The sequence below is a fragment of the Oncorhynchus tshawytscha genome, linkage group LG12 (genome assembly GCF_018296145.1).
Source record: "Oncorhynchus tshawytscha isolate Ot180627B linkage group LG12, Otsh_v2.0, whole genome shotgun sequence".
NCBI classification, from domain to species: Eukaryota; Metazoa; Chordata; class Actinopteri; order Salmoniformes; family Salmonidae; genus Oncorhynchus; species Oncorhynchus tshawytscha.
Genome location: NC_056440.1, coordinates 57,482,898 through 57,771,255, shown reverse-complemented (window position 1 = coordinate 57,771,255; position 288,358 = coordinate 57,482,898). Strand labels below are relative to the sequence as shown.

The window sequence follows — 288,358 nt, the reverse complement described above, 5'->3', positions numbered from 1 at the left end:
GTTACACGTATGTCTAGTGAAAACTGTGGCATCCACAAAGAGTGATGAATTCAAAAAGGTAATTCTCACCTTCCTGCATCATGAAATCTGTTCAGAATGCTAATTAGACTTCCATGTCAGCTTGAATTTGATTGTTGTAACGGACCTTGCAGAGCCATATGCACACATCATTTTGGAGGGAAACAAGGTTCATTTTTCTTATTATTTAAAGGGTTCCTGCAGGAAAGCAATTGAGGAATTTGTGTTTTGTTTCTTGTTTTAATCTGATATATTGCGTTGACTAAGACTTTTTTTTCCAGTAAGCCGCTGTTCAAAATATAACACATGAAAAATGATATACATATTCTCTGGAAAAAAGACGGAATGAGAGGAGAGTTATTCAATATCATATGCAACCGCCCATGCAGTTGGTTGTCATGGAAACATTTATGATTTGGAGTGGCAGGTGTCAGAATCAATGTGGGGGTGAAGTGAGCTGGGGGCTGTGGGTGATGTTGGACACGCAAGGCGTGTGAATACAAATGACTCAGAATAAAATCACATTCACACCAATGCATATGCACAGGGAAAACCTCAGCACTTTCTCCATCCACTATTTAGTGTATCCAGGAGATTTGTCCAAAAGATTGAAGATTGAGCAGCAGGTACAATATGTTCTGTTCCTTCCCATCTCTAACCTTAGTTCTAGTGTAGGGTTTAGTCATGACCCTTCATCTATCATCCACCAGTGAGCTCCCCTTAACGCTCCCTTCATCTGACCGACTTGGCCGTATATTAAATTGTGCTGCCCAGATACATGCGCTGCAGGTGGAGGGGAGGCAAGGGAGAGGGTGTGGAAGGAGGCTGATTTAATCTAGCAGTCTCTACTTCCCAGAACAGGGACGCTGTGAGGGAACAATGCTGGGCTCTGTGCCCTGAGGCTCTGGTACACTCTTAGAAAAAAAAGGTGCTATCTAGATCCTGACAGTGTTATTCGGCTGTTCCCATAGGAGAACCCTTCGAAGAACCCTTTTGAGTTCCATGTAGAAGCCTTGACACAGAGGGTTATACATGAAACCCAAAACAGTTCTATGTGGAACCAAAATGGGGCCGAAGAACCCTTTTGGAACCCTTTTTTCTAAGAGTGTACCATACTGGGAGCCAGGGAGTTATTTTCACTCTGTAGCAAGACGCCTTACTCACTGCCGTGTCCAAATCGTATTCAATGCTCTGAGAGCAAAGTGGCAACATCATGGCTCGCTTGTTTCGTTTTTTTGTCACTTAAACTACTTCAGAGCACGTAGTATATCATGTGGTTTTGTCAACAGTAATGTATCCCAATATGTCATAAATATCTGCTTTCTTTCTACAACTAGACAAAGGTATTATTTGTTGGCATTAGCTCTGGGTCCCCAGGGTAACTCCTCGCTTGGGCATACACTCTTGGAAAAAAGGGTTCCAAAAGGGTGCTGTTGCCATAGGAGAACCTTTTTTGGTTCCAGGTAGACCCCTTTTGTGTTGGAACGGGTACCTGACCAAACATTAAAACCATTTATCTAACAATCAAGCATGGAGCTGATGGTATTTACTGTATATCAAGTGGTGCGTGAGTATGACAAGGAAGAGAAAATGACTGATGGCTATCGTCTATTAAAATCACTGATCCTGAAAGGAATAGAGATGCTTTGCTCAGAGTGCCTCCCCTCTGATAAACCTACATTTTAATTCCAAAGGCTGATCCACTTGAAATACTTAGACCTTCTAGTTTAGACCAAGACTGGTCCGGGGGGAGAAATATTAAAGGGAACGTTCTCAACCACCTTGCCTAGACACAGTTATCTTTTGGTCAAGAGACTCAGAAGTTGTTGTTGGTTGAACGTTTGTGTGACTGTTAGATGGCTGACTTCTCTAAGATGTTTGATGCCTGTTTTTTTTGGCCCGTGTGAAAAGCCTGATTATCTTTACACCCACACTCTTGGTCTGCTGGAGAATGTTCACTTCTTGAAAAGAAATTGGGTATTAGGGGTCAAAGAGACCAATTTGGAGTAGGTAAACAGAACACTTATCTTAAAACAGCTGTTTAGCATGAATTGTACTTAAAACCCTCTCAAAACCAACATGTTATTTTATTTAGCTTTCATACTAGGTAGAATAGCTGGAGCCTTTCCAGTGGCTAAGCCTGGTCTCAGGCCCTTAGATTAGCCGTGACATAATCAAAGCAGAGGGAGAGAGCCTCGGAAAACGGACCTCACAGCCAACCAGGAGAGGAGGGAATAGAAAACAAACATCACTGTAGGATAATGCCACTGCAAAATGCTTCTAGGAACCTTCATAAACCCTCTGCTTTTTCAGTTGTGAACAAAATGAAAAGGTACAGTATGACAAGGTAGATTTGAACTATTCCCATGACAAATGTATTTTGTAAATATTGCATCAAAGAAACGCAAACTTCCGAAGGCTTTTCTCAAGTAAAATGTTCTAAGTGTGATGCAAATTCATTGGGGAACAAAGTAACTACAAGTATAACTGACATGAGTGGCAGCAGTTGACATCAGATGTAATCCTAAAGGATGAATTAGTATTTATATTAATGAACCCCTCATAATAATACACCGTCCCTTTAAGGATGCCTGAAAGAAGCGGGAACAATAAAAAATTGCACGGTTGTTTGAAGTAATATTAATATAGAGGGGATGAGTATCGTCAACCATGTTCAAAATGCAAGTTTTCCAGATAACACATATCGAGTGGGCTAAGGATTATCGTCTATTAGTTTGAATTGTTGCATTGCAGCATGGCAAAAGCAGCTTTGCTGTTGTCAAAATGGCAACATGTGCATCGCTTAAGATGCCTCATGCAGCCTCAGTGTTACTAAGCCTGTGTACTTATTGAACATCTAGAGGAAAGTCGTAGAAGGGAGGAGTGATGTGGCACTGCACACATATGGAGACCATTATCCTCCTCCTCCTCACCCGCCACAGGGGCAGGCTGCCTTTCAGAGGAAACCAAGCAGAGGCCTCAATCTTCATCTTAAAAAAAGAGCACGAAAACACATAAACACAGAGCAGGCGGCCAATAGTTCTGTGGTTAAGCTCCTCTAAAGATAGGGAAGAAAATCGCCTCAGAACTGGAGACGTCCGACTGAGGCCATATTGAAATGGCCACACGGACCATGAGCCTTGGTCACATTAAAGTACTGTAGATGGTGACGGAACCCAACGGAAATATAACATGTGATTACAGCCTTTAACACTTTATCTCGTTGCTTAATCATGCAATTCTGTCAGAGCTGTTATTTAGCTTCATATTCTAGCAAACAGTAGATAGTATTAGAACAAAACGTTACACAATACACAAAGACTGTATACACACGGACAAAGGCAGAGGCAACATTTCTTTGGCACCTTGTGCGATTGTGACCTTGTCCCATTAGAGCATAGACAATATCAAAAAAGAAAGAGTGACCCAGACTGAAGGGAAAAGGACAAACATGGAGTCAGTATGTCCATTCTGAGAACATAGCTATAGGGGAGTACTAGACAGAGGGGAATAAGTCAATTCTCAATCTACAGTAACAAGAGCTGAGGTCACCAACAACATGGAAGAAGTCATGGTCAAAGAAAGAGGCCGATACTGCTGCTAAAGGTGTCTTTTCTCCCTGAGTGTATACACACTGCTAGACTCATTTCAATTCAATTAGGTCTAGCCAGCTAGTCACCTTGTTCACTGTGCGTTTGGAGCTCGGTAAGGTCAAAAGAAATTGAGCAGAAAGGGGCTGAGGACCGGTGCGAGGAAAGAGCATTCCCAGCGTTCCCGTTCCAAAAGGGAGGCGCACAGGGTAAATACAATGCAGGAGGCAGAGAGGGTTGGAATAAATGTTATTTTCCATGTGCTCGCATCGGCGCGTTCTAGAGTGAAAAAAATATGAGGTGACCTGATGCGTTGAACACTTTAGGAGTGCTGGTGTGACGGTAAAATAATAAGTCCCTGCCAGGTGGGGGGTGGGGGGGGCACAACACAACACCCACACTAAGCATCCAGCTGTGAGAAGCCAGACCAATGGACTAAACCCACCTCCTGTGGTTTTGCAATCAACACTGTGGAGGCACTAGTGGATCAGCATATACAACAGAAGATGAAACGCGCCCGTGTTTGTTTATAGAGAGCAAAGAGACATGCATGTGACTAATGTCTGTTGGGAGAAAAACATCTCCCTGCACATTTGCAAACATGTTAATAAGTCTGATATTTCAACATGTATGTATTTACAATTTGAACTGTGAGATCAACTGTGGCTGAATTGAGAAAATGTCCTGTTATTGCATGATCATTAAAACATAGGTATGATAAATGATGTTTTCAAATCAAATTCAATTTTATTTGTCACATACACATGGTTAGCAGATGTTAATGCGAGTGTAGCGAAATGCTTGTGCTTCTAGTTCCGACCATGCAGTAATAACCAACGAGTAATCTAACCTAACAATTCCACAACAACTACCTTAAACACACAAGTGTAAAGGGATGAAGAACATGTACATTAAGATATATGAATGAGTGATGGTACAGAATGGCATAGGCAAGATGCAGTAGATGGTATAGAGTACAGTACATACATATGAGATGAGTAATGTAGGGTATGTGACATTTAACCCTCTCCACACCATAATGTTGTGAAAACCTCTCTGGTAATGTGGAACACATTAGGAACAAGTAATTATTTAATATTTTAACAGTCGGCAACATGATTATGTGTCTACAAGCTCTCTTGGACTGCAGGTGCTATTACCTCTGCTTAAGACCGACCACACGCACACACGCACGCACACACACGCACACACACACACACACACACACACATACACACACACACACACACTCTGACACAAAAACACTAACACAACATGACTTGTGCTAAGTCTCACAGATTAAGTTGGCGCAGCAACGCGATGAACAAGAGGAGAAAGGGACATTGACCTGAAAAAGCGGCAGCTGTTGCTACATTCGAACAGCACCTAGATAATGCGTCTTAACACACATTCATATTAACCATTGGCCTTTTGCAAATATAGAAAACCCATCACAAAAACAATTATCCACTAGGATATGATAAAGCAGGCAATTTCATGCCCTACTGCTTGACTTGTCGTGTGCTCGTCAAGCTGATTTGTAAATCGCAGCCCTATATCTTATTTTTTGCCTGTGCATGCCAACCACCACAAGACTATATTCAAGCAAAAAATATGTAGAAAAAGGAACAGGTTTGAAGAATAGGTTGTGTTGGCACTAATACACTGGGTGACTACACTAAGATCTGTGGGGAGCAGACATAATACCATAATATTATTCCCCAAACACATTCCCATACCAATACTGTGGTTTTGTAATATTGATGTTATGTATCTGACATGTACACCTGCTGGCTACTGTACTTCAACAATGTAGCATAGGAACATTCAAGGTAGTACAGAATATATAATCATTTATTTTAATTTTTATTATTATTATTTTTTCACCTTTATTTAACCAGGTAAGCTAGTTGAGAACAAGTTCTCATTTGCAACTGCGACCTGGCCAAGATAAAGCATAGCAGTTCGACACATACAACAACACAGAGTTACACATGGAATGAACAAAACATACAGTCAATAATACAGTAGAAAAAAAGAAAACAAAGTCTATATACAGTTAGTGCAAATTAGGTCAAATAAGAGAGTTAAAGCAATAAGTAGGCCATGGTGGCGAAGTAATTACAATATGGCAACTAAACACTTGAATGAATGGTAGATGTGAAGATGCAAAAGGAGCAAAATAAATAAATACAGTATGGGGATGAGGTAGATAGATGGGCTGTATACAGATGGGTTATGAACAGGTGCAGTGATCTGTGAGATGCTCTGACAGCTGGTTCTTAAGGCTAGTGAGGGAGATGGGAATCTCCAGCTTCAGTGAATGTTGCAGTTCGTTCCAGTCAGTGGCAGCAGAGAACTGGAAGGAAAGACAACCAAAGGAGGAATTGGCTTTGGGGGTGACCAGTGAGATATACCTGCTGGAGCGCGTGCTACGTGAGGGTGCTGCTATGGTGACCAGCGAGCTGAGATAGGGTGGGGCTTTACCTAGCAGAAACTTGTAGATAACCTGTAGCCAGTGGGTTTGGCGACGAGTATGAAGCGAGGTGTATGGGGCTTTGGTGGCAAAACAGATGGCACTGTGATAGACTACATCCAGTTTGCTGAGTAGAGTGTTGGAGGCTATTTTATAGATGACATCGCCGAAGTCAAGGATCGGTAGGATGGTCAGTTTTACGAGGTTATGTTTGGCAGCATGGGTGAAGGAAGCTTTGTTGCGAAATAGGAAGCCGATTCTAGATTTAATTTTTGATTGGAGATGCTTAATGTGAGTCTGGAAGGAGAGTTTACAGACTAGCCAGAAACCTAGGTATTTGTAGTTATCCACGTATTCTAAGTCAGAGCCGTCCAGAGTAGTGATGCTGGATGGGCGGGCAGGTGCGGGCAATGATCGGTTGAATAGCATGCATTTAGTTTTATTTGCGTTTAAGAGCAGTTGTAGGCCACGGAAGGAGAGTTGTATGGCATTGAAGCTCGTCTGGAGGTTAGTTAACACAGTGTCCAAAGAAGGGCCAGAAGTATACAGAATGGTGTCGTCTGCGTAGAGGTGGATCAGAGAATCACCAGCAGCAAGAACAACATCATTGATGTATACAGAGAAGAGAGTCGGCCCGAGAATTGAACCCTGTGGCACCTCCATAGAGACTGCCAGAGGTCCGGACAACAGGCCCTCCGATTTGACACATTGAGCTCTATCAGAGAAGTAGTTGGTGAACCAGGCGAGGCAATCATTTGAGAAACCAAGGCTGTTGAGACTGCCAATAAGAATGTGGTGATTGACAGAGTCGAAAGCCTTGGCCAGGTCGATGAATACAGCTGCACAGTAATGTCTCTTATCGATGGCGGTTATGATATCGTTAAGGACCTTGAGCGTGACTGAGGTGCACCCATGACCAGCTCGGAAACCAGATTGCATAGCGGAGAAGTTACGATATGATTCAAAATGGTCAGTAATCTGTTTGTTAACTTGGCTTTCGAAGACCTTAGAGATGCAGGGTAGGATAGATATAGGTCTGTAGCAGTTTGGGTCTAGAGTGTCTCCCCCTTTGAAGAGTGGGATGACCGAGGCAGCTTTCCAAACTTTGGGAATCTCAGACGATACGAAAGAGAGGTTGAACAGGCTAGGTGTTGCAACCATTTTGGCAGATAATTTTAGAAAGAGAGGGTCCAGATTGTCTAGCCCGGCTGATTTGTAGTGGTCCAGATTTTGCAGCTCTTTCAGAATATCAGCTATCTGGACATGGGTGAAGGAGAAATGGTGGGGGCTTGGGCGGGTTGCTGTGGAGGGTGCCGGGCAGTTGACCGGGGTAGGGGTAGCCAGGTGGAAAGCATGGCCAGCCATAGAGAAATGCTTATTGAAATTCTCAATTATAGTGGATTTGTCGGTTGTAACAGTGTTTCCTAGCCTCAGAGCAGTGGATAGCTGGGAGGAGGTGCTCTTATTCTCCATGGACTTTACAGAGTCCCAGAACTTTTTTGAGTTTGTACTGCAGGATGCAAGTTTCTGTTTAAAAAAGCTAGCCTTAGCTTTCCTAACTGCCTGTGTATATTGGTTCCTAATTTCCCTGAAAAGTTGCATATCATGGGGGCTATTCGATGCTAATGCAGAACGCCACTGGATGTTTTTGTGCTGGTCAAGGGCAGACAGGTCTGGAGTGAACCAAGGGCTATATCTATTCCTGGTTCTACATTTTTTGAATGGGGCATGCCTATTTAAGATGGTGAGGAAGCACTTTTAAAGAATAACCAGGCATCCTCTACTGTCGGGATGAGGTCAATGTCATTCCAGGATACCCCGGCCAGGTCGATTAGAAAGACCTGCTCGCAGAAGTGTTTTAGGGAGCGTTTGGCAGTGATGAGGGGTGGTCGTTTGCTCGCAGACCCATTACGGATGCAAGCAATGAGGCAGTGATCGCTGAGATCTTGGATGAAAACAGCAGAGGTGTATTTGGAGGGTGAGTTAGTTAGGATGATATCTATGAGCGTGCCCGTGTTTACGGATTTGGGGTTATATCTGGTAGGTTCATTGATAAGTTGTGTGAGATTGAGGGCATCAAGCTTAGATTGTAGGATGGCCAGGGTGTTAAGCATGTCCCAGTTTAGGTCAGCTAGCAGCACGAGCTCAGAAGATAGATGGGGGGCAATCAAATCACATATGGTGTCGAGGGCACTGCCGGGGGAAGAGGGTGGTCTATAGCAAGCAGCAACGGTGAGAGACTTGTTTCTGGAAAGGTACATTTTTAGAAGTAGAAGCTCAAATTGTTTGGGTACAGACCTGGATAGTAAGACAGAACTGCAGGTTATCTTTGCAGTAAATTGCCACACTGCCCCCTTTGGCAGTTCTATCTTGTCAGAAAATGTTATAGTTAGGAATGGAAATGTTAAGGTTTTTGGTGGTCTTCCTAATCCAGAATTCAGACACGGCTAGGACATGTGCTAGGGCAGTGAATAAAACAAACTTAGGGAGGAGGCTTCTAATGTTAACATGCATGAAACCAAGGCTTTTACGGTTGCAGAAGTCAACAAATGAGAGAGCCTGGGGGATGGGAGTGGAGGTAGACACAGCAGGGCCTGGATTAACCTCTACATCACCAGAGGAACAGAGGAAGAGTAGGATAAGGGTACGGCTAAAGGCTAACAGAACTGGACGCCTAGTAAGTTCAGAACAGAGAGTAAAAGGAGCAGATTTCTGGGCACGGTAGAATATATTCAAGGCATAATGTACAGACAAAGGTATAGTAGGATGTGAATACAGTGGGGGTAAACCTGTGCATATAGTGATAATGAAAGAGATATTATCTCTCGAAATAGCATTTAAACCAGGTGATGTCACTGCGTGTGTGGGAGGTGGAACTAAATTGTTAGCCGAGGCGTGTTGAGCAGTGCTAGAGGCTCTACAGTGAAATAAAACAATAGTTACAAACCAGAACAGCAATCGACATGGCATGGTGACGTTAGGGAAAAGCATGCGTAGCCGGGTGATCTTACAAGTCCAGTGCGTGGCTTCAGGCAGCTAGCGGCACAGAGCTAGCAGGCTAACAGAAAGGCCTTAGAGGGATGATGCGACGGAGGAAAGTCTGTTTTGGCCCCCTCGTGCAGTTACATCAGCGGACGGATCAGCAGGGCTCCGTGTGGTAAACTAGGCCAATTGGCAAAATATGTATAGTGGCCGAAGAAATATGTCCGAAGGGCCTCTTAAGCCAGCAGTCCAGTATGCTTTAGATAGCTAGCAGGCCGCAGATTAGCGTCTGTGTGTTCGTTTGCTGCTATAATTTCAGGTGGGGAAAAAAAAATCATCATAAAAATGTTTTTTTTTTTTATATTTAAAAAATAGGTTCAGAGCTTGCAGTAGGAATCCGGAGATATGGAGAAGAATAAGTCCGACTAGCTCTGGTTTGAGCCGCGCTGTACAGACTGGCGAGAGTTGTCCGGGATAAAGGTAGCTGATGACCGCTATCAAAGGATAGCTGACAGCTAGCTAGTGGCTTCAGGAATGTATTCGATGGGCCTCGTAAGCCAACAGTCCGTTGTGCTCTAGACAGCTAGCATTCAGGGGACGTTAGCTGCGAAAGGTCAGAAGGTGAGAAGGTTCAGAGCTTGCGATAGGAATCCAGGGATAGGGAGAGAAAAATAGGTCCTGTATGTTCTGGTTGAATCGCGTTGTACAAACTGGCGAGAGCTTTCCGAGCTTGAGGTTAGCTGTTGACCGTTAGCTGGCTAGTTTATGTAGGGGAGATTCCAGTAATAGAGGCAAAGAAAAATACTTTAGATAAAAAGCAGGTCCACACCACATTGGGTGAGACAGGTTGCAGGAGAGTATTTTGAATGGTTTAGAAAAATATAAAAAGATATGCGAAGAAAAATATATAAAAATATATATACATGGGCACGACAAGACGAAGGACAAATACGTCTGACTGCTACGCCATCTTGGAATTAATATTACATGCATAACACTTGAACAAATCTCCTTATTCCTAAACCACATAGAGGCATAACCCAGAGTTATATCTGAATTGATAAATGACACATGCTTTCTCTCTCCCAGTTGCATAACAGTTGGAATAATATCTAGCAGCCCTTTTTCAATGCTAACACACGAAACGGACACTATTACTACTCTCAATGATTGTAATGTATTATATCTATCGTTTGCTTTAGCTTGGCCTGCCTTCCAACATCACAGTTGGGCAAATCGAATATTACCCTGTTTATTATAATTGTCATTTCAAAGGTAGGGCTCAATGTCTGGCTGTGGCAGTGGCTCTCTTTGTCCATAACAGCCACAATACACTTGATGTATGACCATTCAGTTTACATTCATTGCGAGCTTGATCATGTTGATGGTGTGTGTTTGTGTGTGTGTGTGTGTGTGTGTGTGTGTGTGTGTGTGTGTGTGTGTGTGTGTGTGTGTGTGTGTGTGTGTGTGTGTGTGTGTGTGTGTGTGTGTGTGTGTGTGTGTGTGTGTGTGTGTGTGTGTGTGTGTGTGTGTGTGTGTGTGTGTGTGTGTGTGTGTGTGTGTGAGCGCATGTGCTTGAGAGGGAGGGAGGGAGGAAGAAAGAGACCAGCATGAAATGACTAGTCGAATCACATCTCCAGGTCAGGGACCAGAAAATCAACCTACCAAAGTTTGTGAGTGATATTCAGAGGAGTTCAACTGGAGAGAATCCATTTGTATGGATGTTTTTGTAGTGAAAAGGGCTTGGATTAGGGGATTTTGGGCTAGGTCTAATTTGTGAGTTAATTCATTTTCTATCGGGGCATTATGCATTATTTCCGCAGGGCAGTAAATAACCTACATTGTCACACTGATTGTTTGGGACCTGTTTAAGCCTGAAATGTATGTGTTTTCCTCATTCTGTTTCCTCACATCCTTGCAACCACCTCCACCCTGCCCGCAACCCACCGCAGGGTATACGTGTTGCTGTCATCACACATCTCATGAGACTAGCAGACTTTCCTCCTTTCACATTCCCCACTTTTTCCATCCCGGAAACAAATTACCGAAATGACTAATGGCCTCTTTTAGTGATGCATGAGTTGTGTCTACTGATGGAAGTCAGGCAGGAGCTTAATATACAGCAACAGAGGATGCAATACATTTCAACCACAAGTTCCCTAGTCTGACTCCCATTAGAGGTATTGGGCCTAAACCAGCAACATCTGGGAGTTTGAATCTATTCCAGACCTATTTGCTTGTAAAGGTAAAAAGAGTAGTGGAGTTTCAGATGTAGGGCAGTAATAACGCTCTGGCAATTTTAACAACAACAATGCTTTGTCTTGGCAGTAGGTTATACCTGCTTGATAGCAGGGCAAGAGGTTGGAGTCAAGAACGGTCTTATGACTGAGGGGTTCTCAGATTTACCACCCTCTAAAGGGAACTGAGGCCCAACCCTGTTTAGGTAAAGAACAACTGTAGCGAGTAGCTACATATACCTTGTAAAAAAAGATTCCCTGATGTCTGAGGTTCCTTTGTAGAGCTGATGAAATAAGAGCCTATGGCCTCCTCTTTGTAAGTAATCCTGGGGCCTCAGTCCCGGAGTTTGACCACAAATTGTTTTTATTAAAGCCTGTAAATCTATTTCAGTAACAGTGCACCACAGCGCCTGTCTGAAGGGGAGGGCCCTCTTTAAAGACGTTACTGACTGTATGGCCTCCGCTCTCAACCAGTTGTGGAACACAAGCAGCCAAACCACTATCACCTATAAACCTAGGGCAGAACACCATGGATTTAAACTCCAAAGACTGCCACCTACTCACCACTCGCCAACTCCCCATTCACTTTTGATGGGCAGTTAATTGGTTTAGCTCAGAGCAGTTGGGTGCAATTACTGTGCAAAGCGAATGAGAAGGGTTTATCCACATCCTAATCCAAAAAAACAGCAGAGACGAATACCAGACAAAACATCTGCACATGGAAGTAATTAGGTTGTAAATGGCTGGATCAGTATGGCAGAATATTATTCAAAGCAACGCATAACGCAGGAATTAAAAGAGACAGAATTAGCACATTTAGGTAAATCTTGTTTACAAGAATCATGAAAGTTCATAAAAATACAAGCATATAATGTGCTCCTTTACTTAAACTCTCCAAAAAGTTATTACTTTACAGCTACTCAAAGTTTGGAAGCTCTGACATCATTAAACCTTCTCTGCCATGCATACTTTCCAAATCGAAAATCAAATTAAATCAGATACACATATATAGCAGAAATTATTGCGGGAACCAAAATGCTTGTGTTTCTAGCTCCAACATTGCAGTAGTATCCAATAATTCACAACAATAGACACAAATTGGGCCTCCCGAATGTCACAGTGATCTAAGGCACTGCATCGCAGTGTTAGAGGCATCACTACAGATCCGGGTTCGATCCCAGGCTGTGTTGGAGACGGCCGAGCCCGGGAGACCCATGAGACGGCATTAAATTGGCCCAGCATCGTCCGGGTTAGGGGAGGGTTTGGCCAGCTGGGAATGTCCTTGTCCCATCGCTCTCTAGCGACTCCATGTGGCGGGCAGGGCACATGCATGCTGACTTTGGTCGCCAGGTGTATGGTGTTTCCTCCGACACATTGGTGCGGCTAGCTCCCGGATTAAGAGAGCAGTGTGTCAAGAAGCAGTGTGGCTTGGCAGAATCGTTTCGGAGGACGCGTGGCTCTCGACCTTCGCTCTCCCGAGTCCGTACGGGAGTTGCAGCGATGAGACAAGACTGTAACTACCAGTTGGATATCACAAAATTGGGGAGAAAAAGGGGTAAAAAGTACCAACAAAAACACATATCTCAAAGTAAAACAATGGAATTAAGAAACCTAATATTAGGACAAACAATGTTGGAGTGATTAGAATACAGTATATACAGTACCAGTCAAAAGTTTGGACACACCTACTCATTCAAGGATTTTCTTTATTTTTACTATTACTATTACTACTACTTTTTACATTGTAGAATAATAGTGAAGACATCCAAACTATGAAATAACACATATGGAATCATGTAGTAAGCAAAAAAAGTGCCACTCTGTCAACCAACTTCACATGGAATGTTTTTCCAACAGTCTTGAAGGAGTTCCCAAATATACTGAGCACGTGTTGGCAATGTTGTGTCATTGTCCTGTTGAAAAACAAATTATATACCCACTAAGCTCAAACCAGATGGGATGGCGTATCACTGCAGAATGCTGTGATAGCCATGCTTGTTAATTGTACTTTAAAAAAAAATATATCTTATTTATTACTAAAAACACAAGGAAGGGGTAACATTAAAGTATTAGAACATGAAGGACAAACAATACAGCATCAAGACACTATCAAACATGTATCAGTCTTTCCGCAACAGAGCCATATGTGTGAGGGTGTGTGTGCATGATAGTGATATAAAATATGTCATAGTTTTCTTTTTCATGATCCCAATCTTGTGAAACCCGAACCCTCCAAGATCTCCCCACAGTTCCCCAATAGCTGTCCCTCAACCATTCGAGACCCCTCCCACACCCCCCTGAAAAAAAAGAATAAAATACAATTCATTCCATTCCCCACCCCCAAGAACCCCCCAATGCACCAACAACCAAGGGAATGAACTAAAGAGAAAAAGAGAAAAGACAGAAGAAAACAGCAAACAACAATGCAAATTTAAAACAAAGGACATCAGGGACAACTGAAATCATAACAGCAATGCCTACTTTATATGTTTGTGTGCATGTCTGGCACTATTACATGTATGTGTGTGTTATTATATGTGTTTGTTTGAATGAGAGTGTGTGTATATGCATGTGTCCAAACACCTGCACGGCATCAGCCTCAGGCAAACCGGCATTAGTTGTAAAAACACTGCCACTTAGTGTCATTCAAATGTACTTTTATTATGTTTCATCATTACTTTTTTTCCTTTATCTTTTGACCATCATTCTCTCTCTCACACAGCAACTCCAATCCCACTTGTCTCCAATTCCACATCCCACCCCTCAGCTTCCCTCAGCCCATCCCATCTATCTTTGCTGGCCACCCACTTTGTGTTTCTACGCAACACATATCTTTCAGCTATGCTATGATGTTTAACGTACAATTTCAATCTATCTAATCGAATAGAATCTACAGATTGCGTGTTGAAAAATAATACTTTTACTAAGAGTATTAGTATATTAGTAATTGACTGACCCGGTCTCTCCAGATCTCCTAACAGTACTATTTCTAAGGTCAATTTTAGATCAATGCTATGCATTTTCAGCCATTCCTGAACCTGAGACCAGAAACAGGCTACCTGAGGGCAATACCAAAATAAATGGTCTATTGATTCTGTATCCTCCCAACAAAATATGCAGAGCTTCGATGATTTTATGCCCCAAATATTCAACATGTTTTTGGTGGCAAGAATTCTATATAATAATTTTAGCTGAAAAGCACGAAGTCTTAAATCTTGCGATGTTTTATATATCAACTCATACACACTGTACCATGGAATCGGTACATCAAAAATCTCTTCACAACTATTTTGCAATCTGTATGGCACAGTTGTCAACATCCTGGGCCTCAATTTCATATTTATGCTATTTTTATTCCTCAGCCAGTTTTGGTCCTTTATATTGGGTAGACAGACCAGTTCCCTACCTCCTCCCACTGGGGCAATGCTGTAATCAATTGGTTGTACTCATGGATTGAGCAGACCTTCCCGTACAATTCTGATAACTCCATGAACGACATAACTCTGCCATTACAATTAAAATATAATTTAAGAACAAAATACCCTTTTCAAACATCTTTCCCATAAATACAGGTATTTTAACAACCAGCACATTTGAGTTCAGCCATAATATTTGTTGTAATATATTTCTATCTTTTCAGGGGGACGAAATTGAAATTGTAGCCAGCTCTGCAATGCTTGTTTGAAAAAGACAGATGCTTTGAAAAAAGTATCATTTTCAATTAGTCAAAAATGAGACATGGCAATCTGCACAAAGGCAAAAAGGCCATTTTTAAACAATGGATGAGCTTTTCTTATTAATCTACTTGAGAACCATTTAGGGTTCAAATAAAACTTTTGAATTAGTGAAGCTTTTAGAGAGAGGTTTAGTGCTTTTATATTTAATAATCGCAACCCACCCAATTCATATTCATTATATAGATAGACTCGTTTTATTTTGTCTGGTTTAGCATCCCAGATAAAGCTAAATATTTTCTTCTCATCTGATTTGAAAAACAAATCATCAGGAGTAGGCAGCACCATGAGTAAGTGAATAAACTGAGATATGACTAAGGAGTTAATCAGGGCAATCTTTCCATAAATAGACATTTACCTCTCCATGGTTGCAGGATCTTGTCTATTTTTTCTATTGAAATTCATTGTGGAGAGCTTATTTATATCTTTTGTGATATGAATATAGTATGTCTACTTCACCATCAGCCTATTTTATAGGTAAGCTGCCGGGTAATGTAAAAGTTGTATTTTTTTAAAGATCCAATACATAATATTGTACACTTATCATAATTAGGTTTTAGTCCAGAGAGTACAGAAAAGTTATCTAGATCTTTAATGAGACATTGCAGGGATCTAGCTTGCGGACTTAACATAAAACCTTTGTTTTTAAGCCTTGGATTTCTAATCCTCTAATGTTGTATTGGATCTGATTTTAATGGCTAGCATTTCGATGGCCATAACGAATAGATATGGTGACAGCGGACACCCTTGTTTATCTCCTCTTGACAATTCAAAACTCTCTGAGAAGTAGCCCTTATTTACTCTTTTACACCTGTGGTTGCTATATATTATTTTTACCCATTTTATAAGAGAATTACCGAAATTTAAAAAATCCAGGCATTTTCAAAATCTGCAAAATGCAGTCTTACTTTATCAAATGCCTTTTCAAAATCCGCTATAAATACCATTCCTGGCTTCTAATATGTTTCATGATGTTCTATTATTTCTAGTAGTTGTCGTATATTATCTCCAATGTATCGTCCATGTAAAAAACCTGTCTGATCAGGATGAACAATACCTGGTAAAACCCTTTTAATTCCGAGTGCTATGCATTTTGCTAGTATTTTTGCATCACAACATTGAAGTGTAAGGGGCCTCCAGTTTTTTAGATAGACCGGGTCTTTATATTGGCCATCTGGGTCTTGTTTTAATAACAGAGAAATCAGACCTTCCTGCTGAGTATCTGACAGACTACCATTTCTATAGGAGTAGCTAAAACAATCTAACAATGGAGCTTGATATACCTCTACCGGTATTCCATCAAGCCCTGGGGTTATTCCAGACTGAAAGGATTTAATACCCTCAAAACGTTCTTCTTCTGTAATTTGGCCTTTGCACTGATCTTTCTGTACATTTGTTAATTTTCCATTTTTTGTATTATTTGGAAAGAATTCCTTACTGTAATCTTCATTCTGTGGGAGAGGATGAGATGGAAAAGAGAAAATAATATTTGGGATTTCATATGTGTTATTTTGTAGAGTGATTACCTTTACGGTCTATTGAGGTAATTAACACTGTGTTATAGTCTTTTGTTGCCTGTAAGTTCAATAAATTGGTATAAATGTTTTCGAAGAAGTGTGGATCATCCTGATTTGGACCATATAGATTGATGAGCCAAGTCTCTTTTTTGTCCACTTTCATATTTAAAAGGATCCACCTTCCTTGCAAATCATTCCTGATTATTTGCAAATTCAGTTAGAAATGTGTGTTAATTAATATCATCACACCCTTTGAGTTCCTTTGTCCATGACAGAAAATTATTTCACCACCCCATTCCTTTATCCACACAACTTAATCTAAGGATGTAGAGTGAGTTTCCTGTAAACAGTATATGTTATATTCCTTTTATTTTAGCCATGTAAATGTAATTTTTTTAAATAATCTGCCAAACTGTTACAATTATAACTAGCTATACTTATACTTATTTCCCTTACCATAACTAGATACTATTCTCCAGCTAAATTCACCACAATTAGTGCTTGTAAAGTTACTGCCATTGTAACGGTTTTCTTTAGGTGAAGTAGAGGCGGACCAAAATGCAGCGTGGTGGTTATTCATCTTCTTTAATTTATAAAGACACTACACATGAGATAACTAACAAAAACAACAAACGTGAGAAAACCTAAAACAGTCCTATCTGGTGCAAAACACAGAGACAGGAACAATCACCCACAAACACACAGTGAAACCCAGGCTACCTAAATATGGTTCCCAATCAGAGACAATGATTAACACCTGCCTCTGATTGAGAACCATATCAGGCCAGACATAGAAATAGACAAACAAGACATCCAACATAGAATGCCCACTCAGATCACACCCTGACCAACCAAAACATAGAAACATACAAAGCAAACTATGGTCAGGGTGTGACAGTACCCCCCCCAAGGTGCGGACTCCGGCCGCAAAACCTGAACCTATAGGGGAGGGTCTGGGTGGGCATCTGTCCGCGGTGGCGGCTCTGGTGCTGGACGTGGCCCCCACTTCACCATAGTCTTAGTCCCCCACCTTGTCCGCTTCTGTGGCCTCCTAGCCACGGCGACCCTACTTAATGACCCCACTGGACTGAGGGGCAGCTCGGAACAGAATGGCAGCTCGGAACAGAGGGGCAGCTGCTCGGGACAGAGGGACAGCTGCTCGGGACAGAGGGGCAGCTGCTCGGGACAGAGGGGCAGCTGCTTGGGACAGAGGGGCAGCTGCTCGGGACAGAGGGGCAGCTGCTCGGGACAGAGGGGCTCTGGCGCCTCTGGGCTGAGGGGCTCTGGCGCCTCTGGGCTGAGGGGCTCTGGCGCCTCTGGGCTGAGGGGCTCTGGCGCCTCTGGGCTGAGGGGCTCTGGCGCCTCTGGGCTGAGGGGCTCTGGCGGCTCTGGGCTGAGGGGCTCTGGCGGCTCTGGGCTGAGGGGCTCTGGCGGCCCGTGGCTGACTGGCGGCCCCTGGCTGACTGGCGGCACTGGCGGCCCCTGACTGGCGGCACTGGCGGCCCCTGACTGGCGGCCCCTGGCTGACTGGCGGCACTGGCCGCGCTGGGCAGACGGGTGGCTCAGGCGGCGCTGGGCAGACGGGTGGCTCAGGCGGCGCTGGGCAGACGGGTGGCTCAGACGGCGCTGGGCAGACGGGTGGCTAAGGCGGCGCTGGGCAGACGGGTGGCTCAGGCGGCGCTGGGCAGACGGGTGGCTCAGGCGGCGCTGGGCAGACGGGTGGCTCAGGCGGCGCTGGGCAGACGGGTGGCTCAGGCGGCGCTGGGCAGACGGGAGGCTCAGGCGGCGCTGGGCAGACGGGAGGCTCAGGCGGCGCTGGGCAGACGGGAGGCTCCGGCAACGCTGGGCAGACGGGAAGCTCCGGCAACGCTGGGCAGACGGGAAGCTCCGGCAACGCTGGAGAGGAAGGCTCTGGCAGCGCTGGACTGAGTAGCTCTGGCGCCTCTGGACTGAGGGGTGGGAGCTCTGGTAGCGCCGAACAGGCGGGAGACTCCGGCTGCGCTGGACAGGCGGGAGCCCCTGTAAGGATGAGCCGGAGAGACAGCCTGGTGCAGGTGGGTGCCACTGGAGGGCTGGTGTGTGGAGGTGGTGACGGATAGACCGGACCGTGCAGGCGCACTGGAGCTCTTGAGCACCGAGCCTGCCCAACCTTACCCAGTTGAATGGTCCCGGTCGCCCTGCCAGTGCGGCGAGGTGAAATAGCCCACACTGGGCTATGCAGGCGCACCGGGGACACCGTGCGCAAGGCTGGTGCCATGTAAGCCGGCCCAAGGAGACGCACTGGAGACCAGATGCGTAGAGCCGGCTTCATGGCACTTGGCTCAATGCCCACTCTAGCCCGGCTGATACGCAGAGCTGGAATGTACCGCACCGGGCTATGCACCCGCACTGGGGACACCGTGTGCTTCACAGCATAACACGGTGCCTGCCCGGTCTCTCCAGCCCCCCGGTAAGCACAGGAAGTTGGCGCAGGTCTCCTACCTGGCTTCGCCACACTTCCTGTGTTCCCCCCCAAGACATTTTTGGGGCTGACTCTCGGGCTTCCATCCACGCCGCCGTGCTGCCTCCTCATACCAGCGCCTCTCCGCTTTCACCGCCTCCAGTTCTTCTTTGGGGCGGTGATATTCTCCAGGCTGAGCCCAGGGTCCTTCTCCGTCCAATTCGTCCTCCCATGTCCATTCCTCTCGCTGCTCCTGCTGCCGTTTCTCCTGCTGCACCTTGGGGCGGCGACACTCCCCTGGCTTTGCCCAGGGTCCTCTCCCGTCGCGGATTTCTTCCCCAGTCCAGAAGTCCTTATTACGCTGCTCCTGCTGCTGCCCGTTACCACGCTGCTTGGTCCTGTTGTGGTGGGTGATTCTGTAATGGTTTTCTTTAGGTGAAATAGAGGCGGACCAATATGCAGCGTGGTGGTTATTCATGTTCTTTAATTTATAAAGACACTACACATATGAGACGTGAGAAAACCTAAAACAGTCCTATCTGGTGCAAAACACAGAGACAGGAACAATCACCCACAAACACACAGTGAAACCCAGGCTACCTAAATATGGTTCCCAATCAGAGACAATGATTAACACCTGCCTCTGATTGAGAACCATATCAGGCCAGACATAGAAATAGACAAACAAGACATCCAACATAGAATGCCCACTCAGATCACACCCTGACCAACCAAAACATAGAAACATACAAAGCAAACTATGGTCAGGGTGTGACAGCCATCAGAGGTACTATGAAGGTCAGAACTAGAGCTTTCAAATGTCTGATATTTAGAATGAAAGAAATAGGTTCTAGCATTATTTGTTTTATTCCCTTGCCTGTTTGCCCGTGAGCCAATGCCACAGATGTTAGAAAATTGAGACGAATTATGTGTGCAACAAATCTAAGTAGGTTGATGTGTATGATATTGATATATATTGCTGTTGATATGATATAATGAGAGTGTGTATGATGTCTGTATAAGAGTAAGACTATAATGTGTGATGCCCAAATAAATAATAACTGCTTGAGTGTCTATGTGTGTAACATGTAGGGCGTATAGCCTTAATATTCATAATTGTAATCCATATCGTATCACCTTGCATTACTCTAGAGCCGGCTTCACTACCGGTCAAATGTATTCCATACAATATGGTATTATTCCCCAATGCCCCTATTTTGATATATGTTAATAAGTGTGCCTTGAATTGTAAATAAATCACTGACAGTGTCACCAGCAAAGCACCCCCACACCATCACCCCTCCTCCTCCATGCTTCACTATGGGAACCACACATGCAGAGATCATCCGTTCACCTACTCTGCATCTCACAAAGACACAGAGGTTTGAACCAAATATCTGAAATTTGGACTCATCAGACCAAAGATTTACACTGGTCTAATGTCCATTGCTCATGTTTCTTGGCCCAAGCAAGTCTCTTCTTAATATCGGTGTGCTTTAGTATTGGTTTCTTTGCAGGAATTCAACCAGGAAGGCCTGATTGCCACAGTCTCATCTGAACAGTTGATGCTTGGATGTGTCTGTTACTTGAACTCTGTGAAGCATTTCTTTGGGCTGCAATTTCTGAGGTGCGGTTAACTCTAATGAATTATCCTCTGCAGCAGAGGTAACTCTGGGTCTTCCTTTCCCGTGGCGGTCCTCATGAGAGCCAGTTTCATAATAGCGCTTGATGGTTTTTGCGAATGCACTTAAAGAAAGTTCTTGAAATTTTCCATGTTGACTGACCTTCATGTCTTAAAGAAATGATTCACTGTCATTTCTCTTTGCTTATTTGAGCTGTTCTTGCCATAATATTGACTCGGTCTTTTACCACCCCTATCTTCTCACAACACAACTGATTGGCTCAAAGGCATTAAGAAGGAAAAGCAATTCCACAAGTTAACTTTTAACAAGGCACACCTGTTAATTGAAATGCATTCCAGGTGACTACCTCATGGTTGAAAGAATGCCACAACGGTGCAAAGCTGTCATCAAGGAAAAAGGTGGCTACTATGAAGAATCTCAAATATAAAATATATTTGGATTTGTTTAACAATTTTTTGGTTACTACTTGATTCCATATGTGTTATTTCATAGTTTTAATGTCTTCACTGCTATTCTACAATGTAGAATATAATACAAATAAAGAAAAACCCTGGAATGAGTAGGTGTGTCCAAACTTTTGACTGGTACTGTACATATGAAATGTGTAAAACAGTATGTACACGTTATTATTATTTGTGGAGAGTCTGTATTCCGATTATACTAAGTGACTAATATCCTTCAGATCTGGTTAGATATATTACAAGTATTATATAAATAACTGCATGTGCACTATGTTAGACCATTTAAAGTAATAACAGAAGGATTTGGGGTTAATCCAATGTTCTGCCCAACTTGGTGACACAAACTATGTGCATTTTCATTTAGAATGGAGCATTAAGAGGGTTTTACCACTAAAGAAGTGTGCCACTGCATTTTACATCATGCCCATGGCCATTGGCACGCTGCAATGGAATCACTGCCTCCCATTAGCTGGAATAGCCATTAAACCAGAGGCCAACTCTTTCAACTGTGACATGGTAAATTCCACTACTCTTATTCAAACTAAGTTGTGTAACTTGGATCTGAAGTAGTAGTGAACAATCCTGAAAATAGCTGTTCAAGTGGAATCTCTGTAACAGATATTGTGGTGAGGAGTCATTTGGTGGATTGCAGAGTGGATATCCTGCATTGTGCTGAGTAGCGGTTTGGGGGTAAACAGCCCATGGACATTGATCAAGGCCGTGCAATGCTGCCAGAATGCTGCAGTATCCCTCAACGAATGCCGCCATGAAGGGAAAGAGAGACAAAAACTAACCACTAATTCTAGGCTTCTCTCTCTCACACATCCGGGTAAAAAAAAATACATAAAAGTATATGTAACTAGTGGCTGGATATCATAGTTATGGCATGAGTATTACTTTCAAGTTGGAAAGGGCCCCGAGACAACCCTGTTGGGCCTCTATCTTCATTCCATTCCATGACTTGACTAGCTTGTATCGTTACTTCTACTGAGGTTCTAGCTGTAGAGACTATTTTTTGTGAATAGATACCATGGCTGTTTTTATACAACAAAAAGCTCTCTCTCTCTGTTATTTCTCCCCCATCTCCCACTCGCAACCAAATACACTGTTTTTGGTCACCTGGTGCTTGTCTGTTCATTGTTAGAGGAGCACCCAATGGAAGATGCCAAAGCCGTAAACCAGTAATTAACTTCCTCCTCGGGTCTCTTTCTCTGGTAACCCTGACTTTGCTAATATTCTGCACTGGGGAATTTCCATCTGGCTCCACGCTTTGTGTCGGTCCATTTCACTTGACGTATTCACTTTCCTGATAGTGTCATGTGTAAAGACATATGTCACTCAGCACCTGGATTCGGTTTATGTAGCAACATTTGAAATGGTGTTTTTTTTACATTGGATAAAAGTAGACTCAGAGCTACAAAGTGGGTATATCATACACATACACCGCATTTGAGGAACAATGGGAAAGTAATTCTGCTTTGAAAGTTGATCACCTTGTAAACTGCCTTTTGAAAAATGGCCTTTGTTGTCTACTGAATAGCTCCTTTTTCGTCTACACCCATTCAGCATCGTTCACACCCTCTTAAGCTTTAGCCCCACCCATCCAACATGCCTCAAAAGGTTTTATTTTACTTGAGACAATTGATTAAGAGGAACCCTTCATGAATATATTAGGTATATTATAACCCTGGCTTTGCTCATATTAATTATCTCAAGTAAAATAAAACATTCTGAGGCATGTTGGATAAGAGTTGAAGAAATGCTACATTGAAAGTCAATTTCTTGGCAAATAAATTGTATTTCTTCCTCAATTTAGTACCATCTTTTCATGCATGCAACGTGTATCTAATTCAACATAGACTTTCTTTAACCTCTGCAGAGAGAAAAGCACCTATGAGTCAACCTAATAAGAGGAATACTCCTGAAAATAATAAATCCAAATTAGATTTTTTTCTGTGGGAGCCAAGTTAGTTACATGGTCTATTTTCCAATGTTTTTAAAGAAAATATCAAGAACTCTTCTATTTGTTATCTCTTCTATAAGTATTCACCTCATACAGTACAATATACTGTCCTTAGATGGTCCTATACCCTGGAGCGATCAGAGCGGACATAACTATTGGAGACCTGACCTTGATCTGTCAGACAGCGATGACTTCAGAATCTCAAGCACTTCATAAATCTCCATTATTCACCAGTCGGGGTCCTATAAGTCACAAAACAACAATTGAAGGTTGATGCAGTGCTATAGTCTAAATGCAAAGTTTAAACACTAGTTCACAAAGCTGTCATATACTGTATCTGACATTCAATGTTAAGCTCATTAAAGAAAAACATTCAAGGGAGAATTACATTTATTTATTCCTCTCTCTCTCTCTCTCTCTCTCTCACGCTCTCTGGTCGTGTTTACACTTGATACTTACATAAGACTTCTGCTATCAGAATAGAAGATTGCAATGAAAAGATGCAGATCGGTCTGACCACTTCAGGAGTTGGTCTGAGATGCATTGTTTGCGGATTTCTCCTCAGTATGGACACAATCAGGCTACCGAAAATGGGCGATGTCATCAGCACTCCTCCCACAAGAAAACTTGTGTTTTGGGACCGAGAGGCAACTTTTCATTATAATGTCAGCGTGAGACGAATGTGTTTGCTGGCCTCACAAAAGCCAGCTAGCTAATATTTAGAAGAAGAAAAGAAATGTGTTTTGCTAGAGTTATGCTAACCCGCTTGCATTTAGCGTTGCTTGCTAGCTACAGATGTCAGCTGGTTAGTTAAATGCAGTGGTTAGCTGCTGCCTCAGTTGTTGTGTTATTCTCATCCTTTGTCTTTTCCACCACTTGTAGAATGCATACAGGAAATTGAATATAGTGTGGGAAAAGGGAATCCGCACACAGTGTGGACGTAGTATACACATTTAAATGTAGGTGTAGATGCACGACGAGTTCGGAATTCCCTGATCAGAACTCTATGATCAGAACTCTAAAACTGCATGAACTGTCAAGTCTAGACATGGCCTATCTCTCTCTCACTCTCTCTCTCCCCCCACCTGCTTTGTCATTTGATGTGCTATTTGTCAACTGATGTGTTATTTCCAGGTTAGTGTAATTCCAATATTCATTTCAAGGTATCTTTTGTTGTTGCGATTTTGAAATGTTTGCTGGCAACACAAGCCATTTTTAAAACTGATTAACTTCTTGGTGACAGGGGGCAGTATTTTCACGTCCAGATTAAATGCATGCCCAAATTCAACTGCCTGCTTCTCAGAAGATAAAATATGCATATTATTGGTAGATTTGGATAGAAAACACTCTGAAGTTTCTAAAACTGTTTGAATCATGTCTGTGAGTATAACAGAACTTATTTAGCAGGCGAAACCCCGAGGACAAACCATTCAGATTTTTTTTTTGAGGTCACTCTCTTTTCAATGGCTTTTCATTGGGAATCCAGATTTCTAAGGGACCTTCTTGCAGTTCCTATCGCTTCCACTGGATGTCAACAGTCTTTAGAAATCGGTTGATGTTATTCCTTCATTCCTGTGTAATGAAGAAGTACGGCCATCTTGAACGAGGGTTACTTGAAGTGTACTGTTAGATAGAGGTGCGTGACCAGAAAGCATGCTACAGTTTGTTTTACTCCTGTATTGAACACAGATCATCCCATCTTCAATTTGATTGATTAATTATGTTAAAAAATCCCTAAAGTTGTATTGCAAAAGTAGTTTGAAATGTTTTGGCAAAGTTTACAGGTAACTTTTGAGATATTTTGTAGTCACGTTGCACAAGTTGGAACCGGTGTTTTTCTGGATCAGACGCGCCAAATAAATGGACATTTTGGATATAAATAGACAGAATTAATCAAACAAAAGGACAATTTGTGATGTTTATGGGACATATTGGAGTGCCAACAAAAGAAGCTCATCAAAGGTAAGTCATGAATTATATTTTTATTTCTGCATTTTGTGTCGAGCCTGCAGGGTTGAAATATGCTTCCTCTCTTTGTTTACGGAGGTGCTATTATCCTCAGATAATAGCATCATTTGCTTTCGCCGAAAAGCCTTCTTGAAATCTGACATGTTGGCTGGATTCACAACAAGTGTAGCTTTAATTTGCTATCTTGCATGTGTGATTTAATGAAAGTTAGATTTTTATAGTAATTTAATTGATTTTGGCGCTCTGTATTTTCCCTGGCTTTTGGCCAGGTGGGACGCTAGCGTCCCACATATCCCAGAGAGGTTAAGCTTAACCTGTTAGACATTTGCATACAACTCCAACCAAATAAATACAAGTTTGAGGAATAGGCAAAAGATGCCACAAGAGTCGTCATCATCTGAACCGCGTGATGAGAACGTTCATGATGGTACGGCAGCCTCGCTCAAACGATTCCTAAAGAACTTTTTGACATCGGGGTTTGCTTTATTGCCTCCAGCTACCAACTCTGTTCCCTCCCTGAAGACTAGAGGAGTCAAGTGGAAATCATGCTATCAGCACTAAACACGAGCAGCTAATTACCCGAAACAGAACTCACTCTCTCTCTCGCGCGCTCTCTTTCTCTGTCTCTGTCTCTCTCTCTGTCTCTCTCTGTCACACACACACACTCACAGAATACAGACGAGGACAGCTCAAAGACAACAAAAAAAAGAGACTTGGTAGGCTCAGAATCTGTGAGTCTGATCTTGATGTCTGGGACAGAGCTCAGTACAACATAATGAGGTACTGTTACGACAACGCCGGAAGATGACTAGGCAAGTCAGACAACCCCACTCCTGTATGATGTAAACAGATGTACAACTACAACAGAGGAACCGCAATCCCCTTGGGTGCAGTGTGATTTTCTCAGTCGTGAAATCTATCATGGCCGACAGTTGTGCTCCATGCTGCCTCTGCCACAATGGCTCACCCAGCTTTAATTAACTAGCTGAATGATTTGGCTCATTATGCGATTGATATGTTTTGAGTGTATGGGGATGATAATGATCACCCAGAGAGCAGTGCAGACATTGAAGCGGATACCTTATGCAGATGATAACATACGTCGATGATAACATACGTCGATGATAACATACGTCGATGATGACATACGTCGATGATAACATATGCCGATGATTGGTCCTGTTGATCAGGACTCAGTTGTTCTGATGTGCTAATGGATGTCCAGTTAAAATACTGCATTGAAACAGGCTTTTCATGCGGCGTCTCACGTCTAAGGTAAAAGCAAACGCTGAACCAGCTCAGATACAAATGCTTCATAACACACTTTGGGTGGTGACGGAACAAAGCAAGCAAGGATAACGTTTTTACTTGGACCATTGGCTCAGACTATATTTCCATTTCCAACCCTGACCTTTAACCTGAAGTTACTATCTTAAGTCCAGGATGTGAGCATTGCTGTGTGTTCCATCGTTGTACACGTTTTACTGTCGTTCCATGGGGATGTCATGTTAGTAATATTTATCTTAAACGGATCTCTTGTAACAGAGTGTTTCACAGACTTTCCTATAATGTTTCCCCTGCTATCTTGGAGACCACCAATACTGAATGTGGATTTATCACGTTTCTGCTTAAACTGCAAGTACATTTCTTGGCTTTTGAAGAAGTCTGTTAGTAGTCAATAGCTGATGATTATGCTTTCAATTAAAGGTTCAGAGAAATGGCAGTTGTACATCCTATAGTAGTTGACTACGTCTAAAGACGCTTCAGCTGGATTTTGTTGGCCAACATTCAGTCAGTCAGATCTAGGCATACTCCACTGTTACTCGAGGATATACTATGAAACCATGATTCAGCTATGAATGAGAAACAATAATTGCAATTGAGGGACCATAACATTAGCTACGTGTCTTTGCTCACCAAGGTCTATATTTTAACAAACACAAATGCAATGGTAAATGTAAGCGCTGGCGAAGGTGCTATACAGTGTTTCAGATTTTTTTTTGCTATTTTTCAGAGCTGGAATTATGAGCGCAATAGCGCTCTTTGGAAATGGGGATGGATACATGGAGTATGCACTGCAGGTAGGCCTATGTGAATGTTATGAATGTTTTTTTTTGTCTTTGCTACTTTTTATCCCTTTTTGTACCCACATTTCGTGAAATCCATTTGGTAGTTACAGTCTTGTCCCATTGCTGCAACTCCCGTCCGAACTCAAGGGAGGCAAAGGTCGAGATCCAAGCGTCCTCCGAAACACGACCCTGCCAAACCACACTGCTTCTTGACACACTGCTTGCTTAACCCGGAAGCCAACCGCACCAATGTATTGGAGGAAACACCGAAGTCAGCATGCATGTGCCGGCCTGCCACAATGATTTCCTAGAGCGCAATGGGACATGGACCTCCCGGCGGCCAACCCGGGCGACGCTAGGCCAATAGTGTGCCGCCTCATAGGTCTCCTGCTCGCGGCCGGCAGTGACACAGCCTGGGAATTTTAAATAATGCACAAGCATAACGGCAAAAACCTCACGAGCAGACCATTTAGAAACCTTTTATGGATAGGCTACTTGGCTACAGCATTGCTGTTGAACCAGCGATCTCATCTCTCATTACATGTAGGGCATACAGTATAGAATAAACTGAGGGGTTTTTACGCACATCCAAAATAATAACAAGAGCTGGCAAAAATAATGTACAATAGCCTACATAGATAAAAATAGTATGTTTGCTCACTGTTTTGCTGCTCCCAAACTTGAACTTTTAACAAAGCAGTGGTGATTAAGATTTATTTCAAAAGCGGTCTCACGAGCCAAACCCTTTATCGATAGTCTTGACTACTTGGCGAATGCATTGGGCAGACAAAAAAAAACAGTCTTTATTGATAGGAGGGGAGGCTATCTTGTTTTTAATCAAATTAAACAAAATGGGAAAAAACATTAGTTGGTTATGGTTCTAAATACGAGGTTCACGGGCACATCTCTCTTGTGCCATATGCGTATGGGCCCTGTGAGTCACGGTTGGATAGGCTGCACTTCTGTTGTCAAAATCATGCCATAACCAACTGCTTTACCAGCTTTCGGTCTTAAATATCCCCACCAGCGCATACTGAAATTGTCACTTTGGTGCACATTTTTAAGGATACACCTCAGATATTGCCACCCATCCCACCTCAGCCCAAGCGAGTGCATATAAGACAGGCATATGAGCGCTAGGGTTTGTAAATAGGAGAGCGCCTGCTTAAAAACAGGTCGCAATTGCAATCGAGCATGCGTTTGACAATTGCGCTGGCTTAAAGGCAGACGAAAATAGCCCTGAGCCCTGAGTGTCTTAAGTGAAGCCACATGTGAAATGATTTCCTGCAGGACAGCGGCTAAAAACAGCTCATTGCATTATTTGGGCTTAAATGTTGCTGTAAGGCATCCTCAAGTGAGAAGAGGAATGAAGTCATCACAGAGCATAATAGCTTTGTGCATTCCTCAGCAAAGGTGAAATTAAATGTCCCCCCTTTCTATTCTGTTTGATCCCCCCACATTCAAGAGCCAAATTTGTGGATCATATATTATATTATTAATATTAACATTTAATGGAGGTATGAATCTATTTCCACCCAAACTAATGTGCTGTTTTGTACCAGAGACAGCTGACATTTGCAGCAAGCACAATCTATACACATGCAAATGTACTCATCCTGTCCTCCTTGAGATCCTAATTGTTCACAGCTGTACTCCACTCTTTTGGATAAAACAAGTATTTGCTTATATTAAGGCCAGCTCTGACTCAAGATCACTCACCAAGTGAAAGCATATCATTTAACTATTTCTGGCTCAGAGGAAAACATATCAATGTCCCCACAATGATAGAATCTCCAGCTAATCTTGTGGATTTGACTGAAGGTCAGCATGCCAGCGTTTATAAAAATAAGCGGGCTATGAAGTGACACACATGAAAGCTCTCGCTAAAGAGGCTCCTCTAACTTTACATACGCGTGGTGGGAAGTCATGATGAGAGAAAACATGGAGTAACATTTTCTGTACAACAGATGTTAACAGTCCATTAGACTGATGTGGCATCTCTACTGGCAACATTTAATTTAGAAGTCAAAGCCAAAACAAACAAATGTATACAAACTTTATTTTCCTTTACTTTATCTCTCCCTCTCTCTCTCTGCCTCTTCCTCGCTCTGTTTATCTTCCTCTCCCTATCAGTCTTTCTCACTTTCAAATGGATACACAGAGGGTGCAGGGAGTGCAGGGAAGATTGAAAGGTGCCCTGTCTGGGACAGAGACCAGGGTGAAGCTCAAAACAGCTCCAGTTCCGGCCTGCTTCTCATTAACATTCTTCTGCATTAAGAACAGAGAGAGGGGAAAAAACACACATCATCTGACCTCATTTTATACAACCCAGCCTTCACAGCTCAGCCACAGAGGGGCAAAAAAAGGGCTTTTCAGCATAATCTCAAACCAATTCCAATTTATCCTTGGAATTGATTCATTAATTCGATGTTAATGGGTTTCATGTATCCTTCAGATATGTCATGAGTGGAGATATGTACACACAAACCAAATCTCCAGGAGCAAGATATTGAAAAACTGGTAATCGGACATTAGCATCATTGCTGGAGTTTGTAATATGACTTAGTAGGCTACAACTTGTCTCTTGGTCGTTCCCATGATTCTGATGATGGATTTTACTATGAGATCCATGCAGGTAAATCTAGTCTACAGTATATCACCGACTTAATGTCACGAAATGTGGGTGGATTATTTTGTTGACTTGTTTATGAAGGATATGCAGGGGGTGTTAAAAACCATGTCGTACACCATGTCTGTGTTGTGCAACTGTCTGCAGATGTACCAGAAAACAGATGACTTGTCCCTTCCGTCTCCCAGGATGTGCATCTTCATTAATGTTCAATCAAAATCCAATTACAGTCGCTATCGGTGCAAATTAAGGCTTTAGCATTAAAATGATACGGCGTGTGGAAAAATGTTCAATCACTGCAGCATTTAATTATCACCCTGTCAGGATCTTTTTTTTTTTCGGGAAAATTATGGCATGCTTGTAGTTTCAACTCGCCTTAGCATTTTCCCCTGTGGCCTATTTACACTAAACTCCGTGAAAACATGCACCCCAGTGAGCCTGCTAAATACCTAAATAAATAAATAATGAGAACCAGCCAGCCGACAGGCGGACATCCCCCAGAATTCCGACTTCCCATGGACGACATGATCAGGAGCCTGTGCCCTGAGCAGACCTGGTTTCCCGGAGTGTGCCGCTGCTGCACCTACAGCCACCGCCGCGGTAGGGTTTGGTTGCCTGGCATGGAAAGTGTGGGAAGGATTCGTTGTTTGTAACTCCATCTCGTATTTACTCCCACCCTGCACAAGCATGGTCAGTGTTAGACAACATGTTGTGACAGCCACTATGGGTGACATCATGAAGTCAGCATCAGAAGACACTAGGTTACGCTCAGCACAGGGGCAGTATTCAGTATCACTAAATGCAGTATTTAGTTTCAGAGTAGTAATGAGTGGGTATTGGATACTGGGATAATTGTGTTGTGGCTGAGGCATTGGTCATGTCTGTCATCACAGCTGAGCTGATTATCACAGGGGACTTCTCATCACCTCACCCGCTGGCTGGAGCCGAAATGATGGGCATGGGCCAAGCGGATGAGTAATACTCTACTCTTGCATATATATTCCTAATTATTTCTATACACTAGCCGGACATTGATCTCAAGTGAAGTGGTTGACTTGCTACACAATCCAAAAATAATCATAATAATATTACCCCTTACTTACTTTCCAATACAATCCATTGGGCATGGATAAAAACACATTTTTCCTCCATCAAAGTAATGCAAGACTTTACTCTGAACATGCATTATTTCCCTATTGATTCTGCATGGGTCATGTGTGGGTGGGCTGGTGGTTGGATGGCGGCGGGCTGTATCCTGTACTCTGACTCTCTTATCCACACTTACCCATCTGACAGACCATGATTGAGTGGCTGCTAAGCGTTCCTTCCACACTCCCCCGAAGCACCAGGAAACTCTTACAGCAGCTCCATTATTGCTCTATCACTAGCCGGCCTTAATCTTAATGTGAGACAGATGCAACGTGGTCCTCTGGAAGGGTACAGCTAACTTCGACACAGAGGCACTCATTTAATCTGGTTAGCCGTAGTTGACAACAATCATCAAAGTGTCCTTGAAATGAAGCTCTGGGAAGGTGAACTGTCTCACCTACTTCTCTTGCTCATTCATCAATTGATGTGTGTGTGTGTGTGGGGGGCGGGGGGGCGGGGGGGCTGCATCCTCCTATCTGCTGGTATCCTTATTGTACCACTAACAAAAAGGAATAAACGCATGTTGAAGTGTTTGTTTGTATAGCGTCCATCTTTATCCAATTGCATGCCAGAGTAAGATAGTTTCCTATATCTCCCACAACACCTGGCCAGGCTGGGAGGATTTTTAGCTCATTTTGTTTGTTTGGTTCCATGGTGTTAAACTGTAAAGAGCATTGGGAGAGGGCATGCAACATAAACAACATTACACCTTACACGCCCCATTCGCTACTCATGTTGTTCTGTGCTAATAAGCTGAAAGAGTTTCCAGATGGACCCCAAAACACGAGGAGGGCCACAGTGACCAGTTCTTTATTTACAGATCATCCCTGAGCCCTGCAATTCCTACTCAAACACAAACATTGGCTCCACTGCACTGACGAGCGGGTGTCTGTGTTTTCCTAGCCTTGGAGGAATTTAAGCGATAGACGAATATTTGGCAAACATCAATACAAATGAAACTGTAATATCCTTTACAATGCAGGCAAGTTTGATTACGTAAAAGTAAACAAAGACCATGATCAAAACTGTAAGTAAGGCCTGGATTCAATCTGATCTTGGCTGTGGACAATGCGACATTAAAAGTTCATTTCCGATTGAGCCAACGCGGGAACATTGCCTTTAAAAGCCGCAATGCCTATAACCTGCGATAAGAATGAGACCCAGGGATGTGTTTAATAATATACTAAGCGTTTAATACACCGTGTGGTTTAAATCACTGCCTTCTTAGCATCCAAACAGTTTTTTTTTGCAGCAACTTTAGCAAGGCACTTGATTTAACCCCATCAAAATTGTTTAAACAAACATTATATCCAAACAACAAAAAAAAGTAACTGTCCCAAATTCCAGTAAGAAAAAACACGAATGTTGTCTTGTGCTTTCCACCCTTTTGCTGTAAACAGGACAATGCAACCATTTTGGAAAAGACGGTTTCTAGGAGTACTCTAAAGAAATATTCTCTGCCATGCGGTTCAAAATAAACCTACTGTAAGTACTAAAACAGGACTTTCTGAAAGCACAGAATGAAAAGCTACGTAAACAGATTATTAAAACGTCTGTGTAAATTACACAATGGAAAGAAAAAAAAACACCCTTTCCCGATTTCTTTCTGGAAATTAGGATCTTGAATAGGTTATGGGAAACTGGGTTCATAATTTTTTTATCAAGAAAAGTAATAGGCTGCTTTGTGGCTTGTCTGTCTCTAATACACTCTAGTTTCAACTTGCACTCTGCAATAGTTTAAAGAACATTGTAGTTCATGTGGTCTTTCAAGTTTCACCGTGATATTGACATTGGAACCACAAAAAGCCCACACAGAAGCCTGGAAAGGTCTACGGTATCTACCTACGTAATTGTGTCAGAACAATGTGTTTACTGTGTGCATGTCTGGCTGGTTTAGGACCTGGGTCTCTTGCATGCGACAAGAACTAGGCATTAGCCTGGGGAGCGAATGCAAGTCTTCAGTATTCAGGGAAGCTTACTCATCACGAACATGTGGTCCACTGAACATTTAACATGTGCAAGGCAAGGTGTAGGCAGTACGGAAAAGAGTGCACATAGATAAAATGTCATTGATTTATTATACATAAATTCTTTTTGGAGGCAATTATTTATGTTTTCAAATTGTTTCACCCATCAGTGATGTGAATATTGTGACGCCAGTATTACAGATGAATAGATTGATTTGAATGTACACTGAGTGAACAAAACATTAGGAACACCTGCTCTTTCCATGACATTGACTGATCAGGTGAGTCCAGGTGAAAGCTATGATCCCTTGTTGATGTCACTTGTTAAATCCACTTCAATCGGTGTAGATGAAGGGGAGGAGACGGGTTAAAGAAGGATTTTTAAGCCTTCAAATCAAATCTAATTTTATTTGTCACATACACATGGTTAGCAGACGTTAATGCGAGTGTAGCGAAATGCTTGTGCTTCTAGTTCCGACAATGCAGTAATAACCAACAAGTAATCTAACTAACAATTCCAAAACTACTACCTTATAGACACAAGTGTAAGGGGATAAAGAATATGTACATAAAGATATATGAATGAGTGATGGTACAGAGCGGCATAGGCAAGATACAGTAGATGCTATTGAGTACAGTATATACATATGAGATGAGTATGTAAACAAAGTGGCATAGTTAAAGTGGCTAGTGATACATGTATTACATAAAGATGCAGTAGATGATATAGAGTACAGTATATACGTATACATATGAGATGAATAATGTAGGGTATGTAAACATTATATTAGGTAGCATTGTTTAAAGTGGCAAGTGATATATTTTACATCATTTCCCATCAATTCCCATTATTAAAGTGGCTGGAGTTGAGTCAGTGTGTTGGCAGCAGCCACTCAATGTTAGTGGTGGCTGTTTAACAGTCTGATGGCCTTGAGATAGAAGATGTTTTTCAGTCTCTCGGTCCCAGCTTTGATGCACCTGTACTGATCTCGCCTTCTGGATGATAGTGGGGTGAACAGGCAGTGGCTCGGGTGGTTGTTGTCCTTGATGATCTTTATGGCCTTCCTGTGACATCGGGTGGTGTAGGTGTCCTGGAGGGCAGGTAGTTTGCCCCCGGTGATGCGTTGTGCAGACCTCACTACCCTCTGGAGAGCCTTACGGTTGTGGGCGGAGCAGTTTCCGTACCAGGCGGTGATACAGCCCGACAGGATGCTCTCGATTGTGCATCTGTAGAAGTTTGTGAGTGCTTTTGGTGACAAGCCGAATTTCTTCAGCCTCCTGAGGTTGAAGAGGCGCTGCTGCGCCTTCTTCACGATGCTGTCTGTGTGGGTGGACCAATTCAGTTTGTCTGTGATGTGTACACCGAGGAACTTAAAACTTCCTACCCTCTCCACTACTGTTCCATCGATGTGGATAGGGGGGTGTTCCCTCTGCTGTTTCCTGAAGTCCACAATCATCTCCATAGTTTTGTTGACGTTGAGTGTGAGATTATTTTCCTGACACCACACTCCGAGGGCCCTCACCTCCTCCATGTAGGCCGTCTCATCGTTGTTGGTAATCAAGCCTACCACTGTTGTGTCGTCCGCAAACTTGATGATTGAGTTGGAGGCGTGTGTGGCCACGCAGTCGTGGGTGAACAGGGAGTACAGGAGAGGCCTCAAAACGCACCCTTGTGGGGCCCCAGTGTTGAGGATCAGCGGGGTGGAGATGTTGTTGCCTACCCTCACCACCTGGGGGCGGCCCGTCAGGAAGTCCAGTACCCAGTTGCACAGGGCGGGGTCGAGACCCAGGGTCTCGAACTTGATGATGAGCTTGGAGGGCACTATGGTGTTAAATGCCGAGCTGTAGTCGATGAACAGCATTCTCACATAGATATTCCTCTTGTCCAGATGGGTTAGGGCAGTGTGCAGTGTGGTTGAGATTGCATCGTCTGTGGACCTATTTGGGCGGTAAGCAAATTGGAGTGGGTCTAGGGTGTCAGGTAGGTGGAGGTGATATGGTCCTTGACTAGTCTCTCAAAGCACTTCATGATGATGGAAGTGAGTGCTACGGGGTGGTAGTCATTTAGCTCAGTTACCTTAGCTTTCTTGGGAACAGGAACAATGGTGGCCCTCTTGAAGCATGTGGGAACAACAGACTGGGATAGGGATCGATTGAATATGTCCGTAAACACACCAGCCAGCTGGTCTGCGCATGCTCTGAGGGCGCGGCTGGGGATGCCGTCTGGGCCTGCAGCCTTGCGAGGGTTGACACGTTTAAATGTTTTCCTCACGTCGGCTGCAGTGAAGGAGAGTCCGCATGTTTTGGTTGCAGGCCGTGTCAGTGGCACTGTATTGTCCTCAAAGTGGGAAAAAAAGTTATTTAGTCTGCCTGGGAGCAAGACATCCTGGTCCGTGACGGGGCTGGTTTTCTTTTTGTAATCCGCGATTGACTGTAGACCCTGCCACATACCTCTTGTTTCTGAGCCGTTGAATTGAGATTCTACTTTGTCTCTATACTGACGCTTAGCTTGTTTGATTGCCTTGCGGAGGGAATAGCTACACTGTTTGTATTCGGTCATGTTTCCGGTCACCTTGCCCTGATTAAAAGCAGTGGTTCGCGCTTTCAGTTTCACGCGAATGCTGCCATCAATGCACGGTTTCTGGTTTGGGAATGTTTTAATCGTTGCTATGGGAACGACATCTTCAACGCACGTTCTAATGAACTCGCTCACCGAATCAGCGTATTCGTTGTTGTTTGATGCAATACGAAACATATCCCAGTCCACGTGATGGAAGCAGTCTTGGAGTGTGGAATCAGATTGGTTGGACCAGCGTTGAACAGACCTCAGCGCGGGAGCTTCTTGTTTTAGTTTCTGTCTGTAGGCAGGGATCAACAAAATGGAGTCGTGGTCAGCTTTTCCGAAAGGAGAGCGGGGCAGGGCCTTATATGCATCGCGGAAGTTAGAATAGCAATGATCCAAGGTTTTGGATCACCTTGAGACAATGTAGACATGCATTGTGTATTTGTACCATTCAGAGGGTGAATGGGCAAGACAAAAGACGTAAGATGTAAGTGCAACTCAATATTAGGAAGGTGTTCCTCATTTTTTGTACACTCAGTGTATGTTGATAAGCAAACTGAAAATGCTGTCAACAACTTGTCATATTCTGTTGTGTGGAGTAAGATATCTAATATGTTTCTTGATAGCATTCTGCCTCACAGTGACACATTTTTGTTGGAAAATAAAAACAATGATCATTTTCCAGTAGATTACTTCATTTTAGAGTGGTACAGTCTTGCAGCTCATAAATATAACAACATTAATATTAATGACAAAAGCGCTGTAAACCAACGGCTGTTTGAGAAGTAGAAAAGTATCATAGTTTCCCCTGGCCCCGCAATGGCCGGACAAACCTCAAAGGCTGAGGAGGTTAGAGATACGTCTGGGCCCTGCTGCCATAGCGGATCTAAAAAAAAACAAGCTAAGATCTACATTTCCAGAAGTTGAAGACTTCCAGAACTCATTTCAAAGATGTGGAGCCCACAGCATGCCTGCTGGGTCTGAGAGCACACGGGGAAGCTCATCCTTACACTCATCCTTACACCATAAGATATGTGAAGAGGCCAGGATCCTCTTACCTGTCAATTAGTGTTGTTTGTAATTGCCATGCATCATGCTTTGCTGAGGTAAACCTCAGAACACTGTAATGGATCGTGATGGTCTGCTAGCAAACAACTTCATGAGAGGAAAACTAACGATGTAGATTTGGAAACACAGTCAACACATTCAAACCGCATGGAACAAAACGAGCTTCTATATATGGTAGTCCATTTACATTTTATTATGTGCTTGATGGGAAAAACAGAGCATTCATGCTTGAATTATTGTGTGTGTGTGTGTATGTGTGTGTCTTTGCACGTGCATGTGTGCCATTCTATATCTTATAATGTGGAGAGCTTTTGCAGGAAAAAAAAACTTTTCCAGATTGGCTGTTGGCATTGTGGTTTCTTCTACTGAGCTTGGCTTTGCTCTCTCAGTTAGTTTTGCTTAGGTATTCTCCTCCATCTCTCCCTACCATGTCTCCATCTAACCCAGATCAGATGATGTAGGGCCTATAGATGTTTGGAGTCCCTGATAGCTTTGAGTTCAGCTATTAAATTATCTCTGGAGCCTGAATAGCTCAGAGATAGCAATAAAGATGGTGGAGGTGGAGGGAATCACAGGGGACCAGGAAGTCATGCTGCCGAGTACTTTGAAGATTGCTGAGAATCAGGGCCCTTTTCGATAAAGAGATAGTTTTCTCAGATACAAACTTCCCATTAAATTGTACGCACAAAATCAGTGGTGTATTTGTACTACGGTGATGCAGTTGCAAGCATGGAACGTGAACGTAACCTGTGGTCTGCACACTTCTATCTCTTACCATGCAAAGCTACACAGAATAGGATAATATTTGATATTACAATGGGAAGGCTCCACCCACACAAAATAACTAAGTTTGTTCCTCAGGGTCTACTCTTTCGACTGGTTACGGGGACTGTTACACAGACTGTCCTCGGCTCCCAGTCTGGACGTGTAGTCAGAGCCCAGGGAGCTGTACAGGATCACAGGCGTGCCGGAGCCAAATTGTACAGAGAACTAAATTGTCCACCGCCCACTGTCTGCTGCCTGTGGAGAGGGCCCTGGAGAGTGGCTCAGGCTACTGCCGGAGAGCCTGCCTGAGGCCTAGCCTGACACAGTCAACACACAGATTCGCTTTCTATCCACTGATAATTAAAAGCACTGCTTGGACTGCAAGCCACTGTTTCATACCAGCCTAGTGCAATTCAATCTCCAGTGATGTCAGCGCTTTCCCACTTCTGGACTAAATATTTTACTGTATCCCTGGATGGACGAATAGAAACCCAGTGCGCTGTGGGTTACATCTTGTGTAGCACTTAAGACTGATGGCATCCAACCGCCCATGAGTGTATGAGCTTACAGACGCCATCGAGGTGTTGTATAGAGGGGCTGTGTTACCTTTCCTAGGACCTTCACCAATTTGCACACAACTAAACACATCAGATTAAAAGGATGTTGAGTAGAAAGGACTTCCTCAGATAACCTTTGCTATATTCAGTACCTAGCACACTGACTCACAAGGCCGTCAGTCCAACCAATTACTAATCAAGATATAAAGAGTGATGTAATGTTTAAAGATAAGATCTCATTTGTATCACTGGATAACTCACTTAAGAGCACATTACCTTTCTATCGCAAGATGGATTACTGCGAACGGGCTGGCACAGAATGCACTGCAGAGGGAGAGAGGATATAAGCTGATTAGAAAAGAACTCCTTTTCCTGTACACATCATCCAAGATGGATGAAATGGACTGGCCTGCCCGATACCCTTCCCCTCAAATTCGTCTTTCCCGGAATGTTGCTGTGATTGTTCCCGCTGATTGTAACACTTCTGTTCCCGCAGCTCTTTAAAAGGAAACCGGATCGCTCACAGCCAAAGCTTTCTGCCCAATTCTCCACCCTTTTAACTAAGATGTCTGTGTTGATGTGGTGCACAGTATACAGTATAACGTATTCTGCAGCAGTGCACTTACATCACTGAAATTGATCACATCAACTCGCCTCTGAGCAAGGCGAGGTGAAGCCAGTCAGGAAGAGAATGTACTTAGCAATAAACTCAGATTAATGCTTCCTGAATAATTTAGGAAGGTACAGTTTTGCTTCTGTTTTTTTAAATTCTGCTTTGGTGAATGGAATAGTACTTCATACACGAGTGGCAAAACATAAATTGTCTAGCAAAGAAATACATTTAATGAAAATGTGTGCCATATAATAATTTGACACTCAGTCTTGTTTTACCTCAAAATCATTTATTGCAATACATTGCTAGCGGAACATGATTTATTCAGTGATAAATGTTACCTGAACAAATTAACAGAATATTAACACAAGCTGAACAATGGGAAACTACTGGGATTAGACTTTCAGTAGCTGTTTAAGAAATATAAGATATAATACATAGAAAATAAGCTTCATCAATAGGATATTTGACTTGCTCATTTAATTTTTGGTAAATTAATAATTGTGGGAAAGTGTGCTGGAGCATAAAGGAAGAATGAACAAATTATAAAAACCCAAGCAACCCAGTGTTCTATCAATTATATCTTCCTTTATGGGTCAAGGAGACAGCGAATGAGTGAGACAGTGAGCAAGGCCAACAGACATGCCCACAGACCAATCAATTCCTATCACACCATCTTTGACAGACACAGCTGATGTTAGCTTGGGGGCACTTGCTCTGAGGGGTCTTAATCGTCGGCTAGAGACATATGGAAAATCAATACTTTGAAGATGGCGAGACAGCTCTGATCATATTTAGCTCGCTCTATATCAACCTTCGGAGTACAAAGGCAGTCATGAAACGTTACAGCTTTGTGATTCTACAGCCATTTTGTTGTCTGTTACATTCCCTCGACTTTTTGTTTGTCGCCACCGTGACTGAAACCATTGGATCCGTCAAGACGCTCCTCATGGGTAGACGCTTACATACAGAGAAACAGTCGCAGTCTAAACAGCTCCGTAGCGCAGACCGAAGAGGGACCGTGCCTTCTGATGCAAGTCTGTCACGCTGCAAATCACGCAACCAGCCAAGGTTCCTGCTGTTGCGTTCTTACTCAGTCCCACCTTGAGTAAATCACCTTGTGTCCCTTCACACAGTGCGCCTTGAGTCAGTACTTTAGTAGTCTTGATCTGAATGGTAGATATTGATGGAGGGTGAAAAATGAACCTCAAAGCCGTGAGAGTCATGCCTTTTGGTCCATTTTTTTTTTCTTGATCGGAAGATCATACCAACTGATAATGATTTGTGTACTTTTCTCAACATGAATTTTTAAATGTTGCAGATAGTATTTGACAAATGAAAAAAAAGTTAATTTGTTGTAAGTATTTATTATACTTGAAAAAATAAGTTCTACCAGGTGAAAATAAAATGGAACATGCTATTTTCTTCATATTCCATAAGCTCCTAGAATATGGAGGGATGGGGATTATTTCCTGGGTGTTCAGAGAGAGAGTTTGTGACCTACTTGAGAAAAAGTGATAAGAGACAGTCTCCTCACATTACACTGAATCAAAGCTTCTCTCTTCACGTGAGGTGCTGTGAGCTCACAGTTATGCAACGCAATACGTACCCTTTTACATACACAATAACGAACTGCCACAATAGAACAGCGTTAAGAATTATTCACTCTCAGATGACTGTGCAAAACCCCCAAAAATTGTTCCCCTTTGACATCGGACATAACTCTGACTTTTGTGTGTGTGTCAAATATTGGTGTAAATGGGAGATTTACATTTCAAGAAAATTAAATATTCTCAAAACATGCAAGTGGAATGAATCATCATGGTGTGAATAGTTTGTCTCTTGGCAGATAAAATAATAAGAGGAGAAGTGTAAAGTCTACTTTGGCTTTACTAAGGCCTTGCTAACCCGTGACCTCTCCATTTCTGTTCGGGCACTCGACTATGAAAACCATTCGAAGCAAAATGTATCGGACACAAGGAAATCAACCCTAAACACTCCACAACTACCACCATCAAGTGCAACATCTTTCTGTTTTCAGTTAGTTTATTGAACACGACACTTTGACTTTCATACAATGAATAGCATTTTGCACAGGGCTTTTATATCAATAAGATATCAACCACTGCCTTGGGCCTTATTGTTTTTCTCTGATTTTGTTCATTGTTTCATTGCCACAGAGGAAATATAATTCATGCATTGCTGTCTTAGTAAGGGAAGGAAAGGAGCTCTGGTTTGATGGCTACTGGAGGGCAGGAGCAGCATAGAACATGTCATTGTAACATTAGTAGTGCTGATCATTTCGAGTGATAGTAACTTCAAAATAGCATAACGGCTCTTTAATAGGTATGTGGTTGAAGGGGTGAGTGGTTGACCCCCGAGACTCATTTTAAATATGGAACGGGAACCAAATTCATGTTCACAATGTCATCAAGAGGAAAGAAACATTGGATTAAATCAAACTGTAATTTAAGAGCGTGGTGCATTTGGAGCATGACCAGGACCCAGCATGGTGTCCATAAAAGCTAGGATTGGATCCATCGCTCACAATGATAAATGTCACCTCTGTAATGTCCATATACTACTGTACTCAAGGAGGCTGGGATGAAACACAGCCCCCTTTTGACATTTATGGTCTGGCTCCCTGTGCCTGGCTTACTAAGGATAGCTAAATAAACACAGGCATGCAGCTGGCGATTGGGTTCCCCTCTCAATGTCAGCTAAGACTTTGTCTTTGAAACTTAAACCCCACCGTTTAGTTTTTTCTTAACGTCTGGAAATTGGTTACTCTTTAAAAATAAAGGTGGATTTACAAATAAGGCCAACATTACACCTCGTATCAACATAGATTTGCCATCTGCATGGCGTTTCTATTTCAAAGTAGGCGAGGCAACAATCCTATTATATGAAGGCCCGTAATGAAAGGCAACACAACCTTTGCCACATGACCTCGAGACCCACATCTGAATACCCTCCATGCTGTTTGCTTAAAAAAAGAGATCTGTCTCAGTGACTCAGAGTGTATGGAGCTACTGAATCATCAGAGTACTATTGGGATTTCATAGTTCACATTTTATAAAAACAAATTAATGATCAAACAACCAAGCAATGTGTATATTTAATCAAGCTTGTGTTTGCATTTCAAAATTAAAATATATAATATAACAATTATACAATTATTTTCTTTTAACCCATTGAATCCTACATAAGATGACATATTTCCCTGCGGCGTACCATTGCAAATGTCACGGCTTTCTTCCTGGGAAGGAGAGGCGGACCAAAACGCAGCGTGGTTATAGTTCACGGTTCTTTAATAAGAGACACTAAACATGAACACAACTACAAAACAATACACGTGAAAACCGAAAACAGTCCTGTGTGGCACAAACACTGACACAGGAAACAATCACCCACAAAATACCCAAAGAATTTGGCTGCCTAAATATGGCTCCCAATCAGAGACAACGATAAACACCTGCCTCTGATTGAGAACCAATCCAGGCAACCATAGACTTACCTAGACACCTCAAAGAACACAACCCCATAAATCTACAAAAACCCATAGACAAGACAAAACACATAAATCACCCATGTCACACCGTGGCCTAACCAAAATAATAAAGAAAACAAAGATAACTAAGGCCAGGGCGTGACAGCAAATATGTGATTGGAACAGTAGCAACAGAAGGTACGATGCAACAAATGCGTATAAACAGCTTTGTTGTCTGAATAGCATCTAAACAATGCTCTGTACTGATGGGAAATAAAGGTCTTCACAACTTCACAATTTCACCATTTATTGTAAAAGATAAATGCTAACTTCATCATCCAAACATCACACGGAACATGTCCACAGCCAAACTCATTTCATAAACCAGTCTAAATAATAGGTTGCACTGACTGAAAACAAAACATAAGTTAGCGACAAAACAACTAAACTTGTTTACAATGTACCACATCTCTGGTGAGCACAAGGAAGAAATTTGATATTGTTTAGAAAAGGGATGCGTGTCAGCTAAGCTAACAGCAGCTGAATTCTTTATGATGGCAGCCATGTTTGTTTATATTTGACAAGCGAAAACTCCCCAATCCCATAATGGCATGTACTATAATACATAAATAAACAAAGTCAAAGTCAAAGATGTCCAGTATTGAGCATACTACAAATCTTCAATGTACTTGTTACAGTGTTTACAAGAACCAGAGAACATGACTTGACAAGTCGTTTACCGTTTTTGAAAAATCACAAAGCAAATCAAATGTTATCACCTCACAGATCAAGTCCATGGGGGGTAGAAATGAGGGAAGGTACAATTGAAGTCAGAATTTTAAATACACTTAAGTTGGAGTCAATAAAACTCGTTTTTCAACCACTCCACAAATGTCTTGTTAAACAAACTATAGTTTTGGCAAGTCGGTTAGGGCATCCACTTTCTGCATGACACAAGTAATTTTTCCAACAATTGTTTAAAGACAAATTATTTCACTTATAATTCACTGTATCACAATTCCAGTGGGTCAGAAGTTTACAGACACCGAGTTGACTGTGCCTTTAAACAACTTGGAAAATTCCAGAAAATTATGTCATGGGTTTAAAAGCTTCTGATAGGCTAAATTACATCATTTTAGTCAAATGGAGGTGTACCTGTGGATGTATTTCAAGGCCTACCTTCAAACTCAGTGCCTCTGCTTGACATCATGGGAAAATCAAAATAAATCAGTTAAGACCTCAGAAAAAAATTGTAGACCTCCACAAGTCTGGTTCATCCTTGGGAGCAATTTCCAAACGCCTGAAGGTACCACGTTCATCTGTACAAGAAATAGTTTACAAGTATAAACACCATGGGACCACACAGCCATCATATCGCTCAGGAAGGAAACGCATTCTGTTTCCTAGAGATGAACATACTTTGGTGTGAAAAGTACAAATCAATCCCAGAACAACAGCAAAGGACCTTGTGAAGATGCTGGGGGAAACAGGTGCAAAAGTATCTATATCCACAGTAAAACGAGTCCTATATCGACATAACCTGAAAGGCCACTCGGCAAGGAAGAAGCCACTGCTCCAAAACTGCCATAAAAAGCCAGACTACGGTTTACAACTGCACATGTGGACAAAGTTCATACTTTTTGGAGAAATATCCTCTGGTCCGATGAAACTACAATGTAACTGTTTGACCATATGACCATTGCTATGTTTGGAGGAAAAAGGGGGAGGCTTGCAAGCCGAAGAACATCATCCCAACCGTGAAGTACGGGGGTGGCAGCATCATGTTGTGGGGGTGCTTTGCTGCAGGAGGGACTGGTGCACTTCACAAAATAGATGGCATCATGAGGCAGGAAAATTATGTGGATGCAATTGCTTAAGGACAAAGTCAAGGTATTGGAGTGGCCATCACAAAGCCCTGACCTCAATTCAATAGAACATTTGTGGGCAGAACTGGAAAAGCGTGTGTGAGCAAGGAGACCTATAAACCTGACTCAGTTACACCAGTTCTGTGAGGAGGAATGGGCCAAAATTCACCCAACTTATCGTAGGAAGCTTGTGGAAGGCTACCTGAAGAATTTGACCCAAGTTAAACAATTTAAAGGCAAAGCTACCAAATACTAATTGAGTGTATGTAAACTGACTCACTGGGAATATGATGAAAGAAATACAAACTGAAATGAATCATTCTCTCTACTATTATTCTGACATTTCACCTTCTTAAAATAAACTGGTGATCCTAACTGAGCTAAAACAGGGAATTCTTACGAGGATTAGATGTCAGGAATTGTGAAAAGCTGAGTTTAAATATATTTGGCTAAGGTATATGTAAACTTCCGACTTCAACTGTACATGCAATACAGACATACAGTACATGCGTATGGTATGCTACAGTAGAAACGACAACACGATATACAGAAAATAGGAATGCACACATGTCCAAAGTTATTATTTGTATGGAAAACAACAATGAAGGCAATGCAGACACCAGCCAGAAAATCTACTAGGCCTGTTCTGACTGGAGTTGTGCAATGTCTTTATACTTGATATGGGGAAACACTGGGGAAGTGCTTGGGCTCTCGTCGAAGAGAGAAGTTTGTCCGGCTCAGTAAAGCCACAAACATAAATTCTGCAAAAATGAAATGGGGTACTTCTTATGTGAATTAATGAGGAGGTGGAACACACCTCAATTCAAACTTCTTAGAAAATAATTTGAAATTGGCAAATTGAAACATAGCCTATAGATAATTAGCAGGCAGTGTACCTTAGTTTGAGGGCAGCGTGGGTTAACTGTCCTGTTGCGTGACAATCACATTTTGCAACAGTAAGTGCTTTCTGATTTTACGCACATAAAGAAATCTCACGTGAAAAGGTTAAAACCCATCAAAGTCTTGTATAAGCCTTGTATAAGCCTGGGGAGTGGAGGGTCTCATCCAAGACGTATGGGGGTCTACTAAGCTATATGGAATTGTTTTAATAAGGTTATATCAAGGATCATTTAGCTATTTGACTTTGAATTTTAAGACCCCTTGAAGTATCCCAAAAATATATAAAAAAATATATTTTGGGCCTTACTGCAATTAGCCCATGCAAAGGCATTGAATAACAGATAATCCCCAAAAATATTATCAAAAGAAAGTTTGTTCTGAAGTGTCTCTCCTATATCTGAGAGATATAAGAAAGATCAGAAAACATTTGCTATTTTTTGTTTTACTTGTATTTAAGCCCATATTTTTGGCATTAAACAGTCTCCATATGCTGTATTCATTATTTTAACTGGTACCGGGAAATTCAGATGAGTCTTGTGAGGCCTGTGGGCATCCTAGAGCAAAATAACCGACATGTTCCTGTTTGAGAGAGTCTCACATTCGCACAGCTGAGGCATATCGTAGGCCATGGTAGGCCAAACTGTTCGGGACGCTACAGACGACTTTGTGAGAAAAATGTTTTTCTGGATGTCTCATGGTCTGACAAACACCGCTCTAGCTTTGTCACCTTTCACCCCAGATGCGGAAGTGCGACATAGGTGGATGCCGTGGATTGAGATGCATCCAATACAAAAAAAAGATTTCTCTAGCAAAAAATGATGGATTTGTATGGGAAGTGTTTTATTATTCTAATTAATTTCCATGGGGGGCGTGGTTATCGACGATAGGGTTTTTAAAATATTTTTTTTAAACTTTTCTGACAATAGGTTTATTTAAGGTGTTCTCTTTTGTGTAATTCAAAGCTGTAATGATTGTGCATACTGTTACATATACTGTTGCTCACTTTTGCTCAGTGTCTTCAGAACACATTTTTTCCAACATGTATTCCCTACTTTGATTTTATGGACATCAGAAATAGCCCATGGGGAAATGGGTGATTTAGTAAAATTGCATTTGTCAAGTGCTACAGTAACTTGGGGGTTTGGCCAAATCCCCTGGGATACATGAGCATATTACTTGTGGAGCAAATTACTTGTGGACAAATAGCCAGACTGAAAGTTTATATAGTTGTAAGGAAGAATATTACATCAGAAAGATATTATTTAATTCTACAAAGATATTATCCTTTCATGTGAGCTGATTAAAATTATACTGTGGGAAAATAATGGAGCATTTGTTTTCTTTCATAAAGATCAGAAAGATTTCCAATTAGATCTTAACATAGTTCCCTGCCCTAAAAAATCCTGGCTAATTGCATTTGAAGAAAAACTCCCTGTTACAATTCAATAGGGGGAACCGGGGGGAGCCCTAACAGCAAATTGAAATTGCAGTCCCTCTCCCCAGAAGTGAGTTGAAATGCCAAGCCTATGAGAGGCAGACCAGGGCGGAGCAGAATGTAGCAGAGTGGCGTGTTTTACCCAGAGGGGTATGCTCCTCCCTGCACTCATCACTGTACTGTAGGTGCTCCTGACAAGCTGAGGACACACATGGAGAGAGAGAGGGGGGAATGGCACAGAGACAAGCTCCCTCCCACAGGCTCTCAGCCAACCCACTGATAGGATCAAGAGATGGCCAAACTGGGGCCCCATGACTCTGCCTGGAGGTCCAGCTCTCCTCTTGTGAAGTCTGTCTTTTAAAAACCTTAAGTCGATGTCCGCGCCCCAGCGGAAATCTAATTAGCATAATAAAAAAATCCCCATTAAAATATGGCAGTTTAAGCTAGAGATTTCTGTTATTTTGCATTGGGTGCGTCTCATTCCACTTCATCCACCTATGTCACACTTTCGCATCTGCAGTGAAATGTGACAGAGCTAGAGCTGTGTTTTCAGACCATGAGACATCCTGAAAATTGGCCTTCTTACAAAATCAATTGTAGCGGTCTCGTGGGACTTGTCTGAAGTCGGTTCAGCCGATCTGCCAACTTGTGTCTGTAGTCTCCAAGCTGCTTGGGCTACACACTAATATGGACACTCTGTGCAAAGTTGAGACTCACACAAATATGTACGTGCCAGTTTTGCTCCTGAATGCTCACAAGCCTCACAAGACTCATATGAAGGGTCCCCTGGAACCAGTTTAAAAAACAATATGAAAGTACAGTATATAAGTGTCACGTAAACTCCCTCTCCGGCCTCTAGGTCATCAGGCTGCTGATTATCCCGGACACCTGTCACCATCGTCTCATGCACCTGCGCCTCATGGCATTCCACTGGACTCCATCACCTCCTTGATTATCTTCCCTATATCTGTCACTCCCCTTGGTTCTTTCCTCAGGTGTTATTGACTTTGTTCTCATGTCGGTGAATTGTTTGTGTTTCGTGTTCATTTTACTTATTAAAACACTCACTCCCTGGACTTGCCTCCCGACTCTCAGCGCACTCGTCACAATAAAGAGACTGTTTAGTAGCAAAAATAAGGGGTTAAATACATGTAAAAAATATATTTATACTGTATAACAAATCTTTCCTGATCTTTCTTAAATCGCTAAAATATAGGACAAACATCTGACTGTTGTTCCATTTAGTGGATCTGTTATTCAATGTGTTTGTATGGACAAAAATCAATTTTCCTTTTTATACTTCAAGGGGTCTTAACATTCAAAATCAAATAGCTAACTGATGGTATGAACTTCTTAAAACAATTCAATAGCTTAGTAGAACCCCCTCCCCCAGCTTAGAAACACCCCTTGTTATAGAATTAACTGTGTTACGGGCGCAAGGAATACAATTGAAACTCAAAACTCTATACTCTCCTATACTCAAGGTGCAACATATACTGGACAATGTTAAGCTATTGTAATTTTATTCCTCAATTTGGATCATTTGCGGTGAACTAATTAGTTCCTTTAAAAATCTAAAGTCCGTTTCACATCTTCCACCGCCTGATAGTTTGAATTACTTAATGAGACTTACATTTTTTTATTACATTTGATTTATTCTTCATGGTTTGCTGTTGGAAATGTAACAATAAACGGTATTATATGACATCAGCCATTACACTATTACAAATAGGCATTCATGCTTTGCCTCTCCATCTCCCTTTCCCTCTCCCTCTGTTGCTAGATGACAAAAGTAATTCGACATGCATTGTGACATTTAATAAGGTGACTTCAGTAGGTTTATCATTTCAGAAAAATTCCCATATTGTGATGGCGACTGTGTAAAGATCCACATTGATGACATATAGGATATGTAACATTACATAATGTGTTATATTATCAAGTAAAGATATTTGTACAGGTTGAAACACTAAATGTTTGCCTGTTTTAACTCTGGCTTCTTTTTCCATGTGTTTCCACATATTCTCTGGAGAAAAAGAACATCTAAACCAATAAGGGCTTCATTTAATCAACTTCAAAACATACAGGTCAATTGGCATATGACTTGCATTACAGCAGAGTTAAATGTCTCGTGCAAAACTAATTTAACATCACAAGGGCTGCTATTGACAGAACTTCACAAAAAGTTTTGAAAAAACAAACACTTAAAATAAATAAAAAAGTATGTTTTTAACTGGCACCAAATAGTTACCTGCTGGTGTAGGCCTATGCTTCATCGTATATGTTCAAACATTATTTTAGATTTAGGTAATAGGTGGTTTATTGATGGCTGAACAGACACCAGTCTCTGTGACTACAGCGTACAGTACATGTACACTGAGCGTACAAAACATTAGGAAACCTTCCTAATATTGAGTTACACCCCCTTTTGCCCTCAGAACAGCCTCAATTCATCGGGGCAAGGTTCTACAGGGATATGCTGGCTGATATTGACTCCAATGCTTCCCAGTTGTGTCAAGTTGGCTGGATGTACTTTGGGAGGTGGACCAGTCTTGATACATATGGAAAACTGTCGAGAGTAAAAAAACACAGCAGTGATTGAAGTGGATTTAACAAGTGACATCATTAACAATAACAAGTGACATCAATAACAAGTTACGTTGGGGCAGCAGGTAGCCTAGTGGTTAGAGTGTTGGACTTGTGAACGAATGGTTGCCAGTTCAAATCCCCATGCTGACAAGGTAAAAATCTTTCATTCTGCCCCTGATTTTAACTTACTGTTCCTAATCTGTCATTGAAAAGAAGTCATTTTTCTCTGACTTGCCTAGTTAAATAAAAAAAATACTAAAAGACTGGAATTCAATCAGTACATACCATGGTTCTGCAATGCAGTTCATGTTGTATTAGGACCAAAACATATTGAGTTTGAATGGAACCCATGGTAGGTGTAGACATATCTATAGTTAACTTTTTCTTTGCTCTGAAGCAATTGAAACCCAGCCTAGGTGTTAGAAGTGACATCTGCTTTCATATTTTAAGAACAAATGTTTTTGGGGTGTTTGATCATTCTCTGAGTATTTTGGGCTATATTTTACATGAAACACACTCATTGAGGTGCTTTTTGAATTAATTAAAGTCAGTTATGTAAAGTAAAGTAATTTATTAAAATTAGACTTTCAACATCAATACGTGTCGCTAAACGCTTAATAAAATTTTATTTTGACCTAATTCTTACATTAATATGTAGAGCTACATACAGTCAAACATTTGGACACTACTCATTCAAGGTTTTTTTTACTATTTTTTTTAAACTATTTTCTACATTGTAGAAAAATAGTAAAGACATCGCTATGAAAACACATATGGAATCATGTAGTAACCAAAAAAGTGTTAAACAAATCAAAATATGTTTGATATTTTAGATTCTTCAAATTAGCCATTCTTTGCCTTGATGACAGCTTTGCACACTCTTGGCATTCTCTCAACCAGCTTCACCTGGAATACTTTTCCAACAGTCTTGAAGGAGTTCCCACATGCTGAGCACTTGTTGGCTGCTTTTCCTTCACTCCGCGGTCCAACTCATCCCAAACCATCTCAATTGGGTTGAGGATGGGTGATTGTGGAGGCCAGGTCATCTGATGCAGCACTACATCACTCTCCTTCTTGGCCAAATAGCCCTTACACAGCGTGGAGGTGTGTTGGGTCATTGTCCTGTTGAAAATAGTACAAATAAAGAAAAACCCTTGAATGTCCAAACTTCCAAACTTTTGACTGGTACTGTATATATTTTGTTTGTCTATACGTTTTTCTGCAATTTACTATATACTGTATATTTTTGTAGTGGGTGTATGTACTGTGGCATGATTTAAAAGATGAAGATGATTATATTTTACTTACAGCACTTCAATTAACGCACCCTCTAAAAATAAAAAGTTGAGTCTTTTTATGTGTGTGCGTTTGTGCATGTGCGCGTGCGTGTGCATTTGTGGGAGAATGATTATTGCCAAGCTGGCCTTTCTCCAGTGTTAGCCCCTGGGCTTAGCAACAGCACCGCACTGCAACACCGCATTGAGGATCATTTGTCTTCCTTCTTTCAAGTGCATTTACCCAAACTACATCCGGCAGAAAGAGAAAGATGATGAAATGCCATAATATCTCATTTTGTAATGTACAAAAAAGATTTGTTGTCATTATAATATCATGCTTCAACAATTGTACAATTGTATTACCATTCCCAGACATGGTATTATAAGAGAGGAATTTAATAACAGCTAATTGTCAAAAGCAGTTCCAGTGTTGAGTTGTCTTGTCTGGTAGCAGTACAAAATGGGATATTGCTTACTAAAATACTAAAAAGCAATTACTGATAAGACTTTTGCTTTTTAAATGATGTCTCTGTCTGCAGGCTCAGACTGGTTGCGGAACAGACATCATCAATGAGAGAAGTAGTGCTAGTCATCTGTGGCTATCCATCTAAGGAAAGTCTGTATAATTTATAATCAGAATCTCATGCAATTATTTCTACCCGTGGACAACATTTGGAAACAAGATAATCTCATGAAAAAAAATTGGAGGAAAATCTATATTGCTGATAAGACTAAGAGGCCTCTGGAAAATGATCAACTAGACCACGATAAAATCAAATAAATGTTTTGCATTTCATCCATGAATTATTGGCAGAAAGAACAACTCCCTCTAGGTATGGGGTATTTAATCTCCCTCTCTCAAGTGAGAAATTCACATCTCTTGCATCACGTGTTGGGCTTACTGGGAAAAACTGCTGATAAATCAAATCAAATCAAATCAAATTTTATTTGTCACATACACATGGTTAGCAGATGTTAATGCGAGTGTAGCGAAATGCTTGTGCTTCTAGTTCCGACAATGCAGTAATAACGAGCAAGTAATCTAACTAACAATTCCAAAAAAAAACTACTGTCATACACAGTGTAAGGGGATAAAGAATATGTACATAAGGATATATGAATGAGTGATGGTACAGAGCAGCATAGGCAAGATACAGTAGATGATATCGAGTACAGTATATACATATGAGATAAGTATGTAAACCAAGTGGCATAGTTAAAGTGGCTAGTGATACATGTATTACATAAGGATGCAGTCGATGATATAGAGTACAGTATCAACGTATGCATATGAGATGAACAATGTAGGGTAAGTAACATTATATAAGGTAGCATTGTTTAAAGTGGCTAGCGATACATTTACATCATTTCCCATCAATTCCCATGATTAAAGTGGCTGGAGTAGAGTCAGTGTCATTGACAGTGTGTTGGCAGTAGCCACTCAATGTTAGTGGTGGCTGTTTAACAGTCTGATGGCCTTGAGATAGAAGCTGTTTTTCAGTCTCTCGGTCCCAGCTTTGATGCACCTGTACTGACCTCGCCTTCTGGATGGCAGCGGGGTGAACAGGCAGTGGCTCGGGTGGTTGATGTCCTTGATGATCTTTATGGCCTTCCTGTAGCATCGGGTGGTGTAGGTGTCCTGGAGGGCAGGTAGTTTGCCCCCGGTGATGCGTTGTGCAGACCTCACTACCCTCTGGAGAGCCTTACGGTTGAGGGCGGTGCAGTTGCCATACCAGGCGGTGATACAGCCCGCCAGGATGCTCTCGATTGTGCATCTGTAGAAGTTTGTGAGTGCTTTTGGTGACAAGCCGAATTTCTTCAGCCTCCTGAGGTTGAAGAGGCGCTGCTGCGCCTTCCTCACGATGCTGTCTGTGTGAGTGGACCAATTCAGTTTGTCTGTGATGTGTATGCCGAGGAACTTAAAACTTGCTACCCTCTCCACTACTGTTCCATCGATGTGGATGGGGGTGTTCCCTCTGCTGTTTCCTGAAGTCCACAATCATCTCCTTAGTTTTGTTGACGTTGAGTGTGAGGTTATTTTCCTGACACCACACTCCGAGGGCCCTCACCTCCTCCCTGTAGGCCGTCTCGTCGTTGTTGGTAATCAAGCCTACCACTGTTGTGTCGTCCGCAAACTTGATGATTGAGTTGGAGGCGTGCATGGCCACGTAGTCGTGGGTGAACAGGGAGTACAGGAGAGGGCTCAGAACGCACCCTTGTGGGGCCCCAGTGTTGAGGATCAGCGGGGAGGAGATGTTGTTGCCTACCCTCACCACCTGGGGGCGGCCCGTCAGGAAGTCCAGTACCCAGTTGCACAGGGCGGGGTCGAGACCCAGGGTCTCGATTTTGATGACGAGCTTGGAGGGTACTATGGTGTTGAATGCCGAGCTGTAGTCGATGAACAGCATTCTCACATAGGTATTCCTCTTGTCCAGATGGGTTAGGGCAGTGTGCAGTGTGGTTGAGATTGCATCGTCTGTGGACCTATGTGGGCGGTAAGCAAATTGGAGTGGGTCAAGGGTGTCAGGTAGGGTGGAGGTGATATGGTCCTTGACTAGTCTCTCAAAGCACTTCATGATGACGGATGTGAGTGCTACGGGCGGTAGTCGTTTAGCTCAGTTACCTTAGCTTTCTTGGGAACAGGAACAATGGTGGCCCTCTTGAAGCATGTGGGAACAGCAGACTGGTATAGGGATTGATTGAATATGTCCGTAAACACACCGGCCAGCTGGTCTGCGCATGCTCTGAGGGCGCGGCTGGGGATGCCGTCTGGGCCTGCAGCCTTGCGAGGGTTAACACGTTTAAATGTCTTACTCACTTCGGCTGCAGTGAAGGAGAGACCGCATGTTTCCGTTGCAGGCCGTGTCAGTGGCACTGTATTGTCCTCAAAGCGGGCAAAAAGTTATTTAGTCTGCCTGGGAGCAAGACATCCTGGTCCGTGACTGGGCTGGGTTTCTTCCTGTAGTCCGTGATTGACTGTAGACCCTGCCACATACCTCTTGTGTCTGAGCCGTTGAATTGAGATTCTACTTTGTCTCTGTACTGGCGCTTAGCTTGTTTGATAGCCTTGCGGAGGGAATAGCTGCACTGTTTGTATTCAGTCATGTTACCAGACACCTTGCCCTGATTAAAAGCAGTGGTTCGTGCCTTCAGTTTCACACGAATGCTGCCATCAATCCACGGTTTCTGGTTAGGGAATGTTTTAATCGTTGCTATGGGAACGACATCTTCAAAGCACGTTCTAATGAACTCGCACACCGAATCAGCGTATTCGTCAATGTTGTTGTCTGACGCAATACGAAACATCTCCCAGTCCACGTGATGGAAGCAGTCTTGGAGTGTGGAGTCAGCTTGGTCGGACCAGCGTTGGACAGACCTCAGCGTGGGAGCTTCTTGTTTTAGTTTCTGTCTGTAGGCAGGGATCAACAAAATGGAGTCGTGGTCAGCTTTTCCGAAAGGGGGCGGGGCAGGGCCTTATATGCGTCGCGGAAGTTAGAGTAACAATGATCCAGGGTCTTTCCACCCCTGGTTGCGCAATCGATATGCTGATAAAATTTAGGGAGTCTTGTTTTCAGATTAGCCTTGTTAAAATCCCCAGCTACAATGAATGCACCCTCCGGATAAATCGTTTCCAGTTTGCAGAGAGTTAAATAAAGTTCGTTCAGAGCCATCGATGTGTCTGCTTGGGGGGGATATATACGGCTGTGATTATAATCGAAGAGAATTCTCTTGGTAGATAATGCGGTCTACATTTGATTGTGAGGAATTCTAAATCAGGTGAACAGAAGGATTTGAGTTCCTGTATGTTTCTTTCATCACACCATGTCACGTTGGCCATAAGACATACGCCCCCGCCCCTCTTCTTACCAGAAAGATGTTTGTTTCTGTCGGCGCGATGCGTGGAGAAACCCGCTGGCTGCACCGCTTCGGATTGCGTCTCTCCAGTTAGCCATGTTTCCGTGAAGCAAAGAACGTTACAGTCTCTGATGTCCCTCTGGAATGCTACCCTTGCTCGGATTTCATCAACCTTGTTGTCAAGAGACTGGACATTGGCAAGAAGAATGCTAGGGAGTGGTGCACAATGTGCCCGTCTCCAGAGTCTGACCAGAAGACCGCTTCGTTTCCCTCTTTTTCTGAGTCGTTTTTTTTTTGGTCGCTGCATGTGATCCACTCGGTTACACTGGTTGTAAGGCAGAACACAGGATCCGCATCGCGAAAAACATATTCTTGGTCGTACTGATGGTGAGTTGACGCTGATCTTATATTCAGTAGTTCTTCTCGGCTGTATGTAAAGAAACCTAAGATGACCTGGGCTACTAGTGTAAGAAATAACACGTAAAAAAACAAAAAAACTGCATAGTTTCCTAGGAACGCGAAGCGAGGCGGCCATCTCTGTCGGCGCCGGAAGTACTGGAACCTTTGAGGTACTGTGTCTCTTGGAGGAAAAACCTCTGTGTCAATTGGATGCTCTAGGGATACAAATATTTTAGACAATAATGGATGCACTCATGTTAAATATCGGTGTGCCACAAAATCCAGATAATGTCATTTCAGTTCACTCAGGGTTAAGTTTCGCTGTTAATCAATCTAAACAGTTAGATTGCCGAGCTATTCATGAATAACATAGTATTTTATCGTTCTAATATCTGAGAAAATGTAAGTGTCTATTCCTGAAGAGAACTTCCCAAGGTAAGAAAACACAAAAGGTTTTCAGGTGTATTAATTGAAAGACAAAACTGAGCAGACATCCCTCTCCGTCACACCATCATGACGAGGGTCTGCCTCTGAGGCAGAGACTGCAATCTAGAAGATCTCTCTTTGGCTGTGGAATTAGGTTCCTTTTGATTTGGGGGGCTTTGGAGAAGAGTATAAAAGCACCAGCACTCCTGGAGGAATATCCTGACAAGGCCATTGTCTCTGCTGCCTGCAGCATAAAGCCAAAGGTAGCCACAGAGGGTGAGCACTTCCTGTTTCTTTATCCGCCAGCTGTACATGAGTCCCATGCAGTGCCTGGAGCAAAAGTAAAATACCTTTCTGTTTAAAAGACAGAGAGAGAGCGGGAGACACAGACAATGAAAGAACAGCTGCCCATCAGTGGTGGAAATAATGAAAGCAGCGGTCCACTTTAAGGTCTTCCAGGAACAAGTAAAGAGTAGGTACACATATCGGAGAGAAAAAAAATGGTTCACGTACAGTGGTTTACGTTATTTTATCATCTCTTTCATTCGTAAAGCATTAATTATGATTATGCATACAGCCATTTATGTTCACCTTTGATATGTTTAGGGTGACGTTACACTACGGTTTGAATGTCACACTAAATGGCAGTACAGTGCCTTGCAAAAGTATTCATCAACCCTTGGCGTTGTTTATATTTTGTTGCATTCCAACCTGTAATTTAAATAGATTTTTGGGGGATTTCATGTATTGGACATACAAATTGGTGAAGTGAAATGAAAAAAATGACTGAATACAGAAACGTGGTGTGTGGATATGTATTCACCCCTTTGCTATGAAACCCCTAAATGAGATCTGGTGCAACAAATGACCTAAGTTAGATTGCACACAAGTGGACTTTATTTATGTGTCACATGATCTGTCACATGATCTCAGTATATATACCCCTGTTCTGAAAGGGCCCAGTGTCCGCAACACCACTAAGCAAGGGGCACCACCATGCAAGCGGAACCATGAAGACCAAGGAGCTCTCCAAACAGGTCAGGTACAAATTTGTGAAGTACAGATCAGGGTTGGGTTATAAAAAAAATATCCAAAACTTTGAACATCCCACGGAGCACCATTAAATCCATTATTAAAAAATGGAAAGAATGTGGCACCACAGCAAACCTGCCAAAACTCACGGACCAGGCAAGGAGGGCATTAATCAGAGGCAACAAAGAGACCAAAGATAACCCTGAAGGAGCTGCAAAGCTCCACAGTGGAGATTAGAGTATCTGTCGATAGGACCATTTTAAGCCGTACACTCCACAGAGCTGGGCTTTATGGAACAGTGGCCAGAAAAAGCCATTGCTTAAAGAAAAACATTGGTGTTCACCAAAAGGCATGTGGGAGACTCCCCAAACATATGGAAGAAGGTACTCTGGTCAGATGAGACTAAAATTTAGCTTTTTGGACATCAAGGATATCGCTATGTCTGGCTCAAACCCAACACCTTTCATCACCCAGTGATCACCATCCCCACAGTGAAGCATGGTGGTGGCAGCATAATGCTGTGGGGATGTTTTTCCATCGGCAGGGACTGGGAAACTGGTCAGAATTGAAGGTATGATGGATGGCTCTAAATACAGGGAAATTCTTGAGGGAAACCTGTTTCAGTCTTCCAGAGATTTGAGACTGGGAAGGAGGTTCACCTTCCAGCAGGACAATGACCCTAAGCATACTGCTAAAGCAACTCTTGAGTGGTTTAAGGGGAAACATTTAAATGTCTTGGAATGGCCTTGTCAAAGCCCTGACCTCAATCCAGTTGAAAATCTGTGGAATGACTTAAAGACTGCTGCACACCAGCGGAACCCATCCAACTTGAAGGAGCTGGAGCAGTTTTGCCTTGAAGAAAAGGCAAAAATCCCAGTGGCTAGATGTGCCAAATTTATAAAGACATACACCAAGAGATTTGCAGCTGTAATTGCTGCAAACGGTGGCTCTACAAAGTAATGACTATGGGGGGGGGTGAATAGTTATGCACGCTCAGGTTTTTGCTTTTTTGTCTTACTTCTTGTTTCACAATGAAACATATTTTGCATCTTCAAAGAGGTAGGCATGTTGTGTAAATCAAATGATACAACCCCCCCAAAAAAAAAAAAAAAAAATAATTCCAGGATGTAAGGCAACAAAATAGGAAAAATGCCAATGGGGTTGAATGCTTTCGCAAGCCACTGTATTTTCATTGTTCAGGCAAGCACTTACAGTAGGTTTTTGAAGGTTCTCTGAAGTGATGGTGGCTTTAACAGATATTGTTAAAGGAATGTATTATGTATCATTGCTCAAAGCATCCAGGGATGAGAATGTATATGTTCTGGGAAAATGTGTGTCTGCAAGTCATTTCCAAAGGCTGATGACACTTAAATGAAGCCAATGTGTTTCTTGCTTCTTGCGTCTTGCTGTGGGTGTACAGGTAGGTCAATGTTGTTTACACAGTGATAAGTCAACTTTGTATGGAGTATAAAGGACCTGAAGTAATCTTTATTTACGCCAAAGAGGATTTGTAAGTATACAAAACATTATGGACACCTGCTCTTTCCATGACATAGACTGACCAGGTGAATCCAGGTGAAAGCTATGATCCCTTATTGATATCACTTTTTAAATCCACTTTAATCAGTGTAGATGAGGAGACAGGTTAAAGAAGGATTTTAAGCTTTGAGACAATGTAGTCATGCATTGGGTATGTGTGCCATTCAGAGGGTGAATGGGCAACACAAAATATTCATTTTCCTTTGAACGAAGTATGGTAGTAGGTGCCAGGTGCCAATTCTTGTGTCAAGAACTGCAACGTTGCTAGGTTTTTCATGCTCAACAGTTTCCCGTGTGTATCAAAAATGGTCCACCACCCCAAGGACACCCAGCCAACTTCACACAACCATGGGAAGCATTGGAGTCAACATGGGCCGGGGGGGGGACTCAATATTAGGAAGGTGTCCATAATGTTTAATATACTCAGTGTACAACACATTGGATCAACTGTGATTGTCATAAATGTCTATACCATTCTATATACGACAACAAAATTATACGTTTTTACGTAATCTATACACACCACATCTACACATAGTCTCTCTGACATTGTTAAAATCTTCTGATAAATAGCGCAATATTCTCTGAGCATTGTAAAAGTCTCAAGGGTGAGCCAGAAAGCTGTGATATAACCTTTTCATAGACAACGCCTTAGCACTTTAATTGTCTTTTCCCTTAAAACCGCTTGACCTTCATTCCTTTGTGTCATAATGATTTGCTGCTGCCACTGCCCTGCTTATTTTCCCCCATCAGCATCGAGACAGGGGCCTGAGAGTCTAATTGCAGTCAAAGCAACAAACAGCGCCACGTTGACAATCAGGCCTTATTAGATTCCTGCCTGCATTTCCCATTCCTGGCACACAGAGAGGCCACAGTGGAATGAAGCTCATTAATATGCGCAGTATGCCAGCATATTATTGAGGCTTTAAAGGGAGGGGAAGATTGCAGTTGTTCCAACGGGACTCCATGGTCCGAAATAAATACATCAAAATACATTTCATATAAAGAAAAAGGAATAGTGCAATGGGTCAATGATACGAGAGTCATTGTTTGTGCATCTGGCAAACAGATGGCTTTCTGATAAAATATTTGATTGAATGGGTTTAGTGAGGGGTGGGATGTCAGTAGTGTAAAATGTATGGATGGCTGTGACAGGTCACACATTTCCCAAACAGATTAAACAGGTAATGTGGTTGCCCATCACTAACCCAAAAGCCTTTGGCCAATGAGAGGTAAACCAACTCCACTTGCAGATGGGCTGTTAATTAGTGAGACAAGACCAAGACCACATCTGCCTTCTGCTAATGTGAGGTGTCCCAGGCCTCTTGTTAAGAGATAATACAGTTATAGACACCTGCACAGCTATACAAGTTAATGAAAGCCTGCAACAGAGGGAGTGAAGTAAAACATCCTGTTTCTTCCATAAGAAGTACTTGTAAAGCTTCCATACACTGCCTCAAACTAAAGATCTAGATTTTCAAAGGGATATTGAAAATAAGATGACTTATCAAGGTTGATTGGGACAATGGTGCTATTTATCAGGGCCTTCACCATTTCTACTGTTTCATGTATTTCCCTTGGTTGTGGTACTGATTGATAACTGCAGCTGTTTCTCCGTGTCTAATGCCAAAAAAGAACAATGTCTAGAGACATTGACACAATGTGGAGCGGACTTGGAAATCAATACCAAAAAGAAGAGAAATTGACACAAACGGAATTAGTTTGCCTAGGCAACAGTCAGCTTGCGCCACAGGGAAGTCAAAATCGGAAAGGCCTTGTCATTCTATCCCACTGTTTATGTGTTGTGTCAAATTCATTTTCCAGAATTCAGCAGGTTGATTTGTAGTCAAAGGAATGTATATTTCCAAGCATTCCTAATGATGAACTCTATTAACTGGAAGATTCAGTACATTCCATAGATATAGAAATACTAATGACTGAATATGAAGTCAACTGATATTCCCAAGAATACTGTAACTCCAAAGCAAAGAGGGTTCACCTAAGGCCTATGCAACCTTTCATCAATATATGCATCTTACTGAGTATATTCAAAAGTATTCATTTCATTTCAGACAACATTAAACACAGTAAATAACTAATTAGGTCCAAATGCAATGCTCATTTGGAAGATACATTTAAGTTCCACAAGTTTTTAGCAGTTGTGACTCACCATAGAATTCAAATCAAGTCACTTTTCCACAACGACCAATGACTGGTGTTTGATTTATTGCGGCATACTGCAGTGCATACCACTAGTCATGAGACGGTAAATGTACAACTCGTTATTTGATTTACTCAATACAATATTGGGGAACCATAGCAAGAATCAATGGCTGCTTGATTTGATTTCCTCTATGACTAAACATTGAGTGATGTCTTTATATAGCATCATCAGCATCGCATGGATATGCTAGTAACCAGTTTAAGATCTCAAGCGCACAACCCATAATTGGGTTACCTAGAGACTCAGAGGAATCTGTCTACAAATAGAGAGCAGAATAAACGAGTCCTTTATGTACAGCACCATGGGCCGCAAGGATATATACTAAAAACGAGCAATATTACCTATTTAAAATGAAGTCATATTTAGGCTGATATGTGGAGCATGTCAATCATGCTACTAGTAAGATTGCGTTAATGCAATGTTGATACTACTGTGATTACAGCATTACTACACAGGTAGAATAACATCCTGACCTAAAGTTAAATCTAAAAGAGTTTAAGAAATTGTGTGAGTAGGAATGACAGTAAAAGGTATCAAACCACACAAAATACATACTTTAGGGAGAACAGCATGTGCTTCCCCCACTGTGAGGATTCCAGCGGGAGGATTCCAGTGGGGGCTATGGTGTCAAGGTGGCCCTGTCTAATCTGCTGTTCACTTTGAAGTCGGGTTGGGTACTGTACCTGCTCTCCATCACTGTCATACAGGGTATGCAAGAGGCTAACTGTGCATCCATGCATCACAAGGCCACCCTGCACAGTCACTTGACTAAACCATTCTTGGGGTGCTCTGCTGCCTGCTACAAAGCCACAACTGCTAATGCATCACACACAATGTATTCCCCAACTGCAAAACTTGATGACGCCGGAGGGTAGGGCTACCGTCTTATCGGCTCTCAACCAATCAAGCTATTTTGTTTGTATTTTCGCGTTCCTGCTTTTACCGTCTCTTACGACCGAAAAGAGCATCTGGACATCAGAACTTGGATTACTCACCCCAAATTGGACAAGGAGTTCTAATTCAATGAGTCGGACGCGAGGGACATATTGTAGACACACGACCAGGCCCCAATCCCTATGATTAACAGGAGAAGGAAAAAGATATTTTGAGGCAAAAGATTTGAGTGCCTTGCAAGGATCAGGTGACAAGTGCTAGCTAAGGTTCAATCGATGGAAAATAAATGGGATGAACTGAAAGCACGTATATCCTACCAACCGGACATTAAAAACTGTAACATCTTATGTTTCACTGAGTCGTGGCTGAACGACGACATTAAGGACATACAGCTGGAGGGTTATACATTCTATCGGCAAGACAGAACAGCAGCCTCAGGTAAGACACGGGGCAGGGGCCTATGCATTTATGTAAACAACAGCTGGTGCACGATATCTAAGGAAGTCTCAAAGTTTGCTCGCCTGAGGTAGAGTATCTCATGATAAGCTGTAGACCACACTATATACCTAGAGAGTAGTCATCTGATTTTTTTGTAGCTGTCTACATACCACCACAGAGCGAAGTTGGCACTAAAACTGCACTCAATAAGCTATATTCCGCCATAAGCAACCAGGAAAACATTCACCCAGAGGTGGTGCTCCTGGTAGTCGGTGACTTTAATGCAAAAATAGTGACTTTAATGCCAGACGGAATACCAGGACGTGTACTCCGAGCGTGCGCTGACCAACTGGCAAGTGTCTTCACTGACATTTTCAAACTCTCCCTGTCTCAGTCTGTAATACCAACATGTTTCAAGCAGACCACCATAGTCCCTGTGCCCAAGAACACAAAGGTAACCTGCCTAAATGACTACCGACCCGTAGCACTCACGTCTGTAGCCATAAATTCTTTGAAAGGCTGGTCATGGCTCACATCAACACCATTATGTCAGAAACCCTAGACCCACTCCAATTTGAATACCACACCAACAGATCCACAGATGATGCAATCTCTATTCCACTCCACACTGCCCTTTCCCACTTGGACAAAAGGAACACCTATGTGAGAATGCTATTCATTGACTACAGCTCAGCGTTCAACACCATTGTGCCCTCAAAGCTCATCACTAAGCTAAGGACCCTGGGACTAAACACCTCCCTCTGCAACTGGATCCTAGACTTCCTGAAGGGACGCCACCAGGTGGTATGGGTAGGTAACAACACATCTACCACACTGATCCTCAACACGGGGGCCCCTCAGGGGTGCGTGTTCAGTCCCCTCCTGTATTCCCTGTTCACTCATGACTGCACGGCCAGGCGCAACTCCAACACCATCACTAAGTTTGCTGATGACACAACAGTGGTGGGCCTAATCACCGACAACAGTGCGACAGCCTATAGGCAACGGTGCGACAGCCTGTTGTCCTTGACCATGTGGTGCAAGGACAACATCCTCTCCCTCAACATGATCAAGACAAAGGAGATGATTGTGGATTACAGGAAAAGGAGAACCGAGCATGCCCCCATTCTCATCAACGGTGCTGTAGTGAAGCAGGTTGAGAGCTTCAAGTTTCTTGGCGTCCACATCAACAGCAAACTAACATGGTCCAAGCAAATCAAGACAGTCGTGAAGAGGCCACAACAAAACCTATTCCCCCTCGGGAGACTGAAAAGATTTGGCATAGGTCCTCAGATCCTCAAAAGGTTTTACAGCTGCACCATCGAAAGCCTCCTGACGGGTTGTATCACTGCCTGGTATGGCAACTGCTCGGCCTCTGACCACAACGCACTACAGAGGGTAGTGCGTACGGCCCAGTACTTCACCGGGGCCATTTTCCTGCCATCCAGGACCTCTATACTAGGCGATGTCAGAGGAAGGCCCTAAAAATTGTCAAGGACTCCAGCCACCCTAGTCATAGACTGTTCTCTCTGCTATCGCACAGCAAGTGGTACCGGAGTGCCAAGTCTAGGTCCAAGAGGCTTCTAAACAGCTTCTACCCCCAAACCTTAAGACTCCTGAACAGCTAATCAAATGGCTACCCAGACTATTTGCACCCCCTACCCCTACGCTGCAGCTAATCTCTGTCATTATCTATGCATAGCCACTTTAATAACCTTACCTGCATGTACATAATTACGTCAATTACCTCGACACCGGTGCCCCCGCACATTGACACATTGACTCTGAACCAGTACCCCCTGTATATAGCCCCGCTATTGTTATTTACTGCTTCTCCTTAATTATTTGTTTCTCTTATCTCTGACTTTGGGGGTATTTTCTTAAAACTGCATTGTTGTATAAGGGCATGACTTATGTCATGCAATAAAATACAAATTAATTGAAAATCATACAATGTGATTTTCTGGATTTTTGTTTTAGATTCCGTCTCTCACAGTTGAAGTGTACCTATGATAAAAATTAGACCTCTACATGCTTTGTAAGTAGGAAAACCTGCAAAATCGGCAGTGTATCAAATACTTGTTCTCCCCACTGTATGTGATACCAAAAATAACACTGTACAGTCAGTGCATCTATGCTGTACAGTAAAGTAAAATCTATGTATTAACATATTTCCAGTTTCCGGATTAGGCGTACCTATGGGTATTGAGTAGGGCTGTTACGGTGACCGTATTTGACTTCTATATCTACAACAAGCGATGCCTTTTCCAGTACATAGTGGGAAACTGAGTGAAAATCTACCAAGGTCAATTGATTTCCGAGCATAAATGTACTCAACAGCTTGATTTTCAGAAGAATGGAACAACATATTGCAAGAGCTTAACCCTCCATTTGCGCTTTACTACACTAACGTGTCTATTTTCAAAGTGCCTCTGCACATTACTCTACATGCACAAGAGACTACCAGAATGGTTTGCACTCTGAATATAAATGTACAAAGACTGTGCTAATGTTATGCCTTCATTTAATCATATTTTCTGAATTGCAGTTACATGGAAAGGATTCCGGTCTTTATGCAAGTAATTTGTCTGTGGCAGACACTGTTGGTCTGGGAAGGCAGCAGAGTGACACCAGTGGGTTCTGGAAAAAGGTACGCTCTTCGAAAAAAAGGTGCCCTCTCGAACCTAAAAGTTTTTTTGTGCTAAACCTTTGAAAACCCATTTGTGGTTCCAGGTATATAACCTTTTTTTGGTTCCATGTAGAACCCTTTCCACAGAGGGTTCTGCGTGGAACCCAAAAGAGTTCTACCTGGAACCAAACAGGAATCCACCTCCAAAAACCGGTTGGGTCCAATTTTGTTTATATTTTACCATTGTGGCGCGTATCCACTTTCTACGCATGTACCCATGGCCCACTACCTAATCTTACACCAATACATACGATTTACAAAATGGAGTTTATCAAACTCAGTACAGCATGTATATCTTATCAATTCTACTCTCAGTAGTGACATTTACACTTTAAGACTAGACATTTTCATTATATTTTCCTTTCCTATTTTCTGTTGCTTCAGCAGGATTACAAATCAAAGTAATGCTGAATTTGGGATTTTATTTCTAACAGCCAACAGTCCTGCACATAAGGAGTGTGTGTCTTATTTGAAGGGCCTCTGGACGTGGAGTGTAACAGATAGGCCGAGTAAATGGAGTGCATCTCACTTTATTAGAGAAGATGTGTAAGGATTTGCACAAGACCCTGCAATAACCACACTAACTCCTGTAACCTACAGCACTGTGTCAAATCAGGTTTATATTTGAATATATTCATGTGTTATGGTTTCATATGGAACAGTGTCTAAAGGTAAAGTAATTTTGATGTATCTTTACAATGCCTCCTCAGTGGTGAGAGTCTAATTGGTTGAAAGGATGGCACCAGCCTTTAAAAACTAATTTGACACAGATTTCTGCTATTCATAGGGAAATTGGGCCATGACGTCTTGGAATGGGGATACTTTCACATTCTTCTATTTTCCCTTGTGTTGTCCACTTCACTCCAAAAGCCTCTTTGGGGGGGTAATATATTTCTCTCTCTGTTTTGTCGAATGTATAATTGCCATGGAAATTTTAATGTTAATAGTTACGTGGTTGAACATGGTTTCAAAGGCCTGGATCTGGAGTTTACCTCTCCTTGAATGGAACTGGTTACAAAGAAGTGCACTCATAGCCGTGACTGTGATGGTTCATGTTGGCTCCACTGTCAGAACTCATCAGACAACGCAAGTGGAAGAGAGGACTGTGGATCATGGGTACTGGGCATTTTATTCATCACTTAATGCTCTAGTGCTTTTGGAAACTGTAAAGCAAAATTCTCTGTATACAGTATGAGATATACACTTAGAAATGAATCAGCATTACTGTTTGTGGGATGTGGTGAGAGACATTGATTTACCTCTGCCTTTGCGAACTTAAATAAAAATGGGGATACTATCCCTGATAGGGACCTCATCAATTTGTGGTTGAACTGAATGTACGTATTTGCGGTCTGAGCCTACATTTTTCTACAAAACACGAGATTATATGCACACAGAGGACAAGTATTTTTAACCACAGCAGAATTACTGTGTTTTTACTTTCAACTGAACTCTTAGTGAAGTTCAAACCTATTACTAAAGACTGACATTTTGGAAGTTTCCTCACATATAATCTACAACCTTTTAAACAGAAAGGTGACATTAACCAGCCAGAGGAATGTATTTGGATAAGATAAAAATCCTTCTGTTTTCATTTAAATGGCTGAGAGCTTAAGGTAATTCAATTAAAGGACATTATTAAAACCTAATGACTCATATGAATAGGAATGTAAGTTTGCAAAATTATACTATTTTAACTTACCTGGAAACTTTCCTACAACATCATAGCCTCAAAAACTCACCTTTTCTATTTTCAAATGGCTTTTAGCCCAAAACATATTTCATGCGTGCTTCTGCTTACCAAATTATGCATTTACAGTTTTACCTCTACACACAGCTGTCCACAAGCAGTGCCAGACCAATTTTATGTATTACTAATGAATACAGAATTATCTGACACGTTTCCCAAGTGTCTGGATTGAACCCCATGGATATATTAGGTATGTTGTGTCTAAAAGGCAATCAATTGGAACATAGTTGTATTTATCTTAGAATAGGAAAATCATCTATTTATGTTTCTAAAATTTGAGTATGAAATAAGCTATGCACTAAAAGTCTGTTATACGTTACTAGAATTCCAATACTTGTTCATCATTTTTATTTATTTGTTTTAGATCACACGAAAAAAGTGCCTTCAGAAAGTATTCACACCCCTTGACCTTTTCCCATATTTTGATGTGTTACAAGGTGGGATTAAAATGTATTTAATTGTCAATTATTTACAAAAAAATACTCCCTAAAATAAAATTATAATTTATTTACATTTCTAACAAATAAAACACTAATATATCTTGATTACATTCAAACCCCGGATTTATTTGCCACATTTTTTTGGCCATTTTAATTTAGTGCCTTATTGCAAACAGGATGCATGTTTTGGAATATTTTTATTCTGTACAGGCTCCCTTCTTTTCACGCTGTCATTTAGGTTAGTATTGTGGAGTAACTACAATGTTGTTGATCCATCCTCAGTTTTCTTTCTATCACAGCCATTAAACTCTGTAACTGTTTTAAAGTCACCATTGGCCTTATTGGTGAAATCCCTGAGGGGTTTCCTTCCTCTCCGGCAACTGAGTTGGCTGGGTGTATTGATGTGTAACCTTTATTGAACTAGGCAAGTCAGTTAAAAACAAATTCTTATTTACAAATGACAGCCTACACCGGCCGAAACCGGACGACGCTGGGCCAATTGTGTACCGGACTATGGGACTCCCAATCACGGTCGGTTGTGATACAGCCTGGATTCAAACCAGGGTGCCTGTACTGATGCCTCAAGCACTGAGATGGCAGTGCCTTAGACCGCTGCGCCACTTGGGAGCCCTGAGTGATACACCATCCAAAGTGTAATTAATAACTTCACCATGCTCAAAGGGATATTCAATGTCTGCATGTTTTATTTTTTACCCATCTACCAATAGGCATTTGAAAACCTTCCTGGTGTTTGTGGTTGAATCGGTGTCTGAAATTCCCTGCTCGACCTTTCAGATAATTGTATGTGTGGAGTACAGAGATGAGGTAGTCCTTCAAAAATCATGTCATACACTATTGCTGCACACAGAGTGAGTCCATGCAACTAACAAAGGGTTTGAATACTTACTGACTCAAGACATTCCAGCTTTTCATTTTTAATGAATTAGTCAACTTTCAAAAAACACAATTCCTCTTTGACATTATGGGGTATTGTGTGTAAGACAGTGACACAATTCAGGCTGTAACATAACAAATGTGGAAAAAGTCAAGGGGTGTGAATACTTTCTGAAGGCACTGTATACAACACCCCCAACCACCCCAACACTAAAAATCAAATAATTAAAATAATAATCAAATAATTAAAATAAACAGACCAACAATCATAAGACAATATAATTGGTACTATGGTACAAGTTATTGTCAATAATAGCAGAAAAATAACAAATGTTAAAAAATACCCCCCCCCAAAAAATAAAAAAAGATATAAAAAAAATAAGCAAGGTATCCTTTGTTTCGTGTTGGCTTAGGCAGTGGACTTGTACTGCATCTAAAATGTTATTGTTTTCATTAATGTTCTTGTTTTTTCTTGGTTAAATCTTGTATTTGTGGTGTTGGCATCTTGGCATCCCTATTTGCATTGCGTTTTCACCTTCTTTACATACATGGCACACACATGCACATTCTCCCTCTCCTTCTCTCCCACATACACACACCCACCCACACACACACACGCACACACTCATGCATACACACACATACATGCACCCATTCACACAAACGCATCCAACGGCACACACAAATGTGTCCTCCCACACCCCTCTGTTTAAAACATGTACATTTCATCTACTGTTAAGGCAAATAAATACACTAATAATAAATACATAATATAATGTCATTTATTTAAACTTTTTTTAAATCGCATCTCAAAAATAGTCAATTGGTTTCTTATTCTAGGAGTTATCGTTTCCGTACTATAGATTTCATTCATTGTTTTTTTCCCCTCTTGTTTATTTGTTGTGCCTGCGGTTTAAGTTATTATCTAGTCATGTGTTTAAGTGCTATTATTCTCAGAATTCTGAAGAGGACCCAGAAACTACTTAAACAGAGGACAGACATAGCTTTGAAGTCATATGCAAATGTATGACATCTGAAATAATAATGTGTGCAATGCAAGACGAGTTATTTTGATACGGTATGGGGAATCTGCAGGTCTTTGTTCAGAAGCCAACACACATCATTATTGAACCAGAATCATATTCAGACATGCACCAAGGAATACCCTGAGAAGATTATCAGACACAGGCTGAGCTGTGTTCCTTGGATTTTAGATTTGGCTAAATATTAAGTTATCGGAAGAGAGATCTGTTGGACTTGTTACCAGGCTGTCGTTTTTTCTCTTCGATCTCCAGTCAAATTGTCAGCAAATATAGGGCTTTGTATATTCAACACCTGATTTGTTGGACTGCAGGGGGTAGGAGGAATGGGTGGTTAGAGTAGATGTGGCAGACAGCCTTGTTTGTAGGAGTGAGCTGTCAAGACAGAGCCGTCCCCGGGGTGGGGGGTGGGCACCAAGAATGGACTCTTTCTTTCCCTCTCCTCTCTTTCTCACACACACTCTTTCTCTCTCACCGTCTTTCTCTCAACATGCAGACAACAGGCAGACCCTTTCACTGACTGTTTTTGTGTAAGACATGACAAAAAAAGAGCAATGCAGAGACAAATGGTCTGTGGTAAAGACAAATCAACTCAAATTCCCACTGTCTCCACGGCAGGCTTTAAAAAAAATCCAGTTCCATGTTTGAAATCTGTGCATTATGAAATCTGTCATCCGTTATGAAGGCACTTACGTGAAAAGCACTCAGGTGAAAATTTGTGCTCCAACCGCACCAAGTGACAGACCATATATGTCTTCTTTAAAAAAAAATGTAAACCTCTATGGATGCTAGCTTCTATTGCTGGGCTTTTTCATGTGTGTTTTTCTTCCAAACTGGCTGTTCTTTCACCAGTGGCTGGAATTCTAGGCTTAGCAGCTGTGGCCATCAGACCCTGGTCCACCTCAGAGGTCTCGCATGGGGCCTACCTGTCACCTCTTTGCCATTCCTGCCTCGCTGGTTCCCCTGCCTGCCGGAGCATCTGGCCCCTTCTCTATTGGGAGTCTGGCCTAGCCCTCTACTGCCTCCCTAGTGCTGCCCACCATTGCCAGGGTATCAATTTATATCATATTAACTTTCCCAAGCAGCACCAGGTGCTCGATTAGGAGACAGGCCCTGGGCCAACTGCAAGGCAGCACTATTCAATAAATCATTCTCCATTACATCCTGGTGCCTCTCCTCACTAGACTCTCCTCACTGCTCTCTTTTCATGCCATGACATGGTGAGGCTCCAATGACCCTGAGCGGATCTGGATCCAAGAGAGAGAAAATACTATTTTCTCAAAAATAAATTCATGGATTATTCTGAAGAATTTAGTGGCCACCTTAACAATTAAGAGGAGGTACAAGTAAAATTAACTTGGCATAATGAATAAAGGGCCTCTAAAAGCCTTGTAGCTGTAATTGCAAATGTTCTATGTTAAAACAGTGTGAGAAAACAAGGCCCCAAGTATTGTAAACAGGAGCAACCGAGCCTAGAATTACTGGTCACATCCAGATTCAAACCAGGTCTAGTGTATGCCCAAGTCTGTACATTTGGTTAAACAGGTTAAACAAAGCATTAAGAACATCTCTAGACAATCTGATACAGGCTCTATACAGTAAATCAATAGGGTTAGTAGTGAAAGTCCGTTTATTCATGACTGACCCACATATGCTCCCTTCGAATGCATCAAAAGGCTCATTGTCCTCGTTTATATCATGAGACTTTTTATAGGTCCACTCTGACAGCCTCATACATGCTCTTGCCAGTTGAACTTCCTGAACCATTATAGTAAGTAAATCCTGTGCAGCAAAAGCATCTAACATGGGACTTAATTTCATCGCAAGAAAGTTGTATTCAATGTGTAATTGTACCTGACAATACAGGACTGTTCATTTGAAACTCTTCATAATTTCCTTAATAACAGTCAGCTGCTGGTGTTTCCTGTCGAAAGTGCACAGAATGTTGTTGCACCAGGACCCCTTCCAAGTAAAACAGCTCAAACTGTCAGTTTTCCAAAGATGGAAAAAGAAGGGGTGAGGCGCTGGGATCGTGTTCCAGCCAAAGACATTTATTTGAACTTTCAGACTGCTATTGTACAATTTTAACTCTTCCGTACCATACAGACTAAATAGACTGGAATGTGGGTGGCATATCCAGGCATCTCTGGAGGCAAATAACTTGGATTCAAATTTAAAATGTTACCGTTGGTTATTAAACAGGGTGAGAGTTTTGTTTAACTACACAAGACATTAAAGAACTCTTTCCATGACATAGACAGACCAGGTGAATCTCGGTGAAAGCTATGATCCCTTATTGATGTCACTTGTTATTAAATCCACTTCATATCAGTGTAGATGAAGGGGAGGAGCCAGGTTAAAGAAGGATTTTATTTTTTTTGTGTGCAGTATGTGTGCCATTCAGAGGGTGAATGGGCAAGGCAAAAGATTTAAGTGCCTTTGAACGGGGTACGGTAGTAGGTGCCAGGCACACCGATTTGTGTCAAGAACTGCAATGCTGCTGTGTTTTTCACTCAACAGTTTCCCGCAGGTATCAAGAATGGTCCACCACCCAAAGGACATCCAGCCAACTTAACACAACTGTGGAGCGCATTGGAGTCAACATGGTCTAGCATCCCTGTGGGACGCTTTCAACACCTTGTAGGGTCCATGTCCCGACAAATTGAGACTGTTCTGAGAGCAAAAGGGGGTGCAACTGAATATTAGGAAGGTGTTCTCAATGTTTTGTACACTCTGTGTCATTTGTCCAGTTCAGAGTAGCCACAGTGTTTGTATATCTGATCGAGACTGCTCTACAAATAACCCTGGAATGTCACAACAATTGTACAATTCCGTGACTTAACACATTCTGTGTACTGCTCTTGTCCTAAGGGTAAAAAATGACCCATCTTCACTGAACCCCTAACATAAAGCAGCTTAATTGAATTTTAAACCCCAAATCTATTTTGCATGAAGAAACAACCTGTCATTCATCACAAACTTTGTGAATATCTGGGTTTTCCCTCTTCACAATGCAGAAAGACTGCAATTAAATCAGTGGACACCACTTATTGTTATTACACACCTGTCATCATTGTTTTTTTTTCCTCATTGAGGTTTATTATTATTCTTACTATTATTGCTAAAGGTACTGCATATGTGTAAACATGTTGTTTTTGCAAGAGATAGCACTGGTATAGCAAAAATGTGAAAGTAGCAGAGATGTGCAGAAAGTCATTTTTTTTAATGTATTTTATTGAATGGAAACAAAACATTAAGAACACCTGGACAGGCAAGACAAAAGATTTAAGTGCCTTTGAACAGGGTATGGTAGTCTGTGCCAGGCGCACCGGTTTGTGTCAAGAACTGCAGCGCTCAGTAGTGGTGCATGGGTAAAAAAAAAAGTAATACTACAAACTATGTGTAGTGATAATTGTGTTGTTTGCTCTATAACCTGTTAGTTCATAATCCTTCCGACCATGATACATAGGCCTAAAGGCCAAGACAATAAGAAGGCAGTGGCAGAATAAATTCAATCATACCTTTGATTTATTACAGAATCGGAGAGCAACCTCTGTCCGGTTTAGTCCACAAAACAAATTGCATGTAACAGACAGTTACATGACCTACAGCGTGGTCAAGCAAGTTAATGTTTCCGACATTTTCGGACCACTTAACAACTATTGATTTAGAACCACAGAGAGTTACCGCAAGTCGCAAATGGAGAAGCTGTCTCCATTTTTCCAGCACCATTTCATCATCAAATCACCTCTGCTTAGTCTAATACAGTGACAACTAAAAGATACCAAGAACAATTTAGTCCAATCAACGTAAGCTAAATATGATGTGGCTGTCCATGATTCTGATGTCTGTGTGCGCGCGCGCGCGCATGTGTGTGTGTGTGTGTGTGTGTACACGTGTGGATTCATGGAAGTAGAAAAATATGTTGACTGAGACTACTTGCAGAGAAATGCCAATGCCATCCTCCTCTCTTTCATGTTGACAAAACAGTCTATCACTGTCATACAGTACACACTCATTTTTTGTTGTCCTTGGCTACCTGGCTAAAATGCTTGCTCGCTAGCCTAACTTCCATTCATGGTCAACGTTAGTTAGTTAACATTAGCCCTCTACATCTAGCTACCTATTGAACTTCCCTCCTCTCAGGCCAGGGGCACAACAATATATGAATGAATGGTTGAATCAGAATCGAAGTTATAATCATTTGCCCGTACGGAGAATTAAATACTGCCACGGCTCTCGTCGTAATGAGGATCGGACCAAAGCGTGGTAAGTGTTCATGATTTTATTTAATCACAAAACACTCGAACAAAATAAACAAGAGGGAAAACCGAAACAGTTCTGTAAGGTGCATAAACTATACAGAAAACAACTACCCACAAAACACAGGTGGGAAACTCTATGTTCTGTGTTTCTATGTTTTGGACGGGTATGATTCTCAATCAGGGACAGCAGGTCTATCTTTGTCTCTGATTGGGAATCATACTTAGGCAGCCTTTTTTCCTTTTGTATTTGTGGGTAGTTGTCTTTGTTAGTGGCCTGTATAGCCCTAGTAAGCTTCACGTTCGTTTTTGTTGTTTCTTGTTTTGTTGGCGACATTTAAAAATAAAGAAAAATATACGTTCACCATGCTGCACCTTGGTCTGGTCATTTCCACGAAGACGACGTTCGTGACAAGTACAGTGCCTTGCAAAAGTATTCATCCCCTTGGCGTTGTTCCTATTTTGTTTCATTACAACCTGCAATTTAAAGTGATTTTTATTTGGATTTCAAATAATGGACATACACAAAATATTCCAAATTGGTGAAGTGAAATTAAAACAATAACTTGTTTTCAAAAATTATAAAAAAATAAAAAGCGGAAAAGTGGTGGTGCATATATTTTTCAACCCTTTGCCATGAAGCACCTAAATAAAGATCTGGTGCAATCAATTACCTCACATAATTAGTTAAATAAAGTCTACCGTTGTGCAATCTAAGTGCCACATGGTCTCAGTTTTCTGAAAGAGTCCCAGAGCCTGCAACACCACTAAGCAAGGGGCACCACCAAGCAAGCAGCACCAAGAAGACCAAGGAGCTCTCCAAACAGATCAGGGACAAAGTTGTGAAGTAAAGATTGGGTTCTAAGAAAACATCAAAATCTTTGAACATCCCCACGGACCACCATTAAATCCATTATTAAAAAACGGAAAGAATATGGCACCACAGCAAACCTGCCAAGAGAGGGCCACCCACCAAAACTCAAGGACCAGGCAAGGAGGGCATTAAGCAGAGAGGCAACAAAGAGACCAAAGATAACCCTGAAGGAGCTGCAAAGCTCCACAGTGGAGATTGGAGTATCTGTCCATAGGACCACTTTAAGCTGTACACTCCACAGAGCTGGGCTTTATGGAAGAGTGGACAGAATAAAGCCATTGCTTAAAGAATTTGTTTTGCCAAAAGGCATGTGGGAGACTCCCCTAACATATGGGAGAAGGTACTCTGGTCAGATGAGACTAAAATTGAGCTTTTTGGCCATCAAGGAAAACACTGTCTGGCGCAAACCCAACACCTCTCATCACCCAGAGAACACCATGGTGGCGGCAGCATAGTGCTGTGGGGATGTTTTTCATTGGCAGGGACTGGGAAACTGGACAGAATTGAAGGTATGATGGATGACGCTAAATACAGGGAAATTCTTGAGGGAAACCTGTTTTAGTCTTCCAGAGAATTGAGACTGGGATGGAGGTTTACCTTCCAGCAGGACAATGACCCTAAGCATACTGCTAAAGCAACTCTTGAGTGGTTTAAAGGGAAACATTTAAATGTCTTGGAATGGCCTAGTCAAAGCCCAGACCTCACCCTAGTTGAGAATCTGTGGTATGACTTAAAGATTTCTGTACACCAGCGGAACCCATCCAATTTGAAGGAGCTGGAGCAGTTTTGCCTTGAATAATGGGCAAAAATCCCAGTGGCTATATGTGCCAAATTTATAAAGACATACACCAAGAGATTTGCAGCTGTAATTGCTGCAAACGGTGGCTCTACAAAGTTGACTTTGGGTGTTGAATAGTTATGCACACTCAAGTGTTCTGTTTTTTTGTCTTATTACTTGTTACAAACCCCCCAAAAATCCATTTTAATTCCAGGTTGTAAGGCAACAAAATAGGAAAAATGCCACGCGGGTGAATACTTTCGCAAGCCACTGTAAAACCATAAGCCTAAATCCCTATTTCCATCCATGGCTAATTTGTAAAGGGCCAACTTTAGCTAGCTATTGTAGCTAGCCACCGTAGGACAACAACACAGTTGTTTCTGTCAATGACATATGCAATTTGATAGTGACACCAAAATCCAATCTGGCTTCCCCTGACACTTTTTTTGGTGCTCCAGGACCATTCACAGTTGAGCTAGCCCAGTTTAGCTAAACGCTGATTGGCAAATTTGTTAGAATTCTTTTTTAGCAAGGGGGGCCAAATGCTTGCTGGCTTCCCTTGCATTCCATTCAATGCTACAACAATTTAATACTCGTTTGGACCAGACAGTATCAGATAGATGTGTTACACGTAGAGAGACAGAGGTGCACTGTTTCACTCGCTCGGATGCTTTCTCCAGTGAGATACATTCAGCCTCTTGCGAATTGAATGAGAATGATGAAACACAGAGAGACGAAAGATAAATTATTATTATTATATGTTTCTTTCTTGGTACATTTTTGTGAAATGCCTGGCTTCCCTTGGCATCCATGAATACACGCCACTGGCAATGGTGCTGGGTTTTTCATGCTCAATAGTTTCCCGTGTGTACCAAGAATAGTCCACAACTGTGGAAAGCATTGGAGTCAACAAGGGCCAGCATCACAGTGGAACACTTTCGACACGTGGGGTGCAGCTCAATATTGTCAAATTAAATAAAATTATTTTTTGTCACATGCGCCAAATACAGCAGGTGTAGAACTCACAGTGAAATGTTTACTTACAAGCCCTTAACCAAAAATGCAGTTAAGAAAAATAAGTGTTAAGTAAAAATTGATAAGTAAAATGTTTTAGATTAAAGTAACAAATAATTAAAGAGCAGCAGTAAAATAACAATAGTGAGGCTATATACAGGGGGTACCGGTACAGAGTCAATGTGCGGGGGCACCGGAGAGTTAAAGGTAATTGAGGTAATATGTATATCTAGGTAGAGTTAAAGTGGCTATGCATAGATAATAACAGAGAGTAGCAGCAGTGTAGGTTGGGGGGGGGGCAATGCAAATAGTTTGGGTAGCCATTTGATTAGCTGGTCAGGAGTCTTATGGCTTGGGGGTAGAAGCTGTTTAGAAGCCTCTTGTACGTAAACTTGGCGCTCCTGTTCCGCTTGCCGTGCAGTAGCAGAGAGAACAGTCTATGACTAGGGTGGCTGGAGTCCTTAACAATTTTTAGGGCCTTCCTCTGTCACCACCTGGTATAGAGGTCCTGGATGGCAGGAAGCTTGGCCCCAGTGATGTACTGGGCCATACGCACTACCCCCTGTAAGGCCGAGCAGTTGCCATACAAGGCAGTGATGCAACCATCAGGATGCTCTCAATAGTGCAGCTGTAAAACCTTTTGGGGATCTGAGGATCCATGCCAAATCTTTTCAGTCTCCTGAGGGGGACTAGGTTGTCGTGCCCTCTTCACGACTGTCTTGATGTTCTAGGACCACGTTAGTTTGTTAGTGAAGTGGACGCCAAGAAACGTGAAGCACTAAACATGCTCCACAAAAGCCCCATCGATGAGAATGGGGGCGTGCTCAGTCCTCCTTTTAGTAGTAGTCCACAATCATCTCCTTTGTCTTGATCACATTGAGGGAGACGTTGTTGTCCTTGCACCAAATGGTCAGGTCTCTGACCTCCTCCCTATAGACAATCTCATCGATGTCGGTGATCAGGCCTACCACTGATGTGTCATCAGCAAACGTAATGATGGTGTTAGAGTCATGCCTGGCTGTGCAGTCATGAGTGAACAGGGAGTACAGGAGGGAACTGAGCACGCACCCCTGAAGGGCTGCCGTGTTGAGGATCAGCATGGCAGATGTGTTGTTACCTACCCTTACCACCTTGGGGTCGGCCCGTCAGGAAGTCCAGGATCCAGTTGCAGTGGGAGGTGTTTAGTCCCAGGGTCCTTAGCTTAGTGATGAGCTTTAAGGGCACTATGGTGTTGAACGCTGAGCTGTAGTCAATAAATAGCATTCTAAAATACAGTTGAAGTCGTAAGTTTACAAGCACCTTCGCCAAATACATTTAAACTCAGTTTGTCACAATTCCTGATATCTAATCCTAGTAAAAATTCCCTGTCTTACGTCAGTTAGGATCACCATTTTTTTTTAAGAATGTGAAATGTCAGAATAATAGTAGAGAGAATGATTTATTTCAGCTTTTATTTATCTCATCACATTCCCAGTGTGTCAGAAGTTTACATTCACTCAATTAGTATTTGGTAGCATTGCATTTAAATTGTTTAACTAGGGTTAAACGTTTCAGGTAGCCTTCCACAAGCTTCCCACAATAAGTTGGGTGAATTTTGGCCAATTCCTCCTGACAGAGCTGGTGAAACTGAGTCAGGTTTGTAGGCCTCCATGCTCGCTCACACTTTTTCAGTTCTGCCCACACATTTTCTATAGGATTGAGGTCAGGGCTTATTGATGGCCACTCAAATACCTTGACTTTGTTGTACTTAATCCATTTTGTCACAACTTTGGAAGTATGCTTGGGGTCATTGTCCATTTGGAAGACCCATTTGCGATCAAGCATTAACTTCCTGACTGATGTCTTGAGATGCTTCAATATATCCACATAATTTCCCTCCCTCATGATGCCATCCATTTTGTGAAGTGCATCAGTCGCTCCTGCAGCATAGGATGGTGTTCTTCGGCTTGTAAGATTCCCCTTTTTCCTCCAAACATAATGATGGTCATTATGGCCGAACAGTTCTATTTTTGTTTCATCAGACCAGAGGACATTCCTCCAAAAAGTACGATCTTAGTCCCCATGTGGAGTTGCAAACAGTAGTCTGGCTTTTTTATGGCGGTTTTAGAGCTGTGGCTTCTTCCTTGGTGAGCGGCATTTCAGGTTTTGTCGTTATAGGACTTGTTTTACTGTGGATATAGATACTTTTGCACCTGTTGACTCCAGCATCTTCATAAGGTCCTTTGCTGTTATTCTGGGATTAATTTGCACTTTTCGCACCAAAGTATGTTAATCTCCAGGAGACAGAACGAGTCTCCATCCTGAGCGGTGTGACGGCTGCGTGGTCCCATGGAGTTTATTCTTGCATGCTATTGTTTGTACAGATGAACGTGGTACCTTCAGGCATTTGGAAATTGCTCCCAAGGATGAACCAGACTTCTGGAGGTCTACATTTTTATTAGGTCTTGGCTGATTTTTTTTCTCCATTATGTCAAGCAAAGACACACTGAGTTTGAAGGTAGGCCTTAAAATACATCCACAGGTACACCTCCAGTTGACTCAAAATAAATCAATTAGCCTATCCAAAGCTCCTAAAGCCATGACATCATTTTCTGGAAATTTCCAAGCAGCATAAAGGCACAGTCATCTTACTGTATGTAAACTTCTCACCCACTGGAATTGTGATACAGCATTGAAGTTATTTAGCTCGTCTGGTAGGCTCGTGTCACTGGGTAACTCAAGGCTGTGCTCCCCTGTAATAGTCTGTAATAGTTTGCAAGCCCTGCCACATCCGACGAGCGTCAGAGCCAGTGTTGTATGACTCAATAATAAGCCCGTAATCCATGGCTTCTGGTTGGGGTATGTACGTGCAGTCACTGTGGGGATGATGTCATCGATGCACTTATTGATGAAGTGATGTACTCCTCAATGCCATCGGAAGAATCCCGGAACATATTCCAGTCTGTGCTTGCAAAACAGTCCTGTAGCTTAGCATCAGCGTCATCTGACCACTTTTTTATTGACCGAGTCACTGGTTCTTCCTGCTTTAATCTTTGCTTGTAAGCAGGAATAAGGAGGACACTGTAGAATCATGGTCATATTTGCCAAATGGAGGGTGAGGGAGAGGTTTGTACGCATCTCTGTGTGTGGAGTAAAGATGGTCTAGACATTTTTTCACTCTGGTTGCACATATAAGATGCTGGTAGAATTTAGGTAAAACTGATTTAAATTTCCCTGCATTAAAGTCCCCGGCCACTAGGAGCACCACCTCTGGATGAGCGTTTTACTGTTTGCTTATGGCCGTATACAGCTCATTGAGTGCGGTCTTAGTGCCAGCATCGGTTTGTGGTGGTAAATAGACAGCTACGAAGAATATAGATGTGAACTCTCTTGGTTATTATTGTGGTCTACATCTTATCATGAGATACTCTACCTCAGGTGAGCAAAACATTGACTTCCTTAGATTTTGTGCACCAGCTGTTGTTTACAAATGTAACGGCTTTCTTCCGTCGAAGGAGAGTCGGACCAAAATGCAGCGTGGTGGTTACTCGTGTTCTTTAATGGAAAATGAACGAGACATGAAATAACTAAAATCTACAAAACAACAAACGGAACGAGTGTCAGGGATTTCCTCCTCTTCTTCCGAAGAGGAGAGGCGAAAAGGATCAGAGGACCAATATACGGCGTGGTAAGTGTCCATGGTTCTTTTAATACATAAATGTGCACATGAACAACTGACTACAAAAACAAGAAACGTGTGAAAACCTAAACAGTCCTATCTGGTGCAAACAGAGAGACAGGAACAATCACCCACAAACACACAGTGACACCCAGAATACCTAAGTATGATTCTCAATCAGAGACAACTAATGACACCTGCCTCTGATTGAGAACCATACTAGGCCGAAAGATAGAAATACCCAAATCATAGAAAAACAAACATAGACTGCCCACCCAACTCACGCCCTGACCATGTTAAATAATGACAAAACAAAGGAAAGGAAATAAAGGTCAGAACGTGACAACGAGAAAACCTATACAGCCTATCTTTTTTTTAAATAAAAAATAATTTATTATCTTCAATACCATTCATTCTTTACAACTCATAATTTTCATACATACTCAATGGTATTTTAATTTAACTAATTTAACTAAACATAAACCCCAAACAAAACCTCAGGGGAGCATCTTCACTCCCCGTCACCCTACAAAATACCTTTCCCTATCTCCCCGTCCCTAATCTATCCCCTTACAAATCTAAATGACACCCAGCCCTAAACCCCCCTTCCACCTCCCCCAAGCAGCATGCTGCCCCCACTTCCTCTCCTCCCTCTTCATCCTCCCCTCAAATCTCCTTCCACCCTCCTCACTATCCCTTCCACCCCCAATCTCTCCCTGTCTTCACCATGTTCTGCCTGGCTTCCCACAGCCCCCGTTTAAAGAGACTCATGAGAAGCCAGAGCAGAAACCTGTCCCTATCCGTCCCTCTCGCTCTCCCTACACCTCTCTCTAACCTGGCCCACGTCAATACAAAATCCCCCCTTACCAAACCTAACAACACCCGTGCCCTAGCCCATACTACTCCGGCAAAGGCACAGTCCCAAAAGACATGGCGCACAGTCTCCTCCCTGCCACAAGAGGATCTTGGACAGGTGGGGGATTGCACCAAACTATACCGGTACATGATGGAACGTACCGGCAAGCACTTATGGAGGCTCAACCAATTCAGGTCCATGAGCCTGTTGTCCAGACCCCGCGCCTGCACTCCCTCCCAGACCACTTCCGAGATGCCCACTACAGGCGCCGGACTCCCTGCCTTTCTGACCTCCTCGTACAGGTGCCTGTGATCTAAACCTACTCGGGCAACTTCAACCTCAAGGTGCGCACGCAGCCACTTGGCCGCATGACCAAAGTGCCACGGCCGCTGTTCCTCCCGAGGACCCGTGTTAGACCACACCATTACGCTTCTCGCCTGATACAAGAAGAACACCCGCAGGAGGTAACCGGACGGGTGTATCACTGGATGAGCAAGCTCCGTTAACAAGAAAGAAACAAAAATTGTGTCCAGCTTGAGGGGGAAATGTGGTACCCCCCTACCTCCCTCCCCGATGGGACAGATCATGCGTGCCCTGGCGACCCACTCGCACCTGCCACTCCACATGAAGTGAAACACAAGCCTCACTAGAGGCCTCCTCAGACAAGCCGGCAATGGGTAGATGTACGCCAAATACAAAAGAGACGGCAACACATCCACCTTTAGGACCAGGACTTTGCCCATAAAAGACAAATACCTAGCCTTCCACATTGCTAGCTTCCTCTGTACCACTGCGATACGCATGTTCCAGTTTAGCGTCGCTGAGCCGGAGGTCTCAAAATGGACCCCGAGAATCCTCAGGGCCCCCTCACAGAGAGATAACCCCCCGGGAACATCCGTTCTACCGCGCCATCTTCCGAAAAACTTGACGGAAGACTTTGCATGGTTCAGAACTGCTCCCGACGCTCGGGTGAAATCCCCAAAGATGGCAAGGGACCTTGTCAGGCACGAGTCCTTGCACAGCAGCAAGGAAGTGTCGTCGGCGTACTGCGTCATCTTAACACGCAGCCCACCACTTCCAGGGATCAACAAGCCTTCCACCCCTGTGTCTGCCCTAATGGCAGCCCCCAGAGGCTCCATGTACAGAACGAAGCGGAGAGCCGAGAGTGGGCACCCCTGCCTGACCCCAGACGAGAGGTCAAGAACGTCACCCAAGTGACTATTTACACTAACTCGGCACCCCGCTCCGACATATAATGTACGAATCCATCCTATGAACTTCTCCCCAAATCCTAATCGACCTAACACTCAGAATAAAAAGGATCTATTCACGCGATCAAAGGCTTTCGCCTGATCTAGCGCTGCTACCATTAAAGGCAGTCCTCTATCTTCAACCCAAGCGATGGAGTCCCTGATTAACTGTAGGTTCCATCTAATAGAGCGGCCCTCTACCCCGCACGTCTGATCCTCATGGACGACGTAGGGAAGGGCTGTGCGCAAGCGGTCTGCTAAAACCTTTGCAAGTAGCTTGTAATCTACACACAGCATGGTCAACGGCCGCCAGTTGCCAAGGTCTGTTACTTCCCCCTTCTTATATAAAAGTGACAGCACACCAACAGCCATTGATCCCCCCGGGACCCCCGTCTCAAGGATGGCTCAAGACTTTGAGGACCACTGGTCCAAGTATACCCCAAAACTTGAGATAAAACTCAGCCGGCAGCCCATCCATTCCAGGCACCTTCCCTTTTCCCATCCTCCTAAGAGCGCTCTCAACCTCTTCTAGTGAAATCTGGGCCTCCATCACTTCTCTAATGTCCTCCGGCAACCGCCTGGACAAGTGTTCTAAAAACACATTTCCCTGCTCTACATCTATTTCCCTTTCCTTAAATAAACCTTGGAAATGATCAGTTGTCACCCTGACCATATCCTCTGGTTCTCTAACTATACTACCATTTTCTTCCCTAATGCCATGCATTACCTTCCTACTCTGTCTGGCCCTAACCGACTTAAAGAACATAGCAGAACAAGTCTCATTGTGTTCTAGAAAGCCACTATGCGCACGCTCCAGGAAAGCTCGAGCCTTCCGCTCCTGCAACTCCCTGAGCTGCGCCTTTAGGGTTGCGGATCTCTCCCAGTCAAACGACCCGCCGAGGTTGCCAGCCTCGTACTCGAGTTCAATTAACCTTTGGATACGATCCACCTCCCTCCTCTCCTCCCTTTTTTTCCTCTTGCAATACCCTATTATAAAAGCCCTAATCCTCACCTTAACTAATTCCCACCACTCTAACACCCCCTCGCACATGGACCGGAGGCCTTCAAGCCTCCAAAAGAAACCATAAAACCCGCAACAAAAGCCTGCTCCTCCAGCACATCCCGATCTAACTTCCAGTACCCCCTACCAAAGAGGCAGACTGGCGACCCCACCTGCAGGAGCACCCCGTCGCGATCCGAAAAGAAAACAGGCAACAGCCGCCCAGACAACTTACCCAAAGACCTGGGTACAAAAATATAGTCGAGCCTCCGCTCAACCCCCTTGGAGTTGCGCCATGTAGGACCGGCCATTTTCGGAGTAGTGTGCAGACCACTATCTACCAGACCATGGCAAGCCATTAGCCCGGTAATGGCGCCTGCACTGCTATCCCCCCTATTCCTAAATCTGTATTAAAATCCCCCCCTATCACTAATTTCCTATTTGTGACACACAGGGGCGTCAGACAGTCCACCATCTCCCTCCTGTCTGCCACCACCTGTGGCCCATACACCACCACTAATCTAAAATTTACAATCCCTTATCGTGACATCCACCCCTATAACCCTCCCCTGCATTACCACAAAAGAATCCTCCACTTTTACCTCCCTGTGCCCACACAAAATCCCTACCCCGATGAGTGCACCCCCAATACCCCAAACCGACTCCCCCTTGTCCCACTCCCTCTTAAACCTACTAACATCCCCTCCATCCCTCAGGTGAACCTCCTGTAAAAAACAAAAATCAAACCCCACACCCTCCAAATAACTAAACACCGCCCTCCTCTTAACAAAATCCCTTAAACCCCTTACATTTAAACTAACAAAAGTAAAATTAGACCCCATGAAAGAATGAAATAAAACATGTAATACACTCAAATTCTAAACCCAGACAGAAAAAAAAAAAAAACAGGAGACTCACCCGATGCTCCCCTGCTCCATATCTACCGGTGAAAACACCATCCTTACTCCCGACATCCCCCCCTCTTCCTCCATCTCACCAACCCAGGATGCAGGAATAGTGTTTGGCTCCGGGGTGCCCTGCACCCTGGATCTACCCCCACACTCCTCCCCCTCCCCAGTGCTGCAGCTGGTTTGGAAAAAAATCGGGGAGGCTGAGTCCCCAAACAATAAACTCCCCACCTCCTCCTGTACCCAGTCCTGAGTCTTGTTAGGTGTGTCCCCACCCAACAGAAGTTGAGGGCCTGGGGAGACCAGCAGCAACCCAGAGGTTTCTCCCACCCCCATCACTCTCTTGACCATCCCCTCCCTCTCACTGTCGGCCAATCGCACCCTCCTCTTCATTCTCTTCTTTGGTGATGGCGGCAGTGGAGAGATACCACCCTCCCCCCCTGCCAGCTCCTCCACCATACCCCTCATCTCTTCCACCAGGGCACTTTCCCCCCACTCCACTTGCTCTTCCACCGTCTCCTTCTCCACCACTCCTCCCTCGCTTTCTTCTCTCTCATGCTCCTCCACTCGGTTGCCTTCTTCCGCCGCTTTTCCTGGTTCTCCTACTCCTGTGCATTCTGTTTCCTTCTCTCTTCCATCCGCCGCTTCTTGCTCCTCCTCCTTCCTTGCGGCCTTCCCCTCTGGACCTGTACTCTGGTCATGAGGCGTGCTTCCTTCCCCTCCTCTTCTTCCCCCATCCCCCGCTCCTGCTCCCCCCCCAGCCGCAGACGCATATGACCTCTGACGAGCCGGGCACCCCTGCCACAGGTGTGCTGACGTGCCACACCCGTGGCACGCCTTAGGCTTGTCACAATCCCTCACCTCGTGTTCCTCAGATCCACAAAATCTGCATTTTCTTGTGCTGCACGAGGCGAATATGTGGCCGTAGGCCATACAGTGCCTGCAAAATGGGAGCTGACGTGCATAAAACAACGTCCCCCTGTCAGCCCCTAGGGAGAACATAGCAGGAGGATGGAGGTAGCCACCATGTCCCTTTGGGTCCTCTCTGAGGAGGGCCTGGAAGCCTCTCCTCCCATTCCAAAACCCAAGGGAGTCTTTGAGGTGCCTTGCTGAGGAGACGTTATCCATGTATCTCCCCAGAATGGCCCTCACCTATTCGTCCTTAACGTATGGGTTGTAAATGTTGACAGTTACAACCCTAAAGTTGTTCTTCGCCAGGCTTGTTATTTCATAGTGGCTCATCGGCCTCTCACCTCCCACTGCTCTTGCCCTTCTCAGGATATCATCGTGTTTCTCCTCTGTATATAGTGCCACGTCGTATGCTCCCTCCAACGAGTTGCCTTGGAAACAAAACACGTCCTTCACCGTCAGCTTTAGAATCCCCATCAATATTATCCTTCCAAAAGTTTCCCGTCCTAAAGGCTCCAACTCCTTTTCCTTCCAAGCAAAACGAATCGTGTTGGCCAGCCCAATCCCAGGGACCGACCGTGTTGATGGATTTAGCACCATCTCCGCAAGGAGAATGGCGCACGTTCTCTTCTCTTCCAAAACAAGGAAAAAAGAAAAACCAAAGTGACTGAGCCTATCTTGTGACAACAAACACTGAGACAGGAACAATCACCCACCAACACACAGTGAAACCCGGGCTACCTAAATATGGTTCCCAATCAGAGACAACGATAATCACCTGACTCTGATTGAGAACTGCCTCAGGCAGCCATAGACTTTCCTAGACAACCCTACTCAGCCACAATCCCAATACCTACTAAAACCCCAATACAAAAACACAACACAAAATAAACCCATGTCACACCCTGGCCTGACCAAATAAATATAGAAAACACAAAATACTAAGACCAGGGCGTGACACAAATATACATGGACCGTCACCCCTTGTCTTACCAGAGGCCGCTGTTCTATCCTGCCGAAAAAGTGTTAAACCCGCCAGCTGTATGTTATTCATGTCGACATAAGATATTACAGTTTTTAATGTCCCGTTGGTAGGATAAACGTGCTCGTAGTTTGCCTATTTTATGATTGCATGTTGGCTAATAGGACAGATGGTAAAGGCAGATTACCCACTCGTCGTCGGATCCTTACAAGACAACCAGACCTGCTTCCCCGATATCTCTGTTTCTTTCTCCTGCGAATGACGGCCTTGTCAGGTGTATGGAGTAAATCCTTTGTTACAGAAAAAATATATATTCTTCCAGTATAGGGTGAGTAATCGCTATCCTGATATCTAGAATCTCTTTTTGGTCATACGAGACAGTGGCAAAAACATTATGAACAAAATACAGTAAGTTTCAAATAATGGCAAAAAACACACACAATAGCACAATTGGTTAGGGGACCATCTCCTCCGGCAGCCATGTCCTCCGGCAGCCATCTCCTCCAGCGCCATTCGGATGGTGTTCTTAATGCTTTGTACACTCCGTGTATATTTGCACCACTTCAGATTAAATTAACTCTGTACTAAAAGCACACAAACATCCTGATACTGTCAAAAAGTCACAGATGCAAACATAAAAATCCTTGAACCAAGATGCCACTGCCATGCACCTTCGCTGGCCGCTGCAAAACAAAATGTAAATGAGACAAGACCCCTCACTGTCTCGGTGACCCTGCTCTTGCCCTGAGTCATTCTTATCTTTGAGTGTCCTCTGCAACGGAACACTGATTTTAATATACAATTGCAACCTGGCGCCGTTCGCCCCCGGATTAATTTATGCTGATTAGCTGAACAGGCAGAAGGTGAAAGGACCTATACAATCTTGACTGTTGCGATTAGCAGCCTTGAAGTGACTCTTTCCTAGTCCCATACCTTTTTCTAAACATGGCATACTAATTAGAACAATGGCAGAGACTGGGTAATTAGGTGAAATAGAGACGATAGCGCTCTCTATCGTATTCAACAATAGAGTTGTATGGCAGACTTAAAAGAGACATCTTAATTGCCACCTGATTGTACGCCTCTCTGGCCTGTAAAGGAGCAGGGTATGTCCTTCAGTTTCTTCAAGCTCAGACTACTTTTAAATGCGCAATAAGATTATAAAGAGCCTGTTGATATGCTAAGTTCCATATTTGTCAAGGAATTTACATTCCAGTCCACAGTTGGTTGGGATATATGCCTCAGAGATAGAATGCATTAGGATTGCACTTTCCCTTACAGCCATGGTTTAATAAAATACATGACCTTTTAGTTAGGTTTTGCTGTGAACTTCTACACACTGAATAAAGGTCCTGCAGTACTCAGTGACTAGGAAAACAAAGGCCGGTGAAATGTAATGATGTGGAGATAGTGAACAAGGTGATCCACATATGGCATAGCAGCACCGCGCTCACCTGAATGGAACTCCATCTGCTGATGGCTCCGTCGCTGGGGAAACAAAACAAGGCACATGGAGGGCAGCTACAGTACCATCCACACCATCTGCAGCATATGGAGACAGGAAATCGGGAATCAAACTCAGTAACTAGCATGATTTTGTTGATTATTTTGCGGTCTAGAGAATGAACAGTATGAAGTGCAGCTACAGTATATATCATGAACACAGATTCTTAAAATGACTTTATCTCTGATGGCACATAAAGTCATGACCCAAACAAATTGCTTTTGATTTCACAATCTCAGGGCTCTTTTGAATTGATTCAAAGGAAAAGACAGTTGGTGTTGTTTTGGGAGCCATGAGCCATTTCACAGGTGGTTTAAAAAAAAGAAGTGAATTGCCATCAGTGCATGTTATTGACACAAAGCCATTAATGTTGTTTTCTAATTATTTTGATATGTTTACTTCCAGTGATATTTTTCGTTATTATGAACCCAAGCCAAGCAGTGCAGCAGCAGCTCTGCAGGTCATTGGAGATTGACAGGTCATGCCTCACTGAACCTGTCGCTATGAATGTATTTTCTTTTTAATCCAGACATATAAAAAGCAGTGAGCCACCCTGGACTATGCTGTCATTGTCCAGTCATTACATAGGGATAAAAAAGATATGGCGGCACCCTCCACTGACAGAACATGGAACAGAGAAATACTGACTAACCAAGTGCTGCAGACAGATAAACAGAGCACAGGGTCCGCCAACATCTTTTCAGGGCAAAACAATGTTTTACCTGCATCCAACAAATTACAGCCAATTTCTACTTCCATTTTCTTAATGACATTTTCTTAATGACTCATCACAGCCCATTTTAGCCCTACATTGGATAACTTCCATGTCTGGATGGTTAATTAATTATGTTAACCTCTTGAAAGTAAATAGGACATACCTTCATTCTAATGAAAGGGCTGGAGGATAGGGTAGTCAATTAGTTGATGAGGCTTTTTTTCCATTATCCATAACAGCCCTGGAAAAGCATCAATCATGGTGGGGATGGGATGTTAAGGAGATGTTTCATGTACCATAAGTCTATTTTTTTAAAGTGATATGCTACGGCTAATGATACAAGAATCAAAAGGAGAAATGAAAGCAGGCAGTCACAGAATGCACTGTATTGTATTGTATTGAATGTTCCACCAAAGGGAGAGAAGAGTGAAGCCTCTATAGAAAACTCATCCAAGCATATTTGCAATGCATGAGCTGAAAGCAAAGAATAGCTTGTACAATAATGATTTTTCAGAAAGAGGCTCCTACATCCCTGTCCGCAATACAAAATTGCTATTCAGTTGAACAAAAAAAATAGTATTTTGTCATGAATACTGTATGTTCAGTTTCCTTTCAGTAGTATTGTTTTCTCCAGATAAAATAAACATTTTGAAAATATGAATAATGCATCATCTGCAACTATACTCTTTGCATTCAAGAGTCCTCTCCTCTATGTAGTTAACCCTGTGTGTCTTTAGGACCGACTTTAAGGCCAAACATTAGCAATAGCTAATGCTCTACTACAGCCAATGCAAAATGGCCAAAATAATCATCACAAATACATGGCCTTGAGTAATTCTGTGATAGCGCCTTCATTTTGCCGTTGAGAAGCGGGCATATCAAATGGTTCATTTACACTTACAGCTGTGAGTGGAATATTATAGATGAAAACAAGCAGCTCGTTCGCATTAAAAGATGTAGAGAGGAGACTTCAGGTGTAAACCTGGGATTCATTTTAATATACAAATCAATAAGAGTAACAGACCTAAACCTAAAGAGGAAGTCAATTAGGTTGAATTCTAGTGGGCGAGAGGGGGTGCTGTGGGGGTGCTGTGGGAGGCAGCAGTAGCATGGTAATAGTACTAGTATGCTCTTGAGAGGAAGACAAAATCAGTGTGTTCCGACATGGCCAACCAATAATGAAGTGAGGCTTGAAACCCTATTCATGGGTGTAAACAGTGACATCAAAGCAGGTTCTTTCTCTGTTGATGAGAAACCTTTCTTTTCTGTCAATCCATATCACTGTGTTACCATAGATACAAGCCAATGTCCCTGCTACATCCTCCCGCACTTACTCATCTCCACTCTCCAGGTATCAGTTCCGACATGGACACACTGATAGTACATGACAACAAAGCACAGTGATGACATGACAGAGTGCCTGTCTATTAATGTTGTCTATTTGACACATTACTTCCTGCAGTGGCCATCATGAGGAGGGGAGGAGGGTGGAGTTTATCCTTTAATAACAAAGCCAACTCCTGCTGGCAATATATCATCAAAGATCCCCTGAATTGACTGGAAGGTTTCCCAAAATCTCTCTGGTAATTGTGACGGGCCTGACAGGTTATCTGTTGAGGGAGAGATAATTAAGAAAGCAGAACTGTCGCTGACGAAGGACTCAGTAGTAGCTAATTCCAATCATCTGCGCCCTGAATTGGAAAATCCATGCGGATCTGTCACTCACTGAAGCCCACAGCTCGTATTGACGGGGCCAGCAGTTTCCATAATAGAAACTATTGGGCGACAGAACTACACCATTGAGTTATCAACAACTCTCACACTTTATTTGGCATGCACAAAAACATATATAGACACCTGAAACATTTTAATATATAATATTGAGGATTGAAGTTTATGGTTGACAGACTGTACTGTGTGAATACAAAGCTACTCATAAAAAAAATAACTACTAGGATTGTAATGAAATGAAGGTCATGAAAACAGGCAGTAAAGATCCCCCTTCTTCAATTCCACACATAAATCAAATCAAATCAAATTGATTTGATTTATGTGTGGAATTGAAGAAGGGGGATCTGATGGTGGCAAGAGAATAGTAGCCATGCAGTGCCCTTCACAGGAACCTAGATGAACACGTGAGATTCATTATATGATTAGCTCTGCATGCCTATATGTCCTTCGAGAACCTGCTAGAGGACAGCACGTCCACAAAGGCCTGAGCTGTCTGATAATGAGCATGATGAATCTAGCCAGACACATCAAAGTGAGGAAGTGCTCGTTATCACAGGGATTACACATATATATTCTGGAAACAGACAAGGGACCACATGGAACTGCAGGAACCATAAAAAAAAATATAAAAAAACAGTAGACGTCAAGTCTGTATTTATCTTGTGGGGAACAGGCAGGCAGATATGTGTGGTTCTGCAGTTTAAGAATAACAGTCAGAGAAGAGGGGCATTAGCAGGCAGGGAACCCCTTTCATCCTCTGAGTCTGAGATAGAGAGGATCTGGGTGTGTGATTGTTCCACTATACATTTGTGACCAATAGCATGTCCCTCAGCTGGTCACAGCCTCTTTGGGAACAGAGAGAGGGGAGAGGATGGATGAGTGTCGTAGGGAAACCGTGGTGAACTTGTGAGGACACAATTATAAACCATTTATACTATTCACATAAATCACTATGAGAGAACAAATATGAGTGGAGGACCACCTTTAAATCATTAAATGTGTTTCAAAACTTTTGGTTTAAATGGCAAAGCTTTTGTTCACTCTGAAGCACAACAGAAGACATACTGAAACACAACAGAAGACATACTGAAACACAACAGAAGACATACTGAAACACAACAGAAGACATACTGAAACACAACAGAAGACATACTGAAACACAACAGAAGACATACTGAAACACAACAGAAGACATACTGAAACACAACAGAAGACATACTGAAACACAACAGAAGACATACTGAAACACAACAGAAGACATACTGAAACACAACAGAAGACATACTGAAACACAACAGAAGACATACTGAAACACAACAGAAGACATACTGAAACACAACAGAAGACATACTGAAACACAACAGAAGACATACTGAAACACAACAGAAGACATACTGAAACACAACAGAAGACATCCTGAAACACAACAGAAGACATCCTGAAACACAACAGAAGACATACTGAAACACAACAGAAGACATACTGAAACACAACAGAAGACATCCCCTCTCGAAGCTCTCTCTAGAAAAGCGGAGTGGAGTGCTCTACCTTTCCTCCGTAAACACTTGTGTGAGGTACAGAGAGGTTTGGTTGACGGCATCCATCTCGCAAACACTCATACTTACTTCTCCAGGCTTTTAAACAAATCCTTTCTCCTCAAACTTGCAGTTTGAGCTCACAGGGCCATTGAGTGAGGAAGGATCTAGGACACACTACAGTAGAGCCATGTTAACATCAACCTGGCCCCTTTCCCTCCTGTTAAATACATCTGACTGACGAGGCTGGTGGAGCATAAAGCGGCTAATGATTTTGTTTATAATAGACGTGGCTCTTGGTTGCATGCTATCAACAACAAACAACAAAAAGCCTTAGGGCATTTGGGATCTCCGGTGCCACTGAGCCTTGGTTGTTAATAATTGATAAGCCTTTGCGTTCATCAGCTGGCCAGCTAGACCACAGAGTATGGCGGGAGTGGTTCATATTCATCAAGGTTGGTATCATGGGCTTAACTGCTGGCATGTTATAGGTGTAATTGAATTTGGAATGAGAGTATATCTATATTTAACTATAATAACAGTATTGGTACCTCTAAAGCGATGTCTGTAAAAAAAAAAGCATTGTTTAGAAGGAACGCAAGGGCGAATAGAGCTATTGCACACGCGTACTTTAGAGTAGGCGTTCCCTAACGGAAATATGCAAATGAATGCTAGAACGAGGCAATGGGATCTCACTAGCTCGTGCTTGGCTCTGCCCACCTACTTGCTTGTTCTACCCACTATGATTCGTTTGCTCCCATTGGAATCGAGAGGCTCTGGTCCATCTTGGGTTAGTTATACAAATCTTTGGATTAACTGTCTGAGATCCTGCTGCTAATTACTCTCCTCAATCAAACCTAGTACAGATGAGCGTAAGAGAATGATCATATAACCTTGTAGGGTGCCAGCCTAATGGAAGCATAAACAGCAGCAAACTCTTCGTGTAACAAGTGTTGAATTTCATGTAATATAACTCTACAAAATCTAAATAGTTCCCATGCCTGATGTTAGTGTACACCCCTGCACCCCCTTTCCTCTTCCCTTTCCACTGTACCATAGGGAACAGATAGGTTACAATAAAATTGGCTCGTGAAAATCCGAATCAATTCCATATTTTAAAACAAAGATATTTTGTTCATAATGGTCACTTACATTTTGTTACAATAGCCTCCCGCCAATATATTGTTTCAGTTATTAGCTTTCTGTTGATTTAGGAATGCTGCACATGCTAGGTACTTGCTGTAGGTTTATTTCATCATCGGACTAGCATGGCTATTCATGTCCCCTTTCGTTGCTCATTTGTACATTACAGAGGGGCTGGTGCATAAGGGCAGCACAGCGTTTCACTTTATGGATGTCGTTAGTTTCTTCACCAGGTAGGTCATGTGTTTTTCGTTTGTCAAGTTGTGTTGCTGATATTTACTGTCCGTGGTTAGCGTTGTTTGCAAATGCACGTCATTGCTGTACGTAACACCTGGCTGTCATTGAGAGAGTTGGCAAACCTAAGCCAATAGGCCACATTGCACATGATTCGTTCATTTCACACTCAACCTTGCACTACATTGCATTGTCAAATGAGATTCTTGTTACTCTTTTAACCCTTTCTACTGAGGAGTTGGTGCATAAGGGCAGACCAACATTTCATCCATGGATGCTGTTACTGTCGTTTCTTTATGGGAGAAAAGAAGATGAAGACCAACCCTGATCCTGTGGTTATATATAAGCTGAACAAAACACAACACAGAGGCAATCTACACCGGTCACACATACTTATAGCTTGTTCACACAGAGGGGAATTGACACAATTGAATTGCCTCTCAGAGGGATCTGATTAAGAATTTTATATTACTTTGTTTTGCAGCCCCATGCCAATCACAGGCACAAACACACCTACAGTATTGACAGAGGCATTTAAGCCACGCACAACTGTTGAAATTGCTCAGTCTGCCGTTTGAGTGACGGATGACAGTGTGTCAAGGCCTGGGTGTGCGATGGCAGCTTGCCCCTACCTCCTCCCCTCCGCGATGGCATGTGCCACGCTGATTTCAATTAAGCTTCCGAAACAAAGGCGAGGTGTCCTCAGAGTCATCAGCATGCAGGCCGAGCCAGCACAATTCACCTGCGATTCTCATTAATGCAGAAAAAGAGCTCCGCCAACCCCCTGCTAACTCCCTCCAACCTCCCGCCTTGCCGGGTACTGGCCGTCACATCCGGCTCTCAACCCCTACCACCGTCCCCCACAGTCCCCCAACAGCCCTTTCTGTTATCTGCTGACACCACATGACCATACAAGTCTACAGGATAGCCTGTCTCAGGCAGTGGCTAATTGGGGAAAACAACCAGAACAAGCTATTAGGAGACAGCGTTATTACTGCCGCCTCAACCCCTAATATCCCATCTGTGCTGCCTGTGTCATTCATTACTTCCATGTGTCCCACACTGTGTTGCCCTACTACACCCAAGGTGGACAGCTGCCTCCAGGGAGCATACAGACATCCGCACACTGCTTCACACCCACACTAATGTAGGACTACGTAGGCATTCATATGTGCATGTACTATATTCCACCCACAGGTGTGAATAATACGATGAATTTAACATAATTATAACTACTGATTCTGCTTCTTCACGCCACCTCCAAATATACCATTTATATAGCAATAATGGTTGATCTCTCAGGAACACACAATATGCACTCACCACAGGCACAGAGAGAGATTTGCACACCATCGCTCTGTTTAACAAACTGAAGCAGATGTATTCAGTGATTTTACAGGGGTTTCTCCACAGTCTCCACACGTTGGTGTGTTCCCTGGCGACGAGAGGGCTTGCCCATTTCCTTTCTGGAACGCGACTGCCTTTCTGTTTCCAAGCCTCTTGAGCAGATCCCTGCCCCTGGCTACCTGGTCCTGACTGTCTGGCTGCATGGGCCTATGAAATACAACCCATCCCGGAGAAACACTTCATCTCAGTCCAGATTGAAGGTTGTTTGGCCCTAAGTCTCTAGCTTGGAGAGGTATCTATTGAAAGCTGCAACCATCAAAAAGGTGTTTATTTAACCCTCACCAGCCATTGGACATTGCCAAGAAAATGTGCATATTACAATATGAGGGCTGATCTTATTTTTGAACCTCAATTACTCCACAGTCATTTTGAATACCTATTTGATGTGCTGACAAAACAATGTTACCCACTCTCACCAATTTAAGTATTTCAATAAGCAGCCCTGTACACAGTATCCTCACTAAAATGTCGTGGCTTTTAAAAATACAAATAAATTAAATAATGAACAGTACTCTCGTCATGTGGAACATTTCCCTCCATTTCTCCCCACACAAAACGGAATTGTATGCTGTGAACGTTGCTTCGTAACTTAACTATGCTATTGCAGGGTGGGTCCCATCAAACACAGTATCTTATATCATGTAAAAGAACAACAACAAAAATGCCAGAGGCTGGCAATCACATGATGTAATAAGAAATGTTTCCTCTTTTTTTCTTCTCTTCATTTGAAAAGCTAACATGCAGTCACCACCTCTGTTAACTGGCTCCAATGAGCGCGCGCCGCTCAAGTTATATATTGCTATTGACAAAGTTGATTCTTTTTGTTAAGTTAAGTCATTTTCTCAAGTATTTTTTTGTTGTTGCCCATTTGTATAGTTTTGTAAATACAACCCTGGAGACCAAACCGTCTCAGATGTTGTTGCTCTGTAACGGCTGTTGGCGGTGGAAGAAGGTCAGGACCAATGCGCAGCGTGGTAAGTGTCCATATTTTTAATAAAGTAATAGAACACTGAACAAAAACAACAAAGTGAACGAACGAACCCGAAACAGTTCTGTCTGGTGCAGCTACAACCACTCAACAGAAAACAATCACTCACAAAACACAGGTGGGAAAAGGCTACCTAAGTATGATTCTCAATCAGAGACAACTAACGACACCTGCCTCTGATTGAGAACCATACCAGGCCAAACTCAAAAACACAACATAGAAAAACGAACATAGACTACCCACCCAACTCACGCCCTGACCATACTAAAACAAAGACATAACGAAAGAACTAAGGTCAGAACGTGACATGCTCCACACCAAATAAATTGGCTGCTGGGTTAACACTGGGTTAGACAAGGAGCATTATTCTATTAGTCTATAAAACGTACCCATCTAATTTACCCTGAGATATTCTGATAACAATGTTATCTACAGTATATTTGCACTATAGGCCTATACATAGTTTGTACCATAAATAGTTCTGCCTGAACAAAGATAATGTAAAATACTTCAAATACTTTTGAAGGGATAAAGAAGTTATTTAAATTGTTTTTTTTTTTAAACATTAAAAATACCTTTTTTTGTTTTCAGAGACAGGAAGCATCCACAATCAAGCCATCAATCACCTACTGTCTCAATCTCCTATTTTAACTCCCCACAGCCCACCGCCTGCCAATCCACATGGGTTTGTTCAATCAGAGGCTTGTCAGCTGAGAGAAAGAGAAACACCACACAAAACAAAACTCTCAACTGCCAGCCACTCGGAGCTGCAGATTCAACTGTGGAGCTGTCACTTGTTCATCCCACTCTCTGAGATCACTCACGCTATCCAACCCACACCGTGGCAACTGAGCACCCACAACACTCTTAGAAGATACTTTTAAAAGGCATCTACACTTCTCCAAGGCTTCTACAATGAAAAGGTAGGCCTACCACATTCATGTATATTTTACGATTTAAAAAAAGATGTGTTCTCAGTTCAATGTTTATGTATTGCTTGCATTTGTGTGTGTGTGTGCATTTGCATGCATTCTGTGCGATTCTCTCTAATCCAGAGAAATTCCCTCTCCTCGTCTGTTGATCAGAAGGAAGGCTGTTATTAATGGGGTCTGCAGAGTCAGCGTGGAACATTGAAAGTTACCTTCATCGCATAATTAGAAATAAAACTCTGTAGTCTGCAAGATACAAGTGAGTGCTCTTCCCTTACTCGCTGTGGTTAATATCACTGCTCATGTTGATTCATTAATAAATCCATTCCATCTATTCACTTGAAGGCCACCCTCAAGGCACCGTACAAAAAGAGGTTTACATTAAAATCTCATAAAGACCAAGTCAAATCAGCAGTGCTAGTCTTGCGATAATAATGGCAAGACACTCAGTAAATACTCCATTCTAATTATTTACATAATTGTCAATGAATCACCAATCTCCCAGTCTAAATAGTGTCCTGACTTTTGCAGCCTTGCTGAGCAGAAATTCCAACGCTGTGCATGGGAGTGTGTGAGTCCTTCAGCTGGGTGCTCTGGCATTGTAGCACTGCCACACCAGACTGTCCGATCGATGCCTAAAGGATACAGGCTTCTCCGATTTCAAACAGTGGGCATAGCGTGTGGTCAGGTTCAATTGGGTAATCAATTGCCAATTGTACCCAGGCTCATATAAGAAGCTGCGGAGAGCAGATCATCAACAATCTGTGATGAGATTGTGGGGAGAGGCGAAGCGAGGGAGGTTGTCTGTGACAGACTGCTTCCCCACTGCTGATACTAATAAATAAGAGGTACCCCAGAGGCCATGCATGACCTCCCTCACATCATCACCAGCCCAAATGTATGGAAATGTATGCATGTCACTGATTTATTGGAACCAAAGGCAGCAGTTGCCAGAAACAGAGTTTCTGTCACTTTTTTTAACATTCAAAGTTAGACTCTAAAATAAGGCCTCCCAGCTTAAATTCCACTTTCAGACTGACATTTTGGTTGTGTGTTGGTACGTCAGTCAGCGCATATGCTATATCATAGCTCAGGTACAGTATATGGCATAGGCATCTCTCCTGACATAATTATTGTGCAACACATTCCCTATAGGTAACATGAATATGTGCTATGCATCCAGGGTGCACAGGGTACATGAAAGGGGATGTTGATGTGAAGTGCATCCCAGATCTCCATAGACCACAGAGGCACACCAGTGCTTGCTCAGCTACTGTAAGGCATCTTGTTAACAGAAGTTGCATTGTCACACAGCTGACGAGCTGCACAGACAGAGGTCAAGCTGTCTCGCTGGTATAACAGGCAGCACAACATCGCATGTTGATACATGTTGACATCAGCACAGAGCAAGGGGCACCAATCAAATGGGTTTGTTTCCTGGTTAACAGACAGATAACACTATTGCTGCTACTGACTGCAACCTCTTACATGGTATAAATCCCTGCAGGGTTTCACCATTTCACCATTGACCCTGCTCCTCGGGTACATGTACGGGCCAATAATGTGCAGGTTCAGACTGTTGTGTAATGGCTCACGACGCCAATAAATCTGTATTGCGATATGACAGCAAGTCCTTCTGATTTATGATAGGCCTGGTGCACACTGGGTCATATAAGAGACTCTAGGTTTTTTTTAACAGCTCCATAAGAATAGCATACTGTATATGGAACAATCCAAAGCCGAGTACAATTCTACTGTCTGAAGATCTCGCACATCTAGAGGGAATTTTAAATTTGTCTAAACGTTACACATGGTTGAATGTTGATTTATGTGGGAGAAAAAAAAGGCCCTGTTGTTGATTATCTTTGGAAACGTAGGGAAACGTTTCAGCGATTCCAAATAGCTAGGACATCCAGGAATGTCTGATTGGCTAAACATTTTGTTTCAACTGTATCTCCTCAATTTCATCATACAGCAGAAATGAAAGCAGGTGTCAATCAGCAGTCGGTCTGTCTCATGTGACAACATCAAAAATAACTGTTCTCATGTTCAGGTAGATATTTCCTCTTAAAGTGCTCTGGGGATTTTTAAATCATATGGCTTACATAAAGTCTTGTATAATCAGATCTATTTCTACAGGACTTATATAATACTGAATGACAAGAGTTGAACTCTGCACTGAATGACATGGATGTGAAGGTCAATGGCTGGTCCATTGGCAAGTCATAGAGGTAATAACCGATGCCAACTCCAAAACAGGGCTAACTGCAGTATCGAAACGCATGAAAATGGGGTCAGAGACCTGTTTTTCACTAGGTGTCTGGATTCAACCCAAGTACCTCAGCACTGCATCAGTTTCTTTCCATCCACAAGGGATTTAGTTGCTATCAGTCAGTCAGTCACTTCTTTGAAGATATTTCTGAATCTGGCCAGGATCCCTTGTGTGGGGGCCCACACCCTGCTTATAGATGTAGGTACAATTTAACCAGTCTGAGGAGAACTAATAGGTACTTTGAACTTGAAATACAATTGTGTCTTATCTTGAAAAAATATATATAATTTCCATTGAAGATCGTACTGTATGTTTGATGGGTATCTAAATGTGAAATCATGTTGAAGAGGTGAATGACAGAGGTGGCAAGATGTAATGAGGTGCACGTTGAAACTACGACTGATATTCAAACCTTAACCATAACCTGACGCAGGTATACAAATGATGTGCTGTTCCACGTTCTTTAAGCAACGCAAATGTACTGTTGTGTGAATGCAAGACCGTAATGATTGTCTATCCCAACATTGCACTGAAATAATTGGCTGCAATTTGATGCTTTGATCTGTTTTGTCAAAAAAACAAATTAACTCACTTGAGACTAGCTTGTCTTTAATTAGAGACAATGAACGAAGTGTGTGCTGTGGATCTGCGCCTTGTATAATGGCTTCCTCTTCCTCATCACTTCCAATTCCAGAGGATAGATTATTCCTCTGACCCAAAGCATACTGTATATCAAAGTCCCACAGCGACCCAAAAAGGTATAACTGTTTTTTTTTCTCCTTTCAAAGTATGACTCACCAACAAGAACAGCCTCCACAGCGCCCAAAGAGGAGGTTCAAAAGAGTTAACCAGGAAGTCACAGTGCAATGTTGATATTTTGAGGGGAGAAACGGCATGACACACAAAATACAATATATGCCTGCTGCTTTCAAGATACTTCAATGCTACCAGTAAGGCAAATATACTCTCTTTCAGAGGTCTGTCACTTTAGGTATTTTGTATTTTGCCTAATTTCTGTAACCAATAACCTCCGTAGCAATATACTTGACAGCGGAAATAAGTAATTTACCTTCAATTATCCCTTCCCATTTTCTGCAGGCTGTGCTCCAGTCACAATTGATGATCCCCCCCTCATGCCACGGCAAACAGCCAACGCAGCACGCATTGCAGCAGGCTCCTACTCTGTCCAATGAACATCTGAGGCAATGTTCATTTTTAATGGAGAATCGATCGGTGTAAATCAGAGGCAGATAGGGCCCTTTCTGGGATAATCTGATAAGAAAGCTTGGCATTCCCAGCCCTATTTACAGCTGGGGCCTGCTGGAATTAGTTGGGCTGCTCTTTGGTTCCAAGGCTCTGGTAGTGAGGGAGGGGGTGAAAAGGTGGGGTGTTGTTGGGAAAGAGAGGTGGAAGGGGTAATCGACAAATCTATTCCTACACTTGGCTTGTCTGGCTACCAGGGACTGAAGGATGTCAGATGGACTGACCACTCAGAACAAAGGGCAACTTCGTACCATGTGCATTTAATATGTTAAGCAAACCAGTCAAATAAATCCACAGACATTGTTGCATGGATACTATGAAATGCTATCTGTGGTTACAGAAAGTAATAACTTTTCGGGTCAGATACCCTACCAAAAGTACACCATCCACACTTCATGGTCTTATGCATGTGTATGTATTTTTGTAATAGCCATGCACATGAGTGGAAGTGCAACTGCTCCTTGGCTCTTAATTAAATGCAGGTTATAACTTGTCTTCAGCACCCTGTATGTCTTCCAGTCTGATGTCGCAGTGACTAGATGGCAAATTAACCTATTTACATCATGTTTATTGACTACTCACAAGCTCTCCTTGACATCTTTCCAATATCCTCAGTTAAAAGAAGTGTTCCATATCATTCCCCGTATGAAGCTGCACAAATTAGACCGTCCACACAGAGATGGGCTTGTCGGGCAGGCTTTAACTACAGTTCTCTCGATGAACGTCTCTGTGGCCTTCAAGATTCACTGACAGCTCATGTTTGTTGTCAAAGACAGGAAATACAACTGAATAGAATGCATTTCACCATACTAAAAGCTGTAATTTCAATTGGACCTTTTGAAAACAAGTAACGTCTATAGCGAGATGGACAAAACAACAGAAATAAAATGTTTTTGTCCAATTATGTATAGTTTTGGGGTGGATTTTCTGTAAAGGTCATTTTTCTCAAATAAACAGAGCTAGTTCTGAAGCCTTGTAGCCTGTCGACAAATGCACCACAATGTATACATTTAGGGAAGGAGAGAGAGGGGTGATGGACGACAAATAAGGTCAATGAGGATTGGACAGCTTGAGGTGTCTGTCAGTGTAGGCTCAAATAATAGACTTAATGAAGACGTACTGTAACATACTAACCCCTTAACCCTGTACATGGAGAATCATAGAGAAAGCATTCGAATGAGGTGTTATCAACAACATTTGTGGTCAGCAAAACATATCCTAACAATGACTCCACACTTTAAGAGGAATATCCTTCTCCTATTACTGCTATATGGAAATATGAGTCATATACAATGTGTATATTACTGTACTATAAGTAACCCAGCATGCACGCACACACACACACACACACACACACACACACACACACTTTAAATAGGCCATTTATTTATGCAGTGTTCATGATATGCCTCTGGTTAAGGGCATATGCCAGTCTACAATACAGGGCAAAGGATTAAAGAGAACTGGCATCTATCAACATTTCTATTGATGGCTGTCTTCCTTTTAATATTCATCCCGATACCAAATTGAATGCTTTCTCATTCCCATGAATAATTTACATTCACACTCTTACAAAGAATGCATACATTCTCATTTCATATTTGTTTTCTTTCTCTGCTGAAGGTTAAAAACGACCTCCATTATTGCTGAGGGATTTTCTGTCAACCCCAAATCAGCTGGGAAAACAGTATTTGATTCTACCATCCATCCACCTTATTACAATAATATACAAGTAAATATGTGACTGCTGTGCCACTGGTACTCTGGCAAACTCATTCATTCCCAAATGCCACTTGACCACCCTGTGGATTCACAGTGCAGCAATGAGGCTGGTGCAAGAGCCTGCCTGCCCACACACACTTGTTCACTGCCGACTGCCGAGTGCTGTACCCTTATCCAACCAAACCTGTTGCAGCAGTACTAAAAGCCTGTCACATATGGATCCATGAACACCTACAAGATGTGTGTGTGGGTGTGTGTGTGTTCATCTGATTGCAATGTGTGTGTCACAGCCATTCGGGGGGTGTGGCTGACACATTACTGTAAGGTTGAAGATGGACAGGTCACCGATTGGTTCGTCTGTGCTAGGTGACACAGGCATGTGCTTGGAATTACTATGGGATGGGCCAGGGATGTATTCACTGCAGTGCAGCTCAGACTAGTGGAGTGCAAGGCTGGTTCAGAGTAGCTAACAGATGGAGGAGGGGATAACATCCTCACCTCAGCACTCATTACTGTAGAAATCACAGGCTATACAACAGGCAATACGCAGGTTCACAGTCTCTCAATCACTATGTCACAGACCTTGCTGTTCATCAGATTTTACAAATAGGATAGTCACAAAAAATGTTTTTAAATGTAACCTTTATTTAACTCGGCAAGTCAGTTAAGAACAAATTCATATTTACAATGATGGCCTATTTGGTAGCAGCACAAAACATGGTGCAAAAATTATTAGGGACAGACAACAGCACAAATGGCAAGAAGGTAGAGACAAAGCAGCCACAACTGTCAGTGAGAGTGTCCAATATTGAGTCTTTGAATGAAGAGATTGAGATAAAACTGTCCGGTTTGAATGTTTGTTGCAGCTCGTTCCAGTCGCTAGCTGCAGCGAACTGAAAACAGGAGCGACCCAGGAATGTGTGTGCTTTGGGGACATTTAACAGAATGTGACTGGCAGAACGGGTGTTGCATGTGAAGGATGAGGGCTGCAGTAGCTCTCTCAGATAGGGGGAGTGAAGCCTAAGAGGGTTTTATGAAGTATCAACCAGTGGGTCTTGCGACAGGTATACAGAGATGACCAGTTTACAGAGGAGTATAGAGTGCAGTGATGTGTCCTATACGGAGCATTGGTGGAAAATCTTATGGCCGAATGGTAAAGAACATCTAGCCACTCGAGAGCATCCTTACCTGCCAATCTATACATTTTGTCTAGCATGGGTAGGATGGTCATCTGAATCAGAGTTAGTTTGGCAGCTGGGGTGAAAGAGGAGTGATTACAATAGAGGAAAACAAGTCTAGATTTAACTTTAGCCTGCAGCTTTGATATTTGCTAAGTGTAACGGTTTTCTAACACTGGGCAGACTGGCGGCACTGGAAGAGTCTGGCTGACTGGCGGATCTGGAAGAGTCTGGCTGACTGGCGGATCTGGAAGAGTCTGGCTGACTGGCGGATCTGGAAGAGTCTGGTTGACTGGCAGATCTGGAAGATCTGGAAGAGTCTGGAAGAGCTGACTGGCGGATCTGGAAGAGTCTGGCTGACTGGCAGATCTGGAAGAGTCTGGCTGACTGGCGGATCCTGGCAGACTGAAGGATCTGGCTGCTCCACGCTGACTGGCGGCTCTGGCTGCTCCATGTAGGCTACAGACTGGCAGCTCTGGCGCAGACTTCTTACAGACTGGCAGCTCTGGCAGCTCCGTGCAGACTGGCAGCTCCTTGCAGACTGGCAGCGCCTTGCAGACTACAGACTGGCAGCTCCGTGCAGACTGGCAGCTCCTTGCAGACTGACAGCTCCTTGCAGACTGACAGCTGCCTGCAGACTGCAGACTCCTTCCTGACAGCTCTGGCTGCTCTATGCAGACTGACAGGCGCAGGAGGAGGAGAAAGGCTCCGACAGCGCTGGAAAGGCGAGGCGCACTGTAGGCCTGATGCGTGGTGCTGGTACTGGTGGTACTGGACTCGAGGACACGCACAGGAAGCCTGGTGCGGAACAGGCTGCCACCAGGAGGGCTGGGGTGTGGAGGTGGTACTGAATAGACCGGACCGTGCAGGCGCAGGAAGGCTCTGGCTGCGCACAGGCGGGAGCCTGCCCAACTTGGGCTCGATGCCCACTCTAGCCCGGCCTGATCGTGGTGGAGCTGGAATATACCGCAACCGGGCTATGCACCCGCAGGGCTGGGGGGGACACCGTGCGCACCACTGCATAACACGGTGCCTGCCCGGTCTCTCTAGCCCCCGAGTAAGCACAGGGAGTTTGGGCAGGTCTCCTACCTGGCATAGCCATACTCCCTGTGAGCCTCCCCAAGAACTCCCTTTTTGGGGCTGACTCTCGGGCTTCCGTCCGCGCCGCCGTGCTTGCTTCGCCAACCTCATTCTCCTGTAACCTTCCGCGCACTGCTCCATCGAATCCCATGCGGGCTCCGGCACTCTCCCCGGGTCGACCGCCCACCTGTCTATCTCCTCCCAAGAAGTATAGTCCATACTGTACTCCTCTTTGGGCTGCTCCTGTTGCCTCTTCTCCTGCTGCACCTTTGGGCGGCTACACTCCCCTGGTTTAGCCCAGGGTCCTCTCCCGTCGAGGATTTCCTCCCATGTCCAGAAATCCTTCTTACGCATCTCCTCTTTGGGCTGCTCCTGCCTGTTGACACGCTGCTTGGTCCGTTTGTGGTGGGTGATTCTGTAACGGTTTTCTAGGTGTGAAGGAGAGTCGGACCAAAATGCAGCGTGTAGATTTAGATCCATAATTTAATAAACAAATGTAACACGAATCTAAATACAAACCCTACAAAATCAATAAACGTAACGAAAACCGAAACAGCCTATACTTGTGTAAACTAACACATAGACAGGAACAACGACACTAAGGACAATCACCCACAAAACCCAACACAAAACAGGCTACCTAAATATGGTTCCCAATCAGAGACAATGACTAACACCTGCCTCTGATTGAGAACCATCAGGCCAAACATAGAAATAGACAAACCAGACACACAACATAGAATGCCCACCCAGCTCACGTCCTGACCAACACTAAAACAAGGAAAACACATATGAACGATGGTCAGAACGTGACACTAAGAGAAGGACAGTGTACCATCTAGCCATACTCCCAAGTACTTGTATGATATGACTACATCAAGCTCTAAACCTTCAGAGGTAGTAATCACACCTGTGGGGAGAGGGGCATTCTTCTTACCAAACCACATTACCTTTGTTTTGGAGGTGTTAAGAACAAGGTTAAGGGTAGAGAAAGCTTGTTGGACACTAAGAAAGCTTTGTTGTAGAGCATTTAACACAAAATCCAGGGAGGGGCCAGCTGTGTATAAGACTGTATCATCTGCATATAAATGGATGAGAGAGCTTCCTCCTGACTGAGCTATGTTGTTGATGTAAATTGAGAAGAGGGTGGGGCCTAGGATCGAGCCTTGAGGCACTCCCTTGGTGACAGGCAGTGGCTGAGACAGCAAATTTTCTGACTTTATATACTGCACTCTTTAAGAAAGGTAGTTACAAAACCAGGCCAAAGACCCCTAAAGATACCAATACTCCTTAGCCGGCCCACAAGAATGGAATGGTCTACTGTATCAGAAGCTTTGGCCAAGTCAATAAAAATAGCAGCATCAAGGGCAATGGTGACATCATTGAGGACCTTTAAGGTTGCAGCGACACATCCATAAACTGAGAGGAAAACAGATTGTATACCCGAGCGAATACTATAGACATCATGAAGACTCCTTTCGAGTGAGTTGATTTTAAAGTTTTTCTAACACTTTTGATAAACAGGGCAAAATAGAAATAGGCCTATAACAGCTGGATCAGCTTGATCTCCCCCTTTAAATGAAGGAAGAACCGTGGCTGCCTTCCAAGCAATGGGAACCTCTCCAAAAAGGAGAGACAGGTTAAAATGGTTGGAGATAGGCTTTGCAATGATAGGGGCAGCAATCTTAAAGAAGAAAGCGTCTAAACCATCTGACCAAGATGTTTTTTTGGGGTCAAGTTTATGGAGCTCCTTTAGCACCTCGGACTCAGTGACTGCCTGCAGGGAGAAACTTTGTAGTGGGGCAGGGGGAAAAGAGGAAGAAGCATCAGGGATAAGTCGCATTAGAAGGGGTGGGAGGTGAGAAAATGTTGGACGGGCAAGGAGGCATGGCTGAGTCAAATAGGAATCCTGACTTAATTAAGTGGTGATTAAAGAGCTCAGCCATGTGATTCTTGTCAGTAACAACCACATCATCAACATTAAGGGACATGGGAAGCTGTGAGGAGGGTTTATTCTCCAGGTCTTTTACCGTTTTCCAGAACTTCTTGGGGTTAGACGCACAGAGAGAGAACTGCTCCTTAAAGTAAGTAACTTTGGCCTTCCGGATAGCTTTAGTGCACTTATTTGTCATTTGCCTGAGTATGCGTGTGCCGAACCATTCACCAAATGTAATTATTGAGGTGACATAACTCTGCAAGATCACTCTCAAACCAGGGGCGGAACCTGTTTTGAATTATCATTTTATTTATGGGCGTGTATTTGCTAACAATACCACTGAAAATGTCAAAAAAGAAGGTCCAAGCATCTTCGACAGATGGGATCAAGCTGATTATATACCATTTTACAGAGGCCAGTTCATGAAGGAAGGCTTGCTCATTAAAGGTTTTTAGAAGGCGTCCATGACAAATCAGGACAGGGTGTTTCACTGAGCAGCCATTACGAACACAGGCTGTAAAGCAGTGATCACTAAGGTCATTACAGAAAACACCAGACTGATACCTATCAAGATTATTTGTGAGGATAACATAAAGAAGAGTAGCCTTTTCTGGATGTTTGGAGTCATACCTTGTGGGATTGGTAATAATCCGAGAAAGATTTAGGGGGTCCCATTGCTTTATTAGTATTTCTATGACTACAATTTTGTCACACAACAAGGAAAACAATCTATTGTGTGTGTTGCCTGACCTAGCTGGCATATTATACTTTATGTCTGTAGGTCCATTACACGTTTACAGTGCCTTGCAAAAGTATTCACCCCCCTTGGTGTTTTTCCTATTTTGTTGCATTACAACCTGTTTTTTAAATAGATTTTTATTTGGATTTCATGTAACAGACCTACACAAAATAGTCCAAATTGGTGAAGTGAAATGAAAAAAATGACTTGCTTCAAAATAAAAAATAAAAAATAAATTTGAAAAGTGGTGCGTGCATAAAGTATGTATTCACCCCCTTTGCAATGAAGACCCTACATAAGATCTGGTGCAACCAATTACCTTCAGAAGTCACATAATTAGTTAAATAAAGTCCACCTGTGTGCAATATACCTGCCACATGATCTGTCACACGATCTCAGTATATATATACCTGTTCTGAAAGGCCCTAGGGTCTGCAACACCACTAAGCAAGCGGCACCATGAAGCAAGCGGCACCATGAAGACCAAGGAGCTCTCCAAACAGGTCAGGGACAAAGTTGTGGAGAAGTACAGATCAGGGTTGGGTTATAAAAAAAATATCTGAAACTTTTAACATCCCACGGAGCACCATTAAATCCATTATTAAAAAATGTATAGAATATGGCACCACAACAAACCTGCCAAGAGAGGGCCACCCACCAAAACTCACAGACCAGGCAAGGAGGAAATTAATCAGAGAGGCAACAAAGAGACCAAAGATAACCCTGAAGGAGCTGCAAAGTTCCACAGGGAGATTGGAGTGTCCATAGGACCACTTTAAGCCGTACACTCCACAGAGCTGGGCTTTATGGAAGAGTGGACAGAAAAAAGCCATTGCTCAATGAAAAATATAAGCAAACACATTTGGTGTTCGCCAAAAGGCATGTGTGAGACTCCCCAAACATATGGAAGAAGGGACTCTGGTCAGATGAGACTAAAATTGAGCTTTTTGACCATCAAGGCAAACACTATGTCTGGCACAAACCCAACACCTCCCATCACCCCGAGAACACCATGCATCTTCAAAGTTGTAGGCATGTTTTGTAAATCAAATGATACAAACCCCCCAAAAATGTATTTTAATTCCAGGTTGTAAGGCAACAAAATAGGAAAAATGCCAAGGGGGGTGAAAACTTTCGCAAGCCACTGTAAGTGTGGAACTATCTTTGCTATGGAGACTGTCATTCTTCTGTCAAACAAAGTCATGTTGATGTATAATAATTTACTGTATGTCAGAAAGAAAAGTTGTGCATTTTTTTACATACTAACTTGAAGTACCATACACCAGTCGATAATGACAGATGGCAGGGAATGTCTTTGTTGATTGTTCACATTTGGTGCAAAACTCGGAATACCTACTTACCTACAATGTTATTTATTTCTGCAGTATCATAGTGACAGTGAAGTGTTTTTCCATCAGCAACATCCTGTAACAGAGACATTACCTTCAGACTGTGTTATTTCTCTAGAAGAGGAAATAAATGCTACAGGTTGGTGGGAAAGCAATATAGTCGAGAATCTTGAGAGGCAATATGGCAGTTATGACAGCACAGTCACCTACCTTATATCACACACATACAAAAAATACTAGTATACTATAGTATGAATACTAAAGTATTCACTTGTGTTTTTGTAGACTTTACTATTGTATTTATAGTTTATTATAGTATAAATACTGTAGTAAAAAGACTGTAGTATATACTGTAATAATTACTGTAATAATTACTGTAATAATTACTGTGTTTTTGTGGACATTACTGTAGTGTTTATTGTAGCGTTTTTGTTTTATTATCTTTGACATAAAAGTGGGGTCTTTCTCCTTGACCTGTAGACAGGTAGGACTGGGGTCTGAAAGGACAGGTTCAGAGTTTCTGCTACTGTTTCTACAACCTGTAGGAAACACAGTACATGATCTATACTCACTCATGGCTGTCACAAAATTGAGCTATGTGCGAGGGGGATGGGCAGTGTATATGTAAATGAAATACTGTAGTATTTCTATAGTTAAAAAACTGTAGTGCTTTTGTTGACATTACTGAAGTATTTACTACAGTGTTTTTTTTGCCAACAATACTGCAGTATTTACTATTATTCTACAGTATATTACAACATGATATAGTAAGCATTATACATGATTGAGGGATACTACAGTGTGTAATAGTATTCTACAGTATACCTCAGTTTAATTCCACAGTAGGTACTGTAGTATTCTATAGTAAACTGTAGTAATTTTTCCTGTGGGCAGCATCGAGTGTATGTTGAGATGGGATTATTGCTCTTGGTATTACTATAGTGAAGCATGGCATGGTGGTAATGATGAAATATGGATGCTAACACAATCCAATCAACACCTGCACTCTCGTAGGCTCATGTTTGTTTATTGAAATCAATTCACCAATCCTGCTATAATCACATGCTTTATCCTGACCCTATGGTTATCATTAAAGGAGACAATAGCTACTAATTCTCACAGATACAGCAGCCCACGAGACAAACGTTCCTGTCATTATGTAGCTGTGTGCTCAAAGAGCATGAATGATAGAAGATTCTCTAGAAGATGTTGAATATTGAATTGTGTTTCTCTGCCTCAAACTGTCATGGTTGTAGGCCTACACTGAATTAGGGTATTTAGTGATAAAGGAGGACACAACAAAGGCCTTCCCAATATGAGCCCCTCCTGCCATGCTCAATAGGACCCTGCAAGCCATTCAGTGATGATAAAACATTTATAAAGTGCAGCTTTGCTGTTTTGAGGTCCTAATCACAGAGCACCATTGTTTCAGTAGGTCTCTTATCTACTGCCCTTTCCACTGGTGCCCCCACCATCATCACCCCCCGCCCCCGCCCAACATTGTCTTTATGCTTTATTCATGTCCACTTTATCCTGTATGTATAGTGCATAGGAAGGGAAGAGGAGGTCACGACCTTGCTGTCATTGGAGTTATAGATACATTTTTAAAAGCATAGAGACTTATTGGTTGGGGATGGAGCAAAAGGCACTAAAGTGTGATTTCAGTCTCTTATCTCTGGGCTTAAAGTCCATTATGCCAGGCTTTGTGTCTGTTTGTACACACACCGCTGAAAAGGATGATTGCACTCGAGGGCTTGCCAACAGGGAGTGGAGGAATGTGATCAAAGCACCATTTATTCACATACATATTTCATCGAGATGCACCAGTAGAACCAATGCTAGTGCATCAAATTATAAGCAAGCTACAGTAAAGGGGAAATGATTGGTTGTTAGCTTGAAGTGTGCCTAAATACATACAAACAACAAACCTTTAGATTTTCTGCATTTTCTACAAATATTTGTGTATCTCAATAATAATTGTGTTGCCTATCTATTCAACCACAAAGGTTATAATGAGCAGGTAAATAGCCAGGTGGGTGTGTTTGTTTGATGTTAAAGGTGTGCTTTCGCTACATGTAAAAAGAGCCCTAGAAAAAAAAATGTGTCACTCCACCGTGTTCTTTTATCCCACAGTAATTGCAGGGCTGAAGGCAAATCCCCTCTCAGACATTATCATTGGGAGTGATGGGCTATGCAGGTCTCTGCAAAGGAGGTGCTGCTGTACATCCATACAGCATGTCTGTTTGTTTAGTCCCAGCAAGCCACAATCAGCCTAAGGTATCCCGTTGTCTTTACAGACACTTCCTCCACCTCAGCAGTAATGGTAGCCTTTAAACCCTCTCACCTACTCCCCTTTTTCTCTATGTGCATCGTAATGACCATTTTCAGAGAGCACATTGCATCTCTTCCAATGGCCTGGTGAAACAATCAGGCCGATCCATACCATTAGCAGTGATAGATTGCCCAAGATCATACCCTTTAACACAGGGGCTCTCCACTAGATGTGATTGCTTATAGGTTTTTACAAAACCTATGGCTGGCTGTTGGATTTCCACCTTTACAGCGCCTTCAGAAAGTATTCACACCCCTTGACCTTTTCCACATTTTGTTGTGTTACAGTCTGAATTTAAAATTGATTAAATATACATTTTGTGTCACTGGCCTACACACAATACCCCATAAATCTTCTTATGGCTTGGGGGCAGTATTTCGACGTCTGGATAAGAAGCGTGCCCAAAGTAAACCGCCTGTTACTCAGGCCCAGAAGCTCGGATCTATGTATAATTTGTAGATTTGGATAGAAAACACTCTAAAGTTTCTAAAACTGTTAAAGTAATGGCTGTGAGTATAACAGAACTGATAGGATTTTTTCGATGTGGGTAGTTTTCAATTGAATGCCTATTGAGTATCTAATGGGTTAGGACCAGAGGTCCTGCAGGTCCTATGGCTTCCACTAGATGTCAACAGTCTTTTGACATTGTTTCAGGCTTGTTTTCTGAAAAATGAAGAAGAATGAGACCTTTCCATCAGTGGACTGTAGAATCAGGCAGTACTGGTTTTGCGCGAGTGACCGCCCTTCTTTGTTTTTCCTTTCTATTGTCTGGTTGAAATATTATCGATTATTTAGACAATTGACAACCTGAGGATTAATTATAAACATTGTTTGACATGTTTTGACAAACATTACCGGTACTATTAGGATGTATTCGTCTGCATGTTTTGACCGCCTTTGAGCCAGTGGATTACTGAACAAAACACGCCAACAAAACTGAGTGTTTGGGATATAAAGAGGGGTTTCAAAAAGGATTTCAAAAAGGCTTTACGGTGAAAGCATACCATGCGATTATCTGAGGACAGCGCCCCGCTTACAAAAGCATACAAACATTTTCCAACCAAGTAGAGGAGTCACGAAAGTCAGAAATAGCGCTAAAATTATTCACTTACCTTTGAAGATCTTCATCTGGTTGCAGTCACAAGAGTCCCAGCTACACAATAAATGTTTGTTTTGTTTATCAAACAAATCTGACGAAGCGGCTGGATTAACAAGAAGTTCATCTTTAAGCTGATGTATAACAATTGTATTTATATGAATGTTTATTACGACTATTTCTATATTGTGAATTTGGCGCTCTGCAATTTCACCGGATGTTGTCGAGGTGGATTGCTAGCGGAACGCCTGCGCCAGACAAGATAATGTCAAAGTGGAATTATGTTTTCAGTGATTTTTACAATTTAATTTAAAAAATGAAAGCTGAAATGTCTTCAGTAGATAAGTGTCACACCCTGATCTGTTTCACCTGTCTTTGTGATTGTCTACACCCCCCTCCAGGTGTCGCTCATCTTCCCTTTCATGTCCAATGTACTTATACCGGTGTTCTCTATCTGTTGCCAGTTCATTTTGTTTCATCAAGCCTACCAGGCTGTCTGTCTCTAGTTCCTGTTTCTTAGCTTTCCTGGTTTTGGCCATTCTGCCTGCCCTGACCCTGAGCCTGCTTGTCGTTCTGTACCTTGCCATACTACCCTGGATTGCTGACCTCTACCTGCCCTGACCCTGAGCCTGCCTGCCGTTCTGTACCTATCGGGCTCTGCTCTGGACTTCTGACCTCTGCGTGTGCTTGACCTGTCGTTTGCCTGCTCCCCTGTTTGATTAATAAACTTTTGTTACTTCGAAACTGTCTGCACCTGGGTCTTCTCCCGAGCCTTGACAATAAGTATTCAATCACTTTGTTATGGCAAGTCTAAATAAGTTCAAGACTAAACATTTGCTTAATAAGTCACATAATATGTTGAATGGACTTACTCTGTGTGTAATAATAGTGTTTAACATGATTTTTGAATGACTAACTCATATTTGTACACACACATACAATTATCTGTATGGTCCTAGTGAATTTCAAACACAGATTCAACCACAAATACCATTGAGGTTTTCCAATGCCTCACAATGATGGGCACCTATTGGTCTATGGGTAAAAAAAAATTAAAGCAGACATTGAATATCCCAATGAGCTATTAATTACATGTTGGATGGTGTATTAACACCCATTCACTACAAAGATACAGGAGTCCTAAAACTAAAACTGCAAAAAAAAAAAAAACTTTACCTAGCATTATGTTTGGAGAAAATCCAACACAACACATCACTGATTACCACTCTTCACATTTTCAAGCATGGTGGTGGCTGCATCAAGTTATGGGTATGCTTGTCATAGGCATATTGGTCAAAGGACCTTGTGAAGATGCTGGAGGAAACTGGTACAAAAGTATTTTGTACCTGAAATGCAGCTTAGCAAGGAAGAAGCCACTGCTCCAAAACCTCCATAAAAAGCCAGTATGGTTTTCAACTGCACATGGGGACAAAGATCGTACTTTTTGGAGAAATGTCCTCTGGTCTGATGAAACAAAAATAGAACTGTTCGGCCATAATGACTATCATTATGTTTGAAGGAAAAAGGGGGAGGCTTGCAAGCAGAAGAACAACATCCCAACTGTGAAGCACGGGGTTGGCAGCCTCATGTTGTGTGGGTGCTTTGCTGCAGGAGGGACTGGTGCACTTCACAAAATAGATGGCATCATGAGGTAGAAAATTATGTGGATATATTGAAGCAACATCTCAAGACATCAGTCAGGAAGTTAAAGCTTGGTCGCAAATGGGTCTTCCAAATGGACAATGACCCCAAGCATACTTCCAAAGTTCTGGCAAAATGGCTTAAGGACAACAAATTCAAGGTATTGGAGTGGCCATCACAAAGCCATGACCTCAATCATATAGAACATTTGTGGGCAGGACTGAAAAAGTGTGTGCGAGCAAGGAGGCCAAAAAACCTGACTCAGTTACACCAGCTCTGTCAGGAGGAATGGGCCAAGATTCACCCATCTTATTATGGGGAGCTTGTGGAAGGATACCCAAAATGTTTGACCCAAGTTAAACAATTTAAAGGCAATGCTATCAAATATTAATTGAGTGTATGTAAACTTCTGACACACTGGGAATGTGATGAAAGAAATAAAAGCTGAAATAAATCACTCTCTCTACTATTATTTTGACACTTCACATTCTTAAAGCAAAGTGGTGATCCTAACTGACATAAGACAGGGAATTTTTACTAGGATTAAATGTCAGGAATTGTGAAAAACTGAGTTTAAATGTATTTGGCTAATGTGTATGTAAACTTCCGACTTCAACTGTATTTGCTGTATTTTATATCATCTATTGCATCTTGCCTATACCGCTCTGTCATTGGTCATCCATATTTTTAAACGTATATAGTCTTATTCCATTCCTTTACTTAGATTTGTGTGTATTAGGTAGTTGTTGTGGGATTGTTAGATTACATGTTAGATATTGCTGCACTGTCGGAACTAGGTGCACAAGCATTTCGCTACACTCGCAATAACATCTGCTAACCATGTGTATGTGACCAATAAAATTTTATTTGATTTGAATTTTAGAGAAGACCATACTGACCATTTTACTCGCACTAGCAGAGCTGGATAGGCCTCATTTACTGACATTGGCCATATTCAATGGGTGTTGAGCATTCATAAATTCATCCGTTACTCTGCTCTCTCTGGCACACTCAGACGAGAGTGCTCTGAAATCGGAGTAGACGGCCAGACGCACCCAAAATGGTTACTTGCATAGTGGAGTATTTTGTTTAGACATGTAGCTAGCTAGGTAAACAATTAAGCATAATCACAACTCATGATGTTACTCCCCTGCATGAATCTACAGGTAACTAACTAACCATATTCTAATATTAGGCTGTAGCTAGCCAAGCAAATAGCTCTTCCTGTCAAAATTAGAAATGTGTAATATCTGAAAATGTAGCTAGGTAAACTATCTTACGAAGATGTAATCCGGAGACAGGTGTTTTCTCCATCTCCTTGGCTATCATACTCAAATTTAACTTCTTGATGCACCCATCCCGTTACCGGGATCATTTTCATCAACATCCGCTGAATTGCAGATCGCCAATTCAAATTAAATTACAAAAAATATTTAATTTTCATGAAGTGCAATATAGCAAAACACCGCTTAGCTTGTTGTTAATCCACCTGGCGTGTCAGATTTAAAAAAAAACATTTAGGCGAAAGCATACCAAGCGTTTATGTAAGGACATCTCTCTCAGTAGACGAAACATTACAAACAGCTAGCAGCCAAGTAGATTGGTCACGAAAGTCAGAAAAGCAATAAAATGAATCGCTTACCTTTGATGATCTTCAGATGTTTGCACTCACGAGACTGCCATTTACACAATAATGTTCCTTTTGTTCCAAAAAGATTATTTTCATATTAAAAATACCTCCATTTGGTTGGCGCGTTATGTTCAGAAATCCACAGGCTCGAGCGGTCATGACCAGGTAGACGAAAATTCCCAATATTATCCGTAAAGTTCATAGAAACATGTCAAAGATTTTTTATAATCAAACCTTAGGTTGTTTTTACAATATATAATCGATAATATTTCAATCGGGACTCTAGCTTCTTCAATTGATGAGAGAGAGAAAATGTCTGCTCCAAGCTGTTGCGCATGCAAAACGTTGCTGGCACCCAGCCATACAATGACGCGATGTGATCTTTCTCGCTCATTTTTCAAAATAAAAGCCTGAAACTATGTCTAAAGACTGTTTAGACATAGTGGTTGATAGTGGTTGACTGGTTGATATCCCTTTAAATGGAACGAAGGCAGGCAATGGATTTACCTCAGATTTTCCTCAGGTTTTTGCCTGCAATGTCAGTTCTGTTATACTCACAGTCAATATTTTGACAAAATATTGGAAACTTTAGAGTGTTTTCCTATCCTAATCTGACAATTATATGCATATTCTAGATTCTGGGCCTGAGAAATAGGCAGTTTCATTTTTATTCATCACTTTTATTGTTCATCCAAACATCAAAATACTGCCCCCTACACTCAACAGGTTAAATGATTTCAAAACTGAGTCCTCCAGAAAGTGGAGAGCAAAACTTATGCAGTTGTAATACACAACAAAACATTTTAAAAGCCGTGTTAGACAGGATTACCTAGACATACTGACCAGCTCACATAGACAGAAGCATGCGATATGGCAGACCAATCCAAACTCTCTCACCATTTCCAGCCCACATATTATATCAGCCAATTATGGCTAGTGGAAAGGTTGCCACCTTTTTCCCTGGCTAAACCACCTAGGCTTGTAATTTAACAATTGTATTTATATTTACAGATGCCATACAAGTTTGTTATTAAGGCAGATGAAGCTCACGTTTGAGAAGGCATTACCGCCATAAAACGCATTTTGAAAAATAAAAGAACGTTTACGTTCTAACGGCTCTCCTGTGAAGTAGTGACCCTCGACATACACCTAGTTTCCTGAAACGGGGTCAAAAATGTGGAAGAAGTCAAGGGGCATGAATACTTTCTGAAGGCACTGTATAATCTACCATATAAAGCAGACTAAGCAATCACTGTTTGTCAGGATTATGGTTAACCTTCTAGACTAGAGCTTGGCATGGAGAAAGAAAAAAGAGTGAGTGAGGGAGGGAGAGCGAGGGCCGAGGGAGATACGCTGTACATATACATGTATAGACAGATGAGAGTGACATGAGGGTGATAGAGAAGATAGGTAGAGAGCAGAGAATACAGAGAAAATGGCAGATCCAACATTAACATATCACAGAAGGAATTTTGTACACGACCATAAATAACCTGGTCTGAATTATTTAATTTCCCATGGTTTTGCTGTTTATATACTTACTAGCTAGACTATCAGATGCTTTAATAGTATAATTTCCCTTTTGCTCACATAAAAGTGTGAAAATGCTGAACTGAGTGATACATTTACACAGAAATGTCATCTCTAATGGCTTAAAGCGAACATCGGGAGGTGTAATGTACCAGCAAAATAGCCGAGGAGCAATACTGAATGTTAAAGAATGCTTTCATTGTGACACTGTATACAAATGAGCTATTTTCTCTGCTGAATCTGAAACAGCATTTTTGTCATTTGCAGCGGTGGAAAAAGTATTAAATTGTCATACTTTTTATTTTATTTTTTATACTTTGCTTTTATTGTAGAAACACAAAGAAAGTACCACTAAAGTCAAATAAAAGAACAACAAAAAAAAGATCTGGCAGTTACAGTGCTCTTCATACCTTCATCATCATATTAGTTACATTGACATCTTTGAATTAGACCTTTTCCAAGTACGAAACCCAATTTTCCCAGTATTCTTGACCTCTCTCCTGTTGAGTTCTTAAAGCAAAGGTCATACGCTCCATGTGGTGTATTTCTTCTACAATGTCTATCCATTGTGTCACTGTGGGAGGGTCTTTTTGTAGCCATTTCCTAGTGATAGCCTTTTTACTGGCTGCCAGTAGGACCTTCAACAGGTACGTTTCTCTATTGTGTAAGTTATCAGGTATTTCACCCATGTACAAAGAAATTAATGTTTGTTCTACGTCAAATCCCATTATTTTTCCAATGTTAGATCTTATTTCTCCCCAGTAAGTTTCGATTGCGGGGCAAGTCCAAAAGATATGAGAGTGGTCCGCCCTCAATAGACCGCATTCTCTCCAACAAGGGTGCAGTGAGCCAGTCTGTTTTGATTTCAGTGTAGGTGTTATGAAGAAACGTATAACATTCTTCCAACACAATTCTCTCCATGACCTTGAGTTGGTGGAGCTTTGTTGAGTCTCTAATATGTTCAACCATGTTACATCAGTTATTTCAATGTTAAATTCCTCCTCCCATTTCTTTTCAATATAGTTTGTAGAATGTTTCTTTGAGAATTGAATACCCAAGTAGAGATTTTAAATAGTTTCCTTGTTACTCCCCAAGTTGTATGCATTAGTGAATACTTGGATTAATTTTGGAGGTGCTCGAGGGTCAGTCACTTTTAGCTCCCTTAAGAAATAGTGTCGAACTTGTAGGCATCTGTAAAAATCTTGTTTATCCAAGCCATGTTTTTTACTTAGGCCCTGGAAGTTATCTAGGTTCCCATTCCTTATAATTGTACTGAATGATGTGATGTCTTTCTGCGTCCATTGTTTTAACCTGCTGTCTTGAGTTGCAGGGATGAAGCTGGGGTCGTATGCGGGCCCAACTCAGCAGTTTGATCTCTCTGTCTAAATTATTTTGCTTAACTACCCTAAACCATGTCTTCAGAGAGAAATGAATCCACTGATTTTGTCTATTGTATATTTATTTTACCATGTCCTTATTTCCCAAAACTGACTGTATGGGTATCTCTGTCAAAGTAGTCTCGATGTCTTTCCATTTGGATTCGTATTTTGAATTGCACCAACACACCAGAGGTCTCAATTGGGCTGACACATAATAATCTTTTAAGTTTGGTAAGGCCATACCCCCACAGTTTTTTGGTAACTGTAATGTTGTATATCAAGATTTCTTGGTCTCTAACTGTTCCAGATAAACCTTGATATCTGTTTATCCCATTACCTAAACTGTTTAGGCGGGATTTCTATGGGCAGTGATTGGAACAAATACAGTAACCTTGGCAGGATGTTCATTTTGATTGTTTCAATTCTACTACTCAGATATAAGGGAAGTGAATCCGACCTGTCTAGGTCATCATATATATTCTTGTTAATGTGATCTTAATTCATGCAATAAAGTTTAGGTGTATCTTTTTGTAAATTTACTCCCAGATATTTAATGGATGAAGAGGTCCAGGTGAAGTTATACCTATTCTTCAGCTCTTCCTGTGGGGTATAATTATATACTAGGGCTTGGGTCTTGTGTACGTTAAGCACATACCCTGAATATGTTCCAAATGTTTGTAAAACATCCATCAATCTAGATACACTTGAGCCTGGGTCTTTAAGGAATAACAGAACGTCATCAGCATACATCAATATCTTATGTTCACTGCCTCTTATTGTTATTCCCTCTAAGGTTGGGTCCTGTCTTATTGCCTGTGCTAATGGTTGGAGGTACAAGGAGAAGAGCGTGGGTGAAAGGTTACAGCCTTGTCTTGCCCCTCGCTCTAATTTTATCGTTCGTGTCAAATGTCCATTTATCTTTATTCTAGCGGTCGGACATGAATACAGTGTTTTGATGCATTGTATCACTTCTTTGTTGAAACCAAATCTTCCCATAACTTGGAATAGGTAATCCCATCCCACTGAATCAAATGCTTTTTCTGCATCTAGGCTGATTCATATTGCACTTGGCTTATTCTGAGTAATGTGGTCCATGACATGTAGTGTTCTCGTTATATTGTCCTGTGTCTGCCTATTTTGTATGAAACCAGTTTGATCTCCGTCAATCAGTTCTGGGATTATGTTCTCCATTCTTTTGGCTATTATTGATGCATATAGTTTATAATCTGTGTTAAGAATTGCGATAGGTCTATATGAACATGCATTATTTCTTATCTTTACCCTCTTTTGGGATTACTGATATGATGGCCTCGCTCCATGACAGTGGGAGACCCCCCTCCCTCAGAGTCCAGTTAAAACAGGCCTTAAGTAGAGATGCTAATTGTTCTCTGAAGGTCTTGAACCATTCTGAAGGGAAGCCATCAGTGCCTGGAGACTTGTTGACTTTTTGTTGAGATATTGCTTTATTCATTTCTTCGGTGGATATTTCTAAAGTTAGTCTATCATTTTGCTCTGTCCGAATTGAGGGCAGATCAAGTGAGTTCAAAAAGTGCTCTATTGTCTGTGCATATGCCTTCTCTGGTTGCTTGTACAGATTTGTGTAATATGATTCAAATGCATTCTGTATTTCATCTAATTTGCATGTGATCTTTTTTGTTTTGGGGTCTTTTATTTTGAAAATGGTATTCTGTGTTGTAGTTTCCTGAGTCTCCATGCTAGTAATTTAGTTGCCTTTGAGCCTGCTTCATAATATCATTGTTTCCGGAACCTAAGCTTTTTCTCTACTTCTTCTCTATAAATCTGGTCAATTTCCTGTTTTACCTTTTGAGTCTCTCGTAATATAAGAGGGTCTTTGTATTGACTATGAGATCATTCTAAGTTTCTTAGGGTTTCCTGTAATTTCAGCAGTTTCTGTGCTTTACTCTTTTTCTTGAGAGATGATGTGGCTATGACCTTCCCTCTAATAACCGCCTTAGCTGCATCCCACAAATATAGCAGGAGATACTTCCCCATTATCATTATTCTCCAGATAGATGTTCAATTCTGTCTTTATTGATTCCTTGAATGCTGGATCATTCAGCATGCTTGTATTAAGTTTCCATATAGTTTTTCTTGGTTTGCTATCAAGGTGTAAAGTTAGGTAAACTCCATTATGATCTGATAAGTCGCTCTGCCCGATCCTACAATCCTTAAGCCTGTGTCTATCTGCACTGTACATAAAAAAAGTAGTCTAACCTGGAGTATCCAGTGTGGTGGGCTGAGTAAAAAGTATATTCCTTATCGGTCCTGTGGGTGTCACGCCATACATCGAGCAGTCCTAGATCCTGCAGTATCTTATTGATCTTTTTGGCAACTAGGCTCATTTTCCTATTTTGGTTTGTGCTGTCCAATTTTGAGTTCAGAATTGTGTTAAAGTCCCCTCCACAGGTAAGAATGCCAGTGGTTTCTGTGGTAATTAAATCAAACACCTTCCTGTAGAAGACCATGTCACTCCCTGGGGGTGCGTATACATTAAATAATGTAACTTCCTTGTTATCCAGTTGACATTTAGCAAGTATAGATCTACCCTCCTTGTCTTTTATTTCGAGACAAACTAAAAATTAACTGAATTTGGGATCAAGATTGCAACTCCCCTTCTACCCATTTTGTAAGAAGAAAAAAAAAGTGTTCCTAGATGCCTACTGGAGAACCTATTTGTATTGCTTTTAATCCTTTTAATGAATTTATCTTATTAACACTTTGTTCTAGCTAGCTATTTGTGTAGGTAGCCATCAAGTAAACACAACTCATTTTCTTGAGTTTCTCGTGTTCAGGTGTGGAGAAGTGAGTTTCCTGACAGAATAGTATGTCAACTCTCTCCCGTTTCATCTTTGCTATTACCTTACTTCTCTTGATGTCACTCCCCAGTCCGTTCACATTGAGACTGATGACCTTAAATTCCCCATGATGCATCGATATAAATAAAAAAAACCTGTGCACCATATCTGCCTGCTTATCATGAACCTAAAAATGAAGGAAAAATCAAGAACGATAATAAAGTAAACCAAAGTGGGAAAATACTTTGGTATTAGGACAGTCTCTTGCCTCTGGGGTTTGAGGGGATAAGCCTGTCCGCAGGATGGGCCCCTCGCTCAGATATGAAAATGCGTGACGTAGTCACAAACAAGACCTGGTGGAACCGAAAATATTAAGGCTGCCTATTTTGTCGCTTATACACATCGGTTAATTACAAGTGAAAACTATATCGGCCATGCGTGCATATCATGAATCCTCCCCTTGATATGCCCTTCTGTCGCCCCGTTGTCAATGTGTCATTCATCCTTAGCTAATATATATGTTATTAGAGGCTACTCACCCTTGTTCAACATTGGGGGAGAATAGGGGATATGTTTTACCTATTGTAATGTCAACCGTAACAACCCAAAGTCTTAACAGCGGTAACTATTAATTCTGTTATATCTGATTCAGTGTCTTACATCTTGCCGTTGGAAATGCCTGAGTCTCTCTTGGATGTGAACGTCCTCTCGCCGAGATGGTTTCCCTCTTTCTCCATGACCCTGCTTGTCAACAGTGATCCATGGGAGAGCCTGCTCGAGTCTTTCCACTGGTGATGTCACCTTTCTCCTGGCGGTATACTCCACTGGGAAGCCCCTTGACTTCAGGTCCTCAGCCGCCTCGTCTGCATGCTCGTATGTAACCGGGCCATTTTCCATAAATACCCGCATTTTTGCCGGGTATGGTGTTTGGAAGCAAATACCCTTCTCTTTAAGTGCTTTCTTAATGAGGGTGTATTCTTTCCTTCTTTTCAGTATCTCTCCCGCGTAGTCATGATCAAAAAACACTCTTTGGCCTTGGAAGTTAACAGGCATTTTCCAGGTTGCATGTAAGACTTTCTCTTTGACTGAGAATTTTAGGAACCGTACTACTATGGATCTTGGTGGGGCACCGCTGGGGGGTTTTGAGGCCAGAGCTCGGTGTGCTCTCTCGATTCCCAGGTCAGTGTCATCTTCAAGTATGCCCTTGAATAGACCCTCCACGAAGTTGGGCATAGAGTATTTTTCTGCGCCCTCTACTACGTTATAAAGTCTAATGTTGTTTCGACGTGAGAAACCTTTGAGTTCTGTCACTTTTGCCTGTAGTGCGTGTTGGCTTTTCAGTGACTGTTCATGTATTTTATTGACTGCTGAGTTCCATGTGTCCGTTTCCCCAATGCTCTGTTCTGCATCCCCCATTCTTGTAGATATGCTGTGAAGTTCTAATTTGTTTTCTTCCAGTTTCTGGTTAATGTCCTTCTTGAACTCATTTAGTTATTTTCTTTCATCTTCTCAAAGTTCCTCTTGTATGCCTGTGAGCGCCTCGCACAATTCCTCCTTCATCACCTCACGAAATGAGGGTTCTTTAGCTGGTGCTATCTTATTTGCGCTAGCATTAGCCATTTCGGGATCATCGATGATTATATCGCCTGCTGTCTTGTTACGGGCTGTTGTTGTAGCTCCGCGACCTTTTCCTATTTTCCCCTTTTCCATTTTGCGTAAGTTATTATAATGCTCAGAGTAAATACTTGAATTTAGGGGTGGAAATACCCAACCGATGTGCAGTACGAAGAACTAGTTAGCCATTTCCTAAGTTGCGTCACCGGAAGCCCTCAATTGTCATACTTGAGTAAAAGTAAAGATACTTTAATAGAAAATGACTAGAGTAAAAGTGAAAGTCACCCAATAAAATAATACTTTAGTAGTCTAAAGTCTAAAAGTACCTGTTTTTAAATGTACTTCAATACAGTGGTGGAAAAAATACAAAATTGTCATATTTGAGTAAAAGTAAGTGTAAATGCTATACATCAAATTCCTTATATGAAGCATACCTGAGGGCACAATTTACGGACAGCCAGGGGCACACTCCAAAACTCAGACATTATTTAAAAATGCAGTGTTTGTGTTTAGTGAATCCGCAAGATCAGAGGCAGTACGGTTGACAACGCACTATATTGATAGGTGCATGAATTGGACCATATGGCTGTCCTGCCTGAGCATCCAGGCTGCATCACATCCGGACGTGATTGGTCCCATAGGGCGGCGCACAATTGGCCCAGCGTCGTCCGGATTTTGCTGGGGTAGGCCATCATTGTAAGTAAGAATTTGTTCTTAACTGACTCGCCAAGTTAAATAAAGGTTAAATAAAAAATACAAATCTAAATGTAACAAGTACTTTTTGGAATCAGGGAAAATGTATCGGAGTCAAATGTACATATTTTCTTTAGGAATGTAGTGGTGTAAATGTATAAGTTTTGAAAAAATATAAATAGTAAAGTACAGATACCCCAAAAACTACTGAAGTAGTACTTTAAAGTATTTTTACCTAAGTACTTTGCATCACTGGTCATTTGAAGAATGGAGGCCAAAGAATAGAGAGAGAGATATAAAATGAGATAGAGGCAGAGAGAGAGAGAGAGAGAGAGAGAGAGAGAGAGAGAGAGGGAGGGGGGAGACAGACACCTCAGGGGAAGAGAGCTCCAGTGTGAAATTAAAGATTGGAGTTCGACATTTCCCCTCAAAAATATAATTTTCACGATTTAAAAGCCCTTTGGGATAAATGCTGAACACCAGATTAATTAGCCCCAAACTCTCCCTAACACAGCAGCCGCATGAAAAATACAATGTCCAAGAGCAGGTGCTTGTTGTCTATGTGTCAAAGAAGCAGAACAAGAATCATATCTCACTGGGTATACAGAGCAGCTTGTACCGCAAGTTATGTTTTTATAATTGTCCTTTTAGTCTCCAACATTTGTATCAACAAGTACAAAATAATTGCAACATGCACATAATTAACTGATTCAAGGATAGTTTAAATATAATATTAATATTTTAAAATGAAAGGCATCAAGTCTATTGGACCTCGGTGCAAGTAAAATCAATGTGTTGATGGGATGCTGTCAGATTCCAGTGCATTCAGTCCTCAGGCTTGTTGTGGTTTCTTGTGGAGTGTTGGTGTAGGCCATTTAGCAGAGATAAGGAGAGGAGAGGCTATCGTTTGCCGAGACCTCTGGGGGAAGGACCCTTTGGGGAGAGCAGCAACCTTGATCAATCAAGCAACAACCCTCAACCTGGATCAATCAGAACAGCACCTGGTCTTCAATAGTTGAACAGAACAGCAAGATTAGCAACAGGAAGAAGCAGATTCATTACTGTTTCTAGGGTTTTTCATTATTTTCCAAACCATTATTGTGTAATGGTTATATTGCAGTTAAATGTACATAACCTGCCCTAGTAACAGAGACTACTTGTCAACACAGTAAATTGCAGCATTGAGGCTACAGTGTACATTTGTGATGGATCTACTCAAATCGGTCTTATGTATAAAAATTTGAAATTGTGTTTTTTACATTGGATAAAAGTAGAGACTCAGAGCTACAAAAGGGTATATCATACACTACAGTTGAGGAACAATGGGAAAGTAATTTTGCTTTGAAAGTCGATAAACTTGTAAACTCACTTTTGAGAAAATGGCCTTTGAATGTTTTGGTTCTACTATTAGCTTGCGAGCCAGCCAGCTAACGTTAGCTAGCTAGCTAGGTAAACAATGAAGCATAATCACAACTCATGACGTACAACCCTGCATGAATATGCAGGTAGCTAACCACCAGGTTCAATGTTAGCTCGCTAACATTAGGCTGTATCTAGCAAATGGATCTTTCTGTCAAATTTAGAAAAGTGTAATATCTGAAAATGTAGCTAGCTAGACTATCTTACCCGTATTCATCATTCATGGTTGGATGAGTCTCCTGTCGGATGCCATGGTTGCCCTTAGTTTGAAGATGTAATCCGGAGACAGGTGTTTTCCCCATCTCCTTAGCTATCCTATTCGAATTCCACTGATTTCAAAACTCAGTCCTCCAGAAAGTGGAGAGCAATGCTTATGCAGTTTTAATACCCAATTAAACCCAACACTGACCAGCTCAAATAGACAGAAGCATTCTATATGGCAGACCAATCCAAACTCATCTCTCGGCATGTCCAGCCCACTCATTACCTCAGCAAATCATGGCTAGCGGTAAGGTTGCCATAATTTTATCTGTCTAAACCAACTAGGCTCGTAATTTAACAAGTTGATTTGTATTTACAGATGGCATACAAGTTTGTTATTAAGTTTGGGATAGAGGGCGGTATTTTCACGTCCAGATGAAAAGCGTGCCCAAAGAAAACTGCCCGCTACTCAGGCCGGAAGCTAGGATATGCATATAAGTGGTAGATTTGGATAGAAAACACTCTATAGTTTCTAAAACTGTTAAAATAATGTCTGTGAGTTTGACAGAACGTATTTGGCAGGCAAAACCCCGAGGATAAATCATCCTGGAATTTTCTTTTGTTGAGTTCACTGTTTTAGAGTGGGGTTTCTATGTGGATCTAGATTTCTAAGGTACTTGCTTGCAGTTCCTATCACTTCCACTAGATGTCAACAGTCTTTAGAAATTGGTTGATGTTTGTCCTTTGATAAATGAAGAAGTAGCCTTTCCTTTCTGGGTGTATAGCCAAGTGTACTGTTTTGTTTGGGGCACGCGACCTGAAGCTCGCTCCACTTTCATTTTACACGCTATTGAACGCAGTGTATCCCATTTAAAATGTTAACGATTATTTACGTTTAAAAATACCTAAAGTTGGATTAGGAAAGTTGTTTGAAATGTTTGTACCAAGATTACAGGTAATTTATTAAATAATGTTTAGTCATGTTGGGCAAGTTGGAACCAGTGTTTTTCTGAATCAAACGCGCCAAATAAATGGAGATTTTGGGGATATAATGACGGAATTAATCGAACAAAAGGACCATTTGTGATGTATATGGGACATATTGGAGTGCCAACAGAAGAAGATCTTCAAAGGTAAGGCATGAATTATATTGTTATTTCTGAGTTTTGTCGCACCTGGTGGGTTGAAATATGATTGTCATGTGTTTGTTTGATGGGGTGCTGTGCTCAGATAATAGCATGGTTTGCTTTCGCCGTAAAGCCTTTTTGAAATCTGACACGGTGGCTGGATTAACAAGAAGTTAAGCTTCATTTTGGTGTATTGCACTTGTGATTGTATGAAAGTTAAGTATTTCTAATCATTTATTTTGAATTTCGCGCTCTGCAATTTCAACGGACGTTGTCGAAACGTTCCGCTAGCGGAACCCCTAGCCGTAATGGGTTTTAAGGCACATGAAAGGTCATTTGTTCAAGACGGCATTTCTGCCAAAAAAAATACATTTAGACATTTTTTTTTAAAGTTTACATTCCAAATCAAATCAAATTGATTTATTTGTTAGCAGATGTTAATACGAGTGAAGCGAAATGCTTGTGCTTCTAGTTCAGACAATGCAGTAATAACCAACGAGTAATCTAACCTAACAATTCCTTGACAACTACATAATACACACAAGTGTAAAGGGATAAAGAATATGTACATAAAGATATATGAATGAGTGATGGTACAGAACGGCATAGGCAAGATGCAGTAGATGGTATCGAGTACAGTATATACATATGAGATGAGTAATGTAGGGGATGTAAACATAAAAGTGGCATAGTTTAAAATGGCTAGTGATACATGTATTACATAAAGATAGCAAGATGCAGTAGATGGTATAGAGTACAGTATATACATATGAGATGAGTAATGTAGGGTATGTAAACATTATATTAAGTGGCATTGTTTAAAGTGGCTAGTGATACATTTTTTACATCAACATTTTTTAAAATTATATAATCATTTCACTTTTGTCTCTCTCTGTGTTTTCATAATTTTTCAGCAATTCGCAAGAGGTGGAATCTGAGAAATCTGAGAAATCATCCGAGAGAGGGAAACAGCACCCCTCTGTCTCAGTATGTATAGCCCATGTATCTGCTACTGTCTGGACCAAAAGAGTAGAACATGTTGCCTCCATATCATTTGATTATTTGGCCTCTCTAGATATTTTTTTTTTAAATGAGCCAATCAGCATTGAGTAGCTAGCTTCCTAAATTGTCCCTTTCCTAAACCATGGATGGAAATGGGGATTAGGACTTGAGGTTTAGTCTTAATTCTCTGTACAGGCCAATGATTATGACGGCGATTCTGATCTAACCCTAAATGAATATGTTGTGCCACTGGCCTGAGATGATTGAAGTTTAATATGTAGCCTAGATGTATCCTAGTAGGCTCATGTTAACTAGCTAACTAACTTAGCTGGTTCATTGTTGCCTATGCGAGGAAGTTAGGCTAGAAAGCAAATTAGGTAGGTAGCCTATGACAACAAAAACTAAACACGTACTGTATGACAGAGCCATAGACCGTTTTGCCAACATGAAAGAGAGGAGGATGGCATTGGCGTTCAAGTAAGGTGAGTCCCCCCAAAAATGTGCACTTGTTCGCACGCACACACACACATAGACAGAAATCAGGGCCATTGAAAGCCAAGTGATATATAGCAACATTGATTGGACTAAATTGGTATCTTTAAGTTTGTTTTCAGTGTATTAAACTAAGCATATAGCCTTGTTGATTTGATGATGTTTAAATGTTTCAGTTGAAATGGTGCCGGAATAGCGGAGGCAGGGCTCCTGTTGTCTTTGTGCTGACTTGCGGTAACTCTGTGGTTGCAAATCAGAAGTTGTTTAGTAAACTGTCAGACATGAACTTGCTTGACCATGCTGCAGGTGATTTAACTCTTTGTCACATGCAATATTTGCTTTGTGGATTTCCACGGGACAGATATTGCTCTCAGGTTTTGTGATGAAACAAGTGAATGTGTAGTTTAATTAATTCCGCCACTGTGTGACTGTTGTCTTTTTGTTGTTAGGGCTTTGTTATGTATCATGTTGGTGTATGAACAACTGGGTAATAGATCAAACAACGCAATTATCACAACATGGGTTATAATACGTTTTTCTTTACTGGCTGGGCTTGGCATCCTCAGTGATTTTACCCATGCACCGCTACTGATTGTCTCACCTAGCTATGTTATGTACTTTCTGTACTTTCTGTAAGTCACTCTGGATAAGAGCATCTGCTAAATGACAAAAAATGTAAATGTTTTACATACAAATCTCACATTAGGTACCGTTTGAAATTTACTGGGGAGGGGGAAGTGGTCGAAAATAGGGGAGTGTTGTTTAACTTGCTTTTTTTGCTTTGAGTGTTTTTCTATTGGGCACCGGGAGGGTAGTACGTTCTTTCCCTTGTTTACATTTGCCCTTTTGCCGGTTTTACTATGTTCTTTATTCCATTATAGCCACATTTCCTCATCTGATTGCATGTGCCTCCCCTATATCAAGGTGTTTGGTACTTCCCTTATGCTCTACACTTTTCCAAGCGCTAACTATAACACAGGTCAATATAGTCAGAGATGAAGAGGCGAAGCGAGAATGTACACTCCCGTCACAATCTGTCCATGCGAGAATACAGTGATAAGTAGGTCTCTGGGAAAACTTCTCCCATCACATTGTTACGGCGGAGACAACACCATCTCATCATGATATACAGTATCTCTCATAGTCTACCAGTCTAAATGTCTATCCTGCCCTCTATCCACCATTCATAGTAACAATAGTGGGAGGTGGATCATTTGTCCAGATCTGCAATAGGTTAACTAGCATCACACACAAAATAGGCTAACTAGCCACACATAAAATTATTCAAATCTGCACCCATGTTTCAATTTAACTGGATATGTACTTAATTGCACATGAAAGAACAGTGAAGACATGAGACACACAGCTCAAAAAGCTCTATTGATCTCGTTAAGGGACAATACAATTAACCTACCTAGACTATACAACATCACAAAGCAATTAACAATTGCATTATTGTTTTCACAGAAGCACAAAATTATACTCCACTCTGTAAACTGCAGTGAAAATGTCATTTGAATAATGGCGCATAAGCCCTGTGATTTGAGTATTTCATTCCATTTGGAGCAGTCGTGGGATTACTTTTAACCGTTCTTAGCGAAAGTAGGCAATGTTCCCCGTCTCGGAGACTGCAATTATGGTTAACGCTGCATACAGTATGTCGGTTTAATCTGAAATTACCTTTACATTTTTAGGCGGACATTCCGAAACGGATTGAATCCTGTCCTAAATATTTTCCAATTAACTTTTTTAAATGTATTACCTTTTATGTGTGGCATAAACACAACAAGTCACAGTGTTTTAATCAGATTAGGCTGCTTCAAAAGTCTCCTGTAGGTTACCGTCCAAAATGGGTGTGCAATTTATTTTACAGTACAAGTGGAGGGTCATATGAAAATAACTGTATCATTGTGGAAGTGGGAGCATTTAGTTTTTTTTATGACACCTTGAGTTGGACACTTTCTTAAATATTGATGCCACAAATGTATCACTTGTACAGTTCTTTATTAAAAATGTAGTTATTTGTTATATTTGATTGTGTAAAACCTAGCAATACTACGTATTTCTCTGACAGTGAGGCAGATATACAGCATTTTGCAAAAAAAAACATGATTATTTGTCTCTGATATTAAACATTCAAGTGATAGATTTTAAACAAATACATGTCTGTTGCTGAACAAGCCCATGCTATGATTAGATCTCTTTCATCATTTCATTTCTGCAATTGGATATACTGTATGGCATTTTGGAATTAATCTCTTCAAATGGTCTTAAACTGCAGGACATGTGATCCCTCACAATTCTTCATGGAGATTGTTTGCTGAAAAGCATTCTTTATCTCAGGAGCTTGAACGTTCGTTAGGACACAGTGGCAATGGGCTTGGCAACAAAGGTTTTTGCATTTAAATGTAGTGTTTAAAGTATTTGTTGTGGCACCTGGCCCCTCTATGCACTAAGTCAATCAATCTTTGTTTATTATCATGCCCTTTGCAATGACTTGCTTCAGAGGACTAAAATGTGAAAATGTGGAGAAAACTAAAAGGAAACCACCACAAGGCATATAGATGAACTCATTGCTGCTCCTACTACCAATATCATGCCATTGCCATTGGGTTTCTGATCACACTGAAATAAATTAATGAAACAACTAAATATATTGTGTGCTTATGTAGTCAGTTTTACTGGAATACCTTTGTTGTTTCAATCAAAGCATTTGATATCTCTTACCATCTGCAGCGCTATTGACCTTGATTCGGTTTCTCCACCATTATGCAAATGTTTGAATAGGGGTTCAACTGTTTTTGACTGTTAACGCAAAACATGTGGGCTACTGCAATTTATAGTGCATATTCATCCAGAAAGAGAATGCAAAGAAGGGAGGCATAGCAGTGTCATTCCAAAGGACACCACTGATCGGGAGGATGACGTGACGTTGATATGACAGCAGACAGAGCTGCTCCATGTCACATCAGGCGACTCGCCACGGAGATATATACAGGCCAGATAAACATTGATTTGCATGTGCCAGTCACAGTAACAGACACTTGCCCCTGTCAGTATAAGGACATGTTTAGGATATTTTCCAGCACACCTAATCTGCAGTCTGTAAGCAAAATGAGGTCAATGAAAAGAACACGTTGTAGGGGAAATGTAAAGCAATCCCCTGCAGAGGTCATATCGACAAACTGCATAGAAAAGTGCTGTGGGTGTGATTTTTAATTTTTCTTTCTGGCAATTGGGGTTATTGTTTTTAGCCAAGGTTGTGAATCCGAAGGTAATGTAGCCTGTTCTATGGGCAGAACAGAGACTGCGTGTGAAGTATGAGAATCTGGCACATGCACAGAAGCTTCGGGCATTTAGCTTTTGGGAAGAAAGTTCCAGAGAATTACATATTGATCCACAGTCTCTCAAAGTCTTCAATGACAAAATGTGCAATGCCAGATCTTTTTAAATCAGTCTTTCTTTACCTGTTAATGTTATCACTTTGGTTGTCCTCAAGGCATTAGAAGATACAATCGTTGAGGAACAATGGCAATGATCTCACAGAGCAGCATGCAGTATTTGCTTCCACAGGACACATTGTGGATTCATGCTATTCTCCTGGCAGGGTTATTTGTCCAAAGCTCTGGAACAGTGCTGTGTTACTCTGAATCTCATCAGGCAGGCTCACGCTGTGGCCTGGGACTCCCGCATCTCGGAGTGTGGAAACAAGGAGGACAATATAGAAAGGTACTGTAGCAGGACAGCCTGTGAATTGTCATCACAATAAATTATTTGAAGATCTACGTTCATACCAAAAAGGGCAACTCCATGCGGTTTCGTGTGCAAAACATGGCTCTTTCTCTTGCTTTGAGGTAGAGTATGAACTGAGAGATAGCACAAGACAACACAGGGATTTGTATTCCCAGGAATAGAGCCCCCCCTCCCTGAAAGTAATTAATTAGCTGCAATTTGGAAAGTTTTGAATTAGATGAACAGACTGTTCATTAAAATGTTATTTTTATTTTGCAGACGCCTTCAAAGGGAGTACTTTTTAAACGTTACTGAAATAATTAACAATGAGACCATGTGGATTATTCGGGCACAATGTCCATTACAGCATAGCATTGAATGAACTGACACATTCCCCATATACAATATCCCACTGCCTCTGTTTCTCACTCTCTCTGAAGCACTGTGAGCGACCTCCATTTACTAGAGCAAGCAGATCGTCTTTGCACCTCTTCTTCTGAGAGAAAGACGACAGATTCTGAAGATGAAATCGTGAGGTGATGAAACAAATAGTCTGCAGTATGACATAATCCAAAACCACGTCCTTAAAAGCTTGTTACGGGGTTTGGTGGGTTGTGGGTTGGTGGGTTTGGACTACTCGAATCCTAATAATGGGACTATTTCTCTCCATGTAAATGTTTTTTCTTTAAAGATTCACAGTCTGTGTCTGGTCCTCATGCGCATGGTTAAGTGAGAGAGATTCTAAAAGCCAGACTGAGTTAGGTTTGAGATGCTTGGAGCCATGAGAAATGTTCCTGCCTCACTGACACATTGTTCTATTCCACAGGTTATTTATCAGCCTGTCCACAGACAAAAGAAGCTGCTGTGTTTCTGTGTATTCCCGCCCACAGCATCAGGCGTCATCGAACATCATGTAAGAGCTAAGATAATCTTGGTGTGTTAGGAAATGAGTGTAACATCACATACAAACATACAAGGTCAGCAGAATACAACACTGTCTTATACCAATTGGCTAAGTGGAACACTGATATTTTCACATTCTTCTGTTATGCCATCGGCAAAATCAAATATGATTGCTTTAATTCCCAGTCGTCAGCTCTGGACACCAACACTCTCAATACAGTTCATTTTTGTATTTTCTCTCTTTCTATTGCAAGATTCTTCCCCATATTTTCTCCAACTCAAGTAATCGACTAATATCGATCTTCATTGGAGGTTTTCACATTTCAATATTAGCAGGTAAGAATATAATTCAGGCATTGCGATGGTCAATAAAAAAAAATAAAAAAAACACAGCACACAAATTGCCAACAATGGGGTTGAAATCCATTTCTTGGACAAACACATATAATTAAGGCGAAGGTTAACTAACGTGGCTCACCCATCTTGACTGCATCTTAATTCTCAATTTAGTTTAGCCTTGCTTGCCTACGGCAATTTTACTCCATTAGAGGCTAATCGTTGTTGCTAACTATGTGTGTTCAGATCACCCCAACTGTGAGCTTTGATTGTAGAGTTTACTCTGGCTTGCCAGCTGCTGTGATGAAGTCATAATTAGGTCAGAAAGGGGCCAGATCTGACCTTGTGATTATACAGTCTAAATTAGCATTGATGGCCATGTTTACCTGTCAGGTGGGTGGGTGTACCTGTCAGGTGAGAAGAAAGTGACAGCAGAGTGTGCCATGTTTGACTGGAGATTAGAAAAATAGCTTTTCAGCGAACCCTTAGATGTGAATGTGGGCTATCCAACAGTATTTACCATCTACCGTCGTTGCCACTGTCCAACGAAGCTTTTCCTTGCTTGGCATTATTTGCACTAATAGTGCTGTTCTCAGTTTCCGGCGAGCTCGAATAAATTACTTCATTTTGTTTCGCACATTAACAGACTATAAGCTGGCTCTGTATCTATTACGTGATGTAGCAATATTTCAAGGTGAAAAGCACTTTAAAAGCAGGACACAATGAAGTGAGATGCTCATCTGGCCACAGGGGAACAACGTGTTCTCAAGATGTAACCATGTTTTCCATGCACGTATTGTTCAATCCATAGACAGAGAGGTCTGTGTGTCCTCAGCCCAGGCGCATTTAGTATCATTAACCGCAAAATCATCCTTCTTTCTTGCCGGTCCCCATTTGGCGCCTGTAACGTGGCAGGCATTGTGATGTCATTTATCCTACTTACCACAGCTCTGGAACTGCACACAAAAGGCTCAGACATTGGGTAAACAGAGTTCCACATGACTGTGGGCTCATCACTAAATTCTTAATTCTTAATGAAATGTTCAGATAATTAACTTTTTGAAGCCCAAAGGGTTTGCAGAGAGTGTGGAAAACTGAGAAAAAGGGAGAGAGCACAAGAGAGAGAAAGCGAAAAAAGAAAGAAAGAAAGAAAGAAAGAAAGAAAGAAAGAAGTGAAGAAATACTGTTTTGCCTGAATAAGTAAACAAAGCTCCTGATTTCATAAGCTTCTATAAACGTCAGGAAAACATCTCATGCACGCCATTAATTCATCACTTGGAGGTTAAGATGTTTAGATGTACAGAATGCCTTGCTCTTAGGCAATAGCAAACCTCTTTTAGTTTTCCAAATGTTAAGGTCAAACACAATTAAATGCAGCAACACCCACTATGTGTTATCGTAACACATCTGTTTTGACCATCCAAGCATCTGTATCGGGTTGCAAGCAGATTTAAAATGGGGATGAGCACAGTAAATTAATGTATCTATCAGAGGCATTTGGGGTTAAGCTCCTCCTACACAGAAGCATTGCTTGTGTATGCAAGGGGGGAGATGATTACATAACTTCCACCGATTAAATAACTGAACAACTGACAGACTATTGGAAGTATTCATGACAGAGACTTGGTCTGCCAAAAGGAGATCCTTTCATTTCTTGCCAACCTAGCCCCAACGAAATCTCAGTGCTTTGAGCTGTATACCTTTTAAATGTAAAGTTGAGTTTGTCTTCATAGAGATTCATGTTTAAATAATGACTTCAAATAATATTATTTAGTGTGTGCGTTTGTTTGTTTTTGTGTGTGTATGTGTGTATATATACAGCACCAGTCAAAAGTTTGGACACACCTACTTATTCCAGGTTTAATTTTTTTTTTTAAACTATTTTCTACATTGTAGAATAATAGTGAAGACATCATAACTACGAAATAACACATATGGAATCATGTAGTAACCAAAAAAGTGTTAAACAAATCAAAATATATTTTAGATTTTAGATTCTTCAAAGTAGCCACCCTTTGCCTTGATGACAGCTTTGCACAATCTTGGTATTCTCTCAACCACACATGCTGAGCGCTTGTTGGCTGCTTTTCCTTCACTCTGCAGTCCAACTCATCCCAAACCATCTCAATTGGGTTGAGGTTGGGTGATTGTGGAGGCCAGGTCATCTGATGCAGCACTCCATCACTCTCGTTCCTGGTCAAATAGCCCTTACACAGCCTGGAGGTGTGTTGGGTCATTGTCCTGTTGAAAAACAAATTATAGTCTCACTAAGCACAAACCAGATGGGATGGCATATTACTGCAGAATGATGTGGTAGCCATGCTGGTTAAGTGTGCCTTGAATTCTAAATAAATCACTGACAGTGTCACCCGCAAAGCACCCCCACACCATCACACCTCCTCCTCCATGCTTCACGGTGGGAACCACAAATGGGGAAATCATCCATTCACCAACAGGTTTCCACTGGTATAATGTGTTTCCTGGCCCAAGCAAGTCTCTTCTTATTATCGGTGTCCTTTAGTAGTGGTTTCTTTGCAGCAATTCGACCATGAAGGCCTGATTCACGCAGTCTTCTCTGAACAGTTGATGTTGAGATGTGTCTCTTACTTGAACTCTGTCAAGCTTTTATTTGGCCTGCAATTTCTGAGGTGCAGTTAACTCTAATGAACTTATCCTCTGCAGCAGAGGTAACTCTGGCTCTTCCTTTCTTCTGGCGGTCCTCATAAGAACCAGCTCCATCATAGAGCTTGATGGTTTTTACGACTGCACTTGAAGAAACGTTCAAAGTTCTTGACATTTCCGCATTGACTGACCTTCATGTCTTAAAGTAATGATGGACTGTTGTTTTTCTTTGCTTATTTTAGCTGTTCTTGCCATAATATGGACTTGGTCTTTTACCAAATAGGGCTATCTTCTGTATAACACCCCGACTATGTCACAACACAACTGATTGGCTCAGACACATTAAGAAGGAAAGAAATTCCACAAATTAACTTTAAACAAGGCACATCTGTTAATTGAAATTCATTCCAGGTGACTACCTCATGAAGCTGGTTGAGACAATGCCAAGAGTGTGCAAAGCTGTCATCAAAGCAAAGGATGGCTACTTTGAAGAATCTCAAATATAAAATATATTTGATTTGTTGGTTACTACATGATTGATTGTTATTTCATAGTTTTGACGACTTCACTATTATTCTACAATGTAGAAAATAGTAAAATAAAGAAAAAACCCTGGAATGAGTAGGTGTGTCCAAACTTTTGACTGGTACTGTATATATTACTGAACAAAGATATAAACGCAACATGTAGAGTGTTGGTCCCATGTTTCATGAGCTGAAATTAAAGATCCCAGAAATGTTCCATACACACAAAAAGCTTATTTCTCTTAAATGTTGTACATTAATTTCTTTAAATCACTGTTAGTGAGCATTTCTCCTTTGCCAAGATAACCCATCCACCTGACAGATGTGGCATGTCAAGCTGATAAAACAGCATGGCCATTACACAGGTGCACCTTGTGCTGGGGAAAATAAAAGGACACTCTAAAATGTTCAGTTTTGTCAAACAACACAATACCACAGATGTCTCAAGTTTTGAGGGAGCATGCAATTGGCCTGCTGACCACAGAAATGTCCACCAGAGGTGTTGCCAGAGAATTCAATGTTAATTTATCTACCACAAGCCTCCTCCAATGTTGTTTTAGAGAATTTGGCAGAACGTCCAACTGGCCGCACAACTGCAGACCACGTTTAGCCACGCCAGCCAAGGACCTCCACATCTGGCTTTTTCACCTGTGGGGCCGTCTGAGACCAGCCAACCAGACAGCTAATGAAACGGAAACAATAGACAATGGGCCTAATCGAACAGCTCAGAGCTTCTGCTCTTTTCTGTCCATAAAAACACCTGGATTGGTGGAAAAGGCAAGGCAGGCCAGGAGCAAGGAAGGAGCATGTAGTCAAAGCCAGGCATCCACCCCGTCTAAAATGGATTTAAAGGTGCTGTTGTAGCAGGCATAAAATATTACTTTCAAATATTTTCCTGCCCGTCATGATTTGATTTAAAATAAACTTTATTTAGATATTGGGTTGGTGGGGTTGGTGGGGGGGTAAAAATATATATTATTTGTTTATTCGTTTTTTTAGGTTAGTTTCAGGTTTATGGACATGAGTGTGTCTGTGGTCCATTTGGCCTTTTTCACAGCTTTCTTTAATGTTGGGTTATGGATGAACTTCTGACCAATGATTGACTGTTTTTTTGATTGATGTGAGTCCATGTATGCTGTGGGTGTAATGATTACTGATGTATCTTGGTAGTCTGTGGGCCATTTTTATTGCTATGTTTTGGATTGGATGTAGCTGATATAGACTTTCAAGAGTCTTTTTTTCATCCCTCTCTCTTTACATTCACTATATGTGTTGTCCAGAGCATTTTCTTCTGAGAGGTGACTCCAAGGAATTTAGCTTATTTATCTAATTGTATTATTTTTCCATAAAGCTTGAGATCTATGGGTGTCTTTGTTTTTTGGCTGGTGCTCCTTGGAAAGAGGACACATTCAGTCTTTGGTGCGTTCAGCTTTTCGTGCCACATGTTAGAGTGTGTCTCAATCTCTTGAGTAGACTGATGGAGTTTTTTGCAGCAAGTTGAGGACATTTGGAGCTGGACCAGTAGCAGAGGTCGTCAGCAAACTGTGAGACTTGACCTATGGTGGGTGGAGGGTAATAGATGTCTGATATGTATAGAAGAAAGAGTAGTGGCCTTGGGACACCTGATTCAGGGGGTAAATGGTGGGGGTATTGCTTTGGAGACCTTTACTTTAATTGTGCAGTTATGGAGGAAGCTGATGATGATATTTCTGATGGAAGGTGGTAGTTTAAGATTGGAGTCTGCAAGTAGATAACACAACCCATTGTGCCACATCTTGTGAAATGCCCTTTCTATATCAAAGATCTATGACATTTCGGAGAATGTATTCATCAGGTGCTTGTTTGATGAGTGTGCTGTCGGTATTTGTCTTCCCCAGATGCTTTGTTTTTCATTTTTTTCCAGATGAATCTTAGTTTCTTCAATAGTGACAGCTCAAGTGAGGGGACGGTCTACTGGTGTCAGGTGCAAGGTAAATATTATTTTCTACATTTCTCTATCGACAATGTTTTTCCATTCTCGGTCAAAGAGAGGGACATTGGGACAAGAGTGGACATTTTGTAGGTGGTTTCTGAATATTATTGCTTTTGTTATGTTATCTTCTACGAGTTGGTCTTGGGACTTCAACAAAGGTATGATATTGTTGGTTTTGTCTCCGTTAATGTTTTTGATATTTTTGCCAGAAGGTCCCGGGGTTGGTGTCTATATCGAGCTGGTAGTAAAAGGCAATCCACTGTTTCTGTTTATGAAGGGTGAGTTGATGTCCAATATGATTCTGTAGCCAGTTAACTTCTTGTTCTGATAAAATCTATACGGACCTTTCTCTTCTGCTTGATGAGGCTGAGGATCAGTTCGGTCTGTAATAAAGTCCTTTAGTGGGAAAAACTCATTCTGATTGGCTGGACTCGGCTCCCCATTGGGTGGGTGTGGCTCCCAAGTGGGTGGGCCTAGGCCCTCCCAGGCCCACATATGGCTGCGCCCCTGCCCAGTCATCTAAAGTCGAATGTATTTATTTCAATTGACTGATGTCCTTTTACTCAGTAAAATAGTTGAAATTGATTCATGTTGCGTTTATATTTTTATTCCGTTTGTAGATAGTTTTGATCTCAATATCAAATCATTTCTGGGAAACAATTAAGTACCTTACTGCGATTGTTTTAAATTAAAATGGAAAAAAATAAATATTTAAAATAGCTTCGTAGCAAAGAGCAATTTCTCAAGCCAGACTTTTGCTAGTAATGTCCTGGAGTGGTCTGAGTGCGTATGGGAAAACAGAAAACAAGTTGTTATTGGCAGAGAGGTTTGGAACTCTTGTTCTTATTTGTCTATTACCTAATTGAACATCTGGTGATGTCACTAGGCAGGCCAAAACGCCATCCCACCAAACCTAGCCGATATTTCAGGAAGTCTTTTTAAACAGCTCTCACGACTCCCACCGAAAGTGGACCGGTCTACTAGCTGCCACCGATCTCCTTTTCTGTTAGTTTTGTCTTATTGGTTACACCTGTTTCTTGTTTGGGTTTTGGTTAGGGCTATTTATGCTGGTTATGCCCGCGTGCTTTTGTGCGGGGCTTGTTCCTCTATTAGTTTTTGTGGATGTGCATTTTATCTTATTTTCTCCGGACTGTTTGGGTCCTGTTTTTGGGCCGGTCAGTTGACCGTTTCTGTACCGGAATAAATACGATTGTCCTAAACCCTCTACTCTCTGCGCCTGACTCCGCACCCACTACTCCTAGAAGTCCTGACAACAGCTCTTATTCTAAAAAGGCATTATCATAATTTTCACAATTTACCAGTGTGGATATATATATATATATATATATATATATATATATATACAGTATATATATAAATAAAAGACAGGAAAATCCATGCACTGGGCCTTTAACCCTTACCTTAACAACTGAACATGAATACCTAACCTTAACTGTAGAGGTTAGTTTCAGTTTCACTTTTGCACAGTTTGACTGACAGCTAACATATGGCAAAATGTATCCTACTTAAAACTGCAACACACTCCATAAACTACAACCAGCACCACAGACGGACCCACACGTCATAATTAAAGCAGCCAGCCATCTCTGTTGTATTTTCTTTGAATCTTGTGTTGTGTATCTCTCTCTCTCTCTCTCTCTCTACCTCTCTCTCTATACATAATTAATACTTGGCCTGTGGCCTTCCAGATAACTTGGCCAGCAAATTAACCTTCCTGCTTCTGGTGTCGTCAGTGTCAGTAGGCCCCCAGGGTGCCAAGAGTGTATAAGCTATGTCCATGTAAGACCCACCTAAACACTAGGCATGAGCAAGGGACAGAAAATAGAATCAAATCTAAAATGTGGTTTGGTAGAAATTGCTATTCAATTAATAGAGATATGGTAAACACTGGGTGCTCAAGTTGACAGGTAATAAGTGTCCCTGACACCCTTTATGTATTTAGCTACACAGTGTGGGTGCACATTGTTACATTGTACTTTAACATGATAGAAATGTTTGTGGCATACACCATTTCAAGGACTTGCAAATGAACTCACAATTGAGATAACTGAGCAATCTAAAATGATAATTACAGAGTGAGAAGAGGTTTAGTCACAACTGATTTGAGCTTGTTCCACAAATTGAATGCATATAAAAACATTGAGGTATAATTACACAAACTGCTCACAGTTACAACCATTGCAAGTGCTACGCAACAATTAGGGACACTTATTGTAAAATGGTAAGCAAATTAAGGCTTTGGTAAAGCAATGATAATACGCTATTTACCTCTTTTATAAAAAATGTGACCTGGTTGTAATTCACCCTGCAATTTACTGCCACTCTCAAGGTCAGAGTTCGTCCAGGGCCATTTCCATAAAGTCTGTTTAAAGGTGCTGGCAGCAGCCGTCAGAAGAAAAAAAAGAGCCCATAAAGCCTTTTCCCTAATTCCACATTTCCTTTAATTGGGTTTTGTAAAGACATACCTCTGCTCGGGATGAGGAGTTTAGGGAAATCGAGCACCTCTAGGCTTCTAAAATGAGGAAATTTTCATTTTATATTCATGGAAATATTATGAGTTCGATTCATAACGCTGTGTACTGTTATTAGTGTGTGTGTTTGTGTGGGTATGTGCGTGCCTGCGCTTCTTTGCCTGTGTGTTTTGCTATTTCTTGTGATACCATTAAATAAAAAAAATGAAACCTGCATATTTGCTTATTCAAATATCCCTTCTTAAGCGTGTACAGACAACAAGAAATCTCTCTCTCTCTTTCTCAGGATATCACCCTCCTTCTCTCTTTCTGTCTACAAGTGCAAATGCAGACATTCACACACGGGATCAAAACCCCTCTTCATCATCCAGTAGGATCTATTCCTCCCAGTATCTGAGTAATCCTCAGATGCCTTTGGGAAGAGGTACTGCTTATAGGCATTTCTCACAGAGCATGAGTTTCCCTGCTGTGTGCACATACTTCCTGTCAGTTCTCTTAGCAGCCTGGCGATAATATGCAAGAGATGTGGCGACTGCTATGGCACAGGCCTGCCTGACGCACACAAGCAAGCAGGTATTATCAAATCCAATGCAACTGCTTCAGTTATCAACAAGGGCAATAAAGCATTGTTAAGGTTTTAGGGTACTGTTACAAAAGAGAAAACTAAGGGCATGAGAGGGCTGAACTGTTTGTTGTAAATGCAAGGCAGAAAATGTATGGTCAGTCGCCTGCAGTTTAGTTTATAATAATTTAGCTGAACTGCAGTATAGCTCAGATTAGACCCAGAACTCACTGCCATGAATCACACCCGGTCACACTCTCAGTTGTGATCTCCCAGGTATGCATTGCAATATATTGCCATAAATTGTCATATTAATAATTCACATGCATAAACATGCACAAAGAATCACTAATGAGTGGCTTTGTTAGATGGGTGGGCTGTTGTGAAAATAAACATGTAGACGTAAATGTAGACATATTATATACAGTATTTTGTGCTAGCAGCTATTATTTCAACTAATGGGAAAATCATCAGCCATCATATTGTCATCATTCTTTGAGGGACTTACAGCTGTGCAGTGGAGGCTGCTGAGGGGAGAACGGCTCATAATAAAAGCTGGAACGGAATGATTGGAATGGCTTCAAACACATGGAAACCATGCGCTTGACGTATTTGACACCATTCCACCTATACCGCTCCAGCCATTACCGCGAGCTGTCCTCCCCAATTAAGGTGCCACCAACCTCCTGTGCAGCTGTGGTAATTCTATATTTTATTTTTTTCAATACAGCTCAATAGCACCATTGTCACAGAGATGCTTTTTGTATTCAGATGAAAACAGCAAAGGGAAAGAACATTTACTCACCATATATTGATCCCAAGCAGGTAATTGCATTGTCTGATCCAATAATCGTGTGTATTGAGCATTACATGGGTTCTCCCAGTAGAATGGCAGGTGGCTTTATCCCCCAGTTTTCAACAACAAGCCTTTTCTCATCAAGGAAAGGACCCTTCAAGAACATCACCATGATATCTCTTCTCCTCATACCATTCCAATCGAAGATGTGTTGGAGTGATTTACTGAAGTACCCAGTACATGGATTTACTGCAGTTCTATCATGCTATAGGTGTGCACTTATAAGGGGATAGAAGTATATTTAGAAATCCATATAACACATTTCAATGAGAGGAATACTATATTTTTAGGGAACTCTATGGTACAGCTGAACTGTTTCCGATTTCTTCTCTTCTTCCTCCAGCGACTGGCCAACATGACCCATCTCTCTTTCTTGATCGTTGCTTTAACAGCTGCTTCAAAAATATTGTACCACACATTCATCTTTAGATTTTTTATCTTCATCTGACCCTGTTAAAAGATAGAGAGAGGCAAAATTGTTTGCTGTAAAAATGATTGCTGGCCATTTAGATTCAGACCAACCCATCATATTATGGTGATTTGGTCATCTGTGGCAAAAGCCATCAGCTATTGAAAGGCAATCAAATAAGTGTAAATCTGCCTCTGAATTGGGCCCAAACATGGGCCTCCCTCTGATAGGTCATTTTCCAACCTAGTAGGCTTGCTCATACGAGGACCTGTTCAAAAATCAAGTTTGAGAGAAACCATATTTCAACATAACCAAAACCACAGATGAAATGACTCTCATGTGGAGATATAGCTTCAGATAGGATTGCTTTAGGAACAAGGGTGTTCTGTGGTATCAGTTACATGATTCATAAAATACTTATTATTAGTCATTATCTGTCTTTAATAGGTTTGCCCTGCAGAAAAGGCCTGAAGCGTAAAATTCCATCCGTAATTGATCTAGCACAAGGCCTATAAAAACTATTCACAAACTAATTTCCTCAACTAGTTTGTAATGCAGCCTTCTTGAATGACACATTCCTTGACAGATGCAGGAGTTAAATATGTAAAAACATGATATCTGATAGACATACACAGGTATTGAATGGGATTGCATCACTAAGAGTGCCACAGAGCCCATTGCTACGCCGAAAGATAGGTAACAGTAGGCTGATATTCAAAGAGCAGAGACTGGTTCTGTTTAAGATCCAGAACATAGAATGTGGCCAGTAGTGAGGGGCAGTGGGTGAGTAAATCAGTGTGATGGTTGATGAGTGAGACAGATGACACAGGTAGTTCCCATTGAGATGTTAAAGGATTTGTTTAGTCACAATCCCTCTTTAGACAGCCCCCTTGTCCAACTTTTATCTGCTGGGGTCAGTCATGCTCTAATGGTGCTCCTACACATAAGCCCCGTGTTTATATGGATGTGGTCTAGCAGGTGGGGGAAGAAAAGTATATTCACGAGAGGGCTGTAAACCAGGCACTGAGTATCTCCCACGGCCTATTTACATTTGTGTGTGTGTGTGTGTGTGTGTATATACGTGTGTAAAGTGTATGTCTGTGGATGCTATGGCCCACATTAGAGATGTGGCAAGGCCCTTCACAGCACATGAGCAGAGGAGCTGCTGACCGTAGGTACAAACAGATTACAGCTGTCACAGACCGCCTCTCTCACTTAGTTTTCCTATCAGTGAGGGGAGTATGCGCAATCTGTGTGGCATTATGCTGCAGTGGTATCCTTCCGATTGTTGTAGAGGCAGCGGAATAAATACAAACAGAGCCTCAAGCAATGACAACACCTAGATGAATGTTACACTGTTGCACACCACAGACAACCACATTAGCCTTAGCAGGGAGAATAGTCTCTCTGCAGTCATCATGCGTCTAGATTTCATGTCCAGCATGAAATGTAGGTATAGATATCAACTGTAGAATTGCTTCCCTAGGAATGCGAGAAATATGTATTCATGGTAAAATTTGCAGCAGGCAAGGAAAAATGCTAACCCTGGTGAAAATACGTTGATTCTTTTTATGTTGTGAAGACAATCCACTTTTCTTTACATCAAGAAATATTCTGAATATTTTTTTTCCCAGAGGCCAATGATTTAACTTGCTTTCATATGAAAGAAGAGTCATTTCAGGTGTTTGTCAAAGTTCAACCTTTGTTGCCTCTCCTAACCTAGTTTACAAAATGCCAGTTATTGATGAAACATCAGGCCAGAGCTGTTAGATCAAAGCAGGGCCGTTCTTCTATCAATGTTTCAAAGTGCTGAGTGAGCTAATGGAGTAAAGCATGACAATGAGAGCTAAGAGCTTCAACAATGGTTTCAGCATGAACCTTTAACACACAATCAATTGATCCACGTATTACCAAAAGCATATTAACTAGGCTGGAGACGTTCATGTTTTTTCATTGCATAGCTAACGGTGTCTGATTGAGATGGCTGTTAGTTAGTTAGTTTTCTATATCTTTTTTTATTCATATTTGAGTTATGTATTAGACAGAGCAATTTACAGTAATATGCTAAGAAATCATATTTACAGAAGAATAATGAGATATCCCATTAGACATAATGTGCACTATTTATTCAGACAAATATGACGTTTATTTAGCCTATTCTTAACTCCTTCCACTCAGTACCTGCAGGTCTGTGTAATTGTACTGACATACTTTCCTATGTTAAATTATTCAACATTCCATAATGTGCTGCTATGTCACGTTAACATAATTTATCCTGTAGCCTGGTTGTTTTACATCATGTTGGGCATAATGTAATGTAAATAACCATCCATTCCAAGGAGACAAGGCTTTTGGTACATTCCATACATCCACTGAAAGAGCATGCTCGGTTCACAATACAACCTCCGAATATTCCTATAGAAGTTCGACCATATAAATATATAAAAATACTATTTTAGCTGTGGTGATCAGGGTCTTATTGCTGGGTAATTCCAGCACATCATTGAGAGATAACAGCTGGTGGTTTGTGTCTCTCGTCACAAGGCACCTGCCAGGACTGCAGATGGAACCTCATAGAATGAATGACACCCAATGGGACAGGCTCAATTATTTGGAACTTTTGTTTTAATCAGGACATGCCAGGGGGAAAAAGCTTTAGACGGTTGCTGTTTGGAGTGATGTGCGCTCATTGACAGGGTAAAGGGAAATGTATGCTGAATAGAGCCGAGAGGAGGATAGTGGATAGCGATATTGCCCCTGTGGGCTGAAGGGAGGGGTGGGTGAGATCCCAGGCTTATCTCACAGGTGTCACTGTAGAGAACCTGGAAAGAGGAGGCACAGGGACAGAGCTGTCAATCTGTCTAATTCTATCCCATTCCAGCTACCCAGGATTAAGCTGATGTTGGTGTGGTGGTGGTGGCTGTCTGGCTCCCCCCACTGCCTGCTCATGTCCTGCCTCACTGCAGAGGTATAATGACGAACCTGATGTGTACCCCATCCTCCCCCTCATCCCACCCTGTCTCCAAGGGGAAGAGCTTTGTTCACCAGCCGAGTTTATATGCTGTCCCTGTCATCAGCCAGCCCACCAGGCTTCATGCGCCTGCAACACCAAGGGTCAATATCATTACCAGACACCTCTGCACAGCCTCATGTAATACAGACACAGGCTGCTTTTCCCTTGTGCTCCATCAGTATGCCTCTCTTTCTTGGTCCTTTGTAGCTCAGTTGGTAGAGCATGGTGCTTGTAATGCCAGGGTAGTGGGTTAGATTCCCAGGACCACCCGTACGTAAAATGTATGCACACGTGACCGTATGTCGCTTTGGATAAAAGCGTCTGCTAAATGGCATACACAACCGTTCAAAAGTTTGGGGTCACCTAGAAATGTCCTTGTTTTTGAAAGAAAATCACATTTTTCGTCCATTAAAATAACATCAAATTGATCAGAAATACAGAGTAGACCTTGTTAATGTTGTAAATGACTACTGTAGCTGGAAATGGCTGATTTCTTATGGAATACTTACATAGGTGTACAGAGGCCCATTATCAGCAACCATCACTCCTGTGTTCCAATGGTACGTTGTGTTAGCTAATCCAAGTTTATCATTATAAAAGGCTAATTGATCATTAGAAAACCCTTTTGCAATTATGTTAGCACAGATGAAAACAGTTGTTCTGATTAAAGAAGCGATAAAACTGGCCTTCTTTAGACTAGTTGAGTATCTGGAGCATCAGCATTTGTGGGTTCGATTACAGGCTCAAACTGTCCAGAAACAAAGACCTTTCTTCTGTAACTCGTCAGTCTATTCTTGTTCTGAGAAATTAAGGCTATTCCAAGCGAGAAATAACCAAGAAACTGAAGATCTCATACAACGCTGTGTACTGCTCCCTTCACAGAACAGCGCAAACTGAATATAAAGAGGAATGGGAGGCACAACTGAGCAAAAGGACAAGTACATTAGAGTGTCTAGTTTGAGTAACAGAAGCTTCACAAGTCCTAGACTGGCAGCTTCATTAAATAGTACCCGCAAAACAACAGTCTCAAAGTCAACAGTGAAGAGGCGACTCCGGGATGCTGGCCTTCTAGACAGAGTTGCAAAGAAAAAGCCATATCTCAGACTGGCCAATAACAAGAAAATAATAAGATGGGCAAAAAAACAAAGACACTGGACAGAGGAACTCTGCCTAAAACTGGTTGGAGCCAGTTTGCGCTGTTCTGTGAAGGGAGTAGTACACAGCGTTGTAAGAGATCTTCAGTTTCTTTGCAATTTCTCGCTTGGAATAGCCTTAATTTCTCAGAACAAGAATAGACTGATGAGTTTCAGAAGAAAGTTATTTGTTTCTGGCCATTTTGAGCCTGTAATCGAACCCACAAATGCTGATGCTACAGATACTCAAATAGTCTAAAGAAGGACAGTTTTATGGCTTCTTTAATCAGGGCAACAGTTTTCAGCTGTGCAAACATAATTTCGAAAGGGTTTTCTAATGATCAATTGGCCAATTAAAATTATAAACTTGGATTAGCTAACACAACGTGCCATTGGAACACAGGAGTGATGGTTACCTGTGTAGATATTTGATAAGAAATATGCCGTTTCCAGCTACAGTAGTCATTTACAACAGTAACAATGTCTACGCTGTATTTCTGATCAATTTTATGTTATTTTAATGGACAATTGTTTTTGCTTTTCTTTCAAAAGCAAGGACATTTCTAAGTGACCCCGTCATTTTGAACGGTAGTGTACAGTTGAAGTCGGAAGTTTACATACACCTTAGCCAAATACATTTAAACTCAGTTTTTCACAATTCCTGACATTTAATCCTAGTAACAATGCTCTGTCTTTGGTCAGTTAGGATCACCACTTTGCTTTAAGAATGTGAAGTGTCAAAATAATAGTAGAGAGAGTGATTTATTTCAGCTTTAACTTCTTTCATCACATTCCCAGTGGGTCAGAAGTTGACATACACTCAATTAGTATTTGGTAGCATTGCCTTTAAATTGTTTAATTTGGTTGTGTGTATATATATATATATATATATAAATATATATGTATATGCAGTATATTTATTTGTCTCTCTCTCCTGTGTCTTACACTCTCTCCCCTCACCTCCATCATCTCTCAATCTCTCTGAGAATGTATGGCTCAGTATGCACCTCCTGCCCAGACAGTGACCTGTTTATTAAGCTCGCTTTCTGTCCTGCGGTGTGGCTCTCAGGGAGACAAAAAGAAAATAACAGATCAGTGGATAAATAACCCCAGTGGGAGTCCACCCCAGAAGTAGGGGAGTGATGTGATGCAAGCATGCAAGATAAGTGCCTAACATCAGAGCTTGGCTTCAGTCATTTTGTCAGTCCACAGAATAGAATTCTGGAATTGTACATGATGTTTTTTTCTCTCTTTACAGATGAAGCATATTTCAATTAGCTAGTTTGGCTGACAACATTCTGCGACGCGATCATCTTTGAAGAAATCTTGCTGCTGAGAATAGAAACAAGACACCTAGGTAAACAAACAACCCGGCTGTGTATGTTAGCGCCACTGCCTTGACAAGAGTGTCTGTCTAAATGCCCTTCCGTTGGGTAATCTTTGAAGACAGACTACTCAGATCTTTCATGTCACTCCAGTCACATGCTATCCTCTTGCGCTGTAACTCATTTACCCTGTCAGATATGGCATTCAGGAAAATTAAAACACCAGCTTTCAAACTTCACATTTATCATATGAATGCTCCTCATCAACTTTGTAGCCATGTCATTCAAAGCTGCATTTGGAATCCTGAAACGGCCGCAAATTAAGACTGGGAGTCACTGAAGCAAATATACAATCCCTCGCTTCCAAAACTCCATAAAATGACATTTACTCTCCACAGTCAATTAACATACACATTACATGCGTTTTACAAGTAATTCCCAGCTGAATTATTTTCAATGGGCTGTGTAATCTGGAATAAGTATATTCATCTAAGAAGCATACAACACAAGCAACAATTCACCCTTTTAGCAGGTTGCTAGGTTTTGCATCACTTTTGGTGCAGAGGGATAGAGCCATGCCAATCGGAGGAGCCTGCACTGGACTGGCCCACAGGGAGGCAGCCAGGCTGGTTTATCTGGAAACACAGTAATCATGACGGAGGTTGGCGGCACCACAAGCCATGCATAAAAACGAGGAATGCTTCTTGTCTGCAAGCTGTGTAACCTTGATTCATTAAACATGCTCTGGAGTAGAGGCTCCATTACATCATCTTTTGTAAAATCACAATAATCCCCTGGTGAACAGTGCCGATGTAGAAAGAAGCCATTCATGTCATAAACGGGTTCTTCACCTTAACTAGGTGGAATTATGTGGTGTGACAACAGCCAATCATGAGAAACACCGACGACGAACATGAGACAAATGTCACATGAGCATCATTCAGAACAAGAACATTTCTGATATTCATAAAAAGGCATACAAACTACACACATATAATCCATCTCATTACATAAACAGTTGAAGTCTGAAGTTTACATACACCTTAGCCAAATACATTTAAACTCTGTTTTTCACAATTCCTGACATTTAATTCTAGTAAAAATTCCCTGTCTTAGGTCAGTTAGGATCACCACTTCATTTTAAGAATGTGAAATGTCAGAAAAATAGTAGAGCTTTCATCACATTCCCAGTGGGTCAGAAGTTTACATACACTCAATTAGTATTTGGTAGCATTGTCTTTAAATTGCTTAACTTGGGTCAAACATTTCACGTAGCCTTCCACAAGCTTTCCACAATAAGTTGGGTGAACTTTGGCCCATTCCTCCTGACAGAGCTGCTGTAACTAAGTCAGGTTTTAGGCCTCCTTGCTCGCACATGTTTTTTCAGTTCTGCCCCCAAATGTTCTATAGGATTGAGGTCAGGGCTTTGTGATGGCCACTCCAATACCTTATCTTTGTTGTCCTTAAGCCATTTTGCCAGATCTTTGGAAGTATGCTTGGGGTCATTGTCCATTTGGAAGACCCATTTGCAACCAAGCTTTAACTTCCTGACTGATGTCTTGAGATGTTGCTTCAATATATCCACATGATTGTCCTGCCTCGTGATGCCATCTATTTTGTGAAGTGCACCAGTCCCTCCTGCAACAAAGCACCATGACATGATGCTGCCATCCCCGTACTTCATGGTTGGGATGGTGTTTTTCTGCTTGTAAGCCTCCCCCTTTTTCCTCCAAACATAACGATGGTCATTATGGCCAAACAGTTCTATTTCTTTTTCATCGGACCAGAGGACGTTTCTCCAAAAGGTACGATCTTTGTCCCCATGTGCAGTTGCAAACCATAATCTGTCTTTTTTATGGGGGTTTTGGAGCAGTGGCGTCTTCCTTGCTGAGTGTCCTTTCAGGTTACGTCGATATAGGACTCGTTTTTACTGTGGATAAAGAAACGTTTGTACCTGTTTCCTCCAGCATCTTCACTGGGTCCTTTACTGTTGTTCTGGGATTGATTTGCACTTTTCGCACAAGTACATTCATCTCAAGGTGACAGAACACATCCCCTTCCTGAGCGGTATGACGGCTGCGTGGTCCCATGGTGTTTATACTTGCATGCTATTGTTTGTACAGATGAACGTGGTACCATCAGGAGTTTATTAATTGCTCCCAAGGATGAACCAGACTTGTGGAGGTCTACAAATTGTCTTGGCTGATTTCTTTTGATTTGCCCATGATGTCAAGCAAAGAGGCACTGAGTTTGAAGGTAGGACTTGAAATACATCCAAAGGTACACATCCAATTGACTCAAATTATGTCAATTAGCCTATCAGAATCTTATAAAGCCATGACATCATTTTCTGGAGTTTTCAAAGTTGGTTAAAGGCATAGTCAACTTAATATATATAAACTTCTGACCCACTGGAATTGTGATACAGTGAATTTTCAGTGAAATAATCTGTCTGTAAACAATTGTTGGAAAAATGACTTTGTGTCATGCACAAAGTAGATGTCCTAACCAAATTGCCAAAACTATAGTTTGTTGACAAGAGTAGTTGAAAAACAGGTTTTATTGACTCCAACCTATGTGTATGTAAACTTCCGACTTCAACTGTAATGAAAAACCAAGGACATGTTTTCACAGTACCTTTTGATGTTATGGTAAGAGCTGTTGGTGTCAGGCAGGGGGATCCTACAGTATGTGTCAGACAGGAGGGCACATCACTGAATGAGGTTATGTGATCACTTGTATGCCAATGCTCTTAGCTATGATCACAAGAGAAAATCATCATCTGTTCTCCCATTCCTCCTCTGCCAGAATAAATGTTAATTGTTCTTCTGCAATTCATTTGGCAGAATTACAGTTGGAATCATGCTATGATTAAGAGTACCCCAAGAGAATTAGCTATATTTTCCCTGTTCTGTGCCCATTCTACATCAACTTCCTAGATACCATTTTTCAAAAATGATATCAGGGTTTCTTTTTCTGACTATGACCTTCATTCAGACATTTTCACAAAGAATTCTTCCCCAAAGGAAATAATCAGTAATTCTTGAGATAAGTGTAATGTTTTCATTGAGACAGGTGTCACCGTATTGCATGAGTATTGCACTGTTGTTACAAACAGGAAGAAAAACATGGCTGATATTCGAGACAGTGTGAAATGACTGCGCAATGTCAAAATGATCAATGAAAACTCATTCAATCCAAAGTTTATCGTCAAATATTACAAGGGATGACATGTTGTTTCTTTTGCCAATATGCGCCTGCAGACACTATGAACTATTAAAGATGTATGCCTTTAGAGTAAGTTATTAGAACATTTAAAAAGCCTGTTTCTACAGAACAGAAAAGGATACCAGATAAGGTATAGGTATTAAAGTGATTAAAAAGCCCTCTGGGCCCATGAAAATGTGAGAAAAAGCTAAAATGGTATAACGCTAGAATGACCAAATTGAAAGTTTAACCTAACCCAGTCAATCAGCAACCATGACTCACTGTGAGCTAAAACGGCTATTATGTTTGTGACCCAGAATTGCGTCGAAATGTATGATTTTACCAGGGTTACCAATCTGTCATTAGGCACTCACTTTAACAGAAGCCTAAGCCAAGTCCCTGTGGAACCTGTCCTGCATTTGCATTCATAAGCATGCCCACTTCTCCAGCATCGCTCTTCCAGGATTACAGTAAATGTTCAAATTCACGCTTGCCCAAGTCTCAACTTTCCATGGTAAATGAATTGTGTGCTTCTTCTGGGAGATTGCGTACTATGGTGGGGATGAGGTGAGGGGAGAAGCCGTCCTTTCTCCTGTCTCTAGAGCAGTCATTACCACTTAATGTCCTCGTAATATGGAGGGGGAGGGGTAAAAAACTATTACAAGTCCATACATTTCCTGATGAAGTGTTATTAGCGTTTTTTAAATTCTGTATTGATTTACATATATCTTTTATTTTTTATTTTTACTATTAACATATTTTACATGAAATGTTCAAAGGTCTCATAGGAACTAAGCTAACAGGCTATATTTGTATGCGCAGGAAGAGGAATGAAATGGGGAGCTTCTAGCAGGACATCTCTTTGCATCAAAGAGGACTTGATTTGAGTCATCCACAGATCTTATGTCATCGCAACATTTAACCAGACCTTTATGGCAGGCTCAATTACAATTGTGAAGCAACCGTGGTAATGCTATGTGTGAATGCTTATGTTGGAAAAAGGGAAACAAAGACGACATTCTCATCATGATTCTTTTATACGTGATTGTCGCTGCCTCATGTAGGGAACTTTCTGCACGCTTTCAGAACATACAGGTAATGATAGGACTGTAGCTGTAATATTGAACTTTGTTGGAATTGTCTCTGATGCATTATTCATCATTCACATGCATCATACAAAAATAATTACTTTGATAACAGTATAGTCATCTATTACCTGAAATTGTGATTTCCAACTGCGTTGCTATTTCTAATGTGCTAGTTACTTGGCAGTATTGTATTTTTGGTGTCATTGACAGTGCTAGGATAAGTTAACTGGGGTTGCTGATCACACAGCCTATTGCCTTACAGCAGGGATCCTCAACTAGATTCCACCGCTGGCCAATTTCTTTATTGAGTGAATGGTCAGGGGACCGGAACATGTAGCCCAAACAAATATAATATTTGACTAAAACATAATCCTTTCAAACCTCGATTACATTTGTTTACGATCACATTCAGTATATCTCTATTATGTGTGGGAATACTATGGAACATATTTGCTCAATTAAAATCACTTGAAGCTGATTTGCTGGTGTTTTTACAGTCTTTCCTATCCAACAATAAAAAATAATACCTTTATTTCATTTTTTACTCATAAAACTTGGGGGGGCAGATAAAAATCAGCCGCATGCTGCCAGCTGGGGAACCCTGCCCTACAGTATACAGACCCCTTCCCCTTTTCCACATTTTGTTACGTTACAGCCTTATTCTAAAATTGATAACATAAAGAAATGTCATCAATCTACACACAATACCCCATGATGACAAAGCAAAAACAGTTTTAAACATTTGTGCAAATGTATTAAAAATAAAATCAGAAATAGGCTATTTACATAAGTATTCAGACCCTTTGCTATGAGACTCGATGCTCAGGTGCATCCTGTTTTCATTGATCATCCTTGAGATATTTCTACAACTTGACTGGAGTCCACCGGTGGTAAATTCAACTGATTGGACATGATTTGGAAATGCACACAAAGGTCCCACAGTTGACAGTGCATGTCAGAGCAAAAACCAAACCATGAGGTCAAAGGAATTGTCCGTAGAGCTCCGAGACAGGAAAAACATTTCTGCAGCTTTGATGGTCCCCAAGGACCTAGTGGCCTCCTTCATTCTTAAATGGAAGAATTTTGGAACCACCAAGACTCTTCCTAGTGCTGGCTGCTGGCCAAACTGAGCAATCGGGGGAGAACGGCCTTAGTCAGGGAGGTGTGTATATATATTTATACAGCCACCCTTTGCCTTGATGAGGGCTTTGCACACTCTTGGCATTCTCTCAACCAGGTTCATGGGGTAGTCACCTGAAATGCATTTCAATTAACAGGTGTGCCTTGGACAAGTACATTCGTGGAATTGCTTTCCTCTTATTGCATTTGAGCCAATAAGTGCTGTTGGTATAGAGAAGGGTTGGTACACAGAGTATAGCCCTATTTAGTGAAAGACCAAGTCCATATTGGGGGATCCTGAGTGACTGCATGAATCAGGCCTTCATGGTCAAATTGCTGCAAAGAAACCACCACTAAAGGGACACCAATAAGAAGAAGAGACTTGCTTGGGCCAAGAAACATGAGCAATGGACAATAGACCGATGGAAATCTGGCCTTTGGTCTGATGAGTCAAAATTAGAGCTTTTTGAATCCAACCCCTGTGTCTTTGTGAGATGCAGAGTAGGTGAACAGATTATCTCTGCATGTGTGGTTCCCACCGGTAAGCATGGTGTGATGGTGTAGGGGTGCTTTGCTGGTGACACTGTCAGTGATTTATTTAGAATTCAAGGCACACTTAGCATGGCTACCACAGCATTCTGCAGCACTACGCCATCCCATCTGGTTTGCACTTAGTTTTTCAACAGGACCACGACCCAACACACCTCCAGGCTGTGTAAGGGCTATTTGACCAAGAAGGAGAGTGATGGAGAGCTGCATCAGATGACCTGGCCTCAATCACCCAACCTCAACCCAATTGAGATGGTTTGGGATGAGTTGGACTGCAGAATGAAGGAGAATCAGCCAACAAGTGCTCAGCATGTGGGAACTCCTTCAAGGTGAAGCTGGTTGAGAGAATACCAAGCATGTGCAAAGCTGTCATCAAGGCAAAGGTTGGCTACTTTAAAATATATTTTGATTTGTATAACACTTTTTTTTGTTACTAAATTATTTCATTTGTGTTATTTTATAGTTTTGATGTCTTCACTATTATTCTACAATGTAGAAAATAGGTTAAAAAATAAAGGAAAACCTTTGATTGAGTTGGTGTCCAAACTTTTGACTGGTACTGTATATGTATATACAGTATATACAGTATACACACTGACGTTCAAATGTTTGGGGTCACTTAGAAATTTCCTTGTTTTTGAAAGAAAATCACATTAAATAGTACCCGCAAAACACTGGTCTCATCGTCAACAGTGAAGAGTTGCAAAGAAAAAGCAATATCTCAGACTGTCCAATAAAAATAAAAGATTAAGATGGGCAAAAGAACACAGACACTAGACAGAGGAACTCTGCCTAGAAAGCCAGCATCCCGGAGTTGCATCTTCACTGTTGACTTTGAGACTGGTGTTGTGCGGGTACCATTTAATGAAGCTGCCAGTTGAGGACTTGTGAGGCATCTGTTTCTCAAACTAGACACTCTAATGTACTTGTCCTCTTGCTCAGTTGTGCATCGGGGCCTCCCACTCCTTTCTATTCTGGTTAGTTTTCCCTGTTCTGTTAAGGGAGTAGTATACAGCGTTGTACGAGATCTTCAGTTTTAATGACTCCAACCTAAGTGTATGTAAACTTCCGACTTCAACTGTATATTTCAAACAAGAGAAAACATACATAGATAGAATATAATAGACCAAAAATTCCAACAAACATCAGTGACATCACACCTGCTCGAACCCACATGTTCCAACCGCATCCATACCCATCTTGTTTGTCTCACTCCAACATGTTTCATACTTTGGGCATTTCCAGTGCCTGCACTATTCTATTTCTCTGTAGCCCACATTTTTTCAATATTTAAATAATAATGCATTTGATTCATCCACTGTCTTAACTATGGATGATCATTTGATTGATGAGAAAAGTATTGTCCAACCCATTGGGCATCTCACTGCATCCCCGTATGTCATGTCTTAAATATGCAGATAGATGGATTAAAAGTAATCTTAAAGTGTAAAACTTCTGACAGCCAACATGGTTCTACCTGTCACCAGAGTGTGGCAGAGACCGTCCTAGAGAAATGAACCTCTCTTGGGTAGGGGGCAGTATTTTCACGTCTGGATGAAAAGCGTGCCCAAAGTAAACTGCCGGAAGCTATAGGATATGCGTATAATTGGTAGATGTGAATAGAAAACACTCTAACGTCTCTAAAACTGTTAAGTATAACAGAACTGTGAGTATAACAGAATTGATATGACAGGTGAAACCCCGAGGACAAACCATCCCAAAAAAAACAATTCAGCCTACCACTGTTTTCAATGGCTGTCACTTCTATTATAAGGCAAAATCCTCCCAGATTGAAGTTCCTAGGGCTTCCACTAGATGTCAACCGTCTTTAGAAAGAGTTTCATGCTGTTTTTTGGAAGAATGAGCCAGAAATTGTAGTTTTTCTAGGTGGCTCCCATTTTGGCTGTAGTGTTTCCAAGCGCGTGGAAGAGAGCGCGTTCTTTGGTATTTTTCTCCAGGAAAGACAATAACGATTCTCTGTCTTAAATTGTATTGTTTATTTCCATATTAGGTTACCTAAGGTTTGATTATAAACGTTGTTTAACTTGTTTGGAGAAGTTTATTAGTAACGTTTGGGATTCATTTTGTATGCATTTTGATGGAGGGAAACTGTGTGGATTATTGACTGAAGCGCGCCAGCTAAACTGATTTTTATGGATATATAGAAGGACATTATTGAACAAAAGGACCATTTGTGATGTATCTGGGACCTTTTGGAGTGCCAAAAGAAGAAGATCAAAGGTAAGGCATTTATTATATCGCTATTTCTGACTTTTGTGGCACACCTGCCTGGTTGAAATATGACTCCCTCATAGCCTTGACCATCCGGATTGATGGGAGTCTACGAGAATGTAGGAGGTAGAAGGAATCTGTGCCCTGTCGTCCTTTGCTCGCCCTCGAATCACACCTCACCTCCGAGGATTCCCGGAGACCCCCGAAGTCTACATGTCCGAGTGAACCCAATGCCACCCGAGTTCTCCCAGGAATCACAGACAGCTTCCGACTTGCCTCCTTCAGAGCCCATGCACCTGTCAGGGCTAGATTGTCTCCGGCTGAGAGCTTACGCAGACTTAACACCCAGAGCTGTATATATTGTGGAGCTTCGGGACATTTCTTAGCTACCTGCCCATTTAAAAACCCAGGCTCATCATGTAGGTACGAGTACACTGGTGAGCCGTACAGGGAGTTTCCCATCCTCCATTGCTCGTACCCCTCTCCATGCTACCCTGTGGACCGGGATGACCGGTCCAAATCTCTCTGGGTACTCATTGACTCTGGGGCTGACGAGAGCTTCATGGATGCTACCCTGGTGTTGGAGCTGGGAATCCCCACACAACCTCTCTCCATTCCCATGGACGTCAGAGCGTTGGATGGGCGCTCTATTGGCAGAGTTACCCAAACTACGCTTCCCATTAACCTGAGAGTGTTGGGCAATCACAGTGAGAGTATGCAGTTCCTGCCCATTGAATCTGCCCATTGAATCCCCCCATGCATCCTTGGTTTTGGGATTCTCCTGGCTCCAGAGGCAAAATCCTCTGATCGACTGGGCAACTGGTTCTATCCTGGGATGAAGCCGTTTTGCCATGCACAATGCCTGAATTCAGCGCAGCCTGCCCCAGGATGTCTTCCTGTGGGATCGGGAGAAGCCCTGAACCTCTTCGCCATTCCCGCGGAATACAAGGACCTCCCGGAGTTATTCAGCAAGGCCCGTGCCAGTCACTTCCGCCGCATCGGCCCTATGATTGCGCCATCGACCTTCTCTCGGTACTACACCTCCTCGGGGGTGACAATATTCCCTCTTGGATCCGGAGACCAAAGCGATGGAAAGGTATATTGAGGACTCTCTCACTGCTGGGTTCATGCGTCCCTCTTCCTCCCCCACATGCGTCCCTCTTCCTACCCGCCGGCGCAGGGTTCTTCTTGGGTGGAGAAGAAGGACAAGACCGCACGTGTATTGACTAACGGGGTCTCAATAACATTACCGTTAAAAACCGTTACACACTACCACTCATCTCCTCAGCTTTTGAGCCTCTCCACGGGGTAACCATCTTCTCCAAGTTGGACCTTCAGAATGCCTACTATCTGGTTTGGATATGGGAAGGGGAAAACTGCCTTTGACATGGCTAGCGGACACTACGGGTACCTGGTGATGCCGTTCTGACTGACCAACGCTCCCGCGGTATTCCAGGCCCTAGTCAATGATGTGCTCCAAGACATGTTGAACCGATTTGTGTTTGTCAACCTCAACGAAATCCTCAACTATTCCCGGTCAGCTCAAGAGCACGTCCTCCATGTCCGACAGGTCCTTCAGCATCTCCTGCATAACCAGCTGTTCATGAAGGCGGAGAAGTGTGAGTTCCGTCGCACCACCATCTCCTTCTTTGGATATGTTGTCGCTGCAGGGAGTGTTCAGATGCATCCTGACAAGGTGAGAGTGGTGGTTGATTGGCCTCAACCCACATCCAGAGTGTAGCTGCAGTGTTTCCTGGGATTTGTCAATATCTACCTTCATTTCATCCGGGGTTACAGAACCCTTGCTTCTCTCCTCTCTGCACTAACCTCTCCCAAGGTGCCATTCATATTGTCTCCAGCAGCTGACCGGGCATTCTCTGACCTCAAGCAGCGATTCCCTACAGCCCCCATCTTAATCCATCTGGACCCGTCGAGTCAGTTAGTGGTGGAGGTCAATGCCTCGAACATAGGAGTGGGGGCTGTCCTGTCCCAACGCTCTGCCCAGGACCAGAAGCTGCATCCATGTGCCTTCCTTTCCCATCACATTAACCACGGAAAGAGGAACTATGACGTGGGAAATCAAGAATTACTTGCTGTCATGATGGCATTGGAGGCGTGGAGGTACTGGTTAGAAGGGGCCGAACAGCCATTTTTGGTGTGGAAGGACCATAAGAACCTGGAATATCTCCGCACCGCCAAGCGCCTCAACTCCAGGCATGCGAGATGGGCTCTGTTATTCACTTTCACTATTTCCTACCACACAGGGTCCAAGAATGTGAAGCCTGATGCGCTCTCACATCTGTACAGTCTACTACACCCTCAAACTGACCATCCTCCTTACTTCCTGTCTAACGGCTGCTATTGACTGGGGAATCAAGAGTCTGGTCCACATGGCACAGTGTTTCCAGCCTGACCCCGGGGGGGGTCAAGATAACCGAATGTTTGTCCTGGACTCTGCCCGTGCTCCTGTTCTGGAATGTTCCGTGCTCCTGTTCTGCATTCGTTGCCGCCTGTACTGTGTTAGCGCAGAACAAGATCCACGGCAAGCTCCGGCTGGCCTCCTTCAGCCACTTCCTGTCCTCACCGCCCCTGGTCCCCACCCCTGCTCCCCACTACCGGCTTGGGCAGAGGGTATGACTTTCCACTCGGGATCTGCCTCTCCGGGTAGAGTCGCGCAAACTGTCCCCCCATTTTATTGGCCCTTTTCCCATCTCCAAGATCCTTAGCCCCTCTGATATACAGTGGATCCTCCTTTAAAAGCTGTGTCATACTGCGGCACACCCTGCGTGCTGCTGCAGAATTCTGTGGAATTCTGTGAATTCTGTGAATTCATTTTTTCTGTTACTGCAAGTTATTGCTAGTTTGACCACCAGAGGGCATCTTTGAGAAGCATTTGATAGTATTCTGTATTGGCATTAACAGATAATTTAAAACATTTTTTGTAATAACATAGTATATGGGATTGATTTTAAGAAATATGCCTTAATTAATTTGATTAATATTATGGTGTTTCCATTCAGAGAAAAAATAAACCCCGAGGGTATAAATATGGCGCAGTACAACATGATTGTCGGCAGTAGGCTACAGGATTGGAGGATTCTAAATTGTTTGCCTTCATTAGACAACTTTGTTCCAATATTTCTGTAAATCAGTGATATTTATTCCCATAGCAATTTGTTTTGGATCCATAACTAAATCAACATCTGAATTTTGAAAGAAAGATAAACAATTATTTTATTAACGAAATGTGGTTATTTGTTTATTAGGCTACTGTGAAGTCTACAATAAATACTGTAGTAAACATGGGAAAGTGCCTAATTCCTTACATAAGGGAGAGCAGGTCACGTCTGTACTACAGATTGCAGGGCATGCGAGAGACCGGAGTTATTTCATAGTTGTGATGTCTTCACTATTATTCTACAATGTAGAAAATAGTAAAAAGATAAGAAAATCTTGGAATGATTAGGTGTGTCCAAACATTTGACTGGTACTTGCTTAATTAATTTGATTAATATTATGGTGTTTCTACTCCCTGAAAAATGAAAACCCTCTGGGTTTCCGTTAGGATAGAACAGAAAATATGGCGCTGTGACGCTCATAAATTCAGGGCATTGTCAGATTGTCCGTTTGTAAATTAAGACCGTTTCGCTCTAGGAGTACACACTGGAGGTTCAGGCTGATGAGTAGGGTTAATTTGAGCGTTCTGGCCTTACAACAGCAGTCAAGCACCGAAGCAAAAGTTGGCTAGCTACTTCCAGACACAAATGAGACCACTCTGACCATTTTACTCGGCCTAACATAGCTGGCATAGCTGGTAAGGCAGTTTTAGTGTTAACCAGAGCGTTGGTGACTGTAAATGTGCTGTTGGAAACAATTTAATTACACTTTTTTCCCGTCATTTACTGACACCGGCCATATTCATTGGGTGTTGAGAGCATGTAAAGTAATCATTCTGACCTCCAGTACACTCAGACGAGAGTGCTCTGAAATCCGTGTAGACACAGTTGAAGTTGGAAGTTTACATACACTTAGGTTGGAATCATTAAAACTGATTTTTTTCAACCACTCCACAAATTTCTTGTTAACAACTATAGTTTTGGCAAGTCGGTTAGGACGTCTACATTGTGCATGACACAAGTAATTTTTCCAACAAATGTTTACAGATTATTTCACTTATAATTCACTGTATCACAATTACAGTGGGTAAGAAGTGTACATACATGAAGTTAACTGTGCCTTTAAACAGCTTGGAAAATTCCAGAAAATTATGTCATGGCTTTAGAAGATTCTAATTGACATCATTTGAGTCAATTGGAGATGTACCTGTGGATGTATTTCAAGGCCTACCTTCAAACGCAGTGCCTCTTTGCTTGACATCATGGGAAAATCAAAAGAAATCAGCCAAGACCTCAGAAAAAGAATTGTAGACCTCCACAAGTCTGGTTCATCCTTGGGACCAATTTCCAAGCGCCTGAAGGTACCACGTTCATCTGTACAAACAATAGTACGCAAGTATAAACACCATGTCGACCACGCATTCATCATACCGCTCAGGAAGGAGACGCATTCTGACATTCGGCCTTGTCTAAGGATGGTAATTTGGTGGTTGAAGATATACCTCTAGTGGTGTGGGGGCTGTGCTTTGGCAAAGTGGGTGGGGTTATATCCTTCCTGTTTGACCCTGTCCGGGGGTGTCATCGGATGGGGCCACAGTGTCTCCTGACCCCTCCTGTCGCAGCCTCCAGTATTTATGCTGCAGTAGTTTATGTGTCGGGGGGCTATGGTCAGTTTGTTATATCTGGAGTACTTCTGTCCTATCCGGTGTCCTGTGTGAATTTAAGTATGCTCTCTCTAATTCTCTCTTTCTAGGTTTTGGCCTTTCTAGGGAGTTTTTCTAGCCACCGTGCCTCTACACCTGCATTGCTTGCTGTTTGGGGTTTTAGGCTGGGTTTCTGTACAGCACTTTGAGATATCAGCTGATGTACGAAGGGCTATATGAATACATTTTATTTTATTTTATTTGGTCTGATGAAACAAAAATATAACTGTTTTGCCATAATGACCATTATGTTTGGAGGAAAAATGGGGAGGCTTGCAAGCCGAAAGAAAACACCATCCCAACCGTGAAGCACGGGGGTGGCAGCATCATGTCGTGGGGTGCTTAGCTGCAGGAGGGACTGGTGCACTTCACAAAATAGAGGAAAATTATGTAAATGATATGGATATATTGAAGCAACATCTCAAGACATCAGTCAGGAAGTTAAAGCTTGGTTGCAAATGGGTCTTCCAAATGGACAATGACCCCAAGCATACTTCCAAAGTTGTGGCAAAATGGATTAAGGACAACAAAGTCAAGGTATTGGAGTGGCCATCACAAAGCCATGACCTCAATCCTATAGAAAATGTGTGGGAAGAATTGAAAAAGTGTGTGTGAGCAAGGAGGCCTACAAACCTGACTCAGTTACACCAGCTCTGTCAGGAGGAATGGGCCAAAATTCACCCAATTTATTGTGGGAAGCTTGTGAAAGGCTACGCGAAACGTTTGACCCAAGTAAAGCAATTTAAAGACAATGCTACCAAATACTAATTGAGTGTATGTAAACTTATGACCCACTGGGAATGTGATGAAAGAAATAAAAGCTGAAATAAATAATTCTCTCTACTATTATTCTGACGTTTCCCATTCTTGAAATAAAGTGGTGATCCTAACTGACATAAGACAGGGAATTTTTACTAGCTAGCTAGCTGGCTAATGTTAGATAGTCAGATAACTTGTTAAATAGCGATTTCTTGTAAATAACATTGCCAAAAAACATGCACATGTAGAGACGTTTGTCTAACATATCTAACATATTCCTCTCAATTGTAATTTTTTTGCTTGATTCGTTATTACGTTATAACTACTTAAATTTGGTTCCACCGTAATGTTATGTCAGCCATCTTTGTTGAAGAACGCCACCAGGCAAGGGTGGCTCGTGTCAAAATTCGTCATTGGAACCGCTCAAAATGATTGGTCATATAAAAACCTTGGGACCCAAATGCATAATGAGTGCTCTAATTCCCCCTTGTGGTGGTCTGGAGCAATGAAGCCGGGACGCTGGGTATCTCTAAGTTCTGCGGTGCAAGCTCGCACCCTTTAAAGGAGTAACCACTGTGCATCCCACTTTTCATGTGTTCAGAACTAAACCTACTGTATGTCTCACTGCCCTTTGTCTCCTGTTTCCAGGCCCACCCCTCTCATTGATGGCCAACCCGCGTACACGGTGAGGTGCCTCTTGAAGGTTCGACCTCGGGGCAGGGGATTCCAGTACCTGGTTGAATGGGAGGGTTATGGCCCAGAGGAGAGGTGCCGGGTCCCAGCTAGGGATATCCTGGACCCAGCCTTCACCACTGAGTTCCACCGCCGGCACCCCGGTCAACCAGATATGTGCCAAGGTAGGACGCCAGGTGGCGACACTAGGGGAGGGGGGGGTACTGTCACACCCTGATCGGTTTCACCTGTCTTTGTGCTTGTCTCCAGCCCCCTCAAAGTGTCGCCCATCTTACCATTATCCCATGTTTATTTTAAATACCTTCGCAGGCGAGGTATTTATACATGTGTTCTCTGTTTGTCTGTTGCCAGTTTGTCTTGTCTTACCAGCGCGCTTTCCCACCTTCCTTATTTCAAGTTCTGTTACCTAGTTTTCTCTGTTCTGACTATTCTGCCTGCCTGCCATCCTGTACCTGCCTGACTCTGACCTGATCATGAACCCCTGCCTATCCTCGACCTGCCTTTTGCCTGCCCCGTGTTTACAATAAATCATCTGAGAACTGTACTATCCGCCTGTGTCTGCATCGGGGCAGGCAATCCCTGTTAAGTGATGTGTTTTCTGTCGTCCTTTGCTGAAGTTTGAATTGGTTACCGTGTGCGTTTATTTCCTGAGTGAGTTTTCGAGACTTAGTGTTTGTTGTTTTTCAAGTGTACTGTGATCCTGTTGCTACCGTTTCTCAGTAAAGTATTCTGTTTATCCTTAACCACCGATTCCTCGTCTGGTCTTTTCTCTGCACCTGGGTCCAACCTCACCACATCACACTTTCTAACACCGCCCATAACTTTTGGACTTTATAGCACTCCCAGAAGGCATGAATTAATGAGTCATTGTTAGTTTTACACTTAAGACATGACTCTGGCGTTGTGCTGTAGAATTTGAATTTCGTATAATACATTTTATACATTAGATTATGCTGGACTAAGCGTACATTATAGTTACCTGTAATTTCATTAGTTATGTTCCAACACTCTCTCCATCTTGTGCCAATAGCAGTTCTTTTTAAGTCTTGGTTCCAATAGTTTATACTTTTTGGTTCCAATAGGTTGTTTTCTAAGAGATTGTCAGTTGGCAAGGCTCTCTGAAAGAGAGAAGGGGGTAGAGTGATACATGGCAGATATGTGAGAATAGAACTAATAAACGGGCTCTGCCCTCTCACTAAAATCGCCACCCCGATAAGAACTACAGATCACTAAATGGCCGACCACCAAAAATACAATTCACAGAAGCAAGGGGTCAAGACAAACCAGGAAGAGAGATAGGAGGTGCTGGAAGGATGTGTGAACCATAGAGAAAAAGACAATAGATATCTGCTGGATTTACCGTGTATGAGCTGGATTGTTTGGACTTACCTGTTGGCGTTTGGACCTGGACCTACCAAGAACCCGATTCGTGTACCGAACCCTGCTGTCCTTGACCTCGCCTGCGGCCTGCGTAGACCAGGACGGAGAAACAAACAAACAGGTACTCATTCTGGGGTGATTTTGGTGACGGTTTCCCACTTAATTTGCGACAAACTCTCCTAATCTTGAAGAGGTTTGTCACACTTAACAATCATATTATTTTCCTTTTCTAATTCAAATAGGATTCCCTACATTGTTTTGATCTCCAAAGATAAACTTTTAAGTTGCATGTATTTGAAAATATCTACATTGGTCATTTACGTATTTGTGACCCACCACCTGGATTCGGTCCTATGTTGTTACATTTGGAATGGTGTTTTCTTTTACATTGGATAAAAGTAGAGACTCGGAGCTAGAAATTTGTATATCATACACTGCAGTTGAGGAACAATGGCAAAGTATGAACTTGTAACCCCACTTTTGAGAAAATGGCCTATGAATGTTTTGGTACAGATACTGGAGAACTCTTCTTTGTCAACACTCACTCAGCATCGTTCACACCCTTTAAAGCCTTAGCCCCACCCATATCTTTCAGGATTCACATGTGAGGCCATGTGCTAAACAGTGAATAGGGTAGTGTAGTAAGCAACTGAATATTTTCAAGACTAAAAGTGTTGAAAGTAGAAGCAAAAATACACTTAATCTAGTCCATTGGTGTAAGTCACGTTGTTCTTCACATTAACGTCTCAGACGAACACACACTATATCAAATAAAATACAGAAGGTGTAAATAGTATAGTCAAATGGTTACTTGCATAGTGGACTTTTGTTAAGACGTGTAGCGCATACTACCATGCACCATGCATGAATCTGCAGGTAGCTAAAGCTAACCAACTAGGTTCAATATTAGCTAGCTAGTTAACATTAGGCTATAACTAGCAATGCAAATGGATTTCTGAGATACAAATAATATTACTACACAGATCAAACACGTAACGTTAGCTAGCGAGCCAGACAGCTAACGCTAGCTAACTAGCGAGCAGTACACTTTAACTTGCAATGAAAACAACTTTCTAACAAAATTAGAAACCTATAATATCTGAAAATATAGCTAGACTCTTACCGATGTACATGGATGAACACTTTTCCCTCTCTGTCAAGGATGCAATGGTTTCCCTTAGTTTGAAGATGTAATCCGGAGACAGGTGTTTTATATAACAGCCTTCTGTGTTCTATTTTTGACTCTCTCCGTATTTGGCAATCATCTCTCTGCTTCCACTGGGCATTCCACTGATTTCAACTTCTTCCAAGACAACAACACTGTTGATGGCCGTTTGTTCCCCATCCCTGTCATCAGAAGACTCTACAATATCTGGTTCAATGAAAATGTTTTTACCTTAATCAGGGATTTCCTCATCGTCTGATAGATTTTCAGAGTCAAAGAGAAGGGGCCGCGACCGGGAGACCCATGGGGCGGCTCACATTTGTCCCAGCATCATCCAGGTTAGGGGAGGGTTTGCTGCGCAGGGATGTTCTTGTCCCATCACGCACTAGCGACTCCTGTGGCAGGTCGGATGCAGTACACGCTGTCATGGTCGCCAGGTGCACGGTGTCCGACACATTGGTGTGGATGGCTTCTGGTTTAAGTGGCCAATGTGTCGAGAAGCAGTGCGGCTTGGTTGGGTTGTGTTTCGGAGGACGCACGGCTCTCAACCTTCGCCTCTCCCGAGTCCGTACAGGAGTTGCAGCGATGAGACAAGACTGAAACTACCAATTGGATACCACAAAATTGGGGAGAAAATTGGGTATAAAAAAAGATAAGGATGGCATGATCGTCCTCCAAGAAGTAGTCCATCACAGCATTTCCCACGGATCTTTTTCAATAGTGCCTATTAACATGGCAGACCAATCTGAACTCATCTCTCGGCATATCAAAATCAAATCAAATTTATTTATATAGCCCTTCGTACATCAGCTAATATCTCAAAGTGCTGTACAGAAACCCAGCCTAAAACCCCAAACAGCAAGCAATGCAGGTGTAGAAGCACGGTGGCTAGGAAAAACTCCCTAGAAAGGCCAAAACCTAGGAAGAAACCTAGAGAGGAACCAGGCTATGTGGGGTGGCCAGTCCTCTTCTGGCTGTGCCGGGTGGAGATTATAACAGAACATGGCCAAGATGTTCAAATGTTCATAAATGACCAGCATGGTCGTATAATAATAAGGCAGAACAGTTGAAACTGGAGCAGCAGCACGGCCAGGTGGACTGGGGACAGCAAGGAGTCATCATGTCAGGTAGTCCTGGGGCATGGTCCTAGGGCTCAGGTCCTCCGAGAGAGAGAGAGAGAGAGAGAGAGAGAGAGAGAGCGAGAGAGAGAGAGAAAGAGAGAATTAGAGAACGCACACTTAGATTCACACAGGACACCGAATAGGACAGGAGAGGTACTCCAGATATAACAAACTGACCCTAGCCCCCCGACACATTAACTACTGCAGCATAAATACTGGAGGCTGAGACAGGAGGGGTCAGGAGACACTGTGGCCCCATCCGAGGACACCCCCAGACAGGGCCAAACAGGAAGGATATAACCCCACCCACTTTGCCATCCAGCCTATCCATTATTTCAGCGGGAAGGATCTTGTGTTTTTCCATGGCTAAACCAACTAGGCTCATTATTTAAATGTTGTATTCGTATTTACAGATGGCATACACGTTTGTTATTAAGGCACATGAAAGTTCACATGTTACAGAAGGTATTTCAGCCCCAAAAAACACATTTTACATTCAAATGCCTCTCTTCTGCAACCAAAAAACATTCAGATGCCTCTCTTGTGAAGTAGTGACGTGTGACATACGCCTAGTTTCTTGAAACGGGTTACATTTAATACATTCCGGGTCTTGAAGATGTGCTGTCAGATGGTGCCTCTTCCTGTTCGGGCAGCGCTCGGCGGTCGTCGTCGCCAGCCTATTAGCTGCCATCGATTCCCTTTCCTTTTGTTTCTGTTTATTGGGTAATTGGGTACATCTGTTTTGAGTTAGTGTTTGTTTGTTTAAGAGCACTAGGCCCGCTGGGTATTTGTGCGGGCTTGTTTTCTGTTATCTGGTGTATGAGTGTAATCAGTATTTTTTCCGGACAGTTTAGTCAGTTGTATTTTGGGACGGGTTGTTTCATGCGCCCTGGTGTTTTGCATGTCGTGGCTCCACAACGAACTGAATTACCTGCTCTCTGCGCTTGACTCCTCCACTCACCATTGTTAGAAGTTGTAACATGTGCCTTGTTCAGTCTCTATATTCTGCACGCTAAGTGTATTTTCTGTTGGTGTAATTAAAACAGGCTGCCTAAGTATGATTCCCAATCAGAGACAACGATAGACAGCTAGCTGCCTCTGATTGGGAACCCTACCCGGCCAACAAAGAAATAGAAAACTAGAATGCCCACCCAAATCATACCCTGACCTAACCAAATAGAGAAATAAAAAGGCTCTCTAAGGTCAGGGCGTGACAAGAACGATCCGATATCCATGTCATGGATTTGTGAACCCAGTAATACATTTAAAAAAGAAAATGTAGTCAATTCTTGAATATATTTTTTTACTTTGAGAGAAAAAAAGGAGTAGTCTTTTGTAGTTGGGAGTAGTAATCTCCAGGTGACCTGTAAATTGTTTGTAGATATGACATTTTTATGGAGAATGCTTAGAATTGCCTTTTTAATTGATGTGTCTGTCTACCTTGTCGAATGTGTGATTAAGGTCACCTGCTAAAATAATAGTTCCTGTCTAGATTTGATATAAGATAGCCTGAATTCTATCTAAAAATACCAGATTTGCCCCTGGGGGTATAAACAATAAAATCAATGTATATTTTTCACCATGTAAGGTACAATTCAATATTAGAAAACAGCCTTCTTGGTCCTTGTGCTGGGATATAAGAGAAAAGGGTGTATTCTTATTTATCAGGATGCCTACACCTCTTCTGTTACAACAGTGAGTGGCAGAATAGGCCTCTCCAACCCATCTCCTTATTAAATATTAGATTTCCAATTTTTTGAAATGTAACTCTTGCACGAAAACTACATCTGCTGACAATCTCTTTAAAAACGTTATGCTTTTTTTCTGTGCCCATTCCATGTAATAAATTGGATTTTGTTGGTGTTTACTTGTACAGAATCAAAGTTAACCTTGTCTGTTCTGTCTATCATTGAAGAACCAGCTAAAACATTTTAGCAGACATGTTATGTGAAGGCTGTGGACACTCCATGGAATGGGAGAGTCATAGTATGAATACATTGTTATTATATTATTATATTACATTTATAAAACTTGTGAACATGTTGGTTGAGCAGACATTTAACAGAGAACACACAAACATAAAGAAAATAACTTCTTTGTACTTCGAAGCTCAATGCCTTTTTAAGGCTTTTAATAATAAAGAAATGAAATATTCTAGATAAATGCTTCCTTGACTCTCTCCCAGTCCAAACGTATGCCTCTCCTTGCCCACCTTTAATGGCACTGCATGGTCAATATGACATCTGAAGTGGCCATACAGCATTTACTGCGATGCAGCCTCCGCAGACGAATGGGCTTTCATACTTCTTGCACTTAGCAGAGCAGAGCTATTGTTAAGGAAGTTGTCAAGGAAGTGAGTTTGTGTTTATACTGGACCTCCCACCCCCACCAACCGTTAACCAATCATGTGAATGCGGAGGTATATGGAGCCCTCCGCATTGTCACAAAATTTTAGAGGTGCACGGCGATGCGGCACGGAGCTTGAGTTGGACTCTGCATGCCTCCGGGGGCTCTGAAATTGTGTCACCCTCTATATGAAGCATTTTCGGATCAAGCAAAAATGGGGCTTTTACCCAACCAAACCAAGTTTGTCCAAACCTCCCGTGTTTTTGCAACCCTCCCTTCCTCTGACACACCTACACCCATCCATCCACTGACTTACTAATCCACTGTCATTATATTCCCACACGACATATACCCTATGTATCCACACACAGATTCTTTCCCACCCTCCTACACATATGGGGCGGCAGGGTAGCCTAGTGGTTAGAGCGTTGGACTAGTGACCGAAAGGTTGCAAGTTTGAATCCCTGAGCTGACATCCCCAATCTGTCGTTCTGCCCCTGAACAGGCAGTTAACCCACTGTTCCTAGGCCGTCATTGAAAATAAGAATTTGTTCTTAACTGACTTGCCTAGTAAATAAATGTAAAATATTCATACTCCCATTCACAGACACACACACTGGTTTAGCCTTTAACTGTATATTACTCTCGTTTGCATCTCCAAGGTGTCTATTCCTCTGGGGGAAGCCATGGCTTGTTGGAGTCGTGTCCCTGCGCCACTTTACCAACTGATTGATTCGCTATTGTAGATAACTGATCGCTCACAGTCTCCCAGTTCCTTAGGGTTATGCTAATTTATCAATTTTAGAGGCTTGATTTAAACTTTGTTGTCTAGTTTCTATATATAACATATTCATCCAATCGGTGCATGCATCAGCCTCCCTCTCCAAAGGTCACATCCCAAAACATACAGTATATTAACCTTATCTGTCATACTGTTGTAACAGATGTTGCAGTTGCACAAGCAGGACGCAGTCCCTACACTTTGGAGAAAAAACAATCAGCGTTTTGTGAGATGATGTAGGCTTGTTTTAATAGTTGCTAACATATCGTAGTTCCTGAAAAAAGAACACTACTTGACTGTCTCTCTGCCTGTCTGCCTCTTGGGCAACATCACCAATGTTTGCAATGATGATGAAAAAATAACATTAAATAGCTAATTAAACTGCATGTCTGTGTCTTGCTGCGTTCCACCTCTGGGCAGCCGAACGTTCTTGGCAGCCGAGCTTGTATCCAGACCGGTGAAAAGAGTCTGTCAATGGGTGAGTTTGTTTTGCCATAGTTATGCCATACAGTTCCTTCAGAAATTATTCATAGCACTTGACTTTTTCAACATTTTGTTGTGTTACAGCCTGAATTCAAAATGGAGTCAATATTTTTTTTCTCTCACCCATCTACACACAATGACACAATGAAAAACAAAGTTATTGATCATGAAATACAGAAATATCTAATTTCCATAAGTATTCACACCCATAAGGCAATACTTTGTAGAAGCACCTTTGGCAACAATTACAGCTGTGAATCTTTCTGTGTAATTCTCTAAGAGCTTTCCACACCTGGATTGTGCAACATTTGCCCATTTTTCTTTTCAAAATGATTTAAGCTCTGTCAAATTGCTTGTTGTTCATTGCTAGACAACCATTTTCAGCTCTTGCCATGGATTTTCAAGCAGATTTAAATCAAAACTATAGCTTGGGCCATTCAGGAACATTCACTGACTTCTTGGTAAACTACTCCAGTGTAGATTTGGGCTTGTGTTTTACATTGTTGTCCTCTGAAAGGTGATTTAATCTCCCAGTGTCTGGTGGAAAGACTGAACCAGGTTTTCCTCTAGGATTTTGCTTGTACTGAGCTCCATTCTGATTATGTTTTATCTAAAAAAAATGTCCAGTCCTTAACGATTACAAGCATAACCATAACATGATGCAGCCACCACTATGCTTGAAAATATGGTGAGTGGTGCTCAGTACTTTGCAGTATTACTTTAGTGCCTTGTTGCTAACAGGCTGCATGTTTTGGAAATATTTTAATTCTGTACATGCTTCATTTTTTTCACTCTGTCAATTAGGTTAATATTGTGGAGTATCTACAATATTGTGTATCCATCCTCAATTTTCTCCTATCACAGCCATTAGACTCTGTAACTACTCTGTAACTATTTTAAAGTCACCGTTGGCATCATGGTGAAATCTCTGAGCGGTTTGCATCCTCTCCGGCAACTGAGCTAGGAAGGATGCCTGTATCTTGGTAGTGACTGGGTGTATTGATACACCATCCAAAGTGTAATTAATAGCTTTACCATGCTCAAAGGGATATTTAATGTCAGTTTTTTTCCACCCATCTGTCAGTAGGTGCACTTCTTTGCGGTCTTTGTGGTTGAATATGATTTTGAAATTCACTGCTCAACTGAGGGACCTTACATATAATTGTATGTGTGGGGTACAGAGATGAGGCATTCAGAAATCATGTTAAACACTATTATTGCACACAGAGTTCTTATGTGATTTGTTAAGCATTTTTTTACTCCTGAACTTATTTAGGCTTGTCATAACAAAAGGGTTGAAAACTTTGTATTGTGTGTAGGCCAGTGACACAAAATCTCAAATCTCTGAATTCAGGCTGTAGCACAATAACATTTGGAACAAGTCAAGGGGTGTGAATGCTTCCTGAATGCACTGTATATGCTGATATCGTGCTGAGAGTAAATAGCTGCATGTGTCTAGGCAATCTATGAAGAACATGACATGTCTAGACTGTCTGTTTGTGTCATGCTTATGTTTGCAATAGTTACAACAAAGTTTGTACAAACATGGCGATAAAGTATTTTGGGTAAAACATGTTAATAGCTGAATGTACCCTAACTCGCCTTCTGAAAAAAAACATCAAGCTCATGCTTATTAACCTACTGAGGCATAGAATGCAATAGTTTGAACAGTTTTGTGTACAACAAGAAGTTTGTAGGCTACAGCATTGATCAGACAAAGGCGGTCCAGAAGGAGAGAGCGGCAGCAGAGCACTCAGCACAGCAGCTACTGTAGGCAACTGAGTGGGCACTCAGCTACCTAAAAGAAAATCCTGCACATGCACAGAAATATCCAGATTTTTAGCCAGGGCAATATGCAATATAGAAACTTTGTATCCATAGCTACTCCGAAAGGTATATTACTATACACTACTGGTCAAAAGTTTTAGAACATCTACTTATTCAAGGGTTTTTCTTTATTTTTACGATTTTCTACATTGTAGAATAATAGTGAAGACATCAAAATGGTTAAATAACACATATGGAATCATGTAGTAACCAAAAAAGTGTTAAACAAATCAAAATATATTTTATATTTGAGATTCTTCAAATAGCCACCCTTTGCCTTGATGACAGCTTTGCACACTCTTGGCATTCTTTCAACCAGCTTCACCTGGTGTCACGTCTTGGTCTTAGTATTTTGTGTTTTCTTTATATATTCTTTATATATCTTTATATATTTCTTTATATATTTGTCAGGCCAGGGTGTGACATGGGTTTATTTTGTGGTGTGTATTGGGGTTTTAGTAGGTATTGGGATTGTGGTTGAGTAGGGTTGTCTAGCATAGTCTATGGCTGCCTGAGGCGGTTCTCAATCAGAGTCAGGTGATTCTCGTTGTCTCTGATTGGGAACCATATTTAGGTAGCCTGGGTTTCACTGTGTGTTTGTGGGTGATTGTTCATGTCTCTGTGTGTGTCAGCACAAGATTGACTGTTTAGGTTTTCACGTTACGTTTGTTGTTTTTGTTTTGTTCGTTTTTTCTTCATCATTAAATATGTATCTAACTTACCACGCTGCATTTTGGTCCGACTCTCTTTCACCCGAAGAAAACCTTAACAGAATCACCCACCACAACTGGACCAAGCAGCGTGGTGACAGGCAGCGACAGCAACAGCAGCGAAAAGAGGAATGGACATGGGAGGACGTTATGGACAGCAAGAGTATAGAGTATACGACTTGGGAGGAAATAGACAGGTGGGCGGTCGACCCAGAGAGAGTGCCGGAGCCCGCCTGGGATTCGCTGGAGCAGTGCGAAGAGGGCTATAGGAGAATGGAGTCGAAGAGACAAGCACGGCGGGGGGCTCAGGGAGAGTGCGGCAGATTCAGGGTTCAAACCTGAGCCAACTCCCCCTGTTTATCGTGAGGAGCAGCGATCACAGGACTTCTGGACGTGAGAGGAGATATTGGACGGAAAAGAACCCTGGACACAGCCTGGAGAATACCACCGCCCCAAAGAAGAACTGGAGGTGGCGAAAGCGGAGAGGCGCTGGTATGAAGAGGCAGCATGGCGATGCGGATGGAAGCCCACGAGTCAGCCCCATAAATTTATTGGGGGGGGGCTCAGAGAGAGTGTGGCAGAGTCAGGGTTCAGACCTGAGCCAACTCCCCCTGTTTATTGTGAGGAGCCAAGGAGGAGACCAGAACCAGAGCCGGTGTTGGAGGTGAGTGAAGCAGAGACTGTGAAGGAGTTAATGGGGAAAGTGGAGGAGAGAGTTATGAGGGAGTTGCTAGTTTGGTGCTTTAGATACGATATTCGCCCGACGGAGCATGTCGGGGATTTGATGGCACCTGGGTCAGCACTCCATACTCGTCCTGAGGTGCGTGTTAGTCGGCTGGTGAAGAGTGTGCCAGCCTCACGCACTAGGCCTCCTGTGTACCTACCTAGCCTTGCACGTCCTGTGCCAGTCCTGCTCTCAGGCTCTCCAGTACACCTTCACGGTCCGGTCCATCCTGTGCCACCTTCACACACCAGTCCTCCGGTGGCAGCTCCCCGCACCAGGCTTCCTGTGCGTGTCCTCGGCCCAGTACCACCAGTTCCAGCACCACGCACCAGACCTTCAGGGCGCCTCGCCTGTTCAGCGCAGCCAGAGCCTTTCTCCTCTCCAGTGCTGTCGGAGTCTCCCGCCTGTTTAGCGCTACCGGAGCCTCCTGCCTGTTCAGCGCAGCCAGAGCTTTCCTCCTCTCCTGCGCTGCCGGACTCTCCCGCCTGTTCAGCGCAGCCAGAGCCTTCCTCCTCTACAGCTCTGCTGGAGTCTCCCGCCTGTTTAGCGCAGCCAGAGCCTTCCTCCTCTCCTGCGCTGCCGGAGTCTCCCGCATGTTCAGCGCTGCCAGAGCCTTCCTCCTCTACAGCGCTGCTGGAGTCTCCTGTCTGTTCAGCGCAGCCAGAGCTGCCAGCCTGCATGGAGCAGCCAGAGCTGCCAGTCTGCATGGAGCAGCCAGAGCTGCCAGTCTGCATGGAGCAGCCAGAGCTGCCAGTCTGCATGGAGCAGCCAGAGCAGCCAGATCCACCAGTCAGCCAGGATCCGCCAGTCAGCCAGGATCTTCCAGGATCCGCCAGTCAGCCAGGATCTTCCAGTATCCGCCAGTCAGCCAGGATCTTCCAGATCCGCCAGTCAGCCAGGATTCGCCAGTCAGCCAGGATCTGCCAGAACCACCAGCTAGCCAGGATCTGCCAGAGCCTACTACCTGCCTGAGCTTTCTCTCAGTACTGGGCTTCCTCTCAGTCCCGAGCTACCCCTCAGTCCCGAGCTACCCCTCAGTCCCGAGCTTCCCCTCAGTCCCGAGCTTCCCCTCAGTCCCGAGCTTCCCCTCAGTCCCGAGCTCCCTCAGTCCCGAGCTGCCCCTCAGTCCAGTGGGGTCCTTGGTGAGGGTTATTAGGCCAAGGTCGGCGGCGAGGGTCGCCAATCAAACAACGCATTACAGGGGGACTAAGACTTGGTTGGAGTGGGGTCCACGTCCCGAGCCGGAGCCGCCACCGTGGACAGACGCCCATCCGGACCCTCCCCTATGGGTTTAGGTGTGCGGCCGGGAGTCCGCACCTTGGGGGGTTCTGTCACGCCTTGGTCTTAGTATTTTGTGTTTTCTTTATTTATTTGTCAGGCCAGGGTGTGATATGGGTTTATTTTGTGGTGTGTTTTTGTATTGGGGTTTTAGTAGGTATTGGGATTGTGGTTGAGTAGGGTTGTCTAGCATAGTCTATTCCTGCCTGAGGCGGTTCTCAATCAGAGTCAGGTGATTCTCGTTGTCTCTGATTGGGAACCATATTAAGGTAGCCTGGGTTTCACTGTGTGTTTGTGGGTGATTGTTCATGTCTCTGTGTGTGTCAGCACAAGATTGACTGTTTAGGTTTTCACGTTACGTTTGTTGTTTTTGTTTTGTTCATTTTTTCTTCATCATTAAATATGTATCTAACTTACCACGCTGCATTTTGGTCCGACTCTTTCACCCGAAGAAAACCGTAACACCTGGAATGCTTTTCCAACAGTCTTGAAGGAGTTATCACATATGCTGAGCACTTCTTGGCTGCTTTTCCTTCACTCTGCGGTCCGACTCATCCCAAACCATCTCATTTTGGTTGAGGTCGGGGAATTGTGGAGGCCAGGTCATCTGATGCAGCACTCCATCACTCTTCCGAGCTGACAAGGTAAAAATCAGTTGTTCTGCCTCTGAGCAAGGCAGTTAACCCACTGTTCCCTGGGCACCGAAGACGTGGATATTGATTATGGCAGCCCCCGCACCTCTCTGATTCAGAGGGGTTGGGTTAAATGCGGAATACACATTTCAGTTTAATCCATTCAGTTGTACAACTGACTAGGTATCCCCCTTTTCCTTTCCCTCTAGGTAAAATATCCCTTACACATCCTGGAGGTGTGTTGGGTCATTGTCCTGTTGAAAAACAAATGATAGTCCCACTAAGCCCAAACCCGATGGCATGGCATATCGCTGCAGATTGCTGTGGTTGGGTAAGTGTGCGAAATAATTTGAAATAAATCACAGACAGTGTCACCAGCAAAGCACCCCCACACCATAACATCTCCTCCTTCATGCTTTACCGTGGGAAATACACATGCGGATATCATCTGTTCACCCACACCGTGTCTCACAAAGACACGGCGGTTGGAACCAAAAATCTCCAATTTGGACTCCAGACCAAAGGACAAATTTCCACCGTTTTAATGTTCATTGCTCATGCTTCTAGGCCCAAGCAAGTCTCTTCTTCTTTTTGGTGTCCTTTAGTAGTGGTTTCTTTGCAGCAATTCAACCATGAAGGCCCGAGTAACACAGTCTCCTCTGAACAGTTGATGCTAGGATGTGTCTGTTACTAGAACTCTGTGAAGAATTTATTTGGGCTGCAATTTCTGAGGTGCAGTTAACTCTAATGAACCTATTCTCTGCAGCAGAGGTAACTCTGGGTCTTCCTTTCCTGTGGCGGTCCTCATGAGAGCCAGTTTCATCATAGAGCTAGATGGTTTTTGCGACTGCACTTGAAGAAACGTTCAAAGTTCTTGAACTTTTCCGTATTGACTGACCTACGTGTCTTAATTGGGATAGGGGGCAGCATTTTCACGTTTGGATGAAAAGCGTGCCCAGAGTAAACTGCCTGCTTCTCAGTCCCAGTTGCTAATATATGCATATTATTAGTAGATCTGGATAGAAAACACTCTGAAGTTTCTAAAACTGTTTGAATGATGTCTGTGAGGATAACATAACTCATATGGCAGGCAAAATCTGAGAAAAATTCAACCAGGAAGTGGGAAATCTGAGGTTTGAAGTTTTTCAAAGCTTGGCCTATCGAATACATAGTGTCTATGGGGTCAAATTGCACTTCCTAAGGCTTCTACTAGATGTCAACCGTCTTTAGAAACTTGTTTCAGGCTTCTACTGTAAAGGAGGGGCTCATAAGGGCTGTTTGAGTCAGTGGTCTGGCAGAGTGCCACAGGCTCGTGATGCTCGTTCATGTGAGAGGTAGCTCTCGTTCCATTGCTTTTCTACAGACAAAGGAATTCCGGTTAGAACATGATTGAAGATTTATGTTAAACATCCTAAAGATTGATTCTATACATCGTTTGACATGTTTCTACGGACTGTAACGGAACTTTTGGACTTTGCCTGGACCTAGTTCGCGCCTCATGAAGATGGATTACTGGGCTGAACGCGCTAACAACAAGTAGCTATTTGGACATAAATGATGAACTCTATCGAAGAAATCAAACATTTATTGTGGAACTGGGATTCCTGGGAGGGCATTCTGATGAAGATCATCAAAGGTAAGTGAATATTTATAATGCTATTTCTGACTAATGTTGACTCCAACATGGCGGATATTTCTTTGGCTGGATTGGGCTCTGAGCGCCTTACTTAGATTATTGTATGGTATGCTTTTTCCGCAAAGTTTTTTTGAAATCTGACACAGCGGTTGTATTAAGGAGAAGTCTATCTTTAATTCTGTGAATAACACTTGTATCTTTTATCAATGTTTATTATGAGTATTACTGGAAATTGATGTGGCTCTCTGAAAAATTACCGGATGTTTTGGAAGCAAAACATTACTGCACATAATGCGCCAATGTAAACTGCGATTTTTGGATATAAATATGCATTTTATCAAACAAAACATACATGTATTGTGTAACATGATGTCCTATGAGTGTCATCTGATGAAGATCATCAAAGGTTAGCGATTCATTTATCTATATTTCAGATTTTTGTGACTCCTATCTTTGGCTGGAAAAAATGGCTGTGTGTGTTTATGTGACTTGGCTCTGACCTCACAATCATATGTTGTGCTTTCGCTGTAAAGCCTTTTTGAAATCAGACACGATGGGTAGATTAACAAGAAGTGTATCTTTCATTTGGTGTATTGGACTTGTTAATGTGTGAATGTTACATATTTCTAAAAAATATTTTTGAATATTGCCGCTAGCTGAACCCCTAGCCAAAAGAAGTTAAAGTAATGATAGACTGTTGTTTTTCTTTGCTTATTTGAGCTGTTCTTGCCATAATATGGACTTGGTCTTTTACCAAATAGGGCTATCTTCTGTACACCAACCCTACCTTGTCACAACACAACTGATTGGCTCAAACGCATTAAGAAGGAAAGAAATTCCACAAATTAACTTTTAAGAAGGCACACCTGTTAATTGGAATGCATTCCAGGTGACTATCTCATGAAGCTGGTTGAGAGAATGCCAAGAGTGTGCAAAGCTGTCATCAAGGCAAAGGGTGACTATTTGAAGAATCTCAAATATATTTTGATTTGTTTAACACTTTTTTGGTTACTACATGATTCCATATGTGTTATTTCATAGTTGTGATGTCTTCACTATTATTCTACAATGTAGAAAATTGTAAAAAAGGAAGAAAAACCCTTGAATGAGTGGGTGTTCTAAAACGTTTGACCAGTAGTGTAGGTGTTATGTTAAAGCAAAATTTGTACTTGCAGTGTCAAGTCATGAACAGAAGTTACACACATATTTTAGCAGAGATTCTATACCGTAACTATTCAAGGTGGTAGGAAAGTTAAGACAGTGATGAGGTTATAATTGGTGAGAGATATCACCTTTTTGTCCCACTTACACCTTGTCATAAGTCTACATGTCCTTCCTTTATGCGCTCAAATGACACCCAGATGAACTGTCTCACTGAAAATGTCTCTTTCCTGTATGTCATCCACTTTCTCCCAGTACTACTCATAAGAAACTGACATTCTGACCACATAGACGCACGCCCCTCTCGAACAATGAAAAGTGGACATCCTTGAATAATCAGCTTGAAAATGCAGAGCAAGATGTGCAAATTCAAACACAGGCAAGGCAAAGAAAGACCTTTTATTTATCCACTTTTTATTTAACTACTGCCTGTCTCTCTTGTCCCTCCTTATTTGCGCTGTGTTTGGATGCATAGCGCGGTTTTTCTTTCATCTTCCTTTCTCTTATTCCCCCGGATTACCTATGTGGCCAGCTGTGTCGGATCAAAGCGCTCACCAGGCACACAGACGGAGGACCATTAATGTCTCTACCAGATATAATATTGTGCTCATCGGGCTCGTCAGCTGTGACACACAGGCCATGCCAAAGCCAATGGACGGTAGATGAAAGGACAGTGGGAGAGGGGTGCAGGAGAGGAGAACCCTTCCTGGGTGTTTAAAGAGGGATGAGTTTATCATCCTTCGCTCTGGTCTCTCAGCCAATGCGCCATTCAATCGCTCTACTTTCATTTCAGTGTGTGTCTCCTTTACCTCTGTTAGGCGCCCACATCTCAGTGTCATAGGCAGGAGAAGGAAACTGAAGAAAAGAGAGGATGATTATTCATTTGTTTTATGCAGTATTTGTTGCCGTGCAATTATTGAACAATGTCCTGAAACTGGCCCAACATTAGGGTTGACATTCCGAACCACAACAAACCCAAGCTTCTGTTTTAGTTGATATCCAATGTATTCTTCATTTTACAGATGATTTGCAATCCGTTCACCGCTAGCATCCACAGCCACACTTAATTGAAAGACATCTGGGGTTGTCATACTGCAAAGAAGCACAGCCATTGAGAATGGCATGTTTATACCTAGTAATTTTACAGCTGCTTGAGTTTGCGACTTACCCATAACACTATGGATAATATCCACACAACAACATAACATAAACGGTGTGATGTTAAGAAACGGTATTATGGAGGAAACGTTGTATGCAGACAGTCTTGCACACTGTCTCGTTTGCTCTGCCTACATCAAGGCCTTTGTGACGAGGGGATTCAGAGTAATAAATAAAGATCCTTGAATTACAGTGAGAGTCTTGAGAGTACGTAAAGGCACAATTGCCAAAAGATATGACATATTGGCATGTTTCGGTCCTCCCACTCATGTCAGAATTGAAACCAATGAAAAGGTCAACAAAATAATTGGAATAACTAATGGTGGAGCAGAAGGCGGAAGGAAAAGGAGAACTCGATATAAAGGTTTGTAGACCGCTATTACCCACATGCATCGCTACAATGGCATAGTGTGTAAGGCTTCTATCACTGTAGATGCATCTAAATGCTCTCCATTCATCTTAAGGATTTAAACGACCTAACCAATGTCAGGATAACTCTCTCTTTATTTGTTGGAGAAAAAAGAGAATGTAAGAGGCAGAGTGGCCTTCTTGCCAAGTGTGTTTCATCTGACCCTGACCACTGTACTGCCAGCTGAGCAGCTCAGCTCGCCTCCATTTATAAGGGTAGTAAGCTGTAATATATGCCATTTAGCAGAAGCCTTTGTCCAAATCAACTTCAAACAGTCAAACGTGCATACATTTTACAAATGGGTGGTCCCAGGAATTAAACCCACTACCCTGGTGTTACAAGCACCATGCTCAACAAAAGGCCCTACAAAGGACCACAAGATGTGATGCCATAGCCAACCAACCCATCTTAGCTCTCTCATTCTAATCACCTCAGCCATGGACAAACCTACCGCCAAAACTGCATAGCTCACATGCCAGACCAGGCCTTCTTTATATGGAAGGCCCTCACTGTCCAAACTGAATTTGTCAGGCTATTGTTGTATCTCACTAAGGATATTTCCCTCCCTTTCTCTCTGTTCGTGGGTGCATAGTTAGGTCTGGGGGACACCTTTTTTTCTAAGCGTATCTACAACCTAAAAGGTTATTCGGCTGTCCCTGTAGGAGAACCCTTTGAAGAACTATTTTTGGTTCCAGGTAGAACCCTTTTAGTTCCAGGTAGAACCCTTTCGAGTTCAATGTAGAACCCTTGCCACAGAGGGTTCTACATGGAACCCAAAAGAGTTCTACATGGAACCAAAAAGGGTTTTACCTGGAACCAAAAATTGTTCTCCTATGGGGACAGCCGAAGAACCCTTTTGGAACCTTTTTTTTCTAAGAGTGTAGAACTATTCCTTCTCAGGAAAGTGTTCTATGTGGAACTCAAAAAGGTTCTACCAGTGTTAAACCTGCAGTTAACTAAATGTATTCTGAAGAATGATAGACACCACATACACATTATTCAACAATCTGCAGAATGGGTTTATTCTTTCTTTGGGGCAGTTATATCTTCCTGATGCAATATTCAGAGCTTTTGCACAAGTAACACAATTTGAATGCTCTTGTTTATAGCTTTCAGTGCAAATCCATTGAGTCCAATTAGTTTTGGACTGTTGAAATGCTTTAGTTGGGTCAATGTCAAAACAATTATTATGTAGTGCCAAAGCTGATGTGTCAGCCCTGATAAGCACAGTGTGTATGTGGTGTCTATGACTCTTCAGCATCCATTTAATTCACTGCAGGTTTGACACCGATATGCGTGGAGATTGCCTTGCTGCACACCAGCTGACATTGAAAAATCTGCCATTAACCCATAATATACATGAGTGAAGTTCTGATGAACTTTTAATTAATTAAATGAATCATGTCAGCCTCTCACTGTTGTTTTTTTCCCAATATATCTTGCTTTAATATTGGTTATTGTATGATATATGATCACATCAGATCTGGGCTTTCATAGATTCTAGTATATCTGTAGATCACTCTTCCTAATGTCATTCTTCCTGAGCACTGAGGCTGATGTCCTAGTAGGGACAGGGAGGTATTAGGGGATTTCCAGAGCAGGGAGAAACATATGGTTGGAGGTGTTCTGTTTCGGGAATTATACTGAGCTGCTCCTGTAAGCTGCTTTCATCGTGGCCGAGGCTCAGCTGGAAGAAGCATCAGTGCTCCTCTAATGCGTGGCGTGCCCAACAAAGGTGCCCGTCTTGTCTCAGCACAACTGCTGCTGGACGCACAGGCCTTAGGATGAAGTTGAGCTGGACAGGAACCATAGCTGGCATTTAACTTAATTAAATGAGTTGTTGCCCGTGTCTGAGGGTTGTTGCCCGTGTCTGTATTTACTGAACAGGCTATTAAGTCCACTTGAGTCTTGAGGTGCTGTCGATTTAAGGTGAGAAGGAGCCATGACGTCTAGTCTACTCATTGGCCATTTGGTGTGTGAAACATGGAGGCTTTGTCACCCACTAAATGTCAGTCAGTACCGATTCAATTATTGCACATACACGATTGGAATATCTTGGCGATTAAATGCAATAAGAATCACCACATTAATATTCATTGATAGTTGCTGTTTACGTACAATGCCCATTAATCCATCTTTTGAATCCTCATTGAAGAAGTTTACAGTCTAAAAAAGAAATGCTGATGTCTGACAGTGAGTGTCATTTCTGACAACCAGGCAACTGGCATAAATACTTCCTCTCCCCATAGAAGCTATTAAAGAAAGACAACAGGGAGCAGATACTTTCTGATCAAAGGGCAGAGACAGTGTTCCATCAAGCTTTCCACCTCCACATTCACCTTCCACTGTCTTCTCCATCATAGCAGTGAAAGCAAAAAAAAAGCTGCTACAGATACTGTACAGATATTACCCTTCCAACTGCAGATTGCAAATGATCAATACTTCCAGATAAAATATACAACTCATTTCTCTCAATATAAACCTGCCAGTATGCACTTCCACCTATTCCTTACCATTGCATTATTCAACATTGATTGTTCCCGCACATGTCCATTTGTTGGCAATGGACACACACATCAATACAATAGTTTATCCAGGGAATTCCACCCACCTAAACTTTGAGTTTAGGCCATAAGAATGTCCTTCACTGTATGAGGGAGGGAACATTGCACAGCATGTGTACAATGTACAGTTTGGAGAACTGTAAGGATACCTACAGGAAGTGATATTTCATTGCAGCCTCAAATGTCAGATCTTGACCTCTTTCAACAAACGTCGTCATGTTTCAACAAAAATACAAACCAACGGAGAAAACTAATGGAAGAATAAGAACTATTGCACATGGCAGGTGCTTCTCACACAGCATTATTTTGTGAAATAAGAACACATCTTGCCATTTAATCAACACTTAGCTGCCAACGAAACATAACACGGTTGTTCTTTCCCCACACTGCTGAGAGAGACACAAGAAAGCCTGATTGAACCTTGACCGCAAAAACCTACCTAAACAAGCTTAAATCTTGGGGAATGATCAGTGCTATGTTCACCGACAACCAAATTAAGCATTAAAAGAAAATGACACCTTCCCAACAATCAAACATGAGGGAGGTTTAATAATGCTGTGAGATTGTTTTGTTGCCTTTGGTACTGGGGGCCTTGAACGTGTATAAGGCATCATGAAATCAGCAGATTATCAGTGTATTTTGGAGTCTAATATTCAACCCAGTGTCAAAAAACTGGGTCTCTGTTAAAGGTCATGGTTCTTCATGCAGGACAACGACCTCAAATATGAGTCAAAAAGCACCCAGGAGTGGTTCAAGGAGAAACACTGGACTGTTCTGGAGTGGCCAGCAATGAGTCCAGATCTGAATCCCATCGAAAACCTACTGCATGACGAGATCTTAAAACAGCGGTTGATCGAAGGCATCCCTTAAACATTGAAGAGTTGGAGCAGTTTGCAGCTGAAGAATTCGCCAAATTGCCCGTAGAAAGGGGCAGCAAGCTCATTGTCTGCAGTTATCTTGGCCAAAGGCTCAGCAAACCAAGTACTAGATCCAGGGTGCCAATAATGTTGTCAATACCATTGTTTTTATTTTCTACATATTATTATTTTTTACTTAAGTATTAAGTTTAAGTTTCAATAACAAGATGTGGAGATCTTTTTTTTTCTTCAAAGTATTTTAGAAGATTTAGGCTTGTTTAGGTGGGTTTTTGCGGTCAAGGTTCAATCAGGCTTTCTTGTGTCTCTCTCAGCAGTATGGGGAAAGAACAACCGTGTTATGTTTCGTTGGCAGCTAAGTGTTGATTAAATGGCAAGATGTGTTCTTATTTCACAAAATAATGCTGTGTGAGAAGCACCTGCCATGTGCAATAGTTCTTATTCTTCCATTAGTTTTTAGAACACCCACCGCCCTCAATATATTTGGCCGTGACTGGCTTTGATGTCAAACGGGGAGAGATATACACTATAATAATTATACAGAATAGATTAAGGCAATTTAGCTGACAGAAAAATGAATCCCCCATAACGAGATATAATCAATCCCCCGTATAGACTGAAAATCCAAATGCAAATGATGTTTTTTTTCTATTGTACTTCAACCTATTAACTAGAATATATATTGATAACTAGAAAATAGAGGGGGAAAACAAATATACAAGACAGGCAGACACATCATACATTTGATTTTATTACCAGTATTTAGTCAAATTAAATCATCAACACTTACATAGACTGTGCCTTGTTTCACTTATTTTTTTGTGTGTGGGAATGATGGTTCAAAGCTGTCTGTTTTCATTTGTTAGATGTGTTAGTGACCCTCTGTATCTACAGAGTGGTCTTCCCTACCCCCGAACTCAAGATTGATTCTCAGCCTGACTAACCAGAGGTGTGATTCCTGAGGAGTTGTGGTAATTTCTCCTCCTCCAGTTGTCAGACGACCTCTCCCTGTCTCTAGCTGCTCCTCTGTGGTTCTCTGCTCCACCCAGCCATGCCTGCTCTCACTTCTCTGTCTGTCTGCTCACCTTTCATATCCCCCACCGCCTCACTCCTGTGTTCACCGGCATCAAAGCTTTTCCACGCCGTTGCCCAGCTGTGACGGAACCTCTCAGAAGTGGGACCTGGTGCCATGGTCCTGGAGCCACGGGCACTGCAGCCCCAGAGTAGGCCAACCCAAACACCCACAGCCCTCTCTGCCTCTGCTGTAGCTGAACGAATCTGTGACTCACTGACACTGAAGAACAACAACAGAGAAGTTTATGGAGTAAACAATTCTGCCAAAGCTTCTGTAAAGAGGATCAAAATGGCTGTCATTGTGGGAGGGGAATGCTGTATTACCCTGTGAGGAATAGGAGCACAAAAAAACAACAACATTTAAATCAGATTCAGAATAAAATAGACTATTTTGTTTACATTCACATCACACACCACCTCCTTAGTCCAATGAAAGGATAATTAATTTGGGTTTTGGAGTATTTTGTTAATCAGTGACTCAGGCGTCGCCACATTGCCAGTGACATTTATGTTGCAATGCGGAATGAGACCACCTTAGCTTATAACTAATTAGCGCTTCAAAGTAGTCAGAGGATACACTGTGCTTCCAAAGGCAAAGGCCTTATTATCATCTTGTTTATTCTCAGTGGGACTTTGCAAATTACTTCTTGTCTTCCTCTATCACTCCACCTAGATAGCAGTGCCTTCATTGGAAAATTACATGCCAACAGACAACCAAGTCACTAATGTATCAGATGCAATCCAATCAAGTTGTGTATATACACATATATATATATATATTTATATATAAAAATATATATATACATATATATATATATATATATACTGTATATATATATATATATATATATATATATATATGTATATATATATATATATATATATATATATATATATATATATATATATATATATATATATATTTATATATAAAAATATATATATATACATATATATATATATACTGTATACAGTATATATATATATATATATATATATACTGTATACAGTATATATATATATGTATATATATATATTTTTATATATAAATATATATATATATATATATATACTGTATACAGTATATATATATATATATATACTGTATATATATATATATATATATATATATATATATATTTATATATAAAAATATATATATATACATATATATATATACTGTATACAGTAGTATATATATATATATATATATATATATATATATATATATATATATATATATATATATATATATATATATATATATATATATATATATATATATACTGTATACAGTATATATATATATGTATATATATATTTTTATATATAATATATATATATATATATATATATATATATATATATATTTATATATAAAAATATATATATACATATATATATATACTGTATACAGTATATATATATATATATATATATATATATATATATATATATATATATATATATATATATATACTGTATATATATATATATATATATACAGTATATATATATACTATATATATATATACTATATATATATACATATATATATACTGTATATATATATATATACTATATATATATACTGTATATATACTATATATATATATATATATACTATATATACAGTATATATATATAGTATATATATATATATACAGTATATATATATGTATATATATAGTATATATATATACTATATATATATACAGTATATATATATGTATATATATAGTATATATATATATATATATATATATATATATATATATATATATATATATATATATATATATATATATATATATATATATATATATATATATATACTGTATATATATACTATATATATATATATATATACTATATATATATATATATATATATATATATACTGTATATATATACTATATATATATATATATATACTGTATATATATACTATATATATATATATATATATATATATACTGTATATATATACTGTATATATATATATATATATATATATATATATATATATATATATATATATATATATATATATATATATATATATATATATATACTGTATATATATATATATATACATATATATATATATACTGTATATTATATATATATATATATAATCACAAGGAAACCATCTCAGCGAAATGCTGGGTTCCCAGCAGAGCTGTTGCTGTGTTTTGAGATGTTATTATCACCCTATGTTGCTGGTTAAATTCTTGGAAGCGGTTCCCAGACCTTTTTTCCTCTAGATAATGTGCTGTTTATTTCCTGAGCTATAATGAACCTGTTTCTCTTCTCTCACCACAATATATTCTCTTCCCCAGCACAGTGCTGTGAACTCTGTCTGGTATCAGCAGTGGTGAAGGCTGGGGTGAGCATCTCCTTCACAGGGGACCAATGGTCCCGCGCCCAGGCTCTCCCGCCGGTCCCTCTGTCACCTTTCCACCTGACCGCTCTCTTTAGTAAATATACTGCCAGAGTTGGGCTCTGCAAATATTTTACACAACTGGGTGGTAGATCATCTCGTGCCTTGTTGAATTTATTTTCTTTCTCCCAACAATGGCGATGCAGTGTCTTTGCGATGTGCCCAGTGTGGACAAGGACATTATTGATGCTCTGCCCTTTGTGCTTTGTGGGGGGCTTACAGCACACAAAGTTATAATGCTGTCGGTGGTGTTGTCCTTGGTGGGACGTTAAGAGTTCCTCTGGGATCCAGGATCAGGCTCCTGTTCCAACAGCCATCCTTTACAGTACATCACACAGGGAGGCAGTATTAGATACTGGTTACTGAGGCTCTATACATATCACTATTGAAGCTTACGGAAGAGCAAAAGATGACAGGAAAAGTCCAGCGTTTTAAAACTTGATCCCCAAAAAGATGAGTAACATACAGATGGATCTCAAATAGGCTAAAATAAAGAGTACGGGGACTCTTCAAGTTCATTTGAAATCAATCTCGGTCTTCAATCTATCTTCAGAAATGTATCAAACATAGCATTTAAACTGAGGTTATAGCTAACCAAAGGGGTATTAGGCAAGTTTCCAGCGAGTGGTTCTGATTCAACTTTGCAAGCCTCTCAGGAGTCCTAAGTGAAAACCTAGCTATCACTCATTCTACCTGGGAAATAAACACCGTAGGTTCCACATGTTCATCGTCATTTGATGTATAAGGTGTCCACTTTTGACGACAACTTTATATTATGCTCATGCAAAATAGGTTATTTTCTCTTTGGTTTTGTTATTTTCCTCCAAATAGCTGTGTGAGATATAGTCGGATCTTAACCCCAAAACAGACACCGTTGGTTTAACTCACATACCAGCTAGTTCCACACCGCAGCTTGTATAACACATGTACTGTAGCGCAGAGAGTGAACACCGGAGGTGGGACCAAGTCATTGTTTTACAAGTCACAAGTGCGTCTCAAGTCTTAGCACTCAAGTCCCAAGTCAGGACAGGCAAGTCCGAGTCAAGTCTCAAGTCAAGACCGTAAAGTATCAAGTCAAGTCTCAAGCCCTAAACTTATGAGTTGAGTCCTTAACAAGTCATAATGTCCTCTTCACCAAATGTAATACATTTAATATTTAACGGGAGTAATAGTATATTAAATTTACGCAAATCATGAATGCTTTTAAAAACATATATTTATTACTTTCCAAATAAACTTTATATTTCCATGGAAATACATGGGTAGCCATGAGAAAGACACATCAATATGACAACAAAAACAACATATTGTAGTGCTCTCTCTCCAGATACACTCTAGAACCTAAAATAATCCTGCCATAAATTTACAATAATTTATTTCAAGGTACATCTAAACAACTGACACTGAACTTCAAGTAGGCCTACAATTTGAACACTGGCCTGAATGTCTGAGAAAAAAATACAGATCCCAAAGATGGGAGATAAAACCTGGACATGGAGACTACGTGTGTGTGCAATGCATAAACAGTTTCATTTTTTCTCTTATCTCAAGGCCCTATGATGCATTGCATTTGCAAAAGACCAAATTCGATAAAAGTCTGTCAGTCATTTGTGCACGATGAGGCCTGCAGAATGATGCCACCATGGCTGAAGACACGCTCCACTGGAGGCACTGCCAAGACCCTGATGGCCACTCGGGACAGTGAAGGAAGAGCCTTCCTGTTCATTGCCCAGAACAAGAGGGCATTCTGTCCTTCGCATATGTCAAGGTAGTGACTTAGCTGTAGTGCTGGAGAGGTCCCAACAACTTTCTTCTGCCTCTTACAGTATGCTGCAAACAGCCCTTCTTCTTGTCCAAGACTATGGTCCTCTCGCTCTTCCTCATCAACAAGAGGTACAGCTTGCTCAGTCCCTGCAGCATCTTGCAGAATCAGTTCTGGCAAAACATGTAAAAGCATAGCAGAAGCAAAAAGTCCGGTATTAGAGTATTGGTGATGCAGTGGGTTAAACTGAAAAAAATATTATTGTTGCGGTCAATTGGATTAAATTATGAGAAGTCACATTAAAATCAATAATATTTACCTTTCACTCCTTGTGCCACATCCTCCTTGACCTCCTCCTTGAACAGCACATGGTGCTCCACCCACATCATAGAAAATGCCGGATCCAAGGCAGCTGCTTTGAGGTAGACTGGATCTGACTTCTGACCAGGCATTTCAGGAAATGGACTTGAGGCTTCCGCTGCTCCAGGTTGCGATTCAGGGACAGGACCGAGGGAACAACAGAACTGATTCGTGACCATCTTCTCCCCCTTCTCCCATCTGTCACTTCTCTAAATGCCTTCAGGATGTCCACCAACTCCTTCAACTTATTCCACTCCCGTACTGTGAACAACAACTCCTTGTGCCCAGCCTTTTCTAGAACATGACTGAGCTTTAGATGGTCACGTTGGATAACTGCCTTCATTTGTCTCAGTGTTGAGTTCCATCTTGTGTTGACAGCAGCAGGGATGCCTCTTTCCCCAAATTCAGCCTCAACCACCTCTTTGAATGTTGTGCTTGTATGTAGCAGTGAGCTGATTCTTGATAACTTTGAAAGAGGAGTCATCACTTTTGTTTCTTTCAAGCCATCTCCCACCACCAGCTGCAAGCGCTGTTTCTTTGCAATAGCAGCATCCACTGTTTTGCTGGTCTTGGTGTTAAAGTCAAAGTTGAGTTTCAAGTCATCATATTTGTGACTCGTGACACCTCTGGTATACATACTCCAACACATAAGAGTGTAAGAGTTACTATAATCAGAGAAAATGGAGTATAGAAGGATTATTGTGGATTGTATTAGTGTGGTTTTATCTATGCCTACTTAGGTATCTACTGTACTAAACAGTATTATTTGATGGTATGGACACCATAGTATTATTTGATGGTATCTCTCTTATTTGAAAACCCACTTGATATTTGTATGAACAAATAGCACATATTCAATTTGGTTCACATTATTTCCTTATCCTTGCTTTGAGAGAGAGTGAAGATAAGTGCCACAAGAACCAAATGGTAGAAAAGCTTTAAAATCTTTAAAGTCACATGAGTATCCTGTTGAATGTCTGAGTGCGCCCTCTTCTTTCTCCATCTCTCTCCAGCTCCAGCCTTGATGGTCATTTAATATTCATGCTCAGTTTCAGATGTACATAATTGAGGAGCATGCGTCTTGGGGAAAATATTTTTCCCATCTACAACACACAAATGGATGAATATTACAGGACTATACAGGTTCCGGCTGAAAACACAAAACATCCTGTTCTATCCCATTTTTTGCCGCCTTCTCTCCTGCATTAAAACATAGCAAGTGCATGCGACTGCAGTCACAACCTCACAGTCAACAATACAATTACTACACCTTTCACTATAAGCTGTGAGAGCATAGGCATCCAAGTCTTCTTTGCCAATATGTGTTATGAGTAGGGTTGTAAAAGGTTGGAAACTTTACGGTAAATTTCAGTTTATTTTTGGGGAAATTTTCTATATGAAGTTAAGTCCTGGCATTTAGGGAATTTTGCTTAACTTCATCAAAATGGTTAGCTTATAACAGTGACGCTTTTTTGGGTTACACATAAGGCAATTCTAGGTCTTGTGGCATATTTTGGTTAAACTATCGCCAATGGAATTGCAACCCTCTGCATGCACAGTACATCCTTCCATCACATGTGCAGTGCACTCTTCCATCACATGTAAATCAAATCAAATCAAATCAAATTGTATTTGTCACATACACATGGTTAGCAGATGTTAATGCGAGTGTAGCGAAATGCTTGTGCTTCTAGTTCCGACAATGCAGTAATAACGAGCAAGTAATCTAACTAACAATTCCAAAAAAAAAAACTACTGTCTTATACACAGTGTAAGGGGATAAAGAATATGTACATAAGGATATATGAATGAGTGATGGTACAGAGCAGCATAGGCAAGATACAGTAGATGATATCGAGTACAGTATATACATATGAGATAAGTATGTAAACCAAGTGGCATAGTTAAAGTGGCTAGTGATACATGTATTACATAAGGATGCAGTCGATGATATAGAGTACAGTATCAACGTATGCATATGAGATGAACAATGTAGGGTAAGTAACATTATATAAGGTAGCATTGTTTAAAGTGGCTAGTGATATATTTACATAATTTCCCATCAATTCCCATGATTAAAGTGGCTGGAGTAGAGTCAGTGTCATTGACAGTGTGTTGGCAGTAGCCACTCAATGTTAGTGGTGGCTGTTTAACAGTCTGATGGCCTTGAGATAGAAGCTGTTTTTCAGTCTCTCGGTCCCAGCTTTGATGCACCTGTACTGACCTCGCCTTCTGGATGACAGCGGGGTGAACAGGCAGTGGCTCGGGTGGTTGATGTCCTTGATGATCTTTATGGCCTTCCTGTAGCATCGGGTGGTGTAGGTGTCCTGGAGGGCAGGTAGTTTGCCCCGGTGATGCGTTGTGCAGACCTCACTACCCTCTGGAGAGCCTTACGGTTGAGGGCGGTGCAGTTGCCATACCAGGCGGTGATACAGCCCGCCAGGATGCTCTCGATTGTGCATCTGTAGAAGTTTGTGAGTGCTTTTGGTGACAAGCCGAATTTCTTCAGCCTCCTGAGGTTGAAGAGGCGCTGCTGCGCCTTCCTCACGATGCTGTCTGTGTGAGTGGACCAAATCAGTTTGTCTGTGATGTGTATGCCGAGGAACTTAAAACTTGCTACCCTCTCCACTACTGTTCCATCGATGTGGATGGGGGGGTGTTCCCTCTGCTGTTTCCTGAAGTCCACAATCATCTCCTTAGTTTTGTTGACGTTGAGTGTGAGGTTATTTTCCTGACACCACACTCCGAGGGCCCTCACCTCCTCCCTGTAGGCCGTCTCGTCGTTGTTGGTAATCAAGCCTACCACTGTTGTGTCGTCCGCAAACTTGATGATTGAGTTGGAGGCGTGCATGGCCACGCAGTCGTGGGTGAACAGGGAGTACAGGAGGGGCTCAGAACGCACCCTTGTGGGGCCCCAGTGTTGAGGATCAGCGGGGAGGAGATGTTGTTGCCTACCCTCACCACCTGGGGGCGGCCCGTCAGGAAGTCCAGTACCCAGTTGCACAGGGCGGGGTCGAGACCCAGGGTCTCGAGCTTGATGACGAGCTTGGAGGGTACTATGGTGTTGAATGCCGAGCTGTAGTCGATGAACAGCATTCTCACATAGGTATTCCTCTTGTCCAGATGGGTTAGGGCAGTGTGCAGTGTGGTTGAGATTGCATCGTCTGTGGACCTATTTGGGCGGTAAGCAAATTGGAGTGGGTCAAGGGTGTCAGGTAGGGTGGAGGTGATATGGTCCTTGACTAGTCTCTCAAAGCACTTCATGATGACGGATGTGAGTGCTACGGGGCGGTAGTCGTTTAGCTCAGTTACCTTAGCTTTCTTGGGAACAGGAACAATGGTGGCCCTCTTGAAGCATGTGGGAACAGCAGACTGGTATAGGGATTGATTGAATATGTCCGTAAACACACCGGCCAGCTGGTCTGCGCATGCTCTGAGGGCGCGGCTGGGGATGCCGTCTGGGCCTGCAGCCTTGCGAGGGTTAACACGTTTAAATGTCTTACTCACTTCGGCTGCAGTGAAGGAGAGACCGCATGTTTCCGTTGCAGGCCGTGTCAGTGGCACTGTATTGTCCTCAAAGCGGGCAAAAAGTTATTTAGTCTGCCTGGGAGCAAGACATCCTGGTCCGTGACTGGGCTGGGTTTCTTCCTGTAGTCCGTGATTGACTGTAGACCCTGCCACATACCTCTTGTGTCTGAGCCGTTGAATTGAGATTCTACTTTGTCTCTGTACTGGCGCTTAGCTTGTTTGATAGCCTTGCGGAGGGAATAGCTGCACTGTTTGTATTCAGTCATGTTACCAGACACCTTGCCCTGATTAAAAGCAGTGGTTCGTGCCTTCAGTTTCACACGAATGCTGCCATCAATCCATGGTTTCTGGTTAGGGAATGTTTTAATCGTTGCTATGGGAACGACATCTTCAACGCACGTTCTAATGAACTCGCAAACCGTATCAGCGTATTCGTCAATGTTGTTGTCTGACGCAATACGAAACATCTCCCAGTCCACGTGATGGAAGCAGTCTTGGAGTGTGGAGTCAGCTTGGTCGGACCAGCGTTGGACAGACCTCAGCGTGGGAACTTCTTGTTTTAGTTTCTGTCTGTAGGCAGGGATCAACAAAATGGAGTCGTGGTCAGCTTTTCCGAAAGGGGGCGGGGCAGGGCCTTATATGCGTCGCGGAAGTTAGAGTAACAATGATCCAGGGTCTTTCCACCCCTGGTTGCGCAATCAATATGCTGATAAAATTTAGGGAGTCTTGTTTTCAGATTAGCCTTGTTAAAATCCCCAGCTACAATGAATGCAGCCTCCGGATAAATCGTTTCCAGTTTGCAGAGAGTTAAATAAAGTTCGTTCAGAGCCATCGATGTGTCTGCTTGGGGGGGGATATATACAGCTGTGATTATAATCGAAGAGAATTCTCTTGGTAGATAATGCGGTCTACATTTGATTGTGAGGAATTCTAAATCAGGTGAACAGAAGGATTTGAGTTCCTGTATGTTTCCTTCATCACACCATGTCACGTTGGCCATAAGGCATACGCCCCCGCCCGTCTTCTTACCAGAGAGATGTTTGTTTCTGTCGGCGCGATGCGTGGAGAAACCCGCTGGCTGCACCGCTTCGGATTGCGTCTCTCCAGTGAGCCATGTTTCCGTGAAGCAGAGAACGTTACAGTCTCTGATGTCCCTCTGGAATGCTACCCTTGCTCGGATTTCATCAACCTTGTTGTCAAGAGACTGGACATTGGCAAGAAGAATGCTGGGGAGTGGTGCACGATGTGCCCGTCTCCGGAGTCTGACCAGAAGACCGCTTCGTTTCCCTCTTTTTCTGAGTCGTTTTTTTGGTCGCTGCATGTGATCCACTCGGTTACACTGGTTGTAAGGCAGAACTCAGGATCCGCATCGCGAAAAACATATTCTTGGTCGTACTGATGGTGAGTTGACGCTGATCTTATATTCAGTAGTTCTTGTCGGCTGTATGTAAAGAAACCTAAGATGACCTGGGGTACTAGTGTAAGAAATAACACGTAAAAAAACAAAAAACTGCATAGTTTCCTAGGAACGCGAAGCGAGGCGGCCATCTCTGTCGGCGCCGGAAGTACACAGCTGATTCTCAAGATCTTGCACACTAATGAGATGCTATTGAATCCACACTACTACAGTGTCTGAGTGTCTGAGCCAAAGACTACATGCTTTTTGTTTTGATTACAATTCTGGGTGTGGTGAATATATTTTATACGAAATACTTGATTTTTTGTTAACTAGTAAATAGTAGCCTACAGCAAAGTATGTTTAAATAATTTCTAAAGTGTTAACAATTTCTGCTAGTTAGTTTTTGCTACCATGTGGGTTTTAGCTTAATTGAGCCTGCTAACTGAGCAGTGTTAATACACCTGTTTCCATACATGTTTCATTTTTAAAACATGTATCTTACAAAGGAGTTGTTTATTCTAACTGCTTAACTATTTATCTGTACATGGACTTGTATTTGTTTTTTTACCGGAAAATGCCACAGGCACTATCTGGTACATGGAGACATTTCACTGCAGCTAAAGTAGAATGAAAAGTTGTGTACGTTTGTAAATAATGTGCCAAATCATATGTGAAGAATGCAACAAAGATGCTGAATCATCTGGCCAAGTGTATAAAGTTCCCTCAGCGCTTATTACAAGTAACCTCTAACAAAAGTCCCTCTACTTATATTTGAGGTGAAAATTATGAATCAGACACCTTATTGACTTCAACAGATAATGGTCCTCCTGGAATCAGAAGTTTTTTTGACTCAATGGAGGAACGTAGTCAGAGAAATGCGGATGAATGTCTTGCTTCAGCCGTGTATGCAACTGGTTCACCTCTAATGCTCACTGGCAATGTGTATTGGAAGAGATTTCTGAATGTTCTTCATCCAGCATACACCCCTCCAACCAGACATGCTTTATCTACTCATTTGCTGGATACAGAGTTCAAGTCAAGGTCAAGCAAATCATAGAGGAAGCAGGCTGTATTGCAATCATCTCTGATGCGTGGTGAAATGTTTGTGGGCAAGGAATAATTAACTACATCTCCACCCCTCAATCAGTATTCTCCAAGAACACAGACACAAGGGACAACAGACACACCGGTCTCTACATTGCAGATGAGCTGATGGCAGGCATCAATGACCTTGGACCACAGAAGGTATTTGCACTAGTGGCAGACAATGCTGTGAACATGAAGGCTGCTTGGTCTAAAGTGGAGGAGTCCTACCCTTACATCACACCCATTGTCTGTGCTGCTGATGCATTGAATCTGCTCCTCAAGGACATCATGGCACTGAAAACAATGGATACATTCTACAAGAGAGCCAAAGAAATGGTTAGGCATGTGAAGGGTTATCAAGTTATAGCAGCAATCTACCTCACCAAGCAAAGTGAGAAGAATAAGAGCACCACATTGAAGCTGTCCAGCAACACCCTTTGGGCTGGTGTTGTCATCATGTTTGACAGTCTTCTGGAGGGGAAGGAGTCTCTCCAAGAAATAGCCATATCACAGTCTGCTGATATGGACAGCCCCATCAAGAGGATCCTCCTGGATTATGTATTTTGGGAGAGAGTGGTAAGCAGCCTGAAACTCCTGAAACCTTTAGCAGTAGCCATTGCACGGATTGAGGGAGACAATGCCATTCTGTCTGATGTTCAGACTCTGCTTGCAGATGTAAGAGAAGAAATATGCCCACTTCACTGTTGCTCCAAGCAGAGGAAACTGCAGTTCTGAAATACATCAAAAACCGTGCAGATTTCTGCCTGAAGCCCATAAACGCCGCAACATACATGTTGGACCCCAAGTATACTGGCAAGTGCATCCTGTCTGGTGCAGAGATCATCAAGGCCTATGGGGTCATCATTACCGTGTCTCGCTACCTTGGCCTGGATGAGGGCAAGGTTCTTGGCAGTCTGGCAAAGTACACTTCCAAGCAATGGCTTTGGGATGGAGATGCAACATGGCAGTCGAGCCAACATATCTCATCAGCCACCTGGTGGAAGGCTCTTTCCCCTGTTGTCTCCATCATCCTCCAAATCCCACCAACATCAGCTGCCTCAGAGTGCAACTGGTCCTTGTTTGGGAACACACACACCAAAGCACGGAACAGGCTGACCAATACAAGGGTTGAAAAATAGTTGGCCATCTGGGCAAATTTGAGTCTTTTTGACGGGCCATCCTAAACAAGGTTGGAAAGTGACAGAGAAGATGACGCCTCAGAGTATGATGTTCAAGAGGTGGGATATTGAGGAGGTCCAGGGAGAAGACATGGAAGCCTGAGAGGAAGACAACCAAAGCTTTAGTTTCTAGACTATCATTTTACTGATGTATGTTGAAAACGTTTTTGGGAGATGCGATGGATCATTGGGGATCATTCAATATTCCCTTTCTTTTGCGGTTCAGTGAAATCATCCGATGTGAAGAGTCAACTCATTTAATTAAAGTTCTCTTCGAATAGAATAGAATCATGCTGGGAAGTAAGCAGTACTTTTAGAATAGATAAAGGTGCAGAGTGAAACAGCACCATGAAGATAAGAGGCTGGTGACGCAGATCGAGAGGCAGGGAGGTTAGTGTTGATGTCTACATTGCAGACCATGGAGACAGAGACACAGATCTGCAAGAGAGTGGGCTATCGCCTTATAGTGGGAACCATAACAGTAGCCTCTGCTTACGAGGAAGTGGTATGTTCTAATCAAATCCCATCTGAAGCAGAGCTTGGATATAGGTGGGGACGTGGGAGGGCTATGTGGAGGTGTTGCTGGACTGGTGCCATGGTGTGATATGGCTCAAGCGCTTCTTCCTGCTTCATGAGAGTGCTATTTATCCTCTAGTGGATCAAAACACCTCTGCTCAGACAAGCACTTTCCAAAGGGGTACTGACTCGACCTCGGCTGGCAGTTCTGATAACAGAGTAGGGCCAAGTTAATGGGGGTCTGTCTCAGCTATTTTAAAATGGGAGCCTGGTAAACCTCGATATTCATTGATTTTATTTAACCTTAATTTAACTAGGCAAGTCAGTTAAGAACAAATTCTTATTTACAATGATGGCCTACCCCGGCCAAACCCGGACGATGCCAATTGTGCGATGCCCTATGGGACTCCCAATCAGGGCGATACAGCCTGGATTCGGAATGACGGTGTCTGTAGTGACACCTCAAGCACTGAGTTGCAGTGCCTTAGACCGGTGTGCGATGAGCTGCTCATTCATACACCATTTGTTTAGCCAGTAAGGAGGAAGTGTTTTAACAAAATCCAAAATAACGTGTTCTAAACGCCTCTTACAGTTATGAGATACCATTGTCCTCTACATTTATTTCCTGTCCTCTGATACAGAGTCAATAATGATTTTGCTGAGGGCAATTTACCAAGAGTGAATTGAAATGCCATGGTATCCAATTATTTTGTCACAAGACGTCTCAAAAATTGGGCGAGTAACGGTTGACTCTCCAGAAACCGATGAATGGTTATTGTGCTAGCAGTCTGAGAGGCCCTTCCTTCGAAGATCGAGGAGGCCACTGAGGATCAGCGTAGAGACCCATAAATAAAACTCATCACTTTCTTCAGCTCATTACCCTGTCATCCCAAATAAGGAGCTCTCATTTCCCCTCAATGATAAACTAATACCGGAGCAGGGAGGGGGCTGCCGGGAAGATGTATGGCAAAGCAATTAGTTAGCCTCAGACTTACAACACATCCTCTCTACTGTATGTTTAAAAAGGCAATCTCAAACAAAGGGCATTGGCCCTGCATTTTAATATTTTAGACGTTTTATGGTAAGACATTACTATCCCGGGACAAAATCCCTCTCCATTCTTTGTCGACAGTCTATAAAATGTGGAATCGTGTTCCGTTTAGCTAAACAACCTATAAATCTTCAGCAACAGCCCCCATTAGTCCACTCCTACATTCTACAGCAACCTCTTATCGTAGTGTACCGAGGTTATGCCGCATGAGACCAGAGCATGTGGCTGTGTGCTGAAACATTTGTTAGGATCCTCACTACATCCTCACACAATAGAACACGTTTTATTATATTTCTTTTTAACGGGCAGAGTTCTTAAAAAAGCATAGTTCATTGTGAGATGTTCTCGATACTGTTCTGTGAATCTTTATTGTCACAGGTTTAAAAAAAAATGCCTACAGTGATACTACGAGATTTCTGGCAATTATGGATACCATTTGTATGTATCTGCGTGCAGTATGACGGAAGTCAGAGGTAGTTTCGCAACCCAATGTTGAGTAGCACTAGTGCAATGACTGGAAGTCTAAAGGAACCCCAGCGTATGTTGTTCGTGAGCTATCCACAAGTTCATCTGACTCTGACTACAGTATGTAGAAAAACCGCTTAATTGACAGAATCTCACAGTATCTCTTTAAGCAACTGACATAAATAAAGCATCAACTACACAATTGCAATATTTTCATGGGGAAACACAATGCGTCCTATTATATTTATTGTTAGTATGAAAGTGTGAATTTGTACCAACAAACAAATGTGGTGAATAACTACTTTGAGCCTTTGTTGGCCCAGATCTAAGCGTTTATGTTCTCTTATGAGAGTGATGTCAGATAGAAGGCTCTAGTGAAGCATCAGTTGGCTCTACTATCCTAAAAATAAAGGCCACCTTGTGCCTAAAACATCAAGGGAAATCTTCCTCTTCATCCTTTGACATGTACGCGGCTTCAGTATGATGAATAAACAGCTGCTACCGTGTGTTTCTTTAAAATTGCGTAATACCTTTAAGGCCTTCTAAATCATATACCTCCATATCTTTTTAATATGTTGTACAAAGTTTACAGCAGTTTTCAATGCCTGATGAAATATGGATGTGTGTTCCTATAGGGCCATTAAAGGAAAACGTCTACTTGTGCATGTCCTTTTACTGTACTGGACCCTTGCCTTTAGCCTGTTGTGATTTAAGTGCAGCAAATGCCTTGAGGCTAAGATAGGCATTGCTCCTCTCCACTAAAGCATCTTTGAAGATAGTCAAGTAGAGTCTACTGCATGTGAATTGTCACTCTCTGTGACAACACTGAAAACAGATTAAATATTAAATACAAAATGGCCTACAACATTCTTCCCTTGGTCCATAGGGGATTGTCGCTATTTCATTATATATCTAAAAAAAAAAAAGGATAAAGTACCACTTCTAAATCATTGCACAACGTACAACAAGCCCCTTTGCTCATCCAAAGTCATGTCACGTCAGCAGTCCAGTCGAGGGCAAAGTCGCCATTAAGCCAGCTTTTAAGGTTGTTTTGTTGTTTTCCTTCTCTGCAGAACTAACAAGGTGACATAAAATGATATACATTATTCAGCCATATGTACTTAGTTTAATGGAACAAAGTGAGTGTCTTCTTGTTCCCTTCTTTACCTCCATGTAAAAGCGGACCATATGAGGCAGTCACAGGGACTCCAACAAGTGTGACATTCACAAAAGTGAGGTTCCAAATATTGTCAGCTACACATCTCCCCCGTTCTGCCAGAATCAGCACATTCCAAAGTCCATTAGAGTTGCCTCTGAAAGGTAAAGATATGAACTGTTGCTGATGGAACCCAATGTTGTGCTTTATCTCCATCACTAATGGGGCCATGGGTTCAGTCAATGGATTATATTTAAATATTTAAATGTATATATATTATCCACTGAAAAGATAGTATCATCCCTTGGACATCAAAATTCTGAATTAATCTACTACTTTAAGACTGACTTTGTACAATACAGTTGGATAATGTGTTTTATAAGGAGGAAAGCACTGTTCTCTATGCTCAGCATTTCTGATGCTGTGTCTATGCTGTAATCTAATTCAATGCATGTTACAGAATCTAACCACCACAGGTGAGATCCTGTATCAACTAAAAGCCTCACCTCATTATGTAAGATGCTAATTGTGTTGAATTGTACAGTATACTAGATGATACTTCAGGGGATTTGTTTAATTTCTATTATTCCCTTTGCTATTGCACAGGTTGACAGGTTTGTTTTGTTAGGTTAATATTGCGTGTGTGTGTGTGTGATAATTAGCTAGATTCCCACTGAGCTAAATATTGTGTGACTATTATGGCTTCATTCAGTGTGTGTTTGTGTGACCAAGGCTGAAGGACCTTACAGATAGATAACCTTGGTTAAGGACAGACGCTGGGAGACGAGAAGCAAGTACAGGGAGTGAACATTTAATAAACAACGGACAAGAAACAAAACAAGGACAGCATCTAGACAGGGGAAAGCACAACGATAATAGTGCTGACACATGGATGAAACTGAGGAATTGACAGATATAGGGGAGGGAATCAATAAGTGATGGTGTCCAGGTGAGTCCAATGAAGCGCTGATGAGCGTAATGATGGTGACAGGTGTGCGTAATGATGGGCCGCCTGGCGCCCTCGAGCGCCAGAGAGGGGGAATGGGAGCAGGCGTGACAGTTTGTGTGAGATGTGTTCTTTATTAGTATAGTTCTGGGATCTTAATATCCTATTATCACCCATAATGCCCCTAAATGCAGATGAATACCTTTTATGCAGTCTTCATCATTCATACATTACAGTAATATGTTACATAGGCATGAAGGACAAGATGTGTGTACTTTACTCAATTCTAGAGACATGTCTTCATCAAAGACATTCATTGAAATTCATATTATTTATTTTTAATAAAAATGTTGAAATATTTGGTTTACTAATTTCCTGCCCTTCTTACCAAATAGTTTGATTTCTACTATTATCCTCCCAGTGGGATACCAATGATAATGATATCCTAGATAAGTATGCAAATTGACAATACAGTTTTTATGGACACCATTATTATTATTATTATTTGACTTGATTTATTTTGACCAACTCTGTGGTCTGTGGATGAATCCAAAATTATATATTGGTTAAACAAACACTTTGGAGTGAACTTGACGAGGAAACTGAAATCCAATACAAATCCTGTATTTAAATAACACACTCACACACACACACACACACACACACACACACACACACACACACACACACACACACACACACACACAAGAAATAGAGAGGACAAGAAACCAGAGTATGCATGGAGACAGATAATGGTCCATAGACCCTGTGGCCTCCCTCTTCCCCCCAGCTGTACAGGTCTAATCACCTCGAGCACAGAGCACCCTTCTTATCAGAAATTAAGTTCTTTAGTGATTCGGAGCGCTCTGGCTCATTCCAGTTATCACTTTATTTCTCTAGCTTGGCTGTCATTGTCATATTTGGACTCCTTTATTAGCCTGGTATTAACAGATGGAGGGATTCACATCACTACTCACTTATCTGACAATTTGATTCCAACTTTCTATATAGTGAATTCCCCTCTGCTTGTGTTGATTTTCCATCTATTGAATGACATGGAAAAGATGCTCACTGCACAGTTATTTTGCTGTGGAGAAATAGGGCAATGTAATGTCCCTGAGTGACATATAGGTAGGCTACAGTTTGAGTATATAGTGGCGCATGTTTAGTGGTTCACACACGTCCCTGTGTATTAAACAGAAGCACAACATGAGAAATTCATGTGTATCTGTGTGTCATTCAGTATTGATAAGTGTGTGTGTGTGTGTGTGTGCTTAACCTCCCCCTAGCCTTGGTGGAGGTTTGAGAGAAATGTAGTATTAGATGCAGGACCTATGTGCGACTTAGCCACCACAAGGTACACTTCATTTTGTGTCGCATTCTAATTGGTAAACAGTATAGTGGGATATTGATCAGGCTTAAACTGCCTTCATTTATTACGTTGATTTGTAACTCAGGCGATCTGTGCTGCTCTATGACCGGGAGGAAATCTATTGGAAATACCCCCTCTGACAGGACAACAAATGTGTGTTACTTTTTGGTAATTGCCTCCTTATTGATAAATGAAAGAGAATTAGTTTAGTCCAGGTAATACCTTCCAACATATGAACCCTTGCAACGAAGAACCACATACGTGTGAGCGTTTCGAAAAATTACGATATTCTGAAATAATATATATATATATATATATATATATATATTACTTTTGGAATGTGTTTATCACATCAATAGTGTCCTTTTTAAAAGATCATGCCTTCACACTTCACAATTATACTTGCTAGTTTTTGATTTCATACTTATTTTCCATACTGTTTTATAAACATTCATGTTTAGTCTATATATATTTTTAAAAATCGAAACGCACATATGGTTCCCCGTCTGTGGGATGCACACAGTATGTTCTCTGATTTTATTCAACACTACAGTTATGGCTCAGTGTTTTTTTTAGAAAGAGGCTTGACAAAAGAAAACTGTCACAACGGTTACCTGAGATCCATATGATCTCTAGTTCTCAGAAATACAACATTCTTCACTTGTCCAATAAGACGGAAGTGTTATTTTTTACAACTGAGTTAGTACTCAGTACTGTACTGAAGATGTGTAACGTCTTCATTCATTGTGCTATTCCTTTACCCAACAAAAACCTTGTCCTTGAAGTGTGCTGTCCAACCATTATGAAGAAAAGGCTGGGGGCAGCTGCAAGGTTGTGTTTCAATATCCTTTCAGAGACTACAGAAAGGGAGGGGGTGACTATGGTGAGTGACTAGCAGGCTATAGATCATTCTGCCACATTCAGATACTGAGCCTAGCCTGCTAGCTTCATTAAAAAATGAAGTTACCTTCCAATTACACCCAGGCCAAAATGATTTATGTTTCTAAGTTTTAATTTCAATTACCCAACCTGTTTAGCGAATGTCCTGTTGTATACTCAAGTTAACAGCCAGGGAGAAAAACTCAATTACAGCTTACAACACGTTGATTTGGTATACAAAAAAATTGGCTGATTCATTCTTGTCTGGACACATTTCTTCCAAGCTCTCGCTTACAGCTCATCTGAAAATCGACTTACATTTTCCACTGGGCATTTGCAGGTTCCTTCCACCCACAAATAATTCTCTTTTGGAATAGAGGTTTTTGTTGACTAAATTAAACACTTTATGTATTGAAAAGAGAGAGGAACATAATGAGCGAAATAATACATGAAATTGTCTTCCTATGGGACACGTGGCTATTAAAGAGAATGATAGTAAGCAATTGAGTTGTCTGATCCTCTGCACGTTGTGGAGAGTGAAATTGTTTTTCTATTTTATGTGGAGGCCAAGAGTATCAAATAATGCTGAGCCAATAGTGGTGTGCATAATTGTAATCCAAAAGGCTATCAGCCAAGGAAATTATATTATTGAGTAGGTACCAATGGGAGTTATGTAATCAACTGAATTCAGCTTTTTCACTTACCGTAGGAAAAGGAAAACGTGGATGAAATTATAGATTTACCACCTGTATTTGTGTCACAATCATTTACAGACACTACTTCCCGTACATTGTACGTTGTTGCGAAAAGTGCAAATCAATCCCAGAACAATAGCAAAGGACCTTGTGAAGATGCTGGAGGAAACAGGTACAAAAGTATCTATATCCACAGTAAAATGAGTCCTATATCGACATAACCTGAAAGGCCACTCAACAAGGAAGAAGCCACTGCTCCAAAACTGCCAGGCTACGGTTTGCAACTGCACATGGGGATAAAGATCTTACTTTTTGGAGAAATGTCCTCTGGTCTGATGAAACAAAAATAGAACTGACCATCGTTATGTTTGAAGGGAAAAGGGGGAGGCTTTCAAGCCGAAGAACACCATCCAAACCGTGAAGCACCGGTGTGCCAGCATCATGTTGTGGGGTACCTGTATATTGAAGCAACATCAAGACATCAGTCAGGAAGTTAAAGCTTGATCGCAAATGGGTCTTCCAAATGGACAATGACCCCAAGCATACTTCCACAGTTGTGGCAAAATGGATTAAGGACAACAAAGTTAAGGTATTGGAGTGGCCATCACAAAGCCCTGACCTCTATCCTATAGAAAATGTGTGGGCAGAACTGAAAAAGCATGTGCGAGCAAGGAGGCCTACAATCCTGACTCAGTTACAGCAGCTCTGTCAGGAGGAATGAGCCAAAATTCACCCAACTTATTGTGGGAAGCTTGTGGAAGGCTGCCTGAAACGTTTGACCCAAGTTATTAAACAATTTGAAGGCAATGCTACCAAATTCTAATTGAGTGTATGTAAACTTCTGACCCACTGGGAATGTGATGAAAGAAATAAAAGCTGAAATAAATCATTCTCTCTACTATTATTCTGACATTTCACATTCTTAAAATGAAGTGGTCATCCTACGCTGACCTAAGACAGGGAATTTTTACTAGAATTAAATGTCAGGAATTGTGAAACGGAGTTATGTATTTGGCTAAGGTGTATGTAAACTTCCGACTTCAACTGTATATCAAGAGAGCCATCAGGAGAACCAAGGCACTTGGTTAAAGGTTTTAAGGAATACAAATTTAAATGATAATAACCAGAGGAGATGGGGCCTGTGGATACAACAGATGGGACTGATCCTGGATGCTGATTGGTGAAAACCGCATTTCAGCCGGTGTCTATTCCACAAGTTACCACCGGCTAAAGCTATGATATTGAAATGCCCAGCCAGATCATTTATAAACTAGATATTCACTATGAAAAGCATCTAGACATTATCGTCCATTTCTTTCAGACTAACATTTGGTTTTCAACAGCGGAGATTTGCATAAACTTTGCTGTCTGTCTCTCCGACATTTGCAACATTGTTTCAATATTGAAATTTAATCACCAGCTGTCCCATAGTAATGAACGTGTCGGGAGCCGTGTCGAGACAGACTGGCAGACAGCTTTTCTCAACCAGTAGACATCATAAAACAGCTGGTATCATTTTTATGTATATATACAAAAAAAATTAAATAGAAAACAGGTAAAATGTAATGAAATGTTGCTAGTTTGCAGTCTTTCCAGCTTCAGATTGAAGTAATTGTGTTAGCTGTGTTGTTGGCTAGCTCCTCTGAACAACAGGGTCTTGATGAGAGAGCACATTTTCTGTGACAGGCAAAATCGTGCATCATTCGCTCATTGTTTTGGATGTATCCAAATAAATTGTTACTCGAAATCAACTTAAACAAATGCAAATGCAGCTACTCTGCTGTTATTCTGGCTGCACTGTTTGATGTGACTGTAAGTTAGCCGTAGTTGGCTGGCTAGCAAGCAAATGGATAATAATGTTACCCAGTATGGCAATGGAACATTTGGAACAAACAACTGTCCATAAATACAGAACAAAAAAGACTGAACGACTGGGTCGCATCTCTGGCAACCAAATCGATAGAACAAAAGACCAGCCGGCTTGGGCAGCAACCTTAGATTTTTGTCGGGACTCGTGGAAGGATGAAATAGTATGAATACATTCGTCAAAATAACATTTTTAATGATAATGTCACTCATTATTTGAATATGTTGGTAACCCGTTGTATGAAAGTGATAATCCCCTCGGAAACTGGTGTTTGGGGGGGATATATTGGCACAGTTTGCCGGCCCTCGACTTCATATCGAGCCTAACAACGCCCGTGCCAATATATCCTCCAAACACCCGCTTCTCCGACATTATCACTTAAGTAAGTGAGTGTGAGTGAGAGAGGGAGAGAGTGTGTGAGTGAGAGCGTGAGACCCAAGGGCTGAAAAATACCTGTCATCCTATTTCAGTTGTGCGGATTGCGCAGGCACATGATGAAATGCCATAAAGAGGACAGTGGGAAAAATAAGTCAGACACATTGAGCTCTTGGCTTCATTCGCCATCATGTCATCACCTAAGGAGGAAAATGAAGAAGAATTGCCCCAACTAAATACATGCTTCAGGATTATTCTGGCTGCATCCTGTTTTCAAACCATCTGTGGCTGTGCTTCATAGCCTCCTCCTCCAAGCTCAAGATGTACATTCAAGTGTTAGAGATTGTCATCATATGGGACATTCATTACATTCTAGTCATTTAGCAGACACTCTTATCCAGAGCAATTTACGGTGGTGAGTGCATGCATTGTCATACTTTTTTTGCCCTGTACTGGCCCCCTGTCGAGAAACTAACTCAAAACTCTGGCATGGCAAGCACCTTATCTACCAACCGAGCCACACAGGACCCATGATTTTTGAATCCTGTAGGTGGGTGGGTAGCGGGCTAAAGGACTGTTTTGCATTACATCTGAGGGATTGTGAGTCATGAGATCAGAACGTGAGAGAGCTGCTTTGTTCCTACAGCTTCTCTCGCTTCTCGCTACCGACACAAATAAATGAGGTGGCAATTCAGACAAATCCATCTGCTCTCTGTGACTCTGGTCAGACACAAAGCACACACTGCTTGGATTAATAAGCACACATGCACACACATAAAACACACAGACATAGAAACAGATAAGGGAACAAACATGAGAACACGCCACAGGCATTTATGTTATAAAATGCAAATGAAGACTCACACTAAAGGTGCAACAAAAAAGAAGAAGAAGGCCCCCACATAGGGCATTCTCCAAGTCTCCACCTGTGCATCGAGGAGGCTTACTTGTGCTAGTTTACATTTGAATCGAGCTCCCACTGCAGTCTTACCCCACCCAGGTCCAACATCAATTTGCTCTTTCATTAATTTCCCTCAGAACAGGAAATAAGAAAGTGTGAGTTCAGAGGCCTGCCCTGGGGGTTGTTATTTCAACACCGGCCCAATCCCCTCGCTGACGTCGTCCCATTCTGTATCACCTTCCCCGTGTGGAATTCCATTTACTATCCATTAAACATCACAGCACCGCTAGAGAGGGGGAGAGGGAGAGAGAGAGAGAGAGAGAGAGAGAGAGAGAGAGAGAGAGAGAGAGAGAGAGAGAGAGAGAGAGAGAGAGAGAGAGAGAGAGAGAGAGAGAGAGAGAGAGAGAGAGAGAGAGAGAGAGAGAGAGAGAGAGAGAGAGAGAGAGAGAGAGAGAGAGAGAGAGAGAGAGAGAGAGAGAGAGAGAGAGAGAGAGAGAGAGAGAGAGAGAGAACCGCCCGGGATTCCACCAGCACATCCAACTATTGGGACTTTCTAAGCAAAGGACCCTGTCTCATAAAGTCAATAGACATTTTACTGAAGGCCTTGTCGGTGTATTAAAAAAAAAGAGCAAGTGAAGGAAAAGCATGGACTTGGTGTAGTGAATCATCTAATTGGCTGTGGGTTTCAACTGCTCTAAGCATCAAACGGCAGGAAATGGTGTAGTCTCCTCTTGAAGCCTGTCAATAATAACTGTCTGTGAGCAGACAGTGAAGGGCTGAGCAGACAGGGGATGTTATCTCTCTCAGAGAGCTGAAGCATGAAAGATGACTGACAGGTCTCTGGCTCTTGGTATCTACATCTCCCAGAGGGTGATCTGGCATAGCAATAACAACCATAAATACATTGTATGGAGGAGGTGCCAGGCAAAGGACGGGTCCCTCAGGAGTTTCTCCCTACTCCCATTGTACTGTAGTTTACCTCTCCCTCTATCTATTGGAAAATAAAGGCAAATGTTGCATTACTGCGGGGCCATGGCAAGAGGATAGGTTCACTGAGGTCTGACTAACCCAATAGAATCTGGGTCACCTCCCATGCCCCTGCCACACAAAGATACACATCCCAATGAGGGAAACACACTTTTGTCAGTCACACTTAAGTGCACTTTAGTGATGGTTGGCCTACGAGGTGAGGGCCTTGCTCCACTCTCTCTGTGTCTTTTTTTTGTTTGGTTTTACACATATCTGTCGATTTTTGACACATTTTAAGTGCACTTAAACACAGACCCCTAAAACAGATTGTCGCTGTGTGATAAATAAGATAGACATATTTGGATAAGACCGAGACACACAAATCTAATTAATACCATGTCGGTTAACGCTGTGCATCACTAAAAGGTTAATTCAAGATGAGCTTTTGGGATTAGTAAACGGTCATCAGGTTTACATTATTGACAGCTTTTCATTCAATTAATCTGATTTATTTGAAATATCTACCTTTACACAGCCCCCATGTGTCACGCCCTGACCTTAGAGCTTTTTATGTCTCTATTTTGGTTTGGTCAGGGTGTGATTTGGGTGGGCAGTCTATGTTCCTTTTTATATGTTTTGTATTTCTTTGTTTTGGCCGGGTATGGTTCTCAATCAGGGACAGCTGACTATCGTTGTCTCTGATTGGGAACCATACTTAGGTAGCTTTTTCCCGCCACTGTTTTGTGGGTAGTTATTTTCTGTTTAGTGTTTTCTGCACCTGATAGGACTGTTTCGGTTTCGCTTATTTTCGTTGTTATTTTGTTATAGTGTTCAGTTTCAATAAAAAGCATGAACTTTACAACGCTGCGCTTTGGTCCGACTCCTCTTCTTCAGACGACGAAAACTGTTACACCATGTCAATAATGTGCAGCATCGATCATTAGATCTTTGGCACCTATCTCATTATCTGTCCTAACTCGAATGTTCTACTGATTGGGTTTAACGTATTGTAAGGGAGATCATCTATTTTAAGAGAGGAAAGTCTTCTAGGTATTCTCCGCTCACAGCTGGAGGGAGGCAGCAATTAGATTCCCTGTGTCAGATTGTGTTAGTGGCATCCCACCAAGGAAACAGGCAACAGGGGGAGGAGCTCCTTGCTGCTCTGTTCAAATGAGAATCTCCGTGTTCCAAGTGATACGGTGTCACCCTGATGGCTGGTAGTGATAGGTTGGGAGGAGCCGCTCACAATAGTAACAAAACATCTCCTGCAGCAGTCTCTTCAGATGGAGAGTCATTAACAGTAAGGCTTGTTGACCAGGGATGGCCTCTCTACACTGACAGCAAACAATTTGCTCCTTTCTCCACACAAATAACATACATTCAGAACAAGTCAATCCATCAACAAATCAGCATGTACTTGGCTTTCCGGGATGTATTGGCCATTTGGCAATTCTGGCAGATGCCAGATGGGCTGGACAATTTTTTTGTTGGGTGGTCAAAATTGAGAACATAAAAATAAAAAGTGTTTTTTTAAAAGGCCTGTTAAGATTATTATTATTTTTTAAAGATTTTTGTGCATTTCCTCTTTTATACTAATCTGTATTGAGCTTTTGGCCCCCCCGAACAAGATGGGCAGGCCAGTTTTTCTGATAGCCTGAGCTGAGTTCCCACAAACTCACATTCAAAGTCAAACGCGGCCTGAGCAAAGAGACCTGTTCTGACTCTTTCAGACAGCCAAGATCATGGATCGTAAAAACGGAAAGGGTGCCTATAAACGTAGAAATAGCATATTCACCTCACTCAAAACATCCTATTTTTGGGGAGGCTAAAACCATGATTTGGTCAAACAGTAAATTGCATTATTCTCATGATTCCTGTAATGAAAGTGTCTGCCCTGCCCCTGTGCCTGTTTTGCTGGGGCCTGTGATGAGGGAGCTACTCACCTCTCCCCCCAATGCACTAGAGAAAAACGTGTTCTGATCGTATAACATTTAAAAATGCACCTGGGAAAAAAACACAGCTTTGGATGCCTCATTCCGTTATCCGTGTCAAAGAGAGGATGGTTTCAGCATTTTTATTTCTCAACTCTCAATATTCAGCTCAACAGCAACTTTTTTTACAACCAAGATATTTGATATGGCTTTGAGATATGGAAAGTGGCAATTTTGAGGGCATATGCCTATGGGTCTCAGGGGTAGTACCACTACAGTTTTTTAGGACATTAAAATGTACTGTTGGATGAGTACATGGCTACCAGCAGTGGGAATTATATTTCGAGTTAACACATTAAATAGATGGTTTTCATTTTCCATTTCCTCAGGTGTTGAACTCCAAATTAATTAGCCTTTGATTAGACAGGACAAACCCATTTTCCCAATTTCTGATATATCATCCAAATAAATAAATCACAGCACGTTTTTGGACTCATTCAGCAGTTTTTACCTGATTAATTAGAATACTATTGGAAATGAATGTTGAAAGTTCAATGTTACTCCTAAAACATAAGTTGAAAATGATGATGTCGCCGCTTCCTGTTGACAATAACTTTTGATAAATAGCTCAATGTCAAAACACCGTTTTGAAGTGTCCTAATCAATATGCCGAAAATGTTATCAAATCAAATTGTATTTGTCACATGCTTTGTAGACAATAGGAGTAGACTAACGGTGAAACGCTAATTTACAGGTCCATTTCCAACAATGCAGAGCTAGAGATGAGCTGAAAAAAGAATACAAAATGGTGACAGTTTGTGATATATTGAAAACCTAAACATAACATTTACTACCTATACATACAGTATATGCCATAGGCTGGGGAACAAGGTAATCAACCATCAATGGTTTACATCTTGAATTTTCATCATCTACCTGTCCCTCAGCGTATTTCTCCACATGCTTTGGCACAAACGGCCTTGACAATCGCATTACACAACCTAAACATCACGAATGAAAGCAATGAAAGAGACTTGTATGAAACGAGCGGTGCTTTTGCTATTGTTTGTGTGTTGTTCTCTACAGACAGCCACATGTATGATTAAGGTCACTTGTAATGACAACACCTCCCCCAACACCACCTCTGCCCCCACTCTGTGGCTGTTTAACTTTTCATACATTATCCATTCTGCATTATTTATATCCCTCAAACGGCGCCCAGCCATCATGCACCAGTGTACTGTAGCAGTGCTCCAATGCCACTGTAACCTTGACTAGTGTTGAGGACACAGAGACGGAGTAAGAGGAGGAGGAGGGGGCCTCTCCACTGAAGCTGTAAAAGCCAAATCCCAGCTGCCCTCTTGTGAACTGGGTCACTAAATGCATTTTGAGTGTTTCTCCATGCCTACAAGTCCACATGGCGGAGAATGCTCACAATGGGCAGGTCAGAAGCCTCAGCTGACATCCCTGAAAGAGTCTTCACTGATTTGATCGCACCGGGGGACAAGAGGGGTGCAGCTACGCTATTTGATTTGCTTTTCCCACTCTGTACCACAGAAATCTAAATCCATATACGGCCAATTCAATAATCACTCACTGTTATAAACTACATCATTTCGAGACAATTCCATCACAACTGTAGCATAGAATTGTATCACCACCTATCAGTGCCCAATGCCCATTATTTTCCGTGTGGATTTTTTTGTAATCCATGAATTCAATGTCCAATGCATGAAATCACAGTGAAAATGCGTTACCCCAACCCTGAAACGAAATATTCTGAAGGTCTGCATTGTTTTTGCAGTTTTTTTGTGTGGAGTTGATAACATTGTCCATGCTTGGAAAGAAAATCTAAACACTTTGACTCCTAACCACGCTTCTACTTTAAACTCTCATAATGAACCTGTTCATTATCTCATCAGTCATCTTTAATCCTGCAGGAAGGTAATAAGGTGTTTCATTATCTCTCATCATATAGCCCAACACTGTTCAGAGGTCCTGGGTCTTTGTGTCCTGTCTTAGTCAGATATGAGTCATGCTGCATTCTGGTTGGCTGTTGTCTTGTGGTGACTCACAGGGTCACAGATCAGAGCGATTATGAGTTGGCCTGATTTCAAGAGGCAGATCGTCCTCTAATCTGCCGCTTTGTGAAAAGCCTTAAGATAAAAATTAATCAAATGCATTTAATTTTACCTTAATCCACTCGCATTTTCCCAACCAGAGACTGACCTGATGATTAGCATTTGAACTGGTGTCCTTAAGTGTATCTGCACTGTGCCTGTCGAACAAAATATCAATGCCCATGCATTTCACTAGGTGTGACAACAACACAAAAGCATTTGACAGAATGAAGCATTTGCAAAGTAATTACTTAAATCCTTCATGGAAAAATGAGTTGCCACAAGCCCTAATACAGCAGCATATTGGGGAGATCAACAGATTTAATCATACTGTTAGTTACAGCAAACCTTGACTCAGGGTCATGCAAAAAAGTTCAGAATTAAAAGAGAGGCCGGAGTCTATGATCAAACATGTTAGACAATTGGGTTGCAGATACTCTGTCTGTTGTGGCCCAATTCATACCATAAACAAGAGGTCAATGTCATTTTGAGAACAGAATTATTGAGGAATCAGTTAGGATAATGTCCTCATGTATTTGGTACCTCACATGGCATTTTATTTCTCATTCAAATGTAGACTGCACGCTGTTGTTTGATGTTCTAAAATCAGGCAGCAGTGTTTTGCACTGAAAATGACAAGCCATATTACTCACAATACACGTGTTACCCATACTGAATGCTCTATTTTTATTTTGGTGCTGCTCTTTGTGTGTGTTATTGTCAGTTGCATTTATCAGAATGGGAAAAGAGCCAGACAGAGGGCAAAAGCCATAGAGAAAAATAAAATATTATTTGAATGTATGTTATAATTGCTTTGTACATGCTCAGGTCATTGAACCTCTCATCTGGTTTGCCAGCTTCCCTCCAATCAGGTTGATGGTTTCTGTGTCTGAAAGGCAAACTTTTGGCCTCCATGTGGAGAGACATTATCTGCACCTCAATGTGACCTTTCCCCCACACCTTTCCTCTCAACGCTGCCTCCAAACAGGAGGGCAGCACAGTTTGAGGCCAGAACGTTAATAGAATCAGGCACAGGCTGAAGAAAACGGCATCCGCCCACACCACTCAGGTCCTCACAAGGTTAAAGTGAAAAGAAGTTAACTTTTGAATTTGTCGTTACAGCTCTGTATGAAATGTTGCATGCAAATGACAACCATAATGAGATGATCTAATTCCCCCAATTGAGTAAGTGGTTTAGTAAGTCAACTAATAATTGGATGATAATGACTATCCATGCATATGGTCAGAAACGTATCATTTGTTTGCAATCAGTCAGAATCATAGCTAGGATGATCATTCAATAGTAGAGCTAGTCAACTCTCCTTTAGTTAACTTGTCGAATGAAAAGGCTAAATGCATACACTCGCCTGTTTAGTTAGCACTGTTGGTTTTGATAAAACGATGTGTTCCCCCAGCAGGTAACAAGGAAAAGGTTATCATAAACTGCCTGTAAGAGCAAAGAGAAAAAGCAGTAGGGGAAGTGAAAGATCGATGTGCGCTATTGAGTTTTTCTATTTCTGTCAGAAAAGCAAGCCAGTATTTTGACATCCTCCTCAACACATGGCCGGGGAAAGGGGGAAAGCAATTGAAGGTCTCCTTCAAGCACTGGGCATTGCTTTTATGTGTTTGTTAGTTTGTAAAGGGGGTCCAAATGGTATTGTACTAATTTTTACTGGAATAATGGTTTAAAAATGCAATACTGGGGCCATGCAATAGAAAGGTGAGTGCTAACAGTATTGTAGGTTTGAGGGGTTGTGATTCTTATGCCAGTGGGGGATCATTAATATCATGGACATTTTCCCACTATGTTCCAATCAATCAACACCTTCCTCCCGCAGCTTTCATCCACAGGCCTCCCATTAATCGAAGGATATTTGTCTTTCTTCTTTTGTAAGACAACTTTTTTCCTCTTCCCTTTCACTAAACACTTCCTTTCAAAAGTATACAAAGCCATGTCTATTGTATTGTACTCAGAAGCCTGCGTGGCTAATGCTGTTCTTGTGGTACAATACAGTAAGTATCCATACCTGCGAGTTGCATTACAGATTGCAGGGAAGAGTTTTACACCAAATCAATGGTTTGGTTTACTCAGCTGAGAAGCAAAAGTTTTGTGCATGATCAGCAACGCGAGCCCTCTGGAACTAAATGTTTGCCGTTTGTCTTTTGTTTGCAAGTTGTGCTGTCTAACAAGCAGAATAACTGTGAAATTGGCATGGCCCGTGTTAGACTGGACAGGTACCATTTGTCATGCTACACCCAACAGAAGCACAAAATCAATCGGGTCCAGCACTAAACACGGCTAATGAAGAGGCTGTACATACACCGCGTTGACCTCTACTATACAGCCATTTTACAGGCGCATGTCTTTTTACAGGCCTCACCCCTTACACACGATGTTGCATGTGAGCATGCTACCCATTGCATGTATTCATATCAGTTCAGAACATACTGTATAGGAAAGTGCATGACAATTAAGTATGATGATGAGTGTTGTTGTAAATCTGTCCTGAGTGCTCTTTTTGACTTGGCGGTATCGTACTGTCTATCTCCTTTAGTCATTACTGCCAGCTAGATGTGAGGTAAGCAATGGATGTATATATGAACGAACAAAGCCTTTGATCACGTGACACCATTCATTCCTATTTGAAGTTAAGAGGGCGTTTCATTGAGACACCACGTACGCAGTTTGAGCTACTCCAGGAAGTGACATTGCGGGCTGGCTCAGTGAGTTTTCAGCTGTTATCGTGACTGTTGTATACATTCCACTTCAGGACAAGAAAAATAACAAGCTGGCATTTAACGAACTGTATGAGGCTATAAACAAGCAAGAACACTTACATCTGGAGGCTGCTTTTCTAGTTGCTGTCAATTTTAATTCAACGTCATTAAGACACGTGAGGCCCAACTTCAATCAGCAAGTCTCCTTCGCCACTAGGTAAAGTCCTAGAACACTGTTATTCTACCCACAGGCAAGCATACAAGGCCCTCATTCGTCCGCCATTCGGCAAATCAGATCATGGCCCTGTAGTCCTGTTTACATGCAGAAGGTCAAATAGGAAGTACCTTTGACTCGCTCTGTTGAGAAATGGTCACCAGAATCAGAGGTAATGTTACAGAACTGCTTTGCTAGCGCTGATTGGGAATATGTTTTGAGGCTCCGCCGATAACGTCGACAAGCTAACCACCTCCGTCACCGGTTAAACTAAAGGACAGGGCTATCGCAGACAAGCCTGAGGCTGCAGCTGAGGACAGGAAGAAATACAAGAAGTCCCGTTATGACCTCTACAGAGCCATCAAACGGGCAAAAGGGCAATATAGGAATAAGGAGGATCGTATTACACCGGCTCCAACGCCCGCAGCATATGCCAGGGGCTACAGTCCATTACTAATTACAAAGGAAGACCCAGCCATGATCTGCCCAACGATGCCTCTCCAACAGACGAACTCAATGCATTTTGTCCACGCTTTGACAATAACATTGTACTGGGTGTGAGGGCCGCCACCGACCCAGAGGACTAGGTGATCTGGGTGATCTCAAGGCCCAACGGTACTCCAGTGCGTGTTCTCAGCGCATGCGCAGAACAGCTGACAGGAATATTTACAGTATTTTTCAACCTCTCCTTGTCTCTGTCTGTAATCCCCACGTTTTAAGATGCCCACCATCATTCCTGTTCCCAAGATCTCTAAGGCTTCATGCCACAATGACTCACATCTGTGATCATGAAGTGCTTTGATGATGACACAATGAGACGGTGAGCACGCCCACATCGACGGGGCTGCAGGGGAGCGGGTCGAGAGCTCCAAGTTCCTCTGTGTCCAAATCACTACGGACTTCAAATGGTCCACACACACCCGCACAGTCGTGGATAACCCCTCAGGAGGTTGAAAAGGTTTGGCATGGGCCCTCAAATCCTCAAAAATGTTCTACAGCTCTACCATGGAGAGCATCTTGACTGGCTGCATCACTGCTTGGTATGGCAATAGCACCACCCGCAATTGCATGGCGTGGACAGCCCAGTACATCACTGGGGCTGAGCTCCCTTCCATCCAGGACCTCTATATCAGGTGGTGTGAAAGGAAGTAACGGAAAATTGTTAAAGACTCCAGCCACCCAAGCCATAGACTGTTCTCTCTGCTTCCGCACGGCAAGCGGTGCCTGTGCTTCAAGTCTGACACCAACAGGCTCCTGAACAGCTTCTATCGCCAAGCCATAAGACTGCTAAATAGCTAACTAAATAGCTAACAAATTGGCTACACAGACTGAGTTGACCTTGACTGACCCTCTATATGGTATACTTACTTACTTTCTCGTGTTCTTCTTACTTATTATTTTTATATCACGTGTGTTATTGTTCTACCTTATGTTAATTTTAGCATTACATTGTTATTTATTACTGCATTGTTGGGTTTAGAGTGTTCAATGAAGGTATTCCATTGTACATATGCACGTGACATTAATACATGAAACTGGCTGCCCCCTCAAATTAAAGGCTGACCGGGGTACTGCAGACTGCCATTAGCAACACAATTATCCTTAGAACATCTTCTGTGTGCAATTTTTAAAGAATAAATTCAAGGACATACATCTGGTGTATTATAAGCAATTATTGGCACAATGATTGTCTTAGAATGTTTTATTTACTTACATGAAGATTGCCATTTCTCCATTCACTATAATGGGGGATCCTGTTTTCTCTTAGCAATGCCTGCAGTACTGCAGTCGGCCTTGAACTTCAGTGGTTTCAATGAGAGGGGGCAGGCATTCTCCACTGGAGGTAAGGCAGATTTCCTGAACTGCTAAACCTTCACCTGTTGTAAAGATTTTTAAAGTCTCAACATAACTGTATAAATAATGTCCTGAGCAGATTCTCTCTGTTATTTAACAGTAGGTGTGTTACAATCCCTTTGCACATGTTCACCTATCAAGACAGCAGTGGTAGTGTATCTGTGATGTTTTAGTTCTATCTTTCTCTGTGGGCAGGCTGGGCAGGGATGAAGCATTGGTCCGCAGCTGGAGTTCTTGCAAGTTCAGCAGGGCCAGTAGGATGGATAGGAGTGGCTCTCAGAGCTCATATGAAAGGCAGCCTGTCCTGTCCTTCTGACATTTCACATTTTGCACTCAAATCACCAACAGTTCTGCTGACATACACTACCCCAGCCAGTCAGCCACTAGGAGACCAGAGGGCACCTCTCAAAGGACAACTCCCTGCTACCAACAACAGACATGTTTTCAGGGTGAATTATTTTCTATAATATTTCATATTAAAAGGGGTTAAAATGTCCAAACTTCTATTCTACAGGTGTTGATTAGTTACAAAATAATTAGGTCCACAGGAAAAGGACTCGATCCCAAAAATCATGTTCAAGCCTGGCTATTCAAACCAGGATCCATCAGAATAGTAGAAGTATAAATGTATCACATCAAAGATATCAATTTAGTTATGTTATTCTGTTCCATTCCAGATTGCCTGTACACTTATGTCCCTCCTAGACCGACAGCAATCAGTAAGATTCTTGTCATAAAATGTCATAAGCATAAATTACAGCACCTCACCCAGTGTTTTGATGTATATTGAATTGTCTGTGTCTAAATCCATCACTATGCGAGGCTCTGTATGGGTGCAACAACTCACATTACGGCTGCATCTGTTTATACAATATTGTCAATTTATCAGTGCTGTTTACTGGGGGATGCAACTTGCATCCATTTAGTCAAATGGAGATACATGAGCAATATAGAAAACTGAAAAATACCACAGAAGGACAGAGGTCAGATGTGAAGTTCCAGTTCAAGGGCTTTCTCCACTCTCACTTTCTCCTGTGAGCCAATTGGAGAAAAGGTACGTGACGTCTCATTTGTAGAAGATTAAACATTTCTGACACACTGGTTTCCCGGGGAATCTAGTGGCATCAAGGGACCCAAAGACTAGTTGTTTACTCCATGTCTTACTGCTACTGCAATAAAACCGTCAGAGTTCCCTGTGCCGTGCAATTATTCCGGCCACAGTATGCATCTTTAATAACATACGATGAAAAGCAATCAAGCCGTGTGGTGTTCCTATAAAAAGCTAATATTACCATATGAGAGAGGGCTTTTCATTGGTATTCTTTAAAACATTTTAAAGAGTCTCTAGCATGTGTTGCCAAAATGTACAATGCAAGATGTAGATATTCTGCGTTCAACATTCTTCTCAAAGGTGTCAAAAAAAGCGTCTTTCAACAGTGATACATATATAAATGACACTATACCATTGTACTCACGCACGCACGCATTCAAGCAGTCCAACAGTCAAAGATTATACATTCACATATGGGCTGAGAGAAATGACACAGACAGAAAATGAGGATGTTGGGTGAGACTTCTGAGGGCACCGGGGGCTTTTTGAAGTGAGAACCACAGTGAAGGTTCCAAAGTCCATCTGGGCCCAATCAGGGTTGCGGGTTCAGGCTGTCGCCAGGGAGATCAGAAGCACAATCCCACAAGACATCTCACGATCACCCAACTCAAGTTGCATTCTGAGAGAGAGACTGTGGGAGAGAGGAAGGATTGGTGCAGAACGACAAGCAGCCTTGCTAGTGTCTCATATTTTACAGCAGTTGTTTCAGTACTTGTTATTCATGTTCTGGGGATCCAAGGCCAAAAATATCACAGGCAAAAGCGCTGAATGAACAGCTTGACCATTGTGCCCCGCAGAAAAGGTGGCAATTAATCAAAATCTGTAGTTTTTTTTTACCTTTATTCCCCTTCGTCTGCTTTTTCTTATTTTAACATAAAGTTGACTGCCATGTGAAAGTCTAAACACTGTATTTGTAGAATAATAATGCGGATCATTGTTAAATGACTAACTGTCAAACTTTGCTCTGAATTGCTTTCTTCTCTCTACAGCTGTTAGCAAAGATAAAGTGGTGGTCTTCTAAAGAAACATATGGAAACTTGAATTGAAAAATGTCCCTCATTAAGCCTTTAGCCAACTGCTGTCAGAGTCAGACTGGCCCCGTGCTGGTGACCTAGGAGTTTGACAGCAGTCCGCTTTACTCAGACACTCTATATATCACTCACTTTGAGGCAATAGGCTGTGTGCTGGCAGGAATCGGCAGAGATTCAGCACTCGTGTGGATTAATTCATTACTCCGGAAATGTTAACAAGGTCATCCCCGTCCTCTGTCGGGAACTGTGGAAGAGGTCAGAACTTGTCATTAAAATACCTCGGTTGATGCTGTCTTTTTAATTGAAACATTGAGTAACATTTTGCAGTGCTGCATTATGTCACCAACATACAACAACAATAAACAACAAACCAACATACATTGCCTTGCAAAAGTATTCACCCCCTTGGTGTTTTTCCTATTTTGTTGCATTACAACCTGTAATTTATATGGATTTTTATTTGTATTTCATGTAATGGACATACACAAAATAGTCCAAATTGGTGATGTGAAAAAATTCCAAAAAAGAAGAAATGGAAAAGTGGTGCGTGCATATGTATTCACCCCCTTTGCTATGAAGCCCCTAAATAAGATCTAGTGCAACCAATTACCTTCAGAAGTCACATAATTTGTTAAATAAAGTCCACCTGAGTGCAATCTAAGTGTCACATGATCTCAGTATATATACACACACCTCTTCTGAAAGACCCCAGAGTCTGCCACACCACTAAGCAAGGGGCACCACCAAGCAAGTGGCACCATGAAGACCAAGGAGCTCTCCAAACAGGTCAGAGACAAAGTTTTAGAGAAGTACAGATCGTACAGAGATTGGGTTATAAAAAAATATCAAACTTTGAACATCCCACAGAGCACCATTAAATCCATTATCAAAAAATTGAAAGAATATGGCACCACAACAAACCTGCCAAGAGAGGGCCGCCCGCTAAAACTCACAGACCAGACAAGGAGGGCATTAATTAGAGAGGCAACAAAGAGACCAAAGATAACCCTGAAGGAACTGCAAAGCTCCACAGCGGAGATCGAGGTATCTGTCCATAGCACCACTTCATGCCATACACTCCACAGAGCTGGGCTTTATGGAAGAGTGGCCAGAAAAAAAGCCATTGATTAAAGAAAAAAATAAACAAACACATTTGGTGTATGCCAAAAGGCATGTGGGAGACTCCCCAAACATATGGAAGAAGGTACTCTGGTCAGATGAGACTAAAATTTGGCCATCAAGGAAAATGCTATGTCTGGCGCAAACCCAACACCATCATCCCGAGAACACCATCCCCACAGAGAAGCATGGTGGTGGCAGCATCATGCTGTGGGGATGTTTTTCATCGGCAGGGACTGGGAAACTGGTCAGAATTTAAGGAGTGATGGATGGCGCTAAATACAGGGAAATGATTGAGGGAAACCTGTTTCAGTCTTCGAAGAAATTTGAGACTGGGTTGGAAGTTCACCTTCCAGCAGGACAATGACACTAATTATGATGCTAAAGCACACTTGAGTGGTTTAAGGGGAAACATTTAAATATCTTGGAATGGCCTAGTCAAAGCCCAGACCTAAATCCAATTGAGAATCTGTGGTATGACTTAAAGATTGCTGTACACCCACAGAACCCATCCCACTTGAAGGAGCTTTAGCAGTTTTGCCTTGAAGAATGGGCAAAAATCCCAGTGGCTAGATGTGCCAAGCTTATAGAGGACATACCCCAAGAGACTTTTAGCTGTAATTGCTGCAAAAAGGTGGCTCTACAAAGTATTGACTTTGGGGGGGGTGAATAGTTATGCACGCTCAAGTTCTGTTTTTTGTTCTATTTCCTGTTTGTTTCACACCCCAACAAAATATTTTGCATCTTCAAAGTGGTCGGCATGTTGTGTAAATCAAATGATACAAACCCCCCCAAAAATCAATTTTAAGTCCAGGTTGTAAGGCAACAAAATAGGGAAAATGCCAAGGGGGTGAATACTTTCGCAAGCCACTGTAAACGGCAAACAGGCATCAAGGGTGTTGTTGTCTAGTAGTCTAAATTCAAAAGTGATGAAGCTCTGGAAATGACAAGGCTCTCAGTCTGGCCTCCAACCACTAAACCCATAACACATTACACAAATTCCTTTCAATCATTGCATGTCGCCTCTCGGTTTCAGAAAAGTTATTCTGTTTACAAAAAGCAATTCATGTCATTGCTTTGCCCTCACTTTCATGTTGTGCCAATGCAAAGGATATCATAGAAAGTACAATGAGCAATGAAGCTACATATTCACAATAACATAAATCAATTTCAAATCCAACAATCTAATTGAAGAACAATGTGTTAATTTTAACCGAAATGCAAAACATCTACAGGAAATGTCTTTGTTCAATGTGTGCTGATTGCATTTGTAACTGATGCCGGATGTTTTGTTTAAGTGTGAAATAGGCAAAGGCCTTTCAAAAAAGGTGAAAGTTAGATGTGTTTGCACAAGGTCATCTATACGTAACTGTCGCTGGAGGGTATGCATGCGTTCTTATTATTGAGCATGTGTGGGACCTTCACACCCATTAAGCAAGCTACAGAGGAGAGAGGGCTGCACGCTCTGCAGAACCTTGGAGTGAAGCAGGACAGGCTCATTGGCAGAAGGTGGCGAAACCAGCCAGACCTCGGAGGAAACATCTGTCCTGTGAGTGTGTGTCAGATTGAGCTGGAGACCCCCACGGTCCAATGGATCACTGTAAAAGCTAACAGCTCCAGAGAAACTGTGTTAATTCTCCCCACATTGATGTGGTTGGGAGGAGGAGAAGGATGACTTAGGAACATGTGGGATAGTGGGGATTGGGGAAGGGAATTATGTAGGCAAGAGCAGCAGTGCATATGGAGATTTTCTCAAGGACAAAGACTTTTAGTTCTTCTATGCTGTACTGCTGAATACAGCGTGTTATATTCACATTGTTATGGCCTTTAATTTTGTTCATTTCACATTTCAAAGCAGCTATTAATTTTTCAACTCTGGCATCTTGCTGGGCAGAGGTAGTTTATGCGTGCAGCATCTCTGATGTGGTGTGTGTTTGTGTATGTACATGTACCTATGTTTCCGTTTTGGCAGCGTTCTGTGAGTGTCCAGCTCAGGGACTGGCAACCACCAGTCTGTGTTGAGCGGGAACTTTTAAACGGCACCTGATGTCTGATGGGAACCCAGCAGAGCAAAAGACAAACAGTGATGATCTCTGTGTTTTTAAGTAAGTGGGGTGTGAGGTCAGCTGACAGGAGACTGGCCCTCTTGTCATGACAAGGTCAAACATATGAATGCTGTCTGGGAATTGAAAGGGAATGAACCTGGACTGAGAGTTTAAAAAAAGCTGCACTAGAGGTGAGGTGGAAGAAAGATTGGCTAGGCTATATGCAATGTTTTTCTCCAGGGTGAATGTATCACCTGTACACAGAACAGCAACGTAGACAGGGTTATTTTTTATTTACGTCAGTAAAAGGTGAAAAAGTCCAGTGTGATATTTTTAGTCAACTGTGCTGCTGTGTGCACCCTTTTTAAATTGAAACCAGACTTTAATTGTGATTGATCCTCTGTAGCTCAGTTGGCAGTGCATGGCACTTGCAATGTCAGGATAGTGGGTTCAATTCCTGGAACCAACTGCATGTAGAATGTATGCATGCATTACCGTAAGTAGCTTTGAATAAAAGTGTCTGCTAAATATATATTATTATAATGAATAGCACTCAATGATAAATCCTTTACACGATTTCTACGACAACAATAAATAGCTATAAGCTAAAGCCTGGAAAAATACAATCAGAACTGGTTTCCAAACTCATTCTCTCTTGTTTTGACCTGGTCAACATCGACTACTGGCAGGTGTAAACCTGGCCGACACTTACAGCGCAGGAAGGACTTTGAAAAAGCCATTATTTCCGTTGCCCGGTTCATGTTCCATGACACCCATGGCTGTTGAATCTTCCCCCCAGGAAGGAGTAGTTTGAGATTCCATAACAATGTGAAAAATGGTGATTTCCAGAGCCAGTCCAGCGGCCCTCTTAAAAGGCGCTAAACAGGGCCATCACTCTGATATACTTAGCCCGTCCTCCATCAACACAAGTTGACAGTGGAGCCTTGAATCTTGAAATATGCCCTTTCACACAGCTCCGGCTGAGGAGGGGTCCAAGGATTTGCACATTTCCCTGTTTACTTGGTCGCAACAAACCTTGCCGCTCTCTCTAGGGAAAAAGCAGAAACACTATTGAGCTGTTTGTCATTTCCATTCCCCACATCAATCCCAGCCGATCTAGGCCTCAGTAAGGAGAGGGACAGGGGTCTGGGCTGCCAGATCGCTGCAGTGAAGGTGGCACAGCTCTCTGAGTCATTATATAGAGAGGCATCCTGAGGGCTACAGCGAGGAGACAGATGGCTGCTGAAGCCATGCCCAAGCCAGGCTGAAATCTGCTTAAATGAGTTCTGGAAATGAAATGTAATAGGACCTAAAACCCCATGCACTGGATGGCTTGTGCATCAACAGTAATGACTTAAGAAGGACTTCGAAATACAGCATACGAGAATACATTAATTTAATCTAAAGTAATGTCTTAGCAACACTGTGCTTGTAAGAAGTACATGCAATTCAAGGCACAAATTAAATGATAACGTATCAAGTTATTATTGATGACTTTTAATAAATACCAACTCTCATTGATCAGCCACCAGTAAGCAAACTATAAACACAGTTGTTTTCTGGCAATTGTCACAATGTTTTGACTTTTACAAAAATGCATCCAACAATGGAGGTAATAACCCAATGTTAATTGAGCAAAGTCATGAGACGTATTGGGAAGAAAGTTCCAAATGAATTCAAATGGATTGGCTTAAACAAGGCAAGGCTGACAGTTCCCTTCCTTGTCCCTTTTCCCTATCCAGTTGGAGAGACATTGGGATGTCTTGGAGCATGAAATTAAATATTATAAACTGCCATCATTGAATTGTATCCCATTCTCTGGGAAAACCATGATGACTAAAACAGGAAAAGGGCAGGGAGGATTAACAGTTTAAGTCTTATTTACAGGAAGACAAACTGAGCCATAAAATGGCCTGTGTTTCTGATGGGTTTATCAATGTAAAGTTTGCATTTTACTGACAGCGTTTTAGCAACATGAAGTCTTATTTTTTATTTTTTTTTAAAGCATATACACCCCCAGGAAGAATATGACACCTTAACTTTCATTTTCAGACAAGCTAGCACTGATATGGTCATTAAATTCATAGAATGTTTGGGAATTATGTAGAGCAAGGCATTTGTGAAAGTTCTAAAGCAACAGAGTGAAAAAGTGCCAGTGCGTTTGGACAATTAATAGACACTGCAGTAAATAAAACCTGTCTCGTCCACGACCAGAGTCTACATAGACCGGTTCTCCATAGCCAATCAGAGCTACAGTAGGTCGTTACACAAATATGCCATTTGTCACACGGGCCTGCCATCATTCAATTTGAACTGGACTGTTCACAGCCAGTAGCAAAAGCGTGACTTTGGATCATTCGAACGCATTTGCCAAAAGCAACAAAATAGACCCGAATTGATTTCTGCAAATACGTAAATACAATGGGAGTCCTCTTACATTTGGGAACTTTGCAGTCCTATTATTCAAACAACCGTTAAAAGGTAGGCGCTCCCTCGGTTATGCACACCAGCAACAACAAGATCAACAACTAATGCTAACTGGAGCTAGATGAGCTAAAATCTAACGAAGGAACATTAGATAAACCCTCTCAAACGTATTCAGCTAGTTGGTCGTTGAAAAATGCACTTATAAACAATGGGGAATAGTAGCCTGCTCGTCCTCCTGCTGCTTGCCTGCCAATGCATGCTTGCACTCTGCGTTCGTCAATACAGAGCATTGTCTGTTTGTAAATTCAGTGTTTCACTCTCCTAGCGTTTTAGAATGCATGCTGCACTATTGACACTGGATGCTATGGCCGAGGAGTAGGGTTGATCCGAGCGTTCCTCATAATGGCACCCAAGCTAACTGGCTAAAGTTGGCTAACTTGCTAGCTACTTCCAGACACAAATGAGAGAACACCTCACTCTGATAATTTTTTTCGCCCTAGCAGAGCCGTTTACATGGTATCTGGAGCGTTAGTGACTAACTGTGCTGTAGGCAACAATTGAATTACTTTTTTCCTCAAACTTTTCATGACACTGGTCATATTCAGCGGGTGTTGCGCCTTTTGTAAATTCATCAGTTATTCTGTGCACTGGCACACTCAGACAAGAGTTCTCTGAAATCAGAGTAGATAGCCAGAGTGAATTTACAAACGCAAGAGATATGCTAATTGAATAAGTCATTCAAGTTCAGCATAGCTAGCCTGCAAAGCGATTCACATTTCTTGCTAGCTAACCAAATGACACCTGCATATCTAGCTGTTGCCACCGAAAAACGAGGAGGGGAAAAAGTTGGTCACTCACCCAGTCCTCCAAGGACAGGACATCCTCCCAGCAGCTAGCTAACTTTAGGCTCAGTGTTTTTTCATTTTTTTAAATATATTTTTTTACCTTGCTACATAAATAGATTTGCTACCCTATTAGCCACGTTATGACTGACTTGTGATCATTTCCCTGGCTATGTTTGATCGTCTTGACACACCCAGCCTTAGTTACATTTGTCCGTTTTTATCCAAAATATTGCGTCACTGAAACGGTGCATCCTGAATGGGTGTAGGCAGCAAACAATGTACCAGGCCAGCTGTGATTTACGACCTGAGAGGACATTTTTGGGGACTACCAAGAAAGGTATTAGTGAATTGTCCTAATGCATTTTATACATTTTATTCTGCCAACGATGCCTTACTGTACGTCATGGAAGTTTGAGTCAAATCGAATAAAACACGTTTTAAACCTCTTAAATTTGGTTTTGTAGTATAAACGAGGAATTTGATATTTTTGACTGATATTATGATTGTCTGTTTTATATCTGCAAGTCAATTAAAAGCTGTCAGTTCCATTTTAAAATGTCTTTATTAGGCCATTTTGGGGGGGGGGGGACCTTCTTCCCAATAACTTTATTTCCTTATCTAAGTCTCGTGACTGTGCTCAGTTAACGTTGGGTTACTACCTCCGTTGTCTGCATTTTGTAAAAGTCAAAACATTGTGGCAATTGCCAGAAAAACACGGGGTTAATAATTTGCTTACTGGTAGTTGATCAGATTTGGTATTTATAAGTCGTCAATAACAACTTCATAACTTATCGTTTAAGTAGTCAAAGTAGTGCCTTGAATTGTATGTACTTTTTTATAAGCAACACTGTGCTAAGACATTACAATGGATTCACTGAATGTATTCTTACATCAGGGAAAGTATGTTGTATTTCTAAGTCATTACTGTTGATTCTCAGTCTTGAGCAGGGCACAAGCCCTTCAGTGCATGGGGTTTAAAGGCATGATATAATTTGCACTCTGCCTAAGAGGGAAAGAAACTATTTTGTATGTGTCTTTGGTTAGATATTTCTTCCCACAGGAATTCCCACTCATACATCATCCACTTCCTTATTGGAAGGTGACCAGAGCGACCCCATCTGTGAGGGAGGTTTGGGTGAGGGAGAGCATTCACAGCAAAGGCTAAAAGTGCACAGGCTAAGCTATATAGCCCCTTGAGTGTGCCTTCACCATCCCCATGTGGCTCTTACTCAATGTGTTTACCTGCCACACCGTGGCTGTCACATATACTCCCACCCCGGCCTCTAGGTCATCAGGCTGCTGATTATCCCTCACACCTGTCACCATCGGCAAGCGCACCAGCGACCTCATGACACTCACCTGGACTCCATCACACCTCCTTGATTATCTTCCCTATATCTGTCACTCCCCTTGGATCTTTCCTCAGGTGTTATTGACTCTGTTCCATGTCGGTGCCTTGTCTGTGTTTCATGTTTGTTTTATTTACACTCACTCCCTGTACTTGCTTCCCGACTCTCAGTGCACTTGTTACAGTGGCCCATTGGCCTAATTTCCATCCCAACCTTTACAAGAGCTCAGACTGGGAAGAAACCTCCATCAGAATGCATTAAAATATGAGCTACTGCATATAGCTTCTCTCATTTGTCTATTCAGTTTAATCTCTCCACTCAAGATTGACAGTTCTCATTTGTGTTTATTAAAAAATTGTCCAATATTTGACTAATTGTCACTAATTTTTGCCAATCATTGATCACACAGCTTTCTGTCCAGTTAAGCATGATATATATATACTGTAGGTCACTTCCACTTTTTGAAAAACAACTTGATGTCATTGAGCACCCAATTAGAATGCCAGTGTGGCGCCGGTCCTTTGGAGACTAAGGTCATGCCAGTGTGCACCATGGGAGCTCTCATCAGAATGCATATCGCTCCAATCATCTTATTTAACCTTAATTTAAAATTCCAAAATGCCATCTTTGTTTCCCAAGTGGAAGTGATTGTCTACACACTGGGCAAAAACTGGTTGCGTCAATGTTGTTTCTACATGACTTCAAACAAAACATGTAATGTGATGATGTTGAATCAACATGGAAAACTGATTGGATTTGCAAAAAGTCATTAACATAAGGGAATTTGTTTCCAACCAACTTTTAACCTAAATCCAACAACACCGTGACTTTTTAAATGTTTTAATTTCATGATGAATCCATGTTAGCTGGCAACTCAACCAAATGTAAATCAAAACTAGACGTGGAACTGAGGTCTGTGTCCAGTGGGTATTCTTCACGGACTCCAGAGGATGTAACAAAGCCCCTGCATCTGCCCTTTAGGAACTTTGTATTTCTGGGGTCGTGTTTCCTTCCTAACATGATTTGAAACATTTTCCCAGCACAAAGTGACATTAGTGCAGTTTTTGTGTTGCTCTGTCTGTCAAAATGAGTTAGCCGGAAAAAATGTGAACGGCAAGCTCATCGAAAGGGAAAATTATGTTACTGAGCATTTTGTTTAAAAAAAAAAAAATCAATTTTCCTTAATTTGCATAATAATCAAATTAACGCAATGGATTTCATGTAAATTACTGGAGACAAATATTAATCATTGAAATATATTCTGTACATGTATATCAGTGCAAAGTGTATATTTGCTAGACCCATGGTGTTCTCTGCAGAGGATTGTTAATGACTAGACTGCCTCTCCATGCTATTCTATCATAGAATACTTTATGACAAAGTAACCCATCCACAACATTTTAAAATACATTACTCATGATAAATGTACTTTTCCTTTTTTTGGAATCCATTTGCTATCTATGCCCTTTCCGAGAATAAACTTAAATATGTGGTTTAATATAGTTAAACAGGTTGGGAGAGTCAAAAATGATTGTAGGCACTGGGTGTGCAGAGCTTGGACGTGGTGTGGGAAAATCACCTTTGTTTGCCTGAGCTAGGCAGGCTGTGAGAGCATAGCTTGTTCTCCCAATAAACCCCTAGACTCCTGGGTCTGATCACTGGAGCTCACACATACAGTTACGATGACAGAATGCAGGAAAGACAGACAAGGCTTTCCCTATCCCTGGCCCCACTGCAGAATGTCTGGGAAAGCCATCAGTGTCTCCACGTGAGTTCCCAACACTGGAGTCTGTTAAGGAGCGAACCAGAAAAGGCCAGCATTTTACCGGATGTCAAGATAGCACCGATCAAATTATCATACAGGGCGGAGACTAGATACCGTTTAATCAACGAAGCAGATTATTGTTGTGCATCTAATTATAAACCAATGTTCCTCTCGGGTGCTTAGGGAATAAACCTGATTATGGATACAGAGAAAATTACCCTTTAAGCTAAAAAGATGTGTTCTTTTAAAATGGTAATTGCGAAAACACAATGCACGCAGGCACTGTGTTTCCTCTGACCCATTGGTGGGGCTGGCTTCCGGGTTAAGTGGGCATTGTGTCAAGAAGCAGTGCGGCTTGGCTGGGTTGTGTTTCGGAGGACACACGGGTCTCGACCTTCGCCTCTCCCGAGTCCGTACGGGAGTTGCAGCGATGAGACAAGACTGTAACTACCAATTGGAAACCATGAAATTGGGCAGAAAAAAGGGTACAAGTAAAAAATATATTTTTTAAAAAGATGACCCATAATTGTCTTCCAACTTAAATTATTGTTGTTCATTTTATATGTCACTCGAGTATAACTACATCAATATTCAACTGTATAAACAGTGGTCATTAATTGTGACGTTTTATTCTGGAGATTCTGCCCCGAGGCTTACAACATTGTGATTTGTTAATTCAGGCTAGGGTCCTTTTATCTCAATTTCCGCCTGACGGACGTAAACTGCCTGTTCCTCAGGCCCTGAAGCCAGGATATGCATATAGTTTGTACCATTGGAAAGAAGACACTTTGGCGTTTTTGGAAATGTTAAAATAATGTAGGAGCCTATAACACAATAGATATGGTAGGTGTCACGTTCTGACCATCGTTCATGTGTGTTTTCCTTGTTTTAGTGTTGGTCAGGATGTGAGCTGGGTGGGCATTCTATGTTGTGTGTCTGGTTTGTCTATTTCTATGTTTGGCCTGATATGGTTCTCAATCAGAGGTAGGTGTTAGTCATTGTCTCTGATTGGGAACCATATTTAGGTAGCCTGTTTTGTGTTGGGTTTTGTGGGTGATTGTTCCTGTCTTTGTGTTTGTGGCACCAGATAGGACTGTTTTGTTTTTTTCACGTTTCTTGTTTTTGTAGATTGTTGTATTTTCATCTTTATTAAAGATGGACAAAAATAACCACGCTGCATTTTGGTCCGCCTCTTTTTCCCCAGAAGAAAACCGTTACAGTAGGAGAAAATCCAAAGAAAAACCAACCAAATATTTTTAGTTTTTTGTGAGCCACTGCTCTTATAATGGAATGTATAGGGAAATAATTAAATCTAGCTCCCAGTATGCAATTCCTATGGCTTCCACTGGGTGTCAGTAGTCTTTGTTCAATGTTTCAGGCTTGTTTCTTCCAAAACGAGTAAGAATAATGAGTTTTACTACAGGCACTCAGACTTGGAAATTCGTGAATAAGTTGACACCCACCTGCTAATATTGTACTCCTTTCTGTATGAAACATTATAGTTTAATGACATTTTAGGGTATCTGAGGATTAAATAGAAACGTATTTTGACTTGTTGAACCAAAGTTTAGTGGAAGATTTTGGGATTCCTTTCTTGGCATGTTGAACGAGTGGATTACCCAAATCATTGGCGTCAACTAAACAGACTTTTTTGGGATATAAAATTGTTCTTTATCTAACAAAACAACACTACATGTTATAGCCGGGACCCTTCGGATGACAAATCAGAGGAAGATTTTGCAAAACACAGCCTAGCCTTTTGTTAATCCACCTGTAGTCTCAGATTTTGAAATTATGCTTTACAGCGAAAGCAATCCAAGCATTTATGTAAGTTTATCGATAGTCTAGCATAGCATTATGTACACTTAGCATCAGGAATCTTGGTCACGAAAATCAGAAAAGCAATCAAATGAACCGTTTACCTTTGATGATCTTCGGATGTTTTCACTCACGAGACTCCCAGTTACACAACAAATGCTTCCATAAAGATTATTTTTATACCCAAAATACCTCAGTTTGTTTGTCGCGTTATGTTCAGAAATCTACAGGAAAGAGCGGTCACAACAACGCAGACGGAAATTCCAAATAGTCTCCATAATATCCACAGAAATATGTCAAATGTTTTTATAATCATTCCTCAGGTAGGTTTTAAAATATATATTCGATAATATACCAACCGAGTGTGTAGGTTTTTCAATAACAGCAGGAGGAACAATGGCGGCTTTACGCAGTTGCGCAAAAACTCACTCTTAGAGCCCCCACCTATCCACTTACGCAATGTGATCTTTCACGCTCATTTTTCAAAATAAAAGCCTGAAACTATGTCTAAAGACTGTTGACACCTTAGGGAAGCCATAGAAAAAGGAATCTGGTTGATATCCCTTTAAATGCACTTCCTGATTGGATTTTCCTCAGGGTTTCGCCTGCAATATCAGTTCTGTTATACTCACAGACAATATTTTGACAGTTTTGGAAACTTTAGAGTGTTTTCTATCCTAATCTGTCAATTATATGCATATTCTAGCATCTGGTCCTGAGAAATAGGCCGTTTACTTTGGGAACGTTATTTTTCCAAACATAAAAAAGTGCCCCCTTAGCTTCAAGAGGTCAAAAGTGAGACAAATGGAAAAAAAGGTTGAAAAGACAACTGCAGTGTTTGCCTGTCAACCAAAGAGAGCACCATGATGGGTCATATAAAATCCTTCCTTTTTGTTTGTTGATATGTTTACTGCCTGTAATAAGATCAGAATCATGTTATAAACTGTGACACACTCGCTCCATGAATCTGTAATGGGTATAAATAATCTGAGACAGACACACATCAAAACATTCTGTCTCAAGTTCCAATACACAGTACGTGAATCACCTTCAACACTGAAACCCATCATGTTCTGTCTATTCCATCGGGATTAAATCAGGCGTTTGTTTGACCTACATGGACCAGAGCAGACAAGAGACATGATGGAAGACAGGAGAGTTCAGAACCCCAAGGCAAGGGCCAGAGTCAGAGTGTGGACATCTCTACAGCACTACAAGGCTCTAGGGGGCTAACATCCACAACAAACAACTTTAGTGCATCAGTTGACCTACAAGAAAATGAAAAACATGCATAAACCAACATGGAATTCAGGGGTCAGAGGAAGGCTCTTTACACTTCTTCAATGTGGGAAAAGCCGTCAGAGATCGAATGCCTTGTAACTGGCGGTCATCAGAATGGTAAAATACAGTAATCCAATAGGATGGAGACTAACCATTATTGCCATACTATAAGAATTGACCTGAAGCTAAACAATATACGAACAATACCGATTCTTACTCGGTTTAGGAAAGATTCTGAAAAAATTCAAGGTTATTGTTACCGTACAATATATACAGTATACACTGAAAATAAATATATAAACAACATGTAAAGTGTTGGTCCCATGTTTCAAGAGCTGAAAATTGGTTTAACATCCTTGTTAGTGATAATTTCTCCTTTGCCAAGATAATCCATCCACCTAAAAGTTGTGGCATATCAAGAAGCTGATTAAACAGCATGATCATTACACAGGTGCACCTTGTGCTGGGGACAATAAAAGGGCACTTTAAAATGTGCAGTTTTGTCAATGAAACAATTCCACAGATCGGCATGCTGGCTGCAGGATTGTCCACCAGAGCTGTTGCCAGATAATTTTATGTTAATTTCTTTACCATAAGCTGCCTATAACGTAATTTTTGAGAATTAGGCAGTACCGGCCTCACAACCACAGACCACGTGTAACCACGGCAGCCAGGGACCTCCACATCCGGCTTCTTCACCTGCTGAGGAGTATTTCTGTCTGTAATAAAGCCCTTTTGTGTGGAAAAACATATTCTGAGTGGGTGGGCCTATGCCTTCCCAGGCCCACTCATGGCTGCACACCTGCCCAGTCATCTGAAATCCATAGATGTAGGGCATTATTTATTTATTTCTATCACATTTCGGGTAAGACGCATATGCAGACAGTGTCAAAGTAACACAAGTTTATTACTAGAACAGGGGGCAGACAAAACGACAGGTCAAGGGGTACAGTCCAAAAGGTACAGTACGGCAGGCAGTCTACGGGGCAGGGCAGGCAGAATGGGCAAAACCGGAAAAACAGGAACTAGAAATAGCCAGGAGCAAGTGGAAAAACGCTGGTGGGCTCGACGAACAAAACAATCTGGCAACAGACTAACAGAGAACACCGGTATAAATACACTGGGGATAACGGAGAAGATGGGCGACACCTGGAGGGGGTTGGAGACAAGCACAAAGACAGGTGAAACAGATCAGGATGTGACAATTTCAATTGACTGATTTCCTTATAGGAACTGTAACTCAGTCAAATAAATGAAATTGTTACATTTTATATTTTTGTTCAGTATCATTTTAACTCAACTGTGTGGAGACGTGCTCCCGGTTACATAATGGGTTTAAATTATGCATGTCTCCACTGGCATTTTACAATGGGATTTGTCTACCACTAAGTTCTCATCTTTATAATCTTTGTCTTCAGAATATATACATTATGGAAATTTAGCTGAGAACATCTTGGTGGGGGGAGTATAGCATCTGCAAAGTGTCTCAATTCAGTGTTCCCGTAAGTACTAAACACAATAGAACAGATACTTTATACAGTACCTGTGGCTCCATCGTCATCTCACTAATCAAAAGCTTTCTATCATTTGTTCCCATTTCCTTCCCACTACTTAAAAATGTAAATAACAAATAAAACTACCTCTGTCATGTGTGGGATTCTACTAGCCCGTGGAAGCGTTTTTTGATGAGTAGCAATCTCTAGTTACGATGCTGTGCTTTTTTGTTTACTGGTAGCCTACCACATCATAAAAACGTGTCTCTGAATATAATTATTCAGAGTCCACAAAAATGCTATGAGGATTAGAATTTCACACAGAGGATTTGATTTTCAAACAGTCGTTTTTTTCAAACTGTGAAAGAGGTTGAATAGGAGAGCAGAAAACCCCACGTAGGTTCCACGTACACTGTACATCTGCAGCCAGGCTTTCTTTGTTTTGGTGGGGGGCGGACGGACTCCAGGGACAAATGATGCCTCCCAAGCCTGCTTGAATTGCTCAGCTGCTACAACAAAAATAAAGAAAGCACTAGTTTCCACCCAGGGCTGTTTCCAAAAGTAACAAATAAGCCAGGGGCCTTGCATTGGGCAGGCAGGGGACTGCTTGACTCTGAAGATTTGGTTTTCGCAGAGTCTGGCAGGACGGGCCCCAATGCGTTTGTTTCATATTAGTCTGCATTGTGGCTTGCGGGCACTGTGCTCTTCCAGGAAAAAGGCTGCTTTTTAATCTTGCTTCTGACCATAACCTTTGTGCCTCGTCCAGCTTTTACATTTTGTGCCTGGTTAGTTTGAATTTCAGAAAACGGCTTTGGGGGATTTGGTCTTTGTGGAACAGTTTACTCTTCATCGTCTCGATGTGAGTCGGTATCTCATCTACTGACAATACAACATGACTGACGTGATATATCGAGACATAAAGCAACACAGTAACTTTGAATCATCTAATCCCCAGCTTTCACACTGTGCTGTTCCCAGTCCTCTGCCTTTGATGCTGCAGTTGGAAGCAGGGAGTGATAGCCCAGCTGGCTTGTGGGTAATAGAGATGGTTGTTTTATAAATGTGTCAGGGGGAGCGCGTTAACATTTAGAGTCTTCATCTGAACACAAACTGACAGGCGTTGCTGCTCCATCTCCCCCACCTCCTCTCTGTAACATGCTCCCCTAACAACGCAGCAGGTTCTCTGTGCTTCCCTTCCAGACCACAATAAAGTCTGTCGAATCTAATGCGCAATGCCACATGGCTGCAATATCAAATCTGAGATGACTGGAACTTGTCACTGAACACCTACAGCATATTGCCATGTCGTGCTATTGTTCCCAGTCGACTAAATCGAATACTATCATCCCTGCCATACGTAATTACCCACAATCCCCCATCGCCTTTAAAAAAAATATATCCTGTGTCACGAAAGGGTCAGACACTCTTTTAAATGTTGTCACTGGCAATTTTTGTACGGAATCTTCAAGACCAGTACACTATCACGGGCCAACCATGAGAGATGTTTTGAAAGACGTGGGTAGCTAAAAAGTAGTGCTTTATTGCACTCACTCATGCACAATGAGACAGACACACAAACCTCCCCTTATACTGTCATCCGCAGCAAGTAGCAAAGCAAAACAGACACAATACTAAATGTGAGTCACTGCAGATACAGCCCACCTGATTCTCAGATAAACAGATAAGACCCTCTACAATGTAATCCAACAATTCAGTATCTTTCTGCTTCAAGGTCGTAACATATTTCCTGCCTTCCCCTTGAAGATAGAGACTGAGGACCCCTCATTCAGTTAGTGTTTCTGAGATAGATTGGGGGCTGAACACGGGTACTGCTCAATACTGCATTACCTGGGTTTTTTCTCCCCTGCCTCCCTCTGCCAGACAGGTCTCATCGGATCAGTGACAAAGTGACTCCGGACATGATCTTTCTCTAAAGACTCTGTGGGTGAAAGATGAGCTCTAGGAGTCAAATGGACATGCCGCATGCAGACTGACTGCGGTTGTCTCCCTCTCCCTCTCTCTCTCACTCTCTTTCTCTGTGGGGTGCTGCAACTTCTAAAAAGGGAATCGATGACATGAATGTCTATGAATCATTTTTCTTAGTCAGCGTGTACATGTTTTTAAACAGGTTTACTTACGAAAGAGGACCCTCTTGTCCATATGAACACAGCCAAAGAAAAACAAGGGCAAGTTCATTTGGAACTTAAAAAACACACACACAAAACGAATAGAGGACGTACAGGAATTGAGTACAGGCACGCACAGTCCTCTGCTGTGCAGGAACCGAAGACCACATCTCTGAATTTAAAAAAGACAAGAGGCGCAGTGTTTCTGGGCAGCCTACAGGGGCCTTATCAGTGCCTCTGAACTAAATAATCAGGGTATGTAATTGCACGCTCCAGCTGTAACCTGGTGACTCCTCCACTGTCTGATCAGCACTCTGGACCCCATGGGAAGTGAGGCTTAGTCCAAGGAGAGGCCCCAGACTTACTGCCCAAGCAGTGGAAGCAGATGTGTCCCACCCCTCCTCCTCCCTTCCCCTCCTCCCATTCTCCCCCCCTCCCATTCTCCCCCTTCTCCCCTTGCAGTAGAGCAGTCCTCCCCATAACCTCTAAAGCGAGTAACCCTCACATTCCAAGATTCCTCCCTGAAATCACACACTGCTATATATGGACATGGATAAGACTGTCACTTGAAAAATCCCCTCACAACTAGGCAGGGGTTGTCTTTCATTAGGAATGTTCCTAGGAGCACATGTTGCTATGGACCACATTTCGCCAAATATATCTGTAACGCTGAATATTTATAGACGATGAACTGAATGGAAATAAGAGAGCATCATATTTCTCAGTATAGCAGGAGAAGCAATATTTCTTTTTAAAGCAAGAAAGAAACGTCTCAGTATCTGCCACTTATTTTACATGAAAGCCACAGAGGACAAGGGCAGTGCCTTTTTATCAAAATGTGAGTTTCCAATCTATTGAGGGGCCAAGCCAGAGGCACAGGAGGAGGGTACTGTGTGAGTATTTCAATGTAAATTCCCATCTATCCCTGATCCTAATGGTAGCTCATCTATATCAATGAGTCTGCTATTCGCTCAGCCTGAGAGATTTCTCAATTTTCCAGGGAAGGGGATGCTGTGGGAATCTTGATTGGAGAGTGACCTTCCATTGATTCATTGTCCTGGGAAATATATATTTGGAAGGCAAAGGACAACATTGTTTTTTCCCACCAAAACCCAACATTGAGGTTATATGTTGAAATGAGGTTGTGGGTTTTGTTGATCTTGGCTATACCACTCCCAGACATTTTTAGAGAGGGGAAGTCATTCCGTATTTCCCGTCAGCTAATAAATTCAATCATCTTTAGCAAAACCAGTGCCAAATACCAAAATGATTTTACCAACAAAATTACAGGAAAAGCCTCATTAAGTTTGGATGTTGTTTTTTTCTTCTTCCCATAGCCAGGTTGAACCCTGACCCCTTGGCATACCAACATCATTCCCACTGATCTCTAATGATGGTAAACTCCTATTGCACTACACAGTTATCTGTATCAGTCTCCAGAATCATTCTTTTTCCTCAGTCTACAGGGTGATTCATAAAGGGGGCTATACTCCCATATTAAGAACAAAGCTTGTTGTATGGGGAGTAATGACTCATGCTACAATTCATAATTCAATCATCATTAGTGTAACTTTTATTACACTGACAATGAACCCAGTGCCAATGATGTACTGTGGTGTGAGCTGATGAAATCTCTAAACCACATTGAAAAGGGCAGGAGTTTGTTCATAGAGAGGTAGCCTCCAGGTATATCTCCCCACACAGTGAAATACAGGACTATGCTAGCCAGAATAGCTTAATGACCTCGCCTGGGTCTGGATTGTGATGGAAATGTATGCCCGTGCTAGATGTGTGGGGTCATTTTTGCCACGATACTGCATTGTGTAGAGGCTGTTACTTGCCCAAACATGAACAAGTGAAATATGGAAACATAAAGGTAAGTGCAGTGGCACGACCTGAAATCTCCCTTCGACTGCATACCATCTGTCTCTGTCTCTCTCTCTCACGCCCTATTCCCCCTTTCAAAGCTCAACCAACTGTTTTGTTTTGCTGTTTGTTTGGTTTGTTCTTATATTTAGCCATCCTCATTTGAATGTAGTGTCATATCAGATCTTATTCTGTATAGTCAACATAACTGTACACCTACTGATGTACTCTAATGTGCTGCTATATCCTGTGGAATGTACATTGTGCGATGTTTGTGTCAAGGTTATCGTTTGCAGTGTCCTCTGTTTTAGAGGGGTGTGTGTGATGTCAGTGTGTATTATGGGATGTGTTAGAAGACACTGTGCTACTGCTGGTTACTGGTTAGTACTGATGAAAGGGGACGGCAGGGATCAGGCTGCAGGCAGACCCAGCGTTAATGGGGCTGTGTGCTCCAGCCCCGCATTCCCCTCTCTCCCTCCCTCATTAGCCGCCAACACACGGGGACACACATCAAATCAATACCCCTCCACTGGAGCCCCTGAGTATCTCTGCCCTTTCGCAGTCCCTCTCTGCCCCGTTACAGACCCTCTCCGAGCCCTCACAGACCCTCTCTGACCACTCACATCCCTGGCTAAAAATACAGCAGCTGGGTGTAAGGCGGGGGTACGGTGAAAGTCCTAGCTCAGCGTCACAGCGGGGGTCACCAGCACAGAGACAAAACAACAGCCCAAACAAAGCAGCCTCTCACACACTCAGAACACCAGGCCGGTTGTTAATTGTTCATGGGGATGTACAGGTAGCACTGGAGGGGAGAACAGAGCAGTGCAAACACCAGAGGCTGATGAGATCTTAGCATGGGTACTACTGTAGTTTTGTGTAATTGCAGTAATCCTATTATGCCTGGATTGATCATTCTGTGCGTATGGCAACATATACATTAGGCTATTCAATATCCAATTAAAATGTCCACGAGATACAATGTAACACCAAAAAAAGTAGAGGTAGGTGACACTAAAGTACTTTGTTTACTGATTTCATTTGTATTTCCATCACCCTGAGCCAGCCACAGGTTATAGCAACTGTCTGTGCCGATGCAGTTCCACAAATCAAGAAAACGTGGTTTTATAGTGTGTTCCTCTGTGCATCATGATGAGGGCTTAGTATTAACAAAATGTCTGCATGTCCTCTTTGTTGTGCAGGAATGGCAGAGGACTGCTTCCTCTGCTGGTAATCAAATAGTTCCCACTGGATGACAGCGGGTGTGTGGACGTCTACAGGAGGAAATGGCTTCTGTTTACCACCAACAGCCTTCTAAGGCTGTGTGTAAACATCTGCATTAAAATTGCCTCATTGTACATGGATTAGTGTTGACAGAATTGAATTCTGATTCAATTCTTTCACCCTCTGGGAATACCATGACAATCTCTAGATTTAAGGAGACAGTGTACTATAACGACGACAGAGCTTAAAACGAACACATTATGAACAAAGCATAATATCAAATCAGAAAAGAAAACACAATGTTTGTATGTTTAACCATTTATTAGAAGAGATTCATGTAAAAAGTATTTTCGTTAGGCTCTGCTCCTTCAGGGTAGCTCACCGCCAGATACGAAGTGTCATACAAAGATGATCAAAGACCTACAGGCAGTGAGCACGGTATGCTCTACCAATCCCCTGCAGGAAGAAACACAGAACCCAGACAACAGCAAGCGTACCGAGTAGCCGCTAGTTACAGCAGCGGCGGCCATGCCAGCAAGAGACACCAGCACATGCGCTCGCGTGACATCGGCGAGCATTTACAGAACTGGTCAACTTAAATAGAGCGTACTGTAAAGTAAAGAGTGTGAATCCAATATGGTGCTATAACAGCTAATGGGATCATCTGACGCCAACACCCAAGGTTCCCTTCTGAACTGGCTTCTCTTTATTTGTCAGCACATAGGGTACTTGTTAGTCCCATCCCAGCTCTACCGCGCACCTGCTTTACTATACACAACCTTGAGGGTGTTTGTGGCGCATGACGACAAAGTGAAACAAGCCCAATTACCTTAGCTCTTGAAAGATTGGTCCTGTTGAGAAGACTGCAGCACTCATTGTATGTCTTTACTCTTTCAGAGCAGAGCAACGCCTTTGAGAGGTCTGTCAAAGTTCCTGCACAATATTTCTGTCATGTCAACCCTCCAAGGATAGCTATAAGAAGACCTAAAAAAATTGGCTGTAACTGCCATCCCCAAAAAACTATCTACTCTGAAGATTTAGGATACCGGTAGATATGCTCTGGTACAGTATGCCCACTAACGCTGTCTTCCTCTATGTTATAATACAATAATGACAGGACTGAGACAGGATGCAACATTTTTTTCCATATCCAATGAAAGGGGTGATACATTTAGATGGGCTTTGAGTTGCATATCGGGGGATGTAGGCCCTGTGAAAATGATTCCTAATCCGTCTCTCAACGTTCAGCCTCAACTGTGGGTGCAAGGATGCTATCTTTTGAGTTACCACTAGAAATGACAAATGAAAGCATCAAGGAACCGTAAAAGACTGAATCTGTGTGAACTGCAGCCAAATGCTCTGGGTCTCTGCTCTGCTGCAGTGGTGGAATCAGGAGAGCACAGCTTTGACTCCCACTGACAGAATTGTCAGAATTACTACATCTTCATTACGTTCATTCAGATTCACACAAGCTCACAACAAAACAAATGTTTCTGCTTAAACAGACTCCGGTTGGATAATTGATTTTTTAAATTATATTTGCGTAGTTGGTGGCCATAGATGAAATATGTGAATGTGCATGTTCGGAGTATGATTTGTACTCCAAATTCGTGATATCCAATTTGCATTCACAGTCTTGTCCCTGGAGACTCGGGAGAGGAGAAGGTCGAGAGCCAAGCGTCCTCCGAAACGCGACCCTGCCAAGCCGCACTACCTCTTGACACACTGCTCGCTTAACCCAGAGGAAACACCATACAACTGGCGACCGAAGTCAGCCCACCACAAGGAGTCGCTAGAGCGCAATGGGACAACGACATCCCGCCCGGTCAAAACCTTCCCCTAACCCGAACAGCGCTGGGCCAATTGCGCGCCGCCTCATGGGTCTCCCGGTCACGGCCGGCTGTGACACAGCCTGGGATCGAACCTGGGGCTGTAGCGATGCAGTGCCTTAGACTGCTACACCACATGGGAGGCCAGAGTATGTACTTTAACCATCAATAGTATATAATTGTATTTAAGGTATTGGATGCAGTTTATCATAGCACACTATGGCTGATATGTTCAGTACACATCACTGCATTCTGTATCAGAAAGTAGGGCTCGCCCTCTATGAAGTCTTGTAGATCGATGCATTGCACTCTTTTTGTTTATAAAGCCCTCCTTCATTGTTAACTTCTAGACGTACGAGATACCAGACCCAGTCTCGGGGAGGACAACTCTGGAGATCTCTTCGATTTCCACTGAGTTAGGAGGATCTGCTTTTAGTTTTTAGTGTACCTTAGGTGTGGAATGACCTCCAATGTACTTTAACATCGGAGGAATTGGTGCCTCTATGGCATTTCAGATGGCTGTTAGGGGACCTTTTCACTGAAGAATATGTCTGTTTTTTTATGAGTGTGTTTTGCTTTTCGTGTATTGTTGTGTATAATAGCATGTATTTTAATGTATATATGGATGTGTAGTTTAATGTGCATGTTGTATTTTGATGTGTATTGTTGTGCTAAACAGGGCTCATCTGGAACAGCGTCCTTGTTCTCAACATTGACTCCCTTTCAATATAACGGTTAAATGAAATAAAATAACTATTTTGTGGACGTGATACTGGCTTGGTTCCTATGCTGTCTCATGGGGGACAAACATCAGTAACTCCCACATTGAACCACACCCCTAAGACTGAAATCTCGTTTTTCCTAATGAGCAACAGAACGGTGCGTTCAGTCGCTCTTTCAAATACCAGTACACAAATACAAATACATATAATGTTGCATAAGTATAACATTGTAACAGCTTTTTTATAACAAGAGGCTGCTGGTCTGCCTGGGTGTCAGGATAGTAGTAGGAAGATGGTACAGTAGTAATGAGGGATTCATTCTTTTAGCCCTCTTAACAAGGTTGTTCATGACAACAACTTCTTACCCCAGAAGGAGTTTATTCCCAGCCTGTTATGGTAAGTGATAGTCTGGCATTACTGTTGTGGCTAATATGCTCTGGTTTCAAGCGCCTCAGAGGAAATTTAATTGAGATTAAGGTTGTTTTCTTTCCATTGCCCCACTCCTAGAGGAATAAGTTTGAGCCGCCAGCCACATGGATGACTAGATAAGCAAAGATCCTAACCCCCTGAAGTTTTGGAATCAGATTCCAATTTGACCCTAGACCCGTTGAAATAGGCTTTGGGCAGTGTTTAACCTCTTCTAATGCAGAGTGAAATACACTCTGAACTAAACAAAGCACTAGTTGATCTCGTCTGTCTTCTGATTGCTCCCTCATTAGAGGAACAAGCAGAAGAGGGAGGAAGGAGACAGGGTTGGAGAGAAGGGAAGTGGAAGCCCTGGCATGAGCATATAACAATTTATGAATTGATCTATCAAGTTGAACTTAGAATTTTTCAGTGATTTTGTGTCAGTGAAACGCAGTCCTGGCGTTTCCTTTTGTTACATTTAAATTATGGTTGATACAAAACATGGCACCGGGAAAAGAAATCAGCAGCTGTTTTTCAGGTGAATTGTTAATTGATTTGAAAGGAAAGGGTAAAAGTGTCCCTAGTTATTCCAAATGTTTCTTTCCTCACAGCCCATGTGACGCATCATTAGCGAGAGACTGCGCTTTCAAGCAGATGCCAGCAGACCAAGATGTATGTGCAGACAACGTCCCCTTTGAGGCGATGGCCTAGCATACAGTACGCGTGTGTTTCTTGCAATCACTGATCACCACATTTCATCCCCTACCTTGAGAGCAGCATGACATCACTTGTTTATTACTGTAGGACATCATTCCCTACTTCCTTCCGTTTATTATTTTGTTACTATACACAAGACCCTGTTCATGAATCTAAATATAGTCAGACACCTCCCAGGCCATATTTGTTTTTTAATTGGGTCTTCTCTGCTCACTGCGGAGATGAAGGCACAAAGCAATTAACGGCCTGTGCTGGAATGCAGGTAGTACAGCAAGCTGCTCATACAGCTACTTGTCTGCTGCTCACTGCTGGCACTCTGCCTGCTTCTAAGGCTCACACAAACATCTGCAGCACTTGCTACAGATACACGGTCTCTCCTTCCTCCCCACCAAAACAGTGAAGAAAAGTTCTCAGATGTCTTTCACACGTCCATTTCCATCTATTCTATCTTTTCATTTTTTCTTCATTTTACATCCACGCTCGGTGTCATGTGACATCACAGCCCGGGCTGTCATTGTCTGTACACAGCCCAGTTTTTATTTTGTCGTTATTTATCTCCTCGTTTATTGATCTATCTCCTCGTTTATTGATGCGTCAAGAAAGGGTCCTTAGAGAGGAGAACTATAAATGAAGTCATTTTTTCCTATCTCCGACTGACTCCTCATGCTTTCCATCTTTCTCATTCTTTCCTTCCTTCCGTCCTTCCCTGCTGAGGGATGTTTTGTTCACAGGCAGAGCTGTGAGCTCTAGCCGTGACTCCATAAAGCAATCACGCCGCGCAACCCTTCCAAATGCAAATTGCTTGGCGCTGACAAACACACTCAGGTAAAGAGTGAGTTCCTCAGCAGCCAATGAAATTATACAGGGCTCCTTGATTTGCAGAGATCAAAGACATCTCGTCTTTATTTGAGTTGAGATGAGAGAGAGGATTTCAGGAAATTATTCTTACCAAACTGCACATTCCATAGCTTGACATTTAGTAGGGACATTTACCATTAAAACTCCAATCAATGGATGCCGGTAGAATTTACATTCAATCATTCGTTAAAAAAAAAATACTTGGAAAAGTTTGTGTTTATCGTTTCTCATGTAGAAAATATATAACTTAAATCCCTGGTGGGTTATGAGAACAAATGTGAATAAAAAACCTTGAGAACACAATGCAGTAATAACGAGCAAGTAATCTAACTAACAATTCCAAAAAAAACTACTGTCATACACAGTGTAAGGGGATAAAGAATATGTACATAAGGATATATGAATGAGTGATGGTACAGAGCAGCATAGGCAAGATACAGTAGATGATATCGAGTACAGTATATACATATGAGATGAGTATGTAAACCAAGTGGCATAGTTAAAGTGGCTAGTGATACATGTATTACATAAGGATGCAGTCGATGATATAGAGTACAGTATCAGCGTATGCATATGAGATGAACAATGTAGGGTAAGTAACATTATATAAGGTAGCATTGTTTAAAGTGGCTAGTGATATATTTACATCATTTCCCATCGATTCCCATGATTAAAGTGGCTGGAGTAGAGTCAGTGTCATTGACAGTGTGTTGGCAGTAGCCACTCAATGTTAGTGGTGGCTGTTTAACAGTCTGATGGCCTTGAGATAGAAGCTGTTTTTCAGTCTCTCGGTCCCAGCCTTGATGCACCTGTACTGACCTCGCCTTCTGGATGGCAGCGGGGTGAACAGGCAGTGGCTCGGGTGGTTGATGTCCTTGATGATCTTTATGGCCTTCCTGTAGCATCGGGTGGTGTAGGTGTCCTGGAGGGCAGGTAGTTTGCCCCCGGTGATGCGTTGTGCAGACCTCACTACCCTCTGGAGAGCCTTACGGTTGAGGGCGGTGCAGTTGCCATACCAGGCGGTGATACAGCCCGCCAGGATGCTCTCGATTGTGCATCTGTAGAAGTTTTGAGTGCTTTTGGTGACAAGCCGAATTTCTTCAGCCTCCTGAGGTTGAAGAGGCGCTGCTGCGCCTTCCTCACGATGCTGTCTGTGTGAGTGGACCAATTCAGTTTGTCTGTGATGTGTATGCCGAGGAACTTAAAACTTGCTACCCTCTCCACTACTGTTCCATCGATGTGGATGGGGGTGTTCCCTCTGCTGTTTCCTGAAGTCCACAATCATCTCCTTAGTTTTGTTGACGTTGAGTGTGAGGTTATTTTCCTGACACCACACTCCGAGGGCCCTCACCTCCTCCCTGTAGGCCGTCTCGTCGTTGTTGGTAATCAAGCCTACCACTGTTGTGTCGTCCGCAAACTTGATGATTGAGTTGGAGGCGTGCATGGCCACGCAGTCGTGGGTGAACAGGGAGTACAGGAGAGGGCTCAGAACGCACCCTTGTGGGGCCCCAGTGTTGAGGATCAGCGGGGAGGAGATGTTGTTGCCTACCCTCACCACCTGGGGGCGGCCCGTCAGGAAGTCCAGTACCCAGTTGCACAGGGCGGGGTCGAGACCCAGGGTCTCGAGCTTGATGACGAGCTTGGAGGGTACTATGGTGTTGAATGCCGAGCTGTAGTCGATAAACAGCATTCTCACATAGGTATTCCTCTTGTCCAGATGGGTTAGGGCAGTGTGCAGTGTGGTTGAGATTGCATCGTCTGTGGACCTATTTGGGCGGTAAGCAAATTGGAGTGGGTCAAGGGTGTCAGGTAGGGTGGAGGTGATATGGTCCTTGACTAGTCTCTCAAAGCACTTCATGATGACGGATGTGAGTGCTACGGGCGGTAGTCGTTTAGCTCAGTTACCTTAGCTTTCTTGGGAACAGGAACAATGGTGGCCCTCTTGAAGCATGTGGGAACAGCAGACTGGTATAGGGATTGATTGAATATGTCCGTAAACACACCGGCCAGCTGGTCTGCGCATGCTCTGAGGGCGCGGCTGGGGATGCCGTCTGGGCCTGCAGCCTTGCGAGGGTTAACACGTTTAAATGTCTTACTCACTTCGGCTGCAGTGAAGGAGAGACCGCATGTTTCCGTTGCAGGCCGTGTCAGTGGCACTGTATTGTCCTCAAAGCGGGCAAAAAGTTATTTAGTCTGCCTGGGAGCAAGACATCCTGGTCCGTGACTGGGCTGGGTTTCTTCCTGTAGTCCGTGATTGACTGTAGACCCTGCCACATACCTCTTGTGTCTGAGCCGTTGAATTGAGATTCTACTTTGTCTCTGTACTGGCGCTTAGCTTGTTTGATAGCCTTGCGAAGGGAATAGCTGCACTGTTTGTATTCAGCCATGTTACCAGACACCTTGCCCTGATTAAAAGCAGTGGTTCGTGCCTTCAGTTTCACACGAATGCTGCCATCAATCCACGGTTTCTGGTTAGGGAATGTTTTAATCGTTGCTATCGTTGCTCTGTAGGCTACAGGTATTTTCTCTAACCTTTTTTCTCCTCAATTTACTAGACCGCAGCAGCCGGCTGCTCTGTGCTCAGTGCTCCCACTTCCTGTATCCTGACCTTTCTTCAAGTTAATCTTAGGTCATTACTCAGCCATTTGTCATGATGGTCATGTAAGGGACTTCAATTCATCTGCCCCCCTGTTTTGTGTCTGTGTCTCTCCTCAGTCTATGGGCCACAAGGCCCCAAAAACATGGTTTATCTTCTGCACTTTCTCCCAGAAGTGCTGATGGGCAGCAAATCTACAGGGCTGCTGAGAACAGAGGAAGAGAAGAGGAACGTCTCCAGAGAATGTTGCCAGAGGCAGGCAGGTGAATGTGGAATGTCACCTTGCCCTCAGGGGTGCCACGCTCTCCCTCATCTCCCTCCCTCCTCTCCTCTCTCCCCTCTTTCTCCCACTAGAGGATGGATGGGCTAAGCAATAGAGTCAGCCGGAAATTCAAATTTGACGACTGTTTGGCCACAAAGACAGAATGCTCGATGTCCAGCATATGCTCAGAGATTTGGTTAATAAATTATTCAATTAAATGAGTCCCATCTGCTCTTGATGCTGCAGCAGAGAGGGAGAGGAGGGGAAGGAACCAGTATACCCGTACAGCTGTGTTTCCTAAACCCCAAATAAACCAACCACTCACCCCGCTATCTCATCATGACCATGTGACCCGTGCCATACAGGGGACGGATGACTGACAACCCGGAAATAAAGTACTGCATGAATTATTCATCCATAACCTTTGGCTGACAAAATTAGATCGCATACTTAACAACCCTGTCCACTGCTTCGCTCCATTTTGAGCTTAGCCAGGGTTAATTTGCACGCTAATGAATCCGATATAATGAACTTGGCTCAACAGAGGTTCATTGAAATTGTCCTTAAATGTTAACTTTTTCCCTCACTCTTACTGTTCTGCCTCTCAAGGCCCCACAGTAATTCAGCTTCCACAATGTGTGTTATGCTCTCATTGCTTTATAAGGGACCCCCAAAAGGTTACCAAGCTGCAACAGGTAATTGTGAAGCCCCAGAGAGAGAAGCAATTGAAATTCAGATACAAAATGTCCTTCCCTCACTCATTATTTACCAGAATTGTTCACGTCTATGAGAAATATTTTGCAGTCCTTTGAAGATAAAACTGTCATACGTTACCACATCAAACATAGTGATGATACATGTTGACACTGTCTGTGACATGGGTTTTATGACATGGAAATGTGAAGTGCACAGTTGGACTCACGGGTGTTTGGCTTGCTTGTATGTCATCAATGAATTATTTAATATAATCCCCAACGTCTCATATTTGAAAATACATTCAGTCCTCTTAATTTACAGCATTTCCCTCACTCACATAACAAAACACTGAAAAAATTATAATAATAACAAAAAACTTCTAAAACTGCTAAAATTTCCCCATTAGTGGAGGGACAGGGGCAACTTGTTGACCCATGCAGTACTCAAGTTCAGAACGTCTGTCAGTCAAAACCCATTCAGCTCTATGAAGCGCAGATCTGGAACTCTGATGTAATTTATAGCATGTTACTGTACAGTCACTGCATTCCAATTTAGATTCTTATCAGTGCCAAAGTCTGCCATTTTCAAATCGTATACGGGTACGAGGGTAAAGGATTAATACAAAAAGCATCTCACAAGGGTCAGTGTTTTAAGCATTGTTGAGTGACTCATCCATCGAAACAGTGTTATTTTATATAACCAGGCAAGTCAGTTAAGAACAAATTCTTATTTACAATGATGGCCTACCCCTGCCAAACCCGGACGATGCTGGGCCAATTGTGCACCGCCCAATCACAGCCGGTTGTGATTCAGCCTGGAATCAAACCAGGGTCTGTAGTGATACCTCTAGGACTGAGATACAGTGCCTTAGACCACTGTGCCATTCGGGAGCCCCATGCCTGCAGAGCCAGTTCAAACTGGTGCTCTGAGATTGAATATGTTACTCTTATTGTTGTGTCAGTTACAGGAGAGGCTGAGTTTTGACAGGTTCCATCTGAAATATGGTTTGATGTATTGGGTTGGTTATTGAAGACTGGGTTGACTTGACGCTTGGGCTCAATTTTCACCCTCTCGCTCCATTGTCAGCCACTGGCACCCAATTCAGCTCTGTGCCAACGATAATGCACCAAGATGTCATCATGTTAACAGATTAGGCTTTTCTGGAAGTGAAGGCTATATATTAGAGACCATCGAAGCAGGCGCAGGATGCCCATGACCACTTGAGCATGATGCTTCTGGGGTCCTGTCTGACAGTTCTCCTAGACAAAATATATCTGTTTGACAGGGTGAAATGAGTAAAGCCCACAGATCCCTGGTACGTGCCTTGTGTTTTGGGTATTACATTTCACCCCACACCAGATCACTGCTTTTCACTATGACCCAGACATTTGGTCTAAAGAATACTAAACAGCAGATAAAAGCCAATTGACAAAAACTTGTACATCTGTGAAGATAAAATGCATATGTGTTGTACTGTACTGTAACTACCTGGGTAACAAATGGGAATCAAATCCAGAAATAAGGCATTCTATTCGGTCTTCATTGCAAGATGTTGCCATGTGTCACCCTGTTTGTTGATTGTTAATGGTGCTGTGGTGCGGTAGACCAGTGACATGTGATGGGGTCAATATGCCAAGGAAAAAAACTTCATTTTCATTTAACATTAAGCAGTGTTAGACATTTTCTTCATACATGATTTTACTGTTAGAAGAATGGAAGCCTAAACTGTCCCGAATTCTGATTGGCTACTCTTTAAACCCAATGCCCTCTATGTCATGATGTGGAGAGAGTAAGCTTTTCCAATTACCTTGATGAGTAAGAGCAAGGTGTATGGATGAAAACCTATAGTTACCCCACCCAGAGCTAACAGACGGAAGACAGACATTGCTTATCGCAGCACGTCATAATCATGCACACATCATATACAACTGGATACCACATATCTAGTTACTGTATCTTACCATGGAAACCTGTGGGCTTCAGTATGATTTACTTTATATCGAGGCTTGAGAATTGTCCTGAAGAATTTGAGTTGGATACATTGTTTGACTAAGGATGTATAGGTGTACCTACCTGTATTAAAGCTGAAATGAAAAGATCTGACATAACTGATGGGTGCGTTGGGTGCACAGGGACAGCACTCTGCCTCTCTCACCCAATATTGATGCAATGATATAAATATCCTACATGGTTTCAAAATGTTCTCAGTTTATGCCACCCCATACACCACCCCCCGTTTCCCGTCCTCTGACTGTGCCGTCTATGCTGTCTGTCCCTAATTGAGCACTTACTGTACGGGACCGCCCGCCATACCTGCCTATCTTGCTCTCTCTCTCGCTCTCACACACACACACACACACACACGCACACACACACACGCACACGTGCATTTTGATTTAAACAAAGGTGACTCGTCATCCCTGCTGCAATGCCACCTGAGCTCATGAGAAAAAAAGCTGTTTCTATTTCCAACAGGAATCTGTGGTAAGATGAAGACCACCATTCCATTTCCCCACACTGTTTCTTCCCTCTCCTTTCATTTCTGAGGTTGGGTTTTCCAGACGTTTTACTGCCCCCTTCCTCTTTACTCTGAAAGACCTGCAGTGTCTTTGTCGGCAGGTCATTTCTCTCATGATAAAATATTAATATTGTTCTGTAGTGAGCAGCATGCTTTGGACAAATGGGCTTAACTATGGCTTCCATGGAAACGACACTGGAGGCCCGTAAATAAACATTTAGTATGAATAACAAGGCTGGGCTCAATTTAAATTAAAGGCCGCCAGTTGAAGAAGTGATTTGAAATAAATAGCTTTTATTGAGAAGTATTTGAAAATGTTTTCAATCATTTAATTGTAATTTCAGTTTACTTCCTGAATTGACTGCCTTCAATGTGAATTTACCTCAGCTCTGATGTCTAAATGCATTTGGAAAGAGGTGCAGGAGAGAAAATAGCTTATAAAAAACATGGCATCTTTTTTTGTTATGCAAATCTTTCATTTCACATTTGTCACGTTCTGACCTTATAACAAAAGAACTGTCTTTGTTTTAGTATGGTCAGGGTGTGAGTTGGGTGGGTTGTCTATGTTCCTTTTTCTATGTAGTGTTTTGCGTTTGGCCTGGTATGGTATGGTTCTCAATCAGAGGCAGGTGTCGTTAGTTGTCTCTGATTGAGAATCATACTTAGGTAGCCTTTTCACACTTGTGTATCGTGGGTGATTATTTTCTGTTTTGTGTCTGCACCAGACAGAACTGTTCCTGTTTCATTTCGTTCTCTTTGTTGTTTTATTCTTTAGTGTTCTGAGTTATAATAAATATCATGAACACTTACCACGCTGCGCATTGGTCCTCTGATCCTTCCTACTACTCCTCCTCATCATCAGAGGAGGAAGACAACTGTTACAGAATCACCCACCACCAAAGGAACAAGCAGCATGGTAACGGGCAGCAGCAGCGATCTCCAGGCTCCTGGACATGGGAGGAGATCTTGGATGGCAAGGGACCCTGGGTACAGCCGGGAGAATATCGCCGCCCCAAGGCAGAGCTGGAGGCAGCGAAAGCCGAGAGGCGGAGGTATGACGAGGCAGCACGGCTGGGACGAGAGGCAGCCCCAAACATTTATTGGGAGGAGGCACACAGGGAGTGTGGCTAAGTCAGGTAGGAGCCCTGCGCCAACTCCCCGTGCTTACCGTGGAGAGAGGTGGACCGGGAAGGCACCATGTTATGCAGTGAGGCGCACGGTGTCCCCGGTGCGCAGGCATAGCCCGATGCGTTACATAGCAGCGCCTCGTATCGGCCCGCGCTAGAGTGGGCATCGAGCCAGGTGCCATGTAGCCGGCTCAGCACATCTGGTCTCCAGTGCGTCTCCTCGGGCTGGGGTACATGGCACCAGCCCTGCGCATGGTGTCTCCGTTTCGCCAGCACAGCCCAGTGCAGTCGATTCCACCTCGCCGCACTGGCCTGGCAATGGGGAGCATCCAGCCAGGTAGGGTTGGGCAGGCTCGGTGCTCGAGACCTCCAGTGCGCCTCCACGGGCTGGTCTATCCGGTGCCTCCTCCACACACCAGGCCTCCGGTGGCAGCCCCCCGCATCAGGCTGTCTCTCCGTCTCCTCCCTACAGGTGCTCCCGTCTGTCCTGAGCTGCCAGAGTCTCCCGTCTGTCCTGAGCTGCCAGAGTCTCCAGTCTGTCCTGAGCTGCCAGAGTCTCCAGTCTGTTCTGAGCTGCCAGAGTCTCCCGTCTGGCCTGAGCTGCCAGAGTCTCCCGTCTGTCCTGAGCTGCAAGAGTCTCCCGTCTGTCCTGAGCTGCCAGAGTCTCCCGTCTGTCCTGAGCTGCCAGAGTCTCCAGTCTGTCCTGAGCTGCCAGAGTCTCCCGTCTGTCCTGAGCTGCCAGAGTCTCCCGTCTGTCCTGAGCTGCCAGAGTCTCCCGTCTGTCCTGAGCTGCCAGAGTCTCCCGTCTGTCCTGAGCTGCCAGAGTCTCCCGTCTGTCCTGAGCTGCCAGAGTCTCCCGTCTGTCCTGAGCTGCCAAAGCCACCGGTCAGTCAGGAGCTGCCGGAGCCGTCTGTCACTCCGGCGCTGCCGGAATCGCCTTTCACTCCTGAGCTGCCGGAGTCCCCGCCTGTCCGGTGCTGCCGGAATCTCCCATCCATTTGGGACCCGTTGCTAGGGTCCCCAGTCCGAGGTCGGCGGCGAGGGTCGCCACTCTAAAGAGGCCTCGGAGGCGGGTAAAGAGGCGGGCAAAGACTATGGTGGAGTGGGGTCCACGTCCCGCGCCAGAGCTGCCCCCGCGGACAGACACCCACCCAGACCCTCCCCTATAGGTTCAAGTTTTGCGGCCGGAGTCCGCACCTTTAGTTCTTTTGTTATGTCTTTGTTTTAGTATGGTCAGGGCGTGAGTTGGGTGGGTTGTCTATGTTCCTTTTTCTATGTTGTGTTTTGCGTTTGGCCTGGTATGGTTCTCAATCAGAGGCAGGTGTCGTTAGTTGTCTCTGATTGAGAATCATACTTAGGTAGCCTTTTCCCACTTGTGTTTCGTGGGTGAATGTTTTCTGTCTCTGTGGCTCTACCAGACAGGACTGTTTCGGTTGTTCTTTTGTTTACTTTGTGTTTCAGTGTTCCCCTTATCGAATAAATCTAACATGGACACTTTAAAAAAAAAAAATGTTACCTTTATTTAACTAGGCAAGTCAGTTAAGAACAAATTCTTATTTTCAATGACGACCTAGGAACAGTGGGTTAACTGCCTGTTCAGGGGCAGAACGACAGATTTGTACCTTGTCAGCTCAGGGATTCGAACTTGCAACCTTTCGGTTACTAGTCCAACGCTCTAACCACTAGGCTACCTGCCACCCCATGCTGCATCTTGGTCCTCTCCTCCCAACAGCCGTTACAACATTGAGATACAATTAGGACTAAACTTGTGCTATCAATTAATTAAAAGGTGCCAGACGTTCTTCACAATGTCTCATTTGCACCCTAGTAACCCTACTAATTCGAATGCATAATGTAAGCAGTAATATCAAAATCAGTCAGTCAGACTTCTTTTAAATCAAACTTCTTCCTTATTCCGGATCCATAACCCCTCACTTCCATCCAGTGAAAGCTAACAGTTGGCATTCTCAAGATGTCTGTCAGGTGCTGGGGGTGAAAAGTTAAAGACGTCACGCCTGTTGGCATCAATATAAACTGTGTCCTCTGATTCCTCTCATCATTAGAGGCATCCTGGCAGATCTTATGCAAAGCAATCAAGTCATGGTGACGCCTTGAATTTTAAACACTGTACTCTGGGATTCTTCTCTGGTCACCGCTCAGTCCCCGCATGACATCTGCTCTAACAAACAATAGAAAAGTGAAAGGAAAATCACAGAGTTGTCATCCTTTTGAAATCTAAATTCTGATTTCTGTAAAAATGGAGGAAGTGCAAGCTACACTCCTACTGCAAAGGAGAGTAGTGAAGTGTGTATTTCGGCTTATACTGACTTAGAGGTGTGAAGCACAGGAAATTGTCGAGTTGGTTGGTTCAAACACTGTCTTTTACCTGGTTGTCAGAAAACACCAACATACATACATTTGTGAAATGAGGTACCGAGCATGAAGCGCAATAACCAAAAGAGGCATCAGAAGTCAACTTGGTAACCGTGTCTACTAGGCAAATTAATTCATCTTAAATGTGACTGCTATACCGGAGTGGTCTTTCCCATCCATTTCCACTCACAGCAGACGGATAGATAGATGGGTGAAGGGATGATAAGGTGAGATTGTGTGTGACCACTGCATTTACAGAAGATGGTGGTGGAATTCCCACCTGACAGAACAAGAAAAATAGAGTGACGTGCGAAGGAGAGACGTGGTGTTAGAACACTCAGTACGCATCTAATGACATCCCACACAGCAGGAGGAACGATGGGGGATCATTTACCAAGAGCATGTGCAGTCAAGATGAACAAATGACAGGTACAGAACAGAAACAACACCTGATAGTGAAGGTTGACACATATTTGAATCGCAGACAAGAAAAGCCACATCAAAAACAAAGAAGACGATCTCATCTATGGCTGTACGCCCCACACAGAACAGAAATAAAGAACCTCACCTACAGTATACAATACAAAGGGGTAAGTACTCTCTCTCACGCACAGATACATTTACTCTGTCAACACACCGATCCAGGGGACTCTTCTCTACCTCAGGTTATTTCCACACGTTTACCATGGGCCATCTCTCAGGGGCAGTGTGGGAGGGAATCGACCACCGCCTGCCCCTTCCCTCTCGCTGTGAGATGAGAGGAGCTCAGCTCTCCACGTCCGTAAAGAGCATTCACTCAGCCTCCCTGACCCTTTCTATCTGAGAAATACCTTCTTTATCCTTCCTGTACTCCTCTTGAGCCCTCCTTCCCTGCCGCCCCACATCGTTCCTCTGTTTTTGTTTCCACTCAGCACATTGTTTGTGCACTGTCCGGTTCTGTCTCATCCGCTCTGCCTCAAACTCAAGATCGGGGATTGTGAGCAAGGTGAGCAGGAAGGCCATTGACGTCTGTCTCCCCCACGGGCCTGCATTCCGACTGTGTCACAAAGGATTACCCAGCAGCCCTGGAAGCCCAGGGACTGTGTGACCTTTCCCCTCTGACTCCCACTGTCAGAGCAGATGTCCCTGCCCACTGCTTACAGCACGGTGATGGGCCAAACCACTGAAGCTCTGTGTCTCTAAAGGCTGTCCCTGCTCAGCCGGAGAGCTGCAGAGCTGAGTATAAGATCATCTGTGCATGTAGGCTATCGCGGTTGCAGCTCCACCAGCCACGAGCTAGCAATTAGCTCGTATTGAACTCAAGTTGTAATGTCACATGCACAGGTACAGTGAAATGCCTTTCTTGCAAACTCAATCACTGTGTGGTTAGATACGAATTCTAATGCTGTTCTGAGGAAGCATATTCCAGATAGATGGAACATCTGTGAAGGCTCATACAGTGGTTGCTCAATTAAAAGTTTTTTAGATTATGCTGCGGGACTTAGAAGTAATTTGTGCTTCAGTACGGTACCCTGCGTCACTGCTTCATTGCGCCAAATCAGAGCAAGGGGGAGTTAGAGCACTGATTATGCTTTTGGGTCCCAAAGCGCTAATGTGTCTCTAACTGACAATGAATGGGCGACATAAGCCACATGGACACTGATAATTGTGCACGACTTCAAAATTGAATGATGAGGATGAATAAAGTGATTGAATTTAGAACAATAGTGTAAGAATTGCTCTTCCTCTGTCCTGCACACACACCTGGAAAAATACACTTATTTACTTACTAAAACGTTTTATTTTTATTCTAAGAGAAACGAACATGTTCAATTATATTCCATGATATTCTTATTAAGATACATGTGTTGACTGAATATAAGCAAGTTATGTCTGCTAAATAATCAAGTTGATGGCACAGTCACATAGCCTCGGCACCGACATAAGGCTGAGAGACTCACTCATTCATGGCATGGATCAAAATAAATAAGTATCAACATTCTTTCTGATAGTCTTTAATAAAGACATGTTTTGGTGATCCTGACCTTATCCTGACCTTTTCATTGAATCTCCGTTTTGGGTATTGGTTAGACTACAATTAGGGTGTGGAAATGTTAGGATTATTTTGCTCTTACTGTAGTACTGTAGCCTACTCCCGACCGGTCACATTGTACAGTGCCATTATGGACTATTGGCAGGACAATAGACCATTGCCAAGAAGGAGGGTAGGGGGGAAATTGTATAGTCAAATGTACTTCTTAGTTAAGTTGGCTGTATCACAATTGGCCATGATTGGGCCAGCGTTATCCAGGTTTGGCTGGTGTAGGCCATCATTGTAAATAAGAATTTGTTCTTAACTGACTTGCCTAGTTAAATAAAGGTCATGTTGTACAGCACCATATTTTCCAACGGAAAAACCTGCAGGTTTTGTTTTTTGTTTTTCTTGGAATAGAAACACCATAATATTAATCAAATGAATTAAGCTTCATTTCTTCAAATCAATCCCACATACTACGTTCTTACAAAAAAAATGTAATTCTCTAGTATAGCCAATAACTTTCGGTTATTTTAAAACTAGATAATCTCAAAAATATCGTTAATGTTTCAAACAATTTTTTTCCACAAGGGCTATTAGCAGGACAATAGACACGATGTGGTCCCAAAAACTGCCCAACTGAAACATTTGGATTTGAAAGGACAGCAGGTGCACTTAACTGAAAAATGTGAAGATTAATAAGGTAAGGTTTGTTCATTGTATGATCATGATACTATTTATCGTTTCATATTTGTGCAAATCTTTCTAAAACAGAAAATGGACAGAATTCAATGGATATCAATCAACACAGAGGTAAGAATATGTTGGCTATCAGAATATGTTGAAGGCTAGCTGTTTTGGGTGCAGATGACTGAACTGCTCACTGTTGTGCCTGTGTCTGCAGGTATACAGTCAAGGAGGCATACAAAGGTATGTCAGTTGGTATTGGTATGTTATACAGATCACGTGGTTTTACTATCCTCCTCCTTGACCTCTTCAATGAATATCCCATAAGCCTCTACATTATGGAGAAGGCATGTGTATGAAAACCATTTTCAAAACCATTTCTTTTTCATTCACATTCACCACAAAAACCAAGGTATGAATACTGTCATGTGCATGTTTTGTTAATCATCTGTATAATTACTATTTTTGTATTCATAGACTTCACCCTCCCTACACTTCTGATGAATATAACGGGTAACCTGTCCGATCACCACGCACTGCCAAACCATCCTGGCTATGGATTCAGAGAACATCAACACATTACGTCAGAGGATATACCCATTGGACTGCTGGGAGTTAACCTCACATTTGGATATTTTTTATTCTGCTTTTCCACAAAAATCATTATAAACACTGACTAAAATAACAAAAATATGGCTGTTATTGTTATGCGTATTATTATTAATAATAATGATGAATAATAATAATAATAGGGGAGGGGGGTAGTTCACAAATTAACCCTCAATGTTTATTCGAAAACTTATTTGAGGATTAAAAACTTCTTTGAGGATTAAAACCCTTCTAAATGGTTCTTTGAAGAACTTATAGGGGTTCCCCAACAGTTCAATTTGAAGAACTCCAAATGGATACTCCAGGAATATGTCTTTTTAGAGTGTAGGCAGACATTGAAAATAAGAAATTGTTCTTAACTGACTTGCCTAGTTAAATAAAGGTTCAATTTAAATTTAAAAACAACTGGCGGCAATGTTATTTGTCCCCTTAAATTAATAAGGAAAATTGTTATCATAATCTTTTTTTTTTAAATACTCCCAAATGCAAGGTCCCAAGAAGGAAGTCACCGTACCTAAATAAAAAATATAGCTAACTTGTTATGTAAGTCTTGCACACCAACAGATGGAGAAAACCTACATCAGTCGAGCAATTCATTTAAACAATAACCTTAATTTTAATTTGACTACAAACAACAAGAGGGCTTAATTGGAGTCTATTTCTTCGGAGACCTACAGTTGAAGTCGGAAGTTTACATACACCTTAGCCAAATACATTTAAACTCAGTTTTTCAAAATTCCTAGAAAATATTCCATGTCTTAGGTCAGTTAGGATCACCACTTTATTATAAGAATGTGAAATGTCAGAATAATAGTAGAGAGAATGATTTATTTCAGCTTTTATGTCTTTCATCACATTCCCAGTGGGTCAGAAGTCTACATACATGCACCTAGTATTTGGTAGCATTGCCTTTAAATTGTTTAACTTGGGTCAAACATTTCAGGCAACCTTCCACAAGCTTCCCACAATAAATTGGGTGAATTTTTGCCAATTCCTCCTGACAGAGCTGGTGTAACTGAGTCAGGTTTATAGGCCTCCTTGCTCGCACACGCTTTTTCAGTTCTGCCCACAAGTTTTCTATAGAATTGAGGTCAGGGCTTTGTGATGGCCACTTCAATACCTTAACTTTGTTGTTCTTAAGCCATTTTGCCACAACTTTGGAAGTATGCTTGGAGTTATTGTCAATTTGGAAAACTCATTTGCGACCAAACTTTAACTTCCTGACTGATGTCTTGAGATGTTTCTTCAATATATCCACATAATTTTCCTGCCTCATGATGCCATCTATTTTGTGAAGTGCATCAGTCCCTCCTGCAACAAAGCACCCCCACAACATGTTACTACCACACCTGTGCTTCACGGTTGGGATGGTGTTCTTTGGCTTGCAAGCCTCCCCTTTTTTCCTCCAAACATAACAATGGTCATTATGGCCAAACAGTTCTATTTTTGTTTAATTAGACCAGAGGACATTTCTCCAAAAAGTATGATATTTGTCCCCATGTGCAGTTGCAAACCGTAGTCTGGCTTTTTTTAATGGCGGTTTTGGAGCAGTGGCCTCTTCCTTGCTGAGCGACCTTTCAGGTTATGTCGATATAGGACTCGTTTTACTGTGGATATAGATACCTTTGTGCCTATTTCCTCCAGAATCTTCACAAGGTCCTTTGCTGTTGTTCTGGGATTGATTTGCACTTTTCAAAACCAAAGTACGTTAATCTCTAGGTGACAGAGCGCGTCTCCTTCCTGAGAGCTATGACGGCTGCGTGGTCCCATGGTGTTTATACTTGCATACTATTGTTTGTACAGATGAACGTGGTACCTTCAAGCGTTTGGAAATTGCTCCCAAGGATGAACCAGACTTGTGGACGTCTACAAAACATTTTTGGAGGTCTTGGCTGATTTCGTTTGATTTTCCCATGATGTCAAGCAAAGAGGCACTGAGTTTGAAGGTAGGCCTTGAAATACATCCACAGGTACACCTCTAATTGACTCAAATGATGTCAATTAGCCTATCAGAAGCTTCTAAAGCCATGACATAATTTTCTGGAATTTTCCAAGCTGTTTAAAGGCACAGCGTATGTAAACTTCTCACCCACTGGAATTGTGATACAGTGACTTCTAAGTGAAATAATCTGTCTGTAAACAATTGTTGGAAAAATTACTTGTGTCATGTACAAAGTAGATGTCTTAACCGACTTGCCAAAACTATAGTTTGTTAACAAGAAATTTGTGGAGTGGTTGAAAAACGAGTTTTAATCACTCCAACCTAAGTGTATGTAAACTTCCGACTTCAACTGTATATGAAATTACTTAACTGGCTAAGGTAGGCTATGACGCCTAACAGCCTTAACACCCTAATAGAAGTATGATTTTTTTTATTAGGCCTACTTACAATTGCAACTGGTCAAAAATGTAGCATCCTACATAAAACAATAATTTAAAGAAAAAAAGTATGTCGGGATAGCCTTCTCTTCTAACGACATAACAAACAGAACATACTGTCAGCTTGAGACGTAAATATCCCTGGATATGCTCTCACAATAATATTAGTATTTACTAAATACATTCATATAGGCCACTAAGTTACTTATTCAATGAGAAAAGTTGCATTTCCCCTGGGACACAATCTTGTGGATGTCGGGTTTGATCGAATTAATGTGTTTTTGATGTGCAGGCAGTCCTCTATTGACTTATGTGAAAGCCGGTTCCTGTCGTGAGTCTATATTGCGTTCATAGAGGAAAATGAGGACTCTCATTAAGTCGATCCAAACATTGCTTGCACATAAAATGCAAGTTTCTTTATTGTGCTGGATTCCTCTGAGCATTCCACCCACAACGCACACAGGAACTCAACACTCCTGAGAGCATCCCTGATTTGGCTTGATGTCTGGAATTCAATCAGTTCAGTATGAATTGCAGCTTCATCCAGTGAGGGTATCGTTTTCTTAGCAAGGGAGGAGAATTCTCCACCCGGGCGGACTGTGAGAGGATCACATACAAACGCAATGATATCCTTGGGCATGCTGTAGTCTTGAAATCTGGTGGATAATTTGTCCCTCGGCTGCATGATGATGCCTCTGCCTGTTGTTTCTTCAGTGTGCTGAAGTGTAGTAGCCTTCCAGATGACATGTCCATATCGAACAACTCAAGCTTCATAGTACAGGCCTCATATTTCTCCAGCTTGTCCACGACTTTTTCTCTCTTCCTTGTAACTTCAGATTTAATCAGTTTAAGTTACAGAATATGTGCAGCTTGCAATTAACGATTCAATGTTTCTGCGTCGGGCCTCTACATGAGGCGGGAAGGCCACTGAAAGTTCTATGCTTAGATTCATAATTACGTCTGAGATTGAATTATTTGCAAACAGCGATATTTTAATTGCAAATAAGACACACTGGCTTGACATTGGGGAAAGATCTAGAGATTAACGCATATCTCTCTGTACATTTTTCTCTGAAACTTCAATTTTCATTATCCACCTGTCTTCTTGATACTTTTTGAGAGCGACATTATATCTTGCTATGAAGCAAATTGTTCTGAACAAATTTTGACGTTAACAAAAGTAGTGGAGCCTACAGTAGGCTACGTATACTTGTTTTTCCCCACCAATCAACGCACAGAGAAATAGACAAAAATAATAATTGAATAGAGACATAGTGCTTTTATGAGCGTAATCAGATCAAAATTATTATCTTATTGTTGCTGAATGTATTATGTACTAATCATATGTGTTAAACATGTAAAATTTGTAGTGTAGGCCAAATAATTGTGCTAATATTATATACTTATTACATTCTGGCCCGCCGTCATCCAATTGCTATAATTGGATTTGAAGCAATAGCCTACTCGGGTATGGTCAACTATATCAGCACCGCCTCGCACTGCTCTCAGACTGACATGGAGACTTGTCTTGATGAATCAATGAGATTTTTAATTTCACTGAATCTTTGTTTGGGTATTGGTTAGCCTATAATTAGGGTGTGGAAACAGTCACGTTGTACAGCGCCAAATTGTGTAGCTCCATCCATTAAGGTGAATATGTTAGGGCTATTGTCAAGCTGCTCAAAGGTACTGTGCTGTGTGGAGTGAAACGTGTAGCATTCAATTGCTATACCTTCTGATTAGTGGAACACAGAGCACACAGCTGCCTTGACTCAGAGCTCTCTTTCCCTTTCTCTCTCTCGGACGTGGCTAAAAGTCACCCAGGGGACAGTGGCTCTGTGGGAGGGGAAGGGAGAGGAAGGAAAGGGAGGAGGGGAGAAGGGAAGGCGACTGCTGCCTTGCATGCTCCAGAGCAACGCAACCTTTCGAGTGGCAGTCAGTCAGGTGCGTCGCAACTGACAACGAGGTCAATCCAAAGACAGAGACAGGAAACCGGATCCCAGGTTCACCTGAGTTCAAATCTGACTTTCACATCCTTTCTCTGTGTGGATGACCACAGGATGCATTATGTCTAACCTTGAGCTCCGCACAGCTGTGGGTGCAGGTGCACAGAAACTCTGCGCATACACATTCAGGAGGGAGGGCACTATCAAATGACTGACCTCAGACATTGGCACACACTTGCACATCCTAATTCCTTCAGCTATAAATAAGACTTTGAAATACTTATTGGTTTTTAAAGTATATGTACACTCGACATTTCACTATGCAGTATACAGTACATGAAATGACATTCAATCTGTCAATTATGCTGTCTATGGTACGATTCATTCACTTCCTACGGTATATGTACGTAAATAATGTTTTTTTTATGTTAGCTCAAGTGTATATGTACACTTGAAATGTAACAGATGAAATTACATGCAATCTGTCAATGATATTATCTATGAAATGCACCATTCACTTTCTACAATATAGGTGAATCAAGTTTTATGTTAGCTCAACGGTAACCAAGTGTGAGTGATAAATGTGAGCCTCTACATCTTCTGAAACATGGTCAAAGGAGCACCTATCATGTGATGAACAAAATAGAAGAAAAGCAGTGGGAAAAGTGAGAAAAAAATGGCTGCATTTGCTCGCTTTCAGCGGGTAGATTGTCCTTCACAGTTTGATGAGCTATGAAAGAACTTGTTATAAAATTGGGAGAGTACCACAAGGAGCGAGATTCACAGCAGAGCGGGCCTCATAAATAACACACACCTGAGACGGGAGGGAGGGAGGGAGGGACACCCGACTGCTGCATATACATGGACTTTACAGGCTGTGCATGACTTCCAATAAACAGAGCCCAGGTTGGGGAGCGATCGATAAAGCACCACACCAGAACCGACTCCTGTCACATTGTCTCAGCCCATCTTCAGGGTATGACAGCCATTATCATAAACTCTGTTTCCGCGGCAGCAGAACTGTGGACCCCCTGCTTCCCTAGCCACAGACATTAGGCTGACTGGCAGTTCACATCATATACTATATGTTGAACCAATAGAGACATGGGTCTAGTGAACAGCATGGTGTTATGTTGTTGCCAAAACAGGTCTATCACAGTGGTGTTTCTAACTCTTCACACAGGGCAAGGCGGCTGGGTGGGGGGGGACACAATTCTCATGTCTGGGTAGTAAATGTAGCTGACAGCCATATTGTCCCCACTCCACTTCTCCATTTCTACCCCATCAAAATGTTTAGACTTGCAGCCAAATAAGGAGAATGGAATAGTTGAAATATGGGGCACCGGATCGTCCCCTGCCTCCATTCCGGAGGTGGGAAGTCCATCTGGCACAGATGTGACACACATTCATCTGTGTGGGAGACACTGCTTTGCTCTGGGGCTCAGTACATGTTTCACTAGTCGGTCTGACTGTCTGACCTGTGCCATCAACCTCGTACCAACACAGTATGTGAACCACCAAGGGGCAATGAGTCATACTGGGTGATTATGAGTCTCCATTCTCTTTTCTTTTCTTTGTTTGTCTGTATAAAGACAGGAACAAAAATGAAAAACTCCACACTCTCGCCACAGTATGAAAGGGAGCAATTAAAAGCCCTCTCTGGTGCTATTCACCTGCCTGAACTCTGTCATTCTTACTTCTCTCTCTCTCTCTCTCTCTCTCTCACTCTCTCTCTCAATAAAGGCCCCTAAGGAAGCATACAAAGAAAGAATCAGGAAAGCTCTTCAAACCAGCACACATCACAATGAGTTCCACTAGACAGACAGATAGGAGCCTTCCTGATGACACTGGCTTTATTATTTTTGGCATCACGTATTGTAAAACACCTAATGTTAGGTGGCTCTATTCAGTTTACCTCTTATCCAAGAGACCAACAGGGTCATGGACAAGGACAACAGGGAGTCAGATGGAGCTTGAATGACAGAGGCAGGCAGATTCCACAGCCAGCCAGGGTGGCGGTGCCTTCCGAGAGATCCACTGCTCATTTTGTCCTTGGGATAGATGACATCTGCCTGCCGGCTGCCACTGGCTGTCACTACTAACAGAGTGCTGATGGGGAAGGGGTTGGGTGGAGGGGATCTAGGGGGTGAGGAGGGGAGAGGAGGGAGGCCGCGGGAAGAGAGGCTGTTCTGCAGCTGTGTTTCCACACCCAGTGATCTCTCAACCCCCACCAGTCTACCCCACAGGCTTGTGTGTGTGTTTTAATAAGCGGACCAACGCTTCACAGCCCTCAGATAAACAACTAATGAAATCGCTCTTTGCCTCTTAATCTAAATACCAGCGTGCACCTTGGGCTCTGGAGCAGACTCCTGGCAGGAGCCTAACCTGCTACTAGGAGCCCTGCTATTACCTCTCTCAGCACACGGCTCTGCTCAGCACAGCCCAGCACTTCACACAGAAGATAGGCATGTAAAATAACTAACACAACAACAGTCATCTCAGCCTTTACCCTGAGCCACAATAACAAGGCTGACCAAGTACAATTGATAGAATAAGGAAGTCTCCCATAAACCTATAGGGAACACTGTGGCGATAAAACAATTTTATGGCTAGCTGCGAGAGCTTGCTTTGTTACTAATGGAGAAAGAGATGAAATAAGTATGTCAAGTCTAACAGCCTGGTCTTGTACCAAAGGCATAAAGGGGCTGTATATGTTTGCATGAATGACAGGTAGCGTGGCTTAAATAATTCAGATGCAGCCTCTCTCTAACATGCTGAAATACACCCACCTGAAGTCCCTGCTCACTTCTCCAGCTCACTCTCAGTTCCCTACTCTGTGCTGGAATCACTATTGGCAAATCGAGCGAGGCAGGATTAATTGTAATTCAAGGTCTATTACCATTGGCACTGCCTGGTTTGGGTGCTGCACACTGTAGGTAGGTGTGGGGAGAGGGGCTGCACTGCAGGCTGCTCTAGCACTCTGATTGTTAAATAGCTTTTTGCTCGAATTGATAAATCACTGGAACCTGTCTCACTGTATCTCACCAAATATATATTTTTTAAACTGATAGAAATGAGTGAAAGGAAAGAAAAAGGGCTGGGAAAACAAAAGGATTTAGAAATGGGTGAGGTGACAGTAAATTATGGAGATATGCTGCCCCCATGAGGAGTGATGAGGAACAGAGTATTTAACATGTTACTAAGAGAACGTTATTCAATTGTGCCTGCTCGTGTTGATTCCAGCTGTCTCCCTGCCAAAATTCCTGTAATGGCTCTGACAACTCTCCCCTCTCTTAAATGTCACACTTCACACGGGCTATGTGACCCACTATGATTTGTATTTACAAACAAAAAAAATAATTCTTAGGATTAGCATAGCAAAGGCGGCTGGCTATTTGACCTCTGTTAAAGAGAAAGGGCCAGGCTGGCTAGAGTGTGACAGTATGTCTGGCCACTAAGAGAGAAACTGTGTGAGTAGATTAGGTTCATTCAGCTCTTTGAGTCCCACAGCCCACAGAGACAGTGTTGGGGATGTGCCATGGCTATACAATGGCATCATACTGTATCTCTGCCTCATCTGGGCCCCTTAGTTCACTCTGATTGAGCCAAGGGGTTTCACAGGAGAGTTACAGACAGTCTGACTATGTATTGCAGTCATACAGGCATGGTGATAGACCTGTGGATCTGAGCTTGCTAATAGGGAAGGTTTAACAGACAATGACAGCTTTCAAGGCACAATGACATCATCATTCTGAGCCACATTTCATATCGTTGATACAGGATCAAGGCTGAACTTTCAAACTCTCTCGTCCATGTTGTTTCACAAGGTGAAGCAAAATACACTGTGGTTTCACTTGGAGCTGTAAAATACCTCTAATATTGCAGCTGCTCTATTTGCTTTGAAGTACTAAGGAAAAGCTTAAATATTTGTTGTGTGTCTGAAGGATTGCACTGTTGGGTTCTCTGAAGTATTTCAAAGACCAAAATAGATTTTGAAAAGCAACGCCAATATGAAATTCCTTTCTGAAGTGAGTCTGTTTTTGGATCTCAAACAGTCTCGAATCAAACGCTTGCCTTGTGGTAAACAAAGCTTGCGGTGTGTGCTGTGCCATTGCAATTTGTAAGATTCCGTTGCCTTTTGGGGCTCCATATTCTGTCCACAAAACAGCCTTAGCAATGCCTAATCCCAGAAGCAGAAACTATTTTTGTATTGCTGGGCTGATTACCTGCATTGCACAGATAAGACCAAAGAGTATTGTGGTGTATAGGGAATATACCTGGTGGAGTTTTTGTCTTTGGGTTGTGATAAACACTGTGATGAACACTCCATAACTCATTTTCATTAACATAGTGGCACAATAAAGACGGCAGAGACGACCAGATCTAAAATATGAACAATAAGCAACATGGACGGTGACTAAAATCCACATCTCAAAACCAGGCTACTGTACATCCAGGACAAAATGGCTGGCATTGCTAGATTCATACAGTTTCTCAAGCATTTGCAGAGGCATTATTATTATGGCCATTTCAGAATGTTGTTCCCTCCACTCTTTTATTGTGGCAGGCAATCCATTGGTCATTGGTTGTCTAGATGCCTTTCTCCTGACTCGAGTAATACATTAAACGAATGAAACCTTGGAGCCAAATTTCAGTTTACACAAAAGCATATGAGAGTAAGTGGGGAAAGTAGCACAATTCCAAAGCCTTGCCAGCAGATAACACATCTGTAAGAGCTGCTGTATGTGTTGGTTTAAATGCATGTTGTACATGGAAATATTCGTTCATGGATGAATAAATGAGACTCCATCTCCTTCTAACTCAGTTTAACAGTGTTCTTACCTAGGGGATTGGTGTCTTCACCGTAGATTTACAGATAACACGCTTAGAATTCACTTACGAAAATATCTACTTCCTCCTGTGTGAGGAATTGAGTTTATTACTGCTCCTCTGTGCAACGCGTGTGTTGCCACATGCAACATCAAAGGCACACCCACTGGGGTTATATTGAAATCCTGATTGTCACGTTCTGACCTTAGTTCTGTTATTATATCTTTGTTTTAGTATGGTCAGGGCATGAGTTGGGTGGGCAGTCTATGTTTGTTTTTCTATGTTGGTTTTTGAGTTCGGCCTAGTATGGTTCTCAATCAGAGGCAGCTGTCAATTGTTGTCCCTGATTGAGAATCATACTTGGGCAGCCTGTTTTCCCACTATGGGTTGTGGGTAGTTATTTTCTGTTCTGTGTTTTGTTGCATCGTTCAGGACTGTTCATTTGTCGTGTATTGTTTTTGTTTAAGTATTCATTCTTTATTAAATTACAATGAATACTTACCATGCTGCACCATGGTCCTCTCTTTCTCCCGATGACAGCCATTACACTGATTGGCTAGGAGAAAGAAACACCTTCACCATTGTCATGTCTGAACTATCATTAAATGTGAAGACTGTATATTATCAAATCAATTCTCTAGGTTTAATTATTACATGATTAAACTAATCATGTAAACATTAATTAACTAGGAAGTCGGGGCACAACGGGAAAATGTTTAGAGTTACAGAGTTATAATTGACCAAATATAACTCTTCAGATTTTTTAATATCTTATCAATTAATCTTACATTAATGATTATTAATTGTTACCTTCGTTAGTCTCATTCCAAACATCGTCAAATTATTGGTTATCTACATGAACCCTAGCCAAGATCATGAATCAGCGATATACAAATTGGCTTAATTATTTATTTACTAACTAACTAAACAATCACACAGAATTACAAAAACAAGCACTAGATATTGGTTACTAACATGATACAAAGAAAAAGTCCATAGCGGACGAAGCCAATATGACGGCTTGGTAGACAAAGGGAAGGGGTGGGGACCTAGAAAGAGCGGGAAAGACCAAATGGATTCACTACACACAGTGGATAATTGTACTCATGGACATGCTAATACCTTGCACATGAACGGCCTCTCATTCTGAAAGAAATTGCAATACATATTTACGCTTGGATGCCGTTGTTGTCTCTCCATTGAAAACACTCGCTCGTCCTGTGGAGTTCATCAGAGTCTCTGGTTAACTTTCCCAGAAGTCACAATGTCAGAAGTCACAATGGTTATAGGCGGTTAGAATGGGTACTTCAGAGTACCATTCGGAAATAGAATGGATTCTTCGGTGGTTGTCGGTATTCTCGTTCTAGACTTACGTAATTTCTAGCTGCAGACTAGTAATTATACGCCTAAGATTTGTTCTCATTCTATAGTGATCGATAGTCTCAGAGTTGAACCATTTCCAGCCGTGTAGCCAAACTACAGCTGTATGGTCTCCGATGGCCTATAGAATTGTAGTCATTCCAACATGGGAACTCCGTCCCGGCGTTTTCTGACTTGTCCTTTGGTAGAGTTGTAGTTTATACCAATTCACATGAAGCGTCAGCTGCATGTTTTGTAGTCTAATGTGAATTTCGTCAGGAGTGGGTTTTATACACTTCAGAGAAGAGGGCGGTCCATGACACCGACGTAATGTCTATGCTTACGTGGGCGTGGTTACTGACTTGGTTAACTTTATATGAAAACCCATATTTTGTCATTTAGAAGGTTAACATCACATTACATCTTTTCACAAATAGTGGAATGTTTAATCAAAAACATTTCACAATATTTAGATGTAAACCTGACAGCTGGGAAATGTACACTTGAAGAGATACAATTATGTGTGTTTCCTGTACAGTACTTCATGAGATCACCAAATGAAACACACGTGTCATGACTGCCCCTTAAGTGTCAGACCATTCCCACATTCTGAAAAGTAGAAATAATGTTTAGTTTTCCCATTTGGGGGATTAGGAGTTTTGAACTAAGAGAAGCTTTTTGTTCTGGTAGACTCTTTCCCTCAATACTGCATGGCAGTTTCTACCAGGTATTTATGACCTGTCATAAAGTCATAAATCTGTGGAGAGAGAGGGGGGGGGCTATGATCCTCTCCCCAGGGCACGTCTTGACAGTCCCCCTCTGGTGGGTTGAATCTTGTGATTATCCTGCAAGTTGCAAGAAAACATAAAAATAATAACCACGTGATGTTTTTTATTTGTATTTATTTTATTTCACCTTTATTTAACCAGGTAGGCAAGTTGAGAACAAGTTATCATTTCCAATTGCAACCTCTCCAAGTTACACATGGAGTTAAATAAACATACAGTCAATAATACAGTAGAAAACTACGTCTATATACAATGTGAGCAAATGAGGTGAGATACGGTAGGTAAAGGCAAAAAAAGGCCATGGTGGCGAAGTAAATACAATATAGCAAGTAAAACTGGTTGTGGATCATCGTTGCGGTTCCCCTCTGTTGGTTGACCTTGGTAGGCTCTCTGAAAGCAGAGCAGTCCACCACAAGGATGGGCAGTGGATGTCCGGTTGGTGATCGCCGTTCCGTCCAGACTGCAAGATCTGGGCAGTAACTTAGGCAGATGGTAACAACGCACACACACTCACTAAATATATAATTACATTTCTTCCCAAATGAGCAGCGTTGTGGCACTAACTGATGGTAGTATGGGGACTTTGTTTATGGCTCTATCACTTCCTAAGTGTCAAAGGAAATGAAACGAAAAGGAATGAAAGCTTAAACAAAAGATATACAAAACATAGTTATCACACCTTCATCTAATTGGACTGTATTCTATATACATCAAAGGTCTTGGCAAAATGACCCTATCATGGCATTGTCTAATGTCATATCTAGGGCGTTACTGATTTGTGGTGTGTTGCTGAGGGCACTATCCTAAGTTGATAACTACATGATAAGTCTACAGCTGTAAGGCACCAGCTTCGGGCAGTCTACAGGGATGACCTATGGACCTCTGTGGAGAACTGGTGGGTACTGTAGCTGTAGAGTCAAAGGCTTCAGAGTACATTTTCAACTTTACTAAGGCTGGTATTTTGTTCGAACCCTTATGTGAGCCGAACATAAAACTTCATTAAATGTTCTGTTGTACGTGTGTTCATGCTTACATAAGCGCACATGCCAAGGGAAAGAACCAAGTATCCTGGTAGGTTGCAACCTGTTCAGAATGAGTCTGACATCATCAGATCATTACCAGGTCGATGCCTGGAGTAAGAATTGATGTCGACCTCAAGACATATGTTAAGGGGACCTGTAGTAGTTTTACTGCATGGCAATGTGTCTTACACCATTGTAGCGGTGATAGGTATGAAGGGGTCTATCTCATAGCTATGTTATCCATAGAGGAGCTAACCTTACGATGGAAGTACTCTCTAAGCACTGAACCAGTCGTACGCGGTGTGATCATGGTTCATGACTTCTAATAACTTTTCTCTTGAATGGAGGGTTCTATTTATTATTGGCATGTGTGTTGACCATCAGAAAAGTGTTCTGGAGATTCCATTACACGTATTGCAATCTGAGTGACTACTAACTCCTCTGTCGCTATTATCAATAGCAATTTGACTTGTGAGGTCTCTCATCCTCTTACTGATTGTTGCTGGACTGACTGTGGTAGCATTGGTATTGGTACTCAAGGGGACCAGTTTTCCTACTGATTTATTCTGAAATATTATCCTACTAGAATACATGATTAGAGCATTTTACTAGTTGTATTGTAGTTGAACCTACACATGGCATGACTATTTTTGCCATTTGTTTTGGAGGGGGAAGTCTACTGGACTTCATTTACGACAAGTGTTGTACACCCAAGTAATATATTAGATGTGTTCTAAGATTATCCATATCTAGGAGCCTGTCTGCTCCTCACAGGTTCTCATAGGGGAGTTTACAACTAGATTTGTTTTCTGCTCTGGTGGCCTCATATGGTGTTGCACGTAGTCTCGTCCCCCCCCCACCAGCCTTGATGAGGCACATCATGGGTCTGGGTTACTATTCCCCCTATCCCCCCCCATAAGCGGTTGGTGTTGGTATCCGAGGCACAAACTAAAAGTTCGGACCCTATGTACGAGTTGTCAGCGGCCGCTTCGTTATGGGAATGGTTGTAACCTCTCAACCAAATCTCCTCGTGTTTGTACTTTAGAACACTCAGTGTCTGTCGAGGCCTATCAGTCACCACAGCGTCCGCGTGTGGCAACCTCTTCAGTACCTGCGAACTGAGACGAGGATACCTGTCTGTGATATTGCAAAGTGTTTCACCAGTGGGAGTCATCGGGTCAGTTGCTGGACTGATGCCAGTAGTGTCATTGAAAGAAAGTGACAGTCCCCCACAAAGCGGAAGATGTATCCTCGGGATATTTTTGTTGCTGAGACGGCCGCAGTGCTTTTGGAAGTGTCCGAAGGGCAAGAGAAGTTCATCTCAACTACAGTATCGCACGACTTCAAGGAGGAGGGAAGTTGCTCATTCACAGAGACTGCTGGCTCAAAATCATGAAAAGAATGGTCAATCAGGTTTGCTGATGGAATGTGTTGAGATATTGTAATATCTCCTTGGATCGGATTCTGCACCAAGAGGTTTTGATTTGTCTTTTTGCCAAGGGGTGCTTTCGACAGATTCCCCTCGTGGATGACTGTACAGTTAGCATTAGTGGAAGACAGCGTGGTCAGTGGAGAAGCCACTGCGACCTGTGACCATGCATGGTTGGTTTTCCAGTCTATCAGTGGGAGTAACCATCAAGTCTGCTCCGAGTAGCAGGGGTTCAGATTCGAGGCTGGCAACATACACAGGATGAACGAGCGATACATCCTGGAAGTGTAGTTTCAGCACGACTTAGTGTCGTATCGCTCCACTTTTAACCAAGGTTTAGTTGGCTTCAAGGCCCTTTTGAGATCATCAAACAATGTTTGAGAGATGAGCGATATTGTCGAGCCTGAATCAATTAGTGCATGACAAGTTAAGCAGTCCTCCAGGATTGTTTCCAGGTAGGGACGTTTAGGTATGCGCTTAGTGGAGTCGGTGCAGCCGGAGTCGGTGCGGCCAGCTGGTTTCTTCACGCATCGCGCCGATAGAAACAACCATCTTTCTGGTAAGAAGAGGGGCGGGGGGGTATGCCTTATGATTAACGAGACGTGGTGTGATCATAACAACATACAGGAACTCAAGTCCTTCTGTTCACCTGACTTAGAATTCCTCACAATCAAATGTCAACCGCATTATCTACCAAGGGAATTCTCTTCGATTATAATCACAGCCGTATATATATTCCCCCCCAAGCAGACACATCGATGGCCCTGAACGAACTTCATTTGACTCTATGCAAACTGGAAACCACATATCCTGAGGCTGCATTCATTGTAGCTGGGGATTTTAACAAGGCTAATTTGTAAACAAGACTCCCTAAATTGTATCAGCATATCGATTGCGCAACCAGGGCTGGTAAAACCCTAGATTATTGTTGTTCTAATTTCCGCAACGCATATAAGGCCCTCCCCCGCCCTCCTTTCAGAAAAGCTGACCACGACTCCATTTTGTTGCTCCCAGCCTACAGACAGAAACTAAAACAAGAAGCTCCCGCGCTCAGGTCTGTTCAATGCTGGTCCGACCAATCTCATTCCACGCTTTAAGACTGCTTCGATCACGTGGATTGGGATATGTTCCACATTGTGTCCAACAACAATATCGACAAATACGCTGATTCGGTGAGCGAGTTCATTAGAAAGTGCATTGATGATGTCGTACCGATAGCAACGATTAAAACATTCCCAAACCAGAAACCGTGGATTGATGGCAGCATTTGCGCGAAACTGAAAGCGCAAACCACTGCTTTTAACCAGGGCAAACATGACCGAATACAAACAGTGTAGCTATTCCCTCCGCAAAGAAATCAAACAAGCTAAGCGTCAGTACAGAGACAAAGTAGAGTCGCAATTCAACGGCTCAGACACAAGAAGTATGTGGCAGGTCCTACAGGCAATCACGGATTACAAAAAGAAAACCAGCCCCGTCGTGGACCAGGATGTCTTGCTCCCAGAGAGACTAAATAACTTTTTTGCCCGCTTTGAGGACATTACAGTGCCACTGACATGGCCCGCTACCAATACCTGTGGATTCTCCTTCACTGCAGCCGACGTGAGTAAAATATCTAAACGTGTTAACCCTCGCAAGGCTGCAGGCCCAGACGGCATCCCCAGCCGAGTCCTCAGAGCATGCGCAAACCAGCTGGCTGGGGTGTTTACGGACATATTCAATCAATCCTTATCCCAGTCTGCTGTTCCCACATTTGGCCACCATTGTCCCTGTTCCCAAAAAAGCTAAGGTAACTGAGCTAAACGACTACCGCCCCCGTAGCACTCACTTCCGTCATCATGAAGTGCTTTGAGAGACTAGTCAAGGACCATATCACCTCCACCCTACCTGACACCCTAGACCCACTCCAATTTGCTTACTGCCCAAATAGGTCCACAGACGACGCAATCGCACCCACACTGCACACTGCCCTAACCCATCTGGACAAGAGGAATACCTATGTGAGCATGCTGTTCATCGACTACAGCGCAGCATTTAACACCATAGTACCCTCCAAACTCGTCACAAAGCTCGAGACCCTGGGTCTCGACCACGCCCTGTGCAACTGGGTACTGGATTTCCTGACAGGCTGCCCCCAGGTGGTGAGGGAAGGTAAACAACATCTCCACCCCGCTAATCCTCAACACTGGGGCCCCACAAGGGTGCATTCTGAGCCCTCTCCTGTACTCCCTGTTCACCCACGACTGCGTGGCCATGCACACCTCCAACTCAATCATCAAGTTTGCGGACGACACTACAGTGGTAGGCTTGATTACCAACAACGACGAGACGGCCTACAGGAAGGAGGTGAGGGCCCTCGGAGTGTGGTGTCAGGAAAATAACCTCACACTCAACATCAACAAAACAAAGGAGATGATTGTGGACTTCAGGAAACAGCAGAGGGAGCACCCCCCTATCCACATCGACGGGACAGTAGTGGAGAAGGTAGTAAGTTTTAAGTTCCTCTGCGTACATATCACAGACAAACTGAATTGGTCCACCCACACAGACAGCGTCGTGAAGAAGGCGCAGCAGCACCTCTTCAACCTCAGAAGGCTGAAGAAATTCAGCTTGTCACCAAAAGCACTCACAAACTTCTACAGATGCACAATCGAGAGCATCCTGTTGGGCTGTATCACCGCCTGGTACGGCAACTGCTCCGCCCACAACCGTAAGGCTCTCCAGAGGGTAGTGAGGTCTGCACAACGCATCACCGGGGGCAAACTACCTGCCCTCCAGGACACCTACACCACTCAAAGTCACAGGAAGGCCATAAAGATCATCAAGGACAACAACCACCCGAACCACTGCCTGTTCACTTCGTTATCATCCAGAAGGCGAGATCAGTACAGGGGCATCAAAGCTGGGACCGAGAGACTGAAAATCAGCTTCTATCTCAAGGCCATCAGACTGGTAAACAGCCACCACTAACATTGAGTGGCTGCTGCCAACACACTGACTCAACTCCAGCCACTTTAATAATGGAAATTGATGGAAATTGATGTAAAAATATATCACTAGCCCCTTTAAACAATGCTACTTAATATAATGTTACATACCCTACATTACTCAACTCATATGTATATGTATATACTGTAATCTATATCATCTATTGCATCTTTATGTAATACATGTATCACTAGCCACTTTAAACTTTGCCACTTTGTTTACATACCCTACATTACTCATCTCATATGTATACACTGTACTCTATACCATCTACTCCATCTTGCCTATGCCGTTCTGTACCATCACTCATTCATATATCTCTATGTACATATTCTTTATCCCTTTATACTTGTGTGTATAAGGTAGTAGTTTTGGAATTGTTAGGTTAGATTACTCGTTGGTTATTACTGCATTGTCGGAACTAGAAGCACAAGCATTTCGCTACACTCGCATTAACATCTGCTAACCATGTGTATGTGACGAATAAATTTGATTTGATTTGATTTAGTGGACATATTCCCCACAAAGTGGAGTGGTCGTTCGCAATGACGTGATGTGCCATTTCTGTTCAAAGTGAACCAGATCGACTTTTCGGATTTTGAGTGAGCTTGGCTTTAGTGAAGCTTTTGACCTTTTTCTTTGCAAACTTCAAAACCGAGAGGTCAGGGCTCTTAGCATTGTGAGCTTTCGATCCCTCAAAACTGTGTTTGCAAGCTCTCTGAGATGTAAGATAGGCAAGCCAATGTGGGCTGTATGGCCCAAGTAGGTAATGAAGGTGGTAAACATGTTTGACATAAACATTTGTTTGAATGGTAACAGCTCTTCCATTCCTGTTTCAGTGAGTAGGCCAAAGTAAGCTGAACAAAGCCTATGATAGTAACCTTGTACGTGTTCATTCCAAGCTTGTTTGACAGTGTTAGCCAGTGAGCTATCGTGTTTGCAAGTCGCAGAAACACTGAATTCTAATTTCAAAGCTGTAGCAAGTTTAGCGTAGTCGTTAAGCATGTTTGCTGTATGTAGACAAATGAACCTCGTCACGTGTCTTTTCGACATTCGCTTCAAAAGGTAAACCCTGTTAGAACCCGTAGCGTTCAGGTAGCCATCCAATGTGTCCTCTATGTCAGCGAGGAACCTCTCAGTATCATTTGGCTGACCTGGAATGGGGTCAAAGGTAGGGAAATTCTGGACAAGTTTATCAAGGAGTTCCACGCCAAGCGGAGAGCCAAAAGTCCAAGAGGAGAAGACTGACGGACACATAAGGGAGGCAAAGTCTGAAACCTTCTATCATCTTCACTCCTTTGAGTACTGGACTCCTGTTGCTTGGCTGGGTAGTCACGCTGTAGTGTGTGATCGTTCTGGAATTCCACCAGATTGTACCTGAGGGTGGTATTCTGCTGCATTGCAGAGTCCACTTGAGTGCTTAGAGTACTGATTTTGGAGAAGTGAGTGTCGCACTTGCTCCTTTCTGTCTCAAACATGGTTTGCAAATAGAGGTCTTGAGTACGGAGTGAGAGATTCAGTGATGAGATTTCCTCCACTTGCTTAGAAATCAATATTTCCATCTTCATCACCTGAATTCTCTCATCATTCATTTGGTCAGCGACTTCAATAAGTTCTGCTGACCTGTCATCCAACTTAGTCATTGTGTTCATTAACTGATCGTCTTTGGTCTGCAACATTTGGAGTAGAACATTGTTAATTTGAGTAACATTCAACAAAACTGCATGCATGTTATCAAATTGCACGCTCCTGTTTGTAGGTAATTCGTCATATTTATCTAGTTTTGCGTGGACATCGCTGTATTTAGTTTTGGCTAAATCGTGTTCTTCCTGTAGAATGTGCCTGTAGAAGATGATTTTGTTGAAGAGTTTGTGCTCGTTCATCGTCATACATTTTTGCAATTACAGTGGGGCAAAAAAGTATTTAGTCAGCCACCAATTGTGCAAGTTCTCCTACTTAAAAAGATGAGAGAGGCCTGTAATTTTCATCATAGGTACACTTCAACTATGACAGACAAAATGAGGGGAAAAAATCTAGAAAATCACATTGTAGGATTTTTTATGAATTTATTTGCAAATTATGGTGGAAAATAAGTATTTGGTCACCTACAAACAAGCAAGATTTCTGTAACTCACAGACCTGTAACTTCTTCTTTAAGAGGCTCCTCTGTCCTCCACTCGTTACCTGTATTAATGGCACCTGTTTGAACTTGTTATCAGTATAAAAGACACCTGTCCACAACCTCAAACAGTCACACTCCAAACTCCACTATGGCCAAGACCAAAGAGCTGTCAAAGGACACCAGAAACAAAATTGTAGACCTGCACCAGGCTGGGAAGACTGAATCTGCAATAGGTAAGCAGCTTGGTTTGAAGAAATCAACTGTGGGAGCAATTATTAGGAAATGGAAGACATACAAGACCACTGATAATCTCCCTGGATCTGGGGCTCCACGCAAGTTCTCACCCCGTGGGGTCAAAATGATCACAAGAACGGTGATTAAAAATCCCAGAACCACACGGGGGGACCTAGTGAATGACTTGCAGAGAGCTGGGACCAAAGTAACAAAGCCTACCATCAGTAACACACTACGCTGCCAGGGACTCAAATCCTGCAGTGCCAGACGTGTCCCCCTGCTTAAGCCAGTACATGTCCAGGCCAGTCTGAAGTTTGCTAGAGAGCATTTGGATGATCCAGAAGAAGATTGGGAGAATGTCATATGGTCAGATGAAACCAAAATATAACTTTTTGGTAAAAACTCAACTCGTCGTGTTTGGAGGACAAAGAATGCTGAGTTGCATCCAAAGAACACCATACCCACTGTGAAGCATGGGGGTGGAAACATCATGCTTTGGGGCTGTTTTTCTGCAAAGGGACCAGGACGACTGATCCGTGTAAAGGAAAGAATGAATGGGGCCATGTATCGTGAGATTTTGAGTGAAAACCTCCTTCCATCAGCAAGGACATTGAAGATGAAACGTGGCTGGGTCTTTCAGCATGACAATGATCCCAAACACACCGCCTGGGCAACGAAGGAGTGACTTCGTAAGAAGCATTTCAAGGTCCTGGAGTGGCCTAGCCAGTCTCCAGATCTCAACCCCATAGAAAATCTTTGGAGGGAGTTGAAAGTCTGTGTTGCCCAGCAACAGCCCCAAAACATCACTGCTCTAGAGGAGATCTGCATGGAGGAATGGGCCAAAATACCAGCAACAGTGTGTGAAAACCTTGTGAAGACTTACAGAAAACGTTTGACCTCTGTCATTGCCAACAAATTGTATATAACAAAGTATTGAGATTCCTGTTTGGCCCTTCCTGTTTGGCCCTGTCTGGGGGTGACCTCGGATGGGGCCACAGTGTCTCCTGACCCCTCCTGTCTCAGCCTCCAGTATTTATGCTGCAGTAGTTTATGTGTCGGGGGGCTGGGGTCAGTTTGTTATATCTGGAGTACTTCTCCTGTCCTATTCGGTGTCCTGTGTGAATCTAAGTGTGCGTTCTCTAATTCTCTCCTTCTCTCTTTCTTTCTCTCTCTCGGAGGACCCGAGCCCTAGGACCTGAGCTCCAGGACTACCTGACATGATGACTCCTTGCTGTCCCCAGTCCACCTGGCCATGCTGCTGTTCCAGTTTCAACTGACCTGAGCCCTAGGACCATGCCCCAGGACTACCTGACATGATGACTCCATGCTGTCCCCAGTCCACCTGGCCATGCTGCTGCTCCAGTTTCAACTTCCACCTGACTGTGCTGCTGCTCCAGTTTCAACTGTTCTGTCTTATTATTATTCGACCATGCTGGTCATTTATGAACATTTGAACATCTTGGCCATGTTCTGTTATAATCTCCACCCGGCACAGCCAGAAGAGGACTGGCCACCCCACATAGCCTGGTTCCTCTCTAGGTTTCTTCCTAGGTTTTGGCCTTTCTAGGGAGTTTTTCCTAGCCACCGTGCTTCTACACCTGCATTGCTTGCTGTTTGGGGTTTTAGGCTGGGTTTCTGTACAGCACTTTGAGATATCAGCTGATGTACGAAGGGCTATATAAATAAATTTGATTTGATTTGATTTGATATTGAGATAAACTTTTGTTCTTGACCAAATACATATTTTCCACCATAATTTGCAAATAAATTCATTAAAAATCCTACAAGGTGACTTTCTGGATTTTTTTCCCTCATTTTGTCTGTCATAGTTGAAGTGTACCTATGATGAAAATTACAGGCCTCTCTCATCTTTTTAAGTGGGAGAACTTGCACAATTGGTGGCTGACTAAATACTTTTTTGCCCCACTGTACATTTAATTATTCAGTTTTTCAAATGCAGTTCCATAGCTAGCATAATTTTTCCCTTTTCTGCTTTTGTCATTAGTTTCCCGGTTCTCTCCACCTGTCCCTTTATGTCTACCGTTTCCTGCTAGTGCTTCAGCTGTGCATTGCGTTATATGACCAATTCCAATCTTGGATGGCAAGACATAAGGGCTAAACTGGAGAGAACCTTAACAGGGCCTGCCCCCGAAAGTTGATTTTGAAGAGCATCTGTCACGATTTCTACTGTTTTTCCGCAAATGGCATAGTTACGGTTGGTATCGCTGCTTAGGTCAGAGATCAATCCTTTTATGTGTGTGGGGTTCACTAATTAGTGGGGATTGGGGACCACTCCCTCTGATAGCTTGCACATTATTAGAACATTTGAGAAGTGAAAATAAAATAAAACCTTCCTAAGTTTGGTTTTGGAATACATTGTATGCTGCAAAGATGATTTTAATCTATTTATAGACGTTAATGAACCATCAGTACTGTATCAGTAACGTGGGAATTGGACGTGAATGAATTTGCAAGAGGAAATTGACTTGATTAATCAATGCTAATTATTAATCATACCTGTATAGGCAACTGGGAATTAAACTTGAATTAACCTGAGAAGTTGGTTCATCTAGGTTAATATAGAAAAGTTTAAAATGTCTCATTTAATTGGAAGAACCTGAAAAGGTATGTTCGACAATTTAACTTATTAAATTGAATGAGACAATGATATCCAATGAATTGAAATTGTCTGGATTATCATAAGTGTAACCAGTAGAGCAAATGTCATGGTACATTCACCACAAGGTTCATTTATCCCTAAGGCCGAAGCCTTAATGATAAATCAAACCTGTATAGGCTATTTGGGAATTAAACTTGAATTAACCTGACAACATTGTTGATCTAGGTTAATGTGGAAAAGTTTAAATTGTCACATTTGTAGAAACCAATCACTTTGGATATTATCTCAGAGATCCACCTGAAAAGATTTGTTAAGCAATTTTAACTTCTTAGTTAAATTGAATGAGACATCAATATCCAATCAGTTGAGATTGGCTGGATATCATAAGTAACCACTTGTTAAACGTGATACATGTTTGGGTGTCACCTAAATAAAATGAATAGTGTTTAAATGTACTAGCGATTCTTCACCCCCAGGGGTCACTTATAGCAGAAAGCTGAAATCAAATGGAAGTACAAAGGCGGGACTTCCGTCACCCAAGACGGAGGAATTTCAACGTGACACAGGAAAACCCAAATGGCAGCTCAACTTGTTAGCTCTAGCATCTCGTGCAAGCTAATCCTACTTCTTACACTTTCAAGCATAACATAGATAAGGGAGAGGTGTTACTAGTAACGTTTTACGTTCAAACCCTTATTGGTGATCTTCTTTGCTAGCCAAGAACTCGCGGTAATTTTAGGAAAAAGTTACGCCTCTCCCCTACCAACGCTACTGAAAATACGGGGGACTGAGATGTATCGCTTGGCCAAGCTAATATATCCTCAAATTTCAATCGGCTGGCCCTATGTCCTCTCTCAAGAAATGAATAATGACTGAGTCTACCTGCTTCTGAAACACGAGAGACAGAAATAGCACATTTGGCCCAACGCGTTTATTTGTCAAATTTCTATAAGTAGCTGGATCGTGTTCTAGCACGATGTAATCACTAACTTCACCAACTCATAAGACACTCTGACGTCGTCAGATATGCGACACCAGGACAACTTCTATGAGCAACCACACCCACAACCAACAAATTCCTGTCTATTCCTGTCTATTCATATGTTCGTACAGTAATCTGTTTGCACAACTAATATATATACTTAATTCAAACATGAAGACCTCATTCTATTTTAGATTCCTCACACTAAATAATCACACAGAATTACATAAACAAACAAACAATAGATATTGGTTATTAACATGATACAAAGAAAAAGTCCATAGCGGACGAAGCCGATATGACGGCTTGGTAGACAAAGGAAAGGGGTGGGGACCTAGAAAGAGCGGGAAAGACCAAATGGATTTCACTACACACAGTGGATAATTGTACTCATGGACATGCTAATACCTTGCACATGAACGGCCTCTAATTCTGAAAGAAATTGCAATGTACATATTTACGCTTGGATGTCGTTGTTGTCTCTCTGTTGAAAACACTCGACCGTCTTGTGGAGTTCATCAGACTTAACTTAACTTTCCCAGAAGTCTTAATGTCTTTCGTGGTTGTAGATGGTTAGAATGCATCCTTCAGAGTACCATTCAGAAATGTTCTCATCGATAGATGCTTCGGCGGTGGTCAGTATTCTCGTTCTAGACTTACGTAATTTCTAGCTGCAGACTAGAAATGATACGTCTAAGATTTGCTCTTATTCTGTAGTGATCGATAGTCTCAGAGTTGAACCATTTCCAGCCGTGTAGCCAAACTACAGCTGTATTGTCTCCGATGGCCTATAGAATTGTAGCCATTCCAACGTGGGAACTCCGTCCCGGCGATCTCTGACTTGACCTTTGGTAGAGTTGTAGTTTAAACCATTTCACATGAAGCTTCAGCTGCATGTTTTGTAGTCTAATATGAATTTTGTCAGGGGTGGGTTTTATACACTTCAGAGAAAAGGGCGGTCCATGACACCGACTTAATGTCTATGCTCACGTGGGCGTGGTTACTGACTTGGTTAACTTTATACGAAAACCCATATTTTCTCATTTACAAGTTTAATGTCCCCCAGGGCACGTCATGACACCATATCATTGTATTATCCCCCAAACCATTTACTGCCACAGTCAGGCACTCTCTGTTATACCTCTGTTACATTACATTGACATGATGCCATTTCGCTACGTAAATTATATATATTTATTTTTTTACACCCCACAGATTAGTTAGTTTTCCCATTTCCATTAGTCCCTAGTAAAGGTCACAGGAAATGTTGAATCACTGTGCCCCATTAGTTGGCTGTACATTATTTAAGCACTGCTGAGCCTCTAAGCATTGTGTTTTCTATTATACTTCTCATGAAGAGTTAATTGAGGCATATCAATATTGTGAACTATGACTCTCTCTTAAGATACCGTCATTCACAGAATTTCTGAAAGGAGCACATCAGGATATTCCCGTCTGGCTTTTGACAGAGTTTTCTGAATCTTGTTTCAGGTTCTGGACTTCAGTCTGTCTCCATCAGAGCAAAGTTTTCTTTTTCTTTCTGAAACAGCATCAGGGGGCCATCCATCCACTGTGATCCCGAATAGATATTCAAATAAATAAATAAATAAAAGTGTTGCTCGGCAATGGCTCTATAAATTAGTCAGTGTGTGTCTGCCGAGGCTGGTTCTTAGTCAGAGAGTTGTGATAAGGAGGATCTGCTGGCTGTCTGGATGGTTGATGAATGGAGAGGAGGCCCCCAAGGGAGGAGGCCCTTAATCACAGAGTCAGTATAATTTGTGTCTAAGCCAGCCAATGACAGGCTTCATCTTCCCAATTTGTGTCTGAGCAGCCAATTACAGCCCTCGTCTGCCTCTCTCTACACCTGAGGAGCTGATGAGGCGTTGGCGGATACGAGAATTCCGAGCAGGAAGCCACAATGGCCGTGTTTGAATTGTCTGTCATTATTATTTATCTGTCTATTCATTTATTCACTGTCCAGCATCACCTATAGCTGTATCACATTGTTGATACTTGTTCCATTTATGCCTTTGATTTTGTAGAGGGGCAGGGATGCAACAAGAGAAGTTGTTGTTGTTTGTTTTCTCTCTGTGCCGCTGACAGGCGATGGTGTGGATCAGGCACGGTTTGGACACTCTCCTGTGGTGGCTACCACTGAGGCCCAGCAGGCGGCGCTCTCTAAGCAGGCCCCACTGGATGACAGCTGATTAGGTGTTCCCCAGCAAGGAGCCGCACCACTGAGAAACCCCCTGGATCCCCTCCCTCCGCTCTCTCCCAACCCCCTCAAGAGGAGAGCTGCTGCCTCTCATTTGCGGCCCGATGTCAACACACCCACTGTTTCTGTACTGAGAGGGCCGGTGGGGATACTTCTTAGTTCCTCTGCTCTTCTGTCTGTATGAACAGCCCTGTATTCAGTGGACACGCTGGTCCAGTGTAAAACTGCACGGTCTACTTGCATCACAGAGACTACATGTCAGATTCTGGAACTCACAACAACAACACACTTTAAAGTGCTAATGATGGCGCAGTAGTTGCCTACTTTTGGGGTGAGTGCTCAACTTGATCTCAGCCAGGCGGCTCAAGTGTTGGCACTTAAGACTGACCTTTTCTTTGAAGGAAAATCACAAACAATGTTTGCGAAGGAAGAAAGAAAGAAACACACTCAAGTGAATAAAAAGACATGACACATTTACTGACATAGAACAGGCTATCTTAGCACAGGAGTCAGGTGTTCAAATCCATTTGGGAAATAGAACACCTCTGATTATCACCAAGATCAAAATGGATTTATGATCCCTAGTGTAAGTATGCTTGTAGTTGATGAGAGAGTTGAAAGCAAGCCATGGCAGATTTAAAAATATATATATTCTCATTGATCTCTCGCACACAGACAAGATAATGCATTTCAGCCCTTTGCATCATCTAATAGTAGCTCACATTTGTTCCTGTTTGGTAGGCAATTTAAATTATTCCCACGTTGAATTGAAATTAATCTGAGAGCAAGTAGCAATTAAAAACCACATAGACCTTTTTGAGCATTGTACATAATGTATTATTGATGATTGGGCATTTTAAAACAAATTACCACCATGACTCAAAAAAAAACGCTTTGGAGGGGAAAGAAGAAATGAACAGTTTGCTGCTCTTCGCATCACTCAGAGTAGTAGATGTCATCTCTGTCACTGTCACCAAGGTACTGGTGACCATCTTTGGAATGGAACTCCTGTGTAATCTAAAAAAAATAACCCGATTTTGTTCCTATAAAGACTAGATTCAAAGCAAACTGTTTTTGTGTGTCTCTTTAATTTGGTGACTGAAACATTCTCAATGATAGATTAGAATAAAAGAACAGCACCACTTGAACAAACGCAGGGGCGTCCAAGAACAATGAGTGCCGTTGTTTTCCAAGGCTTGTTCCTCGTCTCTAAATGCATCATGCCACACACAGCAAGTTGAGGGCCCATTTGCAGGAACACGGGGCTTAATTGTATTTTAATGTGGGTTCCCTACAACAGGTCAAAGTCTCCCTCATTTCATCTCATCCAGCATAGTTAAACCATTAACCCTCATTAAGATCAATGGATACTGCTCAGGCAGGAAGGCAGCTAAGTGCTCTGCTTTAGCCTCTTAAAAAACTGCCTTGGGATCTTTTGAGAGACACAGTGGGGAAGAATCACTCCTGCAATCACGTTGAACTAGTCAATCAGAGCAATATGCTCGACACACAGTCCGTGATGAACGAAAGCCACCCCCTTAAAGCCCCCCTTCCCACAAACCACCATCACAGTGCAATCTAGCTAGGCCAATCAATCTGGCCCCAATTGAAATGGCTGCTGTCTCAGTGACTGTCAGTCTGGTGAACCTGCCTGGCACCAGAGCACTCACACTCAGGCAGAGAAGTGATATACTCTGCTACAGGTGAGTGAATCTAAAGTGAAGGATGTGACACCAGGCCATAAAATACCACTTCATTGACTCAGGCGGTGACTTCTGAATAGGTTAAGTTGAATTTAATCTCCACCTCCCCCGGCTTCCCTTCTCTCTAAAGAGTTGCTGAGTTATCAAAGACGCCAGCGTGTGCATGAAAGGGTCGCTAAATATTTTGTCTTGTGGCATAGTGTCTGCCTGGACTTGGTGTTAGAGGAAGGCCAGCTCCATTAAGAAGCCATTGTCCACAGCCCAATGCCATTTCATTTGTCAGATACACTGGATAAGTGCAATGATATATCATCTCCATTGCCTCCCTGATAACAGGGAATGAAAACTAAGCACTTTAAATGCCCCTTTCCCAGAAGCCTCAGCTAAGGCCAATAACAAGCAGAGAATATTGAGCATACACAAACACATAAGTGCTCACAGCAGGGTTAGAAAACGAGTTAACCCTTTCACCGAATTGATAGCTTTCAAGTGAGAGAGCATTGTATATCTAGATGATAACTGTCATTTACCTATATTTAAACACTAGTTTATGGCATTTTGTCTGTCATAGACAAAGAGTAGAGTCATAGCCTTGGGAAGTAGGGGTGCTAAAGGTGTTACAGCAATCTCTGATAAATCACAACAAAACAAATATATTTAAAGAAAAATACATTATTTCACCAAATTGGTGACAGAAACATTCAGCACCTCTCTCTACCCCCAAAATATCTTCCCGCAGCCATGGAAAGAGTGCAACCATTTTATGTTTGAGAGCCCACTTATTTTCTGCAACACTGTGCAAATGTTGTGTTTCAGTCATGCACAGATGACAGGCTACATTCATAAACCTGTCGAGGCAGCCTCCTTTCTGATATCCTGCTGAGCACAAAAAGCAACAGAACGGACAGATAGTGGCCTACCACTCTTTCTGTTTGTAGTGATGGAGGGGGGTTTGTTTGGGACCACTTATGGCGTCTAAACCACAGAGCTTCAGGTCTGTTTTGATCTCTTTGTTTCTCCCGTCTGGCCTTTCCTGCTGTGCTTCACAAATTCCAATTATTATTAAAGGATCAAATCAATGGCCCAAGTGTCTAAATCGCTGGTGGACTGGACAGTTTCTGGATTCCATTTTTCTCTATGATGGTGGGACAATTAGTTTACCCTCAGTGGGACTGAGCCTGCTTTTCCCTCCAATGAGACAACCGCTAGGAGCAAGTCTACACAGTTTTTTTGGACTGGAGCTAATGATTTTTTCATATTTTTTCTTTAAGCCGAGGACTGTCTTGAGGTGCCGAGTGCCACTCGATCCAAAATGACTCTCTGGGCTCTGCAGTGGACTTGTCACCTCTTGCCTTCTGCCACACTTGTATTGTCTTGTACTTTTGAGTGAAATTAAAGGCTGGTGGCAAAGACCAGCCAAGCAAGCAAATTACAACTCAGCTTTCAGAGACGGAAGAGCAGAAGGTCACACAGTTCTTGCATATAGAATGGAGAGGGTGGGAAGTGTTCCTAAACTGCACCAATGCCACTCTAAATCCCTCGCTGCACAGATGAAACAGTTGTGCAAAGAAGGCAGTATGACAGGAGCCTGTCTTATAATCATTTAAATCTACTGATATCTGTTAACAAACAGATGCTCGATGTATCAAATCAAATCAAATTCTATTTATTGGTCACATACACATGGTTAGCAGATGTTAATGTGTAGTGTAGCGAAATGTTTGTGCTTCTAGTTCCGACCGTGCAGTAATATCTAACAAGTCATCTAACAATTTCACAACAGCTACCTTATACACACAAGAATGAATGAAAATGTTTACATATAAATATATGGATGAGTGATGGCCGTGCAGCATAGGCTAGATGCAGTAGATGGTATAGAGTATATACATATGAGATGAGTAATGTAGGGTATGTAAACATTATATACAGTGGCATTGTTTAAAGTGACTAGTGATACATGTATTACAGGCATACATTATTTTTAATTATTAAAGTGGCTAGAGATTTGGGTATGTTGGCAGTATGTTGGCAGCAGCCACTCAATGTTAGTGATGGCTGTATAACAGTCTGATAGCCTTTAGATAGAAGCTGTTTTCAGTCTCTCGGTCCCAGCTTTGATGCACCTGTACTGACCTCGCCTTCTGGATGATAGCGGGGTGAACAGGCAGTGGCTCGGGTGGTTGTTGTCCGTGATGACCTTTTTGGCCTTCCTGTGACATCGGGTGGTGTAGCTGTCCTGGAGGGCAGGTAGTTTGCCCCCGGTGATGCGTTGTACAGACCTCACTACCCTCTGGAGAGCCTTATGGTTGTGGGCGGAGCAGTAGCTTTACCACCAAATGTATTTACAGAACTTAAAACATGGACAAGTCAAAGTGATCTTCCTGGCTTCTGAATAGTTTTGCAGGGAATCAGTGACAGTAGGTGAAGAGTTAAACCCAGTACACCAGCTCCCACTGAGAACACTGCATTGTCTAGTTCCCCAGATTAAAGAGCCATCAGCACATCATTTGCACATCTAATAAGCCAGCAGTAAAATCACACACACAATGGCTGCTTCATTAATAGTCTCTTCAAGTGCTTTGAAACATAAGATGCTTCATTCTGCTTATTATTCGCTTGAAATGTATCCCACTGAGAAACATTGCTGTTCTCTAAACTCAGACACAGTTGCGTTTTCCTCCTCTGAAAATACAAAACTCTCACTAATTAGGACCTTGGTGACATATGGCAAACTGTCGGGAGATTTTTTCTGTGCATTTCTTGTGTATTTAATGCACCTTGAGCCCTTACCAAAGGCACTGGGGGCGTTCTTGTTGCTGAGGAAAGTTCTTTCATTAGTGTTATTAGAAAGTGGCAGAAATGTAAATTAGTAGCGATGAATTAACAACCCCTCTGGGAGGTGGAAGCCTAAGCTTGCTAATATGCAATTATATTAGCCAGCTTTGCATCTCCTTCACAGCATATCTGAAGGTGTGAACCAAGGAATTGGGGGGCCGGAGCCGGGGGCCCTCCCAGCAGCTCTGCGCCACACAGCCAGGGTGTGCAGTGTGTGTGAAGGGAGGTGGGGGGAGGCAGCCTCTCTGTTAAGGCCGACTGGATTAAATGTTCCGCCTGTTAATCGAGAACAGTTTGCTTCCGTGCCAAACAACAACTACACTACAGAGCAGTGAAAGCTCTCTCCCTCCTGCAATGGAACTGAGTTCTCACTCAAAGTACCCAGCAGCAGTACCTTACATCCCATAGCTCTCATACCAATACACAAATGATATACTGTACCTCATTCTCTCTAGACACTGTTAATGCAATATACAGTATACAAAAAAGTGGGTGTTAAATAAGTTAACAGTTGTAATATATGTTGATTTGACATCATCTGTAGCCAAACCCTATGCATACTGTGGCTACTCATAATCTACACTTAGCTACTGAAGAAGATATCTGAAAGTGACAACGTGTCTTTCTAATCATCTTCAACATTTCAACGGGCATCATTTAGGAAACCTTGAATCCACTTTGACGTGGATGTTGTATTCCACTTCTGCTTTGATTACGCAATTAACACAAACCAACACAAACCAACGCAATCAAATACGTTGGTTGTGTTTTGTTCTGCCAACTGCAATTGTTTGCCCATTGTGCTCTCCATACTGCAGAACAGACTGCTGTTAGATGCCTTTGTACGAATAAGTTTTACTACACATACAATTGAACTGAAATTGATGCATCATGTCGTATTGTCTCCAAGAATAGAGTTAATTTGTTTTACAGTTGCCAAAATAGACCTGATAAATTCTGGGCATTGCTTGACAGAAACTCAGCTGACGTTTCGAAGCTGTGTATAACTACACTTCTTTGGGTTGTTGTTTATCTATTTCTCTCTGTTCAAATGACAAGCATTTCAGGCAGGACTCCAACTGTTCTGAGAAATAGGCTAGTCCAAAATCCTTGTGGTTGATGATGGACATATAATACCGTCACACCCTGATCTGTTTCACCTGTCTTTGTGCTTGTCTCCACCCCCCCATTTTCCCCAGTGTATTTATACCTGTATTCTCTGTTTGTCTGTTGCCAGTTTGTTTTGTCTTGTAAAGCCTGCAAGTGGTTGTCCCGTGTGCATGTCTTGCTCTATTTCCTGTTTTCCTGGTTTTGACCATTCTGCCATGACTGCCATTCTGTACCTTGTCACACCACCCTGGAGTACTGATCTCTGCCTGCCTTGACGCAACCTGCTGTTCTGTACCTTTCAGACTGTGCTCTGGATTACTGACCTCTGCCTGCCCTTGACCTGTCGTTTGCCTGCCCCCCTGTTTTTGTTTATTCAAAACTGTCTGCATCTGGGACTTCTCCTGAGCCTTGATAAATACAGCACTACCTATGAGAGCCCAGAACTTGTCTAACAAACAGGAATTATGATGGGAAATTGCTGCCACGTTGCCTAGGAGTTCTTTTTTAGTGCTGAATTAAATAGTCAATCACTTTTAAATAGGCCGCATGATAGGCTTTGTATTGCCAGCTATTAGATCATTGTAGTAACATAGCTACTGTCAGTGTTGGTCAACTTGTTTCTAGGCCTGTGTGCAGATTTATATCCCTGTAGTTTGAAAGATGAGCAAAAACCCTGCTGCAAGATCAAAATTACTTAGGTCAGTCAATCCTGTAGTTATGACTTTTAAAAAAAGTTACCTTTATTTAACTAGGCAAGTCAGTTCAGAACAAATTCTTATTTACAATGACGGCCTGATGACTGACATGTCATCAAATCCAATTACCTGGATTTATATGGATTAAAATATACATTTTATTGCATTAGAGTGGTGGGATCAGTTGCCTTCATAAAATGCAATTCGCCTGAATAGCATCTGGGTAACTATTTTTCTCTTGGCCAACAATAAAAAAATTAAAAAAAAGAGATGTTATGCGAAATGCCTGGATTTAGCATCTGAGGGAACCCCTTTTATACTGACTATTTATGTCCTGGAGAATTAATATGGTGCATGTTCACAACAAATTATTCACAAGCTGTGCATTAAGCTCCGACTGGGCCTTCTGTTTTGATATGTCATCAAACGCTGCCTTCGTTTCATTGGAATGGTTTGCCAGCACGTGTCTTTTTATCTCAAGCAAATGCCGACCCATATCTCTTCCTAACGAGCTGGACTTGGCCCTCTATTTAACTCTGCCATGTTCAAACTGGTTGTATTCTTTGACTGGGAACAGTAGATCCTGCTTGAAGACCATCCACCTTATCTCCCCTCTTCCCTGCTGCCGTCTGTAGTGGTAAGCCCACCTCATGTTGGTAAGTGAGTTTGTGTTTTAGTCGGCCTTCTCCCTCCTGACTGGATCAGAAGTCCTCCTCTCTCTCTCTGGAAGCTGTGTGAAGTTAAAAAGGATTATGGTGGAGCCCCCAGCTGTATGAGCCAACTTTAGCCCACGACACCAGCAGACCATGGAATGATGCCTTTGCCAGCAGTTTCCAGGAGAGGGAGCATGAACTGCTTTGTGCCAATTTGAAAGTTATTTGTGAATAAACCTCACATACAGTAGTTGGGAGTTGAGGACTATGCTGTTTTATAAAACGGGTCGTTTGGATCCTGGATTCTGATTGGTTGATTTTCAGGAGTTGCCTATTTACTCTGTTCCATCTCACTGCAATCTACTGTCTCATCAGCCCAGCCAGGCAATTTATAAACTAGATCTCTACTATAAAATCCATCTGGACACTATCTCCCATTTCTTTTAGACTAGGATTTGATTTTCAACAGCGGAGATTTGTATAAACCTTGCTGTCTGTCTCTCCGACATTTGCAACATTGTTTCAATATTGAAATTAGATCTCCACCTGTCCCATAGTAATGAACGTGTCGGGATGAGACAAACAGGCAGGGAGCTTTTCTCAGACAGTTGAAATCATGAATTAGCCGGCATCATTTTTTATGGATATATACAAAGTAATGTCAATACAAAACAGGTAGAACTAAATGAAATGCAGCTTGTTTGCAGTCTTTCCAGCTTCACTTTGAAGTGGTTGTGTTAGGTTTGATGTTGGCTACCTCTTCTGAACAACAGTGTCCTGACGGAAGAGCACATCTTCTATTCCAGGATATATACAAAGTAATGTCAATAGAAAACAGCTTAAACAAACAGAAATGCAGCTACTTTGCTGTTTTTCTGGTTGCACTGTTTGACGTGACTGTAAATTAGCCATAGTTGGCTAGCTAGCAAGCAAGGGATAAGAACATTGCCAGCCAGTATGAAAATGGAACATTTAGAACACACTACTGGGTCGGGTCCATAGTTACAGAACAAAAAGACTGAACGACTGGGTCGCATCCATAGTTACAGAACAAAAAGACTGAACGACTTGGGTCGCATGTCTGGCAACCGATCCGATAGAGCGAACGACCAGCCTGCTTGGATAGCATCCTTAGATTTGTGTCGGCACTATATCTTGTGGAAGGATGAAATAGTATGAATACATTCATAATAAAAAAATGTATGAACATTTGTCAATCATTATTTGAATATTTGGTAACCTGTTGTATAAAAGTTATAATTCTCTCGAAGCCAGTGTTTGGAGAATATTTTGGCATCGACTTTGTCTCGGGCCCAACAACACCGATGCAATATATCCTCCAAACACCGGCTTCTCGGGCATTATCGCTTAAATATATAACAATAAACACTCTGAATTTCATTCATTCATCAGAAAGGGCAAGATGGAATATTCTGTTTCTGAATACACTATATCTTCTTGCACAATGAGAGCAGCACAGGGAGAGCATTTCATGCAGACCATTCATAACCATTCATTCTCATTTATGTGTAGTGCAGTCGTAACTCCTAACCATTGCAGATCACACGTTCATTTGTGGTGCAACAACCGGCTAAACCCATCCTGGACTCAGCCATATTGTCTATCTCGGGAACAGTCTGGCTAACTGTCCCTGAAATCCGTCCAATTTTCCAGCGTGCCACTCCACGACAAGCAAACACATCCGTGATAATTATACAACCCGGCACTCAGCCTCTTCAAATAAAACAGCCAGGGCCATTTTGGAGACACTCCAACAGGGGCTGGGAATGGGCAGACAGGGACCTATAGCCAAAAGAAAACTGCAGATGAAGGCGTATCAGACACTTAAATGGTAATCAATGTCTTCATCCAAGGATCCTTTGATTATTTACAGGGAAAACCACAATGGTTAAAAGTCTCAACACTGTCCCTGCTGTCAGCAAGACTGCCATAGATTGTTTTAGAAAACTGCAATGCATAAAATATGCTGTAATGGTAAATAAATCCACAAGATGGCGACTATGGGCTTTGTAGAAATTCCAGTGCAGTATCTCATAATAATACTGCATGCCTGAAGTATTAATTTGTTTATCACCCTCTCTACAGTACTAAAAACTGAGTCTTGGGCTCTGGTATTTCTGCATCTTGTAAAAAAAAAAAACACAGCTAATGGTGTGGGACTGTAAACTGTATTGATTCATGTTGAGAATCATGCCAAGCAGAGACAACAACCACAGAGTAACAACCACAGAGTAACAACCACAGAGTAACAACCACAGAGGGGTCCAACAATTAGACTTAGATATGTCCACACACTTAAAAGAGGCCTATTGCACAAATACATGATGGACAGCTCACAAAGTAACCCTTGGTTATTTTAAAAGGGAGTAACTAACTTCCCCACTCCCTCCCATGTCTTTCTTTCCTTTTTCCAGCATGCTATTGAACTTCTTTTCATGAGTGCAAGAACAAAGGACATAGTTTCCTTCTTGTAATGTCCGAAGGGTGGGATGATGGAACAAAGAAAATCACTTAGACGAGACAGACACTCTGTGCAGCGGTTTAAATCAGATCCCCTCAATGGGATTAGGGCCCAATTTAATCCAGAATAAAAGCGATAAACAGGTCGGAAGGTGTGGAGACTGGAAAGTGTGGGGAGAAGTGGCTTTAGCCAAGCAATCAAGAGATGAGAAAAGATAAAGGGATTAAATATTCTCACGATAATCTTCCACTTTGCATGGCCTGCGTGGGTTTGTAGTCGTTTGTGTTTTTTCATTTATTTTGTCGATACTGTTGTTGATATGAGGGAAGGAATGAAAGAGGTAGTGCTAACGCAAGATGCCATCTGATTAGAGCAAAACATCACGCCATAACATCATAATATCTACAGTGCCTTCAGAAAGTATTCACACCCCTTGACTTTTTTCACATTTGGTTGTGTTTCAGCCTGAATGTAAAATTGATTCAATTGAGATTTGTATGCCACAATACCCCATAATGTCAAAGTGGAATTTTGTTTTTTGAAATTTGTACAAATGAATTAAAAGTATTGAGTCAATAAGTATTCAACCCCTTTGTTATGGCAAGCCTAAATAAGTTCAGGACTTAGAATGTGCTTTACAAGTCACATAAATATTGCATGGACTCACTCTATGTGCAGTAGTTATTTTGAATGACTCTGTACCCCACACATATGTAAGTTCCCTCAGTCGAGCAGTGAATTTCAAACACAGATTCAACCACAAAGACCAGGGCGATTTTCATTGGTAAATGGGTCAAAAAAAACAAAAAAAGAAGCAGACACTGAATATCCCTTTGAGCATGGTGAAGTTATTAATTACACTTTGGATGGGGTATCAATACACCCAGTCACTACAAAGACACAGGCAGAGGAGAGGAAGGAAACCGCTCAGGGATTTCATGAGGCCAATGTTGACTTTAAAACAGTTACCGAGTTTAATGGCTGTGATAGGAGAAAACTGAGGATGGATCAACAACATTGTAGTTATTCCACAATACTAAACCTAACTGACAGAGTGAAAAGAAGGAAGCCTGTACAGAATAAAAAAATATTCCAAAACATGTATCCTGTTTGCAACAAGGCACTAAAGTAATACTGCAAAAAAAAGTGGCAAAGCAATTAACTTTTTTTTCCTAAATACAAAGTGTCATGGCAAATCCAATACAACACATTACTTAGTACCTCTCCATATTTTCAAGCATAGTGGTGGCTGCATCATATTATGGGTATGCTTGTAAACATTAAGGACTGGGGAGTATTTCAGGATAAAAAAAAATAAACAGAATGGAGGTAAGCACAAGCAAAATCATAGAGGAAAACCTGGTTCAGTCTGCTTTCCACCAGACACTGGTAGATTAATTCACCTTTCAGCAGGAAAATAACCTAATACACAAGGCCAAATGTACACTGGAGTTGCTCACCAAGAAGATAGTGAATATTCCTGTGTGGTTACAGTTTTGACTTAAATCTACTTTAAAATCTATGGCAATACCTGAAAATGCTTGTCTAGCATTGATCAACAACCACTTTCACAGAGCTTGAAGAATAATAATAGACAAATGTTGGAAAGTTCTTAGAGACTTACCCAGAAAGACTTACAGCTGTAATCACTGCCAAAGGTGCTTCTACAAAGTATTGTCTCCGGGTGCGAATACTTCTGTAAATGTGACATTTCTGTATTTAATTTTCAATACATTTGCAAAAATGTCTAAAAACATGTTTTCAATATGGTTTTCATTATGGGGTATTGTGTGTAGATGAGTGAGCATTTCTTTTTTATTGAATCCATTTTGAATTCAGGCTGTAACACAGCAAAATGTGGAATAAGTCAATGGGTATGAATACTTTCTGAAGGCACTGTATATCACGCTATTCCTCAGAGCCTTTTTCTGACTCCCATTTAGTCTTGGGGTACTGCCCTGTACACCTATTCACATACCAAAGGTTCCCTTTCATAAACGAGCAATGGGTCAATGAACTAGCATCATATTTCGAGGTGTGCAACGAGGCTACTTTCATTTCCTGTTTTTGTTTCACTCCTAATGACCTCAGCGCATTGGGAAGGCTAGAAGATGTGACCTCAGGTCTGCTGTCAGGGAGCCAGGGGCCCTTCACGCTTGATGAATATGTGGAGCATATATACATGTACTATGTGTGGCAGACTAAACAGTTCCCCCATTGCTATTTTTACTGATTAGTGGTCATTAATAAGACTATTAATTCTAGCCCCTAAAAATAACAGCACTTTCTTTAACCAAGCCACACAACTCCACTCCACAGGAGGAGAAGGAGGTCATTTCTACCCCAGTCACATCGATTTATACCAGGTAATTCCTAATAATATTTTACTGGCTTCCATGGTGTTTTTGTTCCATATTTTAATTGACAACTGTGTTAAGTTATTGATGTGCTTCTGACGCTCTTCCTCGAGCTCAGTTTCTCAGACACAATTTTATGCCTGAAATCAGGGACACGATGAGGGAGAGCGAGCAGGGTTTAATTTTATTCTCATGTATGGCATTCATTATGCATGAGTTTGTGTTTTTCATGGCTGTAACTTCATGGTGAGTGGGTAAATTGGAATGAAGTGCTACTCGCTCTTTCTTTCTTTCTATCGCTCTGTATTTATCTCACTCCCCCCCCTCTCTCTCGGAGGGTAATCTGTTAGCAAACCTGAGAGAGACAAACAAAAATGATTCATTATCCTCTCAAATCGCTTTTATCTCCTAGACAGAACCATTTGATTGTTTTCTGTCAATGAGCTTTGCTATCGGCACGGCATCT

The 288,358-nt window shown here is 42.1% G+C and overlaps 1 long non-coding RNA gene across 1 annotated transcript; it reads right to left on the bottom strand.

Moving 5' to 3' along the window:
* Window positions 1–211,640: 211,640 nt before the first annotated feature.
* Window positions 211,641–221,091, bottom strand: LOC112232111. Its single transcript, XR_002950605.2, has 3 exons — window positions 220,819–221,091; window positions 214,502–214,613; window positions 211,641–213,969 (listed from the first exon to the last, which is right to left on the bottom strand). It is a non-coding gene; the product is annotated as an uncharacterized LOC112232111 (long non-coding RNA).
* Window positions 221,092–288,358: the final 67,267 nt, after the last annotated feature.